This window comes from Lissotriton helveticus, chromosome 6 (assembly GCF_964261635.1).
Source record: "Lissotriton helveticus chromosome 6, aLisHel1.1, whole genome shotgun sequence".
Classification (NCBI taxonomy): Eukaryota; Metazoa; Chordata; class Amphibia; order Caudata; family Salamandridae; genus Lissotriton; species Lissotriton helveticus.
This window is the reverse complement of record NC_136067.1, coordinates 1,893,782,410-1,894,070,767: the sequence shown is the minus strand read 5'-3', so window position 1 is coordinate 1,894,070,767 and position 288,358 is coordinate 1,893,782,410. Positions and strand designations below refer to the sequence as shown.

General features: G+C 44.7%; 1 protein-coding gene across 1 annotated transcript; it reads right to left on the bottom strand.

The window, feature by feature from the left end:
* Positions 1 to 83,836: 83,836 nt before the first annotated feature.
* On the bottom strand, positions 83,837 to 252,786 carry FBXO28 (F-box protein 28). The gene is made up of 5 exons (XM_078649845.1): positions 252,547 to 252,786; positions 206,146 to 206,255; positions 153,129 to 153,267; positions 130,503 to 130,698; positions 83,837 to 86,415 (listed from the first exon to the last, which is right to left on the bottom strand). The coding sequence occupies exons 1-5, from the start codon at positions 252,742 to 252,744 to the stop codon at positions 86,027 to 86,029; spliced, it is 1,032 nt and encodes a 343-aa protein (XP_078505971.1). The 5' UTR covers positions 252,745 to 252,786; the 3' UTR covers positions 83,837 to 86,026.
* Positions 252,787 to 288,358: the final 35,572 nt, after the last annotated feature.

Here is a 288,358-nt window from a genome sequence, read left to right as displayed (position 1 = left end):
AGGCGCAACAAACACACTACACCACACTCACTCAGTCAGACCCAATGCATACTCATTCATTCGCACATGCCAAGAAATCATACATATCCAGTAGTCTCACAAAGTGACATTTTATAAGAACACCACGTCCGACACGGTTGACAGCACCTATCTATTCACTCGTGTTTTCTGAACCTGTTTCTCCGGTCTTGGCTTTCTGAGGATATCTCCTATTTATTCGTTTTTTTTTGTCGTGTCAAGGTGTCTTTTACTGTGCCTCTTCATTTGGAAGGGGCCCCATCCCTTGGTATTCCTCTATCTCCCCACCTCTATCCTCACTAGGCCTTTCCTGGTACCTTGAAGCCCTTCTTATTTTGGGCCCTTATGTTATTTCTGTTACCTAGCACCTTATTCCATCTAATGTTGGGCCCTCTATATCCACCTTCGTTTTTTTATGGGTCACATGTACACCCCTCCCCCTTCCCCCCATATGAGTACCTGCTCCCGCAGAGTTCCCTTCTCTCTCTCTCTCGGATCTTAATTTGCCACCCTGGGCCCGAGGTCTTCTTTGCGCTGATATGTGGTGTATTTTACGCCACAGCTCACCTGCACAATACCTAATATCTACCCCTCTAATCGTGGGTTTCAGGGCCTCCTAAAGAGTCTGGGGGAATGTGACCGAATCTTTGTTGTGAGAGAAATATTGAGCAATGGAACTTTATGCGTGTCTACGATATTGAGGGCAGTGAAGGTGCCAAGGTGAGATATGCCAACGAAACGCAGGGACCGGTCCGGATATTTAGAACCACTGCAGAATGATCCGATAAGCCCAGAGTAAGCCCAGTATTGTCCGTTATTCTGTGCAATATTGTCCGTTATTCTGTGCAAGTAAATTTGAGGGGCTAGCAAATAGTCTGGACGTGAGTAGGAACCATGGGCCGATGAAAGGAACACAGAGGATCCACCTGCCTCTTTTCTCCTCCAGACCCAAGAACATCGTCTGCAGAGTCCCCCAGGGCTCCTCCCTCAGCCCCACCCATTTCAACACCTACATGACGCTTCTAGCAATGACATGCAGCTCATCTTGTCCCTCACAGAAGACACCAACTCCAACAGAGTCAACTTCCAAGCACCCTGACCGATTTCACCGACTGGATGAAGGCCAACTGCCTGAAACTCAACCCAGAGAAAACTTAGGTACTCCTCTTCGGAAATAACCCCTCCCCCCGGGACAATTCCTGGTGGCCTTTTGCACTTGGCCCCGCTACTGCTCCCTCTAATCATGCAAGCAAGCAAAATTGGGATAATCCTGGACAGCCAACTAACCATCAAGAACCAAGTCAACTCCATCTCCTCCCCTCCTTCCTCACCCTCCACATGTACCACAAGATCTTCAGCTGGATCCCCATCTCCACCAGGAAAACAGTCACCCAGGCCCTCATTTCTAGCTGCCTGGACTATGGCAACGCACTCCATGCCGGAGCCACCAAACAACTACTCAACCGCCACCAGACCATCCAGAATAATTCAGCAAGAACCTCCCCAGGAGAACCAGCACCACCTCCCACCCCTACCTCAGAGCACTCCATTGGCTTCTCGTACAGAAAAAATTACTCTTTAAGCTCCTAACCCACGTCTACAAGGCCCTCCACAACTCCGGGCCCGCCTACATCAACCACTGCCTGACATTCCATAGACCCACCAGGGAACTATGCTCCTCCTCACTTGCCTTGGCCCACACCTCTGCATCTGCCGGAATCGCTGCGGAGGTCATTGCTTCTCCTACCTCTCTGCCAAGTCCTGGAACGACTTTTCCCTTAATCTATGCACCTGTCCTTCACTTGAAGAATTCAGGAAGAAGCTCAAGACATGGCTCTTCGACCAAGGGTGTTAGGACCTGGAGACCCACCTGAGAGGTCGAGTCGCATTTTACAAGAACTCTTTGATTGATAGAAATCATGATAAAATACACATGCCCTCATTACAAGAGTAGCCCAGCAATTGGTGTGATATTTATCACACCTGAGATGGCAATGTAATAAATAGCAACCTATTATGAGTTTTTGGGGAATAACATGCAATCTGCGATTCCAGTAAATGGGAGGCATTTTTCCTCTGATAAATATCGGAAAGTTTAACCAGTACTAATCTGTGTGACTGCGCGCATGTGTATTCTTTGTTTCAGCTGCTTTATAACCCTTTGCTTTTACGCACTATATTTTAGTTCTGATATTGATGACCAGAACTATAACATTTTGTGACATTTTAATAGGCATACTTCCGCTATAAACATCACACCTTATCCCTTTTTTATTCACTCATAAAATCCATACTTGACTCACTACGTTAAAAAAGAAAAGAAATGTAGACCAGTGACAGCTTTAGTTGTTCGTTAAACTCATGTTTTAAAAAGAATGATAAAAAATACATACAACTAGACCGGCATTATCATTGGCCCAGTTATTCGTGTTATATTTATTGCACTTGATAAAATCTGCTGAGTTGCAATTTATAAAGTATGGTAAATACCACAAAAAATTAGTTTTTGGGGGAATAACATGCAGATTTTGGGGCTCACGGTACAGAAATCTACACATTCCAGAAGATACTCAGCGTTTTCTTACAATAAAAATCAACAGGTTTAACCTACATTATTTATCACAAACCAAACAATTGAGATGTAGCTCTTTTACTCTGGTCTTTGGTGGAGATTTTTCATAATTAAATTTTTTGCTTCTATATCAGCATTAACATGTACATGCAAATGTACTGAGAATGTATTTTTCACAATTAACTTGACCATAGCTAATGTAGGCTGCATTTTAACATGGTTATCTTCTGGTTACTATCAAGTTTCATGTCATGTATCTTTCTTTATTTTAGGAGTAGCAGTACCTAAAATATCATTTGATGTGGAGCCGCAAAACTTTTGTGTTCCATAATCATTTCAGATCATATGTTAATCAGTATGCTAATATGTTAACCTGTGTGTTGATGTTTGGCAGTACGCATATATAAAGAAGCCACATTTTGTTTGACTGGAGCTTATTCAATAGCTTATAGTAGATTCACGTTTGAATCAAATATGCACTCTTAACATTAGCCTTACTGCAAGTAGGCTTTGGCAACTCATAGTATTTTGCTGTCAAACATAACAAGCTTTGTTAGTTACAGTAGATAATTGTTCTTCTGTTAGAAATGTAAGATTATAGATGGCTAATTGGGAACATGTGATTTACACAATGTGTGGTAATGAGAGTTCCTCCTGTACCAATCAGACCAGACCAGAGTTACATTTAATGCCACGCAGCTGTATGCACCTTTGTCCGATGGTGAGAACGAGGGGAGTATGGCTGCTCCAAGAAGAAGGGGCAATCTATTATTGTCCAGTAGCTTCTGATTAAAGTTTTTTCTACAAGTATACCAGGACAATTTTTAACACCACTTTTTTGCACTCTACACTAAAAACCAGCTCCACTGTAGTCAGGTGTCGCAGCACACCCGGATGGCACTCGGCCATCCCGGTGGACCCCAATGATGAAGCATGTCACCAACCAGGTTGGTGAGTGAGAGGTTTCTTAACAAAAGGAAAATATCCTTTTGTCTTCTCTTCTGACATCCCATTAAGTACCTTCCTGGTCCTTTTGGTGATACTCCTCTTTTGTTTATACTAGCAATCTGATTAGCCCCATCCCTGGGAAGTACTTCAAAAAGATCTGGAAGATCTTTTGGAAAAATCCAATGTCTTTTAACTGTGTGTCTTAAGAATAGTTTCGTGAGAGGCTGTCCTGAGTTCGCTGAGGGAATACTTTCCTCTAACTCTACTGCTTTCTCTTTGGTACTTGAGCTTGACCGTTGACACCTATGCTTATCTTTGACCTTTAGTGGCTTACTCAAGGCTAACACCTTCCACTTAAGATTTCCCCTTTATCATTATAGATGCCTTATTTAGCGTAAGTTTCTTTATTAAACTGATACTTACCCTGTTCTGAATTTTTGTATCTCGCAGTGATTTGCATTGCCATCTACCTGATACATAATCGTAGACTGATTGACTATTTTGATTCTTATGCATACCAGACACATCTATTTATTGAAAGAGTTAAGCCTGTAACTTTTACTATTCTGTTAAAAAACCTTCATGGTTTGGAAACTATCCTCTCTGTCGTTCCTGTGGAGCCAAATGGGTTTCACAGTAAATTTGAATTATTGTTCTGATGTGAGCGTTCCCTATAGACTTTCAGTCAATAACTAAAGGTTCCTACGACTAGTGTCACAACTTATTTAACAATTTCACCAGAGCTTACAGATTTAGATTCAGATGTCTCTTTTGTGTTCAGTTCGCATGTGAAAATATTTTCCTTACGCAATTCTTCTAGACCTCACAGATGAGCACCTGCAGAGTTTAGTCTGAACTGATTATATCTCATTATGTTGCAGATGAATATTAGAAAGAGGTTTGCGTGAGTTCATTGTGTTGTAGCTTAAGAACAATAATGAAGTTACCTTATCTACATGTGCCTTAACCTGATCGGTGCTTCGTTTGGGAATCGTGAAGGTGTAGCGAAATGTTAGAATTGCGATTTAAACTAATGCTATGTAAACACAGATTCAGATGCCTTTCTACTTGTCTTTAGATGCAAATGCCTTTTCCCACTTGGTTGTAGGAGCTTATTTGCCTAACTCTTAGGCAGATTCCCTTACTTAGCAACAGATGCCTTTATGGCAGAGACCTTTTCTCTCACTTCCTAGCAGAAGCTTTCCTTAACTTAGCAGAGTAGGGTGCTGTCTTTATGGGGGAACCGTTCTTGCTTAACTTTGCTTTTGAAACAACTGTATAATAGTTTGTCTTTGTATAGACTTTGAATTGCAGTAAATTCTTAATTGGATATTGCATTTATGTATTGACTTATGATTACAAATAGTACTGATGATTTGAGTTTGTAACTTTGCTAATCATATAATAAATCTTAATGGTTTTGAACGTAACCGCTCTCAGACTTCCTTGTGAGCCAAATGTGCTTCACGTTATTGTAATGTATTGAATTTAAAAGTCAACCTCAGTCGGAACTAAAGATTTACCAGAGGGTGTTTCTTAAATCCAAATTTGCAACAGAATTTGCATGGAGAAAAGCACCCTATAAATCTTGAATTTTAAGCGCTAATGATGACCCAGGAGCGGTGTTAATTCCCTTTGCTCCACATTGGGACTTGGTAAACATGTAAATTCAATACCAAATAACATTCCAGAATAAAATGTAAAGCACATTAGGCTTCACAATAAAGACTGACTAGTATAAAAAAGAAAACCATGAAAGGTTTAAAGACATTACAGAAAGCGACATCAATGGCAAAGAGTCAAGTAGTTAATCATCTGTAACATACAAGCATGAAGCTCAGAATAAAATGGAAATCATCAACTAGCAGAACAAAGTATAATGCAGCTGAGTAAATAAGTCATACATTTGAGATCAGACCTGCATAGTGTTTCCTGTTAAAGATCAGGGGAAAGAGAAGCCAACACTTTCTCGGTAGATCTCATTTTACAGGGTAAAACACAATAAGACTATACATTTGACATGATTGTGCAAAAGCCAGTAAATCTCACTCAAACATATTAAAGAAAGAACAATACAGTTTGAAATCACATTTCTGAGCAGTGTTCCATAGACCGTTACTGTACAGTTTCTATCCCTGGTGCGCCTGTAACACCTTATAGTTAGTACAAAGTCTGCTAAAAGTTAAGGTTAGGTTCTCATAATAATCATAATATGTTCCCAGTAGGTGAGATCTTGAGAAAACATTTGCTTTACTAACACCAGTGGCGTCACTAGGGGGGTGCGGACCGCACCGGGTGTCACCCCATCTGGGGGTGACACCAATCTACTACACTAAGAAGCGCACCACCCCCGTCACCACTCACAGTCACACAACGAAGGGTTTGCAATTGTTTCTTCTGTGAATGAGTGTGACGATTCAAAACCGAAGAGCCGAACCCTGTTATGAATCATCAGGCAATGGCATGAGCAGCGACGTTGATTGTTGTTCAGACAGACTTTCAGAAAGTTTCAGTTTCACTTGCCCAGCAGTTTGGGTCCCAGGGCCGTCAATCTAGCCCTACTACCAATGACGTGACGGCCCTGGGACAGCCCCCGCGCGCTGTGCGTAGTGCGCAACTGCACCTGCTGCTCTTAGCCTCTGACGCGTCACGGCGCGGTCACGCGCCCACCAGGGAGAGTGCGTGCTCGGTGGTGAGAATAATTCAAGAACAATTAATACCGACACCACGAGTCACGACCAGTCGGACGACGACACAGAGACCACCACCGGACCGGCACTATCTTTTGCTGTGAGTGTCTGTCTCTCCCCTTCAAATTTGGAACGGTGAGAGACTGCTGGAATAGTATAATTATTTTAATTTATGTATATATCATATGCATGCCCATGAAGTAAGTAGTAGCAAGTTAAAAATGTGGCAGTGCAGTGGCACACAAATGAAAACACGCACACGGCCCTGAGGGCAGGGCCCTGGCCTCAAGCTGGCTTTCTTTTCTTCCGGTAGTACTAGTATAAGTTAAAAATGTGGCAGTGCACTGGCCAATGAAAAAAACACGGCCCTGGGGGCCCTCTTCGGGCGGGTGCACCACGGCTCAAGCTGACTTTCTTGCAGTCTCGAACATTACAGCCCTCACACATGCCCTTTTCGAGACGAGTCAGCGCCCAGTCCCCGCCGCCAAAACTACAAACTTGCTGATTTTTATTGCCCAGGCTGCAGGCAGGCTTGATATAATATGTCCCTAATTCTCTGCAGACACCTGCATATATTCCTTAATTATTTTGAGACTCGTCACAAAGACCCTTGTGTAGCTGAGTCTTGTCACTCTTGTGGGAAGCAAATACTTTTTACCCGGCACCCCCACAAAGGTCTAGTGGCAGAACTATTGAGTCATTTTCTGTCTCCGTACAGTACTAGCTCCACGTAATCTGTGTGCTGTTCTAGTGGTTCTGACGCAGCCTGCATCTCACGGGTCCCAGATTCTAGCCGGAATATCAAGGAGGTGTCTGTGGCCTAAAACTGGGTTGGTTTCCTGCAACTTGCAAGCTGGAGATCCACCGAGCAAGCGTCTCCTGCCCTGGTCTCCTGACCCAGCCATGCACATGGCGTACACCGGACCTTCATCCACAGCATGGGAGGGGGGGAAGGGAGGTGAGGGGAGGAGAAAAGAACACCATAGGCATTACTAAAGCACGCAGTAAACTTCACTGCTTACAACTTAATGGAAAGAGAGAGACAAAATAGGGTTCTTCCTGAAGGTACAGTTCTACAGTCTTGTTATCTTTTAAAAATTGACATGCTTGAATTATTTCCTGAGGCCAAGCTGGGAGTCCCATGGTTACATTAAAATTGCACCATAAACTTTTAAGTGTGAGTGAAAATCTCCAAACAGAAGTAGCACAATCGCCTCACTGGAAAACACCTAAATTTCTACAAATCAGGTGACTGCGCACCCGGCACCACTCCCCCTACAGAAGCCACAATATCTAACATCGCAACAGGCAGAGGCGAGATGGTGCAGGAAGAGGGTGAGATGGTGCAGGCGGAGGACGAGATGGTGCAGGCAGGGAGTGAGATGGTGCAGGCAGAGCGGAGATGGAGCCGACAGAGGGTGAGATGGTGCAGGCGGAGGGGAGATGGTGCAGGCAGAGGGAGAGATGGTGCAGGCAGAGGGAGAGATGGTGTAGGCAGAGGGAGAGATGATGGTGCAGGAAGTGGGAGAGATGGTGCAGGCATAGGGGAGATGGTGCAGGCAGAGGGGAGATGGTGCAGGCAGAGGGAGAGAGGGTGCAGGAAGAGGGAGAGAGGGTGCAGGCAGGGGGTGAGATGGTGCAGGCGGAGGGGAGATGGTGCAGGCAGAGGGGACATGGTGCAGGCAGAGGGTGAGAAGGTCCATCCGGTAAGTTGTGAGGGGGTGACACCATGAGTTACCCGCACCGGGTGACACCAACCCTAGTGACGCCACTGACTAACACGACATGGCAAAAAAAGTTTGAGACCAAAGCATCACATTCTACATGAGAGAATGAAATGGTGATCAAAAAATTACTTATGAAATATCTCTTCTACGCTGTATACACAGAGTGTAAAGGACAGAAAGATGACTGTGGGCAGGAATAAGATGGCGGCAGGCAGCAGCAACCATTGTGTAATCGAGACCTACATTATTTGTGTTAAAGTGAACACAGTTTCTCAGTAAAATATCTTGAATTCATTATGTTAAATGCTGTGTTAATACAGATATGCACTTTCATTACAACCGCTTTTCCAGCTCCCCCATACTGATTTTTTTAAGCATTACAACACCGCTTTACCATTTATATCCCCTTTCATTACAGTTTTCTCTGTCCTCAGCTTCTTGCAATTGGTTTATTCAGATTCGTTCATCTTGTCAAAGACTTTAGATGGAACTTTGTCCATTTCAAGTTTGTCCCTTTTCCTTTTTCTTCCGCTTGTTGCTGACAGCTTACAGTACTCCCACAGGTTTCTCTTCAGCATAAGATATGTGACACCTAAAACACAAGTTATAATGATTATTATAGAGATCAGTATCCAGCTTGTTATGCCCTGGCCTAGGTTACCAAACCATTCAAAAACCTTTGAAAATCCTTTTCAAATGCCACCAAAACAAGAACCAACTGTTTTGCAGGCACCTGTTTCTTCAAGAACCTTTAACTCACATGTGATGCTAACAACATATTTGTTAATCGGCTTACTGGTATCAGGCACATGCATGCAGCATTGCTGAACCTTTAACATGCAACAGACTCTGCCCCATTTTGCTAATAATATATCTAAAGCTAACCTGATTTGCATAACCATAGCCCTTTCAGCCATCAGCTCCTTTTTAATGTTTATTAAAGCACCTGCTCTGTTAGTAGCCAAAGTGTCCACCAATTTAAACAATTTTTTAATCTTCACATCATCAAAAGCTATCCCAACAGTAGACATCATGGCACCAAATTCATCTTCTATCACTTGCCCCGCACCAACTCTCTCTCACCTCACAATTTTAGTATTCTTTGAATTCATATCACCCAGGTGATACGCACAAGGAAACACTAAAGCTAAGTAGCAGCTGCCCATCTAGTTATGGGGAGTTTAAAACAGGAAAATCTCTCACACACATAATAGATACCCTTAATCAATTTTATCTCTTTTCCCACAACATACACATTTTCCCCTTCTTTACCTTATCAAGCCTTAATCTTGGATGCACCTTCGAATATGGGATATCCATCCTCCTCTTCTCCTTTAATTATTTTCTCTTTTCTAACCTCATCACTGAATCTCACCTACTGCTCATTGATCTCTTCTGCAAACTCCTTCTCACCTTTGCTTAAATGGCTTGAACATTTATTAACAACATGGTTATTTTGGTTCATTTGTGTAATGTGTGCAACATATCTAGACAAAGTCCCTAAAATGTAGCTTTCATTTTAAGCGTATGAAGACCTAACTAAGAAAGGGACAGTTTTGAGAGGAACACCAAAGTTCGACAGATACAGTTCAAGAAAATCCAGTAGATAAAACAAATTTATAAACACAGAACAAGATAAAGCCTAGTTAATGTCACCCACTTAGTGGAAGTGGCAAGCATCCATAAGTTGTGTATATTCATCTGATACCCGGTAATAAACATTTTCACTCTAATTACCTACATAGTTGCATCTGTGCATTAACTTGATGTGTAATTAAATTCTATCATCTGTTAAAGTCTAATTTCTTTTGATTTTGGGCAAATTATGTCAGACCGAAGTGCTATATGCCACTAGTAAAGTAACTTTGAATATCATAATTACTAACACTAATTGTAAAATTTAGCAGTAAATGGTTTTTCTGTTTGCCATGTTTCTTCTGCAAAGCAAACACAAGTAGATGATGGACGGAGCGCTGAAACTTTTCAGACACTCACCCCTAGTCACAGATCTGGGTTAAATCCATCATCGTTCTTTAGCTCACTTCGCCACCCCAGTTCAGACACAGCTATCTGCAAATCAGTCTTGACCCTGTGCCTCATGGGAACAGTCCAGCCCGAACTGCCAAGCCATGTTTTCCCTGGACCGGAAACAAGCCTTCTGGGACTGGTGTCAGGCTAACATTCCTCATCAGCCAGGCTAGCTTGAATCCTGTGGCAAAGTGAGCAAGGGACCCACGTCTGGGCATACCCTGCCAACTTAGGGGGAACAAAGTAAACACAAGTAGATGATAGACGGAGCGCTGAAACTTTTTAGACTCACCCCCAGTCACTGATCTGGGTTAAATCCATTATCGTTTTTTAGCTCACTTCACCACCCCAGTTCACACACAGCTATATGCAAATCAGTCTTGACCCTGTGCCTCATGGGAACAGTCCAGCCCGAACTGCCAAGCGATGTCTTCCCTGGACCAGAAACAAGCATCCTGGGACTGGTTTCAGGCTAACAGCCCTCATCAGTTTCTGTCCATCAATTGTTCTTTTTGCATTTGTTACCCAGAGTGGGACGGGTATGCCCAGACGTAGGTCCCGTCCTCCCCATGCCACTGGAGTCAAGCTATCCTGGCTGATGAGGGCTGAAAGCCCAAAACTGGTCCTAGGATGCTTTTTTCCAGTCCAGGAACGACCAGGCCTGGCAGTTCGGGCTGGACTGTTACCATTGGGCGCAGGGTCATGACTGATTTGCATATGGCTGTGTCCAAACTGGAATGGCATGGTGAGCAAAACAAACTATGGATTTAGGCCCAGATCTCTGTACTGGGGTGAATGTATGACATTGTTCCTGATTTTGTCCATCAATTGTTCTTTTTGCATGTTTCTTCTGCAAACATACTAAGAAAAAATGTAACCACTAGAGTTTCTGTTACAAAATCAAAATTAATAATAATAAAATATAAAAGTACATATAACAGTTTTAGTTATAATTTCAGGGACGGAACATACTATCTTCAACAGTATACCAAAATGGAAATCCCTTAATCTTTAACTGGATGCCTAAAGAAACCCAATATCCTCGTTGGGATACCTTAGGTACAAAACAAACCTATTTTAACTTTAAAATCACATACGAAACAAACCTATTTTAACTTCAAAATCACAGTTTGAATCTCAGTTCAATATTTCTCCTTCTTCAGTTACCTCAACGTTTTATACTTCTTTCAGTATTCTTTTTTTTTCCTGCACCATTTGGCTGACTTTCTTCATGATGCACTCTTTCACTTGAGATGCTTATGACTGGCTCTGCTTCATGGTGCTCGCCTCCGTTTCAGGTCTGTTTTCACCAAATTTGTTACAGGCTGAGGATTGTTTTCACATCGATCATCTTTATCCCTCACACCAGGGTTCACCAGGAACTTGATAGATGCAGAGCTTGAGGTTTGATTTTTGTCTCTTTCTCTGGATATGGGACTCTTAAATATCCTTGCCTTGATCTCTAGCACTTGTAGATCTATGTCTTGAGCAGATTGGATCTGTGGGTAACAGAGATGTAACTTGGGCTTCTTCTCCTCCACGATGAACACGTCAGAATCGGATTTGACTCTGTAAATTGGTTTCTTTTGTCTCCACTTCCTCATCAGCTGGTCTTGACCTCTTCATATGTGACACATGAATCCACTGCAACAGTCCAGCACTCTTAACGGCAGTGTTGGTAACAAGGATTACCTGGCGAGGGGCCTTCCTAGGCTCCAGACAATTCTTGCGCACATGCTTACTCACCAGGATCCAGTCTTGGGGAATGAGGCTATGGCATTGTCCCTGTTCTACGGATGGAGTTGCAAAATCGGCCTGGTAAAAGATAGAATGCACCACATCAGCTAGCCCTCTGCAATATTCGAGAACATTGTCATGTGTGATGTGTACAAGCATAGATACAGGTAGATAGGATTCTCATGGCCCTTCCCATCAAAGCTTCATGGGGGGAGAGACTTGTTCTTTTGTTTCGTGTGCGTTTGAGGCTCATCAAGACAAGTGGAATCGCATCAGGCCATATGAGTGAGGTGGAGGGGCATACCTTAGCCAATCTGGATTTGAATGTGCTAGTGACTTGTTCAACTACTCCTGATGCTTCATGCCTGTTACTACACTGGATTTCTTTGTTCAATCTCATTAGCTAAGCAGAGCAACTCCATGACATTATTTTCAAGTGGGTTCCACAATCTGATTCAAAATAAACAGCCAGGCCTAAACAAGGGATCAACCCTTTCAACAGTAATTTGGCTACAGTGAGACTGTCTCTCCTAGTTGAGTAAGCCTTAACCCAGCGAGAGAAACATCAGATTACAACCAGTATGTATGTCAAGCCCTGGCAAACAGGCATTTCAGCAAAATCAACCTGAATGTGAGTGTAAGGACGATCTGATAAACCGTAACACTGTTTGCCATACCTGATATCTTGGGTATTTCAGGGTTCTGATTGGTTTCTCGGTCTGTGATTCAATCATTGTAGGGTTGGGACTAGGGCTAGGGTTAGGATTTCTATTGGAAGTAGGGACTAGGGCTTCCTATGTTATTGGTTGTTGGGAGTAGGTTGGGACTAGGGCTAGGGTTAGACCTTTAATTGGAAGTAGCTATTTAGGGCTTCTGGTGTGATTGGTTGTGGGACTAAGAGTAGGGTTAGGCTTTCTATTGGAAGTAGGGACTAGGGCTACCTGTACCATGGGCTGATTGTACTTGGGTTGGGACTAGTGGTAGGGCTAAGGCCTTTATTGGACGTAGAGATCAGGGTTTTTGAACTGATTTGGTGCTTGGACTAGGGCTAAGATTGGCTGCAAGGTCCTGGTCTCCTATTGGTTCTAGATGTTAGGGCTAGTGTTGTGAGTGGATAGTGTTAGGGCTAGGGTTCCCATTGGCTGAAGGGGTCACCTGATTACTAGGGCTACAAAAAAGGCCAGGCTTAGGGCGTCTCAGCACGGGCGTCGAGGCTAAGGGCGGAGAGGACAAGGGCAGTTGCCTGTTTGAGCCTGTTAAGGGCGGAGAGGACAAGGGTAGTTGCCTGTTTGAGCCTGTTCAAGACTGGTCGGGACTAGGGCCAGAAATACTGCCCTTTTTCTCATTTAACAATACCCAGCCCACACCATCCACAAACAGAGCAACACACTCACACCAAATATACACCACGCACAACACTATGCACAGATTAATGTACCAGCATGCACCACCAACCCAACCAAACCACATCTACACACCCTACTATCCCAACTACCACACATTTCCATCACCCACAAACAGTACACAACTCTATCCTATACCACTAACCAATACACTCATCACTAACACAACGCCAATCAACACCATCATAACTACATCCCACTCAGACGCACTCTGCCTGCTGTAATTACACCTAACAGTTCACCTTTTATCACTAACAAACATATAATGATCCTTCCATCAGTTGTCCAACAAACACCCTCCTCTCCCTTCTACCACAATAACACTAACACACAACACACACACTGCACACCACCACACTTTGCAACTCTTGAAACAAACCAGTCTAAGATAAACACTCTCACCTCTACTTCATTCCCTCCTACACACAACATACACTCTACTCATAAACACAATACCACCCCCTCTACGTCACAACCTCCTCTCACAAACAATACTACACAACCAAATCCAGTGCATGAAACATATACATCAGCACCCCTTTTCACTACACCTCAAAAGCAAAATATATTACACACACCAGCACAACAAGATCTTCAAGGCGCAACACCTCATAATACTTACCATCACAAAATACATACATATACCCACCTTTCAAAGCACACAAAGGAACAAACTCCAATGCCAAGCTTTCACTCCGCCACCACACCTAACACAGATACAGCAATACAGCACCTCTCTTCTAACCGCCTCTCATACATTGGACAATTTAGAACATTACGACATGACCCACATGCTGCACCACCTCCCCTGACTCATACACCTTCCGCCTTTAACACACGCAAAAAATATAAGCAACATGCCACACCTCACAACTCTGCTTCCCCAAGTCTACCTCACAACAATGTTACACCACAAAAGCAACACAGCACTCCAACTCATTCTCAAACACCATCTCCAACACATACACATGCAGACCCATCAAAATGCCTTCTTAGCATTATGGATGAGGAACACGATAAAGATCAGCTACACGATTACTATCCTAAAACAGCTAATACCAGCACTAAAAACACACCTACACACCCACACAATACTGATCACTCTTCTACACTCTTCTCCTTCCCTCCAAAACTCCTTTTTACTCATCCAAAAGCCTCTTCCTACTGCTAAGACCTTAACAAAAAAATCCTTCACTCTTTTATCCCTCGACTATCCTTTTCAATCAAAATTAACAGACTAACATGTTCACTTCTCAAATTCCATATTCCATATTCAACTATACTAATATATTGCCCAAATAACTGAATAACATATCTACTACTCAAATTACTTCATATTTATACTATACTAATTTTCAACACTAATCCTTTATGGGTTCCGGAGTGGCGTGCTACTCGCCAGAAAAGCGCTTCAACACCCATCAGGGGTAACAAGTGCTATATGAATGCAAATCTTTCTTCCCTTTTTATCCATCCGCTATCCTTCTCACTCCAAGTAACAGACTAATATCCACCACTGAAATTACCTCATTTCACCATATTAATTCACCACTAATCCTTTATAGGCTTCCTGAATAGCATGCGTCAACAAGCGAGTGATAAATAAATACAAACCTTTGTCCTCCTCTATCCTTCTGCTATCATTCCAAATCCAAATAACTGACTAACCTATCCACCACTTAAAATGTACTTGCATGTTTCACTATACTAATTCAACACTAATCCTCTATGGGTCCTGGAGTAGCGTGCTACCCGCCGAAAAAGCGCTTTGACGCCTCGTCAGGGGTAGTAAGCGCTATATAAATGCAATTACAATACAATACAATACAATGCAAATACTTATTGTTTGGGTAGGATAATCCTCGCCTCCGTGTCCTTAATAGAATTGAAAATTCTTGTCACGTATGTTTACAAAATTTTAATTCTATGTCAGGACTGGAGGCTCCGATTATGCTCGCTTAAAGCTTAGTCACCACCACAGATGCCACATCAACAATAGGCTTATAATAAAAAGACTTAAATGTGGTCTCTGTTGACCAGTCAGCAGGATTCATAATGTCTGAGAGGCTGACCCTTAAAGAGAAAGACTTAGATGTCATAGCCCCTCGAGCTGAATGGGCTCCAAATTTTGAGACATCAATGCCCACTTTGCCCATGAGCCAGTACACCTATCTTGACAAGGAGGCTGGAGTCACTGGGCGAAATGGTTTTTGCAACACAATTAGTAATTGACCTTTCATACCTGAATGAAATTCAGCAGTACTCACCTCGTAATCTTTTAAACATTGCACAACACACAGCTTAGGGTTATTAGGGAAAGCTGGATAAGATACCGAAGAGGTATTGCACTTAGTCTGCTTTGTGATAGCATAAGTCACACCTTCCGAGAAAAATCTATGTCCCGCTAGATCTAGCGCTCGAACATCTGAGACTCGCTTGCATGACACCAGACAAAGTAGCATGGTCAGTTTGGAAGACAGTTGTTTTTTTGGACAAATAATGATTGGAAGGCCAGGCTTCCAAGAATCTCAGGATGGAAGACATGTCCCATAACTCTGAGTATTTAGGGCAAGGGGGCTTGACTATTGGGATACCCCTGAGCAGTTTACATACCAGGGGATGCTCTCCAACCGGTTTGCCATCCACTGACACGTGACCTGCTGAGATGGCCGACCTAAAATTGTTTACAGTCCTGTAGGCTAAGCCCGAAGCAGCAATGGACCTAAAAGATTCACCATCAAAGAGACATGTGCTTTAGTGGGATCCACTTCCTGTTGAGAGCACCAGCTACACCATCATTTCCAAGCTGATTAGTATCGCTTGTGGGTGTTTGCTGACCAAGCTTTGCTAATAAACCTGTCAGCATCTCTTGAAAGGCCCAGGATCTTCCATCTGTCCCTTAATGAAACCCACCAGACTACCAGAGGGAGCTGCCCCATTTCTCTCAATAGTTGAGGGGCTTTCTGAGGGTCCAGCTAACAGATTCCACAGCTGAGGAAGAAGAATCTGCACTGCACATAGCATTTCAAGAAGCACTGGGAACCATGCTTGCACTCTCCAGAGTGGGCTGATCAATATTAACTCTGATTGATGACGTCGGGTTTGTGCCAGAACTCTGGGAATCATCATGAACGAAGGGAAGGCATAACACAGAGCTGCTGGCCTGTCCTGCAGAAACGCATCCGTGGCAATCACCTCCGGATCTGGCCGCTCGCTGATAAAGGCTGGAAGTTGCCTGTTGAGGCGTGATGCAAACAGATCCAACCGGTTAGGTCCCCAAAAATGGTTCCGTGACTGGAAAACCAGGGGATGGAGTCTCCAGTCGCTGAAGTCCCGCAGATGCCGGGAGTGCCAATCGGCCACCTCGTTGTTGCAGCCCGGAAGGTAGTCTGCTACCACCGAAATTTTATGTTGAAGGCAAAAGTGCCAGAAATCCTTGGCGATCTCCGCCACAATCCGGGACCTCATCCCCCTTAGCTTGTTCACATAGCGTACCGCTTACACGTTGTCCATGCGAAGCAAGATACAACAGTCCGTCTTCCGAGGTGAAAGACAACGAATCGTAAAGGAGCCTGCCAGTAGTTCCAGACAATTGATATGTAATGAAAGTTCCTGCTGTGACCAAAGGCCACCAGTGGAAATCTGGCAACAACGGGCTCCCCAACCCCACCGGCTGGCATCGGATTCTATCACTACTTCCGGAGTGGATCTGAAGAGGGCTCTGCCATTCCAAGCTTCTATGTGGTCTAGCTACCACAACATCTCCAACCTCGCTACCTCGGAAAGAGGGATCTGTTCTGCGTACCCGAGGCCTTTTCAGAGATGCTGAATTTGTAGCCTTTGGAGTGCCTGGTAGTGAAGGAGACTGGGGAAGATCGCCTGGATTGAAGAGGCCAGCAGCCTGACGACCCGGGCTACAGATCTCAATGACATACTCTGCTTGTTCAAAACAACCTCAACTCTCTCTTGATTGACCTGACTTTTTGAGCTGGGAGGAGGAGCTGGCAACTCCGGGAGTTGAGCTGGAATCCCCAAAACTCGATTGATTGGGCTGGAGTTAAAATCAATTTTTGTGGATTCACAATAAATCACAGACTCTGCAATAGGTTGATCGCCCATTCGAGATGGGTCACCACCAGTTGAGGGGAACGAGCCATGATGATGATGTCGTCTAAGTATATGATTAGTTGAACACTCTGTGCCCTCAATGATTCCACCACTGGCCGAAGGAGTTTCGTGAAGCACCATGGTACTCAAGAAAGGCCGAAGGGGAGGACTCTGTATTCGTTACGAACTCCCTGACACTGGAACTGCAGAAAATGTGGATGTGGTGCGTAGATGGGAACAGACAGATACACATCTTTCAGGTCTAGACGGACCATCCAGTCCCCCTCCAGAAGGAGGTTGCACAGAAGATGGATGCCCTCCATCTTGAAGTGCCGATATACTACCCATCCATTGAAATCATTTAGATTTAACACTATCCTGGATCCAGCCCCCTTCTTCTCGACTAGGAAGATGCTGCTGATAAAGCTGTGGGGGTAAAGGTCTGTGATCACTATGGCTCCTTTCCTTTGGAGAGAATCTATCATCAGAGATAAAGTCCTGCTCTTGCTGGGAAAAATACATTTGGGGGGGGGATGAGAATCCTGACTGGGGGAGTTGTAAAGTTCTAGCTTGTACCCCTGCACTGACTCTAGGATCCATGCATCTTACGAGATTGTGTGCCAAGTGTGTAAAAAAAATGTATCCTGCCCCCCAACATCACTTCTGCACATGGGATCAGTCTCACCTACATTTCTGGCATCCTGTTGTCCGCCCTGATTTCCACTGTATCTGCCCTTCCAGAATCTGTTTTTGGCATGCCGGGTCGGGTAGAAGGAGGAGTTGTTATTATAAGTGGAGTCCTGGTAACCCCCTCGTTGTTGGTGGTATTGACCATGCGGGGCACCTTGGTTGTAACCTCGGCCGAACGACCGACCTCGGTATCGTCCGGCCCTGCCGAAAACCAGTCGGGATGCCCGCTTGAGAAAGCTCTGAACACTGAAGGTGGCGACAAACCTAGTAAGTTCCTTAAGGAAGGGCTGGCCGAATAGGAGGCCCTGTGCAAGGGGCCCTGATTCAGAGGAGGAGAGTTCCACTAATTTGGGGTCCAGCTTTAGTAATATTGAGCACCGCCTCTTTCTGGACATTGCACGGTTCGCATTACCTAGTTGACATACAGCCCTCTGCGCCCATCCAATCAATTCTTCTGGATCTATTGCCAGCGCAGACTCTTTGGCTCTTAAGCCCAACTCCGGAATTTTTGTCAAGGGGCCTGGCATGTCCAAAAGTTTGTCTTGGCATGAACTCCATGCCCGGTCTATGCCCTTTTTAGGGTCCTTGGAGTATTTCTTCAGGTATGTGAGCTTAGAGGGCTCCACCTCCCGTGTCTCTGACACTTTACCTGGCAGGTCTGGCAATGGGCATTCTGATCTTAGCTGTGCCCTTACGTCCTTGTCAAAAGCCTGCCAAAGATTGGACGTAGTCGGCCACTTCCTGAGGGGGAAGGGAGGCAGTGGAATTGGGATGTACTATCTCCTCTGGCTCATATGTAAGGAGCTTAGGTTGGGAAGGGGTCTCTACGTGACGCTCCTTCTTTGATCTCTTGGAGGGAATAGGAGCCTCTTCCTGGTTGGATGCCTGGGCAGAGGAGGTGTCATCCTGAGACATTTCAGTGACAGTTGCCTCCTTAGTGGGGGTGACATAGTCATGTTCATTTGACATAGCCTTGGCTAGTTTTACGAAATCCACAGTGTTTGGGTTCCTGACCCCTTTCCTAGCGGCTTTGGGACGCTTGCCAGAGCTAGGGAGCCGGCCTTGCAATTGGGCATAGCTGCACAAATGGCACTTCAGGAGGCTCTATGGCTCTCACCAGGGCCCTATTCACTGAGTGCTGTACTCCTGGATCCAGTGCCTCCACGTGGTCCTATTCCATGGACCCAGAGGGTTCCTCATCAAAGTACTCCTCCTCATAATAATACTCAGACATGATGCCACACAGTAATGTGGTAATCTATCCCACAGGAGGACTGCCTGTCTCCCACACGAGGTGTTAATTCACACAGGCAAGGCTTGTAACTAGCTAAAGCTTATATCAAATCAGGGGGAGTAGAGCAACCCCAGGCATGCCAATGCAAATAGTATTGCAAATAGTAATTATTAGTGGAGGGAGGGCTTGCGGGAACCACTCTAGGCAGAGCCTATGCACATTTATACAGCCCCACACACACTGCGGATGTCGGGCGTCACCGAGAGACTGGAACGAGGAAGTGGGATTAAAAGCAAGTGAAAAACGCTGCTCCTGTGCTCGTTTCAGACCAAAGGGTGATCAAAGTCCGGCAAATGGCCACCGCGCATGCCCGATGCAGGCCGCTGATATGCACAGAAATGGGACTGCGCGTTCGACCGACGCGCGTCCTCGCTCCCTTTTTCTCCCTCTCCACTGACAGACAACACGGGCGTAAGATGCCCGGCCGGGGAGGCAGAGCGCTCCCAAAGTACGTGCTCGACTCGGCGATCCACACCGAGTGAAGGGAAATGACAATAGTTATCAGGGAATCAGCGAAATTTCCGAGCAGGAAAAACACTTCCCTACAATAGCGCCAAACAGTAAATTCAAGTTACCCAAGCAAATTAGCATCAAACTGATCTAGCAGCAGATACAACAGCAATATCAATATATGACTAGAATATCAACCCATAAACCGAAGCTAGTTACACCTACAAGCAAAAACAGTATAATGGGGATGCACTTACCTGGCTGCAGAGCAGCAAAGAAAGAGGACACTGTCACCTTAGCGCTTATATAGGGGTATACCCTATGGTTGGTCATGTGACACTGAGGTGTTCATGGGTAATGTAGTGTTTATTACTTTTTCTTGTACTGGCTGCTGTGAATAAACAGTGAAGAAATGAGGAGCAGAATCGGAGCCTCCGGTCCTGACTTAGAATCTCGAACCATATGTTCCAAGATGGCGCTGTATTACACACCAGACAGCACGATTGTCAGAAACCAAAAGAAAGGATGCACTAAAGTCTATATGTCCTCTAAAAATGTCAATTCTCCAGAATGCCAACACAGACACTGGAGCAAGAACCGTGTTTTCCACAGTGAGACCGCAAAGGCTACTCTATCACTTCCTGATCAGGAAGACGGGTAAGACTGGATCCTACGGGCTCTCCCAAATACCTTGTATTCATGATCTTGTTGCTCACATAACACTACCACCCGTTTAGCTACTATGCGATTTACATTGTTTACATGTAACGCTTACTGCATGCCATAGCCACCTCTGTGGCCACAATATCAGTACAATACAACTGGGAATACCAAATGTACAATCCACATGCCTTAATATATTGTCTCCAATACAGCGCATTTTAGACTAATTTAATAGCGTGAGCTCATAAGACATCCGCACAAGAGCTCCACGGGCTGCACCGCCTGCCCGGTAACTATAGAAATTGGACAAGTGTCTTGTGACGTAAGTTCTTACCCAATACGGTTTAATGTGTAATGTTGAATCCCAGTGCAGTCCGTGTTTTGCGAGGAGCTCCGAGGGCTGCGAGGTGCTGTGTGAGAAAGCAGAAGCGGTTGTAGCAGCGGAGGCGGGCATCATGCGGCGTGTAGAGCGCTGCCTGCCTGCACAAGCCAACATTTTCATCGAGTCGCCGAGCCGCCCCGCCGCCGAGCCCACCTGCCTATCGCCATCCTTGAGCCGTTCTGCAACGGACCCCAGCCACGCAGCAGCGCCGGCGAGTGGGGACTGAGCGGGGGACTGAGATCGCCACTGCTCGCTGTGCTCGATTCCAGTCCTGCTGTGCTCCAGCATTCCGGTCCTGTTTTTCGAACCGGACAAGCCGCAGCGACAGCAGTGGAGGCAGAGCGGAGCGGGAGACAAAGAGGTTACCTGCTCCGCGCCGCAAACGCCTGGGCCGCCCGCCCCGCCCTAGACTGAAGCTGCCCCAGCGGCTTCCTCCGCTGTCGGTTCCCCAGTGGCCTCAGGTTGGGCCCCAAGGCTGAAGGAGTGCTCCAGCGCAGCACGCCAGCATAGGCAAAGGCATTGGCGGGCAGCGCGAAACGCCCGCCAAGTGAGTCAAGCAAGTTGAGGAGCTACGACGGTGGTGCAGCAGGTGGCGAGTGAGTAAGCGTCTTCCCCGCTCCTACTCCCGCTCCCGCTCCTGTTACCGGCCCCTACCAGCCTCCATCCCAGGTCGGAATTGGTATTGTGGTTGCGGTCCGCCGTCTGTACCCCGCCCTCGCTGTGAGCAAGGGGGAAGCCTGCGCCCAGGAGGCAGCGGGGAGAGCAAGCCGCGAGCCGCAGGGGGGAGCTCGCTGCGGCATGGTGTAGGGCGGGGGACAGGTGGAGGTTGTCGTGGTCAGCACTTTGTGAGCAGTTCTGACCCAGAAAACCGCCGGGACCACCTGGACTGCTGCAACCATACCTAGGACTGGAGGGAGGGGCGCAGGGCTACAGGGCAAATCAGGGATACTCAGGGCTACCTAGGGCGCGTGCGAGCGCGGTTGCCGATAGAGGCGGCCGCTGAGTAAGAGCCCGGGGGGTGACTGTGAGGCAGCCGGACTAGGTCTTGCTGACCCGAGGTCCTCCCTGCGAGCTCCGCTTGCCGCTCCCTTAACCACTACGCCCTTCCCGTGCCCCCCCTGTCACCTCCCGGTATACTTCGAAGCCCTAAAGACTGATTCTAGCAAGCAGGCGCTACTATCCTGTGGGCAATAACCAGCAACCCAGCCAGCCTTCCAGTCATCCAGCCATCCAGCCATTCAGCCACTCATCAGCCATCTCTCAAATAGGCCCTAACATATCAGACCATCACCACTACTTGGAACTTTAAACATACACGGATAATCATCAAAACAACTCCTTGCAGAACCGAAAGTTTACAGCAATCTTCTCCCACTAATCATCATTAGAGATTAGAGACTGGACACAGGGGGAGAGGTACGACCCTCACGTGTCCACTCCGCAAACTTGTTAGCCTATTGAAATATAAAAACGCACTAAGGCCAAAAAAAAAGGGAGCGCAATGAGATCTGGCATGATCAGGCAACAACCAAAACCCAACTCTACATTGAAATCACGGAAAAGAAAACTGGGGAAACCGGAGTCAACATCTCCAACAAACTCAAATAATCCCAAGGAACTCGGTTCAAGTTCAAGCAACTGAAACATAAATAATACAGAGGCCTCACCCCTTACAGCAATGGAAACATCAAATTCACCCACAACTCAACCGCTAAACAAAAACGAACAAGTCAAGGTCCTTGCTGCCTCACCCTCCCTAATTACTGCCCTCCAGCTACCACTACAGTCACAAAGACTTGTACAGCCTGTACTACCTCCAGTACCTCCAGTAATAAAACTTGCATCAACGGATCCAGTTAATCTTGTAACCATCGACGGAACGCCAGCAAAGAAAAGGATATGTTCACATCAACCTAAGATTTATACAAAGTTCTCCTTTCTTAAAGACCCTGGAACAGCTATATTCTCTATGACTGGGAATATTAGAGGTCTTCAATCTCCGCTTTTAAAAGACGAGCACGACTCCAGCCGCACGAATAGCAGCCAAGTAGGCTTACCCAGCCCAGTGGAAATTTTGCGTCCACCCACTCCTGAGGTAGCGACTGTCATCCCTACACCAACTTCGCCTAAAGCAAGAAGAGCGGCAGCATCCACCTTTCAGGTAGAACACGAACCAACCAATTCCAATACTTGGGAACTGGCGTCTGCCAGTAAAACCTCCAAAAAAGACTGGAGCATACCAACTGAGGCCAAGTCTCCAGACATAGTGGTCGACCCACATCCAGTACAGCAGGGTGAGACCCACTCTAGCAAGATCAGCCCCGTCACTTCGGTAAACAAGACGCGACAATGGAAATCAAGGTTTTGATACACAAAGAGGATGAAAGGGAAGATCTACCACCGCCCCAATTAGTTAGCAGTTCTCCAAACTCAACAAAAGAAATTAGAGACAGTCGAGCAAAACCATCATCAGCAATTGAAGAGCAACAAAGCGGTACCAAACTACCGCCAATGCTAAACCCCCCACCGACTCTATCCAAGTCACACCAGTTAAACTTCAGTAGCACCACTGAACAAATGACGGCGACCAATAAGCCTGCAGTGCCAGGGGCCGCCCAGGGCGGCACTTTACTACCGAACAATGATTCCCTGCCCACAAAGAACTCTTCAGACAATGACAATGACAATGACATGTCCTCTATAGCAGCACAGGAGTGGGAAGAACTAGTGGCTACCTATAACCGTCACCCATCTGAATGGAAGCCCACTGCTGACGCCTTACCAAGACCCGAGAGAAGTTACAGCCCAGGAAAAACAGTTCCCGAATCAATTTGGGTGACAATCTTAAACACACTGCAACACTCGGCTACAGCCCTGGAATTCCAATGTCAAAAAATGGACATACAGCTTTGTGTTTTGCAGACAATGGCTGACTGAATCTCAGGAATTGACTGGAAAATCTCGGAACTAAATGGCCTCATAAGGAGGGGTCAAGATGCCGTCCTTGCGGCCCAACCAACTCTATTACAACCACTACCTTGTGACCCAATTTTAGATAAACTATCATCCTTACCTACGATGTTGGGGGCACTGATAAGTGACTTAAAATCAGCAGTTCTACCAACCCAAACCTCGCAAACTTCCGATCCACCCTCAGATGTCCCAGTGACACCAACGGGCTTATTGATCGAGCACCCAATCGAGCAGAGGTCAGATATCATTGCATCCTCAACCGAAACATTACCACCTAGACCATTGGCAACTGAGCTAACCATCACGACTGCGACTACAGTCGCATCTTTCTCAACAAACGCTCAGGAATCTTCTAAGACTCGGAGAAAGAACAAAAGGAAAGGAAAGAATCGGGCCCCAAGAAGCTCAAGTAAGAAGATAGAAATATATTCTAACTCCTCTCCTTTAGCAGCAACCGTCACTGGGTCTCCGACAGCCAATGAAGTACAATCTCCTCAGTACAAGGCCTCCGAAACTGCATCATCAGCATCTCCATCGGCACATTCAAAATTGACAAGTATCGTTACTAAGAAACCTGCACAAAAAAAACTCAAGCAGAAAATTTTACAATTCACAAAAACTCAGGTGGCACAAAACTCTATTAACATCGAACCAACACCATCTGAGCTTGCTCCAATAAGAGGAAGAGTGGACACCGCCACGGCTATCAATAAGGAGTCCTCTCTACATTTGACACCTATACCGACTAGTACCACCCGGAACCTGCAGATAGCCACCAATCAACGCGAGCAGTTAAATGCCTCAGTCACAGCAGGCCCAAGCAACCCTTCTCAACCTATTCAACAGGGTGACAAGAGACCACCGCCGGACCCAACCAAACCACAGTTTTTGAACAGTCCAACATCAATCCTTTTCATTCCAGAATACACATCCCGCGGCAGAAGTGATATACTGAATAGGGGAAACATACTAAGGCTCATGCACTCACTAACAAATTTATCAAACATCAGTTCATCTGATCTCTTGGAAATAGAGTTCCAGTCAAACACCGAACCTCATCGCCCAGACATTACAAAAGCAACTTGGCACTCACTTGAGATAGCACATAAAATCATGGAAGAAATAGCGACGTTTCAGCAATGGGGGATAGAGCTGAGACTCGAAGAAAGACCTCGCTATCCTACTCCTTTTTTTCCTCTAGCCAGACCTCCAGTACAAAAAAGTACTATCTCAATACTAAAAGGAGCGAGAAGCAGCTCGCCCGGGCCGTGCCCCCGAGACTTAAAAAACCCCAACTCTGAACAATATCAAAAGCTTAGCAGCTGTTCGTTACGAAAAACTGCTCATAATTGGAACTCAATTCAACGCACATTCGCAAGTTCAACTGTCAACAATTGACAGAAAGGGAAAGAACTCACCAATCCATCAGAAGGATATATGGACATTTGAATCTGCTCCTGGAACATCAACGGTTTGGCAAGCAAAAGAAATGATCCCGAATTTCTAGAATACCTGACTACATTTGACCTTATCCTGCTCCAAGAGACTTGGGAAGAAAAAGCATTTGAGCTCCAAGGGTTCACGTCCTGCTGTATTCCGGCAAATAAAAACTCAACCTTTGGCCGAAGATCAGGCGGTCTGATGCTTTTCACATCAATATCGACAATAGGCGAAATTGAGGCAATGGACCTGCATATTCCTCCCTCAAGAGTCATTCAGGTGGCAAAGATCCCACTCCGGTTAAAGAAGCAGCCCCAAGCTGTAACTATAATTAATACATACATTCATCCCAAAGACAAACAAAAAGGTGCGAAAGACCTAGCCAAACTGGTGAAAAAAATAATGGAAGAAAGCGTGTCTGATTCATTCATCTTGACAGGCGACTTCAATATGCTTCTAATTAATAAAGAGCAACTTAGCGACCTTACCCAAGACCTGAACGCAGCATGGGGTGTGCCGACACATGGCCATATAAAAAACAAGAATCCAACGAAGCACTCAAAAATCCTACTTCGACATCTGGAACAACTTAACTTAAGGGCCCTGAACGGCCGCTACCCTGACGATGATCCACCAGTTGCCACCTTTCACGCGAATAAACAATCCTCCCATCCTGACTACATGTTCACATCTCTAAACATGCTTTGTCGGGTAAAGTCCTTTAGAATAGGTACGAGCGACCTCAGTGATCACCTGCCACAAGAGGCCATAATAAAAACTACTTCCCACCTGGAAACCGAAACCTTTATAGGCTTCGACACAGATATTGTCCCAAATTTAAGGCGTCTTCGCTGTAACGCCAGGAACATTGATTCAATTAGCTCCATGGAGAAAAACCTCTTCTCCCAAGCTACCAGCTAAGCAACCAAGGCACCGGATGTCTGGGACATCTTCATCAAAACCATTAGGGAGAAAATGGTAAAAAACGTTCCCAGCAATTCACGTCAGCAACAGACGCCCCTTTGTGGGAATCACTCATGTCCAGAAACGAAACTACAAAAAAGATTAGTAAATCAATTACTGAGACAGTTGCGAAAGGATTCAACAAATTATAGCTTGCAAACTGCCCTACGGGAAGCTAAAACAAAGCTGAAACGGACAAAATGGGGCAACCAGAAGCGAAGTAACGAAGAACTATGGGTGAAGCTAGTTTACGAGGGGAAGCAGAAGAACAGCTCCAGATTCTGGCAAATGGTTAAAAGAATACAGAATCCTGACCTCCCTGGTCAAAACTCGCACATAACTGAAGAAGTATGGTTGAAATACCTACTGACGCATTTCAATAACGATGGGACTATTGACAAGGCTGTTACAAACAAACCTTGCTTAAAAACCACAAAGCACAACAAAGAAGCAAACCTCAACCACTACACTCCCACAAATCCCCTTGAAACGGGGGAGTACATCGCCATGAATACACCAAAAATCGAAAAATCAAAAACGGAAAAAAACTCAACAAAGGCATTTGAGTCAGGGCCAAAGACAATTCTCCCATCAGACATCCAACGACAAATATCAAGGGGGAGACGAACCGGTGCTCCTGGGCCGAACGGCCTACCACCTATGCTCTACAAATCAGATGTCGAATTTTGGAGCGCATCTTTAGCACCAGTGTTCAATAGTATCAGACTCTCACAGACCCTTCCTGAGTCCTGGCACGGTTCAATTATCAGCCCGATACATAAACAAGGTAGCAAGAGGCTTCCAAACAACTATCGCCTTATTGCTCTCCTAGATGTGGAGGCAAAATACTTTGCTGGCCTTATCTTGGAGGAGCTAACATCATGGGCAACTGAAAATTCCATCATGCCAATCAACCAAATGGGTTTCTATAAAGGCCAAGGGACCACAACTAATCTCATGGCACTATCACTTCTGATGGAAGCAGCAAAAGAAACTAAGTCATCTTTATTCTTTTAATTTATTGACTATACTGCTGCATTCGACCACGTGGACCGTAACAAACTTTGGCTGAAACTGGACAATTTGGGAATACCTAAATACCTATTAGACGTCCTAATACTGCTCCACTCAAACACCTGGATCAAAATCAAACTTGGGGCTGGAACACACCTTTCAAAACCCATAAGGACAACAAAAGGATTAAAACAGGGATGCCTACTTGCACCGATCCTATTCAATCTTTTTCTAGCCGATCTACCTGGGCAACTAGACAAATGTTCCAATCATGCACCGAAATTGGGGAAAATTACCCTCTCAAACCTGTTATATGCGGATGATCTGCTGTTGATAAGTCGGACTCCAATGGGCCTCCAACACCTTTTGAACACAACCCATGCTTTTTCAGTAAAGAATGCACTACAAATAAACTTCAATAAATCAAAGGTGATGGCTGTGAATTACAGGAAAAAAAAGAATCCTTGCTGGCACTTGAATGGCGAAAAGCTCGACCAGGTCACCACATATAAGTACCTGGGAGTAATCCTGGACTCAAATAATACCTCTAGGGCGCAGTTCAAGTCCTTGCGAGGGAAGGCTACAATGACCTATTTGGCACTAAAATCATTGAAGGTCAAACTACCTGACCTTACACTTAAAACTCTTCTTGAAATATTGCGTGCCAAATTAAAACCGACTCTCACTTACGGGAGTGAATCACACCACGGTAAGGACGCGGCGCTGCTGGACACACTCATAGCCAACTCATACAGGGCTATTTTTAATCTTCCCAAATACGTCTCCCTGGCTCAGATTCGACTAGAATTCGGTATCCTGAAACAAACCCTAGAGAGGCGGAGTGTGTATGCAACAAAACTGGCATAAGATTCGCAATGCAGATGCTGGATCTTTATGTGCAAATGTATGGGAAGAATTACTTCGGCACCGCAACTTCGCGCCGAGAGCCTACTTATACGAATCACTCAAAGTTCTAGGCCTGACTGACACCTGGGAAACATCAATAGATCTCTTGTCTTTTAAAAAAGTAGCCAAAAAATCAGTTAGTATCATTTCAGCGATAGAAGACAAGAAGGACCTAGCAAATAGAGCACATGGATGGCTAATGGTGGGTGACTATGAAAAACTGCGGCCACAAGCGTACTTCAGCATCGGCATGAAAATAAATGTTAAAGAAAAATTCTTTAAATTACGCCTCGGGGTAATTCCCATACTTCCACATCTTCCGCCTTGGGAGAGAAACAACCCTTCACAACAGTGTCGTATGTGCAAAACCGGCAAGGAGGACATAGTTCACGTGATTTGCATCTGCCCTAGCGTAAAGGACTTGAGGTACAATCTCTTACGTCCTTTCTTCAACCTACATGCCGTTCGGACCTGTAGACAGGCAGTCAAACTGTGCTTCTCTACTAGCGACATTAAATTGAACTGTCAAGTTGTGAAGTTCTTTGACCTAATAAGAAAGAGACTTAACCATGCTAGATTAACTTTTTAAATCCCTCGAGGGTAATCATAAAACTGTTAACAATACTGTAATTTTATGCATCCTAATTTTGTTATGTTTAAGTAACAACAATTATTGGACGTTTTACAATTTTGTAAAGATTTTAATTAATCATATACAAATAAAAATATTACTTACTTACTTAATGTTGCAATTGTCTCTCTGCCCTAAATAATGAACAAGCATTCAATATATGAATAGCGTAAAGTATAGGGACACTGACCTTGAGTGCCACAGCCATGCTCGCTAATTACAGCAATTGCACCAATGTCCCAGGGGTGCCTAGCCTCCACCAATATGGTGCAACCCCATAATGTTGACAATGTCCCATCTCCCTAAATCATGCACTACAATAGTTTATATGTGTAGCACAATATAGGACTGTTTGCTCAGCCCTTTTAAACTCCTAAAAGGCTAGCATCATTGCTAAAAATCGCTCTAACCAATCGTTCTAACCATGGGTTCCTAAAGGTTACCAATGGCTTAACCTTCCAACAGGATTTATCCAGGACATAGACCTGACCATACCAGAATTTTGTAGTACCATATCTGTGGTGATCTATTAAAGAAGGTACCCCCCCTTGTAATGCTTGTGGACTTTTCCACAATACTAGAAAGCACAATACTAACTGCATGGGCTAGCACTTTAACCCTACTACGACCTATTCCTAGTAAAATTATTATTTTAGGGGATTATAGCTTTTAATCTAATTTTTATTTTAGATTACTCCAACCTAACTCCCTCCGACATTCCGAATGGTGACATGGACGCACCCCCATTCTTTCTTTTCCCTCTCCTGCCCTACCCCCTCTCTCACTTTTTGAACACAGCCACAAATACCGAAACCTGGCGCATGAACACTTGTTCTTAATACCATGGATCCCAAGAGGTGTGTGACATGCTATGAAATACACTTGCTAAATGGTATGGTAAAAATATTTCTTAAGTGCGCTTACACCAAGCGGTTTCATGGCGCTGAGAGAAGAGGAGCAGGAACGAGGGTACTTATTGGTAGGCTTGAGAGAATAGGAGGGTTTTCAGAAGAGTTCTGAATTTAGTGTAACATGTGGCCAGTCGTAACTCGTTAGGAAGGGAGTTCCAAAAACGGGGGGCTACAGAGGAAAATCTGAGACCTCCATGGTCTGAAAGTGGGACTGGTGAGCAAGTGAAGATGGGAGGAGCGGAGCTCACGTGACGGGGTATAGCGTTGGATCCGGGAAGAGATGAATGCCGGGATTGATCAGTAAGAGCTTTAAAGATGGTGCAGCCAAGTTTGAAGAGACAGCGCTTGGCTACAGGAAGCCAGTGCAAGCTCTTCATGAGGGGGCTAACGTGTTGGTGTCTGGGTTGGTGAAAGATGAGCCTAGCTGCCTAGTTTTGTACGAGTTGAAGGCTATGGGTTTGGTAGGCCGGGATACCGACAAACAGGGCGTTCGCGTAGTCGATGCGGGAGGTGACAAGAGCCATAATGACAAGGATGAGAGCTTCCTTAGTAAGGAATCTGCAAATTTTGCGAATTCTGCGAAGGTGGAAAAAGCAGGAGGAAACTACTGCATTGATTTGGGGCTTAAGCGAGAGATTGCTACAGATGATTACTCCCAGGCTCTTTACAGAGTTGACTGGAGTGAGAGCGGAGCCTAAAGAAGAAGACGGCCAGAAGCTGGGATTCCAGGGGTTGGCGGAGCCTCCGACTAAAACCAGCTCAGTGTTGTCGGGATTAAGTTTAAGTTGACCGTGGTACATCCATTCACTGATAAAAATCATGGTGGTTTGGAAGTCAGTGATGGAAGTGTCAGAAGAGTTAATGTTGAAGACCAGCTGGAGGTCATCAGCATAGTTGAAGATAGTGACGGGGTAGTTTCGTAAAGCCTTGATCAGGGGTTGCATATATAAATTAAAAAGAAGGGGTGAAAGGGCCGAGCCCTGGGGAACCCCACAGGTTAGGCTGTTTTTTTTTGCAGAGAAATTATTTAGGCACACTGCCTGGGAGCGCCTGTCGAGAAAGGAGACGATCCATTTCAGGGCCATGCCCTGGATGACGGCATCGCCGACACGGTCGATCAGGAGTTTATGATCGACCATGTTGAACGCCGCCGAGAGATCCAGGAGCACCAAGGCCTGAGAGATGTTATTGTCAACTCCATGCCTAAGTTCGTACATCACTGCCAAGATGACGGATTCCGTGGAGTGGGCAGGCCTAAAGCCCGCTTGCCGGGGATCAAGGAATTGAGTGTGCTCAATAAATGAACTTAGGTAGTTCGTGACATGGGCCTCAAGGACTTTACTGAGGTAAGGGAGCAAATCGGGCGAAAATTGCTTAGCACCGCGGGATCTGCATTGGGCTTTTTTGGTAAGTGGACAACTGTAGCGCATTTAAAGATGTCTGGAACAACGCCTGATTTAAGAGAGTTGTTAATGAGCGACAGCGGTGGGTCCGGGCAGGTGCTGAAGGCCTCTTTCAGGATATGAGGGGGGCAACGATCGTTGGAGGAGCCAGATCCCACTCTGTTTAGGTGCGTCCAGGAATTCTTCTCTGGAGATCAGCGGGATGTGGTCAAACGTAGAAGGGTTTTTACAGCTAGCAGGAAGGGTGGAAGGGAAAGTGGGGGTAGGGATATTATTTTTGTCTATATTTTTTATCTATAAAGAACGAATTTAGGGAGTCACATAATACTTGTGAGGGTGAAGACTTTTGAGTGACCCTGTCAGGTTGGGCAAGCTCGTTGACAATCGAGAAGATGTCCTTGGCCTTAGTAGAGGAGTTTGTGATTCTTTGGGAGAAATAGGCCATTTTAGCCTTAACGATGGACGCTTTGTAGTTCTTTTGTAGGGCGACATATGTCGCTCTCTCCTCCGGAGCGTAAGCTCTGCGCCATCGGCGTTCTGCCTGTCTAAGTGTTAGTTTTTCCTTTTTTAGGGCATCAGAGAACCAGCGTTGGGAATCATGGGGACGTTTGAGGGAGATTTTTCTCAGAGGGGCTACCTTGTTACTGGCTCCTTCTAGCCAGCTGTCGAGACTAGAAGCTTGAAGGGATATGGGGGGCTGTTCTTCTACTTGGGGGAGGGTAGCAGTTAGGATAGCCTGGAATTCATCTAAGTTTACTCGTTTCCAGTTCCTAGCCAGAAGATTGCTGATAGGAGGCTGCATGGTAAAGGGGGAGTCTGTGATGTTAAAGGTAATGCGGTGGTGATCTGACCATGTGCAGGGAGAGACTAGGGGGGGGAGAAATTTCTAGGTTGGATGTCCAGACTTGGTCTAACGTATGACCTTTGGCGTGGGTGGGTTCGTGCACATGTTGGAGGAAATTCATGCCCTGTAGACAGTCCGTGAACTCGACGGAGGCGAGGCTCTTGTGTGGGTCAGCAGGCCAGTAGTTAAAATCGCCAAGGATAAGAATCCTGGCATGATTCTTGTATTTGAATTTACAGCCTTGAGAAAGCACCACCATATAGGCATTGTAAGGGGTGAAACAGGTGTTGGCTGCAAAACTGAAGTGAATGTGCAAATACTCTGTACAAACTAAGAATAAATACAAGCAACTGAACGAAAGTGGTTTTCTTTATACTCAAATGCCTGAAAATTATAACTCTGAGATCCAAAATATAACTAATAGGAAAACTTAACTCAACTTAAATACTAATTTACCTATGAGGAGGAGTTGGCCCAACCTCTTAGCAGTGTCTAAGAGTTTTCCAACAGACTACCAGCAAAAACCACAAAGGCACTGTGGGTAAGGAGGGAGAAGGACTGGTCTGAAAGTCTGCATTTACCTTCTTGTAAATTAAGATGGCCTGGAAGTGTGACCCTGTTTTTTCTAGTGTGATTCCGTACTGTCTTCATTTACATGTAGCTTTGAAGTGCTTTTAAAAAGTATGGGAACTATGATCATGTGTGCCATGGGGGCAGATATCAGAGAATGTGGTGGCAGGGTCACAGAGGTGTATAAAAAGAATAAAATATTCTGTAGCTGTTTTATTCACCTATTTTACATTATGAAACCCTCATGCAATCATTATAGAAATCTGTGCGTATGACCAGAAAGTCACAAAATTGACCCCTGCTTGTTGTAGTGAGGAATAGTGACTTGTGTATTTATAGTTCTTTGAGGTCTCAGTCTGTGACAGAAAGCAGAGTGAACATGCATCCTTATTTTCAAATAGTGTAATGTGGGCTGTAGCAAAATGATGTAGAGTTTCAGAAAAACTGGTGTTTTCAAAGTATATATTTTAGTAACGCTTAATCATATTGTACTCAGTGCTAACATTTTTATAAGTGTCCATTAAAATGGCGGATTGAAGAACTTAGTTGATAACACCCTAACATTACTCCACAGAAAGAATAAACCTTTACCATCATAAGGCTTCAAGTGACTTCATCATGAAAGGCAGGGCCATTGGAGTTCTGTAATTTTGTAGCTGCAGTGTATTGCTCATAAATATGGATTTACCACAATTACCACATACCACATCATCTGCTGCACAATCTGCAGATTGTAACAAAAAAACAGTTTCAAGCTCAAACGCCCAAACAGATAAAAAGTTACTAAAGATACTAGGAATGCGGCAATGTGTTTTTGTGAAGTGGAAGACTCTTCACAAAGGTTGCCTGGGCATCTTTCTATTGCTTTTTGCTGTATTTGAGTGTCCGAATGGTACTAATGGGGTAAAACGTTCGCCCAGATATCGTTAGCAGCTCGGAAGAGACGGGCATGGATAAAGAGACACAGGCATGGATAGCGAGACACAACACATAATAGGGCCACACACCTTGTTATGGAGACACTTGCTAAGAAGACACAGCCATAGGCAGGAAGAAGCAGACAGGGAATAGAGAGACAAAGAAATAGAGAGAAACAGACATGGATTTAGGCGCATGCATCAGTAGTAGAGAGACGCATGCATGAATAGAGAGACACACATGGTTAGAGAGACACTTGCTAGTAGGAAGACACAGACATGGATACTCTGGCTGGGGCACACGAACATGATAACTGAACTCCACAAAACTCCACATCTCACTGCCATCACCTCACACCATAAAGGGTTTCCCGAACAGGGTATCCCACTAACAATTGATGAACTTTGCTAATTGGACAGACAACTGCACCGGAGGCAAAATAATAGGAAAGCTGGCTGTAACATAACAAAATGCAAGAGCAATGCAGGAATATGCCATTGTGTTTGCAACAAACCAACGAACAGAGGACATTTGCAGTATAACGGACTTCGCCATCCTGTGGAACTCTTTACTGCTAACATTTTGCTCTAAATAATTGATCGGCTTGTAAATGAACCAGAGAGAAGGTTTTCTATTAAAAAAAAACGGATAAATATAAACTTTTTTTCAGTCGAGAGGAGTCAATTTGAACATAGGCCTGCTTTTTATAACATCACACACAGAGCACTTAACACGAAGGCAATTAAGCAACAAATGCATTCAGTCTGGAGAGAGAAGGTGTGTGATTCAAGATGAGGCGTGTTTCAGTTGCACTTCGTGGCCACTCAAACTTGCGCACTCAGGTTTTATCCCCCAAGTATTCTTGAATTGTAAAGAGACTATTCTTGAATTGTAAAGAGACTTGTTTTTAGAAAATGAATTATTTTCAGCTCTTTGATAGCTCGAAGTCCGATAAAGGGGCACGAATGATGGCGTACTGAGCTTAAGCTGCGAAACAGGAGGAAACGCCTGCTGCTGGGGACGATGTTAGGATGAATCCCAAGCTCGATAGAAGAGAGAAAGCATCTCTTCTTTGTTTCCGCAGATCAGGCAGGCTGCCGACATCAATTTCACCAGTAGGTGGCAGGATTGCTATGTGAAATCGGCAACCAGTCGGCACACGCATTCTGGTCTACTCTGACCTAAATCGTAATGTGTTAAGTAAAAGCCACTTGTGGCAAGGTCACATACAATCTTCCTTTCTTTAAAAAATTACAAACTGCTGCAGCTCCTAGTTAGTCATGCGAGGCAGTGGCAGCCTGACTCAGGGCGCTAGTTCAGGCTCCAGCACAGATGTTGATGGCTCAGAAAGTCACAATTGGTGGCAACCGCCAGTGTCTGATGGATGGTCACATGCCCGCATATGTCAAGGGCTATGCTGTTTGTTTGTGTGAGTGGCACTGCGCCGCGCTGGCAGGTCTCGCCAATCAAGACTGCTGACAGAGAGCATTAAGATATGCGTTCATGTAGCCGTCATAACAGATACTGAGAATACGGCTGGTAGGTTATTATTAGTATTGTTTGGTAATGAATGCTGTCTCTGCACAAGCTAGCATCTGTGGCTTGGAAGCTTATGTAACAAGCAATGGGATACCACGTACTTAAAGGTGCTGGCGCGATCGAGGGCTGGAGGCACCGGTAACCCGATATCCACCACAGAGCAACAACAAGCTTCGACGCTTATCAGCGCCGCGCGACTCTCTACAGACTCCCCCTGCATTCCAGAGAGGCGCGCGACGCGATCCGGTCCTTTCTGCCATGCTGTCGGCAGAAGTTCACGCACGCAACGTTATCCTATGGGACAACGCTGCCCGCGCGGCCAGGTCTTGTCTCCACATTCCAGCTCGTTGTCGGCTGAGACGACAGCTATAGTTCTCTGGAGAGAACGCGCTTTGCGCGTTACTAGCCGAGACCTAAAAATGACAAAATAATGAGGTAATACTATAACAACATTTGCAGCATGATGCCACATAATTTACCTTTTCTTGTAGCATAATTTATTGAACACTGGTGCATAATTTGGTACTCCCATCTACATCATTCCAGTGATTCGGATTAAAGCCCATAATGGCTCTCAAGCAGTCTTTAAATGTGGCAATTAACCAACTACACATTGACATTTTATTCAAGTAGCAGGCAGTCTGGTGAGGCCTGTTTTCTTCTTTAGCTCTCTGCCCCTCCCTTGGCTTCACAGCACAGGAGATGTCCCTTCCCTTCACTTTCAGCAAAAGGCACTTTAAGGTCTGCAGTCACTTTTCAGGGATGGAAAAGTTGTTTTTAACAAAAAGTGTGGGAACTGTTTTTGTAAAATTAAAAAAGGACAGGCATGTCAGTCTCCACAGATCCTGCCCACGTTGGCCTCTGTTTACTTGTAGATTTTCCTAGCCAATATTAAGTCCATGTCACCCCAAGCTGTGCAGGGCCGAAACCAAAGAGGGGTGAGATGCAGGACTATATTTTCTTTTTTTGTACACAAAGGGCCAGACAGTCTGGTATTGGCTTTAGACCGAAGAGTGATGGCACAGTGCAGTGGGCAGAGGAGATAGCTTGTAGGTATCATTGGTGCAAAAGGTGCAGTGGCGCCAGGGCCCAGGGGGTTAGAGGCCAACTAAACCTCAATTATGGTTGTTTTACTATCCTTGCTTGCATGCATTAGGGCTCAGTGTACCCTTGTACCATGGTGTAAGTGCACCAGGGAGAGGATAACTGAAGCAGAGGAGAATCTTTGCCGTGGGTCTCATAGAAATAGCAGGGAGGGGCATTGGACAAGATGGGGGCCCATGTTTTTAACAAAGGACAGAGGAGACTACCTACTTTCAAGGAAGTAGCGATCAGTAGTGCAGCAGGTACAGTGTTGCGGGGGCCCAGGGGCGTAAGGGTCCTTCTATATTAAAAGTATGACTGTACAACTTTCCAAAAAGGGCATTGAGGCTCACAATCTTTGTTAGCATTGGAGCCGAGGAAACCCTTGATGCAATGAGGGGGGCAACATGTGTGATCAAATCTTTTTCTGATATCAAGAAAGAGCCTGTTTCAAGATTGGAGTGATGACCAGGAGTGGTGGGGATGGGGTGAAAGAGGCAGAGGAGACAGGCTGCTACTCATCGCCACAGCTATTATTATTACAGCAAGTGTAGTGGCACTGTGACCCACAAGTGTGAGGGGTTTATAACACCCCAATTATGGGGAGTAGAGTTTTTTGATCAATTTCTGTTTGTATTTGATGCATTTGCTCTTTTATAAGTCTCACAGTTAGTGTGAATTATGAACTAGAGTAAACATACCCCAAATATTATCCCATAAGCTCTACCCCTTACACTCAGCCTTGCCCCTCCCGCTCCACCAATCCTTGCCATAAAGTTTTGGATGGGTAGCATGAATTCAAAACCTTTTTGCTGAAGGGGGCTCAGAGCAAAAAAGTTTGAAGACCTCTAATATACAGTAAAGCACCTGACATTGATTCTCTAGGTGTCTGCAAGTTTTCAGAGTGGAACACACTCCCACGAATACATGCAGGAGATTTAAGGTCCTGCCACCAATGTAATTCTGCTTCTACAAGACTTACTCACACCTCACATGGTGCCCATCCCAGGATGCCGTAAGCCTCAAACACAGTTATTTGCAAACCACACTAAAAAGGTTGCTAGCAGTAAATAGTAGCAAGTCTGCTGACTTCTTCATAAAATAATTCTGGACCCCAGGCCTATCGAAGACCAGGGAATTGAGTCCACTGAATCAAAACACACCACATAGACTACGTTGATAAGGAGGACCTTTATCATACCCACAAGAAATCATGAAGAGCAATGAAAGACACTTTGGCATAACTACTATCCCCGCCTGGACATTTAGTCCACTGGGTTGAAAACATAATATGGAGGGCCTGTATCATACCCCCAAGAAATCACTGAGTGCAATGAAGGATAGTTTTGGCATATCTGCCACTCTTGCTCTCAAAGGACCCCTGCCTGTATTGTACCAACATTAGTTCCATATATATATTTCAGCTCCAAATATTGGAACTGTAAACTCTGAAGGAGCTTGTGCTTGACATAGGATTCATTATATGTATATAAATAAGGTGTGCCTGTGTGTGTGTATGTATGTATGTATATATAGGAAGACATTTGAATACAGCACTATATTAGAGAAATTATAATATCGAGAATCGGGTATATCTCATCTGTTACCTTTACCAATTGGCTGGCTATATATACGCACATACAGCCCACTTGGTTTCATGGAATGAGTATCTGGATGAAATAAATTACGTGTTTACACAATTTCGTAGTATAAATGTATTGTTTAGGAGACACGATCATTTAAAAAAAATAAATGTACATGGATTCATAACTGCTGCTTGAAATACGTGTATAAATCTGCAATGAGCCACACTCAACCCTCGTGTAATTTGTATTTGATTGAAGTAATGTGGAACTTCAAAATGGCCACCACAGTATGTTCTAATATGTAAGACCTATTTGTCCTTTGTTTATGTTATTACTTTTTCACTTGTTGCTACAAAGAAATGTAAAGCAAACAGCCGATCACCTGTGAGCAAGGCTTCTGGAACCCCGAAATACGTTGGGTGTTATAATCCGCATACGGTATTGTGAAATGGATAACACGCAATAAATCTGTAATGGCACACTGTTGGGGTGTGCGTATTTTCTCTGAGAAAGTTTGATAAAGGAGTGCTTTTGGATGATTGCAGAAGACCTAGCCCGAGGGGCAACGAGGCCCTGGGGAGAAATGGAGAAATATATAAATATATATATATCTCCTCGTAGCGGTAGCCACTAAGTAGTTATAGGTAGGACATACTTTTCATAGGAAGAGCATTTTTACAATATCTTTGACGCCGTTTGACAAATCTTCCCAAAATTTCAAAACTAATATGACGCTCACTTCAGCTGCTGTCTTGAACTTTTCGGGGTGATTCATCAAGCGGGGGCGAGAAAAAAGGGGGGGGGGCCAAAACGCGTTTTCACCATGTTAATTCCCTTAGGGATTTTGAACACGACAACAGCCTGAACTGCTGGACAGAATTACACCAAATGTGTCAGAGAGCAGCACTCGTCCAGAAAGAGGCCTTTTTTGTGATTTGGTGTAAATCACTCCAGTAGTTTTAGAGATAGTAAATGAAAAACAAATTTGTATATCTAAGGGCAAGGATCCTCTGCGGATCAGACAGACCCAGTACTGAAATCTGATTAGCTGCCAACACTTCAGCCAGAAAGTGTTGGCAGCCATCTTAGGACTTGGCTTCAGCGGAGTTCCAAAAAATGTTAAAAATAAAGAAAAGGGGCAGGGTAGGAATACCCTGACCCCCTAGGTATGGTGGTGGGTGATGTTATTTGAGATGTCACTGACCATGTCATAAGTGATGTAATATATGTGGTCATAGGCAGTGCATTGTGAGAGCGTAAGTTATAGTTAGCTCAACTAACTATAACTGCTAAATTTCAGTGGTTTTGCACGAGGAAAATTATAGCCTAACTAGAACGTCCCTGGAACCTTTGTAATTTTAGTGAATATATATATATATTACCGCTTCCAAATCACCAAGACGGTGTACTCTCGGACAGGTGCTCTTATGCAGGGGTGCTCCTGCATATACATTTCAGCTCCCAAATCTCTAGAGTAATCGTACTCAACAATGAGACACAGCACTCGCGGGGCGAGTTCACCGAAATTTATTACACGGACTCCGACCAAACACCGAAGTCCGTGCAATAAATCACGGTGAACACACCCTGCGTGTGCTGTGTCTCATTGTTGAGTATGATTACTCTAGAGATTTGAGACCTGGAATATATATATATATATATATATATATATATATATATATATATATATATATATATATATATATATATATATAATCTTTAAAACAGAACTGGCTGTGTGTTTTTACCATGAAAGTAGAAGAAAAAAATAAAAATTAACTTCTAAAAAACTGAAAATGAAGCAGTAATTGTCTGTTTACCTGGTACCGCCGGATTTGTGTTCGAGAGAAGAAAGCTAAAAAGGAACTATATATATCTCTATCCACAGTTCGGTTCACTTCGGGCTGTCAACACTTTCGGGCAGATGCTCTGGTCTTGTGAGGGTGAACTCACGTGAATTGCTTCAAATTCTCCAACGAAGGGACCAGCACTCACTGGGTATGAAGAGGTTCTCTATTTCAAAAAACGGAAAAGAAACAGATGCATTTCGGCTGTACGCCTTCGTCAGTGTTGGCATGTTCAGCCCAGGGCACATCATTATGAAACATGTACACCTCATTTCATTGACTGTTTGCTCAAACAACAGCAATTGAAGACGGACTATTTGTTATTCCCAGTCTCACTCATGATTTTGGTGGTGACCATCTTAACACTATGATATCTTCACAGCATATCAATGTCATGGCTCCAGATTGCCACACTTTATAATGCTCTATAATCATAGATGTAATATATGTCATGTCGAAATTTATTTTGCATATGACTGCAGCACATCTTAATATCAAAGCACAATTTTGTGAAATTATACAAAAAAAACGGGTGCGCTGGGCATGTAGGCACCGCACAAGTCACTTCTGGCACAGATGATGCCACATGGAACCGAACGGCACCACCTACCGGCACGCAGGGGTACTGCTCAAGAATAATTTCCGGACCCAGTCTGACGCCTGGAGGTAATTCTAAGGTATGGAATCTGCATCTAGAAGTCTCTATCAGATATTGCTTCTAGTTTCACAGGCACAACATAAATGACGGCGGGTGAGGGGGCAGTTGAGAGGAGGGTTGGGGGAAGTTTATCAAACAGGGAGTCGGCAGGTGAGGATGAAGAAGAAATGGACTGCGGCAAAAGTGAAAAACAAAAGCACTCATATGGAGCGCTGGAAAATAAAAGAAAAGGACTGGAGTGGGGTGGAGGGAAAAACACAAACACGTATATGGAGTGCAGGAACACAAAGAGAAAAGTAGCTAAAAAAAAACGGGAGCAGCTGGTGGACAAGTACTTGGTCCAAGCTCCAAGGCAGGGACAAGCACAAGGAGAAGACATGACGTAGGCATGCCTTCACAAACCGGAATGCTGCAGCAAGCATATGAAAAGAGAAGGGCAGGCTGTAAGCCCAGTGTGCAAACAACATGTCTCCATTAGACAGAACATGTACCATCTACCCAAGACCTAAACACGAGGTATGCGCTGGCACAGCCAAGCATCAGGGTGTGCCCTTCATCCCTAAAGCCCATAAGCTGTTCTGCCTCCCTGGGGCCTAGAGCGCAAGCACTGCAGCCCTCCCCATACGAAAGCAAAAAGAAATTTGGATTGTTAGGAATTCGATTTTAACACAGGGCTGAAGAGAGGGGGTTATCCTATCACCCCCTCATTTTGCCTCCTCCAGGTGGCAGAAAAACTGTTTCCACCTAGGAGTAGGGGCTACAGTGCAGTGCCAGAATGGGCAAGCACCGCAAACTATTCTGTTTCTCACTTCTTTGCCCTGATGATCTGATGCGCATTTTGACTGCATGAGATGGGCAGGTAGGTGGTAAGGACCAGTCTGCCCACTCATTGGGCTAAACGCCCACCAGACTACCTGGGGGAAAAAAGTGAGAAACGGAATGGGGTGAGGCGCTGCCTGGGCCATCTTGGGATCGGGCTGTACTCCCTTGGCAACAAAGTATTTCTGTCCAGAAGGAGGCAAAACGGGGTTTACCTCTGCTATGCCAGCCCACATGTCAAAATTACACCCAGAGAAATTACGATTTTCTCTCATTTGCCATGGTGAATGTCTGTACAATTCAGGTTCAGGGCCATCCTGCAACTAGGGAATCCTACTAACCCCTGGGCATTTCTGAAACGTGCAGACCCATGGTAATACCTCAGAAGGTTCTGTGACAGCCAAAGTACAGGTTAAATAAGACTTTCCCCATATTTATGTGACAAAAACTCAGGCACCTCTAGCCAATGGGCAAAGTCTTACCACTCTATGTTCCCACACCTCTCCTGATGGAACCTCTGCCTAGCATGTGTGGGTGGATCTAACACACATATGGAAACAGACCACAACTGTAACCATGTGAAAACCTAATTGACAGCACATTGAATAAAAACAGTTCAAATTTGGACTAGCTTCTGACTCCTGTTTTAATCAGAAGTGTGGGGATGCTGGATGGTAGTACTTTTGACTATCCCTGCTGATTCTGGAATTTTCCCCTCACAGAAAAGTGAAGAAAATTGAGATTTTAGCCAAAGTTTGACATTGCAAGGCATTCTGGGTAAGAGCACCTAATGGGAGGCGCACATGTCACGCCATCCTTTTCTCTGCCGGTCTAGTTTTCAGAAATGTCGGGCGCTGGCAGGTTTCCTTGAGTGCTGGTAATCATTGGCCCAAATACTGCAGCTACCCACATTGCCCAAATAAATGAATTTCTGAGCAAAAAATCTTGATGTCACCACATTGTATTTGAGGGCTGTTTCGGTCACATGTGATTTTTAGGCCTGGGTGAAATTCTCTTTACACTGGCGTCATCTTGCGTAATGTGCAACATTTTGCACGGCATTACAAAATTAGAGCATGTCTGTAATGTCAAGTCAATGCAGGTACAAATCCTGTTATAGGAGCAATGAAACAATGCAAACAAACCAAACTCAAGTGACTGTTGTTCGTGGTACTTATTTGCGCTTTTTTGGTTGTGAAAAGTTCCTTAGCCTCATAAATGGACAAGACACATCTCACACTAAAAACAGCTCTAAATGCCAGGTTTGCTTTTTCACAGTTTCCCCAAAATTTCATGTAATTACGCAAAAGTAAAGTACGCAAATTTCACACATCCTTAATGAATAGACCACCCACACGATCTGGAGGAATGTCGAAACATAAATGAGTAGATCATTTGTTTTTATCTATTGAATTTCAATACATTTTTTGCTTCCAAATGTAGGTTAGTGCAGAACAAAGAACATGTTTTGCAATCAACCCTCTCAATCACATGATATTACGGATAACTACAAATTTCAAATGGTGCAAATAACCACTATTCCTACACTTAGATTTCCTTCACTCCGATGCATCATTCATTAGATTTTCCTAATAAGTTGATGCCTGTTTGGTACATAATTAAAAATAATTGTAAGCCGCAGCTCAGTTGATGGCTCTAGGTATTGTGTGTTTTTGAAAAACCACCTAATAAGAAACCTGCAAAAAACTTTTTTTTGTAAAAAAACAACTCTGTTTCTGAAAGTTAGGTAGAAGGTGATCTTAGCACAGCAAGCCTTTTGTTGATGCCATTCTTAGGGGGAAAAAGAATTGTTGCTCCTGGAAGAGAAGAAAATAAGTGACTTACCTGTAACTGCAGTTCTCCAGTATTGGAACTTTCATAGACTCATATGCTTGTATCATTCCCCGTCGTCAAGATGCGAGTTCCCGGTACATCAAAATAGCAATGCAAAGTGAATACAAAGCGGAAAGCAGGCCTAGGTCCATTTCCCTTTTGTAACGTAGCTCCATAGTTTTGCAAAAGAGACCAAGAGACAATCTTGAACCAATCAGGACATCTCACCCAATCAGAACATCTCACCCTCTATAACACTACTGAGAGAACCTTAGACCCTTAGATTTTCTCGGCACACGTGCAAAAAATACACCTGTAAAAAAATCCAAAGGTGAGCCTTTCGGGAGAGGAGGGTGATTTGCATGTAAATTTATGAAAGATTCCAATACTGGAGAACTACAGTTACAGGTAAGTAACTTATTTTCTTACTCCAGCATTGGAACTTTCATAGATTCATTCTCTCTCTCTCTCTCTCTCTCTCTCTTGATGCCAATAATGGATAGCACTCGAGATCCAACGAGCAATCCCCTTTTTGATAGAGGATAGCCTTTATTGGGCGCACTGAAGTATACAAAAAGCTGGGTTGATTTGCGAAATGTCTTGGTTCTTTGTAGATAAAAATTCAGACAGCGCTGAATATCTAGCAAATGAAGAACTCTTTCCGCAGCAATTGTTGGTCATGTAAAGAAGGTTTTAAGGATAAGAGGCTCATTCAGATGAAAGTCCGACAGAACTTTGGGGATGAATCTGGGATTAGCACCAAGGACTACTCGGTAATCCCTAAACTGTAGAAAGAGTTCCTGTATTGTCAGAGCCTGAATTTCCCCAACTCTCCTGACAGATGTCAACGCCAAAAGAAGGGTAACCTTCTATGATAGAAACTTAAGGTCCACCTTATGTAAAGGTTCAAAAGGATGTTTCATGAGTTGTGACAATGCTATATTAAGATGCCAGAGTGGTGGCGGAGGCTTGACAGGAGGAAAGGTACGGAATAATCCTTTTATGAATTGTTTAATTATCCTTTCTGACCAGAATGATGGTCCTGAAGCTGTCCTCCTAAATCGGGATATAGAAGCTAGATGGACTTTAAATCGAGTCATGCGCTAATCCGGATTTTGCTAACAGCAGAATATACGGAAGGATCTCATGGGGTCTGGATCGCAGAGGATGGCCATTTGAATCTTGACATCATATACAGAATCTTTTCCATTTCATCTTGTACGATCTATTAGTGCTTTGTGCCGGGCATTGGAAAGAACGTCTACACTCAGCTGGGATTTCTAGATGCTGAAATTCATGGTGTTCAGGAGCCATGCCGCTAATCGAAGCGATTTGGGATCTGGATGTAGCACTTGTCCCTGGGACATAGTCATAAGAGAAGGAACAGGACGCCGAAGAATCGGTTGTCTCTTCAAAGAAGAAGTTCTTTAAACCAATGTTTACGTGGCTCGATGGAGCTATTAGGATCATCCTGCAGGGCTCTGCACTGATCTTCATGAGCACTCGTGGCAGGAGGGGAATCGGCAGAAAAGCTTACGAAAAGATGCCTGACTATACCATCAAAAATGCATTCCCCTGGGATCTTGGTTGGTGATGCCAACTTGCGGAGTACCGGCATTTCTTGTTCTGCAACGTCACAAAGAGGTACACCGTTGGTCTGCGCCGTCTGAGCAAAATGCTGTTCAGCGTCCTTTGATGGATCTCCCACACGTGGTAGGCCGATTTGAGCCTGCTTAATGTGCATACTGTTGTGTTCTGATCTCCCTAAAGATGTTACATCTTCAGAGAGATTCCGTTCTGCATTGCCCACTTCCAGATGCACTGAGCCTCCTGAGAGAGGGGAAAGGAACTGGTGCAGCCTTGCTTGTTGAGATAATGCATCGCCGTTGTGTTGTCCGTTCTGACTAACACAGCAGTGTTCCTTATCTTTGGCAGGAATACCTGCAATGCCAATCTCACTGCCTTGAGCTGCAGCAAATTGATGTGAAGATGCTAGTCCTGAGCCTGCCAACGGCCGCTGACCTGCAGGTCTTGCAGGAAAGCTCCTCATCCTTCCAGGGAGGCATCAGTGGTGAGCACGTGAAGAGCTGATCCATCGCACAATCTATCACCTCCGTAGATATTCTCTCTCCTTACTGGAGAATTTTCCGCACCTACGATTTACTGTCTTCTGGAAGTTGATCCACATACGGAGCCAGGACACACCACATTTGTCGATCATATTGACCTTATTTATTTATTTATTTAATGCGATTTTATATAGCGCAAACTTTACCTGAAGGTGTCAGAGCGCTTTACATAAGAACCAGTTGCGAAATATAAGGACTTAGGATTACATGCATTACATAAAGATACAAGCAGAAAAAATTGCATATGTACAAGACGTAAAGTCACACGAGGAAGAGATACAAACAGAAAGAAAAATTGCAAATGTACAAGTTGTAATCTCTAAATACCTAAGGAAGGGATATGAATGGATATACTCTAAAAGTCACATAGGAATGGTAGAGGGTACAAAGGTCTACTGCATAGACTAGTGATTAGAGTTATCTCTATATACATAAGGAAGGGATACGAATGGATATACTCTAAAAGTCACATAGGAATGGTAGAGAGTACAAAGGTCTACTGCATACTCAGCGCCAGGATTCCCGCTGGGTGACAGCTGCGCTTAATAAGCATTAAAATACATACATACATATACTAGTGGTTAGAGTTATCTCTATATACATAAGGAAGGGATACACATGGATATACTCTAAGATTCACATAGGAATGGTAGAGAGTACAAAGGTCTACTGCATATACTAGTGATTAGAGTTATCTCTATATACATATATATATATACACACAAAGTAGATTTTCTCAGGCAGAGTTCCATTAAGTGGGGTTGGAGGGGGGGACGCAGTCACAGCACCAAGGGAGGGTGGGAGTGATACAAGGGTATGGACAAAAGGCAAAACAGAAAAGGGAAGAATCATTTGAGGATCGTCAAGGGGGAAACGAGGGTGAAGGGGAAAGGACGAGGGAATGGACAAGATGGCGGGTCAGGGTCCAGAGAAAAGCGGCCGTGAACAGCAACAAAATGGCGGCCTGGACAAAAGAAAAAGTAAAGAATGCCATGAGAGTCTGTGGTCCATGATTGCAGATGTGAGCCAGGTAACCAAACTTAGACAGAAACAAGTTCCAGTAAAAACCAAAACAATCCAGTGGCAAAAGGATCCTCAGGTCTTCGTGGTGTGTTGGTGACCGGACTCAACCAGGGGCAGCAGCAGCCGCCTGACAGGGGTAGTGGATCTGATCAGGAGTCCTGTGCCATACAATAGCAATCACTGGCGTTGCGGGGCGCGAGGGCCAGAGTCCTCCAAGGCACGGCCCACCCCTCAGAAGTTGCTCTACCGAAGGCTGTTCGGGGCTGAAGGCAGGTCAGGCAGGTATTGCTGGGTATTGCTTGAATAGCAAGAGTATTGGCTGCTCTGACTAGTAGACCTGACATCGTAGAAAAACGCTTACCAGTGTTATCCAAGCACCTGCTTTCTCTATCTGGAGGTGTGGTGATGGGCGCAGAAGGGTTCTTGGAATTCCTCGGCGCTCCCTGAGATATTACTAAGTCCTGTTTGGGATGACTCACCAGCCAGGCAAGCAGGAGCATCCTCCAGAGTCTTGTATTTTTTTTCTCAAATCTGGGCTAGCAATGGTGTCATTGTCATTATCGTTTTCATGACCTTGAGTCCTTCCTCCCATATATGACTTACAATAGTGATAGCTCTCACAGATTTTCTGAAGGGCTTTTTAAAGTCATATAAAAAACAGTCCGTTTGAAAAGTTGGCAGTGGTAGATCAAACCTCTTGGCTGCCCGTTCCAGTAAGTTGTGAAAACCACCAATATCCTCTGATGGCGAGACAATGGGTACAGGAGAGAAAAAAGAAGGCAGGAATGAGGGAGTCGTCCCATTCTCAATGTGGATCTCTGAGTTCCCCCTCTTCCTGGTCATCATCTGTAGTTTCTGGATCTTGTTGAGGAACTGGTGGTGGTGGTTTCTGGAGAAATTCCGACAGTAAATCTTAAATCCTCTTAGGAGTAGATGGGATAGATCAAGGCCTGGACACCAATGTGAACTGTTCAAGAGGGGCAGGTGTTGACAAAAATCTCTTTCTATAGTCAGTCAACATGAATTGCAGGTCTATCAGCAATGATGACGGCATGCAGACTACCTCTTCTTGGTAGTTCCGATGGTATTCCTGCTGAGGAATATAATATTGATGCTCTCCATATTCCTCCTCAAAATCATCCTCTTGGCACTTAACATGCAGCTGTGATTGGCTACTCGCGTAACCAAAAGTACCTTCATCCTCATCATCTTCCTCAGAATCCTGGTCTTCCAATAGATGAGATGGCAACAGAGGCGTAACCTTGCTGGGCGATGTAACTTCTGGTATAATCTGTCTTGTTTTAGATCTCTCTCGTTTCTGGTGTTTTTTCCTTGTCAACGATAGCGTCGATGGTACCGCTGACTACACCACCACCGGAGAAGTGGATATCGGCAACATTTCAGAAACCATAATCGACTGTATCCTTGCCGTTTATGTTGTTACCGTCGTCATCAGTGCCGTCTTCATAGCTGAAGTAAGCGTCATCGTCGTAGTAGTCGATGTTACCCCCTCACCCCAGCTTAGTCAATGATGTTGTCGGCAACCGCTTAATTGACGGCGACTAACCTGACTTATTCAATGACGATGGAGCCATCGGCACTGGCGTTGACGAAGGCGCAGCACTCACCATCTGATTAGAAGTCATGACTGATGAACCTCTGTACTTGCCGACGACGGTGAGGGCTTCTTTGTTGACTGTCTCGTCGACGAAGGACTTTTCATCGCTGACTTTTCTTCAGGAGGCATAGAGGACGGCTTCTTGAGAGTGCCTGCCTAGAGGGGGTGTAGTAGAAGGCTTATAACTACCCTTTTTTGATCTGTCCCCTGATGAATGTCCCTTTCTCTCCTCTTTAGGTTTGGGAGGCGACTTTGAAGGACTGCATCCATCAGACTCATGGGAGGTCTTTTGAGGGCTTTCTTTGGACGATCACCAGAAGAATGGGTGTGAGGTGATCCCCCCCCTTATGGAAACTTCTGGATGATGAAGAGGACGCCTCATCACTCTACTCACTCGAGATCACTTCTTTTCTGGCTTAAGTTTCTGGAGCCATATAAGAAGGTGCCCCTCATGATCCCTCAAAGTTTTATTAGAAAAGGTATGATATCCCTTAAACTCCTTTGCCTTATGGTTGGGATACAGGCAATAAATAGAGTCACTGTGAGGGTAGTCTGGAAGAAGTCTCAGTGGCACAGGCTCTAAAAAGACTTTTTTCCTTATCAGACATGTAATGTCAGAATCCTGTAAATCAGTACTGAAGAAGATGGTACTGCAATAGAAAATGTTGATTGATGTAAATAACTATCAAAATTCACTGAAGTAAAAGAAACTGAGCAGAGCTCAGATGAGACTCCCTAGCACAACGTGCAATAGAAAATCTTAGGGGCTAACGTTCTCTCAGGAGTGTTCTAGAGGGTGAGAGTTCCTGATTGGTTCAGGATTGTCTTTTGGTCTCTTTTACAAAACAATGGAGATATGTTACAAAACGGAAATGGGCCTAGGCCTGCTTTCTCCTCTGTATTAGCTTTGCATTGCTATTTTGATGTACCGGGGACTTCTGTCTCAATGACGGGCAATGATTCAAGCATGTGAATCTATGAAAGCCAAGTGATCAGCTCAAAGTTATTTCGTTGTCTATTTGCTTATCCCTGTACACAAAATCATGTTATTTGAAGAGTTTAAGTTTGTATCAGACAGAGAAAAGACTCAAAAACCCAATTCTTGTATCATTGTCCTATCTATGAGAAATGGCGTCTCCCATCTAGTGCTTATTTTTGTCATTGTTTGGCACTGGCACTTTATTATGACAGTCCACCACGCAGTGGCATTGTCTCGCTTGTTTTTGAGACCAGCAAAATGTTTTGAAGTTCCTTCTTCTTAGAAGAATAAAAACAATTATGAACTAATGCGTCTAGGCTATTCTTGCAACTTAAGATGGCTTGGAATAGTGCAAGATATTACCTCTGTATCAGTTTGATGGTTAGCAGTAGGCGCTGGAACTGGTATTTGGCACACCTAACAGGGGCAGTGGATGGAGTGAGCTACGTGTGAAATAAGTTATGCCCTGTCACTTAATTTTTTTAAAACAAATTAACCCTGGTTCCATCACCAGTGAGTCAAACAGTATTGCATCAAAGTTATTGTCACAAAAGATTAGGCCCTCAATAAAAGCAGTCATTTGGTCATGGGGGGTGGGAGAGAAAATAATACCACTTTGTCATTTATAAGGGAAAAGATTCATGGATTGTAAACTGTACATTTAATTTCTACATACATTTTTCCAAGTGGCATGGAAGCTTGGGCTCATTAATGGCCACTAGAGGGTCACTGTCTCTTTCTTAAAACTCAGTTTCTAGGGTCTTTCTGGGTAAGAAGTCATATTGCTCCCTTGGTAAGTGGGTTTGATGGGTTTCATTCCCTGGGGTCTCCTCATGACAATGTACTGGTGGGTTCGGTATCTGGGAGGACAAAGAATATGCCAAGTACAAATTCTAGTGTGTTTGTTGTGCTTCCCCTATGTGTGTAGAAGTGTCAAGAGAGGACGTACCTTGTGAGTAGGTTAATTGGGCGTCCATATTGACTGTGGGGGAATATGTAGAGACTGTTTATCAGAGCTTTTTGCTACCATTATGATAGAGCTAATGTCAACTGCAAAACCTCACTAAGAAAGGAGACAAATTTAAATTATTTTCAATTTTAAATAAAATAGAAAATGTACCTCTTTACAATTGGAAAGTTCAGGCAGACAGAATGTCTCTCCAGTCTCATGTGGGAGGCATGTCGAGTCGTGGTGCCCAACTGAATAGTGTTTCTAAACTTGTGCGATGTGCTTCGAAACGAGCCTTGTGGATGTTGCCAGGTTTTGCGTCTCATCCCTTGAGGGGGATGTTGATCTGGTCTCAGCTTCTCTGAACTTTTTGGACTTCAAATAGATATTCATGTTGTCAGGTAGCAGCTTCAAGTTATTTTCATTAGCAGAAGGTTAAATTGCATGATGATGCTATGGTCTGATGGATTTCGTAGTTTAAACATGGTCTGTATTATTTTGCATTCGAAGTTACATAGGATTTGGTAGCAATCACCATTATTATGACTCATTCTGAGCTACCCACCTTATAATTCCAACTAGAAATATGTTATTGGTTAATGAAATTTGAAGGCCTCAGTATAGCTGGTTTTATATCAAAGGGGTTCATTTGGGCAAAGTTTCATCCAGTGCGCAGACATCTGAGTGGCGTTGAGAGTACCCCCAAATTGGTATGTCTAACATAGATGTGGTGTCAGTGCTCTTCATTATATATTCTAATTTACCTTGGCCTCATTCAAGCTTGTAGTAAATGTGGTAAAATGTAGTTATTAGGCTGGAATCTTTCCTTAACAGTAGGGCTTCATCGGTTCCCCATCTTGGGTCTCTTGTGAGCACATGGAGTGCAGGCCACCTTATAAAGTTTTCATTGTGAGCGTTGCCTATAAAATATTTCACAAGGGGATGAGTCCTGTTCCTACAGAAAATGTTGGATTTACGTTGACTTATTAGTTTTTAGACCTCCTAGTTAGTCTTGCCAATGTATAATTTCTCACAGGGGCATAATATGCTATACACATAATAAAGGAAAGTGAACCATAACACAAAGAAAAATGCTTAGGAAGTATGTTGAGGACTCTATTCAAGTCCCTCATCCACGTGTTTGACCTCAAAGTGTATGTTTATCTCCGCTGGGGTTGATTTTGTGGACAGCATCATCATAGGATCTCCTTCACTTGAGTGCCCCGTTCTCCAAGTGAAAAGCCATCCTCCTTCCTAAAGTTCAATTGTCTAATTGGAGACAGTGGTGACATGTGAAGTAAGTATAAAATTATCTCCAATTCCAAGAAAATATTTATTTTAATAAAAATGAGATAAAAAGTTTTTAAAAAACTGACAATGTTGTTAGGAAGAGTTACTAGACCTACACACCTGGTCTATATGGTCAGGTCGACATGTTTCTGCCATGAGAAGTCCTAAAGGCTCTGCCGCTTTAGTCAGGACCGGGTGGAATGGTAACTCTGATTTTGAGGAAACCTATGTAACTAGATTAACTTACACATACCTTGTTCAGAACATTAATCATAAGTGGACACTCCAGAATCTGAGGCCTGAAAAGACAAAACACAAACAGATCGAGGGGAACACAGTGATCAGAATAGAGAATGAGTTAAACGTAGAATATCAATCCCCAATACTCCTACGTGGTGTGATCATCTTTATCCCGTACTTATTCCCTCTTATGTATTTTAGATGTGAATGGACCTGTTGATACTCGCTGACCCCATGGAGGCTGTACTCTTACATTGTCAAGGTACTTTTAGAGACTTTTAGATATATTTTTAAACATGGCTCCGTGTTTGGATACTCTTTAAACCACGGTTCTTACCGCAATATGTTAGCTCTAGTTTTTTCTAGCTCCATTATTTATGAGCCTTTGTTAATATACAAACATTAGAGGGCCAGTTTGCCCCACATTTAAGCCCCTAATTAAGGTATACCTCAGCATCCGGTCACTGGGTTATATAAAGATGATCACACCTGTTAGGAGTATTGGGGATTGATATTCTATGTATAGCTCATTCTCTATTCTGGAAGGAGGATGGCTTTTCAATTGGAAAATGGTACTCTCAAGTAGAGGAGACCCTACTATGATGAAGCTGTCCACGGAATGAACCCCATCGGAGATAGCACACGTGGATGAGGGTCTTGAATAGTCCTCAGCATACTGTCTAAGCAGTTTTCTTTGTGTTATGGTTCACTTTCCTTGATTATGTGTCTGACATTGGGAGGCTAAGTGAACCTATTGTCCTTACCTCTTCCTCTCTCTTGATTTTTTATGACATACATCAAATGTTTTGTTTTGAAATTCGGGAAGCAAGTTATGTTATAACAATTTATTATGCGCACTACTACCCAGAGGGGTCTAGGCGCTCACGGTATGCCATGCTGTGTCAGGAAAAGTTAATTTCTAACAAGCCATGTCTTGAGAAGTTTCCTGAACTCAAGCAGGGATGAAGTATTCCTAAGTGGAAGGGCGTTCCATTCCTTTATAGTGTTGTAGCTGAAACTTCCCTTCCTCCCTTCCCCTCTGCCCCCCCACCCTCCCCTGCCCCCAGTTAGTCCTTTTGATTCTAGGTGTGGGCATCAGGTAGGCATTTGCTGAGCGAAGCGATCTGTTAGGAGAATACCAGCTAAAAAGTACCAAACAGAAATCGTGGTCCTTCTCTATGCAATGCCTTGTACGCAGTGCATGTTAAGTAACAATGGGGTGACCCAGTATCCCTAGGAACCTGGGCAGTACGATAAAGTAATAAACAATTGGTTCTTTCGGGTACAATGAATTTCTTCACTTTTTTCTTATTTTAAGAACATATTTCTTTGTAACTCAATGTACATTATTTAATAAAGAGAAAACATTTTGAGAGAAAAATCAAGAGAGATCCAAACCATCTGTAAAGTTCCAGAGACACTTTATTAATTGTATTCATTTATAAGTAATTTCATTCAAACAATATGCAGGCTATCCAGCAGTGCACAAGGTGAACAGTGTGACAATTGGTGCTCAGTGAGTGTTTGTGCCATAAATATATACAATTATACGTGAAATGGAGGTTTCGGGAAGGGGATAGTTGTGACCAATACAACAAATATTCACAATAAACTGTATACTGCAATAGTCAGTTTTAAATTACAGGGTTTTTGGAATTATGGTCCACTAAAGTTTAAATGTCGACGTTTCAACCCTAATGTCGCTCTCTTCAAGTGTCTGCACGGGTCTTCTTCAGGACGGGGTGGGGAGGGGGTGCGTGGTGGCCTGGTGATTAAAAATGGGGGGCAGGTTTGGATCTTAATTTAACTTAATTAAATTAAACTAACAGAAAATTATTTACCTAGTTAAACAAATTAAAAACTCACCTCCAAGTAGACCCAGCCGGGCTTTCCTTAGGAGTGGTATGAGTAAGCAAATATTTGATAGTTCACGATTCTTGCGTAATCTAGGTCTGTTGAGTAAGTTGTGCTAAATTACAAGTTGACTCATCTTGTGGGGTGAAACATTAAAACCGTTTTGCCATTTGAGAGACGCTTATGACTCAAGCGCTTACCTCTAGTGGATTAATCAGAGGTTCCAAAGTTCCTTCTAGTTTTCGTTTACGGAAAACAATGATGGCGGATTCCAGAAGTGTCTGCAGGCGAAGGGCGGATATATTAGCCTGGACAATGGCACGATTCAAAGGTTTAAATACAATGTGCCGGTCTTGTTAGAACAAAAAGCGCTTACCTGGCGGTGTAAAAATTCTTTTGTAGGCTCACAAGGATCTGAATATCAGGGAGGGCCTCGATATGTACTGCTGCAAGCACATCCAGTAATGCCCGTCAGTGGAGGGGTATTTCAATTAGAGCCTTGCATGTGAAAGGTTTGTTTAAAGTTAACTTAAATAACGAAATGCGTCGGATTCACAGGCTCGTTGATCCCGCTTACCTCAAAGGCGGTTGCTTGTCCTGTCGGTCACTTAGGATCCGAAAAATCTGTGCAGCGGCAAAAGGCTCCGCCCCGCTGTGGCTTCTTGCAGTGAAGGATCGCGTAGGAAGCTACTGGATATAACCGGAGCTGTCAGCGCGAGGACGCTGCCGGCGCCCGCTCAGTTGCTGAGCAACCATCGTGGCGTCTGAGCGGGGGTTGTCAGTGCGCTGTCATGACGGTTTTGGTTAGAATCTAGGATCAACAATTGCGGTGTATATATCCCGTATACATTGGTCCTTTGTCGACCTGATGGATACAATTAACGAGTAGCAAGGAAACATTTCATGCATTTGTACCTAAATAAATTATTCTGTAATACGGTCCATCTGAATTAAACAGTAAAATTCATTGCTGCAAGGATGAAATGAACAACTTATTCAGTGACACATACAGATGGTGTAAAAAATTGTGTCAACATGTGCCAAAGAAATGTCTTGTGAGAGATTTGCGGAAAACCAATGATTCCATTGCAGTAACTTATGTCATAGCGCATGCTAGGTGGACAGATGTAAATTTAAACAGCATTCAATCTCTGGGTTATAACAGTTGAAGCATCGATAATTATGAAAATCACATTCACCTAATAAGTTCCTAACTAACAATAATGAAAGCTAATGTCCCTAATACATACAATGCTAAAAAAATTACATGTCACCTACTCAAGCATTTACATGATTGGTTGTATATGTGTGTTTCTCCCCTGCATATGCTGGTACTGCAGTTTGATGCTAAGCATGCCTACTTAATAGTTATGCAGAGTTGCTCGAACGATATGTGACTCTATTCCAAATGGCATTGTGCATAATATCAAGTGGGTGTACCCTGGAGGTGCTTGTGGTTGGTAATTTAAATTATGGAAACGTCATAGTTCATGCATATGTTATAAGTCTGGCAACAGTGAAGTGTGGTTATAGTTGACCCATTCGCCTCGTGATCTCCTCAACCTCATTCAGGCCATCATTTATTGAATTAAGTGAATGTATCCATCGGCACCCTTTGTAGTTCAGCGAGTGCGCGATGGAACCACCCCTTGGGTTCACATGTATTTTCTCCAGTACCCACCACTAAATATCATCAGGTGTCTGGTTGTGTGTCATGAAGTGTTCTACCAAAGGTGCCCCCATAGTCTTGCACCTTATACGGCTCATATGCTGCAAAATTCTGTTTTTCACCTTTTGGGTTGTTTGGCCCACATAGATTTTGGTGCAGGGGCAACTGATAGCGTATATCAGATTGTTACTGTTACAATTGGTGAAATCTGGTAATTTAAAGGTCCTGTTATACACCTTGCCGAAAGTGCACAAGAAACTGGTAAACCCACCTGGTAGACCAATCGTTTCAGGTTGTGGTTCGGTCTTGGAACCATTGAATCAATTTATAGATCATTTCTTGAAACCATTTGTCCTCTTGACCAAATCATACATACGTGACTCGATGCATATAATACAGCTACTTGAGGATCAACCATTTGACCAGGATAAACAAATATTAGCAACCAAGGATGTGTCCTCGCTGTATACCTCCATCCCGCAGGACAGAGCAACCGAAGTGGTCAAAACCACTCTGGACCTCAGACCAAGCCCACATTGGATCCCGACTTCCTTTCTGATCACGCTCTTAGAAATAGCTATGAAAAAGAACTATTTTGTATTTGAAAAACAATTTTACTTTCAGTGCAAGGGGGTAGCCATGGGAGCCACTTATGCCCCAAGTTTAGCTAATATATTCATGGACAACTACGAGGAGGAGCACTTGTACAGCAACACAAACCCATACCTCAGTAAGATCGAGGTATGGAAATGTTACATTGATGATGTGATTATGATTTGGAAAGGGGAACAAGAGGAATTGAATGAGTTTCATGTTTGGCTTAACGAGAGGAGCACTGACATACAGTTTACAATGACCAGCAGCAAGGATTCCATAGACTTCTTGGACGTGACCTTCAAAACAAAAGATGACAGACTATACTGTGATCTTTACCGAAAAACTATGGAGAAGAACACCCTACTGTTATACAAATAGCACCATCCACTCAATTTGAGGAATAACCTGCCCTATGGTCAATATCTTCGGATAAGGAGGAATTGTTCGTACAGGAATGATTTCTTCAGAGAATCAGAAGTTTTGACCACCCGGTTGAAGGAGAGAGGATACCCAAAGAATTTGCTGAAACGAGCAAAGAAACAGGCATGGTATTGCCCTAGAGAACAATTATTGGAAGTAAGGGAGAAAACCATTGCAAAAGACAATATTGTGTGTGTAACAACGTTTAACGCAAGAAGTAATGATGTGAAAAAGATCGTGCTCAAATATTGGAAATTGCTTGCAGGCGAGTTACATACTACAGATAAGCCCATCTTTGCCTTCAAAAGGGGCAAGAATATAAAGGATATGGTGGTGAAAGCATTCTTGGAACCCACAAAACAACCACCCATCACAGGACACCACAAGTGCGGTACCTGCAGAGCATGTGACTTGTGCCGAGAAGGAAATGATTTTACGCATAATAACAGGACCTTTAAACTATCAGATTTCACCAATTGTAACAGCACCAATAAGTTACTATAACCACACTTCACTGTTGCCAGACTTATAACATATGCATGAACTATGACATTTCCATAATTTAAATTACCAACCACAAGCACCTCCAGGGTACACCCACTTGATATTATGTGCAATGCCATTTGGAATAGAGTCACATATCCCTCGAGCAACTCTGCATAACTATTAAGTAGGCATGCTTCGCATCAAACTGCAATACCAGCATATGCAGGGGAGAAACACACATATACAACCAATCATTTAAAGGCTTGAGTAGGTGACATGTCATTTTTTAGCATTGTATGTATTAGGGACATTAGCTTTCATTATTGTTAGTTAGGAACCTATTAGGTGAATGTGATTTTCATAATCATCAATGCTTAAACTGTTATAACCCAGAGATTGAATGCTGTTTAAATTTACATCTGTCCATGTTGCATGCGCTATGACATAAGTTACTGCAATGGAATCATTCGTTTTCCACAAATCTCTCACAAGACATTTCTTTGGCACATGATGACACCATTTTTTACACCATCTGTATGTGTCACTGAATAAGTTGTTCGTTTCATCCTTGCAGCAATGAATTTTACTGTTTAATTTAGATGGACCGTGTTACAGAATAATTTATTTCGGCACAAATGCATGAACTGTTTCCTTGCTACTCATTAATTGTATCCATCAGGTAGACAAAGGACCAATGTATACAGGATTCAAACACCGCAATTGTTGATCCCAGATTCTAACCAAAACCGTCATGACAGCGCACTGACATCCCACGCTCAGACGCCACGAAGGTTGCTTAGCAACTGAGCACGCACCAGCGCCGGCAGCGTCCTCGCGCTGACTGCTCCGGTTATATCCAGTAGCTTCCTACGCGGTCCTTCACTGCAAGAAGCCACAGCAGGACGGAGCCTTTTGCCGTCGCACAGATTTTTCAGATCCTAAGTGACCGACAAGACAAGCAACTGCCTTTGAGGTAAGCGGGATCAACGAGCCTGTGAATCCGCCGCATTTATTTAAGTTAACTTTAAACAATCCTTTCACATGCAAGGCTCTAATTGAAATACCCCTCCACTGACATGCATTACTGGACGCGCTTGCAGCAGTACAATTCGAGGCCCTCCCTGATATTCAGATGCTGGTGAGCCTACAAAAGAATTTTGAAACCGCCAGGTAAGCGGTTTTTGGTCTAACAAGACCGCCACATTGTATTTAAACCTTTGAATCATGCCATTGTCCAGGCTAATATATCCGCCATCATTGTTTTCCGTAAACGAAAACTAGAAGGAACTTTGGAACCTCTGATTAATCCACTAGAGGTAAGCGCTTGAGTCATAAGCGTCTCTCAAATGCCAAAACGGTTTTAATGTTTCACCCCACAAGATGAGTCAGCTTGTAATTTAGCACAACTTTCTCAACAGACCTAGATTACACAAGAATCGTGGACTATCAAATATTTGCTTACTCACACCACTCCTAAGGAAAGCCCGGCTGGGTCTACTTGGAGGTGAGTTTTTAATTTGTTTAACTAGGTAAATAATTTTCTGTTAGTTTAATTTAATTAAGTTAAATTAAGATCCAAACCCGACGCCCATTTTTAATCACCAGGCCACCACGCACCCCCTCCCCACCCCGTCCTGAAGAAGCTTGAAGAGTGCGACATTAGGGTTGAAACGTCGGCATTTAAACATTAGTGGACCATAATTCCAAAAACCTTGTAATTCAAAACTGACTATTGCAGTATACACTTTATTGTGAATATTTGTTGTATTGGTCACAACTATCTCCTTCCTGAAACCTCCATTCCACGTATAATTGTATATATTTATGGCACATACACTCACCGAGCACCAATTGTCACACTGTTCACCTTGTGCACTGCTGGATAGCCTGCATATTGTTTGAATGAAATTACTTATAAATGAATACAATTTATAAAGTATCTCTGGAACTTTACAGATGGTTTGGATCTCTCTTGATTTTCTCTTGATTTTTCTCTCAAAATTTTTTCTCTTTATTAAATAATGTACATTGAGTTACAAAGAAATGTTGCTTAAAATAAGAAATAAGTGAAGAAATTCATTGTACCCGAAAGAACCAATTGTTTATTACTTTATTGTACGCAGTACAAGCAGCCTTAAATTTGATCCGCTGACCAACTGGTAACCAGTGCAATTCAAGAATGCCTGCTCGGATAGACTGGCATTTAGGAACATCCAAGACCAGTCTGGGCACGACGTTTTGTACTGCCTGAAACATTCTAAGTAAAATGGATTGTAAGTTGATATACAACCCATTACAGTAATCCAATGTGGATAAGACAAGGGAGGTCAGTACCGATTTTCTTGTATTTATGGGGATAAAAGGCAGAATTTTACGTACAATTCTGATATTGAGGAAGGAGGAGGAGACCTCCTTAGAAAACATGGGACTTGTGTTGAGTTTTTCATCAATGATGACCCCCAAATTCTTTGCTTTGGCTAATGGTGTAGGAGTAGGGCCTACTGTGTCTGGCCACCACTGAGGGGAAAGGTTTCCAAATAACACAACCTCAGTTTTTCCTGAGTTCAACTTCAGGCAGTGCCTACCCATCCAGTTGCTCAGGGTGACCATACAGTCAAAGTTTGATGGAGTAGTTGATGTCCTTGACTACTGCTGAAATAACCAACTGAGTGTCGTCGGCATAAGAGGTGGGAATTAAATCAAAGCTTCTAATTAAGGAAACTTATTCTGAAACAGAAATATTAAAAAGCACAGGACTTAGAGGACCCCTGAGGTACCCCACATGGCAAGATAAAAGGTGCAGATTTAAAATTGCCCAATTGCACAGATTGAGTTCGATCCGAAAGGAATGAGGTTAAAAGGCAGAGGGCCCTTCCTCCCATCCCTATGATTTTTAAACGTTCAAGCAAAAGAGTACGGTCCACGGTATCAAATGCAGCGGACAGGTCGAGGAGAACGAGGGCTGCTGACCCTCCACCATCTAGAGTCTTACGTATTTCCTCAGTAGTTTTTATTAGAGCGGTTTTTGTACTATGAGCCGCTCTGAAACCAAACTAAATCTGGTCCAATATTTGATTCTCTGCAATGAAGGTGAAGAGCACAGTATTTAACAGTTTCTCAAAAATGTTTGGGGAAGTGGGAGCCTTGCAATAGGACGGTAGTTGACTGGATCTGTTATTCGCTTTTTTTTTTTTTTTTAAAGAGGCAATATGCATGCCTGCTTCCATATCGAAGGAAAGAGCCCGTGTGATAGCATCAGATTAAACATATTAGTTAGAAGTGGACTAATAATATGACTGATGCTTTGAAGGATACTAGAGAGACAGGGATTGTCTGGGGATCCTGATTTGGTTGATGAGAGAAGTGTAGCTATTTGAATGGAGGAGACCAAGGAGAAATCTAAAAACAACACTTTGCCTGTAGCTACTTGTACTATGTCATTAGCGACTGATTTGTGCTCGGCAAATTGGTCATACATTAGGTCCACCTTCGATTTAAAGAAGTGGGCAAGAGTGTTTCAAAGTTTGATTTGAATTGGCGGTGTCATCCTTGGGGGATGGAAATCAGGTTTTTTATCGTTTTAAAGAGTTCCTTGCCGGACGTACCAGCCTTTTCAATTTGCATCGTAAAGTACTGGCTTTTTTCAGCAATTAACTTTTTCTTGTAATCTGCCAGTATGGCTTTGTAATGATATTTTTCTGATGCTTCATAGTTTTTCCTCCATCTTTTTTCCTGCCTTCTACAAGCTTGTTTATCTAACAGTAGGGCTTCCGTGAACCAAAGGGCTGATGGCACTTTCCACAGTAGGGCTTCCGTGAACCAAAGGGCTGATGGCACTTTCCTGTTTTTATTTATCACTGTGGTAGGTGCTACAATAGCAAAGTTGGACTCCAGCCATGCTGTGTAGTTTATGGCTGAAGCTTCTACTTCCCAGTTCAAAGCAGGTTGACTTTGTACTAGCTGGTTTTCCAGTGTGTTCTGGTCAATTTTAAGCCATAGTCTGCAGAGGGTCTTACTGCTAGACGTATTACCAGTGTGAGATCGGGCCGGCTATAACTAAATAAGACCACACAGTGGTCAGCCCAGGTCAGGGGGGAAAGGAATATGCTACTTACCAGTATGCATCTGTTCTTGGCATGTAGAGCTGCAGAGTTGTACACTTAGCAATAGATCGCCACCTGGTGTTGGGCTCGGATGATTGCAGGTTGTTGTCTTCTTGGAAGAAGTCTTTGTAGTCACGAGATAGGTGACTCCACCCTTGGACAATACTGCGCATGGTCATCGACTCCATCCTCAGATTGTTTTTCGCCATAATGGGAAATGATGGAGTTAGTAGAAGTAAAGAGAAAGGATGTCCATGCGTGTGCATCCAAGTAAGATGAGTACTGGAACGGATACAAGTCCCGGGGAGGCGGGAGGGCGTGTACAACTCTGCAGCTCTACATGCCAAGAACAGATGCATACTGGTAAGTAGCATATTCCGTTCTAGGCATATGAGCTGCAGATTGTACACTTAGCAACGATTGTGCAGCAGTGTCTCCCTTAGCGGTGGTCGCTTGTATCCATTGCAGCATACTGAAATAGTGTTTTAAGGACAGCTTGGCCTACTGCAGCTTGCTGCTTGGCTTGCACATCAACACAATAGTGTTTAGTGAAGGTGTGTATTGTAGACCATGTTGCTGCCTTGCATATGTCCTCTAGTGGTATGTTTCCTAAGAAAGCCATAGAGGCTCCTCGTTTGCGAGTGGAGTGCGCTCTAGGAGGAACCGTTAGTGTACGTTTAGCTTTTTGATAGCATATCTGAATACACTTTACAATCCATCTGGCAATTCCTCCTTTAGAGATGGGATTGCCTTTGTGTGGGGGAGAGAAAGATACAAATAGTTGTTTTGTCTTTCTGAAGGATTTAGTCCTGTCTGTGTAGTATAATAGAGCTCTAACATCTAAGGTGTGTAAAGCCATTTCTGCAACAGAGTCCGGTTTTTGAAAAAACACTGGTAACTCTACTGATTGGTTAAGGTGAAAAGGAGTAATAACTTTTGGCAGGAATTTTGGATTGGGTCTAAGAACCACTTTGTTAGGGTGTATTTGAAAAAATGGTTCTTCTATTGTGAATGCTTGTATTTCACTAACTCTTCTGAGAGAGGTGATGGCAACAAGGAAGGCAGTTTTCCATGTTAGGAATTGCAGTTCACACTTATGTAAACGAAAAAGGGGGGTCCCCGCAAGGAGACCGTGTTGTGTGCAACACACACTAATACAATTTATAATCAAATTAACCTTAAACAAGGAGCATCAATCAAAAATACTTGTGGAAGGTATTGTCCTTTATTTAGCAATACCAATTTCACTATGAAAGAACAAACATATTTACATTTAATAATGAGCCCCAGTTGGGTAGGAAAAGGGGGGGAGGAGGGGTGTGCTCAGGGCGGTGTAAAGTCACAGAAAGATAAATACAGTCAAAAAGAAGGTGAATAATAACAGTTTTCAATCAAAATAGAAACAACTCAAATAAGGCCTAAACAGTTAGGGCATCCAATGACAACTGTTAAGCTAGGAACATTCCACGGCCACATACATAATTCAGAGTAATCAGGGGTATGAGCCGGAGGTCCAAAAAAGAGGAAAGAGCCGTCGACGTTTCGACCCCTAGCCGTAGGTTACGTTAGATCCTTTAACGGGGTCTTCATCAGGACAAGTGCAGGAAGGGAAAGGCGGGAGTTGGGTGGGGCAGTTGAATCTGTAAATTAAAACTAAAGGTCAGACTAATTTATTCGTGCGACCTATTGAATGTCGTTTTATTTAACATTAATACAATATAAAAACTACCATTGCCATGGTGTCCGGGCCCGAACAGGGCCTCCAGACATGGGAAAATGAGTAAAACCGAGCCCTCGGTCATGGTCAAACTCAACGATATTCATTATCAACAACAGAGGAGAGATAAACCAGTATTGAATTCTAAAAAATATTCTGTCAAACAGTATTGTACCTCAAAGATGAACTTACATCGGATTTTGACACGAAGTCAAAAAAGTGATGATGGTATGGGATTACCAGTTGCCGTTATCCAAACCAGGACAAGGTGTCATGTAAGTACACAAACTCTGGGTTAAAAAGGAATTATAAGACTAATTTAGTAACATAACATTCTTACTACAAGACCAAGAAATTGGTATGTAGATCATCTCGTCACTTACATTAGACACAAAGGGAAAAGCACTGACGGTCTTGACACAAGGGACGTTAATTCTGATGTGGCTTGGCAGCGTCACTTTGACTGTAAAGATAAGTTAAAGACCCGGCTGGTAAACGGTTACTTAACCCTACCAACATAATGTGACATGGTTGTGGAGCTGGTTAATTGTAAATTGGTAACTTACATTAGACTCAACATAGGTGGGTACCGAAGGTCAAGGTACGTGAAAAGTATTTTCTGATGTCGCCACTGTAAAAATAATAAAGACCTTATCGGTAACAGATCGAATAAAATAAAATTGCCTACTTCATGATAAGCAAAGAGGATTATAACATACCTCTGAATCTGTCTCGGTATGTTTGTATGGGGCACATCGTTATTCTATACACTCGGTCTGAGAATCGAACGAGGCGTGGGTTGAACAACTGCTGCATCAAACGGCGTGATGGTACTGGCCACCACGCTGCTTCCCGTAATGAATTACAGAGATTTGGCAGACCTCGCGGTGATTTAATCCTGCGGGAGAGGGAAAACCCGTCAGGAAGGCAAACTAGGTTCTTTTGTAAAAAGAATCGGCAAAAGCCGCAAATATTTATGAAAAGGAGGCGCTGCAAATTACCGGCTTTTCAAGAGGCCACTACAGTCAAACGCTCGTCTCCACAAACTCCGTCAGGCTGCTTCGCGGAGTTCGGGGGCGGGGTCAATACTATACTCGCTCAATAGACATGGAAGAGTTACTAGACCGCTGTTGCCCGCCTAGCGCTATATCAATGCACTTTAGCTCAACAAATAAATCAGCCCGATTAGAAGATTTAATGAAGACCCTGATTTTAAGTTTGATAATGCCAGGACAATAACTACAGATTAGAGATATCAAAAATATCAAAAACCCTAAATGTGGCCCACCTCGAGCAACTCTCTCGCAGGAGGTTGTAGTCGAGTAATTATGACAAGACATCATGGAAAAACATTATTATGAATAATATGTCTAAGTAGGCGAGATCATGTAGAGTAGTGTCTAATACCAAATATTGTAATTACCGAACTCGTGCACTTCTCCAACATGAGAGTGTAGACGAGCGCCATCAGATGTAAATAGATGTAATAATATTCAAAAAAGGGACCCGTGCACTTCTCCAGCATGAGAGTGTAAGCGGGTATGATCGGTGTTTTCATTGTTTGCTCAGGGAAAATAGATGAGAAAAGCTCAGAAAGGCTACATACAACCAATTAACGTTACTCAAGTGCTTCACCCCAGGTCTGTTACATACTATCTCGGTCTATTCTTTGAATGCTCAGGGAATGTAGATGAAAATACTCAGAAGGGCTACACACAACCAATTAACAATACTCAAGTGCTTCACCCCAGAGCTGCCCATTGTGCCAGGCTACTATCCTGTTCATTGAGCCCATTTTTGATCGTGTCCAAAAGGGACATCCATTTGGATTCACGTGTGTTAAGAGCTGTCCGCAGATTACCTCCTCTTCTCCCCAAGGAGACTTTTTCAATGACCAACCATTTTAGGTCAGACACCATATGTCCTGTCTTTTGCCAATGTTCTACCAGGGGGGCACCCAACACTTTACAACGTAGTCTACTACAGTGAGAAGAAATGCGAGATTTTATTTTCTGTTGGGTTTGCCCAACGTATATGTGATTACATGGACATTGTATCATATAGATCACACTAGTCGAGTTGCAGTTTGTATAATGCTTTAGGGTATACACCCGTCCACCATGGGCAAATGACTTGGTCTGAATGGTGGTGTCACACGCAGTACACGTGCCACATCTATAATGTCCAACCAAAGGCGGCAGGTTCCATAAGGTGGTTATGCTTGGTTGACTCCCTGGTTCCAGGTAAGAGTGAACCACCATATCTCGAATATTTTTGGCCCTTTTGAAGGAGTGAAGGGGGAGATGTGGTTGTTTAATCTCATCTGCCACCAGGGGCCAATTCTTGTTGATAATTTGTTTTATCTCGTTGCTTCGTGTAGAGAAGGTAGTGACACAGATGATACGTTCTGGTTGTGTCTGATTATTAGTTTCTGGGTTCAGCAGACTATCGCGTGGGTTATACCACGCCCTTTTCCTCGCACGTTTCACCATTCGGGCTGGATATCCCCGAGAGATGAGACGGTCATTTAGGATCTCTGATTCCTTGATGTAATTAGCTCGGGTGGAGCAATTTCGCCTAATTCTGAGAAATTGCCCCACAGGCAAGTTGTCCTTGAGGCCTCTGGGATGATGACTCTCATATTGCAACAGGGAGTTCCGCTCTGTGGGTTTTCTAAACAATGTAGTCTGTAAATGGTCCCCATTGACATAAATTGAGATATCTAAGAATGGTATAGTCTCATTGCTTGATTCCATAGTAAATTGAATATGGGGATTTCTTAGATTGAGCCAGTCATGAAATTCTTGCAGCTGTTGTTTATTGCCCTCCCAGATACAAAGTACGTCGTCAATATATCTGACCCATAGGGTCAGTCTAGTCTGAAAAGGATTATCAGGTGAAAAAATGTGCTGTTGTTCGTAATGGTCCATAAAGATAATAGCTAGATTTGGGGCAAAAGTAGCCCCCATGGCTACTCCCTTGGTCTGCACATAGAATTCATCTTGGAAGATAAAAAAGTTTTGTTTCATGGCGATACTTAGCAACTCAATTATAAAGTCGATTGGGACTTGGACAGGGGACGGTCTTTTCTCTAACACTTCTCACATCACATCCAAGGCATCCTGTTGAGGAATGCTGGTGTAAAGGGATACAATGTCGCACGTCACCAAAAGTGATACTACACAAACTATTAACCTGATAGATGAGAGACCTTTTGACCCAGCAAAGGCACTTTTGGTGACGTGCGACATTGTATCGCTTTACACCAGCATTCCTCAACAGGATGCCTTGGATGTGATGCGAGAAGTGTTAGAGAAAAGACCGGCCCCTGTCCAAGTCCCAACCGACTTTATAATTGAGTTGCTAAGTATCGCCATGAAACAACATTTTTTATCTTCCAAGATGAATTCTATGTGCAGACCAAGGGAGTAGCCATGGGGGCTACTTTTGCCCCAAATCTAGCTATTATCTTTATGGACCATTACGAACAACAGCACATTTTTTCACCTGATAATCCTTTCCAGACTAGACTGACCCTATGGGTCAGATATATTGACGACGTACTTTGTATCTGGGAGGGCAATAAACAACAGCTGCAAGAATTTCATGACTGGCTCAATCTAAGAAATCCCCATATTCAATTTACTATGGAATCAAGCAATGAGACTATACCATTCTTAGATATCTCAATTTATGTAAATGGGGACCATTTACAGACTACATTGTTTAGAAAACCCACAGAGCGGAATTCCCTGTTGCAATATGAGAGTCATCATCCCAGAGGCCTCAAGGACAACTTGCCTGTGGGGCAATTTCTCAGAATTAGGCGAAATTGCTCCACCCGAGCTAATTACATCAAGGAATCAGAGATCCTAAATTACCGTTTCATCTCTCGGGGATATCCAGCCCGAATGGTGAAACGTGCGAGGAAAAGGGCGTGGTATAACCCACGCAATAGTCTGCTGAACCCAGAAACTAATAACCAGACACAACCAGAACGTATCATCTGTGTCACTACCTTCTCTACACGAAGCAACGAGATAAAACAAATTATCAACAAGAATTGGCCCCTGGTGGCAGATGAGATTAAACAACCACATCTCCCCCTCCACTCCTTCAAAAGGGCCAAAAATATTCGAGATATGGTGGTTCACTCTTACCTGGAACCAGGGAGTCAACCAAGCATAACCACCTTATGGAACCTGCCGCCTTTGGTTGGACATTATAGATGTAGCACGTGTACTGCGTGTGACACCACCATTCAGACCAAGTCATTTGCCCATGGTGGACGGGTGTATACCCTAAAGCATTATACAAACTGCAACTCGACTAGTGTTATCTATATGATACAATGTCCATGTAATCACATATACGTTGGGCAAACCCAACAGAAAATAAAATCTCGCATTTCTTCTCACTGTAGTAGACTACGTTGTAAAGTGTTGGGTGCCCCCCTGGTAGAACATTGGCAAAAGACAGGACATATGGTGTCTGACCTAAAATGGTTCGTCATTGAAAAAGTCTCCTTGGGGAGAAGAGGAGGTAATCTGCGGACAGCTCTTAACACACGTGAATCCAAATGGATGTCCCTTTTGGACACGATCAAAAATGGGCTCAATGAACAGGATAGTAGCCTGGCACAATTGGCAGCTCCGGGGTGAAGCACTTGAGTATTGTTAATTGGTTGTGTGTAGCCCTTCTGAGTATTTTCATCTACATTCCCTGAGCATTCAAAGAATAGACCGAGATAGTATGTAACAGCCCTGGGGTGAAGCACTTGAGTAACGTTAATTGGTTGTATGTAGCCTTTCTGAGCTTTTCTCATCTATTTTCCCTGAGCAAACAATGAAAACACCGATCATACCCGCTTACACTCTCATGCTGGAGAAGTGCACGGGTCCCTTTTTTGAATATTATTACATCTATTTACATCTGATGGCGCTCGTCTACACTCTCATGTTGGAGAAGTGCACGAGTTCGGTAATTACAATATTTGGTATTAGACACTACTCTACATGATCTCGCCTACTTAGACATATTATTCATAATGTTTTTCCATGATGTCTTGTCATAATTACTCGACTACAACCTCCTGCGAGAGAGTTGCTCGAGGTGGGCCACATTTAGGGTTTTTGATATTTTTGATATCTCTAATCTGTAGTTATTGTCCTGGCATTATCAAACTTAAAATCAGGGTCTTCATTAAATCTTCTAATCGGGCTGATTTATTTGTTGAGCTAAAGTGCATTGATATAGCGCTAGGCGGGCAACAGCGGTCTAGTAACTCTTCCATGTGTATTGAGCGAGTATAGTATTGACCCCGCCCCCGAACTCCGCGAAGCAGCCTGACGGAGTTTGTGGAGACGAGCGTTTGACTGTAGTGGCCTCTTGAAAAGCCGGTAATTTGCAGCGCCTCCTTTTCATAAATATTTGCGGCTTTTGCCGATTCTTTTTACAAAAGAACCTAGCTTTGCCTTCCTGACGGGTTTTCCCTCTCCCGCAGGATTAAATCACCGCGAGGTCTGCCAAATCTCTGTAATTCATTACAGGAAGCAGCGTGGTGGCCAGTACCATCACGCCGGTTGATGCAGCAGTTGTTCAACCCACGCCTCGTTCGATTCTCAGACCGAGTGTATAGAATAACGATGTGACCCATACAAACATACCGAGACAGATTCAGAGGTATGTTATAATCCTCTTTGCTTATCATGAAGTAGGCAATTTTATTTTTTGTTCGATCTGTTACCGATAAGGTCTTTATTATTTTTACAGTGGCGACATCAGAAAATACTTTTCACGTACCTTGACCTTCGGTACCAACCTATGTTGAGTCTAATGTAAGTTACCAATTTACAATTAACCAGCTCCACAACCATGTCACATTATGTTGGTAGGGTTAAGTAACCGTTTACCAGCCGGGTCTTTAACTTATCTTTACAGTCAAAGTGACGCTGCCAAGCCACATCAGAATTAACGTCCCTTGTGTCAAGACCGTCAGTGCTTTTCCCTTTGTGTCTAATGTAAGTGACGAGATGATCTACATACCAATTTCTTGGTCTTGTAGTAAGAATGTTATATTACTAAATTAGTCTTATAATTCCTTTTTAACCCAGAGTTTGTGTACTTACATGACACCTTGTCCTGGTTTGGATAATGGCAACTGGTAATCCCATACCATCATCACTTTTTTGACTACGTGTCAAAATACGATGTAAGTTCATCTTTGAGGTACAATACTGTTTGACAGAATATTTTTTAGAATTCAATACTGGTTTATCTCTCCTCTGTTGTTGATAATGAATATCTTTGAGTTTGACCATGACCGAGGGCTCAGTTTTACTCATTTTCCCATGTCTGGAGGCCCTGTTCGGGCCCGGACACCATGGCAATGGTAGTTTTTATATTGTATTAATGTTAAATAAAACGACATTCAATAGGTCGCACGAATAAATTAGTCTGACCTTTAGTTTTAATTTACAGATTCAACTGCCCCACCCAACTCCCGCCTTTCCCTTCCTGCACTTGTCCTGATGAAGACCCCGTTAAAGGATCTAACGTAACCTACGGCTAGGGGTCGAAACGTCGACGGCTTTTTCCTCTTTTTTGGACCTCCGGCTCATGCCCCTGATTACTCTGAATTATGTATGTGGGGTGGAATGTTCCTAGCTTAACAGTTGTCATTGGATGCCCTAACTGTTTAGGCCTTATTTGAGTTGTTTCTATTTTGATTGAAAACTGTTATTATTCACCTTCTTTTTGACTGTATTTATCTTTCTGTGACTTTACACCGCCCTGAGCACACCCCTCCTCCCCCCCTTTTCCTACCCAACTGGGGCTCATTATTAAATGTAAATATGTTTGTTCTTTCATAGTGAAATTGGTATTGCTAAATAAAGGACAATACCTTCCACAAGTATTTTTGATTGATGCTCCTTGTTTAAGGGTAATTTGATTATAAATTGTATTAGTGTGTGTTGCACACAACACGGTCTCCTTGCGGGGACCACCCTTTTTCGTATACTACATAGCGCCCAGGTCCCCGCGACTGCATGGGTTCAACCCCCTCTTTTGTAACGCACACTTATGTAAAGGCTCAAAAGGGGGACCCATAAGCCTTGTAAGAACAACGTTTAGGTTCCATACTGGTGCAGGTGTTAACCTAGGTGGGATTATTCGTTTTAATCCTTCAATAAATGCTTTTATTGCAGGTACTCTAAAGAGAGATAGATGCTGTCTATTTTGTAAATAGGCTGCAATTGCTGCTAGATGCAGGCGTATGGAAGAATAAGCCAAATTGGACCTTTGTAGGTGTAGAAGGTAGCAAATAATATTTTGGATGGAAACATCCAGTGGATCAATGTGATTGTTGTTACAGTATATTGCAAATCTTTTCCACTTAGCAGCATAAAATGCTCTGGTAGTGGGTCTTCTAACTTCTTTAATTATGTTCATACAGTCTGGTGGTAAGTTTAAGTAGCCAAACTCTAAGACCTCAGGAGCCAGATCGCCAAATTCAGTTTGTTTGGTTCTGGGTGCCTTATTTATCCATGGTTCTGTGTTAATAGTGATGGCGTGAGCCGTAATTTCTAATGTGGAACCAGTGAGAGATCTAGTAGCGTGGTGAACCACGGCTGACGTGCCATGTGGGGGCCACTAGTATTAGTTTGAGAGACTGTTGTCTGAGCTTGCGTACTACTAGTGGAATGAGTGGGAGAAGCGGAAAAGCGTACACAAATCTGCCTGACCAGTTCATCCATATCGCATTTCCCTCCGACCGTGGGTGTGGAAACCTGGCGGCGAAGGTTGGGCATTTTGCATTTTCGTGGGTGGCAAACAGATCTATCTGTGGATGCCCCCACTTTTGGAAGAATGGTTGGAGAATTTGTGGGTGCAGCTCCCATTCGTGAATCTGTTGTGACTGACGACTCAACAGATCGGCTTTCTGATTGTGAATTCCTGGAAGGTGTTCTACTGTCAGGTGTATGTTTTGAGGGATGGCCCATCTCCAAATGTTCTGTGCAAGCTGGGACAGTTGCAGAGAGTGTGTCCCCCCTTTTTTTGTATATAATACATAGCTGTCATATTGTCCGTCCGGATTAGAACAGCTTTGTTTTGTACTTGAAAAGTTTTGAGTGCTAGGAAAATTGCTAGCAACTCTAAATGGTTGATGTGGAACTGTTTCTGTTGGTTGTTCCATTGGCCTTGTGTGGTATAATGCAAGAGATGGGCTCCCCATCCTGTGAGGGATGCATCTGTCGTGAGCATTATTTGTGGAACAGGGTCTAGGAACGGCCGTCCCTTTGTCAAGTTTTTGGTGTTCCACCATTGCAGAGAGCGATATGTACGGATGTCTACCAACACCAGGTCTGTGAGCTGACCTTGAGCCTGATTCCACTGTTGTGCTAGACATTCTTGTAGTGGGCGCATTTGCAGTCTTGCGTGAGGAACTATGAAGATGCAAGACGCCATCATGCCTATTAGTTTCATGAACACTCTGGCTTGAAGAGAGTGTTGGCATTGAAAAAGGGAGACTAAGTTCTGAATGCTTTGAATCCTGGCTTGACTGGAATACGCTAGAGCTGCCGATGTGTCTATGGTAGCTCCTAGATATTGATGAGCGTGCGAAGGCTCTAGATGCGACTTGGTGTAGTTTATTGTAAACCCTAAGTCGTGTAATGTTTGAATCGTTTGTTTTGTGTTTTGTACACACTGGTTGAACGATCTTGCTTTTATGAGCCAGTCGTCGAGGTAAGGGAAGACATGTATCCGTTGTCTTCTGAGATGTGCTGCTACTACTGCTAAGCACTTTGTAAACACTCGTGGTGCTGTTGAGACCCCGAATGGAAAGACTTTGAACTGATAGTGTTGTCCTTGTATGACAAACTTTAGATACTTCCTGTGCGCAGCATGTATAGGAACATGAAAATAGGCGTCCTTTAGGTCTAGTGTCGAAATAAAATCTCCCTGTTGTAATGGGAATACTTGTTTTAAAGTGATCATGTGAAAATGATCTGATTGTATGTAGTGGTTGAGGGGCCTGAGGTCGAGAATTGGTCTTAATGTCCCGTCCTTCTTGGGGATTAGGAAGTACAGGGAGTAAACTCATGTTCCTTGTTCTTGTAAAGGTACCACTTGAATAGCATCTTTTTCTAGAAGTGCTAGAACTTCCTGTTGAAGCAGAGTTATGTGTTCTGCGGACATTGGACGCTGCCTGGTTGGTATGTTTGGGGGGTTGCTGTGAGTTCTAGGCAGTAGCCATGTTGGATAATTTGTCTTACCCACCTGTCTGTTGTGATGGAATTCCAGACAGGTAGGAACGAATAGTTTTCTTACCTCGTTCTGCATTTGCTGAGCACTCTGTGCATCAGAGGTATCGGGGGAAAAGCGTAAGCAAATGTCCCGGAACAATCTATCCATAGGGCATTCCCCAGGGATCCCTTCACGGGCTGTCTGGGTGCGAAGTTTTGGCATTTTGCATTTTGGCATGTGGCAAAAAGGTCCACTGACTGTGTTCCCCATCTGTTGAACAGCCACCTTGTCTCTTGTGCATTGAGCTCCCACTCGTGGGATGCTGATGTCTGTCTGCTGAGCCAATCTGCCTGTACGTTGTCCTTCCCTGGTAGGTGTATGGCTAGCAGGTTTATCTTGAGTGGGATGGCCCATCTCCATATCGCCTGTGCTAGCTTTGAAAGCATGGCTGACTGTGTCCCACCCTGCTTGTTGATGTAGAGCATTGCTGTGGTGTTGTCTGTTTGTATCAATACCCTGTGTTTGTACAGCCTCGCTTGGAAAACTTTCAATGCAAGGAAGATTGTCTTCATTTCCAGGTAATTGATGTGCTTGGTCGCATCTGCTGGCGTCCACAGTCCTCTCACCTTGAGTTCCTCCATGTGAGCGCCCCATCCCTTCAGGGATGCGTCTGTGGTGATGGTCACTGTTGGGGGCGTTAGAGGCTTTCCCCATGTTATGCTCTCCATGTTCCACCATGTCATTTCCTTCTGCACTGAGTGCGTTACAACCACTAGATCTTCCCAACGACCTATAGCTTGTGACCATTGCTCCTGTAGCCATTCTTGAATGGGTCTCATGTGGAGCCGTACATTTGGTACTAGGTGGATGCATGATGCCATCATGCCCATGATCTTGCTCGCAGTCCTCACTGTCCGAGCTTGCCCCTTCTGGTAGAGCCGAGTTTCTTTCACTAGCGCTCTCGCCCTCTTCTCGCTGGGGACCACCTTGCCCTGTAAGGTGTTGATCTGTGCTCCAAGGAAAATCTTCACTCGTTCCGGTTCCATTGAGGATTTCTTCCAATGGATGGAGAACCCCAGGTTTATGAGCGTGGTCGTCACTGTTTGTGCGTGCCGTTGCATCTCTGGTATGAGTTTGCTTTTACTAGCCAGTCGTCCAGGTAAGGATATTCGTGTATTCCTTTCCTTCGTAGGTGTGCTGCGACCGCTGGGAGGCACTTTGTGAAGACCCTTGGTGCTGATTTTAGCCCGAAGGCTAGTGTTATGAACTGGTAGTGGTTTTCTCCGATGGTGAATCTCAGTATATGCTTGTGCTTTCTGTTCATTGGGATGTGTAGGTAGGCATCCTTGAGGTCTATTGTGACCATGAAGTCCCCGATTTGCAATTGCGGGAGCACCTCTTGCAGGGAGGTCATTTTGAACTTTTGCGTTCTTATGAATCTGTTCAGGAACCGTAGGTCCACAATGGGTCTCATAGTTCCGTCTACTTTTGGTACCAGGAAGTACGTTGAGTATACACCTTTGTTCCTTTCCCTGAAGGGTACGGGTTCTATGGCCTGCTTCTGCAGGAGCTCCTTTGCTTCTTCCTGAAGATGCTCTAGTTGTTTGTTTGCTAGTGGTCTTCTTTTTGGTTTTCTGCTTGTTGGCCTCCCCTCCAACTCTATGCAGTATCCAAATTGGACGATGTTGAGAATCCATTTGTCGGATGTGATTTCTCTCCATTTTTGGAGGTAAAATCTTAATCTTCCTCCCACTGGTGTTATGTGGTCGTAAGTTATTAGTTTGTGTAACGCTTGATCCCTCTGTACGTGCTGCACCCTGGGATCTTATCTGTGGGTGGGCACACAGAGTTTTTTGAAGTCACTTAGAGGCGGGCTGCTGACCCCCTCTTTTATTCTGTCCACGTCCATTTCCTCTCCCTCGAAAGGACTGGCCTCTTGGCTGGTACTGCCAGGACTGCTTATGCTGACCATGCTGAACTTGTGTGTCTGCCTGGTGTGTTTGTTGGAAAACCTGGTGTGATGTACCTGGCTGGTTTCCACCTCTCCCGGCGGGTCTTCGTGACGGCGTGCCACTTTTGCACCTCGGGCTTGAAACCTGAAATCCTGAGCCAGGCGTGTCTCCTCTCAGTGATGCCCATCATCATGAGCCTGCTGGAGGTGTCTGCTCCATCCAGGGCAGTCTTGAGGCAAGAATTTGCTGCGTTCTTCCCTTCCTCCACCAATTTCTCGGCCTTTTGCCTGGAATCTTGGGGCAGGTCTTTCACCAACTGACCGAGCTCCTCCATGATCTGGTACATGTGCCTGTTGATCAGGGCGTTGGAATTCGCAATGCGCCAGTGGGTTGCGGCATTCCGTTCAATCCTTCTGCCCACCAGGTCCATCCTCTTGCTTTCCTTATCTGGAGGTGGCCCAGAACTAGTGGGCACGTTTGCCCTCTTCCTTGCTGTGGCTGTGATGATGGAGTCTGCTGAGACCGTGCCCTGAATGTAGGGTGGGTCTTTTGACAAATGTTTGTATTTTTTCTCCGTCCTGGGGGTGACCGCCTTGCATGTTGCGGGCTCCTTGAATGCTTCCCTTCCCTGAGCCAAGACGCTGTCGAGCATGGGGAGGTACTGGCTCTTCATTTGGGTAGGGAGCAGTGTCTCTAGAAGGAAGTCTGCCTTCTGCTGCTCTTCGTCGAGCTTTAGCCTGAATGCCGCTGCGGCAGTCTTTATCACCGAGTTGTAGGCCCCGATGTCGTCCGGCGGCGAGGGCCTCGAGGGATATGTGTCGATGGCCTCCTCTGGGCTTAAGGTGTCGACATCCAGATAATCCACATCTTGTGTTTCAGAGGGAGCAGACCCGGGGTCCGTCCTGCTGTCCTCTTCCTCCTCATAGTCGTAACTATAGTAGGGACTCTCTTCCTCTTCCTGGTCTATTTCCTCGACGTCAGCCGCCTGTTCCTCGGCGTCATAGTCTTCCTCCTCGACCACTTCTACCACCTGTGCCTTGGTTTTGTGGGGGATTGTGTAGACCTTCATCTTGGCGTCGAATTCCTTCTTCCGCTGGAAGATGCTTTTCAATTCGGCCTCGAGGCGCCTTTTCTTTTTCTCCATCTCGGCCGCGTGTTCCGCGTCGGATGGCTCGGCCGCTCTTTTCGGCGGTTGGCTTGGCGCCGAGCTGATCCTCGGTGTCGAAGGCTTCGTCGCCGAACTGGATTTCGTGTCTCTGGTCGGCGTCAACCTCGAAGGTGCCTTAGGGTCCTTCTCCCTTTGACGTCGAACGATCCTTTTCGGGAACGTTTTTCGACGACTTTCGCTGTTCAACAGCCCTCGGCGCCGGGGACTCCTTCTCAGAGGATACGCTGGGCCTGGATACAGCAGCGGGCGCCGAAGTTTTCGGCGCCGGTGCTTTCGAGGTCTTGCCCTCGTTCTTTCGAGACTCAGAGCCTCTCGGGTGTTTAGGGGCCGTAGAGTCTCCTACCTTATCAGAAGTCTTGGTATTATCGGTCTCTACGACCGTGTAGCCGTCATCTTCGGCGGCGGCGTTGTCCTCTTCCTCGGAAGACATCCCCAGTTTGTGAAGGGATGGAGTCGGGGCTTTGCCCTGCAGGGTGGCGTGCGCTACCCTCTGCCTCGCTCTCACACGAAGGGTCTTGGGGGTGAAGACGGAGCAGGCGTTGCAGTCCTCGCTCCCGTGGTCGACCGGTAGGCAAAGGTTGCAAACCGGGTGCTCGTCCTTCTGCGCGTACTTGTGGTGGCAGTTACGGCAGAACTTGAAGGGCGTGTTGTCCATCTTGAGCGCTGGTCGTGCGTTCGTCGACGGGCATCGAAGTTCTCGAACGCTCCAGACCCGACCGCAGAAAAAAGAATCTGAAGATGGCGCCCAAGAGTGGGAGCTTCCGCAGGAAGCATGCCGACGTCACCGGACATACACCCACAGAGGGGTGACGCCGACGCCCACCTGGGCTACAAAAAACAAAGAAAAGACTACGATTCCGGACCCAACCACAAGACCGCGGAATAATGCACAGCATAGTGAATCCAGAAAGATTCACGCTGCAAAACTGTGATAGTCTGCCCCCCACAGGAGTGGAATGCTGTAGGGGAGGCAGAGGGAAGTCACTGTTTGGGAGTGGAAGAGGAGCGGTTGTTGTTATTACCTCTCCCTCTTCCCTTATTGTTGTTGCCTCTGTATACTCCTCTAAAGTAGCCTTTATTAGAGGAGGTCTGAGTGTGTGTCTTAAAAGATGATGTGGTATCTGGCCGGTCTGCTTGGAGCCTCCTCTATAAGAGAAGCGGCGAAAAGAACTTCTAGTCTGGGTGGATTGTAATGCACCCATAGACTTAGCAGTGTCCGTGTCTTTCTTCATCTTTTCTAGTCTGTGGTCTACTTCCGGCCCGAACAACTGGTTCTGATTGAAGGGCTGGTTCAGGATGGTAGTTTGTACTTCTGGTTTGAAACCTGAAATGCGTAACCATGCATGACGTCTGAGAATAACACGAGTATTAACTGCTCTGGATGCTGTGTCAGCTACATCTAGTGCGCATTTAATTGAGGCATTAGATATTAATTTGCCTTCTTGAAAGAGTTCTGCTGCCTGATCTTTGTATTGATCTGGTAGTTGTTCCATTAATTTTTCTAGTTGGTCGTAGTGAGCCCTGTTGTAGCGTGAGAGTAAGGCTTGTGTGTTTGCTATGCGCCATATGTTTGTTGCTTGCGCAGCAATCCGTTTCCCTGACGCATCAATCATTTTAGATTCTTTGTCAGGCGGGGGTGTCACCAGAAGTTTGGGAATTGGCTCTTTTACGTGCATTTGACACTACTAAAGTGTCTATTGGCAGATGTCCCTTAATGTAGAAAGGATCAGCTATACTTTTTTTCTATTCTGGGATTTAGCACCCTACATCGTACTGGATCTTTAAAAATGTCTGGAGCATGTTTAATGACTCCTTTGATCATGGGTAATATTTGAGTAGACCTTTGTGACTGCTCAAATGTGTCTAATAAGAAATCCTCCTCAATGGCATCAGAGTGCATTGAAACTCCATGGTAAAGGGCAGCTCTGTTTAATAGATGATTAAACCCAATACTATCCTCTGGAGTGGAAGGTTTTGTTGGGTAGTTCTGAGGATCAGGGATGTCTGGTGCATTGCTTGGTGGAAAATTATATGCATCGTCATCTTTCTGGATTGACATCCTCATCTAAAGGGTATGTATGTGGCTCTGGTACGTCATCCCCCCCACCTAAATCATACTCCTCGTCAGTGTGTTGTGATGATGCAGGAGATTGAACAGGAGAAGTTATAGGTTCAATATAAGGAGGGATAGGAGAGGAAGAAGGTGAAGGAGAGGAAGGGTGCATTGGAGAAGTTGCACAATCCTTTTTGGCAGGAACCACAGGTGGAAGTGGTGTGTCTGCTGGTCTTTTTTTTTTTAAGGAATTGCTTCCAAATGTCCAGTTTTTGGATTAATATGGACTTTTTTCTGTCTAGGATCTGGTCTAAACAGTTCTTCCTCTTCTATAATCTTCTTCGGCGTTGAATTATTCGGTGACGATAGGGGTTGCTTAGTGTTCTTTGCCTTAGGAGGAGTGATTGAGTCCTGTGGCAATTTTTTCGGTGCCGAAGGTGGTTTAGGCTAGTCTGTATCAGGCCTTGGAGTCTTTGGTACCGATATTGGAGATTTTGGCGTGGAGACAGGTTTTGTTGGGCCTGTGGCGCCGGAATCTAGCTTCCCTTCCTTATTTTTGGAACCGGAGGGTTTCGGAGTCGAAGCTTTCGGGTCCAGTACGGTTCCTGGCTTCGGCACCAATGTGTCTTTTGGTTCGGGTGCCGAAGGGTGTTTGGGCACCGTAGGGTGTTTTGGCTTCGGTGTCGAAGAGTCCTTCGGTGTCGAAGGATGTTTCGTGCCAATGGAGGAGGTGGAATTGGCACATGTGGTTTTTTCGGCGCCGAGGCACCGGAAGGCGTAGTTTTTTCCTCGGAGCCGAGCCCGAAGGCGGGGTGTCGGAGGGTACATTTCGGTCTCGACTGGGCCCCATGGGCGGAGTGCTGACCGTTGCCTAGTGTTTGGGTAGTGTCTGTTGTGCAGGGGCAGAGGTACTCACGGGTTGTCAAGATGGAATCGAATCGTCCGAGTCCTCTGCTCCCGATATGATCTGGAGATCAGGCGAGTCTTCCTCGGCGACGAGTGGAGCCTCGTCCTCGGAGATATCTTCGAGTGGGTTCTCGTCCTCGGAGACGTCTTCTTAGACAATCTCCTCCTCAAAGATGGCCTCCGGTGCTGGCGCTGATCTCCTCATCTCGTGTCGACGGGCCCTCCGATCCTGAATGGTCTTCTTCGATCGGAAGGAGGCACAGGCTGTGCATGTCGACTCGTCGTGTTCTGGCGAGAGACAAAGGTTGCAAACCTCGTGATGGTCGCTATGAGGGAATTTTGCTCGACATACCGGGCATCTCTTGAATGGAGTCCTGTCCATGAGGCATGAGGCATAGACCGTACGGCGCCGATAGGCCCAACGGCCCGCGTCGACGCACCGGGATGTAGCTGGTGATGTCGAAAAGTCTATTCGATGTCGAAAAAAGTTTATCTAAAGTTTTACGCTTCGAAAATGCAAAAAAAGTATTTTCTAGCCGGAGCGGAAAACTTTCATCCGAACCCAGTGGCGGAAAAAAACAATCTGAGGATGGAGTCGATGACCATGCGCACTATTGTCCAAGGGAGGAGTCACATATCTTGTGACTAAAAGACTTCTTCCAAGAAGACAACAACCTGCAATCATCCGAGCCCAACACCAGGTGGCGATCTATTGCTAAGTATACAATCTGCAGCTCATATGCCTCGAATATAGATATCTTAGAGATGGCTGGGTTGCAAGTAAACAGTCCGTCTAAAGTGTGTCCTGCTAAATGGGTATAAGCTGCTGCAGTCCTAATTCAGATGTGACGTCAGGGAGCTCCCGTGTGACCCACTCATTTGGTAAATCAAGATGAAAATTCAGGTCACCTAGGATGGTGAAAAATTTAGATTGGAGTCCTAATTCTAATAGAGGATGAACCTTAGTCAGAAGGCTATTTCTGGGGCCTGGTGGACGGTATATTAGCATTCAGTTAAATGCTCTTGATAAAGAATAGAGATTTTAAAATGGCTTGCGTCGCATTCTGGTGTAGATACGCGTGAGCAATGTGTATTGAGCTCTCTCATATGAATGATTGCAAGCCACCCCCCATTTTTAGCTTGTTTATCCTGTGTATCCGCTTTGTACACATGAGGAATTGCGATGTTAAAATCCGGATCAGATGTATCAGTCACAAATAGGATATCCAATTTATTATCAGTAAAAAATCCCGCAATTTCGTACTTGTGTTTAATCAACGACCTAGCGTTGATAAGTGCTAACTGGAGCTCTAAAACCTCTGTGGCTGAAGCGGACAGGTTTTTATTGGGTTTAGGCAACGCCCGGGGGCTCCTGGAAATTTTGGTAAGACATTCTGGACACTGAAAGTAATCTACACTTGGCAGTGCTTCACAGGAGAACAGCAAGCATGCCTTACTCCTAGGTCGGCGAAGGGCGTGGAGGTTCTCCCACGAATATTTTAAAGTGGGCCTAAAGTACGAGTTACTTACCTTCGGTAAATATGTATCTGGTAGAGACTATTCTAGCCACAGATTCCTTAACGTAGAATTATACTCAGGCGTGAGACTGGATCTGGAAAATTTTATGCCACAGCATCCCAGCGAGCCAGGGGGACGGCATCACACAACTCCACCCAGGCATTGTCCGCGTACGTGACGTCAGCGAGTCCCACCCTGGCGCGCCCAAGTCAGTTTTCATGTGAGAACTTTTCCGCGCCACAACGCGGAGCCATGAGACAAAACTGTGGGAGTATGGGAACAGTGTGAGAAAGAGCAAAAAAACTGGAAAAAGGAATAGCGACGAATAACACCATAAGGAGCAGCGTCAAAACTGCAGTAACCAAAGGCAGGAACAAGAAGAAACAAGCATTTATAATGCAATAGGTCTCGCATTTACGAGAGTTTGAGCTATTGGCACTGTAAATGACAATGCCTTTTATTTATGTTTTGGGTTTTAAAACATAAATAAAAGGCATTGTCATTTACAATGCCAATAGCTTAAACATGTGTAAATGCAAGAACTACTGCATTCCAAATGCTGGTCTCTGGAAGCCATGAGATGGGCAGAGCCGTATTCAAGTCAGAGGATTACCTTGGCCTCAACTGGTTGTGAAAAGGGGGTGACACTCTCCAGAAGGATCCTGTCCGTCGAAATGGCAACAGCAAAAATAAATCCTAGCACTCCGCTGGGCGTGACTACAGATTAAACAAGCCCCAGTCTGAAAAGGGCGAGGGGAGTGCTCCCACACAGTATGCTGCCAGCAGGCGGTGGTCTCAGTCCCTGCTGTCTTTTGGTTTTGAAGCGCTGTGAGGAGGAGGAAGAGCTTGGCCATAGGGTACAGTTTTATTTCTGCCCCCAAGTCAGCCTCAAGCAGAAGATATGAAAACCTCCAAGTGTTGCTGCTAGTGAGACTGCACCACGGCCGGTGACGGGCAAACTTAAACCAGCACTTTCCAGGAAGAGAGTGCGACCTCACTTCATACACGCTCCCACATTGCCTGGGATATCTTCCTGGCTTCTGTCCCGCATTACACTGCTTTCTCACACTTAGTTTAACTTTTAACAGTACCAGGACTTTTAAAAACGGGGTGGTGTAGGACGGCGCATGAGTAGAGGAAAAATAATGTTTTTATGAAAGTGCAGCTTTGATACAAGTGTGGCAGATAACATCAGTGATGTCTTTTATGGCGCTGCTGACTTTTGTCCCGTTTGTGCAACAAACGGTGTGTGCTTTTTTACACAGCACCGAGCAGCTGACATATGGAAGATGCCCCTGACACAGCATATGTTTAACACAGTTTTGACACAGCGCAATGCAAATTATTGGAACAACGCAGATTACCTCCCTTGTTATGATAAAAAAAATCCAGCTTGGAACAGAAAGCCTTCTACGAAACACGAGGCTGGCTAGTGAGCAGCTTCTGTAGGCTTTCAGCTAAAACAAGTAAAAGAAAAGCAAAACAAGTAGCCCGTCCATGTTACGCCACTGCTAAAGAAGCAGTGTTGCCGGCGGGGGCGAAAACAGGAAGTCAGGCATCCTTGCCCGTGACATGGGCGGGGCCTGTGACGTGGCCGGAAGAGGCCAGTGTTGCTCGTTGATGCGGGGCTCCAATCATGGAGGGAGAGCCCCGCGGTAGCGTGAAAATCCAGAGAAGAGCCCCGCGGTAGCATGAAAATCCAGAGAAGTGCCCCGCGTGTGGAGATGCGCCGGAGAAAAGGAGCGCAGCGAGGAGACAAGACAAAAGAGCACGGTGAGTGGAGGGGGGATATGTGTGTCTGTGTGTGCGCGCGTGTGTGTGCGCGTTAGCCCGTGAGTGGTGGTGGTGCTGGTGGTGGGGTAGGGGGGTGCGTGAGTGTGTGTGTGTGTGTGCGCGTGCCTGCCTGTGTGTGTGTGTATGCCTGCCTGCGTGTGTGTGTCTATGTGCGTGCCTGCGTGTTTGCGGGGAATCTGAGCCAGGGGACGGGCACGGCGCTGGCCTGGACGCGCGCGCCCACGAGGTGAAGTCGACGCTCGTGCCCGGCCCCTGTCTCACATTCCCAGGAGACGGCTGACTATAGTTGTCGATCCAGAAAGCAAATGCTGGGCATTTGCTTTTGTCTAAGCTCGACCTAAAAACAGAGCACAGCCCTGAGCAGCCACCCTGCCAGTACGTAGACAGCCCCCCTTGGAGACAAAGAACACGTGTATAATGTCATGATAACATGTAGCAGGACTACAACAACAACCAAGAACAACGAATAGGAACCAGTTCCAAGACAAACAGAACGACAAAACTCCAAGGCAACCCCAGCACAGAGTGCGACTACCCCCCAAAGGAACAAAGGGCAAAGGCACGGTCAGATGACCCCAACCCAGAGGATAGCAGAGGAGCCAGAACCCTTAGTAACATAAGGGGAGGGGAGGGAAGAGAGTGAAGGCAAGCCCCAATCCTGTAGCAACCAGAACAGAGAGGCACAGGAGTACCTATAAACCCATCCTCCAAGGTGCCAAAAGAGGAGGAAAGGAACAAGAAACAAGACGAATCATCCAGTCAAAAAGAGCAAAAGAATGCACTCACAGAAGACATGACCACCCACCAGGAGGCGACTGCAGAAGACAAAGCCAAAGGTCCTTGCAGAACGGGGAGGAAGGGCGGGCTGTGAAGAAAAATTTTCAGGGAATACACTGTCCTGAAGCCAAGCATTGCGGCGAAGGGCAACCGAAGAAGCCATGGAACGACCAAGCACCTCCGAGATGTCCAGAGCGGAGCGAAGAATAAACGCTGCCAGCTCCCGGCCATCCAACGCAAGGTGCCGCAAATCAACACCAGCACCCTCCTGAGAAGCGGCAGATCCAAGGGACTCCGCCAAGTCCCACAAGCAAGAGGTGACCCTAGCCAACACACAAAATGTTGAGGCCCCGCAGGGCCGCACTGGTCGAAGCGAACATATTGCACCCCAAGAGTCCAGCCAACAAGCCTCCCGTGATGGTGGGGACAACAGCAGCGGCAGGGAGGGAAAGGCGGTCCGCAAAAGGGGGCTTGTGGCAGAGGGGTGGAGGGAAAGACACACTGGGTCACGTGTGCTGGAAGGTGCCGGGGGCAGAAGGTGTTGGGGCACCAGATCCCCCATGGCGGGGCGCCCCCATTAGAGAAGAATGGAGCAAGCCCTCAAAGGGAAGCAGCAGCTCCGTCCCACCAGAGCCCTGGTGGAGAACTTCCAAAAGATGATCCGAGGGGAAATGGGCAGCCAGATCACCCATGTGCAAAATACCCACAGCCATGGAAACCGCGCGAGCAAAGGCCGCACCCGCCTCCGTAGGGCCCCGTGGTGGGGAAAGCAGCTCCTCCGTAGGCGACGGCTGCAAGCTAAGGCGGCTATCCCCTAAGCCAAGTGGAGTGGGGAAGGGCCAGGCCCGGAAAGGAGGAGGGGCCGAGGAGAGGGGGACCTGCGGCTCCTCCGGCGAAAACCGCTGCAACGGCGAGGAGGCGTCCTTTGATGACATCGGGGAAAAAGCCACGACCGCAAGGACGAGCACCAGCAGGTGCCCAACCTCCGGGGAAGAGGGGGCGTCCTAGATGAGTCCACGACCCGACACCTGTCCGGTGCCGTAGAGTCCGCAACCTGAGGCAGGACGTCATCGTCGTCCAGCGCCAAAGGAGATGCCGGACAGGCCTCTTCCACACCACACGGCGCAGGAGACCGGGGCTGGGCCGGAGCCAAGGTGGAGAAGGGACGGTGCCAGAACGGCGCCAACTCGACCTCCGACGAGGCAGCCGCCTGCGTGGAGGAACAAGAGGGACCCGGGGAGTGATAAGGAGTCCCCCGCCAGTCTCGACCCATGAGGGGGCGAGAGGGGCCTACCGACCCCTGTGGTGCTGCCAAGTCCGACTCGACCTCCGACGAGGCAGCCTCCTGCGTGGAGGGACGAGAGGGGACTGGGGAGGGACGAGGGGTCCCCCGCCAGCTTCGACCCATGATGGGACAAGGGGGTCCGCCGACCCCTGTGGCGCAGCCAGGGCCAGCAGCCTCTGGCGCCATAGCGGAGTCATCTCAGCCTCAGACAAGATCGCCGCCTGTCCATAGGGCAGAGAGGGGCTTGGGGATGCGATCCGAGCCCCTGCGACCTCCCGCGACGCCACACGGACTCCCGCGGGAGTTTGCGGCAAAGCAGAGGCGCCGTAGTCCGAAGGAGGGACCCCCGAAGGACCGGACCCCAACGGCACCACATCCTCCAAGCCTGGAGCCGAGCCAGTTGTGCCGGTGACGCTGCTGAGAGCCCTGCACAACGCAAGGGATCTGCCGATGTCCCAGGAAGGGAAGGAGGAGGAGGAGGGGGAGAGGGAGGGGGAGGAGTGGAAGGAGGAGGAGGAGGGGGAGAGGGAGGGGGAGGAGGGGAAGGAGGAGGAGAAGTCAGCAAGGCCTGCAAAGCTGCCGCATATGTCTCTATCTGGGCTCTCGACGCCCCCTCACCGGGAAACGGTGGATAGGGAGACGATACGCGGGGCCGCATCACCCGCGGAGAGCCCTCGCCCCCAACAGGCCGGAAACCAGCCCTCGGGGACAAACTGCGACAGTAACCAACAGGGGAGCGACGCTCTTGTGCCTTGGGAGAGAGATGAGGACAACGAAAGTGACGGCTGTTTCGAAAACCTTCCGCAGAAGCTGATCGAGGTGACGAAGCCGATAAGGACATGCAAGCCGAGAGAAGTTTCATCCGGCGCTCCCGCCGCGACTTCGGCTTCAACTGTTGGCATGCTTCGCAATCAGTGGAGCTGCGTTCTTCCCCCAAGCACCACATGCAAATGAGGTGAGGGTCCGTCGCCAACATCAGGCGTCCGCTAGACGAGCACATCTTAAAGCCCGGAGGCATCCGCACACTGTCCACAAACACGCTCAATAGAGAAAGGGAAAGGCCTAAACTGGCCCGGAGCACAAACCGGATCCACGTTGCACGCGGAAAAGGAAAAAACGGACGTAGGCGCGGGGTGGGACTTATGGGACGTTGCTGACAATGCCTGGGCGGAGTCGCGTGATGTCGTCCCCCTGGCGCGCAGGGATGCTGTGGCAAAAAAAATCTCACGCCTGGGGATAATTCTACGTTAAGGAATCTGCGGCTAGTAGTCTCTATCAGATTATAGTAATTAGTCAAGGGGTTCTGGCCCTAGGCCCGGGTCAGGTTGGGCTTGCCTTAGGCGCGCCTTCGGTGCCCATTTAAGATTTTTATATTCATAATATGAAGATCCCACACAAAAAAACAAATGAAAATAAACACACTTATGTACATATTTATTCAAGGGAGTTTTATAACACATACCCGGAGGACATAATGCTGTTAACTGAATACAACCCCTATATCCTAGGCAGTGAAACCTGATGAGGACATTTCCCTAGAATGAATATATCGATGGTTGAATTAAAACAATCGATCAACTACAGCATAGCTAAGCAAGCCATAAAACCGGACAGCTTCATCTTGGATACGAAATTGCAAATATTTTGCATTTTGGAAGACTTGTTCCAGCAGCCTGGGTTAGATGTTATTCTAGGAAAACACAAAACGTAAAACATCTGCAATACGATGGTAATGTAGACATTCCTCCTCCAAACAAAAAATAGAACATTCAAATTTTAAGAAAAGTCACACCTTTACTAATGACACAGCCTCAGTCTACACCGGTTCCTATATTGGAACCTAACTTAACTGGAACAGGTTTGTAAAGGAATAACAAGGTTTAAGAATACGATGCAAGTATCTGTGGTTAATAAACATGAACGGTTACACTAACGATGATGAAAATTTCAAAAGGAAACTAAGCAAACAGTACATGTATTTTTGTTAAACAAAGCTGTAAGCAGTATGAGCATATAATTTAAAAGGGAGATGGGGAGTACAAAATGAAATCTAATTTGCACTACATACACAGGCCCAATTCAGGATCATTGGCCAAGTACGCTCTTTTCTCTATTGTTTGCGTGTTTAATTCTCGGACTTTACTTAGCATGGTTCTTTATTTTACCAGTTCCGATGTACACTGTTTCTTAAAAGCAATTTACAGAAACATTGGCATAGCTTAACACAACAATAGAGCAATTACTAATATTGCTATAAAGTGTCAAAAATATACAATTTGAGATGGGACAAAGTGACTGTAAACTATTAGATTGTGCAAGTGACCAATCAGAAGTCTAAACAGTGCAAGACATGCTTTTCCAGTTAGAAATTCAAATAAGTGCAAAAAAAATGAGTAACTTTTTTTTTTTAATCAGAGTTTTGGAGTTAGTAAACACAAGAGCTTGTAATACGTTTAACAACATACAGCAGTTGAAAGAGTCATGGATAGCACAGCGGCCTGAAATTACTTCTATTCATTCCTCGAAGCAGGTTAAAAAAAGTGTCTGCCCACAAAGACAGAAACACAGGTCGTGTTATGTTTGCTCTATGAGACATAGGTTGTGTGGTGGTGATTTAACGCAAAAGCAATCTAAAGTAGAGTACATGAACAAGCTAGACATCCTGGACTCGAACACGAATACACAAGGAAAATGTAGCTGTCTAAAAAGTATCCCGATCTACAATAAAGTAGACATCAAGTTGCCATCAACAGAGGTTTTTTCTTGCAAAAGTTTGTAAAACAGAGAAAATCACCTGCCAGCCCTACAGACTGTGGGGAGAGGAGCTATGCTGAAAGTAGATGCTTAGAAGACGGAAACTGGTTTATACCTGCAGAATCCCATCAGCGGAAGATCACCAGTGGAGCAGCATGGGTCAACAATTTGGCAAGGCAGTTCACTATACAATCTAATCATGCACATGTAGAAAATAGCTCATCGGCAACTGACCTGGGGTTACATACAGGTAAAAATTTTGTCAGCCAGGTGCCTTCAAAATGCACAGGTAACACTGCAGAGTGATTTTTATATTAATGGTTAACATTGATACCAAGATTATTAAATTATAAGACATTCCAGACAAGGTCACTTGTAAAAAATAAAAGTCAACTGTTCATTTGAGCTAAACGGTACTTAAAAAAGTCTGTTTTCTTTCAAGCGAGCAGGACATTTCCGTTGGCAGAAGTTTTACTCCTAGCCAGTCACGACTACTTCTTCCTCAAACCCAGGGAGCTCTTTGCGCATGCCCCTGAACACAACGCATATTGTGAACGTTATCGGCACAAGAAAAAATATATAAACTCTTCAAAAACATGATAGACCAGCTCTGGTTAGTACAAATCTATTGCAAATGATAACATTTTGTGCATCAGGCCCACCCAGACAGAAGCAAGGGGAGGTGGGAGATAGAGTCTCAACGATGAGAAGAAAAATTACTGTTCAAGTCTTTGTGGTATGGCCGAAAGCTCTGTCCCCCAAGACACCACGCATCCAGCCACAGTATCTCAGTGACAGCTGTACAGCCTCCATTCTTACTTTCGCAGATGCAATTCCATTGCAAAGCTCTTACTTCCTGTTCCGAATGCGCTTAGACTTCCTAGAAGAGTCCATGGCTTCGGCAGCCATCTTGCGTTTCTGCGGGGAGTCGTCAGTCTGTCCAGAAGTGTTCTCCACTGTGCCTTCCATTATGTCCCGCAGTTTGCGCTCCAGCTCGGCTAACCTGGCATTCTGCTCTCCGATTATTTGGGTTTGCTCTAGCAGTTTCTGGTCCTGGTCCTGCACTTGCTTCTGCTGCTCCTGCACTTTGGTGCGTAGCTCGGTCATCTCTCGACGGAGTACAGTCACTCCTGTACCGTTGGCTTTCACTTGTTGCTGCAGTTTGGTGACCTCCTGTCTGGAGGGGTTTTGTTTGGAGAATAACTGCATCGTTGTAAGAGCTGCTGAAGGGCCTGGAACTGGGAAAACGAAAAGAACATGTCAACTGTCTCATACTTGAAGAAAAAAAAATAAAGGCAGCATGATAATCCAGATTCAACTGAAAAATAATGTAAAACAATATACAAGAATACTAGGAATTCCCTGAGAAATGCAGCAATTAATTAAAATGACAAAGGTAAACATGTTATTACATTTACTTTGTGAATCTGTGTTTTGTTGAACTGACGAGAGCAGGTAAAACAAGCATTGGCATAGCCAATAGGTCTAGCCTTTGGGACCTTATAAGTATTTAGTTATGCAGCACAATATCCTTTGTGCAACAACATTAACTGTTGCATGGCTAAACACTTATAAGGTCCTAAAGGCGAGACCTATTGGATATGCAAATGCTTGTTTTCTGTAGTTTTAGATAGGGCAAATCCGACTCTAATGTATTGAAGCGCTTTACATTAGCACCAATTATATTACACAAGGGCATATTCATTGTTAGTAGGCGCGGGGACATGAAGTGATTTGCCCAGAATCACAGTATGTTGAGCAGGTGCCGAGACTCGAACCTGCTTCTCCAACTAAAAAGTCAGCAGCTCTGGCCGTTACACCACATTCTCTCCCCTCATGGGAGGAATAGCGCTTCTACCAACAAAATGACACTTCGAAGCACCGAGAGGCAGCAGGTGTTGAAGAAGGGAACATGACAGGGAACGAAGAGACGGAGGAGCAAGGAATGGACTGTAGAGGTTAGAAACGGAGGGAAGAAAAAACGCAAAAGGGAAGAAGGGAACAGAAGAAAGAAGAGGGGGAAGAAAGAGAAGGAAGGAACTGTTCATGGGGATAGGGGTATGCGAGAGTGAAAACAGGAGAATCGAGACGGAAAGAGAAACCAGGACATGCATAAAGAGGCTTATCTTTTCGCATGAATCTGAAACAGCCGCATTATATATACTCATGTGTGAATAGGATTATTGCATTATGCAATGTAAACCAGGAACGGAAGAGACAGACACGGACGCTCTTATCTTGACAATAAACAGGGTGCCATCATTAGCGTGAATGCTGCAGACACTGTGCACATAGTTTGCACCGTCTGGAGGGTGCGTCATGCTGAAGGGGGAAAATGATGGCCTGACTGAGGTTAACAGCCGGCTAATTGGCTAGGACTGATTCTTGAATTCTTGATCTCTGGCTAGCTGTTAGGGGGGCAAAGGGCACATTAATCACCGGGGCCACTGCCTTCCTGCAAAAGCATGGTGTGTGTCACAACTGCAGAAACGGTTTGAGATGCTAAGAAGAAATTAGGATGATAAATGCCGCCGGCACAGAAGTCAGGAGTGCTGTAATACTATTGTGTGCTGATGTACACAAACACTTAACTCATTACTGGCTGCTCTTTCAAGTGAGGTGGGCATGTTAAGTGTGGTGGTGGTCTTTAGGCGCACCATAATTTACTGCATCCTTCAAGGGCGTGACATCATGTTTCCTCCGACAGCCTCTAGCACGCTCTTTTCGAGGCCTGGATGAGGGTCACACTGCAATGCATCTTTGAACAAGCATTGGCCGTGCAGCCATGAAAGAGACACGGCCGCGCTGCCCTGAAAGTGAAAGTAATCGCGAGCGATGAAAGCCGCTGCGAGTGTAAAGGTGGAAAGCCAGATGGCGCCTGAGGATAGCCAGATGGCGCCTGAGGATAGCCAGATGACGCCTGAGGATAGCCAGATGACGCCTGATCCCGCGCGCATAACCGCAAGCTCCAGGCAATGGCAGCATTTTCAAAAGCGCACATACTAAAAGTCTCGCCAGAGTAGCGCATGCGCTGGCTCAGGCGAGACCTAAAAATTACACCCACATACTGAATAATTTTAATTCAGACAAAATAGATAATTCAGTAATTTCGTGGAGCCTACAGGGGCTGAGAAGATATGCATAGTACACACCTGTTAAAAGAAAACAGCCCAATTAAGTCCAATTTATTAACACAGTTACAATACAGACTCCATATTTGTATATATGTTTATTTCAGCCAAAAGGCAGCGGTGTGCTGTACATGGCCAAAAATTAGCATAAAGCCAACGAGTAAGGAGAGAGAAAGCTGGGTTGTGGATGGTTAATGCACAGTGATATAACATTCTTTAAATAGTTGAATCTTTAACACCTTCAAAGCTATATTGCCCATGTATCCACTCAAAGGACGGGCCTACAACTTTGGTCAATATACTTTCCTATACTGGTGCTGGCAAATATACAGAATGGAAGGTACACCTGAAATCGTAAAGGAGACCATAAGTAACCATGCTCTGAAAATAAGGACTTTGAGTAAGATGTTTGTGATAATTGGTAAGGCCACGAGGTAAAGTCCTACAGAAAAGCCAAAACCTAGACTGAGCCAGATGTCACACCGTCATTTTCAAACAAGCATTGGAAAAGCCAATAGGTCTTGCCTAGCCTAGCTGCAGTTAAGCATGGCTAAAAGTCAGTGGCATGGCGTGGAGGAGAGTGGCGTACAGTAGAGTGGCATAGAGTGACAGAGCAGACTGGCATAGAGAAGATTGGCTTAGGGTAGAGTGGCGAAGAGGACAGTGGCGTAGACTAACGAGGCATAGGCAGGAGTGGAGTGGCGTATCAATCAAACAGCATTTGTATAGCGCAGCACTATCACCCCTCTGCGTATCTGGGTGCTGTGTCTCAGTCAAACAGCCAAGTCTTCAGTCTCTTTCTGAAGTCTGCCAGCGAGAGGGCTGTACGAAGCTGGAGGGGAAGGTCGTTCCAGGTCTTGGCGGCAATGTAGGTGAAGCAGCACCCACCGCTGCAGCTGCGATGGATGCAGCGGGTGTGTGCGAAGGTGTGTAAAGAGGAGTACAGGTGTCTTGCAGGTTGGTGGAAGTTCAGTCGATGGTTGAGGTAGGCCTAGGTTGAGGAGAGCTTTTTAGGCGTACGTGAGGAGCTTGAACTGGTATCTTTTCTGAATGAAGAGCCAGTGGAGGTCTTTCACGAGGGAATGGGGAGGGGGGCGATATGGGTAGGTTTGGAGAGGTCCAGAAAGAGTCTGGCTGCAGCAGTCTGTATGGTCTGTAGTCTCCAGAGGAGCTGGGTGGAGATGCTGGTGTAGAGGGCATTGCCATAGTTGAGGCATCTGGTGACGAGGTCCTGATTGACGGTCTTTCTGGTGTTGGTTGGGATCCATCTGAAGATTCTGAGGAGCATGTGAAGTGTGTGGAAGCAGGAGGAGGCAACTGCGTTAACTTGTCCTTTCATGGTCAGTTGGCTGTCAAGGAAGATGCCCAGGTTGCGAGCGTGGTCGGTTGGCGTGGGTGCAGGTCCAAGTTCTGCAGGCCACTAGCTGTGGTACCATGCGGAGGTGTTCTTCCTGAAGATCAGTACTTCAGTTATGTCGGAGTTGAGTTGGAGGCAGTTGTCTCCTATCCATTTGGCTACGATGGTCAGGGTGTTGATGAAGTTGGTTTTGGCATTAGAGGAATCCTCGGTGAGCGGAAAGATCAGTTGAGTATCATCCGCGTAGAAGATTATGTGGAGTCCGTGGGATCAGACGACGCCAACGAGGGAGGGGGTCATGTAGATGTTGAATAGGGTAGGGCTTAGGGAGGATCCTTTTAGTACGCAGCATAGAAGGTCTTTGGGTGCAGAGGTGAAGGGAGGCAGTCGGATGCTCTGTGTGCATCCTGTGAGGAAGGAGGCAATCCACTTAAGGGCATCCTGCTGTATGCCTATGTTGTGGGGTCTGTTGATAAATTTTGATGAAGGTGTTGTGTTAAACACTGCAGAGAGGTAGAGGAAGATCAGGGCCACGGTTTCTCCACAGTCAAGGAGTGCTCTGATGTCATCTGTGGTGGCAATCAGAGCGGCCTAAGTGCTGTGGTTGGCACAGAATCCTGACTGGAAATGTCCAGCAGGTGGTTTTGTTCCAGGAAATCGGTGAGCTGCTGGTTGATGGCTTTCTCGAGAACTTTGGACGGGTAGGTGAGCAGGGAGATCAGAAGGAATTTTTTTTAGATCATTGGGGTCAGCTGAGGTTTTCTTTAAGAGGGTCAGACATCTGCGAGTTCCCAAAAGTCCGGAAAAGTTGCTGTGGAGATGAAGATGTTGAGGAAGTTGTGTGCGGATTGGGTTCGTTGCAAGGTTGTAGAGGTGGTGGAGGCGGGGGTGGTGGGCATCCTGGAGTGGATGGAAGACATGATGGCTAAATATCCTCCGCCGCAACCATATCACCAACCACCTAAGACCTCCACTGGCTCCCAGTCAACAAAAGAATCCCCTTCAAGCTCGTAACCCACTCCTACAAAGCCCTACACGATGCAGGACATGCGTACCTCAACCACTGCCTCGCATTCCATGTAGCCACCAGAAGCCTTCGCTCCACCCACTGGCCCCGACTACCAGCCCACGTAACTGCAGGACCAAAGCTGTTGAATGATTGATTGATGGCAGAGGTGGTCAGAACGGTGAGTGGTGACCATGTGGTGATGGTTTGGCTGGTGTTCGCTGGTTGGTTGAGGTATTCGGGGTTAAGGGTGGCGGTTTGAATGATATAGTATAAAGTGGTATAGAGTAGAGTGTTGTAGAGTAGATTGGTACAAAGTGGAATGGCGTAGAGTGGTGTACAGTAGAATGGAGTTGCGTACAGTAGAGTTGCGTGGAGTGGCGTGGCTAGAGTAGTGTCTCGTAGATTAGCACTGTGTAGAGTGGAGTGACGGAGTGGTGTAGAGTAGATTGGCATGGAGAGACATCGAGTGGTGTCGCATAGAGTGAAATGACAGAGTGGAGTGTAATGGAATGGCATGGAGTGGCATATAGTGGAGTGGCGTACAATGGTATTGTGTGGAGTGGCGTGCAAAAGATAAGCTCACTGTGCAGTGGAGTGATGTAAATTGGCAAAGAGTGGTGTGGCCCAGAGTGGAATGATGTAGGGAGTTGTATAGTAAAGTGGAATGATGTAGAGTGGAGTGGAATGATGTAGAGTGGAGTGGAATGATGTAGAGTGTTGTAGAGTGGAAATATGTAGAATGTTGTAGAATAGAGTGAAAATGATAAAAAGTGGAGCAGAGTGGAGTGGTGTAGAGTGGTGTGGTGTAGAGTGGAATGTAGTGACTCAGAATGGGAGTGGCACGAGTTGAATGGAGTTTTGTAGAGTGGGGTGGTGTAGCATTCTGTAGACTGCAGTGGCATAGACTTGTGTGGCGCAGAGTAGACTTGTATGGAGTAGTGTAGAGTGGCATGGCATAGAATAGAAAGGCAAGGAGTAGAGTGGAGTGGCACAGAGTGGAGTGGCGTTAAGCGGGGTGGAGTAGAGCGGCGTGGAACAAAGTAGCATGTATGGAGTAGAGGGACGTGGAGTAGAGTGACAATGAGTAGAGTGGAGTGGTGCAGAGTGGAGTTGAGTGGCATAGGTTAGCATTGTGTGGAGTGGCGAAAAGCAGAGCGGCGTAGAGCAGAGCGGCGTAGAGCAGAGCGGCGTAGAGCAGAGCGGCGAAGAGCAGAGCGGCGAAGAGCAGAGCGGCGAAGAGCAGAGCGGCGAAGAGCAGAGCGGCGAAGAGCAGAGCGGCGAAGAGCAGAGCAGAGCGGCGAAGAGCAGAGCAGAGCGGCGAAGAGCAGAGCAGAGCGGCGAAGAGCAGAGCGGCGAAGAGCAGAGCGGCGAAGAGCAGAGCGGCGAAGAGCAGAGCGGCGAAGAGCAGAGCGGCGAAGAGCAGAGCGGCGAAGAGCAGAGCGGCGAAGAGCAGAGCGGCGAAGAGCAGAGCGGCGAAGAGCAGAGCGGCGAAGAGCAGAGCGGCGAAGAGCAGAGCGGCGAAGAGCAGAGCGGCGAAGAGCAGAGTGGCGAAGAGCAGAGTGGCGAAGAGCAATATTGTGCTGAGTGGTGTTGAGTAGCACTGAGTAGAGGGGTGTGGCAGAGTGGCACAAACTGGAGTGGAGTGGTATAGAGTACACTGGTATGAAGTGGTGTAGAGTATAATTGGTATAGATTGGAGTGGCATGTACAGTGGTGTGGCAGAGAGAATGGTGTAGAGTGGCGTGAAGCGGTGTGGAGTGGCATAGAGTGGAATGGAGTGGCGTATGGTGGAATGTAGTGGGGTGGAGTGGCATACAGTAGAATTGCGCAAAGTGGCGTAGAGTGGAACGAGTGGCATAGTGGGGTGAGGAGTACTCGGGTCAATGCAATATTGGGGAGCTAAGCAATTGAAAGATACAATGAGAGTGACAATGACAACAACTAAAGGTATGCGTATGTTGTGGGCGAGTTGTAAGTCCTCGAAACTGTAAACAACACGTCTGCAGCACAGCTCAAGTGCTGTGTAGGCAATACATAAAAAGAGAAACCCTTTAAACAGATACCAAAAGCAACAGCAAACACCAGCCAAACTCGTTTTGCTTGCGAAGAACCTTTAGGTTTGGGAGAACACTCCAAGCTCAGACAAAAATTAGAGAAGCGTTTCTTTGTTTGCGTAGAGGTTTCAGTTTTGTAGTGTACTCTAAATATACGGACAAGGTGGGCAGAGGTCGGTGTTTTGGGTACAATGGCTCGCATGTGGCTCCACTTCTTTTCTATCTAAGGGCTCAACAACCATAAGGAATTGATCTTCTCATTATTCCTGGCCCATGCCCCCTTCTTGAAGGGGGTACTGACTATTGGAATTACTTTAATAATACCTACCCTTGACCGCACAGCCTTTTAAAACAGTACAAGAGATCTGACCCCAGTTCTTGTGAAGGAGATGCAAGACTTGGATCGATCAGATATATGGGTGGCTTTGCATGAGAACAAGAGAGACTAATGTTCACAGACTGCTCGAGAATTGTTTTCTTCTGCTTCAGATATGTCGTTTGTCAAAGGTCATAACTGTTAAGATCAGCAACCAGATCATGTTGAATCAAGTCTATGCCACCTTTGAACTGGATTACACTCATGAGAACCCACCAGGATCCAATCCATGAGAAATGAGATGGCTTACCGGGACACAGTCTTGCATGAGATCATTAGTTACTTTCCTCTTTTTTATTTATTTTATTTTCTAAATAATTTTTATTGTGCATTTTTGACCTTTCATAACAATAACAAAGAAAACCCCCAACCATCCACCCCCCACCCCCCACTCCCATCCCGGCCAGGGTAGAACATTATCAAACCGTACAAATTCATTTTGATACATCAATTGGAAAGAGAGCAGAGTAAAATCAGCAGTAATAAAGCAAAATTGTTAACAGCAAAACATTATTTTAAGTGCAACGTGCGGTATAAATATGACGGAAATGACAATAATAATAATTGACCGAGATAAAAACCGACAGTAGTAGTAGTAGAGAGCCGGGGCAATCCCTCCTATGATTTCAAACCCCCTCAAATTTCCAATCTAGATAAGGGCACCCATAATAGCAGTCCTTATTTCTTTGTTTTAGCACCCTTTTAGGCATAATTTGCTTTCTTTAGACAGGAAATAGCTAATAGGGGGGCAAGCCAAAGTTGGAACTGCTGGGGTTGTGGATCTAGCCATGCTGTAGCTAATACCAGTCTAAACATTCTCATTGAATAAAGGAAAGCCAGATAGGCTGATGATTCAAGCTAAACAAGATAATTTAGTAGTAGCCGAGGAGGATTTAGTGAAGACCATACAGCACGCGGGGGATAGAAGTGAAGCACGGCAATTTTTGCAGACAGGGCAGCAGCTAAGTATATTGCCTGGAAGGAAAGATCTTATGAGTGCAGTGATCAGGTAGGGCACCATCTGGCATTAAGAGCAAGGCAGAGGTGCACCGATAGTGAGATCAGAGAAATAAGCGATCCTACTCTTGGGGTGGTTACCGATACTAATAAAATCAGAGAGGCATTTCAAGTGTTTTATCAAAACCTGTACACAGAGGGAAATTGGGTATGTCCTGATCGAATTAAGTGTTTTTTGGAAGCAATACCGTTAAGCAAATTATCCTTAGAAAAGTGTGAAATCTTAGAAGAAGAGCTAACGTGGGAAGAGATATTGCTAGCTAATTGTAGTAAAAAAAAGAGGCAGTGGTTGATGAATAAAATGCATTTATTCAAGAGTACATCTACATCAATGTACAGCGAACTCCAGCTTCTTCAACTGACTGTCTTCTCAGAATCTCCCAGTGACGTCATTCTATTACATCACTGAGTTCTACAATATGTTAATGAAATCTCCACACATCTCCCCTCTAACAAAGAATTTCAACACAAAATTGATAAACTGTACATGTTAAGATTAACAAATTAAAAAATTTAACATACAACTATGACAAAATATCATTAAATAATGGAAAGGAAGAACACCATATATTATAATGAACAATAACAAAAGAATCATTCAGTTGAATTAGGAACATTAATTTTGCAGACTACCCATGCTCCACTCTTTTCCATCATCAAGAGTCACCACTGAATTCATCACTTTTATTACTCTATGTGGTTTAGAAAATTTGCGCTCTCCCTTTTTTACAAATCTCATTTTTCTAGTAACCACCCAGTCACCATTAACAATTTTAACATCCTTCACCCCTTTTCTTCTGTCATAATCTTCCTTATTTCGTTCTTGAGACCCTTTAACTCTTGCTGCAATTCGTTCCCAGTCTACCCAAACTTGATCTTTCTTTTGCAACCACACAGGAGATTCTTTGGTTGCCGGTTTTCTTCCTTTCAAAGCCACAAAAGGTGACACACCTGTAACAGAGTGGGGAGTAAACCTGTGAGCCCACATCATCTTAACTAATTCCTCTTTCCACCTTAATCAATAGCTAAAGATAGTTGGATGTTGTCCATGATGATACGATTAACCCTCTCAACTGATCCATTAGACAGGCTAATGGATTAGTTGAAAGGGTTAATTGTATCATCATCTAAATAGCGCCACTCTCTCATGCTTAATACCTAATCCTGTAATAAACTCCGTCATGACAGTAGAAACAAGCTGAACTCCATTGTCCGTAACTAAAATCTATTCCCATCCCATCCTTGTCGCCAAAAATTGTAGTAACCACAGAGGCAGTGGTCGATTAATAAAATGCATTTATTCAAGAGTACATCTACATCAATGTACAGCGACCTCCAGCTTCTTCAACTGACTTGTCTTCTCAGAATCTCCCAGTGATGTCATTCTATTACATCACCGAGTTCTACAATATGTAATGAAATCTCCACACAATCCCTAGCCCCCCACCCCCGCAAGGCGGATGGCGTGGACGCAACCCCTTCAAAATTTTACAAAACCTTTGCAACACAGTTGAAAGATCAGATGGTGCCACTTTTTAATGATATATTCAATGGATCTACACCTCCTGATTTGTGGTTCATGGCGAAAATAGCTGTCTTTTTGAAGAAGGATAAACCTTCTGCCGAGCTTGGCTCTTATAGGCCAATCATGTCAATAAATGGTCATTCAAAGATTTACTCCATGGTTCTGGCAGCTCGATTAGCCCAGGTCATTAAAAATACTGGTGACTCAGTAACAACATGGTTTCATCACTGGTAGGGACACCACTGACCATATTCGATGAGTGATATCACTTTTTGAAGTAGCGGAAGTGTCAGCAGACCCTATGGCTCCAATTTTGTTAGATGCCGAAAAAGCATTCAAAAGGGTCCCCTAGCAGTTCCTCTGGCAGGCAATGTATGCAAGGGACTTTGGTCCAGGTTTTGTGAATGGAATTAAGGCCCTATATTACAAACCTACGGCTAGGGTTTGTATATGGGATAGCCTAACTGGAGCAGTGACGATTACTCTGGGTACCTGACAGGTGTGCCCTTGCTCCCCACTCCTGCTTGCATTGTTTATAGATCCTTTTTAAAGAAAAATAGCGCAAATTACTGTTATTCCACCATTGTACTAGTGGATAACAGAGTGTAGGAGAAAGCACTATATTTGGGTGTTTATATCCCTTCAAAAGTTGAATCTATCGTCAATATTAATCTAGATCCTTTTGCAGATAGAACTAAGCAAGGTTTGGTAAGATTAAATAATTTGCACCTTACTATGATAGGCTGCTGAAATTTGATAAAGATGATTTATTTCCCGAAATCTTGTACTTTTTAGAGCAATCCCATTAGAATTCCCTAGTGAATGTTTAAAATCTTTGATGCGGTATTCACTAGATTTTTATGGGACTATTCTAAGCAAAGGAGAGTGCTGAAGTATCTTTCACTTCCAAGAGAAGGAAAGGGGGCGGGGGGGGGGGGGGGGTGTTCTCTCCCAAACCTCAGATTGTACTACTGGGCTTCACTATTGCAATATAGCCGGATCTTACTTATGGAACCATTACAAGCGGCAGTGCCCAATACTACGCCTTCCATATACGAAATATTTGCTTGGGGATGTTTGCTAAGGCAAGTCGAATATAACTACTATAAAAAAGTTACGTTCAAGTGCCTTTTGGGCATGGCAAAGGCATGGGTTGTAATACGGAAGATGCTGGGCTTGGGGAGACTGAACTTTTATACCAATATTTTAAATAATCCAAACTTACCTGGAATCTTCAAGACTGCTATATGCATGTATGATTTGGGGCAGGTATAGATAAACTGGGTGTCTCACTGCTGAAAACTTGGCTCTTTATCCAACCCCGTTAGTTTCTTCCATCATTAGCCTCGGGTCATCTGTGTTCTACTAGCGCCGGGACACCTCCTAGCGAGGTAGCTGTTGTGCTATACAAAATCCAGTATTATTTATTATTATTATTATTTTTCTCCCCGGCGGGCCTGGTCTCGCTTGAGGAGTTAAAAACAAAATTCGGCATAAACAATTTAGAGTTTAAGTACCTGCAAGTAAGAGATTACCCTCTGCGGAAAACGAGGGGCCCAGTGGCTTTGATAAGAATGCCCTGGTGGCTCATCTGGGAGGGTAAAATCCCCATCGATTTCCTCCTGCAGCTGCCAATACCAAAAGGCCACCTCCTTGCCTCCCCTAGGTCTTTCCACTAGCAACTGCTCCAGGTAGCTTGACTTCCCAAAGTGTACGTCTTTACACCCCTGAGCCCTCCCCCAGCTTTCCAGCTGGATGAATTTAAATCTGGAAAGTGCTGGACCTATGCGATCGTATAATTCATCCCAAGTTATTACTGACCCTTCCACCATTAGCTCTCCCCATCTAGTGATCCCAGCCTCCTCTAATGAAGAGGATAAACTGTCCCTTAGGCAGTCCGGTAGACCCGGAGAGTCCCATATGGGAGCGAAATTAGAATAGTAGGACAGCCCCAGTCTTTTTCGAATGGCTAACCATACCTTAGCCCATGACTAACATTTTTAGCCTTATTTTCTTAAAGAATTTCTGGCTCCCAAACTTAAACAGAAATCCATCAGCTGGTAGATTTGCTCCGGTTCACATGGCTTTATACATCGTCCCCCCAGGAAGATTAGATGGTGTTTTTAAGAGCATCCTGGAATAAGATAACTGAAAGGCCCATGCATAGTATACCAAGTCCGGTAGGGCAAGACCTCCCATTCCCTCCTCAACTTCTTCCATGCAATTCTAGTAGATTTGTAATTCCAGATAAAGGAATTCATCTCTCGCTGACACTTGTCAATCATATTGACATCAAAACCCAAAGGAATGGCACCAAAAATGAATGTGAACTTAGGAAGAATACACATTTTTATTAGGTTCACCCTATCCATTATAGAGCGTGGCAGGTGAGTCCAAGATTTCAGTAGGCCCTTACATTCCCTGGAGATTCGGTCTAAGTTAGCTTGTGCAATGGTACCGATGTCGTGGGTAATTCGGGTCCCGAGATAGCGCATAGAGGTGGTGATATTTATGCCTAACCGTAAATCTGGAATATTCCACACCATAACCTCGGTCTTGCTTGAGTTGATACTGTAGCCTGAGACATTACCAAACTCTTCTGCCCTTTGGATCACAGCAGGGAAGGACAGTACCGGGTCCGAGGTAAAGATTAAAATATCGTCGGCATATAGTGCTGTCTGCCTTTCCCACTCCTTAAATTTGAACGATGGAATATTTTTGTCTGCCCGCACAACCTGAGCAAACGGCTCAATATATAAATTGAAAAGGAGAGGAGAGAGCGGACAGCCCTGTCTCGTACCTCTAGTGATCTTAAAGGGTTCTGTCAAGACCCCATTAACCTAGCCGAAGGGGCCCCATAAAGCAAGGCAATGGTTCTGCAAAAGCCCTTCCCAAAGTTAAACTTTTTTAGTACATCGTTCAGATAGGGCCAATTGACCCTATCAAAGGCCTTTGCCGCGTCAAGAGTGAGGGTAGCCAGTGGAAGGGAAAAAGCAGAGGCAATATCTATTGCCCCTACCAAGTCGTGTGTAAGGTCCGAGAGATGGCGCCCTTTGATAAAACCTTTTTGGTCTTGATGGACAATGGTGCCTATTACTCTTCCCAATCTTGCTGACATTATGGCAGTAAAGATCTTATAGTCACTGTTCAGCAACGATATTGGCCTGTAGGACCCACAGTCCGAAACATCCTTCCCTGGTTTGGGGATGAGAACAATTGTGGCCTCACCCCACGATTTTGGCTGTAGCATCCCTTCTCTTAGGATGCCATCAAAAAGGGTTGTCAATACTTGGACGATAGCATCCCCCAAAGCTCTATAGATCTCTCCAGGAAGACCGTCTGGGCCAGATGCTTTCCCTTTTTTTGTTTGCCGTATTGCTTCCCTCACCTCTGCCTCCGTTATTGCAGTCTCTAAACTATTGCTCTGTGCTATTGAGAGGGTTGGAAGCATAATCCCTTCCAGCAACGAATCCCTTGCCGTCTGATCATTAGGTAGCACTTCCCTATAGATTGCCACAAAAAATTCAAAAAAGGCATTGTCAATCTCTAGATTAGATACCCTTGGCGCCGCCTCCCCATCTACCTTGATTTCTCTGATGTATTTCAGGGCTCGGTCAGATTTTATTTTCCATGCCAATACCCTGCCCGCGGCCTCTCCAAACTCAAAATGGGAAATCTTACATGCTTTCCACCTTTTATTAACCCTCTCTTGTAGGATGTTTTCTAGTTGGAGCTTTAGCTCAGCCAGTTTTGTCTGCTCCTCTAAGGAACCTAGAGACTGCCCTAGGTTTAACTCAATGTCCTTCATTTCCTGTTCCAAACTGGCTATCATCTCCTTGTATATTTTGTACTCCGATAGGAGGCCCTGCTAGTGATACACCCTCTTAAAAAGGCCTTAAAGGCCTCCCAGACCACAGCCAGGGTTGAGGATTCAAGATTTATTTCAAAAAATGCAGTTGTTTCTGCGGCCAGAAAGTTGACTACTTCTTCCTCAAGTAGGAGTGTCCGGTCAAATGACCAAGATGGGTGTTCCATCCTGCTGTCGGCTCTAAGGGTAAAAACAAGAGCCGAATGATATGACAGATGAGATGGGAGATACTCTATCACTGTCAAGGTGTCTTTCAAATTATAGCTGAACAGAGCGTAATCGATTCTAGATTTGTGCTTGAATCGACTATTCCGGAAGGAAACCCCCATTTTACTACCTGCTCTTTCCCTCCATAGATCCGCCAGGCCAAGCTGGGTCATAATTGTTATACGAGTTTGCCTGGACCTTGGTGAACTGCAGGCCCTCGAATTTACTAATTTATCCAACTTAGGATTCAGCACGATGTTGAAATCGCCCATCCAGATCACCGGATCCTGAGAAAGTACCAGATGGTTCCTAATGGTATCCATATGCGTTGGATAATCTGAATTAGGGCCATAAAAGCCCACCAAGGTACAGCTCCGACCCGCCAACAAGACTCTCAGTATCAACCATCTCCCTGTATGGTCTTCTATGAGATCCAGAATTTGGGCTTTAGCAGCTTTTATGAAGATAAATAGCACCCCCCTGATATTAGCATTATGGTCGGTAGAGCAGAATGTATCGACCCATCTCTGTTTTTTAAGTATCTCTGCGGCCTCTGTTTTAAGAAGATGTGACTCCTGGATGGCAATGATCTGCACGGGAGAGTCCCTCAAGTACTGCATAATACGTTCCCGCCTACTTCTCACGCGCAGGCCATTGACATTCCAGGACATATAGTGAAGAACTGTCATGGTGCCACATCTATACCCCGCTCCTCGGCCTTTCCCAACAGCCCCTGAGGGAATCCTAACAATAACAGTATAAAATTCTGATGTTGGACAAGTGCCAGAAATAAGCATACTGTAGTATACCAAGAGGCAGACTTATGAGGATTTTTTGCTATTTTCCCTCTCCCCCCCTTGAAAACCCACCCCTACTTATTCTGGCCTGATGGGTAGCCAGATTTACGCCTCCAACAGCTCTCCACCCAACTACTATAACCAGTCGCCTAACTACAACTGCAAGCCGATATGGAGACTAAGGGGAAACTCGTTTTATGATGGGAAGGGCCAGGAGACCCCTTATGTGGTATGGAGCATATGATATATTTATCTCTCCTCTTTTCCTCCACCCTTTGGTTATGGTTATATATATATATATATATATATATATATATATATATATATATATATATATACATACATACATACATACATATATATATACATACATATATACATACATACATACATACATATATATATATATTTTTTTTTAAATTATAAATTACATTTCCCCTACAACCCCTCTTCTGGCTATAATTCACCTTTTCTTTTTTAAATGCAAGTGTGTCTATCATATGTTATTATTTTTTAATTTTGTTTCTTTTTTTTTTTCCTCCATGGTTTCCCCATTTTTAGGTTTAGGCCTAAGGCTTTGTGTTTCCCACTATACTTAGTTTCAAAGGGAAATACTTCTCTTCGACATAAGAGTGACTAATTTGAAACAACTGTAGTTTGGATTAATAATTAGAGTAGAGTAGAAACTATATAGACCCAAATTTCGCGCTATCTTTTACTCTGAGCCTGGGCATGATCTCTAATAGACTAATAGCTCATCCGCTTCCAGGGGAGAACGGATATTATGCATTTTATTGTTATACATAATGCGCAAAAAGGCTGGGAACCTCATCTGGACAGTGGCGCCTAGAGATCTAAACTTATCCATGCGCTGTCCCAACTCCCACTGTCTGTCAAGGGTGGTATTAGATAAATCTGACCGCACCTCAAAGGAGAAGTCCGGGCCCTGCATTGATCTGGCTTTCAGTGCGAGGTTCAAGATCTTATCCTTGAGTGAATATGTCAAGAAGTTGATCAAAACCTTTCTGGGTTTGTCTCTTCCTGGTTTCAGGCGAAATGGGTCCCGGTGAATTCGCTGGATGTCTTTATCTAGCTCCTCAACTGATTCCTCCAAGTTAAGGGAGTCTTTTAGTATCTTAATTACAAAACTTTTGAGGTTTGTGCCCTCCTTCCCTTCCGGGATCTTTAGAAGCCGCAAATTGTTCCTCCGGGAATAATTTTCCAAACCTTCAACTCGCTCTCGCATACTCTCCCCATCCCTTTGCAGTGCTTGAATTTTAGATCTAGCTATCTCTAGGTTGGATGTCAGCAGCCCCACGGAGCTTTCCAATACCTCCGTCCTTGCACATAGGCCGTCCACCTTTTGATCAAGTATCTCACAGGATGCTCTGATTTCGTTCTGATTCGTTTTAGAGACTGCGAAGTCAGCATGGATTTCCTCCCTCATTGCAGTTATTGACTTGACCAGAGCCTCAAGTGTATTGCCAACTGCTAGGTCCTCCAAATTGCCCCCATCGCCATCAGGCATCACTTCCTTATCTGGTGTGTGTCCCCCTTGGGACCCTTCACCTGACTGCCGGTTATATGCAGAAGTTGCCTCAACTTCAGTAGCAGGCACGGAGGACTCAACTATGCCATTTACTGCCTTAGCTAGTGTGTTAAGTACAGGGATGGCTAATGGGGATGATGACACTAAAGGAGCTGATATCTCCGTTAGCCTAGGAACTATACTGGAAGCAGGTGCAGCTACAGAGGTCAGAGCTGTCTGTGAAGCTGTCTGTGAAGCCCCTGCCATAGCAGCCGCCACCCCTGATGAAATATCCAGTACTTGGGGCAGCACTTTAAAAAATGAGCGTAAGGATGGAGTTATGCCGCTAGAGCTCTTTGGGTGTCTATTTCTTGTTCCCTTTTGCTTTTTACCTTTAACCACCTCCCTAGGAACAGTACTCTTCGCTTCACCTGTCACTGAAGTATGCTCCTCCCCACAGCTGCACTTCTGGTTGCACTCTGCCCCGATCTTGTGGAGCACCCTTGGACTTGTAGTTTTTTTGACCCCCTGAGCCCCTTGTCTAGTTTCCTGGTCCCACTTCTTGTGCACTTTGAGGGTATGGCCTTATTCTTCCCTTCTGAACTAGTTTCCCCCTGGAATACCTAACCGCCTTACTTTCAGCTGAGGAGGGGTCTGCCGAGTCGTCTGAGTACGTCGAGTCTCCTCGGGTCACTTGCGAGCCTGCTGTTACCTGCGGACCGATAACGGACTCGCCCGGTTCCAGCACAGCTATGAGTTCTTTTGTCAAGCCTCCCCCCCTCCGATCAGCCACCACAGCTCCACGGAGCCCACAGGCAGCCGCCGCGCGGCCCCACCTGAGCTCCACGGCTGCCAGTCTCCAACGAGGCAGAAACGCGGAGGGGAGGGGGTGGACCGCGGCAGGCAGGCACATTGAACGAGTCACCCGGGGGTTAACTTGAGCGAAGGATCCACAAAGGTACGTTGTTCTGGAATACGCCTTCCGTCCCTAATGCCACAAACTCGCAAACCAGTTTCCCCTAAGCAGAGTATTTTGCTCGAAACGCCGTCCTACGGCATAGTCCCGTCAGGCAGCAGAGTGGAGTCTAGAGAGCTGTCTCTGGGCGTGCGAGCCGCGTTAGCCTGCGGCCGCCATGTTTTCCCTCCGCAGAAAACAGATGAGCTGTGGGGAGAGGCGACTGGCTTTCAGTGTGAGGAGGTATGGTTAAGATCTTTTGCGCTCCTTTATAAAGTTGTGAAGCCATCATGGTTAAGACGCAACCACCTGTTCACAGCCCATCGGGCATATATAACACCGCTGAGACTTTCCAAATTTCTCCCAGACAAGAAATGTAATAAATGCAGTTTATTGGAAGCATCGGACATTCATATGTTCATGGAGTGCCCTGACATCGGCCGGTTCTGGGAGGAAGTGATGTCTACTCTGAACTCTATCCTGAGTACATCATTAGTAATCTCATTGCCACTTATCATCTTTGGCTTGGAGGACAGCATCACCGGCAAGGCTAGATCTTTTTTGTTCTAAGGCATTTTGTTGGCTAGAAGGCAGATTTGTATACAGTGGGTTGAGAAAATTGCTCCATCACATTCAGGTTGGCTCACGTCCCTATATGAAATATCAAAGGTGGACATGGCTAGATCTTGCAATAAACGTAACCTGGCCTTTTGGGATTTGTTGATACAATGGAGATAGTATTCCGTCCCCCCGCCCCCCCCCCCCCCGGGTCCTATGATTATGCCATCAATACTCCTTGGACCGGGTCTGGCCGCGTTACGGTTTTTATAGGTTGAAATATACCTAGATGGAGTCAGCCCAAGATCTTAAAACCCCTCTTCTTCTTGGGACCTCTCTGCCACCAGGAAAATATTCTCGGGTTCTGGCGCCAGAGATGGGCAAGATTATCTTTGCTCTTGGTCAGGGACACGCAAGGTGGCTGGTATCTCCTAAGTAAGGGGCAAGGCAAATGAGGACTTAAAAAAAAAAAAAGAATGCCCTGGTGGATCGGCTAATAGCTGAGGACACAATCAGCATTGGGTCAATCTATCAGATGTTGAATTGTGAAAATAAAGATGATCTCGACAAACAGTGAATGAAATGGCAGGGTAAGAGCGGACGATGACTGAAAATGAATTTGCGAAAGAGCTCAACTTATCCCCAACAGTGCTAATGTCGGCCAATCTGCAAATGCAGTTTTTTAAAACTTGCTTTATGCTTTATAATACGCCTGCAAGAATTGCCAAGTGGAGCACGGGGCAGGGTACTAAGCGCCCTCGTCGTTCAATGTTTTTTGCCAACATTGTGCATATGTTTGCAACATGTGCTTCTTTGAATCCTTTTAAGAATGAAATCCAAAACTTTTTTTGTACCAAGCTAGATATTAATGTTGCACTGAGCCCAAAGGTAATCTTGCTTGGAGTAGTGGATGAAAAATCGACCCCGGATATAGATTATTTTATTGCGGTCGCTATGACAATTTTTAGACTTTAGTTACTATTCTGATGAAAATGCAGAGAGAGAAGTGTCCTGGGACACTGTCTGGGATGCTGTGAGAGCTGACATTAAGGAAGAGTTGACGAGTTTTAAGCGTGTACAGCGCCAGTACATGGATGACTTGGAGAAGCAAATTTCAGATCGAGACCAAACATAAAAGTAACTTCACTTAGAATGTTTACTGGCATCCGCATCGCCAGAGGCGAACTTGAAAGCCTCTTAATGAAAGATGTGGCCTGCAAACTACTATATATAAACACACCAGAGGTATTATGAGAAGGATGATGAAATTACGATTTCTAGCCTATAAACCTAAAGCCCAGACTAGAACTTTAATCTGCTGTATATGACAGAAATGATTCCAAAATAATACCAAAGGTGGGAAAAAAAAGACTTGACAGGTGTCCTCTCACTCACGAGGGCCACGGTTAACCTGCTGAGGAAATATGCCATTGGGCCGTACTACATGACCAGCTTAGTGCTACATCTCTGGGCATGCTCAGATCAATGGCCAGATAAACTGAGGGGTAATGCGACTATTTTCTTATTTTTTATATAAAACACAACAGTCATGTTATTGGTGAGATATAACAATCATCCTACACCAACTACCACACAGCAGCAGGAAGACTGTTAGAGTCAAGCAGGAAACCTTATACACAAAGATGATAATGTGTGATGTGGAAAAGAAAAGCCTGGTAAGAACAATGGCTGTGGCTCTTCAAATGGTACACATCCTTCCCAGCTATACTACACAGAGGAAGCATGTTGACGGATTATTAGTTATGAACAGAGCACACCATCAAGAGACATCAGAAAAGGTGATGTGCCTTAACGTCCTGCATTCCAGGTTTATTGTGAATCAAATTCCTAGCTACATTTAGATGCAAAAAGCAGTTTTGTCCTGGGACTCGGAAGAAGTGCACAGAAGACCACCTGAACAGAGAATGCCAGGAACATCACGGCTAACTGAAACAACAATTTTACTGTGTGAAAAAGAGTCTTCGACTATAGAAGGGATCAAAGCCTCTAAGCAGAGGTAAACAATACCCAGAGGATGCTCCCAGGATAGAGATACAACAAACGGAGAACACAAAAGACTTGGATACTTTGACCCAGAGGCCTAAGTTGACCTGCTGCGGAAGGACCAATAAAGAGAAACCTAAGTGACCAGAGCAGCATGTTATCTAGAAAGCAATAGGCAAAGGCAGAAAGCTGCTATAACCTTGGTTGAGATGTAGGGGATGAACTTTGACCGTAGGACCCTTTTGTACTGTTTAGGAACTCCTACTGACTAACCTTAAATATTTACAGTATGTTGCCCGCAGGGAGCCACCAATAATTTGTCCTGGAGATATGGCTGGTATAGCCACTTCGCCCATTTGGAAGGTCTTTAAGATTTAGGCCTAGTATCTAATACTGGCTGAACCCACGATCCAGGCTTGTAAATGGAAAGAAATTATCATCCTCTTTAAATGGAATAGGATTTTCCAAAGGGTTGTGGCACAATGACAGTCAATTTTCCTTCTTTTGATTGCCAGAGGGAAAAAAATCTTTAGAGGCCTTCTGAGGCTTACTCATTTAACCTTTGGATAATCAAACTTGTCCATTTTCAGCCACTGGAGGGATCTGGCCACATCTTTCAAGGACTTGGTCAAGGGGCCTAGAAACGACCCCCCATTTGGCTTGTTAGGGGATCATTTCATAAGAACTGCCTGTCAAAGCGACAAAGCACCTCTAAATTAGCCATCCTATGATTTCCTTCTTATCAATGGGAAGGTCAAACACCTGATCATGGGCTTCAGCGTTGGGGAAAGAAACAATGACAAGGACCTCCGGTGTCAGGCCTGGCTCTGTTCATGCATCTGGCAGCTGTGCCAACATAGCAATGAACTGAATTAATCCACAAAGAGGCTGTTTAACTTCATATAGCAATGAAATATGGAATGCAGTAATAGAGCGGGCAGAAGAGGGTCTACTTGTTCCATAGTAAGAAGTACAGCCATAACTCAAAAATAAATTACTGGCTGATCAACGGTAATTTATCAAAACAATACATACTAGTCAAACATATTGCATCTTTCTTCTCAGGTCATGCCTTGGTGAGACTGGAGTTAAGGTTTCAGAATAAAAACAAAATTTGTAAATGAACCATGGGAAGAATCCCTCTTTAATTCAGGACCTAGAACTCAATACAAGTATTTTCACTGAAACAAACTTGGGTAGTTCACCAATAAACATACTGTGTGATGCTTATAAGGCATACATTTGTGAGGTTACAACTAAGTGATCCAAAAGGTTTTCCAGGTCAGAAAAGGCAGAGGAGCAGGGACTGGTGGATTTAATGGAGAAGTTGGAAACGCAATAAACTGATCCCGTGTTTGCTGCAGAACAGTGGAAAATAAGATTCGAGCTAAATAAGTGTAAATAATGGAAAACGTTACTTAGCCTATAAGCATCTGTTCATGGCATGTAGTGCTGTAGATTCACTTGGTGTGCATACTCCTGCCATCTAGTGTCGGCTCGGACGTGTGTAAATTGCTTTTCTTTGAAGAAGTCTTTTCGAGCCACGAGTTATAGTGACTCCATCTATTGCTGGTAATACACATGGGAAAAGGTGAGAATGTAGATGGAAAACAGAGATACAGCAAAGATAACCATGTGAGGGAAAGATGAAAGCTGAAAGTTGAAAACAACTGCAACATCTAAAGGCATCTAGGGAGGAGGGTGGGCTCAATGTGAATCTACGGCTCTACATGCCATGATCAGATGCTTTCATGGTAACATTTTCTGCTCGAGGCATTTGAAGCTGTAGATGCACATGCTGTGCTTAGACTGTAAAGCAGTCCTCCCAAAAGTGGTGGCTAGCCTGAAGATGTTGCAGAGACTGGAAAAGTGTGCGAAGCACAGCCTGACCAATGTTAGCTTGTTGGCAAGCTTAAAAATATCCACACAGTAATGGTTCATCAACGTGTAGGGGTTAAACTTTGTAGCTGCCTTGCAGATGTCAGCTATTGGAATATTACCCAAGAAAGCCATAGAAGCTCTTTTTGAAGGTTGAGTAGGGTCTGGGAGGGGCAGGTAAAGGCGTTTTTGCTTTAGCATAACAGGCTTGTATGCATTCGACCAGCCAGGTCCTTAGAGAGAGCACACCCATTCTGTGCTTTAGAGAAAGAGCTATTGTGTCGTACGGAAGGGCTTTGCCATGTCAATGTAATACACAAGTGCTCTGTTGACATTTAATGTGTGAAGAGCTAGTTCTGCTACTGATTCTGGATGTAGAAAGAACACTGGGAGTTGTATGGGTTGATTGAGGTGGATGGTAGATACCTTAGGCAGGAATTTGGGTTTTGTCCTGAGGACTACCTTATTGTACTTGAAAAAAAGGTTCTTCCAGGGTAAAGAGCCTGTACCTCATTAAAATGCCTGAAAGAAGTGATGGCTATTATGAAAGCCACCTTCCAGGAAAGAAACTTTAATGAACAAGAGTAAATTGGTTTAAATGGAGGGCCCCACTAGTCTAGTGAAAACAATGTTGAGGTTCCACACAGGTGTGGGTGGCACCTGTGGTGAACTAATCCTTTTGAGCCCTTCCATGAAGGCTTTGATAACAGGAACCCTGAAAAGCGAAGTGTGTTCTCTGTTTTGAATATAAGCAGCGAAAGCGGCGGAGTGAAGTCTGACAGAAGTATAAACAAGGCCTGATTTATGGAAGTTAAGCAGGTAACAATATCTTGGACTATTGCTTTGAGAGGATCAATGTGTGGAGGAAGACAGTAGTGAATGAACTGTTTCCACTTGGCTTTTGTAGGTTTGTGTGCCTCTTTATGAATGGTTATGCATTCTGCAGGAAGACTGAAGTACCCATATTCTAGGATGCCAGGAACCAAACCACAAGAAGGAGCTGTTGGGGTTGGGATGCCTGAGAGTACCTGGATATTGAAAGAGAAGATCTGGTTTGTTAGGCAGCTTCCTAGGAGGCACTAGAGAGGTCAAGAAGGGTGGTGAACCAGGACTGTCTAGCCCAGATCGGGGATACTAAGATGAGAGTGAGGGATGTGTGTAGAAGCTTCCGAACCACAAATGGAAGAAGTGGGAAAGGCGGAAAAGCGCAGGCAAATATCCCTGAGCAGGTTATCCATGGTGCATTCATTGCCCATGGACTGTGGGAGCCTGAAGGCGAAGTTTGGGCATTTTGTGTTTTCGGTAGTGGCAAACAGTTCTAAGCAGGGGAACACCCAATGGTGGAAGAACAGGAATAGGACTTGGGGTGGAATTCACACTTGTGGACTTTTTGATGACTCTTGCTGAGCAGGACAGCAAAGTATTTGTCCACCCCGGGTACGTACTGTATGAGATAGACTCCGTGATGTATCACCCACAGTCAAATGCTCTGAGCTTCAGCAGACAACTACAGGGAGTGTGTATCCCACCCTACTTCTGTAAGTTAAACATGGTGGTTTTATTTGTCCATACCGACTGGAATTACCTTGTGTTGAATGAGAGGAAGGAACAGGGCTAGCATGATTGCTAACAACTCCAGGTGGTGGATGTGTGAATCCCATTGCTCAGGAATCCACACTCTTTGTACGGTCAAATCCTGAAGGTGTGCTCTCCAACTGGTGACTGAGGCACCCGTGGTGATGGTCACTTGTGGAACTAGGTCCAGGAAGGGCCATCCCTGCAACAGATTGCTTGTATTCCACCACTGCAGAGAGCGATGAGTGTGACCTAAGATCAACAATTGACCGGCCTGCCTGTGACTGTTATGTCGCTAGGTCTCCTGAAACTGACTCATGTGTAACCTGGCATGGGAGACTATGGCGATGCAAGAGGCCATCATGCTTAGGAGGCTTGAAAATGAGGTAGACGCATTTGGAATTCTTGAACCCTTGCTGGGCTGTAGTATGTTTTTTCTAATGGAGAGTCGAGTATGTCCCTGAGGAAGGGCTGTACCTGCTGGGGCTGGAGATGGGAATTGGTTGTATTGATGGTGAAGCACAGGCTGTGCAAGATATATATGGTGGCTTAGGTGTGCGCTAGGCATTGCTGCTCCGTTGCGCTCTTGAAAAGCCAACCGTCTAAGTAGGGAAGACGTGAACACCATTTCTTCTGAGGTGAGTGGCTACTACTGCAAGACACTTTATAAACACCCTGGGAGCTGTGGTTACTCCAAAGGGCAGTACTTTGAACTGATAATGCAGAACCTTTGATGCACAGGATGGATTTGGATATGGAAGTGGGAGTCCTTCAGGTTTGTTCATCTGCCCCTTTCGTTATTGCCTTTCAACTTCCACATCAGTAACCCCGAAAGGCAGTTTCCTGCTGTCTGGGGAAGGATATGGATGCCTCGTGTGTGGTGGTTTTAGCCTCACCACGATATTATGTACGGCGAAAGGAGCCACGAGCAGATGGGATCTGTAGAGTACCCATGGCTTTGGCTGTCTCTGTGTCCTTCTTAATTTTCACTAATATCACATCAATTTGCGTGCCAAACAAAGGGTCTCCATCGAAAGGCAAGTTGAGGAGATGTTGCACCTCTGGTCTGAAACCGGACACACTCAGACATAAAGACCATGGTGATGCTTCGAACAGTGGTGTCTGCTGCGTTTAAAATGCATCTAATATTGATGTTGTAAATGATCTTACCTTCTGCCACCAACTCCTCACTCCATTTCCTATACTGGTCCAGAAGGTGCTGAGTTAAGTCTTCCATCTAATCCCAGTCAGCCAGGGCGTACCGAGAGAGCAGGCCCACTGAATTGGCAATACGCCATTGTGTGGTAGAATGGGCGGCAACATGTTTGTCCTCTGCATCAATCTTTTTGCTCTCCCTGTCAGGAAGGAGGGGGTAACGCATCTCCTGTGCCCTTAGAGATTGGAACACATTTGTATTGTATGACCAGGGAGTCGGATGGCAGTTGACAACTGATGTAAGGTGGGTCAGAAAGAAATGCTTTCATATTTTTTGTTCACCTTAGGTGTGAAGGCTCGCACCTTCACGGTTCTTTGAAGATATTATGGAAGCATCCCATTAAGAATAGTCAAATACTGCATAGACCTCAGTGTGGAGGAGATAGCCTCCATAAGAAGTCATCCTCCTCAGGCTGTTTATACATCCCCAACTTGTGAAATGTGGCTGCTCAGTGCAGAATCTCTGATATGAGGTGATGTCGTTCGGGGGCGAAGGCTTGGCCAGATAGTGGTCTGGATCAGTGTCATCAGGGGGCTTCACATCACAGTCATACTAAGGGTCACCATGGGGAAGTGTGTCATATGGAAAGTCATAAGAGTCATAGGGAAACCTTAGACTTCCCCCAAAGTCTTCGGATCTGAGGGGGTCCTTGAGGACGTCAAGGCCAGAACTATGGCAGCATTTGAGTTGGACTAGGGCACCAAAGTTTGGGCAGGCGTCAGGTAAGGCTCCTCTAATCTGTGCTGGCCATATCCGTGTGGCAGTGGTGGACCGGAGCCCTCGTGACTAGCCTGAAAGCTCGAAGCTCTAGCCTCCCTCCCAAGTGTGAGTGTTGTTGAGGAGTGGTCTGTGAGAGGTTAGTACTCACTACAACAGATTTAGATAACGGGCGAAGTGTGAAAAGTGGCTCGTCCATCTCAGCATCAGAGCTAGAACTCTCTGCTGATGGCAGCTCCTCTATCTCAGTGCCTGAGGCTTCCTGCTGTTGGTAGCCCCCGATGTGTTGGTCTCCGAAGAGGTAGGGAGCATTTTCCTGTTGATGGTGCGCCATCGAATCCAAGGCGATACAACGTGCTTGGCTTTTTTTTAATGTTGTTTTGTTTTGATAGGCGAGACACGCTGGACAAGCGTTCTTCTGGTGTACGGGAGACAAGCAAAGGTTACAGACTTGGTGAAGGTCTGTCATCAGGTAAATGGAATGGAGTTCTTTCCATCACTGGGGCATTCTCATATGTCAAAGCGGTGATGGAAGCTCGAAGGGGGCAGTCCCGAATGGGACTTCTAAGTTGTCAGACTGCGGAGCAGAGTTAAAGAGGGTGAGCAGCAGGTAGAACAGACGAGTAAGCGCAATTGTAGTTTCTACCAACGAGGAACGGATCCAAGAAGACCCAATGAGAACACCATACAGCGTTGAACCCGAGCTCAAAGGGACATGTCTGAACCCGATGGCGGTGAAATAAATATCTTACAATAAAGCTAATGCACAGGCACATTACCAGCAATAGGTGGAGTCACCGTACCTCTTTGAAAAAAACAACTTGCACACATCCGAGCCAAACACTGGATGGCAGGAGTATGTACAGCATGTGTATCTACAGCTACACATGTCACGAACAAAGCAAGTTACTAGCAGAACGTAAAGTGCAAGTAAGATGGAAAGCTGGAAACTTAGAATAAGGTGAGAAATGTGGAAAATTCTTGGCCTAGAAAGGCAGGGCGAATAATTTTCAAACAGATATATCCTATGTCCAGGAATTATTACAATGGGAGGGTTGCTCTAATAATGCAAAGATTGGAGGGGCTTTCCACAAATGTTATAATGCTCTATATAAAGAGCAACAGGCCTGGGGGAACAAGAGAGGGAACCTAGATTTAAACCTCTACAACTTACTGTACTGGATGCCCTTGAGTAGGAAGAGCTCGCACAAAATATTTCGGAAGAGGTGGTAAGGGGTGTCAAAGCAAAACTAAAGAGAGGCAAAGCAACAGCTCAGATGGTCTACCTGGAGATTTGTATAAAACCTTGGCTGATGAATAAATTCTTCTGTGGTCGCAGTTGTTCAATTGTATTATGAACAATGGCCCAAAAACCTCCACCTTCTGGGGGTGACGCAACTATAGCTGTAATACTAAATAAATCCCCAAGCAGGTGTTAGTCTTATTGGCCAATTTAATTACTGAATAATAAGGAGTAGTTCCTTACCTGTAACTTCAGTTCTGTAGTAGGGGTATCTTTGTTATAGTCATAATCTAGTGAATAGTCCTGCTCATGTGCGGGGACCCCGGAGCAATCAAAAATAATATCTTAAGCTGTCTTCTGTGCTGTCCTGCATGACACTTAAAAGAGAATTAAAGACAAATAATGCAGCCTATACCTGTAAGGCTACACTGTCCAGTACTTCAACTAGAAATGCAAAGGATATTCCACCAATATCATATTCAGCACAGTCTGCCAAGTTTCACCCATAGAGAAACTTCCCCCTTCACAAAATCCTTGGAATGATAGAGAGGAAGGGATGGACAGACAAGCCCCCCATAGGCTGCCATTATGTGGCTTAAAAAGGGATACCGTGCCTTTAAGGAAACTTTCCAGAACTCTCGGTATCCCAGAATGCACAGCAACTCCCTCCACTTTCAGTTCTTTTTGGAGGTGTATAAAGCTACACCTGTAGCATTCAGTATTTCATCCTTTTCTCCACCAGGGAAGAGGGCGGGCGCTTATGACTATAACAAAGATACCCCTACTACAGAACTGGAGTTACAGGTAAGAAACTACTCCTTCTGTAGTAGGGGATCTCTGTGTATAGTCATAATCTAGTGAATAGAATGGCAAGCCCATCCCCACAACCAAACTGGCGGTGGAGGAAAAAGACAACACAACTACTGTGCAAACAGATTTCGTAACGAAGCCTGCCCAACCTGAGCATCTGCTCTGGCATCAGAGTCCAGACAGTAGTGCTTCGCAAAGGTATGGACAGACTTCCACGTGGCAGCCCTGCAGATGTCTGCAATGGGAACATTACGGAGCAAAGCTGTTGTAGCTGCTTTGCCCCTGGTGGAATGAGCCTTAGGCTTACCCCCTAAGGTCTTATTAGACTTTTGATAACATAACTGGATACAGGACACAATCCACCTAGAGATGGACTGTTTAGAGGTAGCAAGACCAGTCCTGACGGACCCATAGTTGATAAACAATTGGTCTGACCTACGAATATTCTTGGTTTTATCCAGATAGAATTTCAACACCCTTCTGACATCCAGGGAATTAAGAGACCTTTCCGCTGGAGTGGAAGGATTCTGAAAAAACGTAGGTAAAGTTATAGTCTGGTTATCATGAAAATCAGAAATCGCCTTCGGAAGGAACTTCGCAGTTGGAACTGCGAGCAAACCGGTGGAATTGCTGGAGGCGGGCTGAGAAAACGAAGACTGTATCCATTGCAAACAATATTCAGCACCCACTTGTCCCGAGTAATTTTTCTCCACTCTGCCAAATAATTTTGTATAGTTCCCCCCACTGGAGTGGGTAACGGAAGAGGAGGAAGTAGCACCTCAGGGCTTAGACCCGGCCGGGCCCTTGTTCGCGAGGAGGACTGCTGACCACCTCTGCCCCTCTGGCGGTTTTGGAACGGCCGCCGCTGGTACTGCTGCTGTTGCTGCTGTCCAGCATTCCGACCTTGCCCTCTGCCCTGCGCACCGTAACGCCTCTGGAACGGGCAGAAGGTCTTCCTCTGTTCCTTCGGCTTCTGCAAACCAACAGCCGTCAGGGTTTCAGCCTCCGCCTTCATGCGGGCCATCTCCTCATCCGCATGTTTGCCGAACAGGGTCGCTCCTGAAAACGGTAGGTTGGTGACCCTCTGCTGCGCCTCTGGCTTCAGCGACGTCAGACGCAGCCAGGCGTGGCGTTGCAGGTTGATCCCATGGCAGTACCCGTGGGCTGCCAAGAGCGAGGGTTCCGCAGCCGAGCTGATCACCTGGTTGGAGACCATCATCCCCTCATTAATGATCTCTTGGAAATACTCCCTTCTGTCCTTGGGAAGGTGTTCAAAGAACTGCTGCAGGGACTCCCATAATGCCCGGTCGTAACGGCCCAACAGAGCCGAGGCACTCGCGGCCTTCATAGAAGTGGAGGCCGTACCGCAGACTTTCCTGCCGGCCGAGTCCGTCAAGCGGCTCTCCTTGTCAGGAGGCACCGTCGACGACGGGGCGGTGGAGTGCTATTTTTTCGCCGCTGTCACTATCACCGAGTCCGGTACAAAATCCGAGCGAAGGAACACCGGGTCTGAGTGCGGGGCCCTGTATTTCTTTTGCAGCCTGGAAGGTGCCGATTTTGTAGAGGCAGGGGTGAGGAAGAGCTCCATGGCAGGTTCTTCCAGCCCTTGCACCAAGGGCAACAAGGGGCGAGACAGCTGTTTCTTATGCAGGCTCTCGAAGAAGACTGAAGTCGATGGCGTGGGCACCGTGAGTGTAATGCCCAGTTACGCCGCCCCACGTAACAACACCTCTTGGAAGGAGACAATGTCGTCTACTGGAGACACCCTCGTCCGAGGGGAGTCCGACAATGTAGGCGAATAGTCCCGGGCACTGGACGAGTCCGTGTGGCGGGACCTAGACCTGTCACTCCTGTGGCGCCGTCTGGACTGTGTGGAGGAACGACGGTCACTTCTGGATCTGTCCCTCCGTCTGGAGCTCTATCTCGACCTCCTTGGCCTCGGTTTGCCCACTGGCCGTAAAGGAGGGAGCCTAGGACGTGGAAGCCCCGTAGGTGGTGTCGAGAGATGAGGCAAAGAGAGAGACCTTGGTGGAGGTGGAGGAGGAGGAGGTTTATGGGGAGGGATAGGAGACGGTGGAGGCGTAGGATTACGCGGAGGAGGGTCCTTGGGCAACGGGGGAGGCGTAGGCGTCCTGGGCCGTTAGGGCGAAAAGGTCTGGGAGTACTCCGAGCCCGGAGACTCTACCACTCTTCTAGTTTTCTGCGCCGGCCTTGATGGGGGCGACCTCCTCGTGGACGAGCGACGGCGCCGCCACGACTGTGGGCTCGTGGAAGCCGAGGAAAGGCTGACTACAGAGCCCTGGGACTCCGTCCTGGTCTTAGAACGCCCCCTAGACGTCGATTTTCTCCTTCTCGACGCTGACCTCCTCTTCGACCTCGAGCGTCTCGGCGTCGATCGTCTTCTCGACGTCGATGATAGTCTTCTCGATGTCGATGATCTTCCTGTTCTCGACGTCAAAGATCTTCGTCTCGACGTCGAAGATCTTCGTCTCGACGACGAACGTCGAGTAGACGCCGAACGGCGGTGTCGCCTCGACGGCGAGCGCCGGTGCCTTCCAGACCCTTCACGACGTCGATGGCGCCTCGACGACGAAGCGGTCCTCGACGTCGACCTCGTCCGAGGTCTCGATGTCACTCCCCTCTACGTCGAACGGCGACGTCGCTTCAACCCAGAGCACTGGGGAGATGGGGAGCAGACGGTGGTCATCCCTCTCTACGCCGACGTCGAGGCGATCAACGTCGACGGAGACCTGGGTCGTTTTCTGGCCTTCTCTTTCCTGGGGAGCCCCCCCCAGAGGCCGAAGTACGGGCAGAGGAAGAGGCCTCTACATGCCCAGACCCACCTTGATCTTGCGGTCTTCTTTGCTCCAGTCCTCGGAGCCGAGTCTTCTCTCTGTCCTTCAGGGTCCTGTTGGAGAACTGCTGGCAGATCTCACAATCCACAGGGACATGGGAAGAAGGGAGACAGAGGATACACACCCTGTGTGGATCAGATTTGGCCTTCTTCCTGGCACACTCAGGGCATTTGTCAAATAAGGAAGGCATATCTGACAAAAGAGTGGCCAAACTCACCAGAAAACTCCAGCAAATGGAAGAAGGAACAAAAACACGTCGAGTGAAACACTCTAAATACTTAAAAAGTGCAAAAAATTAGACAAAACACCCAAAAAAGGGAGAGCGCAATGCTCCATGGTCCTGCTAGCAGGAGCCGGAAAAAAGAACTGAAAGTGGAGGGAGTTGCTGTGCATTCTGGGATACCGAGAGTTCTGGAAAGTTTCCTTAAAGGCACGGTATCCCTTTTTAAGCCACATAATGGCAGCCTATGGGGGGCTTGTCTGTCCATCCCTTCCTCTCTATCATTCCAAGGATTTTGTGAAGGGGGAAGTTTCTCTATGGGTGAAACTTGGCAGACTGTGCTGAATACGATATTGGTGGAATATCCTTCGCATTTCTAGTTGAAGTACTGGACAGTGTAGCCTTACAGGTATAGGCTGCATTATTTGTCTTTAATTCTCTTTTAAGTGTCATGCAGGACTGCACAGAAGACAGCTTAAGATATTATTTTTGATTGCTCTGGGGTCCCCGCGCATGAGCGGGACTATTCACTAGATTATGACTATAACAGAGATACCCCTACTACAGAACTGGAGTTACAGGTAAGGAACTACTCCTTATTATTCAGTAATTAAATTGGCCAATAAGACTAACACCTGCTTGGGGATTTATTTAGTATTACAGCTATAGTTGCGTCCCCCCCAGAAGGTGGAGGTTTTTTGGCCATTGTTCAAAATACAATTGAACAACTGCGACCACAGAAGAATTTATTCATCAGCCAAGGTTTTATACAAATCTCCAGGTAGACCATCTTAGCTGTTGCTTTGCCTCTCTTTAGTTTTGCTTTGACACCCCTTACCACCTCTTCCGAAATATTTTGTGCGAGCTCTTCCTGCTCAAGGGCATCCAGTACAGTAAGTTGTAGAGGTTTAAACCTAGGTTCCCTCTCTTGTTCCCCCAGGGCCTGTTGCTCTTTATATAGAGCATTATAACATTTGTGGAAATAGGTATAGGCTGCATTATTTGTCTTTAATTCTGTCCTAAGTGTCTATGCAGGACTGCACATAAGACAGCTTTAGAGATTATTTTTGATTGCTCCGGGGTCCCTGCACATGAGCGGGACTATTCACTAGATTATGACTATACACAGAGATCCCCTACTACGGAACTATTAAGTCCTTGCAGCAACTGTAGTGGGACAATTGGTGCTGGATGTTAAAAATGGTTTTGTGCTAGGTAGACAGTTGGATGAGTTAATTCATCAGATGATTGGAGCTATTGACTTAGCTAGCACATTTCATGCATCACTGGCCCTGGATGCAACTAAGGAATTCGAGTAGGTGAACTGGTAATTTCTATGGTTCTGCTTAAATAATTATGAGCTCCCTCCTGACTTTATTGGGGCAATCAAATCTCTGCATAGTAAGTCTTCTGCTAGAATCTTAATAAACAACATACTTACTGATAGGATCTCGAAAAGGAGATATACGAGACAGGGCTGCCCCCTTTTGCCCATTTATTTTGATCTGCTTATTGAGCCCCTTGCACAGGCAATCAGGGCAGAAGAAACTATATTTCCACTTGAATGTAACAGGAAAAAGACTGCACTGTATGTAGACGATTTAATACTATTTACCATGCAGCCTTAGTCAGCTATTTACACCTTTCAGCACCTTGCAGACCAATGCAAGTCCTTGGATATTCTATTAAGATCTATTTGATTAAATTATTCAAGAGAAAACAGAGATTATGATCTGGATATAGAAACTATCAATATGTCTGTCTGCACTCCAATCAGAGATTTGGGGTTAGACATATTCCAAGATTTGGATTTAGTCCCTCAAAAAATATATGGGCAGGGTAGTCCTTCATATAAAGAAGTTTCTTAAGAAATGGTTGAATCTCCCTTTAGCTATTTTTGGTAGAGTTAACCTAGTAAAGATGTGTATCCTCTCAATGTTGACCTCTCTATTCACTTGCATCCGGCTATGTTCAACTTGAGTGCCCTTTTAAAAATCCAGAGCAATATCATTAGTTTTATTTGGGCTGGAAAAGGAATAAAAATGAGAAGTAGAATAAGGAAGGGAGGATTACATCTTCCAGATGTTCAATTATACTGTTTGGCCTTCCAGTTGAAAACATTTAAGATCCTTCTTGGAACACAAAACGACTCAGAATTAGGACAGTTGTCCTTAGCGGTGAGTCACAGCCTGAACAGTACCGATGCTTTCCTGTATAAGTCTGCCTCCTCTAAATATTTTTTTAAAAGTCAGACTAATGGCGGGGGTCACAGCCTGGTACATGGTAAGGTGCAGATTGGCAATTCCATATTATTCACATCAGGTACCGATCTGGGATTTGTCAGGGACACCTAAATGCCAGGAAGATACCCTATGCCTCACCCTCAAGTCAGCAAATTGTGTAAAGTGGAGTGACCTCATATTTTAATGGCTTGAAATCATGGGATGAAATATATTGGAAAATAAGGGCAGTTGGTTTAAATTCCAATATACCTCTTGTTAGGACTGTAAAGAAAGAAAAACCTTTTCTTTCAAATACCCCTCACCCACTCGAGTGTCCCCTTGGTGGCATGCTTCATCATATGGGCCAGCCCTGCAACCTACGAATACGCGGGAGCACTTAATAGAAAAAGAAGGAGGTTCCTGTACAACTATACACGTGTGTGTGGTCTTGTTATGAAGATGGAGTGGGTTTTGGAAGTAAACGTTAAAAATATCAAAATAGTATGTAAAATATGAAATACCAGAATTTGTAAAGCGCACAGCTACCTTCGGAGAGGTGGCCCATTGCTGGGGGCCGTCGGGAAGATTAAGCGAGCTATTTCCCAGAGTCACAATGTGCTGAGCTAACCAGCCGCTGGGGATCGAACCGTGAGCCCCCATGTTCCGGAGTCAACCGCCCTGGCCGCTGCACCACACCTCTTCCACTAGAAGGGATTCTCTTTTTGGTTATTTGACAAGTTTCGTGGCGGACGAGTCCCCATCTCCTACCTCTACTCTACTCCCTTGTGATTTGATATAAATTCAAATATATACCACTCTATTCCTGGTTCGCTGCTCTAAAACAAGTGGAGATTCTGAAGAATCTGATTATGGAAAAAACTTGCATATAAGAGGAACACAAGAAAAGAAGTCGCAAAGTGGTATGAACTGCTGTATGAAGCTGAGAAAAAGGGGAAATTTCCTGTCTAGCCGTAGTGGAGCAGATGCTTGCCGAACAAAGAATTGGAAACATTATGGCAAGTATCCTTTGAGCTTTACTGTCAAACCCACCATATGTCTGTACCTATCCATCTCCATCACTGCCAGAAGCATCTCAAAAGGACTGGAGAGGGATATCAGAACTTTCTCTATGTGCATGCTTGATTCCAAATTGCCGTGCTCTTATTTAACCTCTTGTGTCCATGCACCACATACACAAAGCAAGCAGCTCCATCATGAATAGCACTGGGAAGCTGCCAGTCTTTTTTCATGCCTATGGTAATGCTGCTTTACATTGGGTCCCAATTCACTATGGCCCTCACTGCAGGGGATCTGCATCCAAGTAAGGATCCATGTCCTGATATTCTCTCCCAAGCCTATCACTGATGATAGTTCTCTAAAAATCACCAATACATGCAATGAAATGCCTTTTCTGCATCAATCTGCTTCGGCATGTTCTCTTTCTATTGTATACGAGGTGTAAGATGTTCTTGTTGTCACTCCCCTGTCTCGTTTTAATAAACCACAACTGGTCTGGCTAGACAACCTGAGACTTGAGGTCTTCCAGATTTGAGGTCAGGACACCCGTGAACAGCTTTGTGTCCAGACTGAGTAGAGAGATTGGGCAAGACGAGCTGAACCTTTGCTTGGTTTTGTAATGATTGATACTGACAAAGTCTTCGAATGAGAGCAGCTACTTGCAAAGGTACTGGAGGAGTGCCGTTAGGTTAGGCGCCAGTTTACGCCAAAAGATTTTTTTAAAGGGCACCGAAAAGCAGTCAGCCCATAGCGTTTTTTACATACAGCGTAGTTAATGCCCTCAGAAATTCCCCAGTCTGCACTAAGGCTTCTACTGGGTTATGATTATATTTCCATATTGCGGTAGGCAGGCATGGTCAATATAGGCCTGCGGCTTCTGTTTTACTGATGGACTCTTCGTTATAAGTAAATGAAATTGAAGCTATTCACTGTGTCGCAATCACAATGCACTACCATCACTTCACTTTTCTGAGCCTCTCGTTCCTAGACCAGGCCGTTTTCACCCATAACTGGGACAGAAAAGGTCTCAGGGCTGTACCTTCTAATTTTTAATAATGTTACTTTAGCAGTAAAATGTGTATTATAACTTGCTTAAGTCCAAGGCTTCCATCTCGGTCTTAACCCCATGTCTTTTGGGACAAAGTGGCTTTAAGGTTTCTGTCAAATTAGTTTCAAATTTGAAATAAATAGCTGCCCGCTTTCTGTGCAACCTGCCCACTTCCTCCAGGAACCAGTCAATTATATTTGCCTTCATGGAGCTCAACAGGAGAACTTTGTCTACGCCCTCGGTTATTTCCAATAGGGTTGTTTTCCCCCCCTTCCCCTATTTCCACCACTGTCACCACATCCCTTAAGAAGTGGACAGTAAACCTCCAGGCCCGATACCTAGAGTGCCCCTCCCCCATGTAAGCTTTAGTCGTATGGGGCTGTGAATGCGTAACCAACGAATTCTCATCAATGCTCTCCCGAAGAGAATTGGTAATGATAACAAGTCTAGGCAGGCAAACATGTGCACCACCGATAAACGCTATAGTCTTTCTGGGGCTGTAATTGCGTGACCAACGACTATTAGGATGTCAAGTACCACTATCTACTGTATCTCTCTCTGCCTGCGAGTGACCCAGTCTCTCCCGCTCTAGAATGTGTTCTATCCTTTTAAGGATCTATGTCAATATTGCAGTCTCTCGCTATGATCAACCCTCACTCCACTAACCAAAGTACTTAAATGATAGTGTCTATCCATTCCTGTTCAAGTTATTTGATTAAATTCATGCTACAGTATATTTGTGAGTGACAAGCTCCACAATCAGCAAGACACAGTGACCAGTGAGATCTGCTTCTTGTTCGCTATCCTGCTTGAGAAGTCCCATAAAGGCAAATCATTACCACGCCCTCTGTTTTGGCTTTATGTAAGGCCCAGAACTGTTGGGGAACCACATCAACTTCGGTCGCCCAAGCCCTGCCTAACCAGATGTCTGCTTTGTTGTCGCTCAGCTTCCTAAGGATCGTTGACACAGAGCTTCTTTACATTGTGTACAATTATGGGGGATGGTGGTTGGACAACCTATGAACTTTCTCTGGTCCTCGTTGCTTCACTGTTTGCGGTCTTTAAGATTGTGTATGGTTTAGCACCTATATGTGGATGGACTTGTTACCCCTGGTATCCCAGAAGTCTCATTTGCCCAAACATTATTTTAACAATTGTGTGAAACACAAGCAAGCTGCTTAGATATCCTAATTTTCAATACCATATTTTTCCAGATATTTCCTACTCTTCGCAGTCTCAGTTCAGTAGTTTATTACTGATGATTCGGGTGTGGCTGCACAAGGTTTAAAATGCCCAGCATTCTAGCACAGCCAGCCTACATAATTGCATCCACAGGAATGAGCCCCTATAGTTTCCCAGCCTATCTCCAGGGCTGAGAAATTATACGGGCTCTAGGTCCTCATCAAAAAGTTTGTGTCTAGACATTTTGCTATTTCTACAAGTCCTGATCTCTTTCGCAGTGGAGCTGCATTTTATAAGATGATGACTTGCAGCATAATGTCCAGGGGAAGGATAACAACCCACCCCAACCTGCAGAGGTACCATCAGTCACATGATGAATCAGTCACATTGATGAGACTCATCTTCCTTTGCTCCAGCTGAAGCTTAGTCTGGTCTTTGACCAACACCCACCATCATTTTTGCTTCACATAGGGTTCACTGAATGCTTCTTCCCCCTCCAGGAGAAGGACACATGGGAGGGGTGTCCCCTTGGTAGGAGAGGAGCTTTTTAAGAGTGTCTTTTAATGGGGCAAACGCACAGTCAGTGAAGGGTAATCATTAACAAGTCTTATAATAACTATATCTTGTTGAGTAGGTATCCCTTCAGTGTGGCCTATGCCATAACATTTCCTTTCTACTCAGAAAAATGCACTCTTGTAAGGATCTTAAGGAGCATCCATACTGCGCCCCCTGGAGGTCATAGCTGCAGTCTACATTTGTGGAATCTCTGGAGGAGTCATAGATGCAAGGTTCTGGAGATATTGCTGAATGTCTTTTCCCTTCAGTGCCTTGGGAACACCCAATGCGGATATTGTTGCATATGGAGCATTCTCCGGCTTCAGGGCGTGGCTTGAGCGCCGATGGAGCAGGCGGCGTGAGCCGATAGCTCCGCGCTCGATCCCTCATAACTCCTGAAAATTGGGGTCTTTAGAGGCTGCAAGTGCCCACAGCTACGTTGGATCTGCCGGTGCACACTCCGTGCCTGCAATAACCGAGTGGAAGGGCTGGGGAGGCGAATAGCCCCTTGCGGACTCGGGCTGAGTGAGCGACGGCGGAATCTCCAAAATGGCGGCGTCCGCGATCTGAAGGGGATGAGCAGCGTGTGGAGGAGCCGAGCTGATCGGAAGGTGTGCGGCAGGGGTGCTGTGGCGGCGGAGAGCCTGGGCCCGGTCGGCTCGGGGCAGAGCGCTGCTCTGCGCATCACGGCCCGGCTGTCTGCGGAGAAAAGCAAAATGGCGGCGCCCTAACGCAGAGCGGAAGGGAAGCGTCTTGACTGGCCCCTGGAGATCGGTAAGGTGCGAGACCGGAGCGCCTATGACGCGGCGCATGGGAGTGGCTCCCCGAGGCGATCGACGGGGCAGATCCCGGAGCACCATGGTGGTGACGACGCGACAACTCCCGGGACCCTGGCAGAGGTGGGGCTTTGGCTACCCCTGCGGCGGTGACCAGCTGGAGGGACAGTAGCTGATATTGCAGGGCGGGGGCTGCTCTGGGGGCATTGCGCAGGGGCCATAACGGAAGGCAGCGCTGCAGCGGCGAAGGGACTGCCCCCCTGCTGCTGCACCCCACGATCGGCCGGAGGCTGGCATAAAGCCGCAGTAGCTGAGACCTGGCGCTTAAGGAGGGGAAATGGAGGAGAGCGCCATAATCTTGACCCCCCCCGAGATAAACAGAGTTCTGCATTACCAGCCACCCAAGGAATGGGCGAGGTGCTGTGGCGTGCCCAGATTGGCGACGGATAATCAGAGGGGCAGTCCCAGATACAAGTGGCTGCCCTGCAACTGCGCCTGAGGACTACTGAACATCACTGTGCAGATTTTGGACCCGTTTGGATCGCTGCGCTGCTTAGGAAGTGCCACGGGTGAGCAATTCATATCGGAGCTGGACATTGTCGCGGCGGCCGCTGTTGCAGGGGCCCATATTCATCGTGGTGGGCCGGGGTCCGATTGGGCGGCGCTAGTCCCGGGGCTGCTGCGGAGACGGCTTCGCCCTAGTGGAGGGAGTGCAGTCCGGCCGGTACGCGGCGGGACTTGGCTTGGCGACCCTTGCCTAGCATTGGACGTGAGGTACAGTACAGCCCGAGTTCAGACGACCGCTGAGGCGGATATCCACGGCCAGTTCTGCGGGAAGAACGCCTACCGAGATGAAACCGAAGACCGCGGACACGGAGGGTGCGGCGCAGAGCGTTGCCCCGGAGAGCGGCAACCTGATGGAGGGCTCGGAAGCGGAAAAGCGGCTGAACAAGCGCCTGGATCAGATTCCAGAGGCCATCACAGTAACCAAAGACTCCCTACATAACGACATTGCGCAGGTCGCAACGGGGTTGGGCCTACTGAAAGCTGATCACTCCAAACTGGTGGACAAGGTGAAAGAGACTGAATTAGTTGTACAGGATCTGAAACCGGCGGTAGTGACCATTGAGCGGAAACTGGAAGATGCGTTGCAAAGACTGACGACGCTGGAGAAGAGGGCGGAAGATGCGGAAAGTAGGAATCGGCGCAACAATGTCAGGGTGGTTGGCCTGCCGGAGAAAATTGAAGGGGCAGACATGATTTCCTACTTGGAGAACTGGTTCAGGTCACAGGTTGCTCCGGAGGGGCTGTCCTCCTTTTTTACTCTTGAACGGGCGCATAGAGTCCCGGCCACGCCGCCACTGTTGGGACGCCCACCTAGACCTGTGGTGGCTCGTGTCCTTCACTACAAGGACAGGGACTTATTGATCCAAAAAGCGCGCTCCGGTGGACCCTTCAAGGTGGAGAACAGTTCGGTCACTATATTTCCAGATTATACCCAGGATATTCAACGTCGCAGGGCCTCATATCTAACGTTAAAGAAGGAACTTAGATCAGAAGGGATTCAGTATTCTCTGCTGTTTCCGGCCAAGTTGCGAATCATCTTAGATGGCACGACACAGTTCTTCTCCTCCCCTGACGAAGCTTGGTCTTGGCTTGAGTCCTACAGGGCGGGAACTGATCGGAGGAGCAAAAATGCGGATACTCGGCCCCAACAGGTGAGGGTGCGCCAATCGCAGCGCCTCCGCAAGAGACACAGAACTCAACAGGCCCTCTTGCGGGCGCAACTGGCGGCGGACAAACAGGGAGCGCTAGCAGCGACGGCGGCAATTACTGGATCGCAGGCGGAGGACATGACTGGACGATCGGCGTCCGAAGATGACAAGGGACAATCAGGAACTGAGATATCTGATGTGGATAGTACGGCGGGACCAGAGATAGCACCTCGTACGGCAGACGATCTGTGATCCGCATAGCCCCTGCGGGGCGGCATGGACTGGAATCGGCTCCTGCTGAGGCTGAACTGTATGGTAACCTTTTGAATGCTGTTAGTATTGTATGCCATTGGGCGGGATCATGGAGCGGGGGGCGGAGGCCGGAGCTGCCGCCTGTCGGGGCGTTACCACGCTCCTATTGCCCTTAAGGCAGCCTGTGGTGGCTACCACGGGGTAGTTTTGTTTACTTGGTTACTGAGGTTTGGATGGGGACTGAGGCGCGAATTTTGGTTCCTGTTCTGGGGGTGAGGGTGTTGGGTGTTGTGTGGGGAGTTGGGAGGGAGGGTACGTCCGAAGCTGGTGTGGGCTGGAGAGATATAGAGGGGGGAGGCTGAGGGACGACGACCATGAGGACTTTACCTGAACTGAAGTGCATCACTTGGAATGTACGTGGGCTACACACTGTGTCCCGACGTTATAAAGTACATGCGTATTTGGTGAGACGCGGGATTCAGATTGCAATGCTTCAAGAGACTCATCTTACCAAATCGGAGTGCGTAGCACTGCAAAAGCGCTGGAGGGGGCAGGTTTTTGGTACAGCGTACTCAGCTTATGCGAGGGGGGTGCTGATCTGGGTGAGGGCTGGGACTCCATTTCAGGTTGCGAGCCAAATAATTGATCCGGAGGGAAGGTATGTAGGGGTGCGGGGGAGATTGTATGGCAGAGAGGTGACGCTTTGCAGCATTTATGCACCGAATGCGGAACAGCCTCACTTTTTTGACGCTTTATCAGGTGCGCTAGCGCATTATTTAGCATGGCCGATCATACTAGGGGGTGACTTCAACTCCATTACGGATCCCGCCCTGGACAGGTCCATCCACCACTAGCTGAGTCTTTGGTACGCAGAGTGGCACGGCGAAGAAGGGAATGGCAGACTGAATGGGGACTGGTGGATGTGTGGCACGGGCAGCACCCGGGGGATAGGGACTACTCCTTCTGCGCGCTTTACGAATTGCACGTCCGGATCGATACGATCCTTTGTGATCCTACTATCGCTAACATTACGTCAAGTACTGAATACCTGGCTAGGACCATCTCAGATCATAATCCCCAGTTGCTCTCTCTTCAATGGCAGAGAACGAGAACTGCGATTCCTAATTGGCGATTGAACCCGGACACGCTAGAAGATCAGGTTTTTCGGACTGAGGTCCGGGAGGGAGTGGAGATGTATTTTGCGGTCAACGAGGAGTCGGCCTCTTCAAGAGGACTGGAGTGGGATGCCTTTAAGGTGGTGGCGAGAGGCCTGTGTATAGGCAAGCATAGCGGGGTCAGGAGAGTGATAGTGGGGGAGGTCATGAAGGCAGAGGAGGAGCTACGGACTATAGAGCAAAGGCGCCCAGAACAGGGAGCGCTGCAGGCGCAGCTTATGGAGGCTAAGGAGTTAGTCGCTGCGGAAACTGAAAGGCTACGTTGCTATGATTATAAGCAGTACACGGCGAGGGTCCATGATGAGGGCGATAAGGTGGGCACGCTGCTGGCGAGGTTGGCGAATCCAGAACCGAGGGGGTGCCCGATCCTGAGCCTGAGGGCGGAGTCGGGGGATACCATATACTCCCAGATGGCGATCCTCACGCGCTTCGCGGAGTACTATGAAGCTCTGTACCAGAGTCGATTGGTGACAGGGGCTGGAGACCTGGAAGTTTACCTGGCGGAGATCCGGTTGCCACAATTAGGGGACGAAGACGCCAAGGCCCTGGGCGCCGCGATTACGCTGGCAGAGATAAGGGTGGCTATTAAGCAGATGGCGAGGAAGAGAACTCCTGGGGTGGATGGCCTCCCGATAGAATTGTTGTTGTTGGCAGTCTATAATGAGGCGCTAGAGTGTGGCTGCCTACCCGGTTCCACGCGGGAAGCCTTGGTGGTGCCCCTCCTGAAGCCGGGGAGGGATGGTACAGACGTGACTGCATATAGACCACTGTCCATGTTAACCGTAGACTACAAAATCTTGAGCCGTATACTAGCTACAAGATTGCTGCCTTTTATGACGACGCTGATTCACGAGGATCAGGCTGGTTTTATCCCCACCCGGAACCCTTCAGCTAATATTCGTCGACTGATACGTGTCTTGGGGAGCGATCTAGAGTCAGATGAGTGGCCGGCGGTACTGTCAGTCGATATAGAAAAAGCGTTCGATAGCTTGGAATGGGCCTACCTGGATCAGGTCTTAGAGAGGTTCGGTGTGGGAACCGTGTTCCGGCGCTGGACAAGCGTGCTATACTCCTCGGCTACTGCCAGGGTGAGAATAGGCTCAATGATATCCAGGTCGTACCTAGTACAGCGGGTACACGTCAGGGTTGCTCCTTGTCGCCTCTATTGTTCGCGCTGGCGATCGAACCCTTGGCAATTCACGCTCGGGTGGGAACGGCGTATAGGGGGATCACCTACCGGGGTGAGCACCATTACATCTCGCTTTATGCGGATGACCTCTTGCTGTTCTTGGAGGATACGGCGGGGGCACTGAGAGGAGCGGTGACTATGCTGGATACGTTTGGGGCGTTATCAGGCCTTGGTGTGAACTGGCGCAAGACTTGTGTTTTCCCGCTGAGAGCGGACACGCCACAGCCACCGCTGCCGCTGCCGGCTGAGGTGGTTTGGGAAGGGTCCTGTTTTACCTACCTGGGAGTGAGGATCTACCGAGGAGCAGAAAACCTGCTGGAGGGCAACATCGGACGATGCATTAGAGCCCTGAGGGGCTCGGTGGCATTTTGAGCCACGCTCCAGCTGTCGGTGGTCGGCAGAGTGGCACTGCTTAAGATGGTGGCCTTGCCGCGCCTCCTGTACTATTTCAGGACGTTGCCGTTGTGGATCCCACCCCGATTCTTCACGGACCTACGAACCCTTACTATCGGGTTCCTATGGGGGAATGGGAGGAGAAGGGTGGCATTAGATACACTTCGCCGGCCGAAGTCGGAAGGAGGAATGGCAGTGCCGGATTTTGAACTGTATTATTTGGCGGCACAGCTGCAGATCCTCACGCAACACGTAGCCAGGGAATTTAGGGGCCCTGATCAGCACAGGGGATCGGGGATACAGCGCCATGTGTTGTCCTATATAGTCCTGCAACAACGCCTGGCTGTAGGAGACCTAACACTAGAGGAAAGAACGCTGAGGCAGTGCTGGAATAGGAGCCAGAAGCGAGCGGGAGTGATGCATCCGTATGCCCCGGAAATTCCTCTGGGCATGCTGACGGCCTTACCACACGGTGGGGATTGGTCGCCCCTTATGGAATGGGAGGAGATGGGGCTCCACATGGTGGGTGACCTGTACGCCGATGGCGAGTTACTTCCCTTCCAGGCGGTGCAGGACCAATTTGGAATCCCGACTGGGAGTTTCCTATTGTATATGGCAGTAACTGCGGCGGTAAAGAGACATTGGGGAGTAGGCAACACGGAACCAACGACCACGATGGCGTGCCAATACGTGATGATGTCGGCAGGGACGTTTAAGGCGGTGACGTGTTTGCATTCCCGAATGCTTCATGAAGGCCTGACACCCCTCACGGCGTTGAAAGATAAATGGGAGGAGAGCGTAGGGAAACTCATCCCTGATGCTACATGGGGCCAAATTGTGAGGAGGGCATGGAAAGGGTGTAGGAATGCCCGCTTCCAACAAGTACACTTCTTTGTGTTACATAGGGCCTACTTGACACCTGGCAAGATACAACGGCATTTCAAGGTGCAGGGGGCGGCCTGCCCGAGGTGCTTCCTTGCAGGGGCAGAACTAGATCACATGATGTGGGATTGCCCAAAGCTGGGCTCGTACTGGGTGGAAGTGGGAGAGCTACTGCAAGAGGTGACAGATAGACAGATGAATTTTGATAAGGCGGTTTGCCTACTACTGTGGTTCCCGCACACAAAGAAAACGAAGATCACCAGTAAATTCATAAATCTGGGACTTATTTTGGCTCAAAGAGAGATCACCTGGCACTGGAAGTCGTTAGAGGGCCCATCCAGTAAGCGTTGGGCTGCAGAATTGGAAAAATGGGCTAGAAGTGAAAGTATAGTCCGGCTTAGAAAGGCGACCCGCACAGCGAATGAAAAGGGCTTGGAGGCGGCGCGGGCGTGGGAAGGCTTAGTGGTTGCCCTACGTGAGCACCGATCGCCGGAGGAAGAACAGGAATAGTGAAGTGAATGGCGAGCTCCGGGTGATGCACGGTTGTATGAGTGTTGTTCCCTCGGCTCCTGAATAACGTAACTTGATCCTGCATGCGGCTATCACCAGCGGGGGACAAAGTGGTGAGTGGGAGGTGGGGGGGGTGTGGGGGCTACTACTGAAAGAGTGATTTGGCTGCTGAGAGTGGTTTGAAAGTAGACGGCAGACTTGCGGGAGTGTTGGTGTAGTTCTACTGGGTGAGACGATGGGCGTAGAACTTGCTGACTATTCTTTATAACGGCCGGGGGGGAAGAATTATCTGTTGGGGTTAGGGGTTGTGTAGGTGGGGAAAAAAAGCGGATCTTTTAACCGACCCTAATGGTACTGATGTTGTGTATGCACTGTAGCGGTGGTATTCTCACCTAGTGTCTGACCGAATTCTTAGATGTCGCCGCCCTGCCTCCGGGATGTGGGCTGAATGGCTGTGTGTAATACTGTTTGCGATTGAGACCGACGGTGTACGGAGATGGACGGGGTCATCCATACGGTTGTGCATTTCTGATTCCGCAATAAAAATTGTTTTGCAAAAAAAAAAATGGAGCATTCTCCGGCTTCACAGAATCATTGCTGTGCTATTTAAATTCAGCCATTTGTTTCCAATGCTTATGTTGTTCAGTTGTGCAGCAACCTAATGTCCTGTTCACGTGTTCACCATGTTGTCGGCCCAACTATGCAGTAGTCTTTCTTAACTATGATCTCAAATAGGACTTCAGTAGGAAGTTTGAGTACAAACTCCGTATGGGTGATTAACGGTGTAATTCCTCACTTTTGCAGGGCCAGCCATCACTTTGCTGATCGATCAGATTTGTTTAGCTGTGGTGCTCACTAGTATCTGAGGTGGGCCCTGCAGCTTCTCAGGTATACATTGTTTGCAAACTGTCTCTCAGGTTGGCTCCTGAGGGATCCACAGGGCGCCCAGACAAAGCACGATTCAGGCATGAGGTTCAGGTGCGCAATGTGGCAGGTGGGAGACTGGATGAAGAATGCAGGATTGATCCCCACAGACAGAAATCCAGAGATGGGGTCCATTGTGCAGCTGCCCATAGAGATGCAAAGCTGTTTATCTGGTCCCTAGTGCAAATACAGGTGCCCCAGACACAGAGACACTTCTATCCGAGTAATTGTACCTGTCACAGAATGCTCAGAGAAAAGTAATTTTAAAAACATAAAAAGGATTAGATTTAGATTATTTGCTTTTTTACAGGAGCATAGTAGAAATATTTTTTTTACATTATTTATAGCAGCTGCACACAAGTTGGGTCAATTTACACAGCAATAGATGGATATTTCAACCACCCAAGTAATATACCCATATAACCACATTACCATTTTTGCCTAAAACGGCAAATACCTTAATTAGAACTACCTCCAGCTACACGTAAGTTTTTATAACCAACATGGAAACTAAACCTACACCTGTCTATCAAAACCACCCATCACACACCCACAAGATTTATCAGCAAGGAAATAAGGCAATACCTGGTGGAGATCCTATGAGACGTCCTGAAACTTCAGAGCCAGGTAGCTTCCTCTTCAGAATTGGGACAATCTTCTCATCAAAATACTCCATGGCCATGGATGAGATGTCCCTCAACTCCTGAAGGACTTCATGGGCTCTTTGGGGTGCTCTGGTAGAGTTTACATATCGCAAAACTCGATAGATTTCATCAATCACCTATAATAGTTAAAAATTATCACTATAAAACAGTACAAGTACAAAAGTAACAGTAAGTGTATATTTCTGACACAAATAGCAAACATTTATTTCTCTTTTTACACATGCTTTAGGGTAGTCTAAGAAATGTATTATCTGCTTAGAGAGTTCCCCTACTTCATTCTAGTTAGACCTTTGAGTTTTAGACTTAGGTGGTCTGAGCCCTGCACGTCAATGTGCTGTTTTCAAACAAGGAACAAGGAGCCTTTATTTCTGGGAGTGAAGCCTTGCTAATTTAGTGTTGTCTTGACACTAGCCTAACAGTGATGGGTATAAAAACAGTAATACTAAGTCCAGCGTAAAGCAATAACGTAGAGGCTCTCTCCCCCCAGTTTAGTCACACTGGACCAGTTACAGGGTGGTAGGAGAAATATTTCAACAGCTTAAAACTAATCTTATGAAGAAAATAGATCTGCACATGCAACTAGTATGTCATGTAGCAACCTCTTTCATAATGTTTAACTAGAAACCAACTGGAATTTCTTGGCATCTAATATTGTTAAACTGGAATGCTACAGATAACTTAACCGGAAACAGTCATATGTGTTGGGAGAACTGACCAAATAATTTTGTTTCTTTGTTGTAAAGTTATGTTTACTGAAACATATTGCAGGGATCTCAACACTGCTCAATGAACAAGTTACTTACCTTTTGGTTATTGCTGTTTCTGGTAGAGACTCTATCAAGACACAGATTCCTCGCCTTTTGAATATTCCCCAGGAGTCAGATCAGATCTGGAAACTTTTCAACAGTGACTTTTCAGCTCCACACTGAACTCATTCTGCTCCGTAATGAGGAGCGAAGTCTAGATAGGCGCCACCAATGCTCGCTGATGTCATTTGCTTTTGAGACGGTCTATGTCCCCAGAGCAAACCGGCTGTGACCAGTATGCAGATTCCTAGACTTGGGATCTCAGTAATGGAGTTCAATCACAAACAGCGAGGATGAGAGGGTCGGTGAGGAATCTGTGGCTAAATAGCCTCTACCATAAAAAAAAATGATTACAGAAGGTAACTGACTTGCTCTTTTGATAGTGACTTGCAGCCGCATATTCCTCACCTTTTGAATAGATGCCAAAGCAGTACCTATTTGTAGGCAGTTCTGTGAATACACTGAAAATAAAGAGTCCTGAAGGATCGAGAGGGCAAAATGCCCCTCTTGGCAAATCTAACCTCTCAGACAATAGCGATTTGTGGATGTATGGAGGGATGCCGATGTAGCTGGCTGGCAAATGTCTAGGACAGGACTGCACATGCTAACGCAGTGGTAGCAGCTTTGGCCCTGATCGAATGAGCATGCAGTTCCTCTGGAGGATGCTTTTTGGTCAATGCATAGATCTTAATGCAGAGCGCAATCCAACGGGAGATGGTTCTCTTCTGCACTGCCTTGCTCTTTTTCGCTTAAGAGAACCTAACAAAGTGCCGATCGTCCACCTGGCGTTCCTTGGTACAATCAATGAAAAAGCTGAGCACTCTTTTGGGATCCAAGCGTTGGGGCCTCTCCTCCTCTTGACAGGGGTGAGGTGTAGCATAGAAAGCCAGAAACGAGGTACTTTGAGAGACGTGGAAAAGCGTCACAACTTGTGGTAGAAATGAGGCACACGTCACAGAACCAGTTTGTCCGGGAAGAAGGTAATGTATGGTGGATTCACACAAAGAGCCTGAAGCTCACTCTCGCCATGCAAAGGTGATGGCGACGAGGAACACAGTCTTAATAGCAAGAAGCCATAAGATACAGCCGCGAAGCGGCTCAATTGGAGTGTACATCAAGTAAGTGAGGACCAGATTAAGGTCCCATTGGGGAAATACAAAGGGAGAAGCGGGAAACATATGTTGTAGCCCTTACAAAAATCACATCTCAACTGGCGACTTAAACAAGGAGGAATGATCTGGCAACCGTGAGATGGCTGAAAGATAGCCATTAATAGTGTGCAAAGCCATGCTGGGCAAGCAACAAAACAACTTGGCCTAGAAGGGGGAAAACCTGGTGTGTGAGACACCAAACCACAAAAGTCTCTCAACAACACGTATACTGAGGAAGGTTGAAGGTGCTCAGTAGTGCCTCCCTATCTAAAAGCATGAAAGTGGAGATTGTGAAGCCTCAGACGCAGAACCCCGCCCTCTTGCTGCAGCAGCAGATCCACCCAGAGAGGCAGCCTGATCGAAGGACATATGCTAAAGCCTAGGAGTTCTGGATATCTTACTCGCCGTGCCCAGTTCAGAGCCACTAGAATGACTTGATCTGTCCTGACCTTCTTGAGAACTCGGGGTGCCATATTGATGGAAAGGCATATAGGAGTGCAGAGTTCCACTCAAGGTGGAGTGCGTCTCTGAGTTAGAGACGTCTTGGAAACTCCAATGTGCAGAGGCGTTGTCAGTGGTGATTAGACTGAGCCAAGGGTCTCCCAATTTATGAAGAGGCTTTGCACCACCTCTGGTTGTGTAACTACCAATCGTGATCTACTAAGCGCCAACAACTGAGTTTGTCCTCCCTGGCGTTGAAAGAGCCCACCAGGTGGTTTGCCACCAGAACATTCCCAGGCAAGCCAGCCATTTCCAGAGGTGCAGCGCCTCCTGCCACAGCATCTGAACCCCTCCGCCCTGTTTGTTGCAATGCCAAATGGTGGTGGTATTGCCCATGATCACCTGAAGCAGCCTCCCCTCGATATACGGAAGGAAGTCTTTAGTACCTGGCGGATGGGCCGCACCTTCAGAAAGTTGATGTGGAGCAAGAACTCCGAAGGAGACATGTGCTGTCTTGGCTGAAATTTAAATGTGGTCGGAGAGCTCCCCTTGATTTTGGGCCCACTGGGACTTTAGATCGAGCTAGAAGAGTAATTCTTTGGGGCCTGAGCACTGTCCCTTTGGTCTGCCGGGGCCTTCCCACCTGCAGATTGGACCTAGAGAGTGGACTGCCTGCGCTTGGTGATCACTGTACACTGCTTTACTCTCCAAATAGGTGGGCCACGGTCTCAGGGATCACCAATTAAGACCGGAGTCGACCATGATGACACAGATTACCTCTAGATCAGTAAATCTGTAAATGCTCTGTGACTTGGCGTCCCCTCCTTGCCTCTGACCGATGCGGTCTTTCTCAGTGCTGCTGTGCTGCACTGTGTATGTTAACTTGCTATCCGAGTAGGTGACCTGCGGTCTCAGGAATCAGCCCCTGGCGACGACTGACCAATAGATCAGGAAAGTGTTACCCGCACTGCGGTCTGGAGGCCCCTCCCTGCTCCGACCAATGCTGTCTTTCTCAGCACTGCTGCGCTCCGCTGTATATATTCTTCAGGGCTGTTTTTGAGCAAGGTGCTCGTACATGTCCCTACACCCCTGACCGAGACCCCCGCTGATCCGTTAACTCCCATCCCGCATTGGGCCCTACAGCAAGAGTATGGCGAGCTTCTGGGTCCTCAGTCTGTGACCATGCTGTGGTCGATAGCTCCCTTCTGGGTCCGGAATCTTATTCCCAGGTCAGCGCTGCCTGCCCCCTGCCATGGAGCTATGTCTTGCAAGATGGGACAGTTTTGAGGGCATGGCTGCTATAGAGTGGAGCTGACCCCATGAGGCAAGCGCAAATTTGTTGTACATGTCTGTTTGTGGCTCAACACTCCCTACCACGAAAGGGCTGCTTCGCTTTGCAGTGTTGCAGCGCTACTCCAAACATTTTTTTACGGTGCCGGTTGTGAGCACGATGCTTGCCGGTCCGTTGCTCCTGGCCGAGCCTACCCAGCCTGGACTCCGACAGCGCCGCCTAATCTGCCCATAACGTGATTGAGGGACTGGGAAGACTTGGGTCCTGTCACCATCCGGCCTGGACCACTCTCAATTAAGTAAACAAACAAAATGGCCGGACAGCTTGTGTTGGGATATTAATACAAAGCCTAGTACCATAAATTACCAGGACGGACAGACGTGTGTCTGAAATTACTTTTTTTATTTTATAAAAAGTTTTTTAGAAAAAAGTTTTTTTAAGCGTCAAAAGACACAGCAAGACATTCAACAAATTACACCAACAATACATTACATGAATGAACACAATAATACAAATAAATGGAATTTTCAATCAATGAAATCCCAAAACAGAAAACATTTCCTGGACAACTGTGATATGCCTACAATTAAGTAGTCTATGAGGCACCAATCCTAGATATAAAACAAACAAGTGGTCTAGCAGTATGAAACACTGGCCTACTTGTTTAGCGTCTGCAAGAAAATACCAAATGCATTTCTACATCAAGTGCTACAACAATAGGAATTACATGGAAGCCAATCCGCGATTTAACATGCATAAGTTACATTCCTATTGCGCCTTCAGACATTGGTATCTTGCAGGGAAGAACGTCGACGCGTTTCGAACCCGAGTGTGTTTAAAGGGTTCTCATCAGGACATGGATTGGGGGGTCGTTGTCACTACAAAATAATTACAAACATTGTATCAGAGAAAGACTGATCCCAAAAAACTTCTCGCTGAGACTCACACATATAAAAAATTCAAGGTACCTTAGTGGCTGGGGGGGTTGAATCAATTCCCTGCAATCAAAATAAGGTATAGATCTACATTAGAATCATGCCTCGACAGTGTCTCTCATATTAAGCGGGTAGACTGCCGCATCCAAAACATACCTTAGTGATGCGCCCAAAACAATCACTGGGAGGGGTGCCGGCACACATGAGTTATACAATTTTCCGATCAGAAAGAGCTGAAAAAACGGGGAATTCCTATCAGTAAACCGCATCAGTTACGTGAATATGGTAGACAAAGTTCATACTAAATCGGGTCATACCTTCATATAACGGGCATGAGTCCCTCCATAGACGCTCGAACAAGCGGCGGCTGCCGCCTGAACTCGTGCGCTGTTAGGGCAGAGAACGAGCATTTTAGTAAAACGTTACAATCCCCTTCTTTCTAGTCTGAGTGAATACAAAAGACATTGTATATGAACTTACTTCACTGTGGCAGTTCAATAACGTAGAAGATAGGCACCCAGCTCCGAGTAAACAGACCGTCGCTGGCTGGAAGGGGCGTGTCTAATGGTATTTATCCCCGCCCCCGGCGCGGTGCATCGTGGGAGACGTAGTTCTCACAACATCTCGCATCAGTGGCAAAAAAGTTTCGAGAGATAGAAGAGGCATTCGTTTGAGGCAAGGATAGATCAATTAGCGCATTGGTCCAGCAGCTAAAGATTCTTTTTTCTGATCCACATAACAATGTGGTCTTCCATCGTCACACGATCAGTAACGGGTGGCAGCAAGGACACGTGGCAGACAGATAGATCATTATAGGTTGCTAAATTCATTCAAATCATTTAATCCCTCCATAGCAGTGTTGAACTTCAGGATAAGGTACGCCTCCTTTTGTGCCAACCGTACATCAGGGTCGCCACCCGCTCCTGGGGTATTTTTTATGCTTGCAAGAATTGTCCATTTCAGGTCATTGACCGAGTGTGCCTTCTTCAAAAAGTGGGACACCAGTGGTGCAGTCAGTACTTTGTTATTTATCCTCGATCTATGTTGAATTATGCGCTGACGCACTTCCTGGGTGGTTTTGCCAATGTAGACCTTGGCGCAGGGGCATGTGATGGCGTAGACTGCATACTTGGTCTTGCAATTCGTAAAGTCTTCGTGTCGCCAATGTTTTTTGCCATCCGTGAAGTGGCTGCCTTCAATCGTGAGGCTACATACTGAGCATGTACCGCACTTATGATGTCCTTTCACTGGTCCCATGTTGAAGAGTGTGCTCTGTGTTTCCTTTTTCGGAATGCTTCGAATAGGAGCAATTTGTTGACCAATACTCCTGTTTTTCTTCAACGCAAACAGCGGTTTGCCGATCTCAGGGATGATTTCCTCGACGAGGTGCCAATTACTCCGTATGATCTTTTGCACCGGATTGGTGTGTGGTCCAAACGTGGAAACACAAACCATCCTGTCCAATTTTGGTTTGGCCCTCTTCTGCAGCAGCTGTTCTCGAGGAGTCCATCTGGCTCTTTTCGTCGAGTGTTTGAGCAATTTGGCTGGGTATCCTCTATCCTTCAGCTTAGTCATCAAGGCCTCACCATGTATCATAAAGTCTTCTGTAGAAGAACAGTTCCTTCTAACCCTTAGGTACTGCCCATAGGGTAGATTGTTTCGCAAACTTTTAGGCGCAAACTTTTAGGCGCATCACTAAGGTATGTTTTGGATGCGGCAGTCTACCCGCTTAATATGAGAGACACTGTCGAGGCATGATTCTAATGTAGATCTATACCTTATTTTGATTGCAGGGAATTGATTCAACCCCCCCAGCCACTAAGGTACCTTGAATTTTTTATATGTGTGAGTCTCAGCGAGAAGTTTTTTGGGATCAGTCTTTCTCTGATACAATGTTTGTAATTATTTTGTAGTGACAACGACCCCCCAATCCATGTCCTGATGAGAACCCTTTAAACACACTCGGGTTCGAAACGCGTCGACGTTCTTCCCTGCAAGATACCAATGTCTGAAGGCGCAATAGGAATGTAACTTATGCATGTTAAATCGCGGATTGGCTTCCATGTAATTCCTATTGTTGTAGCACTTGATGTAGAAATGCATTTGGTATTTTCTTGCAGACGCTAAACAAGTAGGCCAGTGTTTCATACTGCTAGACCACTTGTTTGTTTTATATCTAGGATTGGTGCCTCATAGACTACTTAATTGTAGGCATATCACAGTTGTCCAGGAAATGTTTTCTGTTTTTGGATTTCATTGATTGAAAATTCCATTTATTTGTATTATTGTGTTCATTCATGTAATGTATTGTTGGTGTAATTTGTTGAATGTCTTGCTGTGTCTTTTGACGCTTAAAAAAACTTTTTTCTAAAAAACTTTTTATAAAATAAAAAAAGTAATTTCAGACACACGTCTGTCCATCCTGGTAATTTATGGTACTAGGCTTTGTATTAATATCCCAACACAAGCTGTCCGGCCATTTTGTTTGTTTTCATAACGTGATTGAGGCATTCCTGTCTTCCCCGACCTCTGAAATGACTTGTGCGAGTTAGCCACAGGTGTGCAGTTGGCTGCCCTCGTTCAACTAAGGTATTAATGTTCGATCGTTTTATTCTGCTCATAAACCTAGGAGTCTCTGCTCTCACAGCCGCTGCTACCCGGCCTCCCTGTCCCCTCTACAGACGCCTTGTTTTCAGTATTCATTCAACCCCATGAAGATTATTTTAATTGCACACACCTAGGATTAAACTTACAAATAACTTGCCAACCATTTTGCCACCGATTTTTTTTTATCTGTATTACATCATCTCAGTCCTCTTCCTCTTTCCTATTCCCCAATTTAGGCTGGACATGAAATCCAAGATGGCCCCCATCTCAGTCCTGTGAACCCTCTCCCATCCAAATACATTAGCAGCGTCATGGGTCTATCCACCATGTCACGAGAACAAAAGCTGAAATAGGACTTTTCAGCCTCTCTAAGAAGTAGCCCTCACTTCTGCCTGCATAAGGGCAGCCATCTTGGTAGTGGCTTCCTCCATTATTTGAACTCAATTTCTACTATTCTCTCTCATCTGCTCCTCCCTGCTTAGGACTGTCCACATGGAACCATCCCAAATCAATAGGTTGAACACCACCTACTGTCCCACGCAGGACACATTTTGTTTAAAATCAATTATCTGCCAAATTTAACCAGAAATGCAAAAAAATTAAATGAAAACATCAAATTCTCAAAATGAATAAAGAAACACCTATGATAGACCCCTACTTTTGCATCACTACAGGATCGATACTTAAAACCCTTATCTTCTTCACCAATCACCGTGGTCAGTGGAGAAAAGTGCAATCCTTCTTACTCAAGACCACCTCCATCAAGTAAATACCTCACCGCTATAAACGTACCATCACGCCCTCCTCTGTGGACATTGTGGAAGCCATCATCTCCATCCATAACAAAGGCTCTGTGCTCATTCAGTCAGAACTTTTTGACAACTTCTTCCTCTAGTTCAAGGTTAAGATAAACAGTGATTCAACCCCACTCCCATTATCCCAACTCCCCAACTAATCCCTTTCTGATGATAACCACATCCCATCCACTCCCTCCTTCACCTCATCTCACTATTTTCCCATGGCAGACACTCATACACCCTTGGTATCTCTACATATCAGAATACACTCTCCTCACCCGAGAGTGCCGACCCTGCCCCAAGACAGGATCCGAAAACTCCTGTACCTAACCTACATGTGCACTAATTATCAACACTGCTTTTAGTCAGATTAGGATCTACACCACTTCTAATCAGCTATCCAATATTACGCTACCGATAGTGGTTCCGACTAACTACCATTCACCGATATCCTCAGATTTGACGAGCTCTCTTTATGACAGTGCTATCACCAGACATGAGTCCAATAGCTATCTCTAGTCTCCATGATCACCTTCCTTGCTCTACTTCAAAGTACGAATTCTGACCAAAATCCCATAATCGCACCCCACAAAACACCCAACTCGCCTATCCAATGCCTCAAATCGAGGACCTCACCCCCAAAATATTACATCCCGCCTCCAATCGCTCAATCCCGTAGTGCCTCCAACTCCAATAGTACCTCCCAGCTCTATTCTACGCTAGCTGCAATAAAATCAGCTCTTCAGCTGATGAGGGCGGACATCCTTAATCTACAGCATATAACCTCTAACCTGGAACATAATTGGTCGAATCAATTGATCCACCACCAGAACCGTAACATCCTCATTCCCGAACACTATCCTGCCGATAGCCCTGCCAACGCAGGAACTCCTCAACCCAGATGGAGATGCAAACCGAACCTAGACCATTCCACCTGACCCAATAGGTTAGTAAGACACCTATCGAACAAAGATATCCTCTCCCATCTCACTCATACAACCCCATCCGACTGAGCACGTTATGTCCACAGAACAAATTCCAACAATTATCACCCATCCACCGAGGGAACCCCATCCTAGATCTAGATCCATTAATAAAACAAAGCTCAAACTAGTCCCCATAATTCACTCATTGATCAAAATTACCAAAACTTAGCTAAACTGCTCACTACTAAACTGCCAATCAGCATTGAAATACGCTGCCGACATACCTGACCGTATACTCAACCTGGACCTATACCTCCTAATTCTCACTGTAACTCGGCTAAATGAATCCTCACCCACTGTTCTAGACATCATACTTTCACCCAGCTATGGCACCATCCATCTGGACCATGCAGACTGCCCCAAGGGTGGATTAACCTGTATATATTGAATTAACCTCTCAGTAAAACAGACATATACTAAGCCAATGCCCTCCTGCGAATATTTGAGGATTAACATCTCAACCAAAAACAAGCATTTGCAATGCAATAGGTCGTGCATTTGCGAGAGTTTGAGCTATTGGCATTGTAAATGACAATGCCTTTTATTTATGAGTTTGATAACTTGCAAGCTGTGCATAAACAAGCACATTGTACTTATAGTCCTTGCTTATAAGAAGCAAGGCTGGCAGTCTGTTTTACTGCCAGCCTTGCTTTTCGTAAGGCTGGCAGTAAAACAGACTGCCGGCCTTGCTTCTTATAAGCAAGGACTATGCGTACAAAGTGCGTGTTTATGCACTGGTTGCAGGTTTTCAAAACAAATTAATAAAAGGCATTGTCATTTACAATGCCTATAGCTCCAACTCTCGCAAATGCGAGACCTATCACATTGCATTTTTTTTTCGTGAGTTAGTCACTTCTATGTGAATTAGTATAGGGGACAACCTTCTGCTATGAGACACACTGATTTGAATGAGAGGTGACTTTGTACGAGTTAGGCACTCAAGTCTGAATTAGAGTAGGGGACAACACTCCGCCATGAGTTACGCAGTGATGAATGGGTGTGTGAAGAAGGGGTGCCTTTTTCGGGAGTTAAAGGGAGAAGAGTGAATTAGTGCAGGAGTCAACAACCCTCTGCCAGCAGTGAAACACTGATGTATGTGTATGAAGGAGAGGAGACTTTGTCCATTCCATCTATCCAGAATTGGACCACCTGGATTGAAGAGCTGCATGCAGTCCTGTTAACTGGGACAAGGAAGAGTCCACAAGATTGTGGAGAACGCCAACCAAATCCGGAAATACAACAAAGGACTGAAGGACAGTACCTGCACTCGGGCATATAAAAAAAACTGGCATCCCGGGGGCAGAAAGTGCCTATAGATAAACCCATCAAAAACATAAACACCTAATAAACAACAAGCATTTACAATGCAACGGTTTCGCCTTTTCAAAAGTTAAAGCTATTGGCATTGTAAATGACAAAATTTGTATTTATTTGTTGGTTTTGAAAACAGATAAATAAATGGCATTGTCATTTACATTGCCAATAGCTTAATCTCTCGCAAGTGTGAGACCTATTTTACCCTACTGGACGAGCTCAGCAGACAGCAATTACTACCACACACACACCCACAGACACCCAGAGCCACAGACACCCAGAGCTACACACACACAGCCAGCCACACACACACCCAGAGCCACACACACACACACACACACACACACACACACACACACCCAGAGCCAAACACACACACACACCCAGAGCCACACACACACACCCAAAGCCACACACTCTCAGTTCCTTAGGTTTCCAGCAGTGCCCCTGTGGGCCTGACCCTGGGAGGTAGTTTCCAGACGCCCCTAGTTACCTGGCTGATGCATGAGAGCGGGTTGCAGGACCCATGGTATCATTGAACGGTGAGGGGGCAGTAAGGACCCTCCTACACACACAGCAGTTCAGCCCTAGTAGTCCTTTAGACGCTCGCCACTGACGTCTGATTCCCCTCCCCTCCCAGGCAGCCTGGACCCACATGCACACACACACTATGGAGGCGGTGGGCCTGCTCCACACCTACGCAGTGATTAGTAGTGTAGACCCGACCCTACGCTGCCACTCACAGTGTGATGCGCCCCCCCCCCCGCCAGCACCTGACAAGCTGACACACTTAGGAGGAGCCAGCTCATTGAAGCCCAGGGCTCAGTCTTCTGTCAGAGACGCGCACAGCCTGCATGCCCGGTGCCCCTGCCCCTCCGAGTCCCGGACTCTCCCTGGAGGAAGTTACGACACTTCAAAGGAACCGATGTGAAGTGCCGCTGCACCGTACCGGCGAGTGAGAAAGGGGGATTGCTCCTTTGCTTATTTGACTGCAAAGGCTTGGTACCAGCTTCCTGTGGATCTTCGCATTCTCAAGTCGGAATCTTTATTTCATAAGAAGCGTAGGATATGGTTGTTCTGTCCTAAAGGTCAGGTGTTCTGTTGGTTTTTGTTCTGCACACCCGCAGTGCCGGACACTCCTAGGAGTAATAACTGCGCTCTCTACAAAACATCATTCATTCACTACAGCTGACAGATCAGTGGGGCAGCCCACTTCACCCATAGGCTAACTTCACTGTGATTGACACATTCAGCTCGGTTACAAAAGTCGCACACCCACATGCAAAGTAGCTCGCTTTGTGCCAGGGACTTTAATGGCACTGCTTACTCTTTGAGACCAAGAAAATATTTTGACTTTCAGTAGATGTGTTTTTTTGTATAATAGTGAAGGCCTGGCACTCGCCCAAACATAAAGTTTGACAAAAATCATGATATAAGAAGTTACTGGCAAAGCCATAAGGCTGGTCGCCAACGCCAGACCTATTTCCTGTACCAGTACTGGTCCCCCCACCCCGCCTTTGACCCTATAGAAATAGTCTATTGTTATTTTACAGGCTATTGAGACTGCAAGTCAGGGCATCGAAGGTAAATAAGACCGGAAGTCCAGGCCACAAATAACTCTGTACTTCCTGTTTGTCTATGCCACTCTAGACTACTGACATCCCTGTGTCTATTCCACTTCATCGAGCTGTCTGTCTGGCTGCTTCCTGCTGCAGCTGTGAGCCGGGCAGGCACAGTGCTGCGTTCTGACTCACCGCGCTTGGCAAACTCTGTCCACCTTTTAAAATGTGAGTGGAAAACTCCTTGGGGTTATAAACCTCTGAGTGAAACCGCCAGGGTGCCCTGGTGTTTCCGACTCTGATGCGTGAGCACATCTCATTGCATGTGTTGTGAACCTGTGATTCAGAGCTACACTTGCTGGTTTTCTGAGCCAAGTGCCTTGGAGTGGGGACAGGTGGGGAGGAGCTAGAGGATGCGTGAAACAACACGGACAGTGGGAGGCAGAGGCGCAGAGGAAGGCAGATAGACACACGGACAAAGACACAGACCGGTGAACACAGACATGGATGTGCATACAAGTTAACTCGCATACACACAGACACGAAGAAAACTGACATGCACATGCATACGCACCACCACCAGCAAACAGCCATGAACTTCCAGACAGAGAGACGGAAATACTCACTCAATGACGGACAAACAAAGCCGAAGAGATTGACCGGTAGACACAGACAAAGTAACATGAACATGCAGACAGGCTGACGGACACCGAAGAAAGAGACAGACTGACACAGATAGATGGACATTCACACAGACGGGCACAGACCGACAAACTGACATGGACCCGGTATTCTTTCTCTCTTTGTCAGCTTCTATTTTTGGTTAGTGCCTCGTTTCAAAGTGCTTATTTCTCCACCAGCTACTATAACTTAATATAACTTGTGTGGCTGTTCATCCTACATAAAAAACTTTAACAAGTGTGCCGCTATTGATTCGGAGGCGATATCGGGGTGGAGCGTGATGGACCACCACAAGGCATTATAGGTATCGCGAGGGAGTGACATATCACACAAAGGTGTGTTGTAGGAGAAATTTAGGAACTGAGGGAAACAGAATGTCAGAGGGTGGGCAAGGGGATGTGTTTAAAGAGTACAATCGCTTCCAATGGCGCGGTGAATGTGGTGGCTTCGGGGAGCAGTTTGTACACACCTCCTGGATGTGCATCATTTACTCACCTTATTCAGACACCACCCTGCCCTCCAGGGGCGGGGTCGCCGCTCCATGCATGGAGAGCTGAGCTCGGCCGCCGCTCTCTCCCTCAGCGCCGGGGATCCGGGAGCTGAGTGCGGAGGGGCTGCCAGGGCGCGGAAGTGACGACACGCGACACCGCCATGTCTGTGAGGGGCGAGCAGGCCCCGCTAGTCTGTCTTCGATGCTGACGGCAGCAGGTACCGTTATCTGCCAGTCTTTCTTCCCTACTATGAAGCTGGAGTTTTTCAAAGCGCAGGCAGGCACCCGCCTTTCAGACAGCTCCAAGGGACTTGATGCACGCGTGTTTACACTGCGCCTGGCTGCCTTTAAACCTCTGATGGAATTGAAGAAACAAGTCAGGTCCCGGGCCGGCCAGCCAATCACAGCGCGGCCCGGGGAATGACGTCACGGGGGTGTCCCGGGCCGGCAGCCAATCACAGCGCGGCCCGGGGAATGACGTCACGGGGGTGTCCCGGGCCGGCAGCCAATCACAGCGCGGCCCGGGAATGACGTCACGGGGGTGTCCCGGGCCGGCAGCCAATCGCAGCGCGGCCCGGGACAAAGGGGCGGGGCTTAAAAAAAGCACCAGAAACGCCCCCGAATCGCGTTTTCAAGAGAAAGCCCGATTGACAGCCTCTGTCTCCCAATGGCTAGTCTCCATGTATGGAGCTAGCCAATTGGAAACAGAGGCGGTCCAAACATCCCTACTGAAAACAAAAGTTTTCGATCTGGGAGGGGCTTTGCCCCTCGCCAGGTCGAAACCTAAAAATGCCTGATTATTGAAAAGGAATAGACCAAGATATTAGATTTGTGCAAATACAATAAACAGAAGCAAGACAGTGAAGGGGCAGGAGAGAGAGACGGAAATAGAGGAAGAGTGGAGAGGCCAAGACAGTGAAGGGGCAGGAGAGAGTGAGACAGAAATAGTGGAAGAGTGGATAGGCCAAGACAGTGAAGGGGCAGGAGAGAGTGAGACGGAAACTGAGGAAGAGTGGAGAGGCCAAGACAGTGAAGGGGCAGGAGAGTGAGAGACAGAAACAGAGGAAGAGTGGAGAGGCCAAGACAGGGAAAGGGCAGGAGAGAGTGAGACAGAAATAGAGGAAGAGTGGAGAGGCCAAGACAGTGAAGGGGCAGGAGAGAGTGAGACAGAGATATAAGAAGAGTGGAGAGGCCAAGACAGGGAAGGGGCAGGAGAGAGTGAGACAGAAATAGAAGAGTGGAGAGGCCAAGACAGTGAAGGGGCAGGAGAGAGTGAGACGGAAATAGAAGAGTGGAGAGGCCAAGACAGTGAAGGGGCAGGAGAGAGTGAGACAGAAATAGAAGAAGAGTGGAGAGGCCAAGACAGTGAAGGGGCAGGAGAGAGTGAGACGGAAATAGAAGAGTGGAGAGGCCAAGACAGTGAAGGGGCAGGAGCGAGTGAGACAGAAATAGAAGAAGAGTGGAGAGGCCAAGACAGTGAAGGGGCAGGAGAGAGTGAGACAGAAATAGAAGAAGAGTGGAGAGGTCAAGACAGAAAGGATTCCTTGGAGCAAATGGGTGTGAGGCTACGTGAGTGAGGCCAAGCGCACGTTGGAGAAGCGTCACGCTTCAATAATTCACATGCTTTTGGAGTGATCTGCTTGTTCTAGAGAGTTTGTTTCCCCTGCAAAAGGTCGAGCTATTAATCCCTGCGGGATTTAATAGCTCGACCTAACAACTCAACTTGCACACTGCACACCATCTACCACCCTCCTAGAAATAATCATACATTCATCAAACAAATCATGAAGATCATATCTACCAACAATGAACAATACAACAATCAGATTTTTCTTGCCGATTTTAAACATTCACTTGAGAGACATGAGTGACCCGCTAGTGAACTGTTTCCAGGCCTTTCTCCATGACTTCAACCTAGCTCAAGCCTGCAATAGCCCTATTCATATTAAATGGGACACCTTAGGCTAATCAGAGCTAAGGAGAACACCATCCAAATTGACTATTTTACCTAATGACTGGATCGACCACCACTGCATCACCTTCTACACAGCTGAAAGGTCAACCATCTACAAAGGTCAACTTGAGAAAACCAAATATTGGGTGAGAGACACTTGTAACCTCAACCCAGTCACGTTGTTTGCTATCAGCCACAATCTCCTGTCCCCTCCCACCGACATGTTTGACACACTAAACCTCACAGAGCAAACTTTTACCTGCATGTCAAACATCCTGGACTTTGCCCCAAACAATTAAAGAGTCTCGATAAAAAGACCCGACCCATGGTTTAACTGTAGCCTTAATGAGGAGCTCCGCTCCCTTAGACTTGAGAAAAGAGCATGAAGATTTATCCCTTCTCCGACGAACCACAAGCTTCAGAGGCAAAAACTGAGTGCCTACAGTAGGTGCATTAGAAGCTCCAAATCATTCTAATTTTCATCAGTTAGACACAGCCGTGAACCGACCCAAAAAAATCTTTGAAATTGTCCAAAATCAAATTAATGGGAAACGCAACTCCTCCTTTTTTTTTTTTTAGAAAACCAAGTTCATTTACATTGTTCTCCAGAATGCTGTAAATTTCTTACCTATCGAAGCCCCACCACATCTCATCTCCATATCTCAGGAAAAATACCCTGGTAGTCGGATCACAGCAATTACTGCTTAAACTCCAGCATCCCAACTTTAGCTAAGCCGCTGCGAAAATGTGTTCATCAGACACTCTGTAATCACAGTAAGCAATTCCAACTCCTCGACCAATGCCAATCTAGCTTCAGACAAGGTCACAGTACTAAACCTGCCCTGGTCCACACTGTCAGCGACGCTTTAATTCGATCAGAACCAATCATGCTTGCTAATCCTACTGGATTTATCAGTGGCATTTGACATGGTCAAACACGAGATTCTCCTGAACCTCTTAGAATTCAGGATGGGTCTCTCCGGTATTGTGCTAAATGGTTCTCACTCCTACAAAACAGATCTCAAAGATTCCTGATCAACCACGCCCTATCCGACCAGACGACAGTCACAATTGGCGTACCCCAAGGTTCAACGCTTTCACCTACCCTGTTCAACCTGTACATGGAACCCCTGGCTGAAATGCTCAAACTATTTAAGATCTCCTACCCTCAATAACACCTTAACTAAAACACAACACTGGCTGACTCCTAAGCACCTCAAACGTAATGCACTTCAAATCAAATTTCGCTTCATATCTCCACCCAATACCACATCTAACCTCAAAGGTTGGCTCCCACATCTGACAACCTTGTACTGTACCCAACATGCCATTGAATCAGCAAAATCCCTATAAATAAACTCTCCATGCAAAACCACATCAGCACCACCACCGGAAGGGCCTATCACCAACTTCAAACACTAAGGAAACTAAACATCTTTCCTTCCCACTGTAGATCTAAAACTAGAGGTTCAAGCACCTGTGACCTCCAAACTTGACTATAGGAATGCTACCCTCGTGGGCCTACCAAAAAGAAAGCTAGCACCACTGAAAGCTAGCCTGAATGAGGGTGCTCGGCTCATCACAGACACGAAAAAAGGGATCATATCACCCCTGTCCTCCATACATTGAATTGGCTACCTTGAGGCAAGGGTTCATCGCAATTTTTTTCCCTGGACACAAAGGCTTTCCCCCACAACTCAACAAAAAGAAAACCTACAAGTGAGCCTTCTGCGGAATTGCCCCGAGCATTTGGAACTCTCTTCCTCTGGAGACCAGGACCAATCCTTTAATAACCCTCTTCAAAAAAGAAGCAAAGATGTTATTATTGAATAGTTTCATTCCCCACTGATGCGATACCTATTAAACTTACCGCTGGGGAATCCAGTTGTTCATGCTAACTTCCTATGTTTGACATTCTATTGTTTATCTTTATGACATTACCAATTACGTTCTTTGACGAGCTTCTTTTCACTACAACATACATGTATGCTGCATTACAAAGCCCAGTTACCCGAAGCAGTCTTGTTTGTGATATCACTGTGAGATTCTATGTATTTCGTTTGTCTACATTCTGTTATTTTCCCATTGTACACCGCTCTGTTACCAGAAATGGTCTTCTTCGCGCTATATAAAACTTAATAAAAAATAAAATAAATATCCACAGGAGAGCATGCATATGCCACTGGCATGCTCGACCAACAGGATGCAGAAGGCCATCAGCCCCAGTACCTCAGAGTTGACCGAACTGAAATCAAGGATCGGGGCTTAAAGATCAGGATCATAGCCTGAATGTCCTGGTCTCTCTTTCCTGTGGGAAAGGCACGAAATCAAACAGTGTCCAGAATAACTCCGATGGAGGGGAGCATCTGAGACTGCAACACACAAAAGGTGATGGGAGGTTGCATGCAATAAGTCTATCCACTGGCAATTGCTCGGGGTGGCACTCCAAACCATCCTTCTTTTGCTCAAAATGCCACCTCCATTTGAACCCAGCCTTATGCAAATCAGTCTTGACAAAGCTCCTCATGATAACAGTCCAGCCCAAACTGCCAAGCCAGATCCTCCCTAAATTGCAACACAACCAACCCGGACCGGTTTCACCCTAGTTGTGGGCTCATCAGCCAGGTACAGCTTGTTTCCAGTGACACAGTAAGCATGGGACCTTCATCTCAACATACCCATGCCACTTAGGGCAGAACTTGAAACACACAAAATGGGTGATGGACGGCATCTTGCAATAAGTCTAACCAATGGCAATAGCTCGGGGTATCACTCTGATTGGGATGCGGCCCATGGCAATTGCGAGTGGCTGAGAATAATTCAAGCATTCAATCAATCACTGCGTTGTTCTTGCAGTTGATGCCGCAAGTGCGATGGGATTGCCTAGACATGGGCCCGTGCTCACTGTGTCACTGTAACCAAGCTATGCCTGGCTGAAGAGCCAATAATAAGGACAAAACAGGTCCCAGGTTGCTTTTATTCCGGTACTGGGAGAACCTGCCTTGGCACTTCAGTGTGGACAGTTCCCATTGGAGCAGGGTCAAAACTGATTTTAATAAGGTTGGGTACAAACTGAGGTGGCCTGGCAGGCGAAAAACGATGGATTGAGATGTGGCCCTGAATGACTGCCACTGGCTAGATTAATTCAAGTATTCCATCCATCACTTTGTTCTTTTTGCAGTTGATGCCCCAAGTGCGACGATTATGCTTAGACATGGGTCCCGTCCTCACTGTGCCACTGGAATAAAGCTATACCTGACTGAAGAAACCGTAATAAGGACAAAACCAGTCTGAGGTTGCTTGGTAATCTGGTTCAGGTAGAACCTGGCTTGGCAGCTCAGGCTAGACTGTTCCCATTGGAGCATGGTCAAGTCTGAATTGCATATGGCTGGGCCCAAACTGATGTGGCATGTAGGTGAAAAACAATGGATTGGGATGCAGTCCGAGAGATTGCCAGTAGCTGAGATTAATTCAATCATTTCATCCATTCTGTCTTGGGGCTATTAATTACATTTATTGTAATTTTTAACAAATAGTGCATTCTGAGATTTGCTGCAAATTAGCCTCAAGAAAACAAGAGAGAATGTACAGAGAAATATATGTTCCATATTTTAGCAGTGTTAAAGTAGAGTGCAAAACTGTGGATTAACCTAACAAGTGATTATAACCATGATAGCAGCGAAGCAGGAGGGTATGGGGGGACAGGCAAGCACAACAGGGAAGGGAGGAAGCAATAATGATGGCGAAATCACAAAAAAGGAGGTATAATGCTCCCCGCAGAGATGCGAAAACATCTATCACTCCCAACAAGTATTTTTTCCTTACGGCACTGTCTGTGCACCTCAGATCGGCATAAGGAAGTGTTTTTCAGTCAAAACCAGGCAACATATTACATAAGCAGGATTGGGGGAAGCAATGATAGATGGAGGGAGCTACAAGGGACGGGAGCAGGGGCAGGCAAGTAGCAAAAAGGGAGAAGGACAGGCAAACAAAATGAGGCAGAGCAAGGACATTAATCAAGCAAAATCAATAAGCACTTGGTCCGTGCCCCGAGGTGATAAAAGGAAGTGACTTAAGCAATATGGTGGCCAATAAGGAGGCAGCCAAGAACGGTGAAAACGAAGTCACCAAATAGCAAGTCATGGGCAGGCTCTGAGTCCTTTACTGAATACAATTCGCCTAGCAGCAACAGTGCATACCCGCTGTCAGACAACAGCTAAAAAGAATACTTCCAAACCCGGATTACTGAGGTAGATAATTGAACAAAGCAACCTTTTTGATACCCATATGGAGATGGTAATCGATAGTCCAATGATAAGCCTCCAGTTACCCTTAAAAGGAATGTGCACCAACCTCTTTTACCTTCTTCACCAACAAGATTATCTCTTTTACCATCCCATGCCCTGATGACCCTTTCATGCCCTATCCCTCTTTGTGAGTTGTCACCACTCACTAACAGTGATGTCAGAAAAACACTGATGTCTTTCAAAAAATCCATCCTATCATGTGCGGTTTGTAATTAAACAGTGGTTAGCCTGGGTCCTGAGATCCCCCTCTCTGCAGCATCAAGACCTTAAAGATACCATCATCACCCCTATTGTGAAGACATTTCAGTGGACATTTCAGTGGACAAGGTACTGTGTCTAGCCTTCAAGATTTTAAATGGTACGGCTCCTCAAATTCTTATGGACCTCTTGACCTGGTACGTCCCCACTCGGCATTTGAGATCTCTGGGCCAAGCTCGTACTATTACTCCCAGATACAAGCTGTGCCGTGTTGGTGGCCGGTCTTTTCGGGTCAAAGCAGCCGAATTGTGGAACTCCCTTCCGGTGGGGATTCGGTTGTTGGAAGACCTCCTGTCCTTTCGCAGGGCTATTAAAACCTTTCTATTTTAACTTGGCTCTTTCTTAGCGGTTGTGTTTCCAGTGGTTGTTGCGTGGTACCTTGCCGTGCGCCGGGACGCCCCTTAGCTGGGGCAGCTGTGCGCAGTACAAATCCACGTAACATAACTTAGGTAACCTGTCAAACTAAGGACCTATCTTAGACTCATCCTGCGTCTCCAAGGCCCTTGAAATAGTACACAAAAGTGAACCTTCTTCACACCTGGAATCAAATGGCTTTCTCATAGACTTACGACTGAGTTTCAGACCTCTCAGTCTACACTGCTAAATATTAGTGAAGAACAACTCAGTATCCAGGGCCAAGGGAGACTCTGTTTTTACTTTATCAGACATATTGACCCCATTTCAACAACCTCAACCACAAGGTGCTCCTCAACAGCCTGTCTCGTTTGGATGGCATAAGCATTATTATGTTATTTTAGTTTATAACTTTACTATTCTGTTTTTTTCCCTGCATCCTATGTTATTTTGCACACCATCTCACCTTAGTTTGGGCGAAACAGGTCCTGGGTTGATTGTATTCTGGTTCAGAGAGGTGCTGGCCTGGTAGTGCAGGCTAGACTTTCTCATTAGAGCAGGGTCGAGACTGAATTGCAAATGAATAAGTCCAAACTGAGGTGGCTTTGTGTGCAAAATGACGATGGACTGGGATGCGGCCCCAAGTATTTGACAGGGGCTAAGATGAATGCAAGCATTCCATCCATCACTTTTTCATATATTTTAGTGTCGGGGGGAAGGTTTGCCCAGGCATGGGTCCTGTGCATGCAATCACTGCAACCAAGCTATACCTGGCTGATTAGCCCTAACTAGGGTGAAACTGCTCCTGGGTTGTTTGTGTTCTGGTTCACCGAGGGTCTGGCCTGGAAGTTTGGGCTGGGCTGTTCCCATTGGAGCAGGGTAGATACTTCCGATTGTTCAACTGGCCAGTCTGAGGTGCTGTCAGGACTTGTGCCCTTCCCATAAAGCCATAAACTGCAGTTAGTGGGAAGGTGTCTTATTGATTCTTCTGAGCCAATGGAAAGCCCCCAAAATCTGCTATTCTCTCACTCCTGTATGCTCACAGAAAATGTTGTGGTCACTCTTCTGCTACAGTATTATGTAAATTGCCCTCCCCTGCTTGTGGCTCCCGAAGATGGATCACTTCCTGGCAGAAGTGCAGATCTGGCATTTTGTTTACTCTATCACTGGGGCAGATGGAAGCACCGAAATGGGATGCAATTCCAAGATGATCAGACTATCAAAGGCGTGTTGTCCTAATTGGAATCTTCAAAGTCTAAAGAAGGATATATCTTATAACAATTACATTTTGTTCAATTTTTCCATAATCGTTAATACAGATCCGCTAAAAATAACAAATGGAGCCAAGCACCTTGCATCTGCCAAATATGGTGCGCTTTCATTATTGGTAGTTAACACCCCCAATTATGTATCTGCCCCATTCAGAAATAGCTAAGAGATCTGGGAGACCCAATATACCCTTGTAGGCTTGGGCAACAAACAATTTCAAAGTAAAGAATGTCTACAAGGGATTTTGTTTCTGATACATGTGTCCAAAAGACAACCACACCAAATGTAACTTAAAAGATACCGAGCACACGGAAAGTCCTATTTTTATAGAAAAAGTTTTTTTTTTAAATATATATCAAATTAAAAGTATTGTAAGACTTGTTATATATAAAAAAAGATACTGTTACTTTGGGTATTGTATGATGCACTGCTAATGAAATCACACACTACATCACTAAGATCTACAGCGGTGCGTGTTACGCAATTGTCATTTACGCATAACTGATTAACGTGTGTATATACTCTATTCAAAAAGCCCGCTACCATAGAAAAATCAGTTACATATGCAAGATCATGGTCACGGTCACGGTCACATGCCCTTGGAGTTCTGTATGAAGTGCAGACCTGTTAGTGCTGCCAGTATAACAAGTTTCCTATCATGACCTTGGGGAGCCAAAGCACATAAACATAAACATATCTGTGCTCTCGATCAGGGTGCAGCCCAAGCTCTATTGTCACTATTGAAATGCCTGGTCGAACTGGTGCCAAAGCTCTGTGAACAAAGGGGGTGAGGGGCTTGCTGCATCAAGCCTGGTACAAATGTCACTAGCAAAATAAGCAATCGGACGAGGAGGGCAGCGAAAAGGAAAAGAGAAAGGATGCCTTTAAAACAGGGACCGAGAATACTGAAAAAGAACCATATTGCCACGGTGTATATCAGCAGGTATAAGACAGCTGTGAAGCAAGTGATAACAGGTGTGAGGCTGCTTACACACCCCATGCCAGTTGTGTGTCTCTGGCTTCTTGAAAAACCGAATTGCTGGGTTTTCTTGCAAAAAGTAAATGTCAAATTAAGAAAGTGAAGAAAACAGAATACATAATAGGCTCTTATGTGGAAAAATAGATGGACTGTGGCTGACAAACATAATGTGTTGGAAGTTATACAAAGGGCTCGTTGCAATGGCGAAGAGCAAGGCACCAGAACAAGAAATTTACAAACATTATTTAATAATTGGGGCGCTTGACATGCTACTGCCTCCAAAAGTACAAACAAATCATCCATAGGGCACTAATTCTAAGACAACGCTAGCACAATGAAAGGGCATCTCTTTGCCCTCTGGTTTTACCTTCCCAGGAATGAAGCAGCACAGGTTGGAATCCACATACTTCATGAAGGTCATGTTCAACAAGGAAAGCCTGGTTTCTACTGCAGCGAGGATGTCGGCGTGGCGGGCTAAGGAGTGGTTCCTCCTTTCCGACTCTCGCCTGAAAATAGAAAAACACACAGAAAATGGTTGCCTCGTGTCGCCATGCATGTGTGAAACATTTGTAAAATAGTACAATTCACCCCAAAGACGAAAGGTGGAGTCTTAAGAGGGGTTACTTCTCCATGGTAAAAACGAGTTACTTACCTGTACACTATGGTTCTCTAGTATTCTCTTTCATAGATTCACATGCTTGCATCTTCCCCGTCGTCATGGTGGGAGTCTCCCGGTAAAAAGAATAACCATAGCAGTAGAAGAAAAAACTGCCTGGAAACCATATAGGAACATAACATTAGGCAACCTCTCCTTCTCATTATGTGGTCCAAACCACAGCCAATCAGCTGCCAGCCCCAAGATACACCATCTCCAGCAGAGCCACCATACCTCAGATTTCCAACAGCCCAAGAGTTAGCTACGAAAGAAACCAGAGATAAAGGTGGTCTACCCAAGAAGAAACGGGGAGGTGGGCGGGCCGCATGTGAATCTATTAAAAGATAATACTGGAGAACCATAGTGTACAGGTAAGTAACTGTTATGTTATGTTATATGTGCTTCTATAGCGCTCAGTTGCCCCAGCAAAGGGGCGTCCCGGCGCTTTCACTCTCACAGACCAATCCCGAGAACCCAAAAACAGGGGACTCAGATACGAGCCAATAACTGAACTATTGCGGTGGAAAAGGATAGGTTTTAATCGCTCTCCTGAAGTCCAACAGGCCATCCAAGCGTCGGATCTCAAGTGGCAGAGAATTCCATAACTTTGCCGCTAAATAGCAGAAAGAGCGACCCCCAGCTCTACAGCGCTTTACGCGATGGACAGTAACTAAATGCTGCCCAAAGGAGCGCAACGCACAAGATGGAACATAGGGAGTCAGAATGTTACAAAGCAGGTTGGGTGATGCAAATTTTAGTATCTTAAATGAAAGACACAAAGTTTTAAACTTAATGCGCTCTGCCATAGGCAACCAATGAAGTTTCCGGACAGTCTTGGAGATAGAGCAACACCGAGGAAGCCCTAACAAAACTCTGGCGCCATATTTTGAGTGCGTTGAAGTCGAGCAATCTTGGCTTGATTGGTCCCTAAGAACAGGGAGCTGGCATAGTCCAGTCGAGATAAAATCATTGACTGGACAATCAACTGACGTGTTGCGGGCTCAAAGAACTTTAGAAGAGGTCTGAGCCCCCGTAATAAACCAAAACATGTGTTGGAAACCTTTTTTGTATGAGACCGAAAACTAAGGGAAGAGTCCATCCACAACCCTAAGTTCTTCACCTCAACCTTAGGCTCAGGAGTCTTACCCAACGCCCTTGGCTACCATTGTTCATACACAGACTAGCATTTTTACCAGCTATCAAAACCTCAGTTTTGCTAGCGTTTAATTGTAAGTAATTGGAAGTCATCCATTCGGACACCGCCGTCAGACCATCTCTAAATTTAGAGGCATGCATAGTAGATCCTTCTGTCAGTGCCACCACCAGCTGCATGTCATCCGCATATGAGACGATGGAAAGATCCCACTGCTTGGCGACCGCAGCGAGTGGCTGAACATATAGGTTGAACAGAGTGGGGCTCAGGGCAGAGCCCTGAGATACCCCCTGTTTAATAGAGTGAGCCTGAGATAGAAAGGGTGGGGCGGTAACCCGAAAGGATCTCCCAGACAGAAAAGAACGAAACCATTCCAGAGCCATACCCATTATACCTGCCTCCTCCAGATGTTGTATCAAAAAGCCATGTGAGACAGTGTCAAATGCGGCACTGAGGTCCAACAGGATCAGTGCCGCAGTCTGACCAGCATCCAGAATGGTACGCAGATGCTCAGTCGTGGCCAGAAGGGCGGTTTCGGTACTATGTCAGGACCGGAAACCGTTTTGAGACCCATCCAGAATGTTATTGGAATGTAGAAAGTTGGTTAATATGGTGTTAACATGGGATTCCGCCACTTTCGCAACCCAAGGAAGGAGAAATATAGGCATGAAGTTTTCAGGCTTAGCCTGATCCAGTGTGGGCTTCTTAAGGATGGGGGACACCCAAGCCTGTTTCCACCGAGTAGGAACCACCGCACAGGAAAAGGACAAGTTGATAATCTGACAGAGTGGGGCTGAAAACAATGAAAGAGACTCTTTAAAAACAGCGGGCTTTACAGGGTCAGCTGGGGAACCAGATTTAATTTTCGTGCTTAGCCTACCAAGCTCAACATGAGAAATCTCAGGAATAACCATCAGACTAGAGGTAGAGCTCGGGCCTGACCTTAAATGAATCGAATTAGAGGAAGAAGTCCTAGGAGGAAAGGACTTATATATAGCCTGCACCTTTTATACGAAAAAGAAGGCCACTACTTCACACTGGGATTCTGAGGTAATTACAGGTTCCGAGTTCTTTCTAACTCTAAGGTCTTTTAAAATCTTAAAAATACATTTGGTAGGGTTAGGGCTGAAATTAATCTCATTAGTATAATAAGCTGCCCGAGCTTTACTGACAGCTCTGTGATATAGTTTAAGCTCGGCCAGATATTGTTTTTTATATCCAAGGTCATACTCTTTCCTCCAAGCACGTTCTGTTTTTTTTACATGCCTTCCTTAACATGGACAACGAATCGTTATACCATGGACTGGACTCATGGGTACGACTCTTACACCAACGTGCCGGAATCAGAGAGTCCGATGCCTGGGTAATCCAGTCACAAAGCGTGTCATAGCCTAATTCAACATTGTTAAAAAGACTAAGAGGGTCGGCAATAAGGAGGGCATGAAAATCCTCATGTCTCAATTTACGCCATGGGCGATTAAAAACAGATCGAGGAGCAGCTTTATCAGAATGCTCTGATGTGAAAAAAGACATTTCTACCACAAAATGGTCAGACCAGCCCAAAGGGGTGGGAATCGCCACCATAGCTGAATCAATATTAGAAAAGCAGATGCCCACCAACATGTGTGGGACTAGGGACCAGCTGGATAAGTTGAAAAGCAACCAGATCTGCCAATAAATTACCAATGATGATGTCTTGCGTGAGCTCAAGGTGCAGATTCAAATCCCCAAAAATACTAAAATTAGCGGTACCCACCGCAAGCGAGCCTACCCGTTCCAATAAGGAATTGATAAAACCAGTGGCCGGACCAGGTGGCCTATACACCAAGATGCCGGAAAGCGTCAGGTGAGGGCTAACACCGATACTAAAGCGGGCACACTCACAGCCCTCCACTTCTTCTTTACTAAAGTGGCAAGAGTAGCAAGATTTGTGAATCATCGCAATGCCACCACCTCTAGTTTCCCTGTTTAGCATACAGATGGAATATTCTGCTAGCAGCGCTAAGTTTGGTTCAGTCATGGTTTCCCCATTAATCCATGTCTCTGTAAGGAAAAATATGTCCGGTGTTTCATCAATTATAAGGTCCTGAATTTCAGCATGATGTTTCACTAATGACCTTACATTAAGCTGCAAAATTTTCAGTCGTCGCTAGTTTTTTATTCAGTATTGAATCTTTCATAGTTTCACATGCTTGTATCAGAATAGATAGCAGTCCTTATTCCAAAGAGCGTTGTCTCAGGGCTCTGCTGTGCCTCCTTGTTTTTTTTTTTTTAAGAAAGGACTTATTAAGAAGTTCGAAACAGCTCTTCACAATTGAAAATATGTATGTGTGTATATATATATATATATATATATATATATATATATATATATATATATATATATATATATATATATATATATATATGTATATACGTTCACAATTACATAATTTATGAACTATAAAGAGGAAAAAAAACAAGTACCTTAGTGAAACAGGTGCAAACAAGTACCTTAGTGAAACAGGTGCTGCAGAACTGCTTGACACACTGCTGAATCTGCTTTCCACTCTGCGTCCAGACAATAATGTCTGGTAAATGTGTGCACATTTGACCAAGTTGCTGCTCTGCAAATGTCCGAAAGCGAGACACCTGCCAGTAATGCTGCTGAAGTTGCCATTTTTCGAGTAGAATGAGCACGCACTCTTGTGCACAAGGGCTTTCCAGCTTTTTCAGGACAGAAGACAATGGCGGATGTAATCCATCTGGAAATGGAGGTTCTTGAAAGGGCTAGACCTTTCCTGGGTCCCGAATAAGCTTTAAACAATTGATTCGATTTATGAAATGACTTTGTCTTCTCTATCTAAGCTTTTAGACACCTCCCAATGTCCAAAGTGTGTAGAGACTTTTCTGCTGTAGTGGAAGGGTCCTTGAAATATGTAGGCATGATCACAGGTTCACTGAGATGAAAAGATGAAGGAATTTTAGGGATAACCTTGGATTTGTTCTGAGAATTACATTACGTTGCCTGAACTGTAGCAATGGCTCCAAAATGGAGAAGGCTTGGATCTCGCTAACTCTCCTTGCTGAAGTGAGAGCAAGAAGTAAGGCTACTTTCCATGAAATAAACTGCAACTCAGCTTTGTGAATTGGTTCGAAAGGAGCTCTCATGAGCTGAGACAAAACCGTGTTGCGATGCGAAGGAGACGGTGGATGTTTAATTGGAGGAAACTTCCTGAATAAACCTTTTAGGAATTCTTTAATCAGCCTTTGAGACCAAAGCGACGAACAGTCTGCAGATCTGCAGTATCTGGAGATTGCCACAAAATATACTTTTATTGAAGTATGAGAAAGTCCAGATTTGGCTAGCTGAAGTAGATATAGAAGAATTTGCTCTGGAGAAGAATTAAAAGGATGTACATTATTTGATACACACCAGTCACAAAACCTCCTCCATTTTGCTGTATATGTCTTGTTAGTAGAGATTGCTGTAGAACTTACCAGTATTTCACAACATTCTTGAGGAGTATCTAGTGATTGAAATTCTTGTTCCTAAAGTTCCAAGCTGACAATCTTAGAGAGTTTAATTATGGGTGAAGAACTTGGCCTTGATTCATGGAAATTAAATTCTGAACTATTGGAAATTGTATTCTGGGTTCCACAGACAATTGGAGAAGCTCCGTGTACCAAAACGGTCTCGGCCAATTCGGGGCTATTAAAATTAAGTGGCATGTTTCTGATCTCATTTTTCTCAATATCTTTGGAATTAGAGGGAATGGGGAAACGTATATGCGAACATCCCTGTCCAGTGAAGATGTAGAGCATTTCCCCTTGATCCTTTTTGTGGGAATATGCTTGCGAAATTTTTGCATTTCTTGTTGTTTTGATTCTCAAACAAGTCCAAATTCGGCTTGCCCCATAGGTTGAATATTCGAAGAAGTTGATCTTGATTCCGTTCCCATTCGTGGCAAATGGAAGAAGATCTGATTAACGAATCTACCCTTGTGTTGTCCACTCCAGGGACATGCTCTACCTGCAGAGTAATGTTGTGATGTAAAAACCAATTCCAAATTTTCTGGGCTTGAGCAGACAGGGGCTTTGACTTCGTGCCACCATGTTTTAGAAGATAAAACGTTGTTGTACTGTCGGTCCTCACTAGGACCGACGAGCCACGAATTCTGGGAAGAAAGGCTTGAAAACCCAGCAAAACTGCCTTCAATTCCAAAAGATTGACGTGTAGTGTTGCCTCCTGAGATGACCAATGACCTTTAATCTCTAGATCTTGCAGGTGCGCTCCCCAACCCTGTAATGAAGTGTCTGATGTCATGACGTAACTGGGAGATTGAGGCTCGAAAAAGAGGCCCTTTGTCAAGTTGCTCCTGATACCACACCATGACATTGCACGTTTGATCTGAGTGTTGATGAGTTTGTCCTCGAATGAACCTAGGGCTTGAACCCATTGCTTGTCTAGGGATTCTTGCAGTGGTCTCATGTGCAACCGGCAGTTGGGAATCAATGGGATGCATGATGACATCATTCCCAGCAAAGATTTGAAGATCCTGGTTGAAGTGGACCTTTTTGATTGTATTGATGCTGTCAAATTTAAAATCTTTCTTATGCGTTCCTCCGAGGGAAATGCTTTTGCTTCCTGAGTATTTACCAGTGCCCCGAGGAATTGGAGTGACTGTGTCAAGAGTAAGGAAAGACTTTTCTCTGTTTATCCGAAGACCTAATTTTCGGAAAAGCTCCATACAATTTATTAGAGACTGTTGCGTTTCCTGGAACAATGTGCCTTTTATCAGCCAGTCGTCCAGATATGGAAAAATCTGGAGACCCTGCTGCCTTAAATGTGCTGTGATTGGCGCCATACATTTTGTGAAAACCCTAGGGGCAGATTTGAGGCCGAAGGGCAAAACTTTAAACTGGTAATGGCACCCCACCACCATGAACCACAGATACTGTGTGTTTTTTGTGAATTGGGATATGGAAATATGCATCCAAGAGGTCTAATGAAACTATGTAATCTCCTTTGCGAAGTAAAAGGAGGATTTTCTGCAAGGACAGCATGCGCAACAAAATTTTCTTTATGTATATGTTCAGATCTCTGAGGTCCATTACCGGCCTCCACTTGGTAGACTGCTTTTTCTTTATCAGAAAAAAGTGCGAATAGAATCCTGTCCCTTGTTGTTCTGGGGGGACTTCTTCTATTGCCCCTTTCATAGAGAGAGTTAACATTTCTGTCTTGAGGGCTGATAGATGGTTTTGTATTCTGTGAATAGGTGGACGATTTGGAGGTTTTTGTGAGAATTCCAGGGTGTGGCCTTGTTTTATGATATCTAACGCCCATTTGTCTGATGTTATTGATTGCCAATAATTTAGAAAATAAGAGAGGTAATGGAACTGTTTGAGATGAGACGGGGCCGGCGGCGCCTGAAGAACATCACTGTCTTCGACCAGAGTCTTGTGTCTTTTCTCTTGCAGCAGGTTTCCTCATTCCCTGCTGTTGATATGATGTGTTAGAGGACCGATACTGCTGATTGTTGGAGAACAGACCCCTGTTGATGGTAAGGTTGCTACCTGTTGATTGAAAAGAGGAGCGTTGATGGAATTGTCCTCTCGATCCTCTGCCACGAAAAGATTGAAAACCGCCCTGTTGTAAAGACCCCAGAGCTCTTGCTGTGCCAGTGTCAACTTTTATTCCCTGTAGCGCCTCATCAATATGCTTCCTGAACAGACTTTCTCAATCAAAAGGCATGTTCATGATTTTTGCCTGGACTTCCGGTCTAAAAGATGTTGACTTAAGCCATCCCTGCCTACGTAGAGCCACCGCTCCAGCCATTTGCCTGAATCCCACGGACACAATATCCATCGCTATATCAATGAAGTCTGACGCTGCTCTGGCTCCATCTTGAAGAATTGTAGACGCTTCTTCTTTTTTGTCTTCTGGGAGATGGGACAGAATTGGAGCGATGTCCGACCACATCTGCCTATTGAATCTACTAATTAGTGCCAGTGTGTTTGCTGCCTTGATAGAAGCTGCCGCCATAACAGCAAAGGGTTTTCCTACACCATCCATCTTTATCAGGAGGGGCAAAACAGGCAGACAAAGGATTTTTGGAGCGTCTCTGTGCTGCTTGTGTAACAACTGATTCAGGAAGCGGATGTCCAATCAGGCATGCTGGAGATGTCTCAGGTGCCCGGTATTTCTTTTCAATTTTTGGAATTGAGGCTGGAACTGAGGCTGGATTTTTCATTAGTTTCAGTCCTTCAACCCATATATGCTAAATTATTGGAATAGCTCTTACAGATTTTCGAGACGATTCTTTAAAATCATAAAGAAAAGATTCACTTTCTTTCACAGGCATTGTAAGTTCAAATCTCTTTGCGGCTTTTTCAAATAGATCATGGAAACTGGCTATGTCTTCTGGTGGAGAACTCGCCTGAGGTAACAGTGACGAAGGCGAAGTTGGAACATTGTATTGATCCCATTCATCCCCAACTATGTCATCATGGGGAATCTCTCCTTCTGCTTGGTCTTCATGATCACTTTCCATTAGGTCATTCCGAATAGTTATTATTTACGGGATGTCTATTCTTTGCACTGGAGGCGGAGATTGAACCATTGGTGTTTCAGCTACAGTCTGAGGAATATTTGTAGGAGCTGAGGCTGGAGCGTTATCCTCTGGAAAACGTCGATAATAACTGTCAATCATGTGCCTCAAATCAGAAATTAAGGATAAAGGCACAGACACAGCCTCTTCTTGAATATTGGGACTCACTTCTTCCTCCTCTTCATAATTATGTGCCTGATGGAATGACTCCTAACGCTTTGAACCTTGTACTGGCCGTTCTTTAAAGGAAAATTGTTCTTGAACCTCCTGAAAATCATCATCTGCAGATTCCTGACTTTTAATGTGTAGTTGAGAGGGGCTATAGGCTGCTCCATAAGGACCTTCATCCTCAGATTCCTGACAATCCAGAATAGTGGATGGAAGAGGAAAATTTTAGGTTTTGAAAATTCTGCTTTCTTGCCCGTCGACGAGCCCGTCAAAGGGGTAATTCTTTTAATTAAGATGAAGGTTGAAGTTTTAGTCGTCGTCTATCTAAAAACTGTCACTGTCGACGACTTGCTCGTCGACGGCATAGTCGTCGACGTAGATGTCGACGATGGCCTAACACTCACCGTCGACGGAGTCGTCTTCGTAACCGCTGTCGACGACGTAGTCGTCATCGTCAACGAGATCGTCGTCGGAGTCGTCGACGCCTTTGTCTGCGATCTGACAGGAATTTTCCTAGTTTTCGACGGAGGCAATGACGGCGGAGTCTTCTTCTTCAAGGAAGATTTGTGAGGAGTTTGAGGAAGAGAAGAAGAAGAAGATTCACCTTCTTTAATTTTTCCTGATTTTTGTCTTTTTTTATCTCCTTTCTCCTCAGAGGACTCTCTCTTGTGTTTTCTAGCGGAATGTCCTTTAGCATCTCCATCAGACTCAGAGTCTGTGGCTTTCTCCTTTTGAAACCATAGTAACAGGCGTGCTTCTCGGTCCTTGAGAGTTTTTGCAGAGAAAGTACGACAATGTTTGCAGTCCTTTGTAACATGCTTGGGGGGGCGGGAACACCAATGACATCGATGTAAACACATTGCGGTGCCATCGCACCGCAACTTTTACATCGCAGGATTGTTTGCATCGCATGCATTCACTACACATGCGAGCACGGCGCGATGACATTAACATCGCATGCCACTACAACGATCCTGCAATGTAAAAGTGGCAAAAGTGGCAACAACAGCTTGATCCAGTGCAGCACAGGACTTAGTGTCCCCCGTGATTTCATCGGACATGTCCATAAAGCAGCCATTCAGGGAGCATGTGTGGTGTTATCCGCTAGCGGTGCACTGCTCGCTTCTTAATTGTAAACATAGTGCTGTACTGTAAAGAGCTCTCATTTACCACTAGCGGTGCACTGCACACTGTTCTCGTGCACAGTAACAGTGGCCCCTATACACAACCTGCGTACACAGGCAAGCGGGTGCATTAATACTATTAATGGTGCACTGCACGCCGAGGGAAAGATCCAGCTGTCTACACTATCTCGTTAACATATAGATGCATTACAAATAAATGCTTTTTATAACCCCGGTGACTTCACACATATTTAATGTACACAAGTGGACTCCGTTGCTCACAGGCCAGATTTCTAAGAAAGATGGGGCCCTCTTTGCTCGCCCTGGGCTGTTATTTAAATAGAGATAATTGGGAATGGACACACTCATATGAAGCACTTTTCCTCCCCTCCCTCTCTGCATGAGGTGTAAACACAGAGGTAGGCCCCAGGCAGACTCTGGTCGAAAACAATCTGGGCGAGCGGCCTATAAAGCAACAGTAGAAGGTACAGGGCAGGATGGGCCTCCTCCCTCCACTGGACCCTGGTGCCACTGCACCAGCCGCACCACTGATAACTACGTTCCTGAGGTATGGCAAACTTTGCAAAGCACGAGTATCGTTTTTATTACAAGAGAGCACACATCAGCATGATTTGATTCGATACATAAGTGGTAGTGTTAGAAAGGATTCAAAGTGATTAAGTATCATGCATATTGATGCAGAATGTAACCAATAGAAGTTGGCTGTAGGGCACAAACATTGCGTTGTTATGTCGTGCGATGTAATGTCGGCGATGTAACACGCGATCCAATTAAAAGGCCGCATTAGCGGCGCAACAACGCACGATGTTTAAATTGCCGATGTCATCGCCGTTGCGATTTAAAAGCCGCGATGTAAATGCACGCGATATCTATGTCCACGATATCGCGTCATACAACCTGCTTGGGGTACAAGCAGTACAAACATTCCTTATGTGGATCTTCAGAAAATAATCTGGCTTTTCCACAGGATCTGCAAGATCTGAAAAGTCTCTTTTTAGAGACTTCAGACGTTTTGAAAGAAATAAGATGGAAAATCAGTACCTCACTTTCAACTGTAGAAGGTCAAAAGTTCAGCAAAGGATAAACTGAGCAAAGCTCAGGGAGACTCCTCACTAGAAGGAGGTTGGAAATCTGAGGTATGGTGGCTCTGCTGGGGATGGTGTATCTTGGGGCTGGCAGCTGATTGGCTGTGGTTTGGACCACATAATGAGGAGGAGAGGTTGCTAATGTTCTGTTCCTATATGGTTTCCAGGCAGTTTTTTTTTTACTGCTATGGTTATTCTTTTTAACGGGAGACTCCCACCATGATGACGGAGAAGATACGAGCATGTGAATCTATGAAAGATTCAATACTGGAGAACACTCAAGCCCCTCTTCCCAGTCCAATCCTTCTAAGCTCCTATCTACTGAGGATTCCGTCTGCCACAGAGACCTGTTTATCTTCAGTAACTTGTTTTTGTTTCAGAGCACAAAGAAGCCGTCCGCCTGTTCTTATCCTTAACACCTTCCGCCTTTGCTTTCATGTAATGTAGTACTTTTCCTGACTTGGACCTACGGTGATGGTTAAACATTCACATTTTATAGACTTGGCCCAGCTGCACCTCAATGTTCGATCTACGGCAACTCTACCTTGCATGCGCAGAGCCACAACTGATTATTCGCCTTTCTTACTACCAGCACATAATGCGATTGAATACAGGGAATGTTTTTTCATTGCTTCGAAAAAAACGTAGAAAAAGAAGATATATTCTCTACAAGGAGTACAAGGTCTTGAAAAAAAGAGACCTGCCACACCTTACCCAGCTGTGGAGCTATTTGGGAGACCAAGACAGCAACAGAATCAATAACGAACCAATGCATAGATCGGTTCCAATGTAAGGACTGACTAGCGGCTGAGCCTGTGCAGTTCTATTGCACTTTGTGGCGTGTGAAACACTTTTAAATATCCTCCCAAAATCCTATTTTATTAGGCCAGCTTTTGCCAAAAGCTTTTGATTGTACTAAATTTAACTACAGAAAATTGGTCTAGTTTTAGCCACAACCTTTTATTTTGCTAAAATCATACACATATTTAGTTACAATTGCTTTCAGCGGTCCCTCTTCATCCATTAGTCTGTTGTGCCATTCACATTTTCCTTCTGCCCACTACAGCATAGGGCAATGGGTCAGCCCACTTCAGCCTTTGGATAAATTCATGATAAGAAATAGCTCTTTGCTCTTTTACAAAGAGCACGTCCATACACAAATTAGGACCCTCCAGTAGAAGGGTATGCTTTGGCACTATAACTGTGCCATTTTTAACACAGAAAATGCGTTTTTGCTTTTAACATCGATAAAGGCTCATAAAACCAAACAAACCCAAAAGGTGAACATGCAGCACAATGCTTTCCTTGTAGCTCGGTGAACAAGTTACTTACCTTCAGTAACGTCGTATCTGGTAGAGACTCTATCTAGCTGCAGATTCCTTATCATAGAATACTCCCCAGGCATCACACTGGATCCAGAATTGTTTTTACCAACCCCTTTGCCGGTAGGTAGCACAGTTCAGCTGTGTAGGGTGCCTTCCAGGTCGGAAATGACATGCACAATGCCATGCATACGTGCCACCTCACGTGCTGATCTCCGTTCATGGCTTTTTTCCACACCAGGAGCACGGATCCAAGCGGAGGTAGAATGACCACTATGAGGCAGGGGTGTGGAATTCATTCAAATAGCCAGACGCCCAAGACATATTGTTTAGGGCAAAACGTTTTCATTTTTATTTTGTCCTTGGGACAAGTAGGCCAACCCCCTGCAGCAAAAAACCCTTTGACTGACAGATTACAGTACCACATTATGGATCAGGGAAGGGAATTGTCTGCAGTTCAGGTAATTTTTATGCCCATATGTTAATACTGTTCGAACTTGTATTTATGGTCCATTCATACCAAGCCTTTATTATGAGGGTGAGTGCTCCAAGGAAATGTAAGTTCAGAGTACACAACCAGCAGTGCTTCCAGTATAAAAATGTGTACACGCCTTTGCAAAGTTTAACAATATGAGGCTTTGTATAGTGATTCCAGGATGTTCTCCGATTAGATGCAAATATATGCAAACGTTTGAAAGCAAGATTGCTGATTCTTTGCTTTCAAAGTAAAATGTTAATTAAAAAAATGCAACTAGGAAAAAAACGTTGTGCTTAACTACTGTGAAATTTTAGGTGCCATTTGTTTGAAGCATCATTTAGTAAAATGTGTTGATGCATGCTAGCATTTCGCAAAAGTATTCAAAATGGAAAAGCAGTGTAACTAGTTACAACAAAATTATAGGAAACATGAAAATAAATAAGCATTGCCAAAGCCAATAGGTGTGACAGTGGTGGTCAGCCTTTTGGTTTTTGTCAATGCGTGTCTAGTGTTGACATGGTTTTATTTTTGTGGGAACTGCCGGAACTTCATCATGATAAACATTGGCAAAAGCAAAAATATTTTTGGTCTCAATAAAAACACACATTGCCACAGTAGTTCCTAGCACTGAACAAAAATACTCTGGGTGCCGATATGCTCCTTGTGAAAGAGCAGAATGCTGTTACTCACAGTGAAGCCAGTCGGTACAGAGAGAATTTTAATACAAACAAAAGGTCTTGGTTAATGCCAAACCTAAATAGGAGCCTAATTCTCAATGACAGTCACAAACGTGCAACTATGGTATATCCCTGCATTGGATCAGATACATGTCTTTCATGAATTGAAAAGAATTTCCAGAAGTAGGTCAGGAAATCATACTCCTAGAAAATATTTGTGAACTGCATTTTAACATGTGCAAAAACGCATGTGTAGATTTGCTCACTCATGCAAAAATCTGTTGTGTTAACAAGTTTACTTCCCTACCACTTTTTCCCCTAACCATGGAAGAAGATTTACTTATGCCCTTTTCAGGAGGAAAGTTTCAACCTTATCTGTATGGGAAAATATTAAAAAAGATCTGATGAAAACCCACAAAACATGCAAGTTAGTAGGTTTGTACAGACCCAGGAGGGCATTCCAACCAAGGGGATCTATTGCTTAACGCCACCTCCAGCTCTAGTATGTAGATGTGCGGAAAGATGGCAAAAAAAGGGAATTGCTAGTATTCAAACCCTACTATGGTATGAGCTCGGACATAATCAGAGAAGCTGTATCAGAGCTCCTATATAATGAGATTGCTGCCATAATTTGTCACTACACTACATGGCACCAAGGGGACAAGTGGGTTTTGTTACAGGACAGGACGTTTTATGAAGTAACTTGTCCCATGGACAAGTAGATATTTGATTAAATTCCACACCCCTGGTGAGGTCTGGAAAGAGCTCTGTTCTATTTGAGAAATACAGTTTTAAAAAACAGGGAGGATTGGTAAGAAATATGGGGCTAGATAGGCTCTCTACCAGATAAAGCGTTACCGAAGGTAAGTAACTGTTTCTCTGATAGAAACATCTAACTGCAGATGACTTACCTAATTCTAATAGATAATGCAATCTCTATCCAGAAGTTGGTCTGCAGACTGTGTTATAGTTAGCGGTACTGGAGGACCAAACAAGCAAAATGTTCATCATACCGAACTTGACTGTCTAGGCAGTAGTGCTTGGCAAACGTTTGCAGTGATGCCCACATAGTGCCTGACAGATGTCCAAAACAGGGACACCTCTAGCTAGCACAGTGGTTGCAGCTTTAGATCTGGTGGAGTGAGGTCTCAAGCCCTCAGGGGGTTGCTTCTTAGCAATTGCACAGAAGAGCTAAAAAAAAAAGAGGACAATCCATCCGGATTGTGCTACTTAAAGTGCCCCTCTATCGAAGAGGGCTCCATCACCAATTCAGGCCTGATCAGTGCTGGAACCAACATCGGGTGACACCAGTATCACGGTGGGTTCAGTGAATCCGATAGGCATCAGCAGTGCCAGGAATGGTGCCACAGGAACGGTCCCCAGAGGAGGCTGCTAAGTCGGGCCTGGGGCTAATCCGGATCCACCAACGGATCCTGAGAGCCCCACAGGTACCAACGGCGGATTTGCTGGCAGAGCCCCAGTCAGAGTATCTTCCGAACCCATGGGGCCTGAAGGGGCTTCAGAAGGGTTCGACCACCCAAAAATAAGCCTCATCTCCTCATAAATTCACCAGAGTTGGGTGGGGTGGGGGTGTCAATCGGGCTGCAGGAAACTGACCTAGTGCTATACGCTGACTCCATAGGAACAGCCAGGGATCAGGGACTAGAGTTGTGGTGCCCTTCCCTTACGTCATCCTATGAATGGGACCAATGCAGAGAAATCGGACAGAGCTTCTTGTAGGTGTTACCTGAAAAAGTCGGAAATTGAGATGACCAGAATGAGAGACTCTGACAGCGGCCTTGGGACCTCCCTCACGAATGGGACCTCCTGAGTTGTGTGGCAAACTGACAGAAGCCACATGGCCCGCTGCTGAATAGCCTTCAGATTCATGGTCCTGCAATCAACACAGGCCAGGGAGAGGTGGTTCCATTCCAAACACCACAGACACACCAAGCGGACAGTCTGTCACCAACATTCCACTACGACGGGCCGACAAGGATTGAAACCAGTAGGTTTCTTCGGAGACATACTCAAAAATAATATTAAGAAATGGCGCACTGGTTCAGATTTGATTAAATGGTTGAGAAAAAGTCAGTCCAAAAACGTCTGATCAGCGCTAATTGCGCAGAAAAGGAGGAACTGTGGTCAGCATGTTGGGGTGGGGCTTATATAGGCACTGCACACGTCATTTCTGGTGCAGACGACGCTAACTATGCCACACAGAGCCAAACGATGCCACCTACGGGAGTGGGAGGGGACTACTTCAAAATTTCCAGATGCAGTCTGACGTCTAGGAAATATTACATGGAAAGGAATCTGCAGCTAGAAGTATCTATCAGATGCAGTTTTTAAACTTCATCTTTGGAGGGGTGTATGGATCGTCTCATTTTTATATTACATTTGGTTCTTTTCTTTTAGATTTACTTACCTGGTGTTCCACTATGGGTTGTTTGTTCATTTTCTTTAGAGGTTTTGTCGTATTTAGTCACTTCTACCTACCTGCCATACGTGCTGCCACCTTAAGAAGGTCGCCATATACTTGCAAAGAAATTTAAAAAACATTCAGTGATGAGTCTGTTTTTATTGGTGATGTTTTTAAGTAGCAACCCTCCAGATCTTCCATGTATTTTGTGAAGGACCGCTAAACAAATCAATGGATTTAGTCTGCTGACCAAAACCCTCTCATGGCATACAACAGTTTCAACGCAACTTTTACGACAAACTACTTTTACAACGCAACTTTTACAACGCAGGATCCATTACAACGAATGTCTTTACAACACATGTTTTTACATCGCAGGTGCCTTTACAACGCATGCCATTACAACGTAAGTATTGGTAAGTATATAATTATATTAAAAATGTTATTTAATTATTTTTATAAAAATAAATAAATAAATATTAATTATTATATTTAAAAATAAAATATTTATTAAAAAAAATAATTTATGTAATTCTATTATTAATTAATATTTTTACCTCTACACTATCCAGCACTTATTAAACCACTGCAAAGGTGCACCACAACAAAATATTGAGCAGATTACAATGCTATTAATAAGCATGAATGAGAACGTTTTGCAAATAACAGGATGTTCTTAATCTTCAAATGATCTTTATTTTCATCAAAACAACAATGTACAGCCGACGCGTTTCGTCCCAAGCTGGGACTTCTTCAGGGCTGTCGGTAAAAACATACAAACAAGTGATTACTATACCAGCTACGTTAAGTGATAGACAATTTGACAATCACACAATTTACAAAACAGTTATTTTTTTAAAAATAGAAACAACACATGTTAAAACACGGACCTAGGAGCTTGTACCAACAAATGACCTCAATCCTCAGAGAGCATGGTGAGAAAGAGGCTTCCGTATTTGGATATCAACAACTATGTACAATGGAGGATATATTTACAGAATTTAAAAAAGATTTCTTAGTTAGGCAAAGGGGAAAATGCCTATGGGGAAATAACAGATCAATGTTCATGTATTGATGGACTATTTTATACAAAAAATCTCTGTACAATATACACAGCTTGTGGAGATGATCACCGACAGTGGGTAATTACAAATTAGTAGGGAAAACAAAACTTCATAGATAGATAACATTTGGGAAGTCATAGACCAAAGACAAAAAATTCTCTTGTCTGACCAGGTCATACATGGTATGTGAGGGCTGAGAGGAGTGGGCAACCCCCTCCCCCTACCTCTCCCCCTCTTCCTTCTTCAAAAAATAACTCTGCAACAAGGTCATACAGGGCTCAAGAAATAACCCCAGCTGAGAATATGTCTAAGCTCTAATGTTCATAACAGAACCGTATTGGGAGTTGCTCTCAGCCTTGAAAAGTATCTGAACAGGTTTAATAATATTAAAAAACCCGTCTCACACAAGCAAATATATGTATTATATCTAATTACCTTTTATAAATGTGAGCTGTCCCATAAGGAGTAAGGATATGACGGGATTGAAATGCCTTGGCCACGTATTCACAGATGCAGTCTTCCAATATGTGTGAGTTGATGTATGGAAAGTCTGATGTATCCTTCTATCATTCAGTATGGAACAGAACAGGTTGTACCTCCAAGTGACACAGAATAGGAAAATAAATATAATCAGATTTGACAAGATCCAAAGTAAAAGACAGAATAGGAGACTCCTATGCTTAGACATATCTGATTAGGACATTAACTTAACTTACTATATATCTATTTGTTTGGTCAGGACTTGTTCAAGTTAGAATCCTAAGTTAAGGAGATTAGGACTTCTCATGAATTCATGTTTTTGAACATCATATACATGTTCTGAAAAACATATAAGCAGAAATAAATAAATGGATGACAAAAAAGAAAAGAATTTAAATAAAGTCTGACATTAAGATATAGAGACAGAGAAACTGTCACAAGACAAATTACCTGTAGTAATTATCCAGGAAACCAAGGACAAGCAAATCCTCTAAGTTCCCAGTAGGAGGAGGTGGGCACTGTATTCCAGTAGGCCTGCCAGGTAAAGAATAGATTTAGAAAATATTTTCTGTCATCCTGTAACTTCTTTAAGTATCAAAAAGAAAAAGGAAAGCCACTATGCTGTAGCCATCTCCATGTGCATAAGTGATCCTGCCCATGCACATTAATAACCTCCCAATTTTACATGTATGGAAACTTATAGCATCTGGGCAGATAGTATAGCATTGTCCATCCCCGTGGGCTAATATGGGTCTGTCCTTATCCACTGAGCAATAAGTAATTTGCATGAGTGGGGATTTAGAAGTAAAGGCCCCAAAGGGCAAGTCCCCCAAAACCAAATTCAGGCCTAGAGTATAAGCTTCCTGATTCTGAGCAGTACTTCACCTGACTTTTTTTTTTAAATTATTATTATTATTGCAACATGAGCCCAAAAAGCAGTATTGGGTCTAATGATATTAAATGGGCAAGGTAGGCACTAGAAAAGAACTTATTCTAAGTTTTATTAAGGCTGAGTAAAAAGGCAAGCCAAACAACCTAACTTGACCTTTCAATCTTACCGCTTGTGTTAAAAGCAGCCGGCTCCCATCCACCAGACCTCCGTCCCGACGAAACACCCGTGAAATCGCTGTGTTTAATCCTTCTCATAGCTGCACCGGTTTATATACCGGTACTGATTCGTTTGAAATGCTCTCAGCTGTGAAGTTCCCGCCAAAGAAGAGCCATCGCCTCCCAACAGAAAAGCGGCGGCCATCTTGTAGTGTATCTCAAGATGATATAAGAACCAAGATACACTTGGCAACATACAGTGCAAGTGCAAGATCGTCACCCATATTTACAATTTCATTATATGAAAGATAATCCTAACCATTGGCACATTTGAACTCACATGGATTTAGATCGGACGGCGAAAAAAAAAAAAAAAATGGGATTGTATCGTTTTTCCTAAAAGGTGGTAATTAAAACCAGAAAGGATGCTCTGGGCCCCTTTAATAATGATTTTACTCATTGTGCCTGTCACAGATTAAAAAACAAGAAAGTCTAGATACATAATCCAGACGGTATTTGCAAACGCGACGTATTGAAGTGGGCGGAGTCTCGAGGTGTACGGCAAAGTGTGCCAAAAATGCCAGTTAACGCAGCGGCCATCTTGGCCTAGGGGTTTTAAGCCGGAAAATAAGGAAAAAAGGCCGAGGCCTGTGGCGAGATATATTAAATTCAATAGGGTTATCACAGTGGTTTAAAGAATAATGGCAAATCACAATATAATGCCAATATCCATATTTTTATATGATCCCATCTCAACTGGGACATATGCCCCAAGTATCCCATGCAAAAGAGCGATGTAAGGCGAGGTGCGCCTGCGGTGAGGTATATTGCATTTGTTGGGGTATGACCAGCAGAATTAGTAAGGCAAATGATGTTAATGTGCCAGTGTACATATATTATATTGGGAATCAAGCAGCCACTAGAACATAAGACCAGGGTACTCCATACAGAAGCGGCAATATCTGGCAAAGTATGCCAAAAGTGTGGTCAAAACGGCGGCCATATTAACCTCCGTTTTTTAGGAAACATGCTATGATAAAACGCCCGAAAATTGTTAATAAACCAGTGTACATCTGCTTAATTTGGGCCAATCTCCCATCTGAAATCTATTTTGACCCGAATATGAAAAAGTTGTGATTACTATATATCAAAGGATCCCTGTGTTCTTGGTTATACCAATTTGGCATTCCAGAAAATGATATTACTAATTACTAATGATATTACTTTCGCCGTCCGATCTAAATCCATGTGAGTTCAAATGTGCCAATGGTTAGGATTATCTTTCATATAATGAAATTGTAAATATGGGTGACGATCTTGCACTTGCACTGTATGTTGCCAAGTGTATCTTGGTTCTTATATCATCTTGAGATACACTACAAGATGGCCGCCGCTTTTCTGTTGGGAGGCGATGGCTCTTCTTTGGCGGGAACTTCACAGCTGAGAGCATTTCAAACGAATCAGTACCGGTATATAAACCGGTGCAGCTATGAGAAGGATTAAACACAGCGATTTCACGGGTGTTTCGTCGGGACGGAGGTCTGGTGGATGGGAGCCGGCTGCTTTTAACACAAGCGGTAAGATTGAAAGGTCAAGTTAGGTTGTTTGGCTTGCCTTTTTACTCAGCCTTAATAAAACTTAGAATAAGTTCTTTTCTAGTGCCTACCTTGCCCATTTAATATCATTAGACCCAATACTGCTTTTTGGGCTCATGTTGCAATAATAATAATAATTTTTAAAAAAAGTCAGGTGAAGTACTGCTCAGAATCAGGAAGCTTATACTCTAGGCCTGAATTTGGTTTTGGGGGACTTGCCCTTTGGGGCCTTTACTTCTAAATCCCCACTCATGCAAATTACTTATTGCTCAGTGGATAAGGACAGACCCATATTAGCCCACGGGGATGGACAATGCTATACTATCTGCCCAGATGCTATAAGTTTCCATACATGTAAAATTGGGAGGTTATTAATGTGCATGGGCAGGATCACTTATGCACATGGAGATGGCTACAGCATAGTGGCTTTCCTTTTTCTTTTTGATACTTAAAGAAGTTACAGGATGACAGAAAATATTTTCTAAATCTATTCTTTACCTGGCAGGCCTACTGGAATACAGTGCCCACCTCCTCCTACTGGGAACTTAGAGGATTTGCTTGTCCTTGGTTTCCTGGATAATTACTACAGGTAATTTGTCTTGTGACAGTTTCTCTGTCTCTATATCTTAATGTCAGACTTTATTTAAATTCTTTTCTTTTTTGTCATCCATTTATTTATTTCTGCTTATATGTTTTTCAGAACATGTATATGATGTTCAAAAACATGAACCATGAGAAGTCCTAATCTCCTTAACTTAGGATTCTAACTTGAACAAGTCCTGACCAAACAAATAGATATATAGTAAGTTAAGTTAATGTCCTAATCAGATATGTCTAAGCATAGGAGTCTCCTATTCTGTCTTTTACTTTGGATCTTGTCAAATCTGATTATATTTCTTTTCCTATTCTGTGTCACTTGGAGGTACAACCTGTTCTGTTCCATACTGAATGATAGAAGGATACATCAGACTTTCCATACATCAACTCACACATATTGGAAGACTGCATCTGTGAATACGTGGCCAAGGCATTTCAATCCCGTCATATCCTTACTCCTTATGGGACAGCTCACATTTATAAAAGGTAATTAGATATAATACATATATTTGCTTGTGTGAGACGGGTTTTTTAATATTATTAAACCTGTTCAGATACTTTTCAAGGCTGAGAGCAACTCCCAATACGGTTCTGTTATGAACATTAGAGCTTAGACATATTCTCAGCTGGGGTTATTTCTTGAGCCCTGTATGACCTTGTTGCAGAGTTATTTTTTGAAGAAGGAAGAGGGGGAGAGGTAGGGGGAGGGGGTTGCCCACTCCTCTCAGCCCTCACATACCATGTATGACCTGGTCAGACAAGAGAATTTTTTGTCTTTGGTCTATGACTTCCCAAATGTTATCTATCTATGAAGTTTTGTTTTCCCTACTAATTTGTAATTACCCACTGTCGGTGATCATCTCCACAAGCTGTGTATATTGTACAGAGATTTTTTGTATAAAATAGTCCATCAATACATGAACATTGATCTGTTATTTCCCCATAGGCATTTTCCCCTTTGCCTAACTAAGAAATCTTTTTTAAATTCTGTAAATATATCCTCCATTGTACATAGTTGTTGATATCCAAATACGGAAGCCTCTTTCTCACCATGCTCTCTGAGGATTGAGGTCATTTGTTGGTACAAGCTCCTAGGTCCGTGTTTTAACATGTGTTGTTTCTATTTTTAAAAAAATAACTGTTTTGTAAATTGTGTGATTGTCAAATTGTCTATCACTTAACGTAGCTGGTATAGTAATCACTTGTTTGTATGTTTTTACCGACAGCCCTGAAGAAGTCCCAGCTTGGGACGAAACGCGTCGGCTGTACATTGTTGTTTTGATGAAAATAAAGATCATTTGAAGATTAAGAACATCCTGTTATTTGCAAAACGTTCTCATTCATGCTTATTAATAGCATTGTAATCTGCTCAATATTTTGTTGTGGTGCACCTTTGCAGTGGTTTAACTTGTATATAATTCCGTTAGGAATCAGCACAGTAACGATGGGTGCTAGTCAGTGTGCACACACTCCCCTCTAGTTATCTTGGGGCTAATTATTATTTAGGGGCGATAAAGGGTCAGGTGCTGACATTAGGAAGGGTCCGTCGTTGAACTTTTGGTATTTATTTCAAATTCACCCTTAATAGCACTGCTATACCCCGTATTGGGCTCATACACTGTTTCTATTGAGATCCATATAAACAAGGTGATCTCAATTATGCTGAGTTTTAAAGACAGACGGCAGGAGCTTGCCCAGGAACTGTTTACATCTGGGGCCAGACCAACTGGCATAACAACTCCAAAGGAGGATGGCTTGAAAGCCAAATTCAAAAAATTAGAAAAACTAAAAATGAATGAGATGTCCCGTTGGTGGGATGGCACCACTTTAGGGAAGTACATTGAGAATGAGAAAGTCCCACGTGGGTTGAGGATACTTATCTTCCCCACTTTCGAAGACTTAGATACTGACCAACTGGAGGATTGGGAAAACAACTTGAAGAACGCTTAGTTTACAATGATGCGTATTCTTATCAAAAATGCAGAAAAGAAGGGAGCTAAAGCACAGCAAGAAATAGAGGAGTTGGAAAAGGATATTGCACTTTCAGAACTAAAGGAGGTTATTAAGAAGAACTATGCCATACTAGACAGTGTGTTAGAAAAACATCAGACCTACTTGAGGGATAAGAAGCTAAAGAAAATAAGAAGGGATGATAAGGATTATAGTGAAGGCAGAGTTTATACCTTCTCGCATAAATATGACAAGGTGAAAGTACCAGGAGAAGATAAAAGAAAAAGAGTGGAGACTCCGGAAATGAGCTCTGCGAGTAGCTTTACATCACTCTCCTCAGTTGTAAGCTCTGTCTCCTCAACTGAACCCCTGAGCTCCAATCCAACTAATACCAGACCTAATAATTTTTTATTAGAAATGGAGAGGTTGAGGCTCGGGGCACGCCCGACACACAAAGAGCCCCAAGGACAAGAAGGGGAGGGAGGAGGTGGCAGAAACACAAACAGAAACTTGAAAAAATCAGGTCAGGAAACAGTGGGGAGAGTAACAAGATCCAAAAAGAGGGGGAACCAACAACAATAGATGGTACAGACACCACCACTCCAGCTAGATCAATTGTTGTGAACTTGTCCAAGAGAGAGCTAGATACTCAAGAAATTTCGGTCCTTAGTAAGGGTCTGGGCTTTTGTCCCAATCAAACGGGAGGGGACGTTGACTTATTTGTTGATTTGATGAAGTTTTGTAGATTGTTAAAATTGAAGGATCATTTCTCACGCAATCCAACCATGAATGTTAATTTGAATGTAGCTAAAAATGTCTCGGACTATACTGTAAATGAAATAAACACTATACAAGCAATGATGTCTGTGGAATTTGATACACCCATTAATATTGAAACTGTAAGAGATGAACTAAATATAATGGAGGATGTACATATTGAAAGTGGATTGAAACCAAGATCTAAATTCATCCCAACAGGCACTCATCCCAATATAGAAATTTTCCGGGATAAGGTTAGCAAAGCATTCTACCAAATGCTCGAAAATCCGAAACAACCCACTCCTCCTAAATACAACCTGACCCGGTCTGAGTCTGAGGCTCTTAAAAAGCTACAGTCAGATACAAATATCGTCATCCGGGAAGCGGATAAGGGTGGGAATGTGATTGTTATGAACAAAGAGGATTATATGAATGAAATTGTTCGACAGCTATCCGACTCTACATGCTATACCAGAATCAGCAATAACCCTACTGAGGCCCTTGCATCCCATATAAACATGAGACTAGTTGAGTGGTGCGAGACAGGTTTACTCAGCGCGGAGGAATGCCGGTATCTTACAGTTACAGCGCCATCATACCCATGTATTTACATACTCCCGAAAATTCACAAGGGGGGCCCCTTTCCACCGGGCCGCCCCATTATATCCGGAGTAAATTCACCAACAGAGAAACTGTCGGAGTATGTAGATACATTTATTCAGCCCATGGTTCAGAATCTCCCGGCATACCTAAGGGATACTAAGGACATCCTTGCCAAACTGGAGGGTTTCGTGTGGACAGACACTCTCCAGTTTGTCACACTTGACGTGATTGGGCTCTATACTTGTATAAAGAAGGAGTTCGGTTTGAGAGCCCTAGAATCTTTTTTGGAGAAGAGGACAGCGGACCATCTGCTGCATAATGGTGTTCTCCTCGAAATGACAGAAATTATACTATCGAAAAACTTTTTCCTCCACGATTCCAAATGGTACCACCAAACGCAAGGGACAGCGATGGGCTCCAAGTTTGCCCCCGCTTACGCCGGCCTTTTCATGGGTTGGTTTGAGCGGGAACATGCTTGGGGCCGTCACTCGGCAAAATGGATGAATAACATAATTTTCTGGGGTAGGTACATCGATGATGTGATAATGATCTGGGATGGGCCTACCCCGGATTTAATGGATTACTTCGGTTATCTTAATGATAATCCATTTAATGTCCGTTTCACCATGATACATAGTCAGGAGGCTGTTGATTTCTTGGATGTCAAGCTGTTTATAGAAGATAACAAGATCCAAAGCTGTACACACCGAAAGGCCACTGCCTGCAATAGCATCTTGCACTATGAAAGTGCCCACCCGCGACATGTAATCGAAAATATCCCCTATGGTGAAATGATCCGCATGCGCCGAAATTGCAGCACGGAGGAGTTGTTTAAGAAAAACATTCATGAAACAGAACAAAGGTTCCTTGCAAGAGGCTATCCAAAGGTTACTCTTGGGAGAGCGAACAAAAAAGTCCTTAAAACGACCAGGCAGAGCACGCTAGAAACTAAAATCAAATGCATGAACTATAGTAGACCCCCCGCGTTTAGCACGCAGTATTCAGACCAAAGTGGCAAAATTTTTAACATACTTAAGAAAAATTGGCACTATATAGCTGATATACCAAGCTTAGAAGGACTGATCTCTGGGACACCCAAAATATGCTACAGGAGGGGAAAAAATCTCCGGAATATACTGTGTCCAAGCTATATAGAATCCAACAAGAGGCCTAATTGGCTGTTGCCCTCCACAAAGGTTTTTTTTACCTGCAGTGACTGCAATATGTGCGCCCTGGGGAGAAATAGGACCAAGGATTTCTGCTTTAACAGCAATAAAAGCTACACAATAGATTCCCTGATCAATTGCAACACCAAATATGTAGTTTATATATTGGGATGTGGTTGCAATAAAATATATGTCGGCAGCACCAAGAGAGCTCTTAAGATCCGGATTCAGGAACATGTCCGTGCAAGACGCAACGGGGATATGAGACACCCCATGACTTTTCATATGCAGCAACATCATAAAGACACAGAGGACATGTGGTTCATAGGCATTGATCACCAACCCGTTCACCCAAGGGGAGGTGATAGGGAACTAGCCTTGAGAAAACGAGAAGCAGGCTGGATATGTAGACTACGCTGTATTGAACTCGGTCATAACACCGAAGATGAGTTACACCACTTCCTAGCATAAATCTGGTCTTTGGTTTCTGGACCCCTTTTAACATACACTGCACTACTGTATAACCAACTGCGTGTCATACTAGTGAGGTCCGTCGTGGGGGTTGCTCTCTGCAAAGAACTTTCCTTGTTTGGAAGGGACAAGGCATGTTATCAGACTCTCAAAATGAGACTTGACAAAATATACCATTATTCTATATGGATGTGTATTGATGTAGTGATAATCTGTGCAAATGTTATATGCAGGTGCACTCCCTCACACCTGGTATACATACACTCGATTCTTAACCCTACATATTCCCCCTCCTCTTCCCTCGCCCCCTTTTTTCATCTTTTTTCATCTATTTTCATCTTCTTTCCATCTATTCTCCTCTTCAGCTTCTCAAATGTTATAGGGACTAGGATAGCCCAACGGGTCATCTACTTCTAAAGTTTGTGGAACTTTTATTATTATTCTTTCCAAGGCTGAGTCAACATTAGTGAAACTCACAAATTTAGGGATAAGGTTTAGGAATACGCTAAACCGAATGACAATTGCCAAAGACTTCGGGTCCTTTTGCTTTGAACTTTTTGCTCTAAACTTCTTGCTTAAGGACAGAGGCAAAGATGGCCACTGTGTTATGGCATGATTTATAACGACCCCCCGATTACGCCCGTCACCTTACAATTCGGGACTCACCCCCTTATTTTACTTAACATACTTTGGAAACTCCAGTCTATTTGGTGTCCTTAGTAATATCATTTTCTGGAATGCCAAATTGGTATAACCAAGAACACAGGGATCCTTTGATATATAGTAATCACAACTTTTTCATATTCGGGTCAAAATAGATTTCAGATGGGAGATTGGCCCAAATTAAGCAGATGTACACTGGTTTATTAACAATTTTCGGGCGTTTTATCATAGCATGTTTCCTAAAAAACGGAGGTTAATATGGCCGCCGTTTTGACCACACTTTTGGCATACTTTGCCAGATATTGCCGCTTCTGTATGGAGTACCCTGGTCTTATGTTCTAGTGGCTGCTTGATTCCCAATAAAATATATGTACACTGGCACATTAACATCATTTGCCTTACTAATTCTGCTGGTCATACCCCAACAAATGCAATATACCTCACCGCAGGCGCACCTCGCTTTACATCGCTCTTTTGCATGGGATACTTGGGGCATATGTCCCAGTTGAGATGGGATCATATAAAAATATGGATATTGGCATTATATTGTGATTTGCCATTATTCTTTAAACCACTGTGATAACCCTATTGAATTTAATATATCTCGCCACAGGCCTCGGCCTTTTTTCCTTATTTTCCGGCTTAAAACCCCTAGGCCAAGATGGCCGCTGCGTTAACTGGCATTTTTGGCACACTTTGCCGTACACCTCGAGACTCCGCCCACTTCAATACGTCGCGTTTGCAAATACCGTCTGGATTATGTATCTAGACTTTCTTGTTTTTTAATCTGTGACAGGCACAATGAGTAAAATCATTATTAAAGGGGCCCAGAGCATCCTTTCTGGTTTTAATTACCACCTTTTAGGAAAAACGATACAATCCCATTTTTTTTTTTTTCGCCGTCCGATCTAAATCCATGTGAGTTCAAATGTGCCAATGGTTAGGATTATCTTTCATATAATGAAATTGTAAATATGGGTGACGATCTTGCACTTGCACTGTATGTTGCCAAGTGTATCTTGGTTCTTATATCATCTTGAGATACACTACAAGATGGCCGCCGCTTTTCTGTTGGGAGGCGATGGCTCTTCTTTGGCGGGAACTTCACAGCTGAGAGCATTTCAAACGAATCAGTACCGGTATATAAACCGGTGCAGCTATGAGAAGGATTAAACACAGCGATTTCACGGGTGTTTCGTCGGGACGGAGGTCTGGTGGATGGGAGCCGGCTGCTTTTAACACAAGCGGTAAGATTGAAAGGTCAAGTTAGGTTGTTTGGCTTGCCTTTTTACTCAGCCTTAATAAAACTTAGAATAAGTTCTTTTCTAGTGCCTACCTTGCCCATTTAATATCATTAGACCCAATACTGCTTTTTGGGCTCATGTTGCAATAATAATAATAATTAAAAAAAAAAAAAGTCAGGTGAAGTACTGCTCAGAATCAGGAAGCTTATACTCTAGGCCTGAATTTGGTTTTGGGGGACTTGCCCTTTGGGGCCCTTTACTTCTAAATCCCCACTCATGCAAATTACTTATTGCTCAGTGGATAAGGACAGACCCATATTAGCCCACGGGGATGGACAATGCTATACTATCTGCCCAGATGCTATAAGTTTCCATACATGTAAAATTGGGAGGTTATTAATGTGCATGGGCAGGATCACTTATGCACATGGAGATGGCTACAGCATAGTGGCTTTCCTTTTTCTTTTTGATACTTAAAGAAGTTACAGGATGACAGAAAATATTTTCTAAATCTATTCTTTACCTGGCAGGCCTACTGGAATACAGTGCCCACCTCCTCCTACTGGGAACTTAGAGGATTTGCTTGTCCTTGGTTTCCTGGATAATTACTACAGGTAATTTGTCTTGTGACAGTTTCTCTGTCTCTATATCTTAATGTCAGACTTTATTTAAATTCTTTTCTTTTTTGTCATCCATTTATTTATTTCTGCTTATATGTTTTTCAGAACATGTATATGATGTTCAAAAACATGAATTCATGAGAAGTCCTAATCTCCTTAACTTAGGATTCTAACTTGAACAAGTCCTGACCAAACAAATAGATATATAGTAAGTTAAGTTAATGTCCTAATCAGATATGTCTAAGCATAGGAGTCTCCTATTCTGTCTTTTACTTTGGATCTTGTCAAATCTGATTATATTTATTTTCCTATTCTGTGTCACTTGGAGGTACAACCTGTTCTGTTCCATACTGAATGATAGAAGGATACATCAGACTTTCCATACATCAACTCACACATATTGGAAGACTGCATCTGTGAATACGTGGCCAAGGCATTTCAATCCCGTCATATCCTTACTCCTTATGGGACAGCTCACATTTATAAAAGGTAATTAGATATAATACATATATTTGCTTGTGTGAGACGGGTTTTTTAATATTATTAAACCTGTTCAGATACTTTTCAAGGCTGAGAGCAACTCCCAATACGGTTCTGTTATGAACATTAGAGCTTAGACATATTCTCAGCTGGGGTTATTTCTTGAGCCCTGTATGACCTTGTTGCAGAGTTATTTTTTGAAGAAGGAAGAGGGGGAGAGGTAGGGGGAGGGGGTTGCCCACTCCTCTCAGCCCTCACATACCATGTATGACCTGGTCAGACAAGAGAATTTTTTGTCTTTGGTCTATGACTTCCCAAATGTTATCTATCTATGAAGTTTTGTTTTCCCTACTAATTTGTAATTACCCACTGTCGGTGATCATCTCCACAAGCTGTGTATATTGTACAGAGATTTTTTGTATAAAATAGTCCATCAATACATGAACATTGATCTGTTATTTCCCCCATAGGCATTTTCCCCTTTGCCTAACTAAGAAATCTTTTTTAAATTCTGTAAATATATCCTCCATTGTACATAGTTGTTGATATCCAAATACGGAAGCCTCTTTCTCACCATGCTCTCTGAGGATTGAGGTCATTTGTTGGTACAAGCTCCTAGGTCCGTGTTTTAACATGTGTTGTTTCTATTTTTAAAAAAATAACTGTTTTGTAAATTGTGTGATTGTCAAATTGTCTATCACTTAACGTAGCTAGTATAGTAATCACTTGTTTGTATGTTTTTACCGACAGCCCTGAAGAAGTCCCAGCTTGGGACGAAACGCGTCGGCTGTACATTGTTGTTTTGATGAAAATAAAGATCATTTGAAGATTAAGAACATCCTGTTATTTGCAAAACGTTCTCATTCATGCTTATTAATAGCATTGTAATCTGCTCAATATTTTGTTGTGGTGCACCTTTGCAGTGGTTTAACTTGTATATAATTCCGTTAGGAATCAGCACAGTAACGATGGGTGCTAGTCAGTGTGCACACACTCCCCTCTAGTTATCTTGGGGCTAATTATTATTTAGGGGCGATAAAGGGTCAGGTGCTGACATTAGGAAGGGTCCGTCGTTGAACTTTTGGTAACTATCCAGCACTTACCCTACTATTTCACCCCACTGGAGTTATAATAGTAATTTTTACCCCTACACTATCCAGCACTTACCCTACTATTACACCCCCTGGAGTTAGAATAGTAATTTTTACCCCTACACTATCCAGCACTTACCCTACTATTTCACCCCCCTGGAGTTAGAATAGTAATTTTTACCCCTACACTATCCAGCACTTACCCTACTATTACACCCCCCTGGAGTTAGAATAGTAATTTTTACCCCTACACTATCCAGCACTTACCCTACTATTTCACCCCCCTGGAGTTAGAATAGTAATTGTTACCCCTACACTATCCAGCACTTACCCTACTATTACACCCCCCTGGAGTTAGAATAGTAAGTTTTACCCCTACACTATCCAGCACTTACCCTACTATTTCACCCCCCTGGAGTTAGAATAGTAATTTTTACCCCTACACTATCCAGCACTTACCCTACTATTACACCCCCCTGGAGTTAGAATAGTAATTTTTACCCCTACACTATCCAGCACTTACCCTACTATTTCACCCCCCTGGAGTTAGAATAGTAATTGTTACCCCTACACTATCCAGCACTTACCCTACTATTACACCCCCCTGGAGTTAGAATAGTAAGTTTTACCCCTACACTATCCAGCACTTACCCTACTATTACACCCATTATTTTAAAACACATAAATTATTTAATAAAAAATATATATATATATATAAAAAAAATAATAATTTAAAGTAAAATAAAAATTAAATTAAATTAAATATATTAATTTAAATTAATTACATTTAAAAAAATTATATACTTACCTATACTTACGTTGTAATGGCATGCGTTGTAAAGGCATCTGCAATGTAAAACCATGCGTTGTAAAGACATTCGTTGTAATGGATCCTGCGTTGTAAAAATTGCATTGTAAAGGTAGGCGTTGTAAAAGTATGCGTCGTAACGTCATACATCCCCCTCTCATGCTTATGTATTTTATGTATTAATTTGTTTGGAAAAGCAATAGTCTGGTGAGCCAGCTAAAGATAAGGTCTGGTGAACCAGCTAAAGATATCTCAAAGTCCAAACCTAAAAAATTAGCAGAACATCTGTAAAGTGAAGATAGAGCAATAAAACACACTTATTTTCCAGATTATGCACATATGATAATGCAAAATGCCATCCTTCACAGAACAGGATACCACTTCCCCTCGTTGTATGCAGTCCAGTAGGCTGAAGCAAAATGTCGATGAACCCAATGCCCCTCTACATCTATGTACAGGTATTTGTAGATTATTTTTATACATTTCTGATTAGAAGCGCCTGGCAGATTGCTAAAACTGGCAGACCAGATGTAAATAAAACAAGCATTTGCAATGCAATAGGTCTCGCATATAGGCGAGTTTAATCTATTAGCATTGTAAATTATTTATGTTTTAAAAACTAAAACGAAAACAAGCATTGGCATAGCCAATAGGTCTCGCAATAGAAGTTTTACATTTTTCGTTTTGCAAATGGATGAGTGGCGTTGGTAATCACGATCTATATGTTGTGCTGACAGTGCAGCCAGAAAATTTACTGTGTAGAAGCGATATAGTCCGTGTGTGCGCACCAAAAGGTTACAGAGTCAAAGAGACCCTTGTTGTGCTTTTATAAAAATCCATTCTGTTAATGATAACCGTGAGTTTTACATGCGCTTGCGATAGTCAGTGCCAAAACTGTGTGTGTTTTTGTGTGTGTGTTCATGCTATCACAAATATATACAAAATGGAAAAAAAAACATGCCAGTGATGCTCTAAGCAGAGTGATAAACCCATGCTAAACCCATGCTTACAGTGAATAGTGGACACGTATGACGTGTTTGATAGCTGCCGCCCAGCAGCACTGTTTGAAAGTGGAAGTGTTTACCACTGTGCAGGATTAAAACCTATTAGCCCACCGTGAGCCACATGCAGGCGTCATAGTGAAAAGCCAGAAATATTTAAAAGTCCCTTGACCCAACCATGTAAATTCAGTGAGAAGCGCTACAAGGCTTTTATTTTGATCCGCTGTGCGAGTGCTTGCTATTAAAAGGTGCGCAGACTTCTATTAAAAATAATTGCCCAAACTCTGAAAGCATACAGCTACCTCCTCTTGTAAAGTGAAACTAATTACAGTATTCTTACTGCATGATAACCGCCAAGTCTATTGAACGGCCGGGGGGAGTTTGAAATCTGCAGGCAGTCAGCGAGCTTTGTGCAGGGGTAATTTAAAGCGGCAGCACCCTGTGTATAACTGTGCGCATTGTTGAAAGTATCGACAGAGGGGGAAAGGTTTAACAGACCTGACATACCACCGCCATAAGTAAACCGAGGCAGGCAAAGGGCAGGTGGGGGCAGAGGGAGATACGGCATCCCACGTTTATTTATTTATTTTTTATCTGCAGTGGAGTGCATGTTAAAAAGCACGCATCCTTCGAATAACAAGCAGGGGGGAGGAGTAGGGAGCCGCATCTGAGGAGACAGAACAAGTGACGGTATCAGGGGAGCACGAGAGAGTAGGGGGGAGGAGAGCAAGAGAGGGAACCGGTGTAGCGTCGCCTTTGGGATCCACCAAACACATGCCAGGCGGAAGGCAGCAGATGGGGTGCCTGGGGCTTTGAAGTAGGGTGTCCAGAATTTCAAAGCCAAACAAGACGGAGGGCATTGCTGTGGGGAGGGGGTGGAGGAGAAATGCACACGGCGGGCAGGGGAGGGGGCGGAGCGGGGAGAGCGTTATGTCGGTGTCAAGAAGCCGGGGCCTTTGAAGTGAAGCTAAGCTTCACTTCAAAAGGTGTCGGAGGAATGCGGCTGAGGGAGATTGTGGCTGTGCACGCGCTTTTAAGCTCAATGCACATGCGCATTGAGCTTAAAAGTCACGGGCACTGCAAGGAATCGCCACGATTCCTTGCTTCTTAGTTAAACGTTGTTAAAGCCGCAATAGGCTCGCAAGCTCGATGCGCATGCGCATCGACAGGCGAGACCTAATAAAAGGCAGTTATTTGCAATGTCAAGAGCTGAAACGCACGTAAATGCGAGACCTATTGCATTGCAAATGTTTGTTAGATTGACTAAAACGCTCCCTTTCGTTTCCCGCGGCAAATTAATTTAACAAGTGCTCAAGTGAAAGCGGACCACGCTGCAAATAAAAAGAAAATACACTGTCTCCTTCATAAGTCGGTAAGCAGTAACGCCACAAGAAGATGATCCAGTCTTCATGGCATAGAAACAAATGGCGATGGGGCGGTAACAAGGAGGGACTAACAAGCCTCATTATCAATCGGAAACCAGCATTTACTAAGGACAATGACACCAGCCAATCAAAAATATGGACGGAGAGAAGGCGAGGCATCCACAGCATACTTGACGACTGCATGTCGCGCAGCGCATGAGCGCTGCCGCTAAGCTCGACCTAAAAATGAGCAAGCCAGGCCTCTTCTAATACGTCAGCAAGCAGGCATGTTCAGCTCCTGTTCAAGACCTCACATGAAGTTGGAATAAAGCACAGAATCGTGATCAGCATTAACAGGCAAATGTCTTTTTCATCTTCCCAAGCAAACACAAAAATCAAAACAAGCATTGGTAAATCTGTATTTCTTGCTTTTATAAAGAGTCATGCTACTGGCTTTCCAGTGCAGGTTTGTAAGCTTTTTTTTTTTTAAAAAGTAAAAGAAAAACAATATTTAAAAATATTATGAGGTATCTTCATTGTTATTGTTAATTATTAGTTATTGAGCGCGTTATCACCAGCAGGTCTCTAAGCGCTGTCAAAGAGATCCAACCTTCGCAAGGGGGGGGGGGGGGGGTGTTTAGATTGCGCCCAGGCCTCCGCAAAAAGTGCTGTTTTTAATTTCTTCTTGAACGGGAGAAGGGCGTGTTCCTTGCGTATATTCCCCGGCAGGTTGTTCCAGATGTGGGGGATGGATGAGGAGAATGCTCTTCATCCTTTCGAGGACTTGTTAAATCGCGGGCAGGCCATAAGGCTGGCATCTGAGGACCGTAGCGCCCTGCTAGGAGTATATTTGGCAAGATGGTCCTTGATGTAGCTGGGGGCTTGGCCGTAGATGGCTTTATGTGCAATACAGAGGCCTTTGAATTTTGCTCTCTTTCCGACCGGGAGCCAATGCAATTGTTTAAGGAGGGGTGACGCATGTGCTCGTCTGGGCGCTCTACAGATAAGCAGGTCCCATGCTCACTAAGCCACTGGAGTCCTGGCTGAAGACGGCTGATAGCCAGAAACTGGTCCTAGGATGCTTGTTTCCGGTCCAGGGAAGAAATGGCTTGGCAGTTCGGTCTAGACTGTTCCCATGAGGCACAGGGTCAAGACTGATTTGCATATGACTGGGTAGGAGTGTTCTGCTTAATTCAGATACTCTGACCATCACCACCCCCTTTTGAATTGATTTGCATATGGCCATGTCTGAACTGGGGTGGCTTGGTGAGCAAAATAACGATGGATTAAACCCAGATCTGTGACTGGGGGTGAATGTTTTGCCATTGTGCATCATTCCGTCCATCATCTTGTGTGTTTTGCTAAAGATATGCCTAGCAGCGTTGTTCATAATCACCTGCAATCTAGTCAGAAGGTTACCAGGGAGGCCAATGTACAAGGAGTTACCGTAGTCGAGGCGGGATAGTATCAAAGCAGATACTGCCATTCGGAGTGTATTGAAAGTGAGTAAAGGGGCGAGCTGTCTCAGCATGCCTGGGCATGTTCCCACAACTGTCGATACCTGCTGGGTCATAGTGAGCTTGGCATAAATTTTGATACCCAGACTTTTTAAAGACACGGCCGACTCTATGTGCCAAGCTCTTGTGGCCAAAAGAGCTCCTTCCACGGGTTAGAGCCTGAAGTGACGGCCAGTACTTCCGTTTTATCCGGGTTGATTTGAAGGGAGTTGGCCGTCATCCAGTTAACAGTAAATTTCTAAATGTTTTGAAATGTTGTCTGGGCTGACGTGGAGTTGTCTATCTGAAAGACAATTTGAGTGTCATCAGCGTAGTTGTATATTTGACATTCCATATGGTTCAGTGCCGCTATCAGGGGCTGGAGGTAGGCGCTGAATAGAAGTGCTGATAATGCCGATCCCTACGGTACCCCACACGAAAGTAGTCCTAAATCGGACACATGATCGTTCAGTTGTATTCTCTGGGAGCGGCCTTTAAGGATAGAGAGAAGCCATGTAAGGGCCGTGCCCTGGATCCCTAACTCCGAAATCCGCGTCATTAATTGGTCATGATTAACCGTGTCAAATGCCGCGGATAGGTCCAGTAGGATCAGGCACATTTTTTCTTGTCGGCCCTCAGTCTGAGTTCGTCTAGAACAGACAGCATCACCAGTTCTGTGCTGTGATGTGCCCTGAACCCTGCCTGGTTAGGTTGTAGGAGATGGTTATTTTCAATATGGTTGGTCAGGGTTTTTAGCACGGGTTGTCTAGTACCTTTGCGAGGAAAGGAAGCTGTGAAATTGGCCTAAAATTTTTCACGTTTTTCGTATTGGCCCCAGGCTTTTTCAAAAGCGGGATGACACGTGCCTCCTTGAAGTTAGAGGGGACGTGTCCTGTGGCATGGGATTGATTGAGGAGTGAGAGTACCTCGTTTTCTATTCCAGGAAGTGCTATCTTGAAGATCCTGGGGGGGGCAGGGGTCAGCCGGAGACCGGGAGTGGGACAGGGAGTCGTGCGTACGAATAGGAAAGGTGGTGAGGGGTTCGGTGAAAGTGGGAGGCGGTTATGTAGGTGCCAAAGTGCATGGAAATTTGGGGGTGGAGTGGATGTCCATTACTAAATCTTTAACTTTCGTTTCAAAGAAGGACTGGACGTTATTGCAGTCTTCCGGGCAGAACAGAGGTTTCAGTTCCTTGACTTGTCTCAATTCTTTCAAGATTCGAAAGGTCTCTTTTTGCTTATTTTCTGCGGCAGTGATTTTAGTCTCATAAAATTCTGCTTTACGTGATAGAATTGCTTTTTTATAAGTTGCGAACGCAGCACAATATTCTCGCCGGGCGCAAGGGTCATAAGCTTTCCGCCAGGCTCTTTCGCTTTGGCGGAGGGTTTGTTTCAGGGTTCTTAAGGCGTCGATGAACCTTACCCTGGTCCATGATTCTGGCCTTAAAACTGTACTCTGAAACCACTGTTTTCTGTCTTTAGAAATGGTACTGTTTACTTTTCAAATGTTTTTCATGCAAGAACATTGTAACAGGATTTACAAAGAATAAGGGAGTGTAAGGAAATTCTTACCCAAGCCTAGTTAACTTTTTACAGGGCTCTGAACTGAAACATGCAGCAGTAACTTGGTCCTCTGCCATATCCAAGGGCGCAGATTTATGGGATTCCAGGAGAAGAGGCATCTCCTTTTCAGTCATGTTAATGACACTTTCTAACTCATAAGTCAGCTGAGCGAGTGCAGCAGCCAGCCCTTCCCTCAGTGCCAAAATAGCTTGTGTGTAACAAGGAATGCTGGAGATAAACACAAGCATTGGTAAAGCCAAAAGGTCTTGCTTTAGGAACCTCTATTGGCCTTCCCAATGGTTTTTGGCCACGCTGCAAAGCATGAACGATGCTGTGCAACGTGGCTGAACATTTTTTCAAAGCTTTTGAAGCGGTACCCTCAACACTTTGTATGCATGTCCACCACACTTGTGCCTACAACTGATGCAAATGCTATTTTTTTCATTTTTAGTTACCAATCCGAGTTGGATCAGTAACTAAAACGAAAAGGAAACATGAAGGGTATTTTGTTTTTGATGCAAGTAGGGAAACACAGCAGGGCGAATGGAGGGAAGCAACACGGAGGGTGCAGGGGTGGGGAGGAACAACATGGAGAGAGGCGGGCAAGAGTGGGGGGAGGAAACATGGAGGGCATTCACCCCTGGTGCTAAACCTGCTTGGATGTTTGGGTTACCTTGCACCTAAACTTTCTCAATCCCGCCCACCAAAAGGTATCCATGCGAAATGTATGCCCTTTTTTCTCTAAACATCTTGGGGATTCTAAAGGTAACCAGCGCTTGTTTATACCCCTAGAGGGAACTGTGAAAATGACCCAAATATAACCACATTTTAATATTTTTAGAAAAATGGGAAAATGTGCTGTACATGAAAGCCTTTATTTTCTTTATAATAATGGCAACAACGAAATGTTTGCGGTGCTAGGATCACAATCTTACCAGCTTTTAGGAACAAACAATTGTACATACTATATTGCCCCTTCTAGGGTAGGGTATGGCTCGAAGCCAGGGTAGACTGCCACTATCTTTTTGTTTGTTTTTGCGCCATGTTAAAATCCCTAGTGGGCTCTACGGCCCACTCAGTGCAAACCGCTCTCTGACCACCCACCCAACCCCTGGGGGATGCAAAAATACTGGTTTTCCTCTTATACCTGAATGTAACATCACTGGTGTCGAAAGGGCTTTCTACCCCCACTGGGGGATGAGGGTGGAATTAGGGGCAACTTCCCCAATCGGGACAAATCTCAGATGAGCTCCAGATTGACAGAAACCCTCTGTTGCCCCATTTGGGTGGGGTATGGCTCGATGTCAGTGTAAGCCATCTTAAACCTTTTGTTTTTTTGGCTCTATTTTGAAATCCTCTCAGTCCACCTCCACCTGGGGCAAAGCCCTTCTTGGCCCCTGGGGGAGGCAATTGGGGGGTAAATACCCCCATCCACTCCCAGTTGGGCAGAAAGACGGCAAGGCTATTTTTGGTGTGAGGATATGCCCCTGTTCATGGTAGAGCCACTGCCAGGCCCCCTTCTCTTTTTTCAATTTTTCCCTGGTGTCTTGTGGGCTTTCTGCCCACTTTGGGCGGGCAGATTGTGGCAAACACCTAATCTGCCCCTTGGAGGGGGCGGAGGTGTTAGCAATGACCTTTTTGGGGGTAGGGTATGCGGTGTGCCACCCCCACTCCTTTGTTGTTTTTTAGGTCTCGCCTAGCTATCGCGTAAGCGATGCTATGCGAGATATTTAGTAAGGGGCTTCTGAAAGTGCTCCCAAAGGCTGCAGGCGGATCGGGTACAGTGCATGTGCGCACCATTTGTCAGCCTGCGTGATCACTTTCGCGGCCTCTTTGATGTTCTCAGTGAGCCGCGCGGCCACTGAGAACATCAAAGCGGCTGCGAAAGTGATCACCATTTGCGCGTGCAACACTCGGTTGCTTCCCCCCCCACCCAATCACTTTCCCTGCCAGCATTCCCCCCTCCCTTCTCGCCCAGTCCTTGTCACCTCGACGTGCACTCACCCCTGCTTTCTCCCCTTTCAGCTGCTTTGATGTTCTCGTGCTTGTTGCAATAACAACCCTTGCCTTTGGCTGCCGGGTATTCATATAATCGGACGCGACGTGTGATGCATTTAAATAAAACCGTCATTTCGGAGCGGAGTGTGGTTTCTAAGATTACACCCTTTTACAGATGGAAAGTGCGTGTTCCTTCCATCTCGGTTTGGCGCCTTTTGTCAGCACCCTCATTTCTCAAGGCCTAGCTGCACATTCAGCTCTCTAATCCCAGCCCTGCCCTACACCTCGGAATTAAGTGCTGAGCCGAACTGTTGCTTCGCATTTGTTGTTTTCACTGAAACGCAAGCAGTGCAGCAGCCTTCAAGAACAAAGAACATGGCTTTCGGTCAGCGTCAACTCAAAACCTTGTACTGAGAGGCGGACATTCTCTCTTCACAGGATACAGCCGCCAGAACTGATAAATATTATTTTGTTATGTTGTTTTAAAGTTAATTTGTAAAGTAAAGAGCGGTTCTGTCCTGCCGCCATTTCAAAGCGCCTTGTTACAGGAGCCAGCGCAGCACCGCTCTCTGGCGCTTTGTTCCCAGGCAACCGAAAACCACCGACCACAGAAGACCAAGATAAGAAGGAACTATAGCACTACACATGAGGCGAGACTCGCATACAATGAAGGGGGTTTCAATCATGGACAGTGTCTTGAAGACAAAACAGCAGTGCTTAATTTGTAAAAAAAAAAAAACAATATGTGCTTGGGTCCTTGTTAGGAGGCCACTGCAGTTTGCACCAGCTAATGCACCTGCCAACGCTGTCACAACCTCGAAATGAACGCAGCACAGTTGTTTTCGAAGAAGCCGTTTATTTTACTAAATTGTTAGATTAAGTGAGTATTCATTTCTAAAAGCTGAGGGCAGTTTACTTAAACATGTAGGATAATTATGTCGCTTCTCGCAATATAATTTTGTGTTAGCAAATGTATCAATTGATATTCTGTAGGGCTTCTAAATTAACAGTGTCTTGGCCAATTCAACCAACAAACCACGGTGGAAACGATGATAATTGGTTTCATAAATAGGTATTTTTACAGTTATGTTAAACTTTCCCCGAGTGAGTACAGGATTACTCCTAGTTTCGAGTCCTAGATTTGATTATATTTTGCCCTGCGCCTTGTTTTAACTTACTCACAAAAGACGTACATGCGCCGGTAGCACTGTAACAGCATTTCGCTCAGACATAATTTAAAAAAAAAACACCTTATAACACAGCTGCATAATGTTCTGTACCGTTCACAACTATATCAAACAACACGGTGCAATAGTAGTAAAAATAAACATTTATTTCAATGTAATCTCCGGGAAGGCTAGATTATTTGTTTGTTATAAATCACTACTTAATCTATCCGTCTACCCCAATACTACGCTCTATTTTTTATGTAAACTCAATTTCACAGTGTACAAGCCAAAGAAAAACATAGCCACAACATCTCCAGCTGGAGGTAACACTCCTGCCACACAGACACAGCATCACAAACTGTAAGTAGCACAACTACTTATCACAGTGCGCCAATTAGTACTGGATATTCATAACAAAACTAAAACAAGCATTGAAAATGCAATAGGTCTCGCAATAGAAGAGTTTTACATTTTTCGTTTTGCAAATGGATGAGTGGCGTTGCGTGGATGAGTGGCGTTGCGTGGATGAGTGGCGTTGCGTGGATGAGTGGCGTTGCGTGGATGAGTGGCGTTGCGTGGATGAGTGGCGTTGCGTGGGTGAGTGGCGTTGCGTGGGTGAGTGGCGTTGCGTGGGTGAGTGGCGTTGCGTGGGTGAGTGGCGTTGCGTGGGTGAGTGGCGTTGCGTGGGTGAGTGGCGTTGCGTGGGTGAGTGGCGTTGCGTGGGTGAGTGGCGTTGCGTGGGTGAGTGGCGTTGCGTGGGTGAGTGGCGTTGCGTGGGTGAGTGGCGTTGCGTGGGTGAGTGGCGTTGCGTGGGTGAGTGGCGTTGCGTGGGTGAGTGGCGTTGCGTGGTTGAGTGGCGTTGCGTGGTTGAGTGGCGTTGCGTGGTTGAGTGGCGTTGCGTGGTTGAGTGGCGTTGCGTGGTTGAGTGGCGTTGCGTGGTTGAGTGGCGTTGCGTGGTTGAGTGGCGTTGCGTGGTTGAGTGGCGTTGCGTGGTTGAGTGCCGTTGCGTTGTTGAGTGGCGTTGCGTGGTTGAGTGCCGTTGCGTTGTTGAGTGCCGTTGCGTTGTTGAGTGGCGTTGCGTTGTTGAGTGGCGTTGCGTGGTTGAGTGGCGTTGCGTGGTTGAGTGGCGTTGCGTGGTTGAGTGGCGTTGCGTGGTTGAGTGGCGTTGCGTTGTCAGAAATATCCATCAGATGCTATAAGTATAGAAATCCAAAGACAAACAATCATGGATACATATATGCTTGTAACTGACACATGGCAACTTGAGATCTATGCCCTAAGCAGATCTGAGTCATTTAAAATGGAAAAAAAGCCCTTGCACACAATTCAATCACGATTAGGCAGTGAGTACAAGTCACACTCCCAGAAATGAGCTCCTCATTTACAAACAGCTAACTTCTGATATTTTCCTTGAAGGATTGTGAAAAAAGACTGCAACTCCCAGAATACATTAGTTGTAGAAACTGACATCTGGTAAGCCAGATTTAAAATGTGAAATCACATATTGCAGAGATAACCTCTGCATTAGACGACCGATTCTATTTGTGTTGTACTTAGTCCCTACTGCGCTTAAAAAGACACAGAAACTGTCATGCGGAGCTAGAATGTAAGTATGGCCATACATGCGGCCACTGAAAAGTAACAAAAAACGGGTAAAAAACAACTACGAAAAAATGAACAATGATAGGTCGGAGGCTTAATGGTACCTTAACAGGAATACATGTTTTCCAAGTGAACTGGGAGCTGAATCCCACAGAGCAGCAAAGGGCAGCTGAGCAGTTTTCAATTAGTGGTGGCGGGAGATTTGCAGGGCGGGGCTCTGGATAAATGCCCCCTCTCGCAATTGCTTCAGAACGGTGGACAAACCTGGTGTCACAAAGGGATCTTTGACCTCTTACAGGACCTGTTGGTATTTCCAATTTCCTCATATAACAAGGCCCTAATGTTGCAAAGGAAGTCGGCAGATACTGCCGAATCAGAGGGAATAAAAACCACTAGACCCATAACCTCCCGAGGTCAAGAGGTTACAGCTCCAGGGCCTCAACATGTAAGGTGGAGCACTAAGAGGATGGTTTCAGGTGGCCTTAAATTACCAAAATGTGGCTAGTCGCTGGCAAGAGGAAAGGAAGATAGGATCAGCCTCAGAGTCGGATATAACATACATGAATGCAGCACGCAAATCACAGGAACACAGTCAAATTAAGCTGTCCCTTGCAGTCCATTGTTCAAAAATCCTTGCAACGAGTCGTGCGTGCCTCATCAAAAACACATGCTAAAACATATATGCTTTTGGCTTTTTCAGTGTGGTGGGGATAAAAAAAAATCCTGCACCAAACAATTGGTACTCTGCTACTTGAAAAAAAGATAAAAGTTATTTTACTTTAGCGTCGTGTAGATTTTTAGTCTTCAGGATGGCGGGGAGTTATGCCCGACAAATCTAGCCCCATTTATTAGACCAATAAAAAATACAAACGTTTAGGACACCCCTGTAAAATCTGCCAGCACTCGTACCTTCTTGATTGGATAAAGGCAGTGACGCCGTTGTATTTTTGAAGCTCCGTTAACTGGACATGCACTAACAAGTGAAAGCGGGATGTAATTAGGGGGGAGGAGAAGTCTGGGCAGGCAGGATGACTCAGGGGAGGGGGCGGAGCGGGGAGAGCGGCATGTGGATTGTACAACAGACGGAGGGCATTGCTGTGGGGAGGGGGTGTAGGAGAAATACACAAGGCGGGCAGGGGAGGGGGCGGAGCGGGGAGAGCGAGAGCGGCATGTGGGTGTGAAGAAGCCGGGCCTTTGAAGTGAAGCTAAGCTTCACTTCAAAGGTGTCGGAGGAATGCGGGCGGCTGTGCACGCGCTTTTAAGCTCAATGCACATGCGCATTGAGCTTAAAAGTCACGGGCACTGCAAGGAATCGCCACGATTCCTTGCTTGTTAGTTAAAGCGTGGTTAGGCCGCAATAGGCTCGCAAGCTCGATGCGCATGCGCATCGACAGGCGAGACCTAAACACTCTCACACACTCGTACACACACTCACAAAGCAAGTTCTCACAAACAAACACACTGCTGTCTCTCTCACACACCATGCTCTAAGTAGGACACACATTCCTGTGTCTCTTTCACACACACACGTCTCTCGGTCACTCACACACTGCAAGACGCAACAAATACAATAGAGAAATATCACACTACTGTCTCTCTCACATTGCTGTCTCTCACACTACTAGATCTCTCACATACCCTGCTCTCACTACCACACACAATGCAGCATCACACCCACCATGCTCTCACTACCACACACACAATGCTGCATCTCACCCACCATGCTCTCACTACCACACACACAAGGTTGCATCTCACCCACCATGCTCTCACTACCACACACACAATGCTGTGTCTCGTACAACTGCTGTCTATCACAGTTATCTATCACACACACACACACACACACACACACTGCTATTTCTTACACACACTAGCCTCCCTCACACAGCTTTAGGCCACACACTGCGCCCTCTGACTACTTTAGGCCTCACACTGCGCCCTCATACTTCTTTAGGCCTCACACTGCGCCCTCACACTACTTTAGGCCTCACACTGCGCCCTCACACTACAGACTTTCTACACCAAATTAACCCTTTTCTACACCTCTACCCCTCCTCTACCCCTCTACTACCTTTCTACCCTGCTACCCCTCTACAGTCCACTATACTCCACTTCTAACACTTTTCTACACCTATACTACCCCTCACCACCTCTTCTACCACTATAACCCTCTTCTACACCTCTTCTATCATTCTTCTACTCCTATACTACCCTTCTACTATTCTACCACTCTTCTACAGCTCAACTCTTCTACCACCATTCCACACCTCTACTACCCCTCTTCTATCCCTCCACTTAATCTCGCCGTACCTAACAAAACCAAACATTTGCTATGCAATAGGTCGAGCATTTACGCACATTTAATCAATTGACATTATCAATACCAACGCCTTTTATTTATGTTTTAAAAACAAAATCATAAATAAAAAAATATGTATTTTGCAATGTCAATAGCTCAAACTTAGTAATTGCGAAACCTATTGCATTGCAAATGCTTGTTTTTAATGTTCCCGGTGGCTAGTAGAATTTCTGCTCCACCTCCCGGGGGGAGTCAGATTGGGGGTAACAGAAGCAGTAACTGTGCAGAAATGTCAAAAGTCACGCTGCACTCTATGCACGCTCTGCAAATCATGTGATGAGAATGTATAATATTCTTACAGCCATTTTAAAAAGATATGCCGATTTCAAACAAAACAAGTATATTGTTATTTCATTTACAGAATGGATGGAAATATTATTCATCCCATATATCGTAAGTTAACATACAAAACCAACTGAGGCTGTGTGTCTTAGAATTATTTATAAAGGGTAAAACAGACCACGAGTACCGTTTTCTGAATGCTAACAGAATTTACTAAAATCAACACCTAGCGAAGGGTTTTAGCGATTTATACAACACTTTGCAACTGTACACAAGCCACTGCTTCAGTGTGCGTGGAAAGGTTAAAGGAAAAAGACAAGATAGGAACAGTTACTAATTATTTAAGCTGTAAAATTTACTCTTACATTTTTGTAGAACAAGACCATAAATCGGTTACATATATCTAAGATTTAAAAACATCTCGGGTTTTCATTTTATTCCAAATGTGGCTAAACCCAGCCTAAATAAGGGAAAGGTTTACACAAATGTTTATGGTATTAACAGAGAGATCATTAGAAATGGTACAGTAAAGTGATAGCAAGCAAGAGCATTAATTAGGTTGCTGTTGAAAACTACATGCGCAGCAAAAATAAAGCAGAGATGAAGCAAGAAATTCTTTTTAAACAACATTAACTTTACTAGTAGCCACGTTGTCAGCATTTGCAACAAAATGAGAGCGAGGGTTGGTGGGACATCGATCATAAAACTGATTGACCACAACAGTTTAAATAATGAACGGAAACACTTCCATAAATAAAGCATTAGACGATAAGTTTCAATATCAAGTGTAATAACAATGGCACAGTTGACAGGCAAGCAGCACATACTATCGCCAGCCAACAAACCATATTGCAATCAACCTGTCAATGGAATGCTCGACTGTCCTTCAAAAGATGGGGTTTGGGATAAATCTGGCACAGAAAGCCAATGGCTATAGGGTTGACCCATTTCCATAGTATATATATCTGTACCCAGTACGCTCAGCCAAATTATAAATGGCAATCAAACTAACCAATGACAAAAGACAGCTGACTGAAAGAATATGCTGCATGTAAGGCTCATGGCTAAAGCTCCATCTATGCCAGCTTTTTGCTGGTGCTGAAAAGTAGCACAATGCCCCTGGATCCCGGTTCTATCAAATATTTCAAGGCCAGATCTGGGATCCTGCCAACCCAGAGAAATATGCTGAATTTGTCCAGGTGTCATTCTCCAGCACCGAGACATAATTCAGCAGCGTCCACACGTTGTTTGCTGTTTGTTCGGAGCAACAATATGCAGGGGCAAGGGTTTTTGTCTTATTTTCACTTCTTGCAGGACCCAAAACAAAAGCCTGATTTAAAAGGCCATTACCCTCTTTCTGTTCAAGTATCATCATGGTTAGGAGCCATCTGGGGACAAACTCATCGATGCCAAAGCAATGGAAGGAAAAAAGACACTCTGCTTATCAGTTCACAAGTACTTTAGAGAAGCTATTACTTGGAGGCAGGTTTTTGACTTTGTTCAATCCCCCCCCCTCCCTCCAAGTAAGAAATGCGCTACTCATCCCAGTGTAGGGTGTCAGAGCACTTATCACAAAAAGAGACCATATATCATACACAGGTGTAAATCAATGCACAGGAAATTACAATGAGGATATACAGTGTAGGAATCACACATCATCTGTATAGTGATTGGGATTGTCTGTACTACATAAACTTTATTAGTTCCCAAAGGAACCCTCCTTTGCAATCTTAGAACGACAGATAGAGGAAAAATAATTTGCATCTAAAACCCATGACTTCTAGTTTGCATGAAGCTCCTTGACGCCTCTAAATAGAACACTGAGCTATATTAGATGGATTGCAATGTATAAACTGGGAATACCAAAATAATCTCTGTGTGAAAAGCAGTAGCCCACCTACCCATCAACATAAAATTCAAATCTGTGATCTACATGCTACACGTTTGCTTTGCTGCAGGTACATTAACCCTCTATACACCAAACTGTGACTGGACAAAATACAGAACACTCCAAGAACTGTATTAACCACCAGAGTTATCTTACTGCTATTATAATCGCCTAAAAATTGCGGAGCAGACAAAGATTTCTGCAGCGGGTTTCTTAACCTGGATAAGATTTTAAAATGGAACCTCTGAGCCCATTTCAGTAAACTACAACAGATGTACTGGTATACTTGTTGCCAATTTGTTTGTAGTTGGCAGTCAAACTCTAATTCCAACCCCTTTCCTATGCCCCAATGTATCGGTTCCTGGAATAAATGCCTGCCACAGAAGCACTGGCGGGGAGTTGTTGTGGGATGACTGAGGGCACGGGATCTCTGTCCCCGTCACAATCCATTTTAACTGCTGCCGTCGCCATGGTGCTTCACATTCAATCCTTAAAAATACTTCACCCTTGATACCATTTTCGGCCTCTGCTTTGGGCTTTGTGTGTGTGTGGCATGTCGTGACATCACACTATCGTCTCTTCGCCTAGCTTCAATTCTCCTTGGCACATCACACACCTCCGCTCTCACCAGTCGACGGGTGTCGGTGGCATGAACCTCTGCTGACTTCTGAGCACTCCCCCTCTCTCCGCCTGCTGTCTTTAGAGGGGCCTGCCCTTAACCCGTGGCCGTAACAGTCAGCACTACGGCCGGGTGTTAGTAGTAGGGGTGGGCGGAATTTGCGTCGTCGCGCTACGCAAAGCTCCGCAAAACTGTAAAAAATCTCCGCGAGCACGCAGAGTTCCGAGAACACTCGGAATTGTTTGTTCCGCCCGTTCGCGATGCTTTTTTCCTGTTCGCGAACGCTGTTTGCGTGCTCGGGGGGAAATACCTTGTGAACATGCATTTTGAAAGCGCGAACTAGCAAAAAAGTCTGTGAAGCCGCAGAATTTTTGTAGATTCCACGATATTCGCGGAATGCGAAATTATCCAAATTCTACGAGCGGAACAGAATTTACCGCCCAGGCCTAGGTAGTAGGTAGTAGGCGCGCATCGCAAAGGATCCTCACAGAGTCCTTCCCGATTCACAGACTCTGTTAGCATGATTCTAGCGAGCTGTGTATCTCTCGTCACAACATCACTTGCTTTCTGTGCCCTGAAGGTATTTCGCCGCAAATTCGATTACTGTCGAATCGTATACTGTGGGCTGAAAAGCTTGCAGCAGAATGCTCTAAATCAGAGCAAAAAGAGCGGTGTTAATCCAGCAGGGCGCGATGCCGATTCTAAAACGCTGTTGTGTGGAGCCATCTTCTGCTACCACCTGCTGGCGAAACTGAGAAATGCTCACCATAAAGCGAATGTCCTTTGCATTTTCTACTACTACTCTGTACTTTCAACTACTGACTGCTTCAACCCTCACAGCGAATTCACATTTCCTTCCTTCACCTTGTTCCCTTGCCCTAAACGTTGCCACCTCCACCCCATCTCTAAATCAATGTACTAACGTTACTAAACATCAGCTCCGACCCTAACCTAAATTCAATTTAATTACAGGGTAACAATGATTTAAAATAATAAATTACTTTGTTAATACAATAAACCTAAACACGGCCTTAAGTGATATTCATTTAACAAATGTTTCTTATAATAACGTAATACTAACTCCAAAACCCAACTGTTATATATTATGGTATGAAATTAGCTTTTCCAAACAGCAAGTGGAATTACAAAAGCTATAAAGCACATTATAAATCAGCAAACCTTAATTAAAAATTCTGCATTTAATTAAATTTAAATGTATTTAATTATAAATGTAACCGATTTTATTACTTATACTAGCACCAACTGAACAGGTCATTTTAATTTAAATACAATCAAACTAATAATTAACCTTACTTTAATACTAATCTTAGCTCTGTATTAATTTGAATGTAATTACATTTCAATTAGTTACAGGAATACTAACGCAAATCCTACACTAAAATAAAATGACTTCAGATACACGTTTTATTACTAATTTGAGGATTAATTATTTCCTTACACTATCTGGCAAATTACAAGCAAATGTTTCTTTCTCACATCTTATCCCTAGCTAGAGGCATAGCAACTGACTCAATCCTTGCATTTCGGTGAAATACGGCCCCAGATGTGCAAGCAACAACAAACACAATTTGATTTTAAGGCTGTCATATGTTGCTGAGCCGAGGGACAAGAGCAATCGATTAAAAGCAGTGTGAACCTCGCAGGTTACAGCAAAATTAATATTTGTTGGGCCGACAGCAGGCATGGATGGAGCTGTGACTACATAAAAGCCAGAGTAAATACATATTCTGGCTAGGTCGAAGAAACTAGAACAGATTTCAAGAGTTCGGTCTGGGGCAGGGCGAAACACTTTGGAGCCTAATCTGTGGTTTCATACAAGTAAAACATGAAGCTGTGCCAAGGGTGCTGAAAGCACAGTACTATTAGACATGCCAATTGTAATACCAAAATCCAGGCTCAGAAGGTGTTAAATTTGTTTTTTGCATCTTCAGCGCCTACTTTAACTCTGAACATCTCTGGGTTGGTGCACGTGCTGCTGGCAGCACAGCTTGGAATCAGGAAGAGCTCATTTCTGTCGGTGTTTCCGAGCTCTGCAGTCTGCAAACCAGGCACTAACTCTGGGAGTGAACTTATGTGCGGAGAGGAAGAAAACCACATAGATCCCTTCTTCGAAGCCCAGCACTGTAAACAAAATCCTGCTACTGCCCATGAAGTTCCTGACAATGGATCTTGCACCCTGGAGGAACTGGTCTCATCAGACCGCTCCTGACACAGATCTTTCCTGCCATCTGCCGTAGTGTAGGTCAGCGGATCTCTTGCGACAAGCCCTGCTCCTGGCCTGCTGACAGTTGTCCAATTCCAAGACTGATTTAAAATTCTTCACTCTGCTGGAAGAAAGGGAGATATACCTTAAGAGGGCGCAAGAATTGATTTCCTAAGATTATCACGCTCAGGTGAGGCAACTCAAATTTTACTTGATATTGAGATAATTCTCAGAGAACTCATGGTCAAATCTGCACAGCTCTTTCTGTGCGACGAACAATCTGGTGAAACACATTTGTTCAGCTCAACAAACACTTTCGCTGAATTTGTGCATTGGAACGTTGCCCCTAAGCTCGAGGTGATGTGCCACCATTGGAAGGGATCTTCCTCAAGTCAGAGAGACAGGTCACTGACCACACCCTGATGGATCGTGAGCCTCAACTCTACGGTTCTTGCACCAGTAAGTTCTCTCCACAAAAAGACTGCTCAAAAGGTAATGAATTTTCAAGGATTGGTTTCAGCCGAGCAACCGCAACAGGGACTTACAGGCTGGTTGGCATAGCCTACGCTAGAAGGACATTACGGTTAAGGTTGCAATAGGTAATTTGTGGTTGCATTTGTTTCACTGCGAGTTGGGAATTTTAGGATTGATGAAGGGTGTAGCTTGGAAGATTATATCATTCCTAAAAGACTGTGTTTGGGAGAGGTGGGGCTGGATGTGCTTTTTATTCAGAATCTGGGCACAGTATATTCATACGTCAATAGTGAGATGTGGAATGGGAGAAGAGTTAACTACATAAAAACAGTATACATATTAGAACCTTTTTACAGCACTCTCTTGAGTTAAATACAAGACCATTAATGTAATAGCAAAGTGAGTATAGCGGTTAGCAAAAAGCCCAATTCAAAACAGAGATCCAAAATTAATTAATCTCCTTCAATCCAACCGAATGTCACAGGCGCCGGGAAACCCTTTTTGGGTAGCTGAGCGCCATACAAATGGAAAAAATAAATAAAAATCCAAAATTAATTCTCTCTTCTCATGACGAAATATACAGCTATCCCGAAATTCCGATTCTCCATCTAAAAGTCTGTAGGAATTAAAAGAAAAAATCTTTTATACCACTGCGTAGTGCATGTAATAATATGTCCTTAGAGCGTGGTGCCGAAAACAGAGAGCAGTGTCGCGTTACGTCTGCCAAGCTCGGATCAGCTAGGAGGCTTATCAAGGACTCCCAAGTCGTACCGTGAATTATTATCCTCAAGTGTATGGACTAAACACCAAACTCTAAGGACATATTATACAGTGTCTATATAAAAATAAATTGGGAGACTGCATCTGACAAATTATTTGAATATCTATAGACGTTATAATGTTAAATCATTAGTTCAAATTCAGGAGTACCTTTCTCAATATGTAAATTTATCCCAGAGCTATTTATTCCACAAATATTCTACGCAGGAAGTCAAAATGGCATTTGATTCAGTTAAATGGCTTCTTAGTTTGAGGTGCCAAGAATAATGGTAGTTGGGAACCACTTCCTTATCTGGTTTTCTCTGCTTTATGCTCAACTACAAATGAAGTTTCATGTTATCAAGTAACACTTACAACGGGTGAAGGCAGAGAGGATATATTCCTGCACGATCGGCCTTGAACCTCCTACTTTATGGGGTTGTGGGTCTGAAAATTGCATCCAGAAATATTGTCTGACAAATATCATGTCCTAAATATCATTTGCAACGATATTGTCCCATAGGGATGAGATTTGTTTATTATTAACTCCAATGGCACAATATTTAGTACCCAATAGGTAAGATATTCTGTCAATATTCTGGTACCACTCTGCTGTAAGGGTGATGCACATTCGTAAGAGGTTTATTTTCCTTCACAAACAGTAATTATTCATTTGTAGGCAGGTCACATTATCGTGTATGTACACACTGCGGGCCTATCCTTACCTACTAAGCGTACACTGATCATGGCTAGAGCTCTGTGTTGAGACTTTTCTGGCCTACTCATTGGGGCAATCCAAGATAATACAGTTAAAGGAAGCAACAGATGCTAATAAAGGGCTTTTGTGGTGTCGGAAGACAGTTACATTTTGAGTGTGACCTTCAGCAGTGATTTTAGTACCTCGTGCTCCTTAAATAAGCTATAACAAAGCTATAACAAGACACTGTCTGAACATGAACTGGATTGATGCCTGACACTGATTACAACGGATCGCCTACATTCTTGATGTACCCCAGCATCACTAGAATCCAGAATAATGAACACCTTAAAAAGGCTCCTATCTGATATATAACCTGGATACCAACAGGGCCAGCTAGAAAGAAACTGGCCAATATTTTCCTGGCCTGCAAATTATCGTCTACTCTGTTTACACTCAGCATATTTGGGCTAGCCAATACCATTTTAAAAAATCTCCATTTTAAAACCGAGGCTACAATCGTTGGTGGATTTCTTACTGGATAACTGAATTCATAATTATTGAACAAAATAAATATTAACCCTGTAATTCGTTCAATATGCTGATGTTCTTCAACCATAAGAACTCTTAATACTCTGAGATGCGGCTCTCCGAATTGGTTCCCTTTAAACATCTCAACGTACTAATCCAATGAACCGGTAGAGCTAGATTGACACCAAAAATCTGGATGAAAGCAATTTAAGAAGATTAAGCAGCGCTTCATGAATCTTAAAGAGAATAAAATACACCAATATTACTACAAACCCACACCACAGCGTAAATTATAGCTCAAAACTCAGGATTTTTGTATTTGCATTGCTCCACAAGCTGGCTTACTGTTTAACCCTGCATGGATCTACTTCACCACGCTTACATTTTTAAATAAGATATTCAACAGGAAATGTTAATATGTCTGCTGCCCGCAGCAATGCAATTTTTCCTCTCCGTCCCTGGCAATGCACTTGTTACTTTCTGACTCCATGCCTGTATCTGTACGTAATGTCCCCATCACTGCACTTGTGCCTCGATGCACCATCACTGCCTTGTGCCGTAAAGCCCAATCACTGGCCTATGCTTTGACTCCCCATCCCTGCCTTGTGCTCTGATGACTCCATCACTGCTTTGTGCCTCGACACGCCCATCACTGCTTTGTGCATCAACGCCCCATCACTATTTATTCCCCACAACGCCCGATCACGGTCTTGTTCCACAACGCTCCATCACGGCCTTGCGCCTCAATGCCCTATACGTGCTTTTTGCCTCAATGCCCCATATTTGCCTTGTGCCTCAACAACCCCATCATTGACTTGCACCTCGATGCCCCCATCATCACACTTAGACCTTGATGCCCTTCTTATCCGGCCTGCACATAGTCACCCAACTCACTCATGGGTTTAGGTTGGTGAGGAGGGGGTAGGATTAGGACCAAGTTCTGGAGGAGAGGTGGTTGGTCACCCAACCTCACACCCATTCCTTAACCAACACAACTGAAATGGACAGCTAAGGAGTGGTTGATTCGAGAGGCGCTATGAAAGCTCCCAGTTCCTCCTCTTCTTGTTCAATGCATGGATTTGGATGAGGGGAGCCATGGCCTGTATATCCTCTCTCATCAGTCCGGCCCATCAACACAAAAATAGTAGTGGGGGAATGGAACAATCTATGATCTTCCTTTTCTAGGACACAGCTCGTCTTTCATTTCTTTGGGAAGTAAGTGGAGTGGGAGAAATAATCTAGTTAGACCCTCTCATCCTCCTTTCAGCCCCACCAATGAAATAACAGGATCAAGCCAATAGACATGGCGAGTGAGAAGTCAGGAGCAGGCAGGAGTGATAACTGCCTCTAGCTTCTATAGCCCTGCCAAACCGTACAATCCTAAGGTTCGATCAAGAATAAGCTTGGGAATCCTACCCCTTATGCAGGTATCAACAGTATGACATCACCTGCATATTAATAAGGTAGATCGAAGTAGGCACTAGGGGGCAGGGGAGGTTACCTGATTGGTAAATTTGCACGGAAGCAAGGTTTGTCACCCATTAGCAAAAATAAAAAAATAAGAAAACCTCCCTCACAAACCCTTCGCAAAAAAAGTCAAGTGCCATTATTTTTGTACCATTTAAACATGATCTACTGCCATATCGTAGGACAAATAAATGGTTCAATGATCCAGAAAAGGGAATTCTCCTGGATGAAAGATATAATCATAATGAGCTTTGGGGAACCTGCTACAATACATCTGATCATGGATTTAAAGGACAGCTTCAATCTGAAAACAGTATGGGCTGTAGTGAAATGCCTAAATGGAAAGAACGTCCCAGCTGGCTTTCAGCATTGTACTAGAGCAGACTAAGAAAACTTGCATCTCCATGAGTATACACAAACGTTTAGCTCTTTTCGATGCTCCCAGTTTTAGTCAAATGTAGGTGTTTGTTCCACTCCAAGAAACGGATGGGTTAAACAAGTGAACTTATTGGAGCAACTTTATATTGAATCAGTAATCTCTTTAATGGTAACAGTTATACTTTTTGATCATCTACGTCCTTACTTGATCGTTTATACTACACTTCACCTATGCATACTTTAAATGCGTTTAGCAACAGTGATACTACATCTCTTATTTCTGACATTTCAGTTGAATACGAATTTTACAACTTGCTTTTTGCCTGTCTCTTGCCATTGTCCAGTGACCTGGAAATATTGAATGCCTTTAGTTAACTTCAGTTTTTGACACACTGTTCTTCCTATTTCAAGCCTGTTAACAAGAACAATACTAAGAACCTCATTTAGAAGTCGGCGGAGGGGAACACTTGTCACAAATGTGACGGATAACCCAACTGCCGTATTACAATTACATTCTATCGTAGGGGGATCGGAATACCACAGATGGGATATCCATCACGTTTGTGATGGAGTATTCCCTTTGCCGACTTCTAAAGTTGTCTCTAACTGTCAAGGAAAGCAGTATGTTCAGTAGCTTATATCGGGGTACGGTAATAGCCGTAACTGCTCTTGAATCTTTTTTTTTTGGTTTGATCCATCTTATTGGCTTTTGAGATTACACATGAAGCAGACATAACTAGTGAAAAAAGAACTTTGTATTACAGGGATGTGGTATGCACAAATAACTTCATTTGTTGATCAACAGAGAACATGTATACACGTATGTGACAACAATACAAATTAACTTTGAAGCAGAGAGATCTTGTACAATAATCCGGCATTTGCATGTGTCAAGTTACCATTTTGTTTTATGCAAGAACTGCCAACCTGAATGACCAAGTGGTGGGTTCGGGTGCCCTTTTAAAACCCTGTATCAGTGTTGTATCTCTGGCGTCCACAGATCTGCCAACGGAATCAAATGAAACAACCGGAACAGGAGAGTGGGCCTAACTAATAGTGGGGGTATACTCCTGTGGTCATAACGGCTCTTGAATCATGCCAGCCTGCAACAGATCTACAGAGCTAAATTGAAACTACAAAACTCTAAACATTACTTTGTCAATTTTGACCCACCTTACCTTGGAAGTTGAGCTTTCACTTGCTTCTGACACAAGTTATGGTATCTTTCCACTTTCAGAAATCCCTGATTCAACATTCGTTGGCAGACTACATCCATTCTCTTACAAACCTGAAAAGAATATGAACAGTGTTAGTTTTATTTAGTAACAAGGTATCATTCTCCTGCAAAAATAATTATAGCCAATAACTAGTCATATACTAAGCTGGAGAAGGAAAGTGCTGGCAGCCTGAGACACACAATGGCAAAGCACCAAATACATTTTATAGAACAAACAAAGTAGTTTTTTTAAGTTCAAACTGCCATTATAGAGTTCATATTCAGTAATTGGTCTCGGGCTAGAGACAGTAGGTTAACCACAGGGCCTTGCTGTGGATGCATTAGCCAATCCAACCAGATGAAAGGTTTCATACACCAGTTCTTCATTCTTTTGAGCCATCTTGAGCTGCAGACACAATGAATTTGGTCTGTGCTACGACATTCTGAATTAGTTGTACCTCAATCACTTCTCTTTGGTTCTACAAAGTTTTAAACAGTATTTCACAATGTTAGTACCCCTATTACATCATCTATTTATTTCCTAAGTTCCATCCTTACTCTAAACAGAATTTGGAAATCTTGAGCTTAGAAACAGTTTGTTAAAAGGAAAGTTTACTTGTCGACAACAGAATTTGTTAAGCATGACCAAATACTAAAATGTACTTGCAACTCCACTAACAGAAGTACACTTTGGATGAATAGGTTTTAATAATATATATAGGCACACACACATTCTACTGATATCAATAATCACCCATAATCATTAGCCCACACTGGAATCTTCGATTCTGTTTGAAGCAGTATTTTAGGAGTAGAGCATGGCAATCACATCTGGTTAGTGAAGAAAAGTGCCATGCAGAATAGCTATTGCTGAAGTTGAGGACGATTTCATTCTCTTGCAAGGGAGGCTTATTGTTCAGTGCTGTTTAGCATTAATCCTATTTGGACTTCTCTCTAGTCACGCATCGACAATGTCAGAGGGAGTTGTTTCAGAAAAACACTGCACTGGCATCTCTGTTCTTTAACCACCTGAATGCTAATGCCCCGGTTACTTATCGATAATCTTCATTACTTCGAGTTCTAGGTCTCCTCGGTACAGTCCTAACCGAATTAGGTTTTCAATCGCACACAGAAGCGCCTTCCTGTTCAAGTTAAAATGGTTTCTCCAAAAGAAGATTTGTTTAGAATCATTTTCACTCCACGATCTTCCCATTCCTCAAAGAGAGAAGCCACACAACTGAGTTCTGTTTTTTGTAACCGTATACAAGTCATTAAGTTAGTGAATGTCTGAAAACACTTTGGAAGGTCCAGAACAAGGACTAGGATGAGAAAGACTAGTCCGGACCTAGAACTAGGATGAGAGAGACTGTTCCCTGTTCATCTTCCTCGTCTTTGTCCTAAGAGTAGGAGGATACCTAAGGTCATACCAGGCTGCCACTAAATACTCTAGACACATAATTCTGCTATCCCCAGTGGTCATTAATAGAACTTAGGCTGAACTGGACACTGCTATGAACACGTCTAACAAAATGAGTTGATTAACCATAACCCACCTGTGAGTCATGAGACATGAATGTGCGGGGGGAGGGTAACTACAAAACAAATGTCTTTTATGGAAACTAAATCTTGCTCAGGAAGTCACCACACGTCTTCACTGAAGGGAGAATCAGGCTTAAATAGGAATACAATGCTCTGAGTACAAATTGCTAATCACTACCATTTAGTCAATCTAGTGTGTTCACCATCTAATTCAAGTGATTCTAAAAGCTCTTCCTCCTCCGATTGAGTGTTGCAAAAAATACCAGCACTGCCAAACATTTATTTTAATGTAAATCAGAAGGAATTTGGGGCACAAAAGGAAGGGTCAGGCCTAAACACCACTTTGTCCTGATTAAACCGTCAAAATGGCTGGTTGGAAAACCAGGCACCTAAACCCTACTATATGCATACTTGAACAGACAGTCACAAGAATATAGCTGATAAAAACGTTAGGGGCAACAACTTTAGAGGCTCAACATGGTGTGTTTGTGAAGCCTGAAAAAACTGTTTTAGATACCAAGAAGGAAGAAGGTTACAAGGAATATGCCCTCTGAGAAAAAAACTAAACTTTTTAACAATTTGGCTGCAATGCTAAGAATATTGATGCTAAGCTGGGGCAACCTAATGCGTTCAGCCTTCCAAATCACCAACCAAAGTCTCTGCGGAGAGGTCTCTGGTAGAACCAGAAACTGAAGGGGGGAATAGAACTATTGGAAGCACCTAAGGCGGTTGAACCGACAGCTGAAGGAGGAGCGGACACTAGACCTGCTGTGTCCAACACTGTACTACCAACAGGACCTTTGCAGCATTGCTCTGATTTTTCAACAACTTGTGCTTTAATGGCAATGGAGGAAAAGCATACAGAAGACCTTGGGGAGAGGAGTTGGCCTAACGGCTAGGGCGCTCTACCTCGGACCTGGGGATCTGGGTTCGAGTCTCGGTAACGACGCCAAAACCTCCTGTGATTCTGGTCAAATCACTTAATCTCCCTGTGCCTAAAAAATGAATGTGTGTCCGTCCTCATGTAACGTAACTGGTGCTATGTAAAGCGCTCTGATACCTGATTCGGTTCGGGTCTAGTTCGCGCTATATAAAACTCAGCAAAAAAAAAAAGACCTGCTGGTCATCTCAGATAAAGAGGTTCAACCGTCCCCCAAGCTTTTTGGGATGGAATTTGAGAACTGAAGTTGTTTAGAAGGGAATTCAGGTGGTCTGCAAGCATATTCTCCTTCTCCAGAAGAATAATCACTGAGAGATCTAGGAGACTGCTCCCTGTCAAATTCTTAAGTCCCTGTGCCAGGTTTGATACTTCAAGATACATAATACCGCCTACCACTTCTTGGTTTATGTATGCTATTGTCGTTTTGCTGCCTATTCGGAAAAATATTGCTAGATTTTCGACCAGAGGAAACAAATGCAGGGGAGCTCTTTGGATCCAATTGAAAGAACTGTGATTAACCTCTCTGGACTCCCTAAACTGTTTAGTCTCCCAAGGCTGCTAACTAACCTTCATCCCTTCCATCTGTAGTGACTAATGGATCCAGGCGATCCAACAGACAACCTTGATCTTTGTTTTACCAGTGTCATCTGATCTTGGGTGACACTGAAATCAATATTTTCCAGTCCTCCAATAACGGGTCCACCAATTAACTAGATAATACACCAAGTGATGATTATGTGATGATGATGAAACCTGGATGAAATCTCCAGAGATTGAATTTCCTTTAGTCGGACAGGAATGTTTGGCCTAAAACTGTTTGAAATTTTGCTCCAATGAACTGAAGTTGTTGCATAGTTGAAGCTGCGACAGGGTAGTAGGGATACATGAATCTTTAGTGTGTTGCAAACTTCTATGAAATCCATGCAACCTTTAAAAAAAAAAAAAGGTAGAACAAATTAACCAGTCAAGATATGAATAGACATGGATAATTGTAGCTTGAAGAATACTCAGGGTGGATTGAAGGTGCTAATGTTATGCCAAATGAAAGGACTTGCCATTGGTAATATACTTTCCCAACACTGAATCTGAGAAACGTCTGACATTCAAGATACAGCGTTATATGAAGAATGCATCTATGGGAACGATCGATGTTAGAAGTCTTATGACTTGATCAGTGTCGTTATGGATGCCAAAGTTACCATATGGAATTTCTAGTGCAAGACAAAGATAATGACTTTTGAATAGAGGACCGATTGCAAGTCTCCTGATGGCTTTTGTACCAAGATTAGGTTGTATAACACCCTTGTCACTTCCTACTGGAATTATTGCCTCTTTTTCCAAACAATCCTGAATACCAGGAATGAGTACTTGACAATTTGACAAGACACATGGATGTGGAACAGGAAAAAACATGTTTTACTGGAGCTTCCTTGAACCGTATGCATTATCATAAACCCTTTTATATCCAAATCCCCTACCATGTGCAAGAGAATTAACAAGTTTCACTAATTTTCTATCCTTCATAGGCTACTTCAAAAGTTCTTCTGACTGAGGACCAAAAAGGTTAGTTCCTGAAAATTTTGAGTGAATCCTTCAAGTTTTAGGGGAATATTCGGTATCCGAGGCACTCATCCATAAATGCTACTGAGCTGCTATGGCTGCCCCATATGCCACCACAAATACTGCCAAATGAGATGTCTGGAAAAAAAGCGAACTTGTTATTCAATTTTTGCTAAGGTAGATGAACTATTTGAATCGATGTAATTGGTCAGCCAACCATTAGAAATCAAGCAGAATTGATTGAACCATATCATATAGGAACTTGATCAGATGGCCAAATTAAGAGTGCACAGGATCTCTTCAAAGCCTCCTCAACATTTAGATCAACTGAGTCTGAAATAACGCAAATGATAGTATCTCACGAAGACAACAATGCCAAGAGGACAACTATAAATTTCGAATATTGACACCCACTTAAACCTTTTTATCAAAATTAAGTGATAAACGGTTAGTGGGAGTTTTATAAGTACCCTCACACTGATAAAACAAGCACAGACAAAGCCAAAAGGTCTCACCTTTGGCTTTGTCAATGGTTTTCAGCAGTTTTAGAGATACTGTGCAGCATGGGTAAAAAAAGATAAAAAATAAAAAGCCTACGATGCAGGCACTTGTGCAATTGTGTAGACATGCAAACAACACGCCTACAAAACGACTCCGGTATTTTTTTTCCATTTACCAATCTGAACTGAATCAGTAAATAAAAAGAAAAACAAAACACCAATGCATTCTTTTTTTCAAACAGGCGAATTGCCCTGCCCACGTTTTCAGCCCGTCCTTCTGCTGTGCTGTATTCCACTGACTAACATGTGGGGTTACGGTCTTTTAGGTGTATGGGAACACAAGAGGACAACACATTCTCCATTGGAGGTAAATGACGATGTTATACAGGCATGCAAATAGGACAAAATAGTGATTAATAATCCAATATTTTTGGAGCATTTGGGGCTAGAAAAACGTATGCAAGCTAAGTAAATCAAACGGCTTCTTATTCCCCACGGGCTCAAGTTTTCAGAAAAGACTGGGAATGGCAAGATTTTCTGAGAATCAAGAGACTGCAGGCCGAAAACGCTGGACAAACCACGAGCCATAACTCAAACGACAAGCTGTGCAGCCAACAACTGCTCCAGGGACACAAATGGTCTACACGCTTGGCCACAGTTTATAGGTAATGCAATTAAAATCAATCAATAATGAATATCCACATATTATCCCTTATAATTAAAGTGGGGCTGCTACCATATTAAGCAGTATGGCAGAAACATGTCCTAGTATGTTGCTGCAGGTGATCTGAAATCAGGATGGCGAGTTGGGTTATTGGAAGCTGTGCTGTGTACCAAGTATCATAGAGAAAAAAACAGAAGATGGAAAAAATACAAGGGCATTTCAGAGTCCCTACACAACTTGTGCTTGTGATCTGCTCCCCAAGGGGAACTGAAACATGGATTTCATATGAGGACCCAGTACTCAACTCACTTTCATTCATTTGACTTGCACCAGTGGTCAAGACTAGAATATCACCATCTCAGGGTACTGTGAAGGGAAGATGGCTCCTTTGGCTGAATGCCCTGTGATGGGTGGAGAACAGATGGCTAGGCACTCAAGAAGCAAACTTGCTACATTTCTAAAGTGTAGTTCCAGAAACTCTAATAACAAAGTAGTTAATTCCTAGTATTAAACCTAAAAGGAAAAAACACAGTGAGGGAAACAGGATAAAGAACTAACCTCCCCTTCACGAAGGGTCCATTAAAGGCAAGAAGGTGAAAGGTATATAGTTGCTGATCAACCAGGATACAGCAAAGCAGCAAAGAGGTCTGCAGGGAACATGGCTGAGGGGAGATTACAAGAGTTGGGAAGAAAACGTTAAGTCCATGAGTATTGCCAAACAGGATGCAATGTCGATACTTGGCCAGATCGTCCCACTCCTGAAGAAACCTACCCTAGATTTGATCATCCAGTCAAAGATTGACCCATCTACTCTTCATTTGAAAGGTCATCAAAAAAGTAGTCTTTACTCATTTTCAAGGACACATCAACACAAATCAAGTTACTTCAGGAGTATCAGGCTTTGGCCCATGTAGCAGCACTCTCACAGGCATCATACAAGTTGATTACGCCCTACTAAAGAGGATTCTTGCCTCCTCGTACTTCTGGACTTCTCCGCTGCTTTCAACACAGTCCACCATGCACAGCCTGACTTCCTAAATGGGATTTGCCAACAATGCTTTCCACTAGTTTTTTTCCTATCTAGATCAACAAAAATCTCACCTAGGTACTTTTGATACTAAAAAAGGAAAATAAATCCACTGCAAAATCACATATCCACTGTTCCCATAAAACAACTGATTGAACCCGGTGTATAAAACATTAATCAGACAAATATAAAGAATAGGAATGTATTCAAATTTCCTAAATATATTTCATATACATAGACAAACGTATTTGAAATCAACATCGGAAGAATACAAAAAATGTATATCAATCAGTTGTTTAAAACATACCCATCTGCCCAAAAAAAGTTTCAGTACAATTAGGAACCATTTTTTCATATACAATCAATCAGTGCAGAATGATTGTGTACAATAGATCGTCAACTCTTTTATGGTGTACATTTTTGCTGTCCACCTTTCACCTTTTTCAGGACATTAATCCATTTATTCTTCCATCAATGATTATATAACCAATGAATCACCATTTGCAACACAAAATTAATCTAAAGACAGCAAAAAACACAATTATACATAAACATATGTCTATTTAATCTCCATTGTAATACATTATAATACTCCCCAAAGTTCTTCTTTTAAACATAATACACCCATAAGTTTTTGCACTCACACAGTATCATGAAGTTATACACACTTTTCTCCTTTCACAGTGAATATTTTATATGTTCATAAACCATACACCGCATTAGCTAGTTTAATGATGTCTCACTCTAAAATAACTCTCAAAACTTTATCTAATTACACAGCCCTTTCCACAGTCTCCACTATGAGAGTTTACTTTATATATTTATGAGCCGAAAGCTGCATTGGCTTTTGATAAAGTCTATATCAAAATGATTACATACATCTCCATACTATGCACAATAGCCCTGCCTTTTTTTTTAAACCACAGCGTATTTCATTTTGCATAAACAAATAGTATCAATTCGATGACGATTCAGCCAAGTTTGTCGTAAGTAAGTAGAGTCTTATCAGGATATACTTATTACTGAGAAATGTCAGTGGTATTGAGACAAGCACATCAGTAAGTTGTGCCTTTATAATAATTATATACATCTAATAGGACAAGACACTGCCCCCAGTCCCATGTGGTGCCTAGCGCTCTAATAGGAAACACAGTATTGCATGGATTCGAGTTGTCAGGGGGCATCAGGGTGCCTATGACCCAGCAATCGGGATAGTAGGTACTCTTGGAACAGCCCCATGTGCCTGTGGATTGTTCGCGCAGCACGTAGTGCAAGTTTCTAGTGCAGATGCCAAACAGACAGTTGTGAGGTCTATTACTCATGGGGGGCGGGATGTTCACTGATAAGCTCTGCCTATTCAGTTATCACATATTTGTGAGCATCACAGATCGTACGAGGACCCTTCTTTTGATATTGGAAATCAAAAAAGTCATACATTCCTCAAAAAGCCCACTCACCATTTCTATTGCACAATATAAATTCAGGATTGTAAAACGACTATTGTCTTTGTAACATCCTGTGCTTTTTAAATGTTCTAAATGTTTTGCTCAATTTAACACAAAATAATACATATTAAAACCAAACTGGCATTCAATTACATCTCTCATTATCTTCTTGAAATAACTCAGTTACCTTACGTTTTTCAGTTAAATAACTCATACCTTCATACAATGCTTAAAAGACAGGTGCCCTCTATCATCACCGCCAATTAATAAATACAGCCCATTAGGCGATTTTTTTTTACATCGCTGCTCTACAAACAAACAAAACCACACGAGTCAGTGAACGTCTCACAAGCAGTATAGCTTGGACACGCAGCTGTGCTATCTCATTCACTAAGTTCTACACAGTTTTCAAACACGCTGCCACTAATTACTTAAAGACTAGCCTCCTCAGGTTACTACATGGAGGGAGGTATTCTATACCCTGCTTAAATTTAGAACAAGAAAACCGCTCTGGCATTATTTAGTTGACGTTCTTTCCTGCAAACTAAACGGAACCAAGAGCTAAAAATAAACCACATATGAGCTGCATCCCTGTACCTGACAAATTAACAACAGAATATCTATTACAGCCAAGCAAATCAGCCCTCATTTGACGGCGCACAGACCCAACTATCCGCTCACCTTGGTGTGTCAGCACTTCCAGGCTGATAGTCTCCTGCTTACATGCACAACAAGCATTGCCAAAGCCAATAGGTCTCGCTAATGCAAAGGCTATTGGTTCTGCCAATATGTTTTAGTCATATTGTACACCAGCGTGGCTGCTGTTCATCAAGGCCAAAGGTTAGTGGGGTCAAAGAGTGTGAGTGGAGTGTTGTAAAGAGTGTTGTGAAGTGTCATGGAGTCGCATAGCGTGGACAGGTGTAGAGTGTTGTGCAGTGTTGTTGAGGGAGTAGAGAATCGTAGAGTGGAAGGGTGTAGAGGAGAGTAGAGCTGAGTGGCACAGAGTGAAGTAGAGTGAAGTAGAGTGTCAGAGAGGAGGGGCATAGAGTGCCATGGAGTAGTGTTGAGTGAAGTGACAGAGGGTGTTGCGGAGTAAAGTGTTGGAGAGCAGAGTGACAGAGAGCGGAGTAGATTGGTGTAGAGTGGAGTGGTATAGAGTGGAGTAGTGTAGGAAAGTGGATTGGCATAGAGAGGAGTGGTGTGGTGTAGAGTGGAGTGGTTCGGAGTGGAGTAGTGTGTCCTAGAAGAGAGTGGAATAACGTGTCATTGAGTGATGTAGAGGGAGTTGTTTAGAGCGTCGTAGAATCATAGAGTGGAGTGGCAGAGTAGAGCAGAGTTTAATGGAGTAGAGCATCTAGAGTGGAGGGAGAATGGTAGAGTGGAGGGAGAATGGTAGAGTGGACTAGAAGGAAGTGGCGGAAAGTACAGTGGCACAGAGTTGACTGGTGTAGAGTAGATTGATTCTGAGTAAAGTGGGGTATAGTCCATTGGCATTGAGTGCAGTGACAAAGTATAGTGATGCAGAGTAAAGTGGGGTATAGTCCATTGGCATAGAGTGCAGTGACAAAGTATAGTGATGCAGAGTAGATTACAGTGGTGTGGAATGTCACAGGGGGGCGTGGTGCAGGGTGGAGTGGCGCAGGGTGGAGTACAGTGGCACAGAGAAGATTGTTTCAGAGAATTGAAAAGTAATGTAGAGTAGAGTGGTGCAAGGTAGTGTGCAGTGGTGCAGAATAGAGTGGCGTAGAGTGGAGTGATGCAGAGTAGAATGTAGTAGTGTAGAATGTAGTAGTGTAGAGTGTAGTAGTGTAGTGTAGTGTATAGTAGAGTGGCGTAGGTAAGTGGTGCAGAGTAGGGTGGTGTTGAGTTAAAGATTTAAAGGCCCGTTAACCGAAATTCAGTAATGGTAGTAGAATATAGAGAGCTCTCTGGAAGACAAAGCCCGACATTTGATCTCTGGCTTTAAATGCACAGCAAACATGACAACATAAAAACAAGATTTAAGGGCCTGTTTACAGAAATGCAGTACTGGGTTAAGAAAACTAAGCTCCCTAGAGACAGAGCTTGACATTTGACCTCTGGCTTTGAACGCACAGCAAATGTGACAAGATAAGAACAAGATATTAAGGACTATTTACAGAAATCCAGGAGCGGTGGAAGAACACAGTAAATAGGAATTTGGGCAAGGGAAGGGACACACTCAAGCTGGACAGCCTAAAACAAATAAAGCCAGCAAACAGAAAGCAAGTAAATGTGAGTTCCAAACCGCAAACCCAATGGTAAGCAAAGGGGCGTAATGCAATCCCAGGGAAGTATTCCGACTGTCCCCAAGATGTAGTTAGCAAACCAGACAGTTGCGCTGTCTGGTAGGCTTTGACCTAAAAAGGGAACACCGAATCAACAGTACCTCTCTATTTGTAACCTGGAACCCCTTGAAGGATTCAAGTCAGTCATAATGAATGTAAAGAGGCTATGTTCCAGGGGACGATCAAACACAAGGAGAGGAAGGAGAGCCGTTGAATAAGTAATAAAACCAACTAAAGGTAAGCAATCGGTGGGCTATAGGCCAACTACGTTCACCGTGGGTATTTAAAAAGCACACAGCTTGCGTTGCCGAATAGTCAAAAATGAACAATGCTGGTAGCAAAATCTTTTTCAGTGTACCAGTATTCAATAAGAGATTATGTACTTGGTTATAACATTCAAGTAATTGTACGTGTATTCCTGACTTTCCGCGTGTATATCACACTCCCCCTCTGAGCACAGACAAGTTGCAGATTCATTTGCTATGTTATGTACAACGATATTAAGCCCTCTTCAAGTTACTGAGCATATTATCTTCACAGCAATAAAAGTCATCACAGCTTGGACATTACATTTATGCAAGTGATATATGTGCTATCAATTAAACGTTCTACGGCACACCACCCTCCAAGAGTAAGCCTTGTTTATAAAACTTCACTAACCCTGAAAGTCCAAGCCTAGAGATTAGTTATTTGGCAGTTTAGACAGAGCATAGCAGTACCTGGTTCCTGTGTTTTCAAGGGCAGCTGCAATACTTATCATAAGAATTGAGACACCGCTCTTGAGACACAGAGGCTCAGGAAGAAGCGCCACAAGGGGCCTTCCAGCCGTCTCTACATGCTCATAACGTCACGGTCTACACTTCACAAATGCCTGTTCTGCCTTAACTGTGAAAAAGGCGCCGAGCGACATCTTGGCGGCTTCCAAGCCACACTTTAAGTAAGGGCAGGGAACTGCATTATAGCGCAATGACAGGTCTTGGATGTGAGCCCTGAGCTTCTTTTGTTCGATCCTAAATTTCTCTCTCTCTTTATGAGCCCTCTCCAAGTGGCCTTGGCCACTATCCATGAAGTCTTTGCAGAGACGTGGATGCCCCATTTTCTGCAACTTACATTTGTATATGAGAGCGCAATGACGGCTTGTCTCATGGGTCCCTAGAAGCAGTACCTCTCAAACACCCTCGGGCAGAGGGTGGAATGAGATGTGCTAATTCCAAGGCCAGCTGAACCGGTGCATGATCAGAAACCCCCTTACAGGCACAGTGTGAGATGCAAGATAGAATGTGGCCCTGCACAAAGTGAGTAGTCGTCAATTTGTGAGGCGGTCCCAGAAAGGCAGGAGCGGTAGGTGTAGATGTGTTAGTAGGGCGGTGGAGTACTCAGTCTCAGTCTGTGATGAGTCAGTATTACATGTAGTAATCCTCTACTGTTTCTATTACATGCATCAGAACGTCCAGATTTCTTTAAGTGTCAAGCAACAACTTCCATTTGCCGCTACTGCTGTCGACCCGTGTCCAAATCCAGTCAACACTCTCGACCAACTAGATAAAAAAAAAAAAAAAAAAGTGGTTTTTACTAGAGTCTGGACTATATACTGTAGCTGCAATCAATGATCTATTTAGAGTCGTTAGTTTCCTGAAAGCTTATTTGCCAACAGGATCAGTCCAAAATCCTAACAATCTGTGGGAATGGTCTTCTGAAGTAGCATGGCTACACCACACAGTTTGGTGCTGCTATAGGAGCCCAGGGGTATCCCGCGGGGATGTGGTATGGCTTCTGCTCAATACTGTGCCAACCCACTCAAACTTCAATTTCAAGACTCTGACCTATAGATGAGTTCCCTGTAGAAAGGTTATGTCTCGGAATTTGAGGTTTAGGTAGTGCAATACCTTCTTCTTCCTGACATAATTAAATAAGCCTTTAAAATTCAAAGAGTGTATGAGAAGAGCTGTAGTTTGAAGGTCAAGGGATGTGGCGTGGGGCCAAACCGTTGTGGGCAGCATTATGTGAACTGGATGATGAAGGCTCACCATGGAAACTGGTAACGAGAAATAAATGAAAGATGTAGTGATCACAGGGGTCACAGAGAAATCTGGGTGGTCGCTCAGGATATCAAATGAATACCATTGGGTCGGTCTGCCAATTGTCACCGTACAAAAAAAAATGACAATTCAAGCAAACTACGCAGGATAGACTGCCAGGTATGCTAGCAATAAGAGCTGAGTGAGTTACTAAGAAAACCGAAAAGATAACAAATGGGGCAAGAAACTGCTAATCATGGGTGAATGACAAACCAGCTTTAAAACTACTTCTGATTAGGAGCTTTAACCATTAAGCCAGCCACTAATGGTCCAGTAGGCCAATCACAGAATCCCACATTATGGGGAAGTGGACCAATCTGAACTGTAAAATATGAAATGGCAGTTGGCAAATTGTACACATTAAGCAAAAATAGGACACAGTCAAGCATAACGCATTCAAAGTCCAGCAGATTAAGCAGCCATGGTCTTTGCAGTTTCCTTAGGTTGGATCAAATGGGTGTGTGGTTTCCAGGGCGCTCTAGTAGTCAGGTGGAGTAGTCAGAGGCAGTTCCCGGCTTCGTGGCTTTTCCTATAAAAATGGTTGGAGGTAGCTCTTTCTTGGTGGCTGCATGATACGCGCTTTGCGCCTGGTTTGAAGACGCGTTTTTGCGATTTTTAATACTCCCGTTTTCGTATCTCATTTAGCCTTTTATTTTTTAGGATAGTTATTCCCTGTTTTTAAATCACGGTCCGCATTTCTGCACTATAATTGCGTGCCCTCACCGCTATTTAGGCGGCCCTGACCCTCGTATCTTGTAATTGGCGGGCGCCATCTTGGGTGGGTCTAGGAAGCGCTGCATTATCGGGCGCTCTAGTAGTCAGGTAGAGTAGTCAGAGCCCTATACAAACCGGACCCATGGCGCGCAGCGTGTGCGCGCAGCGTGTAAGCCGTCGCCACGCCAGAGTCCAGCCCGTCTGCGCCCGTCCGCGCTAAGGACGTGCTGGCCGGCTGGTGATAATGAGGTGGGTCTACTGACCGGTAAGTACTCGGCACAGGAGATGTTAAGGCTTAAGCCCTTAAAATTATCGTGTTTCCATCGGAGCTCTCCTGTAGACCTTCTCTCCTCTCCGCATTGCGGCTGTTTTATTTCATGCCCTAGTGATCCTGGTATACTTCCCTCTACTCATCTATTATACCCCCAGGTGGATACAGGAATCAACACGAGGCAAGAAGATTGTATTCTTGTTAACGCTCGCTCACTTATTAAGAACAGCATTATGTTCAAGGAGCTTGTACTTGACAGAAAGCCGTCGATGGTTTTTGTCACGGAGACTTGGGCTAAAGACTCCTCTGGCCCTGATCTTATAAATACAGTCCCGGAAGGGTATGGTCTGGCGCGGCATGATAGAGTGGGCCGGGTTGGTGGGGGGTTAGCTATTCTCTACAAGGAGTGTTTCCACTGTCTTATCACTTCGGTTAAGGTCCCTAGGGATAACTTTGAAGCACTCTATTTCTCCTTAACAGGCCCCCATAAATTCACATTTAATGGACTTTTGATATACCGTCCTCCAGGCCCTGGAGTCGACTTTGGACAGCAATTGCTCCAGACCCTAGAGCCCTATTTTGGCTGTGACAACCTAACGGTCTTGGGAGATTTTAATTTCCATCTTGAGCTGTTAGAGACTCATGACACTCTTTCCTTGTTAGATGGTATGTCGGCTTGTGGATTCTCCCAATTGGTGAAAGCTACCACTCATCGAGCAGGACATACGCTCGATGGAATTTTTTCTAATGATCCGAGGCTGACAGTAAAAGATCCATTTTTTCTGTCATGGTCTGACCATCTGGCCGTACCTTTTACCCTGTCCTGTCCTATTTTGGATGGTTTTAGAAATATTCCGAGTAAAACGGAACTACGAAGGAATCTGAATAATATTAAAGAAGATTCCTTTATACCTTGGATACCGAGCATGTCTTCTTCTTTGGGGGACAATGTTCAGTCAGCTGTCCTACAATATGACAAGACCATCACTGAGGCCCTGGAAGTACTGGCCCCGACACGGCCATGCTATTCTGCCAGGAAAAGACCTTCAGCCCCGTGGTTTACGGAGCATTTATGATTACTCCGACAAGAGGTTAGGAGACAGGAGCGTTTATGGCATACCAGCTGGGATTTAAGGGATAAGGATACCCATAAGATCTTGATAAGAAAGTATAAACTGGAGGTTATCAGGGTAAAACAAGAATACTTCACTGCCCTGACTTCCTCACTTTCGTCTCCTAAAGAGCTCTTTAGGATAGCGGATTCCCTTACCACCCTTCAGATCCCCGACCCGGTGATTGCGTCCCAGGAGCTCTGTAACAACATAGCATCTTTTTTCCAGACTAAGATCCTGGACATTTATACTGCTTTAGAGTTACTGAGACCTGTAACCATTAAGCCTGTTGTTCCTGTTGCTCCGGACCTTGCTTTCTCTGAGAGATCTCAGGTTTTTTTACCTGGAATCCTTCCCTTCTCTCTCCTTACATGATGCAGAGACACTTCTTGACTAATTCAAATCTGCCTCTCCTCTGGATGTCTGTCCGCTTAGGATCTTGAAGCAGTGTAGGAATTCTCTTTTACCCCCTCTGGTAGACATCATGAATAGGGCCATGAGGGAGGGTATTTTTCCCCCAACAGTGGAAAAATGCAGTAGTAAGACCTCTGCTTAAGAAACCCTCTCTCGACCCTGGGGTACTAAAGAATTTCCGCCCCATCTCACTGCTCCCAGCCCCCGCGAAGATGCTAGAAATTCATTTGAATAAACATCTTGTTGCCTTCATGGATAATTCTGGCTGTTTAGATCCTTCCCAGCATGGTTTCAGGAGGGAACATAGCACCGAGTCTGCCCTCACCATAGTACTGGATAATATCCGTATGTGTGTGGATAGGGGACAGACCTCCCTCCTGATCCTATTAGATCTTACAGCCGCCTTCGATACCCTCTCTCCCTCAGTCTTAACATCTCGTCTGAGGGAGATTGGGATTCAGGGGGAGGCACTAGCTCTTCTTACCTCTTTCCTCGATCAACGAGAGCAAAGAGTGAAGCTGGGTTCCTTCCTATCTCCATCCCGGTCTGTGCAATGTGGGGTCCCTCAAGGGTCGGCGCTAAGCCCGACCCTTTTCAACATCTATGTGACCCCCCTTGCCAGACTAATTAGATCTTTTGGGATGGAGGTAGTCTCCTATGCGGATGACACCCAGATCCTCGTCTCTCTCTCCCAGCCAGCTTCTCCGACAGCCTCCAATTTTAGATCTTGTATGGAGGCTGTCGGACAGTGGATGATTCACAATTCACTAAAGCTGAATGGGGAGAAGACGGAGGTGATGGTGTTCGGGGATAAGGAGGAGGTATGGTCAGCCGATTGGTGGCCGGACTCACTGGGAGCATGCCCGGTCCCTGCTGCATCTGCTAAAAATCTTGGGGTAGTGATTGATCCTACCCTCTGTATGTGCCAGCAGGTTAATAGTACCATCTCTACCTGTTGGGGTATCCTCCGCATACTGAGGAAGATCAGGCACTATCTCTCGCAGCAGGCTAGGAAACAACTGGCAGTTGCTCTAGTGGGCTCTCGTCTGGACTACTGCAATGCGCTGTATGCGGGACTGAATAAAAATCTGCTGCAGCGCTTGCAGGTGGTCCAGAACGCAGCGGCAAGGTTTGCTCTGGATTTACCTCGAGTTGCCTCAGCCACCCTGGCCAGAAAACGACTTCACTGGCTCCCTTTGGAAGATCGTATTGTGTTCAAGGTGTTGTGCCTTATTTATAAGGCCCTAACTAAAAACAGCTCTATAGGAATTGGATCTATCCTGTCGCGCTATAGTCCTTGCAGGACTTTACGCTCCTCTAGTAAGGCCTTTTTATCAGTTCCGCGCATTCGAAAAGCGAGATGGGGTGGTAAAGCTTTTTCCGCCTTGGCACCTAAGTGGTGGAATGCCCTTCCGGGGGAACTGAGGTCGCTTCCTACCCTGCAGTTATTTAGAAAGGCCTTGAAGACCCGTCTTTTTGCGCGCGCATACCTGTAACTTGATTTGCCACTTTTTGATCTGTTTTGTTAGGCGCCTTGATACCTTAGGGTTTTAGTTGCGCGTTATAAATTAATTTCATTTCATTTCATTAAGGGCTGCAACACGTTCAGGGTTGAGGCACGTATTGTTAGTAGGGCCGAGTTCTCTAGCTTGCAGATGAAGGTGTGAATTCAGCAATGTTTGCTGGAAAGGGGGAGAGCTGGGAGGGGATGCAGACAAGTAGCAACCAAGGGGCCAGCAGTAGCATGCAAAGTAGGCTTCAGGGTCTCATTTCAATCGGGACCTGGACTTTAATCTAACCTTTCCAAGTGACTCAAGCATCTGATTTAGCCTAGCCCTCTTGGAAGGTCTGCATGTTGTTCCCGTAAATGTGATGAAAGGACAACGGTGTGAGTCCTCTGCTCGCACTTGGTCAGTTAAGACGGCAGTCTCCACAGACTCTCTGCCCTGTCAGGAAGTGTTTGAGATCATCAGATTCGGGGTACTCAGTGCTCTTTCCATTTGTAGTCACTATCAAGATTGTAAGGTCAAGGAGGCTGCAGCGTTAAGAGCATGCGGACACTTTTCAGTGGGATCTGGCATGTACTCAAGGTACACAATCCAGTCCAAATTTCTGCACAAGGATAACCGATCAAAGGTAAACCGCATGAAATGCAAAAATTACACAATTCCACATGGAATATTTAGCTATAATCCGCTTGTTCAGTGTTTCAAACTGGTTTAATTTACGCTACGATTTCACTTAAAGCCAAGTTGTGTTAATTTAGTCGATCTGGCTTTGAGTGAAACTCTAGATGCCTTTGTGTCTTTCCACTCCTGCCTTGCCCCTTTGCATTCGTTATCAGGGCTTTTTGCGTTAAGTGACGCAAAGTGGTTGACATGGTTGTGTCGATGTGGTGGCACAAAAAAAATATATGCTGCATAAGATAGTAAGCCAATAGAGTTGTTTGTGCCACTTTGACTCATGTAATATAAGTTTTACAACTGGGCCTTAGTAAATGACATTAGCGAAGACATGGCTGTTCAGCACAAAATAAATGAAAACACAATGAAAGCCCGAGAGCTCTTAGACACCATCTCATGGAAACCGGTCTCACTTTAAACAAGCAGGAACCGCGAAGGACAGCCTGAGGCCTTTGCAAAGTTGGGAGTCTCTGCAACAATGGCAATGTGGGGCCTAGGCCTGGGGAGCAGCAGGAAGGAGGGACAGTCAGAAGGGGGTACCACAGGAGGTGAAGTGTTGGTAAGGCAAGTACAGACTGGGTGTCTCTTCCCAGCGGAATACACCAAGGAACCTGCCGTGGGGCAGAGTCAAAGATCAGACTTCAGCCTGCCTTAGGGAAGAGTCAACATACTACCATCAACCCCGTGCAACCAGGACATGGGAAACATCCGGCTGTCAGAGGCTTGGGCATAGGCTCACTGAAATGGACGGGCAGAGTTACACACCCCTGAAAAATCAGCATGTGTGTGCTATCATTTTTCTAGAGTTGCCTACTGACAGAGGGCGGGGATGCAGCCGCTTAACACTGCGCCACGGGGGGCATGAGCACGTTCCGAGATCCTACAGTCAATGAGCAACTGTAAAGGAATTTCCCAACCAATAATAAGTTTGTGTTTAGTCTCTAAGGCAAGGCAGCCAATAAACAAGATGCATACAGCGTCAATAAGCAGCGAGGTGGTGGGATGGGTGAAGCAGTGATTGTAACTTAGTCTTTGACAACTTCGCTCTGCCCACCTTGCCCTGGTACCTGTCCCACGGATTCACCAGACCAGAAAAGGAGGACGATCCTTCTCCAAACTCGCAGACCTGGAATACCCTGCCCCTCGACGTCAGGCAATCCCCATCGCTGACCCAATTCAAGGAAGATCTCAGGACCTGGCTCCTTGAGTGAACCCCCACGCCCAGACGGATCAGCAGAACCCCCTCCATCAGCACCTGGAGACCCTCAGAGGTGAGTAGCCGCGCTATACAAACTCCTGACTGATTGAATACACAGCAAATGTGATGAGGAGTCAGTGAAAATGTGTGTGCTCGAGTTAGGTGCTGTTTAACTAAGAAAAAATTAGCCCCTGAAACACATTCTAAAATAAATGCAGTGGAGGGATAGTGTAATTGACCCCTGCTCTTGGGCAGGGCTAAACCCAGAAAGAGGCATGACAAATGCATGCCATGGACAAATGGGGAGAAAGAATGTGAAAGTGACGATTGAGACAGCAAATGGGAAGCCTATTGGTGGGCTGAAGCCATAAAGTATATTCACATGACTCGAAGAAACATTGCATGCGCTGTCGAGCAGAGACCTAAAAAATGGTCTCACTGGTAACCCTGGATGGGTAGTAACGGACATTAAAGATTTGGCGCAGTAGCCCCTACATCCCTGGTTCTGGGTGCTGCTGCTCCTATTGCGCTAACCACCCCCACGCCACCCCAGGATGTCAAGTATAATAGCCATGAGTTGACCTTCATTGAAACTCAACCAGTGAACAGACTTCAGATCATCGGAGTTTGAGAAATGAGAAAAAAAGCACGCGCGTACTGAAATTTTAATGCGGGTCAAGAGATTAACACTGAACAATGTTCTATATTTTCAGCATATTACTTTTGTGATAACACCAGCATACACAGGCCTGTGTGACATTTCATTTTAAGCAGTATGTCAGTGCTACTAGATTACTAATCACTAGCGCATTTCATGGAAAGAGTGGAATATATATGCACAGTTTGGAGCAGACTACAATATGGAAATCAGATTTCATTGGAAACAGAAAATGTAGCATCGCAGACAAGCAAAGAAAATATTACTTAAGCTAGGTTTTTCGTGCAACTGAAAATGGCTACTGTCTGCTGAGGGAACGTCTGCCTGTCTTGTGGCTGCTGACCTCCAGGGCCTGTATTAGGAGGGTGTGGGATTTGTTAGACCCCTTGGACATACCCCTGAAGGCGGGTGCAGCTCCTGACTGCACCCGCCTGCAGGAGATCTCTATTCCCCTCTAAAAGTGCAGGCAGCTTGCCGCCTGCACAGTGAAACATGGAGCAGCTTTTAAACAGCTGGTCCCATATTACAAAAGTGCCCGGGAATGCAACAGGCCTTTGCGCCCGCTTTGTGTGCCTCAGGGGCACTTTGGTATTACAGAAAGGGCCGCAGATGCCTGTGCGACCCCTTCTGTAAAACAGATAGTGCTGGCGCATATGTTGCGCCAGCGCTCTCTCAATAGGGCGTTCTCTCAGCCCCATGCAAATGAGGGAATCTCTTTACATCTGCGCCCAGCCTGTATCGTGGACGCGGGCGCAGAGGTAAAGAAGCTGTCAGGAAGTGCACTGACAGTGCACCACAAAAAAGTGGGGCACATCAGTGCATCCCCTGAAGGCAGCTCTCTGGAGGTGGTCAAGGCGGCCCTTGGAAGCGGATGCAGTCACTCACTGCACCCACCTGCACAGGGATCTCTCTCCCCATTTTAAAGTGCAGGCGAGTGCAGCCTGCACAGTGGAACACTGAGCAGCTCTTTCAAAGCCTCTCTGTATGTCATTTGAATTTGCTGCCCCCATGGCAGTACGACTTTGCAGCTGCCGTAAGGGCAGCGCATTCAACCTAATAGGGCGCACTTTCCTTGTTTGTTCCCAGCACACCTATTTGAAGATGCGCAGTGGCGTAAACAGGGACAGTTACAGTATATGTAATAGGGCACCTGCTCCGTATTTCACTTGAATGCACTGCCCTGGGTGCAGTTTAAGTTTGCAGCTGCCCTGTGGGGCAATGCATTCATTCGAATGTACTGCACTTTCCTTGTTTGCACAGGACGCACCTTTTGAAAGCTGCACAATGGCGCAAACAAAAAAAGTGTGCCGTATTTGTAATACCGCCCCGGGACTGCAAACATACTCTCAAGAAAACAAATCTAGTGCACAGGAAGCTGAAAAACTGGTCGTGCTAAAAAAGTATCAGAAAAGAAACAGAAGCCCTGTAAAGCTGGAAATATGGCGTTGACTTCCATATCCCGAACGGATGAAGCACAGACACTCATTAACCCAAAGCAGGGGACACAAAAGCTACAGAAGGCATGTGTGAAATCTTAACACCTCAGAGAAGGTAGGGAGGGTGACCACTCTACCTCCTTGGATCATGTACCGCTGTTGCTTACAGGTAGCACTCAGTTGTGGTGCCACTGCTACGTGTAAAGAGCCCACCAGGAAAAAGGATTGAGAGAGCTATTCAAACGGAGACCCCCATCCCTCACTTGCCGCCCCAAATCTCCTCTTGTCCCACCACACACATGTTCACTGACTTGCCATACAAACACAGCCACTAAAACTCCTTTAGTCTAACTAACCATCTACTTATTTGGCCCTACCAGATGCCATATTAGAATAACCAAATAATTGAAGAGTAAAGGTAAGAGATCCTTCATTGTGAGCCAGTTCTCACAGATTATATAATAAACTAGCAGCCCGTCCCGACGTTGTCCGGATATGAATTGCTGCCGGCCAGTAGTATATTGTTTTGTAGGATTTCGTTTTGATAGCATTTCTTATCTGTGACAGGCCTTTGAAACGCTCCGATTCACAGTGCACTGCTGATGCACTTAAGAGTGCGCGTTCAGTAGTGTGTGAACTCTAGTTTCCCTACTTTATTTTTCCTTGCAATATTATATAGCGCGAACTTGACAACATGGCATGAGCACAATTTACATAACAGAAGAACACATTCATTTGTGGTAGGCACGGGGAGACAAAGCGATTTGCCTGGAATCACAGGATGTTGAGCTGATGCCGAGATTCGAACGTAGCTCCCCAGCTCTAAAGTTCGCAATTCTAGAACTTGTATACAGGAGGTGTGTCTAAAAGTGTATGTCGGTGCTGGCCTACAATGAGAGAGACCTATGCATTTTTCAAATCGGTGGTGAAAAAATATGAGTATGTTGCTGGAGATGTGGGCCGCCGTGCCACGAATGTACTTACCGGGGAGAGTAAACACCCATTATTCCGCAACTTTCTTTCCGCATACCATCACTCCGCATACTTTCATTACGAAAGTACCATGACTCCGCAATGCATACATTTACAACGAAATTCGTTGTAAATGCATGATTGGTAAAAGCATGTTTTTTTTAAATGTTTGGATAAGGTAAGTATGGGTATAGGGGTATATGTTTTGGGGTACTGAGGTATATGTTTTGGGGTGTTTGGGTATTTGAAGGGTTCAGATATAGTTTAGGGTTATGGGGTACAGGGGTAGTTTTAGGGTTTAGGTATGGCTTTTGGTGTACAGGGGTATTATTAGGGTTCAGGGCAAGATTTGGGCTTTGGGGTATAGGGGTATTTTTAGGGTTCAGGGGTAGGTTTGGGTTTTGGGGTACAGGGGCATTTTAAGGGTTCAGGGCTAGGTTTGGGTTTTAGGGTACAGGGGTATTTTTAGGGTTCAGGGCTAGGTTTGGGTTTTGGGGTACAGGGGTATTTTAGGGTTCAGGGGTAGGTTTGGGTTTTGGGGTACAGGGTTATTTCTATGGTTCAGGGCTAGGTTTGGGTTTTGGGGTACAATGGTATTTGTAGGGTTCAGGGGTAGGTTTGGGGTACAGGGGTATTTTAAGGGTTCAGGGCTAGGTTTGGGGTTTGGGGTACAGGTGTATTTTAGGGTTCAGGGGTAGGTTTGGGTTTTGGGGTACAGGGGTATTTTTAGGGTTCAGGACTAGGTTTGGGTTTTGGAGTACAGGGGTATTTATAGGGTTCAGGGCTAGGTTTAGGTTTTGGGGTACAGGGGTATTTTTAGGGTTTAGGGATAGGTTTGGGTTTTGGGGTACAGGGTATATTTATAGGGTTAAGATGGGTTAGTGTTAAGGGTGTTGGGGTATTTTAAGGAGTAAGGGTGGGTTATGAATATGGGGTGCAGGGGTATTTAAAGGGAGCAGGGTGGACACTCGGAGCTGGAATGTACAGAACCTGGGAAGAAAAAATAATGAAATATTGGGCACAACGCTCGCTTTTTGTTTCCGTAATCCAACGCTCACGCCCCCAGCACACGCCCACAGGACACGATATGAGACATGGCATGAAGGGCGGAACGTACCACACGCCCCCAGCGTTTGTCATGCCCCCAGCACACGCCCAGAGCACAACGCAGACACGCCCACAAGGGACTACTTTGCTGGCACGGTTCTTTTACCTTTTAAATGTATATGGTGGACGTCTTCATAGCCTATGTCCTTCTGCTGCAACTGCCCTTTCCAACGCTGTATTGGGTGTTGTGATTGGTGCTGTGGTTCCTGAGATTACACGCCTCAAAGGTTTGGGCTCTCTCTTTATTATATTAGTATAGATACCATAACCAATTTGACCCTTTGCTTAAACACTGTACGAACACTTTATTTTACTTTATTTTATGGTTGGGTATCAATTGCGCAGAGTTGTGATGTAAACAATTCATTGTATCTGGGTGCTCCAAGGATAAGGTAATGGCCACCCACCAATTACCAGAAATGTAGATAAAATCTACACCATTGTACAAGTGTCCCGATCCGCGAGACAGTAGTGAAGTCTATCCAACGTCTCTTGTGTATCAAGTATCCATCTGGTAACCGATGTAAAAAAGCAGCGTGCTCCAAGTATATTCCTGTAACGTCCTACTGTCTCGCGGATCGGGACACTATATTACTTTGAAACACGATAGGTGAATACTCTTTCAATTTTGAATATTGTCATTCACTTTGGAACGCTGCGAGATATTGGCTTTGAGGAAGTCTGGGGTTTACACCACAAAGAGACGAAACACGTAATGGCGGCTAGGACTGTTTTTGAATTATAAAGCAATAAAGAAGATTATCGGGGTCGACATTCATTAAGACCTGTATTTGACCATTGTGGAACATGCTCAGGATATATCCCCTTACTTTATTTTACAGCGTAAGTGGAAAGGTTCTATCACTGTGGGCTCAGTCTTGATTTTCTCATGGCACCAGCAGTACTGCAACTCTGTACTAGTGACTGGGGAGACAACTGTTAAATACGTAAATGGATCTAAAGGGGGAAGTTGCAAACAAATAATACCCCAAGTAAAACAAAGGAAACTGCGCCTATCTGAAATAAAGAAGATCACACTCTTACCTGAGGCTAGACACCGCCTAAGACCACCACATTAGCGATCTTCAGCACGTGCCCCCAGAATGAATGAAACGGAAAGGAACTGTAACTTACCCTTTAGATTTACCTACAGCTGAGAACAGAGGTTTTGAAAAACGCAATTACAGAACAGCCGTCGAACCAGACTTAACAAAAAAAGAGAATACAAATCCCATTAAAAATAATGTCAAATCTGCCTAGCAAACGTGAGTTTAGGAAAACACGATAAACGTTTGAGCCAGACCCAACGTATCTACAAAAGAAACAACTCCCTGGCAAGGGCTCCTCTCTGCGCCACTGGTATGCAAGTAAACCGCAGCGGTCACGCTGGAAACAGCCGGGGCCGCTACATTCCTGAATGATAAACGTTTCCAAACCATCAATTTAGGGTAACAACAATAACCATTTACTAGGCTCTACTGCCACCTAGTGGTATAAGTAATATATAGCTATGCCGCTGCAGTGAGCGAGCAATGATGAAACACTCAGCCGGTGCTATTTGTAGTCGCTAAAGCACGGCGTGTCGTGCCAATGGCTTCATGCGAAAGTCACGGGGTGAGAGATGGCAACGCACACGTCAAAGTGAGACTCGTTCATAGGAATAAAAGGATAACGGCGCTGCTGTGGACCACAAGGCACATTTCAGTAGATAACTACTGCGGTACACAGTGGCTCCCCTTACGGTCGGCCATCTGTGAGGGTCCTTCAGTTTCTCAGCTGAATACTACACGAGTGATCCAGAAGAGAACCTGTGCCAAGTATGGTGGTAAAGTCTGTGTTAGCAGCACTCTTTCCAAAAGAAAACCCTTGGCTACTAGAAGATTAGGAGAAATTCCGGGAAATGTGAATAGATCAAGTGGAACTCAGTTACTTATCACTAAGCGCTGCCTGATACCCGTGAGATCTTAAACCCTCCTCGCAGTCCTGGTGGTCCAACGAAACTTGAGGGTGCTCCCCTACAAAGTACATATAGGGGGCTTCCACTGCTCTGGCCCACCACCTACCACTTTTGCTGAGGGGGCCATGGAGCTCAACCTCCACCCTCCCCATTTGAAACTTCACCTGCAGAGGAGAGAACCTGCAAATCGAACCAAACCTTCATGTTAAAGTTAAAACATTGAAGCCCAAAAGATTAACTTCAGTAAATTGTGATCCCGACATTCAGAGATATGTGTGCAGAAACAATCACAACATGAATGCATTTATAAAAGTGCTGAGATTGAAAATGGAGTAGCCTTTCTTCAGAAGGTGTGAAAAGCCCATATATTGTCTTGGTGGCTGGCTCCTTGCTCTAAGTGTGCAGATGCAAATGGTGCTATGCATGCTGTGCTAAGTTAGTGCAGGACCTAGGATGGGGGTGATCTGCAGCCTTCATGGTATGGACATTTCTTGGAACGACGCCATCCCGTATACATCGTGAGCTGATCTAGTTCTGTAACTAAAACACGGAAAAGCAAGCAGTCCGGGCATTTCTTCAAAGAGCACCATCCGGTATACATCCTCAAAGTTGATCTACTTCTGTTACTGGGACACGGGGTTCCTAGAGCTTTGAGGCCCGGTGTCACTGCACCTGCTGCCCCATTGAAATCATGACCCTAGTGACTGCAAGGACGCCAATTATAGAGGTCAAATGGCGTTCGATATCTGGACAGACTACCTGGGCCTGGCAAAAGTTGTAGAGACAATGAGAAAAGAGCACCTGCAACGTGTGCAGCCCCTCACAAAAAGAACATCATTGTGTGGCTTACACACCGCACCACCCTCAAGGCCAGAAAGATGGGAGAAGAGCCAGGCGCCCTCACACTGGTCCGAGGTGGAGCGCTCAGACCCTGTATTCACAAGGAGAGAAAGGCAGCTGGAGGTTGCTCCACGGTCCTTACCCATATGTGAACAGAGTGGTTAGAGCATTGAACACTCATGGGGGTCAGAGAGATTTGACCAGCTACCCCCACCCACGTCTGAGCCGTGTGGCTTCAATACATTGGGCTTGTGTCTGGGCCAGAGGTAGAAAATGCAAAATAAAGTACCAATTGACCACAAGCAGTGCAAATTGAACCCAGCCGATCCACTGCTACTGCCACTCATTAAACCGAGATTGTGCCCTTCCGCGCACCATGAGATGTCGTTCGGCGCGGCCAGGTAGACAACCTCGTGTTTTTTCCTCCCTCCCTCCTCCTCCTAATTTGCCCCTTTGGGGATCTGCAGATTGGAAAGCGCCTTCGATAAACGAAGAACGAAGGGCGGCCGGTGGCTGACCGGACTGCGCTCACCTTATGCCACCCAAAAGAGCCTCAAATAACAAGATCTTTCAATTCTTCGCTGCTACCGTAACTAGGTAGAGAATGTGCCTGGGACCGGAGCGCCTGTTGGGACCCTGGGGCAGAGTAAACAGACCAAAGAGGCAGCAATGGAGCAGAGGTGAACGAGGGGTGCAAGCGCCCACCACCTAATCAACTCACAACGACAATCTCTGAGCATACTCCTGATCTCCATCCTGACAGCGGAGTCCGAGCACTATGTCCGACGCCCGATGGAGCTGCTCTATTCAGCTATTGAGGAGATTGGCCTTGGTTAATCCCCTGACCGTCACCTACCCAGCCGGACTTTAGGAACAGTTTTTCTCCCCGTCTCTCTTATCTTGCCCCCCCACCATCGTATTTCTGTTACTCTGCTTTTTCCTTGTCTCCTATCTATCTGTTCCCATTCAGCATTCTTTCGTTCTTAGTCTACTTCCTTTGCTCCTATCCCCTCTCACCTGAATCTTTCCCCTTGCACGCTACCATGCCTAGCCCCCTGCCCCTTTTGTGCCCTTTGATTATGCACTCCTTCCGTACCCGCTGAGAGTCCACAGCACCAAGGGAGCCACTCACACTTGAGGTATGGTATGGCACCCCGTGCCAAAGCACTCCCTCTCCCCTTTTTGGGGAAGGATCCAGTAAGTAGGCCTTGGAGTCTCAGAGACCCACCTGAGAGAGTCCACTGCGCTTAAGGAGCCTCTCTCAACAGAGATGGGGAAATGATACCACTCCCCCTGGGATCAAAGCTTACTGGACTTTGGGCGCAGCTTTGACTAGTCTACCGGTTTGTGTCCCCCTCACCTTCCCCCTCCTCTTGCCATGCTATGTCTTTCACCCTCCCTCCTCTTTCCCTCCTCCATTCTCTGTCTACTTCCCCTGCTCTTACCCCCCCCCCCCCCTCCCTGGAATCTCTCCCCTTGCCTGCTTTTTCCCTTACCTATATGTTCCTTTTTGTTTGTCTCAACCTTACTTGTCACTCTGTTGCCATGCTCTAATAACTGTGTAACCTTTGTAAAGATGTAACCTGCAATTATTGTCTGATACTCTGTAAAGCGCTTGGATACCTCCGGGTCTAGCCATCACTATATAAAACCTTTAAATAAATAAATAATAAATAAGTGAACAGGAGCTTCTTGGTGTCACATCCCAGTGCAAAGGAGGGAGACATAAGCACCTGAGAGGCTCAGCCAACAACTCCAACTCTGTTAGGGCGCTTGTGGTACTGGAGCCCCAAAAGTCAAGAAAGAACAGTTCTGGAAGACAGGTCAGCACATGGAGACCAAGCCATTGCAGGGGCAGGCCTGCAGAGACCAGAAAACAGCCAGAATCCAAGGGTACAGAGGGTCTATGGTTCACTCAGGAGGAGGAGCAAAAACACTTAGGTTATCCAGAAAGAGATTCGCCATTCTCAATTTGTCTCTTCAACATTCCCCGAAACATTATTAGAACAAGCATTTACAATGCAATGGTCTCGGCATTATTAAAGGTAGAGCTATTGGAATTGCTCATGACTTTTTTTAAAAAAAATCATAAATAAATGGCATTGTCATTTACATTGCCAATAGCTTAATCGTTAAATAAATGGCATTGTCATTTACAATGCCAATAGCTTAATAGCTCGCAAATGCATGACCTATTGCATTTACACCCACACAGAGCCACACACACAAAGCCACACACACACACACATACATACAGAGCCACCCACACAGAGCCACAGACACACACACAGAGTCACACACACAGAGCCACACACACAGAGCCACACACACACACAGCCACACACAGACCCACAAACACACACTGAGCCACGCACACACAGCCCCACACACACCCACCCAGAGCCACACACCCACCCAGAGCCACACACAACACCCAGAGCCACACACACAACACCCAGAGCCACACACACAACACCCAGAGCCACACACACAACACCCAGAGCCACACACACAACACCCAGAGCCACACACACAACACCCAGAGCCACACACACAACACTCAGAGCCACACACACAACACCCAGAGCCACACACACAACACCCAGAGCCACACACACAACACCCAGAGCCACACACACAACACCCAGAGCCACACACACAACACCCAGAGCCACACACACACACACAGGAGAGCAAGCACAGTGAAAGGGCAGGGAAGCAAGCACAGCGAGGGGGCAGGGAAGCAAGCACATCGAGGGGGCAGGGAAGCAAGCACATCGAGGGGGCAGGGGAGCAAGCACAGCCAGGGGAGCAAGCACAGCGAGGGTGCAGGGAAGCAAGCGCAGCGAGGGGGCAGGGGAACCAGGGGGCAGGGGAGCAAGCACAGCTAGGGGAGCAAGCACAGCAATGGGGCAGGGGAGCAAGCACAGCCAGGGGGCAGGGAATATGCACCATATGCAAGATTACCAGCAGTGATCACCTCATTGCATCAGGCCCGGTTCCAGCATTAATGTAAAACATGCTTTGTCAAATTGTAATGCCTCTACATGGCCAATACAGAAAACAAATAGTTGCAATGCCCCTGGCACCAAGTTAATATTAGTAATAAATCTCCACAACACCAGCTTATAATTTCTAAAAATACATACATTTTTCTTTCAAATACACACTTTTCAATGTTGGTATCTATATCTTTATTCAACCAAGCGAAGGCTTCTCGTTTACCAGGCTGGGCTGTAGACTAGGGACCTACTTATGGGTAGCTGTAGGACTGCCAAAAGCATCAGAAGCTACTTGTCTGAGAAACCTGATCGAGATCCCTCTCTGGCTGTTGCAGCTCTCCAGGTGATGCACTGGGCTCTAACCCTCTAACCACCGCCCAGTCCTTCGCACCCAAACAGGCCCAGTATGGTGCTATTTGTAAAGCTCTTTCAATTCTTGCGCCCTCAGTGGCATGTAGTCTTCTGCACAGTAGTCTAATACTGGACTTCAATACTGCCCTTAGTGCTGTTTCTCATCTATTACACCATAGGAGATCTATTCCATCCCCATAATATAGCATACTTTTGCATTCCAGTCTTAGGTGGTAGGGAGCAGCCATTTAACCCATTTGTTGAGTAGCACCCGCTTACCAGCAAGCAACAGAGAGTTTACAAATGCCTGAGGTGCTTCCGCAGTCCCTGCGCAGGACCTCAGTCATCCACCCCAATACCCCACTTAGAGACATGTAACCCAGTAAGGATTTCTGTTGCCCGCAGTATCTCCAGTGAAACAATTCTCAAAATTAATGACATGTGAGGAAATTGCAGGTCTCTGCAGTATCCCAGTTCCCACTACAAACGGATAACCGAGTATGTATCAAATATTTAGAACATTATTTTCCCATCTAATTAAATGGAAGATTACTATTTTATAAGGATGCGAAAAGTCCAAAAACATGAACAAAGACCAATAGATAAGCTAAGAAGGAACTCAAAATAGCAAACGTAGCAGAAGAGAAATACAGGATGTATAAAACAGACTTTCCCCGTTTGTATTCTTTCCACGTGGCAGGGAATATTAATCGAGAGCAGCTGGGCAAAGCTTAGCAGAAAACACCGCAAAACAAAAAGGCGCTGTGCTACTCATACCACTTGTACATCTTAAGAAATGACTCCAGTACACACACATTCAAGCAAATACAACAACCGGAAAACCACGAACGCCTGACACACCTGTCATCGCCTTCAGGAGCAGCCAGAGTTGCACGATGTCCCTGCACAGCAAGGAGATGAGGTTTATGGTGTCGCCCATGGGTGCAGCCTGCGGTCAGTGAGCCGGCTAGTCTGCAGCCAGCCTCGGGAGCCGCTGCTGAACGGAGACCTCCATGGTACAGCCGAGCCGGGCGTATCTCGTACGGGACACAATACCTTTCTTCGAATTACACCCGAAGCCAGGACTCCTTCCAAGCCGGCTCAGAGGGGCCAAAAGAGGCGTACTGCGCCCAGCTCAAATCTCGCCGTCCACCATGCCGCCAATAAACAGAAATAACTCACAGACGGTTGTACACCTGCTCATGGCGTGGAACGCCCTGCCGCCTCAGGGGCTGTAAACAAAACTCATCCTTGAAGAACCTGACCTAATCTCGGTGCCGGCCTCACGCCTGGAGCCTCCCTGCGGCACCCCCAGGCTTAGCAAATGGTAACCTACCCGAGGAGGCGGCTTCAGCCGTGAGCAGGTCTGCGGCGAGACGGACAGCTGTCACACGCAATGGGGAGCTTCAGGGGCCAGGCTGCTTTCTTTCAAAAACACACACCTCTGTGTAATTCAAAACAAGGCGGAATAGAGCCCGGCAGCACAGGCGAGGATGAAGTGAGTCCTGCAGCTCGTCTGCGGGACAAAAAAAAATGGCAGCCACAAGCTTCCGAATTTTTCGGAATTGGGGGCGTGGTTTTGTGGTTCTGAGTGACAGACTACGTCACTGTCTAAAGAACAGCAAAACTTATGCCCCCAAATCCGAAAAAGACGGAGCTTCTTTGGAGGGACGGCTCTCTCCTCCAATGGCTGGCCTCCGTTTAGGAAGCCAGCCAATGGAGGAGAGACGAAAAGAAAGGCGGGATGTTGCTGCACTCTAAGTAACAATAAATCTCCGGACTTCCGGTCTTGGCCTACGGCCAAGCCTACGGTCCCGAGACCTAAAAACAGGAGAGCTCCAACCACTGAGGAACACATCCATGCTGGAGAACGAGTGCTCGAAGGAAGAAACTGTTTTCCAGGATATGATCATTATTTTATTTATAGCTTTGTAACGCAGACTAGAAAGCAATTCACAGGGGGTGATATGATTCATATAGAAGGCTGATCCCCTTGTCAGTCCTTTCAGACATCTAAATCTAGGAACACAGGCTGCCACCTTCACCTCCATACAATATTTGCAAAATGTTGTCCAAAGTGCCACAGCAGTCTAGTAATTTGCCAAATCTGTACAGGATTTGGTCACATTTTGTAAATGTGGAATTACAGCCTCTTCTTGGTATGACCATAGCCCATGTTGAGTCACCCAATGGAAAGAAGTAGCTAATGACTGGTAGGGAGTGTGATCCCCTCAAAATCTGAGTTAGGGTTTTGACTCACAAACAAATCTTTGGCATTGTAAACTCTCATAGATGGTCTTCTGGCCTCCTTTATGGTATCTGTAACAACAAGGATTGAAACTTAACGGACATGTCAAAGGTTTTTTTTTTAGGAAACAGACTGCCAAGCTTCCAGAAGCAAACGTGTGAAGATATACCAACATCCAAGAGAGAAGGTACAAAAAAGGAGTTGAAATGTAATAAGTGCTGATGACTCCTACATCAGTGGAAGTGTTGTCATGTTTTAGCCTTTTATATTGCCCAAGCGTGTCAGAGACTTTCATAAAGGCTGATGTAGAACCCCATCGAAGTACTACATGTACTCATGCATCAATATTACTTCTGAAGGAAAAGATTTAGTGGATCAAAGGACCTGAGCTGATGCTTTAGATGTGTTTGGACATCGAACACATGCACCTTTTGTCAGGCAGTAAAAACACAGAAGTTGTTTCTCAATTGCGAAGACTGTGTTCCCTGCAAATCTGCATGGAAAAAAAGAGAATACCAAGCCCTCAGTCGTAATGGGGAGGACACCCTCTGTAATCAGACACTTATGTGGGACAAAATATATCAAGAATAAGTTCTATATCAGATGTTTAAAGACACTTTTACATGTATGTCACTTAGCATCATCATTCCTAATCTACCACATATGCTCAGTCAATGGGGGCAGTGGGAAGAGTATCAATTATATGAATTTGATACCGCAGGGTACGGTGACACCCCTCGTTGTAACTCACCAGATAATTGGGAGAGGATGTGACGTAACGGTCACAGCTGCTGACTTTGGAACTGGGATACCAGGTTTGAGTCTCGGCATCGGCTCAACATCCTGTGATTCCAGGCAAGTCACTTAATGTCCCCCTGCCGAAAAAATGAATGTGTTGTGTATTGTAACTGGTGCTCATGTAAATTGCTCCAATACTTTCGAGTAGAGCTTACACTATTTAAAAACACTGGAAAAACCCTGCTTAAGTATGTTTTATCTGCAATTTAGGGAAATATACATCTTATATCCTAGGAGCCAGTTGGATGGGTATCATGCTTACAATACCTACAGATATTCACATTTCTTTGAACACTTACACATCACTTCTATCAAAAGTAAGGTTAGGCAGGGCTGAGTCTTCTAATCAGATCAATCTTGGTCACCATTATCTATGTTAACCTAAATTTCTAGCCTGTGATATATTCTCATGCATACTCAATCCTCACATAACTTACTTCAAGCGGTTGTTTCCACATTTTTTCCAAATGTCTGTCGTAAATCTGGATTAATGGCGGAAAACATAAGCATTTTTACACGTGGTTGGGTATGCAGAGTTTCCGGTGTGCTGGCATAAACGTCACAGATCCCGCTGGGGCATGCCGCGTACAGATCACGCTGGGGCATGCCGCGTACAATGTCAACACAAGACACCAGTCGCATTGATTCATGGGAGATGTAGTACATCCAAGCCTTCATTTACCTTTGGCACTGCTCGGACGTTGCTGGTCTCGCTATTGCATACAAGTGTTATGGCCCTCTCACAGGAGTAATAGAAATAGTGATTATTACAGTCTTTTATGAAAGCGAGGTTCAATGAGAGGGTGAGTTTATTACGCTTAGTATACAATTGAATGCAAACGAAAATACACAATGGACTTCTCTAATTTACAGTAATTCATTGTGCAAAGAAGGATGCCTACAGTGTGATCCTAAACCAGAAAAAAATACAATTAAAAGATTCACTGAGGGGCAAGATTATTACGTTCTCCTCACAATCAGATTACAAGGTATCATCTCTGCACCAACTGGCCGGCCAGCTGATATGGAATGGAATTTTTTGTGTGTCTCACATTTCATTTAGCTCTGCCGCAGTTGACACCAGTATTGTACCATGACCGTCTACTGCATTGTACCTATCGGTGACCTTACATTCTGCTGATTGACAGAGGGCACCAATAGAACCCCCACGCTTTGTTAGCTGAATAAGAGCACAGTGGATCTCAAATATATTCCTATGTCTAGACGCGACAGGCTGCATCTTAGCGTACATTCGCCATTATTATTACAATAAATCGGTTTTTCAAACCACTGAGTAATTCTGGGTGTCACCTGTACAATCTCACTGCCACACTGTGCTTGGCCAACAACCGGGCCATTAGTATTAATTTCTGGCATGTTTTAGGGATGTCCATTAAACACTCTGGCAGGCCCATCAGAAGATTCAACGTTATGCCTCTCTCAATCATCTGGGAGAGGTCAACAAATATTTTCCTTGTACTATACAATCACTGGTCAGAAACATGCCAGATGAATAATGTATGCTTCAGCTGAGCCACATTCTGAAGACTCGCCATGAGTGTGCATGCCTTGTTTCTTTAGGCTCACCAATGGGTGATATAATCTATGGAAACTTTTATAGTGGATTACTCTGTCTGCAATGGCAGGAAATGCCCCCAGTCAGCATGCAGCTATATTCCCATACTCAGGTTTTTGGCTCATGTTTGTAGTATATGTATCTACTTTGGTAAAGGCATTTGCAGCGCCATCACTTGGCTGAAGCATTCTTTTCACAGCTACAGGGTTAGGGGACAACAGTTTATCATCACTCAACTGCAGCAGACTACAGCGCCAATATCTATTCCCACGTCTGTGCAAACTCTTACTATCTTCATTCTGCAATTTGCAAAACTCTCCTTCACAGGTACACTTTGCTACTAAGCAGCAGAGGCAATAAATCAAATGTTTTTCCTGCTGCTCCTCTTTCACTGCTTTTTAGTTTGTCAGATACTACATCTTGTGTCAAAATATTTCTTTGGTTAAGTCCCTTATCCTCATGGGTAAATCACACTGTTTAACAAAACCACAGACTTCACAAATCTAAGCAACCAGCTCCTTCATAACAGCCTAGAGAAAAGGCTAATAAACAGGAGTTACAAACCTCTGATGAGGAAGGAGGCAGTCCATTTAAGTATGTTTCTATTTCCGTATAACGAAATCTATGGAACACACCTGTCACTTCAGCCATATAGCGGCTGCCTCAAGGTAGTCACCACACAAGTCTACTAGCCCCAGAGCATTTGATGCTGAATTAAAGATGATTAAGGATGAACTTGCCATTACAGTTGGTATCCGCTCACTCCAATCTTGTTTCTGTAGCCTTTATTAAAGATCAGATAAATCACCTGTACTTTCAGCCTCTGCAGTTGTGGATAAGGAATCTAAGTGCTCGGATGGTAAAATGATAAACTCTGAATTAGTCATATATACATTTCTGCAGTGAACGAGAAGGCAAGATATCCGACTTTTTGACAAGACTAAACAATATTTGTTCATGGTTTACATTAATCAAATCTGAGCCTTTTGCATATGCAAATTTCTCATAGAAATGGCTACATGTTACATGGTGCAGGATGTTCATACAAAGCTTGCCTGGTTCAGAGTACTTTCACACCAAGCGGATAAAGAGTAGGATATCGATTAATTTCTTTCGGTCTGGCTTTTAAGATATGTTGTGTATACTTTAGTATACACTTCTCTTTGGGGGCTTAAAGCTTGCCCACTGCTTGTCACTTGTTCGTTTCTGTGTCCTTTAAAAATCCTTGCTTGCTAGTGGTCAATCCTTCCTCTTTTTCCCTTTCATTTCTCCCACAGAACAGGGACCAAGTGCTGCATCTTTACACAATGGCTGTTCATCTCTCGTTTGGTGAACTATTTTTTCTTGGTTACCTGCTTGTATTATTATTTGCCTATGTTCAGCTTTTATTTATTTATTTATTTGAAGCTTGTAGAGCGCACAGCTACCTCCGGCGGAGGTGTCCCGGCGCTAGATTACATGATTATCCCCTTAAAGAATAAACCAGACACATATCCCACAGAGGGACTAGGAGAGTACAATCGTCTGATAATACCAAGCCCTAACACTTAGTGAACAACCAGGTCTTGAGATTGCGACGAAAGGCAGGCTCAGATTCGCAAAACCTGAGATCAAGTGGGAGGCTGTTCCAGAGCTTGGCGGCAGTAACGGTGAAAGATCTGCCGCCACTCCGAGAAAGCCTGAATCTAGGTACCATCAGTAAACGAAGGCTGTTAGATCTCAGATGCCTGACTGAAGCAGAGATTTTGAGACGTTTTCTCAGATAGGACGGGCCAATTCCATGAATAGCTTTAGTGCCCGTAGCTACTTGTCTTTCTTTAAATGCACTTAACACGAGCACCTCGGGTTTTCAATCGCTCTAACCTCTGTTAAACAGGCCTATAAATCTTGATATCTCGCACATTTGCAGTGCATTTAAAGATGAGCTCAGATGTTGTATTTGGAGGGTGCCCGTTGACTTCAAAGGGTTGCTTTCCCCAATTCCAAATATGTTTGTTCATTACTTATTGTTCTGAGTAGTAAAAGGATAAGAGTTGTGGGGGTGGCAGTGCTTATAGGATGCATTTTGCTCTAGTGGCATGCTGTGTGCGAATTTTCAACTCGGATTGATAATAATAATAAGGATGCAGTTGGTAATCATTTGGAAGCTTTGTTTCACAATTTTGTTATGCGCATAACTCAGCCATATTTTATCTGAGCGTGTCATGTGGCCACACGTTTGAGCTTGTTGCAAGCATGGGATTACAATAGCAATAATAAAATGTTGTTGCTTGTAAAGATTTTATTCTCCACCAAGTCCATCATTACAGCTATTTTGTGACGTTAAGACACATTATTGAATATACAAATGGCCCAATATGATTTGTCTGTGCTAGTTTGTGATTGTTGGCTGATACTGGCTGACACACCAAGCCAACATTGAAACCATTTGATGTCTGCTCATGGCTGCGGATTGTTATTTGCAAGTGTAATCCAGCCAAATGTACCCATGCGCACGAATTATGAGTGCGCATGTTTACTAAGAATATTCATAGAAATCTGCCGCTTGCAGTCACATGGACATTTATAACATGTAAATAAATAAAACACGGCTTGCAGTCATCTGACTACTTAAGATATCATCTGCTGCAATTTCGGCTGCATCTCACCAGACCTAGCCATGGATTCTTTTGGAATCCTAAATTTTAGTTGTCGTTTTGTTTGAAAATCCCTCTGATCTGACTATGCCGGGTATGATCTGACCCACCGGGACAGCTTGCAGTAGAAGAGGCGTCCTGCACTGCAATGAGCTGTTAAAACGCAGCACACTCCAACAAAGGCCGACAAGGAGATCTTATTGAGCCCCTTTCACATTCAGGGAAGCAGGCCAATTGGTTCAGAATTTAAAAGCTCTAAAGATTTGTTTGCTTCCTTTCATCTTCGGAGGGTAAAGTAAAGTAAAGTCCACATTTGTAAAGCGCACAATCACCCGTAAGGGTCTCTAGGCGCTGGGGGCCGTCGGGAAGATTAAGCGAGCTATTGCCCAGAGTCACATGGTGCTGGGCTGACCTGCCACCGGAGCAGGGGATCGAACCGTGGTCCCCAGATTCCAGCGTCAGTCGCCCTGGCCGCGGCGCCACACCTCTCCCAGGGTGGATGCAGGGAGTATTAATGCAAAAAATAGTGAAGTACGTGACTTTTTAAATGTTACGTTGTTGCTATTCCCTCTTAACATATCCACCAGTAACTAAGAATATTCTGCTGCACAGCTTTGCTTTACGTGTTCACCAAATGTCCTTGCACTCATTAATTTGGTTTTAAAATGTTCCCATATTACATTTCTCTTGCCATTGTCATGCTGCATTGGACTCTTTCTGTCTCTGTGTCCCCAGACTCATTGCTTGGCCTTCCATTTCCGTTAAAACACTATAAAATGTCGAAACACCTTTACATGGCCAGATTGAGTCTTGCAGGCGGTACAACAGAACTCCTAACAAACATTGCAGTAACTAGACAGATTGGTTTTTGTTTGCATTTGTATGCCTTTTGCAGCGTGTCGCTGCATCTGCACAAGCGTTTCCACACGCACACGTTGACTTTTAGAGTCTTGGCTTTAGCTCAGTACAATCCATGCAACCAGCAATCCTTTCACAGCAGATGCTGTAAACATGCATCAGGCCCACTGACTTCTGGGAAGGGTGGGTGGAGTCAAGCACTGTTCATTTGAAATGCCCTCGTAAGGGCTAAGCCTGGATGGGGTGCCTCCGTAGAAGTATTCTTGTATTCTTGAAAGCGAAGCCATGTGATAAGCATGCTGTTTTTGTGTAACCGAGACACATGAGAATAGTATTGAATTCAACTGCAGCTGGGTACTTCTTTCAGAACAGCTGCTAAATTGTTAATGTTGGGCTAGTTATCAGCCATATTCTGTAAGTGCAGAGTCCAGACTAGAGCTTAGTTTATGGGTTCAAATACACTGCTTAATCGTGCTTCTTTCTCTGTGATACATTCCTCAGTATAGTGGTTTGTCATCTTATTGTATTAAGTATAACTTGTGAGAAGGTGATTCTTCAGGCTGTTCAATGCTCTAGTGATGCAGTCGCACACAGAACGTTATCGTGCTGTTAACTTGCATCGAGGCACTTGTCTTTCAGTCTGTGCGTTAAAAAGTCTTATGTGTTCATAAATGTTTCCTGAAGCAAGCATGAATTCCTAAATCGGACTCCTCGACCAAGTTGGTACTAACTGAATAGCTATTCAATCCCCGGTGGCACAGCACCCAGGATGATGTGCTGAATAGGCTAATTTTGGGGGCTCTTTCATTCGATTTAATGTTTTGTACGAAATCTGAATATGTACTACATTCATTCTGGGAAATGCTTCACTGATGATGGACAACATATCTTGAAACACTGAAGGAGCATAGTAAATTGGCCATAATACATTATTGCATATTAAGTTAACATAATATATGCAATATATTTTAATACACCACACAAACTGGGACTTTTATGTTCATTCACACTTAAGGAGCAGATGATGGGTACAACCAGGCCACTGTGTGATATATATTTTTTTAATAGACTTTATTTTTCAGGTTACACGTTACAATACAAATATCTAGCCAACAATTCGACATCAAATCTGCATATGTAGACATATCATTGACTGACATGTAGGACAGAGGGCGGCAGCTGGGGAAGGACATTACTGGGGTCGACCCTCTCGCTCGTAGTTGGATCTGGTCCCACCGGCTATATCTAATCCACTCATCCCGCTGCCGGAGGTATCCTGCGAAGAGGGCTCCCGCTCCGCCAACCCTGGGGTACCCATGTCGCGCCAAGCTAGTAGGTCACCTTGCAACTTCTCGTCCCTGTGGGTGAGCTTCATGTGGGCCTCTTCTGCCAGGGACCATTCACGGACATCTTTGTGCTCGATGGGGACTTCTGGGGCCATTTGCCCCATCCAGGTTATGGCTACCCTGTGCCTAGCAAGCACACGCATTAATTGTAGAAGCTTGTAGGGGAGTTTCTTTTTCTAGGGCTTCCGGACTAGTGCAAGCAAACAATGTAAGGGTTCAGGCGTTATCTGGAGACTTGTGGATGTAAAAACCCTTCCTACCACCTCCACCCAAAACTGTTGGACCATTGGAAAATCCCATGCCAAATGCAGAAAGCCAGCTTTCCCCTCTGCACTTCTAGGGCATCTATCTCCCCTGTCACTAGAGATGCGTTTCATGGATACCGAAGTTAAATAAGTGCGCTGCAGGAAATTGAAGTGAGTCAGCTTAAACCTGGCGTTGCATGAGACTGTGCATGTGAGGGAGCCTGTGCGCCCATTGTTTCTCCTGCAGCTGGATATCGAGATCCTTCTCCCAGGCAGCCGGGACGGTGGTACCGGAGGGGAGGAATCCTGTATCATAGCCTTGTACAGGAGAGAAATCAGTTTGCAACCTGTACCGCATGAGAGAAGGATATCCAAAGTGTGCGTCAGTGGTGGGATATTCGGGTAGTGGGGCCAGGCACTGTGTGATTTATTAGTTATGCACAGCACATTATAAAACTCCTAAATTAATACAAAAAGCGAACAGGCTATTTTCATTGGTAATTTTGAAAAACGTAAACTCTGGAAATGATTAAACGATAGCAGTAAGGGGGCTTGAAATGTGATAGTGACAACATTAAGGGACCACATACATCGTAAAAGCGTACTATATCAAAGCATGAATGTGCTTGTTTTACGAATTCCAAATTGTTTCATGGTTTGGCTGAGATTCAGCAAGTTAACCACATGGATGCTTTAAATATTTCTCTGCTGTGCTGCAGATCCTAGATTCCCATTGTTCATGACGAGAGCTCGTCATGAGCACACAAGCAGTGTACTGCATGACGAGCTGAGCTCGTCATGAGCATGGAAGGGGTTAATGATTAAGTACTCCAGGTAAGGCATGGTAATGAAGCAGCTAAGGAATGCTTAAGACCATCAGAACATTCTTAAACAAGTTAGTTTGGACCTCGAAGGAAGCAACAGCAACAGAGAAAGATAGTGATCCTGGGCTATGAGCTATACAAGTGAGAAAAGCCGCTGGCCAAGACCCTAGGCAAAAACACAGGGAGGTCAGGGAAGTTTGCTGAAACTGAAAGAGTTGCAGAGGCACTTTTATGCTCTGTGACTATTCTGGGATTAAATTATTCTGGGATATCATACCAAGAACAGATTGGATGGCCACCAGACATTCCCACTGATGTAGCCTACTGAAACATGGAAACACCACTGACTTACACAACAAACATGGGCCTCGAGAGTCCATACAAATGCCCTTTGGTAGTGGTTCTTAACCTTTTCACATCCGTGGACCCCCACTTATTCATTACTGGAACCCGGAGACCCCCACTGAACCGTTATTGGAAATTGGGGACCCTCAATGAGTCATTATTGGAAACCGGGTACTCCGGCCTAAGTATTTTCGATGATTTGAACTGCAAAACCACACACTAAAAATACAGAAAAAAAGAATTCAAACAAAAAATGATACAGTATTCACAAACATAAAAACAATACAAGTGTTAGTTTCAATGTGAAGTTTGACCTTTTTTAAATTCACCTGACGTCGCTCATCTTCCATGCTGTATACTGTTTGATGCACTTACACTGCTTCCAGGACTCAATCTGAGAACACTAACTTGATTTTTAGACTCCAATTTCAAATACCTTCACATTTACAGAGGGTTTAAATGTTTTCATTTTTTATTTTTAAACGCTTTATTAATCTGTTAATATTAATTAATTTTCTAAGCAGTCGTGGACCCCCTGAGTAGGCTTCGCGAACCCTCAGGGGTCCCCAGACTACAGCTTAAAAAGCACTGTACTAAGGCATACATAAATCCCAAAGCTGTTTACTCAGGTAAACTATACACAACTAAGGTGATTCGATTTGCCAATTTAAGCGACCAGAAAATGGGTCGTTAGCACTTTTATACTGTATTTAACTTGCTGCTACTGTATTGTTTTGAAGCATTTGTACAGCATATTATGGCCCTGAGAAGGTTCTGCAGTGTTGATTTGCATCAGGTTTCTGGGCACCATTTTGGAGTGCATGGTTAAAAAAGCTGTTGGTTGTAGTTTTTCTGTATGGGAGATATTAGGTAAGGTTTGGCAATGTGTTCTAAATGTGATGAGGTTACGTTGTGCCTAAGCATGCAGTGTTGCAGAGAGGGTAAGAACAGACATAGCTGTGCAAGTGTGCACGCACCATCTTTAGCGTGGACTGCTTCAGAGTTAAAGCCACAGGCTGATCTGGATTACAGATCTCCTATCCCTGAGAACTGTTAAATGGTCATGAAGAAATTATGGAGTCCAGAAGCAGGGAAAAAAGCCCAACTCCTGGAAAAGTGGGTACGCAAACGCAGATTAGTATATATGTGGTACACCAAAGAGCAGAAGAAGCCCAATCGCTGGCAGGATGTCTAAGTAAACAGAGACTATTATATCAGGTTTACCTGGGAGCAAAGGAAGACCAACTGCTTGGAGAGACAGTTAATCAACCAGGGAATATTGTATGAGGTACATTCAGCAGGTAAGGATAAGCACCCACAGAATATTATACAATGTACACCAAGAGCAGGAAAAGGAGCACCTATTGGAGAACAAAGCAAAGAGATAGAGGAGTCTATTTAGGGTCAGCAGGAGCAGCTCATGCGAATCATCATATGTTCAGCTGGGTTATATGGTTCGCTCAACAAAGGAGACAGCCCAAACTACCAGTGATGCTGCCACTGAGGAGGCCAAAGAGGGAGGATGTAGTTAATTCAGTGGAAGGAAAGCATTTAGGTTACTAAGAAAGAGAGTAGGAGGAAGGATGTTCGCTAGGAACACTGTATGAAAAAAGGCAGGGGTTTTGGCCTTAGCCTCTATCTGGAGCTAAAAGAGCCAAGCAAGGAAGAAGAAGGAGGCCAAGCACAGGGACCCTCACAGGAAAGTTTACATAGTGGGGACCTACGGTAGCTCTACTGGCTACGAATGGCCATGTGTCACTGAATAAGCTGCCCACGCGTAACTCAGATTCAGTCAGTCGAACAGAGAGGGTGGAAACCCCAGCTACTACACAAGTATGTGGTTGCTGGGCACCAATACACTTGAGAGCAGGGTAATAATCCTAAAACGAGCCTTTAGCTGTCTATAAACAGATACAATGGACTAGGGTAGCTCTGTTAAAACTGTACTAGGGTATATTCTGTGGTACAGTCAAGATACCAAATGCAATGCAGTTGAAGACTTTATGTTTAAGCAAATATACTGAATGCCAGAGGAGTAACTTATGAGAAAGGCATGGTCTGTGGAGAAGATCAATACACTTGGGTAGAAGTTACCGCTGAGTAATCAGATTTAGGAGGCTCCCAAATTGTGGTCCCAACCAGAGGTCGCAAGCAGACGTCACTGGTGGCGAGTAATAAAAGTGAGGCACAAGAAAATATAGTGCATTGCTCATGATCAAGTAGTTTGATCAACTAGGAAAGCAGCAAGAGTACTCTCGCCTTATAATCATACAGTTGTCAATTTGGAAACCAAAAAAAAGTTTTCTAATTTGTGAACTTAGCAAGCTAACTACCTTTTCACCAAAAATATATCCTGTACCCCAACACAAAATACAAACACCCAAAAAGTATTAAAAAGGAAGCTACAGGGAAAAATATCACATTTCAAAACGTACTTTACAGGAAATGCAACGTATACAATTACTTAACCGAGCTGTGGTCCTGTGCAAGGATGAAGAGTATTAAACATACAACTAAGTATATTTGTATTACTGTAGGTTTAAATTTGCATAATTTGCATAATTTGCATAACAAGTCAACGCCGTCTCCTCGTCATGCTTCAACATCCTGCGCATGCTACGTAAGATCTTCCGGTGGATCCCCACCGAGACGAGGAAGACGGTCACCCAAGCCCTCGTCACCAGCCGACTGGACTACGGCAACGCCCTCTACGCCGGAACCACTGCCAAACTCCAGAAGAGACTCCAGCGGATCCAGAACGCCTCGGCGAGACTCATCCTCGACATCCCCCGACGCAGCCACATCTCCGGACACCTGAGAGATCTGCACTGGCTCCCGGTCAACAAGAGAATCACCTTCCGTCTCCTCACCCACGCGCACAAAGCCCTACACGACCAAGGCCCGAGCTACCTCAACAACCGGATCAACTTCTACACTCCCAAGCGCCTCCTCAGATCAACCAACCACGCCCTCGCCGCCGTCCCCCGCATTCGAAGAGCGACAACAGGAGGAAGATCCTTCTCCTACCTGGCCGCCAAGACCTGGAACTCACTTCCGACCTATCTGCGCCTGACCCAAGACCACCTCTCCTTCAGGAAGAAGCTCAAGACCTGGCTGTTCGAGCAGTAATGGCACCCCCCCCCCCACCCAGCGCCTTGAGACCCTACGGGTGAGTAGTGCGCTCTACAAATGACCTGATTGATTGATTGATTGATAACCCATCACAAGAATCCACAAACTCATCAAAGACTGCACTTGCCTGACTGGTTACTGAAAATATTCATTAAAGGAAGTATACTGCAAGAATCCATCATCTAAAAAGTAAAAAATGCTTTAAAATGTGGTTAGTGGTTCAAAATGTTTAGTGGTTCAAAATGTTGAACCACTAAAGACATCACGCAATTCAGCTTAGCTTTGGGCCTGAAAAACCAAGATCACATTACATCCACTCTACAGACAATTGATTCAAGGCCACCAATTAAATAAGGTCGCAATTTAAGGCTCTGGGTACAAGCCAAGAAAATCAAACATTTTACTAGACCTGCAGGTCGTGTGACTCGAATAATCTAATCGACAAAACGATAATGCGCTTGACACAAAAACTGGTCTCAAATTGTCTGATCTTAGGCAAATAATTTATTTCCCCGAGTCGTCTTTTTCTTCAATTACCACATATGAAAGCACCTTCAAATATGTACGTTCAGCATGTCTGCTGTGCAAAAACTCTTGATTTAAAAGGCTAAACTGTTGCTCCATGTATAATAAACAATCTAACCCACATAAGAATACACAACCCCTGATTCGCCTCTTAACTCACTAACAGCATTGTCATTAGGGAGGGTGCAGGGTTGTTTCTCAGTTCATGTTTGAAAACTCTCACTTTTAATACATATATTACTAAAGCATGATATGGTAGGGCACGAGCCTTTACAGACAGCACATTTCCACTGATAAGCAGCCTTACTGATACAACAACATAGCCTACAAACAATGCGTGGAAATCGGGTTTCAGCAAATATTATTTGCCCAGCACCACGTAATGTGTTTTGATTTGTTTTGATCCAATTAAAATCTTTGTTTCCATCAGCACTTCGAAATGTCCAAAAAGTGCTTTCCTAATTACTCAAATATGTTTTAGAAGTATTTGTATTGTTCATTTACAAGCTAATTAAATGTTGTAAAAATATGACATCCTACTGCCTTTTGTTTCACACTGCCTGTACCCCCGCATGACTGTCAGACAGTTCTCTTTACTTTCTTTGACTGCAAAGTTAGAGGATTTTGTAAACACCAATCTCCAGGATAAAATAGGCAATACTTTGTTAGAAGGCATAAGCTGACATTTAACCTCTGTCTTTCAACCCACAGAATATTTAACATGAAAAAAACAAGATTAAAAATGCATCTTGATAGCTCGTTCCCTTTCAGAACACCTGTTCTTTGCCAGGGGCTCTCTCGCCACATTGGGCTTGTAGGCCCTAAAAATAGCCCGAACTGATAAAATCTTACTAGGCATAGAGTCAAAGAGCCATAGAGAGTTCAATTTTTTTCGAGGGCTGAAATACGAGGTATTTAAGGGGTGTCCCCCAGGTTCAGACCCTCTGACAGCCTACATGATTTTACTCACCATCTGCTCACCCATCTACAAGATATTCAGTATCAGATCTCAGAATGTACACGATTCTGTCCTCATGAAGGACCCCTCCTCCCCAAGATTTGAATTGAGTTTTGCAAAGTTGAAGAGATGTCTAAAGAGACACCTCTTCCACTTACAGGTAAGAAGTCTTGCACTAAGTCCTACGGCGCCACTCAAAGTCCGCTCCTACAAACAGCCAGTACACATTATGAAAGTTAGACACCCATGACAAGCTTCCTAGCAAAACAGGGTTTTACCAGTGAACTTCTAAACACCAATGAAGTATGAAAGGAATTCAAATGTGGCATCCCAGCTCTGCTTGAACCAAGGCTATCCAGTCCTAGGGGCTCATTATGATGGCGGGTGGATTTGGTCCGCCAGCCACCATAGCGGTGTTTGGGACCGCCCGCCAGACATGCAGCAGCGCATCCTGGGCCTTTATCATTGCGGGCGGTGCTGCTGGCTTGGTGAATGGAAATGCTGGGGGTACCATGGGGACCCCACAGTGCAGCAACACCCCTCCACACAAGGGGGGCCGCAACGGGCCCCCCAAAGCCAATCCCCACCAGCCTTTCCATGGCGGCATCGCCACCATGGAAAGCCCACCTACAACCCACATCCTAATATGGCGGACGGTGCCCACTAGGCACCACCACCATATTAGTGGCCCCGCTCCGTCCGCCAGGCAAACGGTGCGATTGCCACAGGTGGAAAAGTGACGGACTTTCCGTCCGCCGCGGTACCCACCACCATCCTAATTTGGCGGTGGGTAAATCTCCATGTGCTGGTGGAAGAACGGCCACTGCCGGCCCTTCCGCCATCATAATGAGCCCCCAAAATCCCCAGGACTGAAATGTGCTTGCTCACTTTGTGCCTCCCACAAAACACTTAAACGATAAGCTGGAGGCTCCACTTTACAAGTATCCAACATAAGAGAATTACAGCAGAAAGATTGAGTCAGTTAAGATGTTATCCCTTTTTGACCACCGTCAATGATTAGACTCCAAACTAAGATACATGAGATTTCCTTAATTACTATGGGTACTTCAGAAGAAAGATTGGAAACAAAAGTCTTAATTATCTCCTTGTTTCTTTCACTCGTCTCTGCCCTTCAGTGATGGACACGTAAGGATTGCATGAGGAATTGTAGGACCATGAGTAACATTGATTTCATGTAAGTAATGCAAGCATTACCTCCAAGTCCCTATTCCTTATCACACTGCTTACGGCCCTCAGTGACAACTGTGATGGGAAGTGCAGGATGAGAAGTAATGAAAACCACAGCTTAATAATCCGAGCATTTACACTGCATATACATGGGACGTTGCACAACACTTTACACAGCTACTGGGCTCCTATTTTATCAAACTGAATTCTCCTTAAGCTCCCAACCACAGGGCGCTGTAGAGCTTCTAACAAACACCTTACATGCCTACTCGGTTACACTCTTTTTCTCTGACCATATCCATAGTGCCTACAGCCTGTGCCACTTTTAACAGGTCTCCCTTCAAGGAGTCATATCAGCCTGTTATTACTCGATCTTTCGATTCAGCCTTTTTCTTCAAAATATTTTGCCTCTGCCCGTAAGCCAGTGTTTATATATTTGTTTTTGTAGATCTCGACGCACCCCCAGAGAAAACTTCAGATCGCTTAGAGAACGTTACAAAGGGAGGGAGAGCAGATTATTCTGGTGGTTGAAACAGCCAGTATTTTACGTGTCAAATGGTACTTGTAAATAGCACAAACCTGGCCAGGAAACAATAGGGCAACATTTCTAAGTCAGGGGCAAGGATTGATGCAAGATTGTGTTTGTGGCTGGGCTATATGAGAAGGAGCGTCAAGCTACGTGTTTCCTGCCTCCATCTCCACCGCCCGAATTCCCAGATAACTCTTTTAGCTGTCCCGTCTGGGGACATCACTAACCACCCTTCCTCGCTCCTCTGTAATCTACCCCCCCCCAATGAGTTGTCTCGTAAATCACAATAAACAACAAACACCTCCAAATCTCAGCATATAAAAAACGTAATTAAACACGTACAACTCAATCCAGTCTGCAGTGAAGGCTAAACTACCTTCCCTAGCTGTGTTTTCATCTAACCTCCCTGTCACTCCGCTGCCGCCCCGCAGCACTTGACTCTGTCTCATCGCTGCGACTCTCTCCTATTGACCTGTCTCGAGTCTCACTCAATATTTACTGTCACCAGATCATCTTTTTGTCCCACCCTACAACGTTATCTTCTGTTTGCCGCTCCCCATGCATGCAGCCCTGTATAATTTCTGCCTCGTTTAATTTCTTTTCCTATTTGTCTACAATCTCAATTGTGCCACGTCTCATTCCTGCCTTTCACTCTCCTTGTCTTTTCTTATTTTCACCTGTCTGTTCTTCCTCGCGCTTACATGTAAACGATGGATATATGTAACCTCAATCTGATCTGCCTCGCTTCAGCTCTTCCCTTCTCTACTCCCCACGGGCCGCTACCCATCCTGATCGCTGATTCCTTTCTCACATCTGTGCCCGAGTCAACACGGATGCCCCTTCCCTCCCCCTGGCCCCTCCTCTGCGTGCCGGGGACTCACCAGGCGCAGCTGGCTGATCTCGTCGTAGTTCATGAAGCCGAGGATGTTCTCAATGGCCACGATGGGCAGCCCCACCAGCGTGTTGCTCTGGTGCATCTGCTCCATGGTGGAGTCCTGCGGAGACGGGCAGAGGCGCTGCTGGAAGCCGGAGGCAGCTGTGGATCCTACTTCTTCCATCCGCCCCTCCGTAGTCGCCATCTTGATTTTTTTTTTCTCCTGCAGAAAAAAAGAGGAAGCCGTATTCTGACGTCACTTCCGCTGCCTTAGAAGGATAGCGTTGGGCTGTCGCCATAGCAGCGAAGCTCAAGTCCCTGGGTGCCACAGGGTGATAGTATTTTCTTCCACAGGTTAGAATTTTTCACAACAACCCAAAGTTATTAAAGTACTATTGAAGATAAATATAGCTCAAACAATCCAAAGTTTTTGAAATCTGCTTGCTGACAAAAACTAAAAGGAATATTTAGGACATGGTGCTTGAACAACTTTCAGAGTGAGTGTTCTGCAATCAATGTTACATCATTGAGGTTACAGGGGTTGTGAAACATCCAAGCATCACACAAAGAACAAGTGTAGCTTTTTCCACCAGAGTTTAATGCCCTTAGATGCCCAAATGAAGCTGCTGACTCTGTCCTGGATTTTTCTGATTAACCTTTTCGAAAAAGTTCCTTTAGGTTTACCAAAGGGATATCTACAAGCAGGGCACAAGTCCTTAAAAAAGAAGTGGGGGGTCTAACCAAGTTAGGCAGAATGCAAATGACATCACTGTGTGACATCGCAAGTGACATAACAGAAAATGGCATCAAAATCTACAATTTACAGGAAGTGACATCACAAGAAGTGACATCAGATCTTAAGACCTCACACATATGTTTAACCTGTCTATCATGAGTACATTTGAGTGCATTACGTGTAAATATGCAAACACTCCTGCTTTAGACAGAAAAGTCAAATTTTTGTAGGCTACACATAAAACAAAGTTGCCTTTTGTTAGTGTGTAGCTTCCTTTAGCAAAGGACTGAACAAACTATCTTGGTTAGGCATAATAGTCCATATGCAGCACATGTCCATGTAGATGAGATTGCTTTGGCTTCCTGCGCATGTTACGCCTATCTGACGCAAGGTAAAGCAAGGCAGGGCAATGAGCTATATTGCGTTCATGTTTATTTAGTTGTTTGAACAAATCAACACAACACATTTAGTGTGACACTGTAGATTTCAAAACAGATTTTGCATTAGGGCTGTGCCAGAAAAGTGACGCAACACGTACACAAAAACTGAGACTGAACTTATGCATTTTTTGTAAAACTCTGCCACAAAGAAATTTGCAACAAGGAGAAACATGGCAGTAAATCTGTTCTGCTTCATTGGTTGCAAAGTCTGAATTTTACAATATCTTATAGGGTTAAGGCACCTGCTGCAGAGATCTTTGGGTTCCCTGTAAATCTGAGTGAATAATAATATAGTAAGATAACTTTGGTGGTTAACACATTTGTGGAAAGATCTGTGTTTTGTCTACTGCCCGATTCAACTCAAAGTAGCATAGAGGGTTAATGTATCTCCTGAAAAGTACATCATATCACATGCAGCTGACAGATTTTTATTTTATGGAGATAGGTAAGTGGGTTACTGCTTTTTAACACTGACATACTTTTATTACTTGCAGTTCATAAATTGTAATCTTTCTAATAAAGTGCAGTGAGCTGTGAAGGACGATATACGTGTTGAATTGTGGGACTTGCAGTCCAAACTCTGTAGTTTATCCCTCTCATTCCTCCTGGTGACAATTCCGTTTTCCCTCCAAATTTCTCCTCTGCTCTGTGCTAAGACCTGTATGTTAAAACAGTGCACCTCAGCCACCGTTTTGAGTTCACAAGCCAGTGAAACCAGCCCCCCTGCCTCTCCCCCCTCCCAGCAACAGGGATATTCTACATCAGAGGGTCTTCTGCGAGCTGTTTAAACTGTGTTTACTAGGGACTGTGCACTTATTTTTTTGGCCTGGAGAGGGAGTAAAGTTGTATTCAAACAGTTTTGTTAGATTTCAAGTTAGTGAGGCTTTTACCTGCAGAAGTCCAAAGTGTGGATTGAGCCTGTCTGCCTCCTAGGAGATTCTGAACAGGAGAAGCAGCTTCCAATTCCCTGGCCAGCAAACCTTGTCTGAGGTCGCTAGGACCTTATATGGTCTGCTAGTGGTTGGTAGATGTGTACACTGATTGGTGGTTGTATCCGGTGTTTCTATTGGATAAGGGTTAGTGTCCTCATTGGTTGGGTATTTGAGGGTTCTGATTGGTTTCTGGGTCTGTGATTCAATCAATGTAGGGTTGGGACTAGGGCTAGGGTTAAGATTTCTATTGGAAGTAAGGACTAGGGCTTCCTATGTTATTGGTTGTTGGGAGTAGGGTGGGACTAGGGCTAGGGTTAGACCTTTAATTGGAAGTAGCGATTAGGGCTTCTGGTGTGATTGGTTGCTTGACTAGTTGTGTGAAGAGTAGGGTTAGGTTTTCTTTTGGAAGTAGGGACTAGGGCTTCCTGTACCATTGGTTGCTTGGACTTGGGTTGGACGTAGAGATCACGATTTATGAGCTGATTGGGTGCTTGGACTAGGGCTAAGATTGGATGTAAGGTCCTGGTCTCCTATTGGTTCTAGATTTTAGGGCTAATGTTGTGATTGGATAGTGTTAGGGCTAGGGTTCCCATTGGCTGAAGGGGTCACCTGATTACTAGGGCTATAAAAGGGCAGGGTTAGGGCATCTCAGCCCGGGCGTCGATGCTAAGGGCAGAGAGGACAAGGGCAGCTGCCTGTTTGAGCCTGTTAAGGGCGGAGAGGACCAGGGCAGCTGCCAGTTTGAGCCTGTTGAGGGCGGAGAGGACAAGGGCAGGTGCCTGTTTGAGCCTGTTAAGGGCGCAGAGGACAAGGGCAGATGCCTGTTTGAGCCTGTTAAGGGCGGAGAGGACAAGGGCAGCTGCCTGTTTGAGCCTGTTCGAGACTGATCAGGACCAGGGCCAGAAATGCTGCCCATTGTCCCATTTAGCAATACCCAGCCCACACCATCCACATCCACAAACTTAAGGTTCTTATGGATCTATATGTTTATCACTTACTTCTAATTTAGCATTTCCAATGTACTACCCTATTCCTTAGCCTATACGTCTATCAATATATTCTCTACATCCACTCTCATTTATCCCAAACCCTATACCACTCCTATGATCCCAAAATAACCCTTTCTTGACTCTCTCCTACTCTATCCCTCCTTGTATCATCTGACACCTCTTTCTACTATACCTATCCCCCAAAACAAACCTATCTAAACTCTTCCCTCTGACTCCTCCCTTCCAAAACTCCTTTTTACTCATCCAAAAGCCTCCTCCTACTGCTAAGAACTAAAAACAAAACAAACAAAAAAATCCTTCATTCTTTTATCCCTCCACTATCCTTTTCAATAAAAATTAACAGACTAACATATTCACTTCTCAAATTCCATATTCAACTATACTAATTCACCACTAATCCTTTATGGGTTCCGGAGTGGCATGCTTCAACACCCCATCAGGGGTAACAAGTGCTATATGAATGCAAACCTTTCTTCCCCTTTTATCCCTCCGCTATACTTCTCACTCCAAATAACTGACTAATATCCACCACTGAGATTACTTTCATATTTCACCATACTAATTCACCACAAATCCTTTATGGGCTTCCGGAGTAGCGTACTTCAACACCCCATCAGAGGTAACAAGTGCTATATAAATACAAACCTTTTTTCCTCCTCTAACCGTCTGCTATCATTCCAAATACAAATAACTGTCTAACCTATCCACCACTTGAAATTTACTTGCATGTTTCACTATACTAATTCAACACTAATCCTCTCTGGGTCCCGGAGTAGCGTGCTACTCACCGAAAAAGCACTTCAACGCCTCGTCAGGGGTAGTAAGCGCTATATAAATGCAATTACAATACAATACAATACGTGACTCCTACACCTTTTAACCCTAACTCTCTTATGTAACATATCCTGACACTGATGTACAAACTTGTATGATTTATTTTCAGTGTAATGAGTAGGCATTTTAATGAGTAGAGCTCTAATAAAAATAGAAACATAGTAGTATTTAAATTGTTATTTTGTGTAAATACTGGAACACGTGAACACATCTGACATTCTTACAGTGCATGCATATCTCTCATATAGAGGGACTGAACAAAGTCAAAAGTGTGCCTCTGTTGAGTATGTGTGAAGTGATAACAGGCTGTGTGCCTTTGTTTCCCCTACACTGCATTTGCATCTAGGTGTGAGTCTCCAGATAGCTTCCAGCTAAGGATACTCCAACAAAAGGAGGTCTGATAGCCCCTTACAGTAAGCTTTTGTTATGGGGCTAGCTGGATTCTAATAAGCCCCATTGCTTGTACGTTGTTGCTCGGATCGGAAGCAGACAATGTGTAGGGGCTGCTGAATGTGTCCTAGTGTCTGAAAGTTACACCGGGACAAGGTCAGCATTTTACATTGGGGCCCAACTTCTTGGCAGCGTGGATGGCGTCCACCCTGTGAAAATAGTGGGTGGAAGCCGTCCACCCATGTGTACCCCCGACTTGTGCCCTGTCTACCCCGCTATGGACGATGGATACAGAGGTACCTCATTTGATTCTTGGCACCCAGAACCCTCCCGTTTGTCTCCCATATCATTATCTTGGTTTTATCTTCATTTATTTTGTAGCCTGAGATCTAACCAAAACCCACTGCATACTCCATTGCCTTAGATATTAAGGGAATAGGGTTATTTGTATATAGCAAGATGTCGTCTGCATATAACGCTAATTTTACTTAAAACCCTGGCTCAACAAATGGAGTACTAAAAGTGTCTGACCTAATGTGCTGCGCAAAAGGCTCTAAATAGAGATTGTATAAAAGTGGTGAAAGAGGACAGCCTGGCCTAGTACCTCTTGTTATACTAAAGCTATCTGACAATTCCTCATTTACTATTTCTCTCGCAGTAGGTGATTGATACCGGCTTTTGAGTGTTCTAATATTTTTTTGACTGAATCAGAATTTTACAAGGACTTCCGGTAGCTCCTGTTAATTGTATCGAATGCCTTGGCTGCGTCTAAGGCAGCCACCGCCAATGGAACCTTCTGAGTAGTGGCTAAGTCAATTGTGCCAATCAAGAGATGGGTCAGCTCATTTAGATGTTGAACCAGGAGCGAAACGCTATGATCTGGGTGTATGATTGTTCTGATTACTCCTGTTATTCTACTGGCAAATATTCCAGCAAAGATGTAGTAGTCTATGTTAAATAATGATATTGGCCTGTAGGATTCAGCTCCGGTAGGGTCTTTTGCTGGCTTCAGGATCAACACAGGGGAGAGAAGTTGGCCTAACGGCTAGGGCGGTCGGTCTCGAATCTGGGAAAACGGGTTCGAGTCACTGACACTGAACATCCTGTGATTCTAGGCAAATCACTTAATCTCCCGTGCCTAAACAAACAAGCATTGGCATAGCCAATAGGTCTCGCCTTTGGGACCTTATAAGTGTTTAGCCATGCAGTACATTATCCTGGGTGCTGTGCCACCGGTGATTGAAGAGCTATACGATTACTACACACTGGTTCAAGCAGTCTGATTCAGGAATACATGCTTGCATCAGAAAACAGTTATGGACACATTCCGAGGCTTTCCTAACGCACAGACAGAAAGACAAGAGCCTTGATTCAAGTCAACAGCGCTATAGCATTCTGTGTGCAGCCAATTTGAAGCTGTTTCCTTGACAAATGTTACAAAAAACAAAGCATGTACTAATACCACGTATTAAAAGGCAACAAGAGGAACCAGATGCTGAGTCCTTTAAACTGGAAAAATGCATGAATGAGGAGTGAAGAAGTTAGAACAATGTCCAAATTAACAAGGTGGTACTTTTTCCTTCTAAAGATTCCCAAAGTAGTCAGCATATACGGTATGTGCCTTTTCAATGACCACATACATTTATTATGTCAAAGATATGTCTTTCATGTGAGTGACCGACGACAGAGCGCACATCGATAAAATAAAATACCCTGGTTAACAAACCACCTCATTTTGCCAGTGGATTTCCAGTGGCGGCAAGGGGGCAGGGTGGATTTGCGCACTGCAGTTCTCAGAACAGCCCGGGTGGCAAGGCTGCTCAGCGGGTTATGTGCCTGCTACGGAGATCTGCCAAATGCGCAGCCTTCCATCCTTGTAAGAAATGCTAATAATTATGATCTCCATTATTGAAGCGCCTGTTCTTTGAAACAAGTGTGCCTCTTTTCTCAAACCACCAGACAAAATAGTTTAGATGAATTTGGAGGAAACCAGGTAAATGAATCCCTCAAGCACGTTTTCCAAATCTGTTGCTCTCTTATTCTTTCCTGTTTGATTCCGTATTTATAAAACATTGATATAGATTGGGCCTTTTGGTTAACTGCGAATCTCTCTGATCGGCTGTTTCTATGAGAGAGGGCACACATGTAAGCTGAGGCTGGTGGAGGCTCGAGACACAACAGGCAGGGCGCAAATGGTGATAGCAGATGTGTGAGCACTACAGCAGAAACGAGGCTTGGAGTAAACAGATGTATTGAAAGAATGGAAGTATTAGAAGGATCATTTATTTATTTTTTATGTGTGTCAGACTCTCGATTGTATTTTTTTACACAGGAACAGAGATGCTAATTCCCAAATCCACCCCAACAGCAACTTGGAGCTTGATACAACAAGTCTCCACAGAGGCTATTATGGGGGAAGGGGGATATTGGATAAAATAACAAAAGAGAAAGAGAGAAGAGACGTTTCTGGTGAGTTTCTTCAGTAGTCCGCCCTGCAGACCGCTTTGCTGAAGACCTGTAACCAAGAATTACATCAGTATACTTCTACTACTTCTATGGCTTCTTAAACTCTTATCTCTCACTACCTTACCCTCTAACTTCCAGAACTCTGCTCCTCTTCTAGTTGTGTGCGTGCGTTCTTAATGCGTGTTGTTTTCTAATGGCAGGAGGTTTCTGTCTGCAATTATAAGATACACCTATTAGATAACCTTTTATTCCTATACTGCCTCTTATTTTCCTATAGAGCCTTACTTACTTATTTATCTATTTCTCCTTGTATCTTTCCTTTCTTTATCTCTTGCTCTCTGCCTTATCTGGTTTTTGTTCTTTTCTGGCACACCTGTAATGCATTAATACTTATTAGTCACCTAACCCTCTTATTACTTTTGTTGTTGTTTATGTTCTTATGAACTACTAACTTACTGTGCTTTTCTTTGTGGCTTTTCTTATTAGTAATAATTCTTCTGCATTTCTTGTATTTTCTCTCTCAGTATTTGGTCGTTTTTGCTCAAGAAGCTAACTGGAAAAGAATTACTTCTTGCCTAGGGTGAGTATCTGTCTTGTTTTAATAACCTTGTTGATTTGAACACAATGACTCTTTTACTTTAATATATATTTAACCATTTCTCGCGTTTCCTCTGTTTACATTAGAATTGGCTAAACTGCATACTGATGCCACTGTTTCGAATCGAGTATTAGTTCATTTTCTGTTCATTTACGCTTTCTTAGAAATTCAAAGTGCTTATGATTTTAAGACGAGATAGCCATTAATCACTTAGCTCTGGTTTTCGTCTTCGTCAACCTTTTTTCAAGACTGCTGAGGGAAACACTTGTGACTCGACGTCTCCTCTTCGAAATCACGCTACTCGAGCTTTCTTCAAAACAGCACTCGGGTTCAGATAGGTTTGCTGCGAAACCCTATCCTCTCTGACTAATTTATCTTAACAATTAACAACGTTGACTCTCTGACTAGAAATTACGGACACTTCTGTAACGCTTCCGTTCACGGTCAAATCCTCGGTGAAGTGCGCAGTTCTCCAGCAGCGCGCGCTCCTCACCAGGATTCGCCAGCGTTCTCTGCAAAGACTAGAACGCTACTGGCTACTCGATTCTGGCGGCCTTCTCAGGCGCCATTTTCGAGTTAAATCTGTCCAAGTCGCGTACCTGAGCCTTTCTTGCGTTAATGACCCTATTTGCAACTGGGGAGGCCTGACAGTACCCTCCAACAAGGTAGATTCTCCCCTCCGGGGTTTGGTTGGAAATTGTCGATGAAAGGCCTTCACTAATCTTGGAGCATGAACATCATCTTCTCGTTCCCAAGATCTTTCCTCAGGCCCATAGCCTTTCCAGTCTACAAGATAATACAACTCTCCCCTTAATTCTTTCGAGTCAAGGATCTCTTTGACTTCAAACTCTGTACCAGTCTCTAGCTGCAAGGGCCTCGGAGGTAAGTTTTTTCGCAAGTTCTCTGGTGCCTTTTTCAGTAAGGATATGTGGAAAACTGGATGGATTTTCAACTTGGATGGTAATTGAATTCGATAGGTCACCGAGTTTACCTTTTCTTCTACCTGATATGGACCTATAAACCTCGGTTGAAATTTTCGGTTCCCTTTTAGTCTTAGATTTTTTGTACTTAACCATACCTTGTCTCCTACTTCTAACTGAGGTCCTGCTCGCCTCTTCCTGTCTGCATAGACCTTGTATTTTTCCTTAGCTTTTCTTAGATTTTCGATTGCACTCTGATGCACTTGCTCTAATTGTGTCACTACCTCCTCTACTGCTGGAACTGAGATTTCCACCTGTCTGAGAGTCGAATTTGGGTGCCTACCATAGTTCATGAAGAAAGGGGAAAACCCTGTGGAAACATTTCCTGCATTGTTATGAGCAAACTCTGCAGCCCAAAGATAGTCTGACCAGTTACCTCCTTGTTTCAAAAGAAACAATCTCAGATACTGTTCAAGTTCTTGGTTCACTCTCTCGGTTTGACCGTCCGTTTCTGGATGATAACTGGTGGAAAACCGGACTTCTGTACCCAATCCTTCCATGAATGATTTCCAAAAGTGGGAAATAAACTGGGGACCTCTGTCCGTTATCACTATTTTCGGGATTCCATGGATTCTCACTATCTGAGCGCTGAAATGAGCCGCCAACTGTTTAGCTGTCGGCACTCCTTTCAGGGCGGAAAAGTGAGCCATCTTAGAAAAAGAATCTACCACTACTAAAATGGTGTTATACCCCTGACTAAGTGGTAAATCTGTGATGAGGTCCAGTGTAACAGTGTGCCAAGGATACGGTGGAGTGGGCAGGGGTAGGAGCAACCCTTTTGGGGCCTGTCTTTCAGATTTTCCCTGAGCGCAAATCTCGCAAGTTTTAACATACTGCTCTATATCTCGAGACATTCCAGGCCACCAATAGTGTCGCTGGACCAGTTCCTTGGTCTTTGTCTCCCCTTTGTGTCCAGCCAATTTTGCATCATGACTTTCTTTCATTATTTGTTGCTGCAATTCTTTGGTGGGAATATATAAAGCTCCTTGGTAATATGGTAACTGAGCACGAATCTCTCCTCCTTCTTTCCTTGCCCAATCTTCCATTGCCTTCCCATCCATTGCTTCTGAGATTCCTTGCTCTAAATCAACTGAAGAGATTGCTCCAATAATTTTTTCACTGGGGATAATTGACTGATCTCTTATTGGCGTCTTTTGATTTTCGGTATCAATTCGAGAGAGAGCGTCTGCTTTTCCATTTTGGGCTCCTGGTCGATAAGTAATGATGAAGTCATAATCAGCGAAATACAGTGACCATCGTAATTGTCTTGGGGTCAAGGTTCTCGCTGTTTTCAAAAATTTTAAATTTCTATGATCTGTGTACACGGTGACTTGATGCTGTGCTCCCATCAGGTGGTGTCTCCAATCCTTGAATGCGTCCTTTATGGCCAACAACTCTTTCTCAGTTATGGTATAGTTAACTTCTGCCGGGGTTAACTTCCTTGATCTATAAGCAACTGGATGAAGTTGCCCCGTTAACTTGTTTCGTTGAGATAAGACTCCTCCCACGGCTTGATCGGAGGCGTCCGTCTCCACAAAGAAAGGCTCTGTTGGATCTGCGTGTTGTAGGATTGGGGCTGTAGTAAAACTTTTCTTTAGGGTTTTGAAGGCTTCTTCTGCATCAGTCGTCCATTCGAATTTTGTCCCTTTCTTTAACAGTCTAGTGAGTGGCAGAATCTTGTGTGAAAACTCATTAATGAATCTCCGGTAAAAATTGGCGAAGCCAATAAAACTTTGCACTTCCTTGACGCTCTCTGGAGACTTCCAATTAGTCACAGCTTCGATTTTCTTTTGGTCCATTAATATGCCAGTGGGCGAGATTACAAAACCTAAAAATTCGACCTGTACCACCCCAAAGGCACATTTTTCTAACTTCACAAACAACTTGTTTTCTCTTAGCTTCTGCAAAACCCCTCGGACTTGATCTTGATGCTTTTCTTCATCCATGGAATATATTAAGATGTCGTCGATATATACGATGGCACACTGATCAATGAATTCCTTCAATACATCGTTGATGAAGTGCTGGAAGGCCGCAGGCGCATTGCATAGACCATAGGGCATTACCTGATATTCAAATAGGCCGAATCTTGTTCTGAAGGCTGTTTTCCATTCATCTCCCTCTTTCATTCTCACGAGATGGTATGCCCCCCTCAAGTCTAGTTTGGTGTAGATCTTTGCCCCCTTTACTTGGTCTAGTAACACCGATATCAAGGGCAATGGGTAACGATTCTTTTTGGTGATTTTATTGATCGCTCTGTAGTCAATGCAAGTCCTCAAATCTCCTTCCCTCTTTGGCACAAAAAACAGAGGCGAGGAGACTGGGGACTGCGATGGCCTGATGAACCCATTTGCCCAATATTTGTCCAAATATTCCCTCAAATGGTGATGTTCCTTCTCCGTGAGGGCATATACTCGACTACAAGGCAAGTTCGAACCTGGTTCCAATTCTATCTTACAGTCGTAAGGTCTGTGTGGTGGTAGTTGCTCAGCCTCCACCTCATTGAAGACATCTTTGAAATCCTGGTATTCTTCTGGTATTTCTTGTACATGGATTACACAAATGGACTCCCCGGTTTGACATAACATGTGTGCAGGATTTACTTCTCGTTCTGGTTGTTGATCTCTAAAACAGTTTTCCAAACAGTAGCTCGATTCCATTTTAACTGTTCTTGTACTCCAATTTATGTTGGGGTTATGCTCGGTGAGCCAGGGAAGCCCAAGAATTAACTGGAATTGGGGAGCATCTATTAAGTTAAACTGGATTGTTTCTTCATGTCCGTCATTAGAGATCAGATGTATTAACTCAGTGTGACTGACTATTGGACCCGAAGATAAGTTGGTGCCATCCACTGCTCGGACTGGTTCACTTCTTAACTTCTTGATGGCCTTGATACCCACTTTCCTCGCAAATTTTAGATCACAAAAATTTCCGGTGGCTCCTGAATCCACCATCACGGAGACTTCCATTAGCGTCACGTGTCTAAATCTGATCTCCATTGATAAGGTTAAATGTGGAGCCGCTGATTGCAGGGTATTTGCCACTCGGTGTTCTTTTGGAGTTTGGTCTGAGATCGCATCCACCTGTTCAACTCCTCCAACAAATGGTGCTGCTAGTTTTCCTTCGGCTTGAAGTTCACTTTGGGTTTCTTTGGGCAGTTACGCACAAAATGCCCTCCGGATCCACAATACATGCAAAGATTGCTGGTTCTTCTTTTCTCCTTTTCTTCTTTAGTAAGTGGACCCCGTATGGTTCCTATCTGCATAGGTTCGACGCCTTGTGCCCCTTCGTAACTCCGTCCTCCTTCCGACCTGACTCGATCAAATCTGGGAACCACCGCTCTGAAATCCTTCTTCCTTTCTCCTTTTCTTTCCCCTTGACGGAAATCGATTTCCAACACCAAGTCGACTAATGCAGAGAATTCTGTGGGTCTGTTTGGTATTCCAGCTAACACATCCTTCAATTCGTCCTTCAAACCACGATAAAATACTGCTGCCCTTTTACTCTCTGGCCAGTTTGTTTCCACCACAAGCTTGTTGAACTGAGCCAAATAAGAGACCACATCACGATTCCCCTGTTTCAAATCAAGCAACTCGTTGTCTACAGCCTGAGATATTCGTCTTCTGTCGAAGATACGGAGAAACTCTTCCTTGAAATTCTCATAATTCCTCAATATTGGGTCATTCTTTGTTATTAGAGGCAAAGACCAAGAGGCTGCATCCCCACTTAAATACGATAGTACAAAGGCAACTCGAGACTGCGCATCTGGGAAAATGGAAGGACGGCACAGGAAATGCAGCGAACATTGAGTGATAAATATCTGGGCCTTTTGTGGATCCCCACTAAAACGCTCTGGTGCCGCTAAAGGTATGACAGGAGATAGGGAATGAATTACCTGAGTGGTCGTTCTAGTTGTCCCCTCTACTAATGGAACGTGAGTGTCTGACCCAGAACCAAAAGGCTGTCTAACTCTTTGTGCTAGTTCTGCAGTTTCTTTTCTTGAGTTTACTATCTCCATTCTGAGGTTCTGGTTTTCCTCCCGGACTGCGCTCAACTCTTTTTGTATGGAATCTAGTATGGTTCCTAATCCCTGCAAATCTATACCCTCTGCCATCTCTGTTCGGGTGTAAGATGCAACTTGGGCACTTCACTCTGTCAGACTCTCGATTGTATTTTTTTACACAGGAACAGAGATGCTAATTCCCAAATCCACCCCAACAGCAACTTGGAGCTTGATACAACAAGTCTCCACAGAGGCTATTATGGGGGAAGGGGGATATTGGATAAAATAACAAAAGAGAAAGAGAGAAGAGACGTTTCTGGTGAGTTTCTTCAGTAGTCCGCCCTGCAGACCGCTTTGCTGAAGACCTGTAACCAAGAATTACATCAGTATACTTCTACTACTTCTATGGCTTCTTAAACTCTTATCTCTCACTACCTTACCCTCTAACTTCCAGAACTCTGCTCCTCTTCTAGTTGTGTGCGTGCGTTCTTAATGCGTGTTGTTTTCTAATGGCAGGAGGTTTCTGTCTGCAATTATAAGATACACCTATTAGATAACCTTTTATTCCTATACTGCCTCTTATTTTCCTATAGAGCCTTACTTACTTATTTATCTATTTCTCCTTGTATCTTTCCTTTCTTTATCTCTTGCTCTCTGCCTTATCTGTTTTTTGTTCTTTTCTGGCACACCTGTAATGCATTAATACTTATTAGTCACCTAACCCTCTTATTACTTTTGTTGTTGTTTATGTTCTTATGAACTACTAACTTACTGTGCTTTTCTTTGTGGCTTTTCTTATTAGTAATAATTCTTCTGCATTTCTTGTATTTTCTCTCTCAGTATTTGGTCGTTTTTGCTCAAGAAGCTAACTGGAAAAGAATTACTTCTTGCCTAGGGTGAGTATCTGTCTTGTTTTAATAACCTTGTTGATTTGAACACAATGACTCTTTTACTTTAATATATATTTAACCATTTCTCGCGTTTCCTCTGTTTACATTAGAATTGGCTAAACTGCATACTGATGCCACTGTTTCGAATCGAGTATTAGTTCATTTTCTGTTCATTTACGCTTTCTTAGAAATTCAAAGTGCTTATGATTTTAAGACGAGATAGCCATTAATCACTTAGCTCTGGTTTTCGTCTTCGTCAACCTTTTTTCAAGACTGCTGAGGGAAACACTTGTGACTCGACGTCTCCTCTTCGAAATCACGCTACTCGAGCTTTCTTCAAAACAGCACTCGGGTTCAGATAGGTTTGCTGCGAAACCCTATCCTCTCTGACTAATTTATCTTAACAATTAACAACGTTGACTCTCTGACTAGAAATTACGGACACTTCTGTAACGCTTCCGTTCACGGTCAAATCCTCGGTGAAGTGCGCAGTTCTCCAGCAGCGCGCGCTCCTCACCAGGATTCGCCAGCGTTCTCTGCAAAGACTAGAACGCTACTGGCTACTCGATTCTGGCGGCCTTCTCAGGCGCCATTTTCGAGTTAAATCTGTCCAAGTCGCGTACCTGAGCCTTTCTTGCGTTAATGACCCTATTTGCAACTGGGGAGGCCTGACAGTGTGAGAAAAAAAATCTCGGTCTACAACCAGTTTTCCTGGGCCCTAAAGTTTCTTTATGTTATATGCAGAATATTGTAAAGCGAGCGCTACAGTATGTTTGGACAAGCACAGTAAATACCAAAACCAACAGTGTCACAATTTATTTATTCGACCTCAGTGGAAAGCAGAGCCCGGGTTAGGTTGTGGAAAAGTAAATTTTGCCATGTTCTGTGTCCCTACGCCTCATCCATCATATGTTATGTGTGCATGACCAATATGCATATGTTATTCCCCATGTCTGATTAATGACGCAATTACAGTTGTGTCCACCTCTAGTATGTTAGTTTCCAGTCCTCGTGAATACTACGAATATCAGGCCTAGGTAAAGTTATGTTGCCACGTTTCCCAGTGTGCACGTTATTCCATAATAAAGTCCTCGTTTCCAGGCCTCAAAAGGGCCCGGACATCAGATTCAGCTCCTGTCTCCTGAAAGCCTCGCTGAGGAGCGATACAGCCCCCACCTGTATCCTCGACCCTTCACTTACTTCCTGCCTCGCAGTGCCCGGTGCAGCTTGGCTCTGCCTCTGAGTCTGCCAAAAGTATGTTATAGTTCCAGTTATCAGTTCAGTACTCCTCCTCTGCATTCCTAAGCTACTGAACTGCATCAATAGTTTCCGTCATTGTCTAGCCTTCTCGTCCCCATGTTAGAGAAATACTGTATTTAATGGTCATTTAGTATTCCTCATCACGCACTACATGTAGAATAATGCATGGTCCAGTCTTAGAATCAAGTTAGCTTTTCCCCTCATGACTTCTAGTTTATATCAACATGTTCCCTAAACATCAGATACTAGATAGGGTTTAGGTACATGTCGCTCCGACCCTCCAGACTCTAGTCTCTGCTCCTAACACAGAGTTCGTAGCCCCCAGCTTCTCCTAGTAACACGTCATTGCCAGTTTTCGCGCACCATTAGGTTAGAGGTCCCGGCTCCTTAGGTAGCCCCCTCCTATGTTTCCGCCCATTCATGACATATTCTGTTACGTTTTTCATCACATGTCTATGTATACTCCCAGTTACACCTCTTTTTACTGTTATCTTTCGCGACTGCTACGCGTCACGCCTTCTGCTCCACCCACTGCTACGCCTACTGCAATGTAATGCTATGTGTTCGCGCTATGTATATATGCCTGTGTTTTGTTATTGAATGTTAGCGCGCTCATCCCAGACCCAGCCCCGGCAGCTGCCGGGCCTTATTGTCCTATTCCCATGCAGGTTGTCCTGATCCTGTCCTTATGCTGTAATAAACCTGCAGAAACTCCTACTACCTCGAATCTTGACTCTTATTTATTGAGCTACCTGTTATGTTATAAATCTAGTCAAAAATAGGGTATTATTTATTTATTTACCACATAATGGCGCCCGAACAGGGACTTGCCCTTTCCCCACGCGTCGGTGAAGCCACGCCGACCCCCTGACCCTCTGCAGCCGTGACGGAACCATACCGGCAAGTATCCCTCAGGCCCACGGAGGAGACGGAGGAGGCGGTCCAGCATCCGAACGAGACGGTGGAGGAACGCGGCGAGTCCCGACCAGAGCCCAAGCCGAGAGTCCAAGGTCCGAGGTATCCGGAGGCCCACCCGTAACTGAAGTCCGAAGTCCGAAGTCCGTCGTAGTCCAGTCCCGTCCGAGGCTTTCCGTTCCGTGCTGCCCGGTGAGTACCATTGCTGGGGTAGTATCTAGACAGGGTCAGTCTAAATTGACTCCTGGTCCGTGGGTTGGTGGTACCCAAGCCCACAAACGAAGTGTTCACCTAGGTGGATACGGGTCTTGATGCGTTCCTTTATGGGACCGGTATGTTCCGTACTGTTACAGCAGTGCATCCAGTAACTCTAGTCTGTTCCGTTCTCGAGAATTCTGTTCTGTTTCTGTTTTCAGTATTCTCAGGTAGTATTCTGTTCGAACTGTTATGTTATGATATTGTTTAATGTATTTCCAATGTCGTGGTATGCCTGAATTGTTTTCCCAATTGTTATTGTTTTTCGTGTATTGTATTGTGTTCCGATTCAAGTTTAGAATGCCGCTCTTTTCCAAGTTACGTCAGTTAAAAACTAGAAAGGGTCTGTTAGAGGAAGCGGTTCCTGTCCCGCCTAGGGACAGTCCAGGTCACTTTATGTATCAGAAACATGGCATAAGCGCCATAATGTATCTAGATTTATGGGTAGAGTATACCAAACAGTTAGAAGAAAAGTATAGATGGCCCGTATCGGGTACATGGGATGCCGAATGTATCATGCGAGTAGAAGAAGCATTATGGAAAAAGAAAGCCAGACAGTCACAGAAAGATGCCATCGAGTTATGGCGTAAGGAAGCTCATAAAAGAACGGAAAAGGAAGTCAGAAAGTCAGAGTTAAGTAGAGAATCCCAAGAACGAGCCCAAGAAAGAGAGTTAATCGAGATAGGTGAACAAGTCAAAGCCGAACAGTCAGACAGACAGAGGCATGCCCTCATTAAGGGTATGTATCCTCTTCTTGCCGAGGGCCTGCCAAAAGCGACCCCAGAGGCATCCAGTAATTTCCCGCCGCCATTAGTTCCGACCAAGCTACGTCACAAACCGACCGCAGCTGATATTTTTATTTCGTCCTATTTGGACGACACAGTCCCCGAATATGCCAATCCTGTTCGCGCTCCGCCAGTCCCTGTAAACCAGGTAATTCATGTTCCTCCAGACACCGGAGTACCTGTTACGGTACCCCCGGTCCAGCCTATAGTTCCACTTCCCACTCTGCCAGGACGTAGAGCCTCAGTAGACGACTCCAGTCTAGGGGCCGCAGGAGGAGCTACTCCTCAAACCCCGCCGCCACACAAGCGTTTATCAGCACTCGAATTACATGCTCAAGCATCACAGCGTACTCCTAAAAGTAATAAGTCTGTCACAGAAATCAGGCAAGCCCTTAACGAATGTGTCTATGATCCAGTTCCAGGCGAATATACTATGGTTTTATATTCCTTACGTGTAAGGAGAGTGACCGAGTATCTAGTCACCTTGCCGAATATGAAAGAAGATCTAGACAGAATATATCGTTTCATCCGTACGGGGGATGATCCAGAAAGTATTGGCGAGATTATGTCTCAAAGGAAAGCCGAGATTCAGCTCATGATATTAAAGTTCCTGATCAATTGTCTAATAAGAGAACAAGATTACCCGTCTAAAGATCCTGCCGAAATGAGAATCCTGACAAGGTGGAGTGATAATATAGCCGAGGGTAAGCACAAGACCGTCAGTGCCATGGAGAGTATGTACAAGAAAATTCGTAAAGAAATAGTAAGGTTACACGAACAGCGTAAAGCAGCACAAGTAAGCGAGAAAGAAAGTATCTCTGATCCTGAAGAGGAAGAGAACGAGAATCCCGCCAGAATAGCGTATGTAGGAAAATCCAGATTTCCAGATCGCCATTTACGCCTAGAACCCAAGTCTGTTTTTCATCATCCAGCACCAGAACAAGGTTCTCTAGAACAAGTATTTCAAGCCACCGATCACATTCTGAAATCACGAATCGGTTACAGTGAATTAAGTACTATGCATGAACAAGAACTAGCCCGATCAGCAGTCCGATGGATTACTGATTCTACCACTTTTCCAGACGAAATAGTGGCACAAATGTTTCTGAAACTGCCCCCAGCCGAGCAACGACTGGTGGGTATGTATATGATCCAGTACCTCATTACTCTGTATGAGGGTCAACATTCTGATCCAGGCCCGTTACACGATATCCTGAACGAGTTACTCCAGTATAAATGGAGAGGTCTAGGTACCGATTTAGTTAGTGTCATTCTAGAACAGCGTCACAAGTATAGAACGTTTTTGAACCCGCATTTTGTTCATGTCTCACCCCCAGAAAATAAGCCATTCTACATAGACAGACAGAATCCGTTACGAGAAGTCCACCCAGTCCAAGGGGCGGGTGGCGTAATGCAACGAGTGTTTGTATACACTCCAATATCAAAGATGGAACTTCTTGAAATGAAGAAATTAATTCCCTGTCATGACAAAGATCCAGCAGGGTTCCATAGAGAATTAAAAGACATGCTCCGTATGGGAGAATACACTTACCCAGATATCATTAAAATGTTAAAGGTCCTGTTACCCGCAGGGGTGTATGAAAAGTTCAAAGAAAAAGAATGGGAGGTGGGAGAGAAAAAGATCGATTGGACAGCTCTAGAAGCTGAAGACAAGGCACGAGTACCAGGTACCGGTCTTGGAGATAAATGTAAAGAATTACCAGAATTATTGATTCAAGTTTTACCCAGATTATTGACAACTAGGAAAGAAGACTGGGATGCAATCTCAGCCTGTAAACAGAAACAAGATGAAGATATTAGTGATTTTTATTCTAGATTCGAAAAATGTTTCAGTATTAACAGTGGTCTCAAGACAAGTAGTGAGTCATACCCTCATCTTTTCGTTACCAAATTAGTCGAGAATTCAAGTCCACAAATTAAAAACCGAGTTTTGAAAGTCGAAAGCACCTGGCAAGCAAATACTCCGTCCCAGATGCTCCAGATGCTCCAGTATCACCAGAATAGAATCAGAGAAGAGCAAGAACACGAGAGAAAACGTATGAAAGACACGAAAATGAAAGTGCTAGTTGCACAATCTATTCCTCAAGACAGTCAGAAGAGGGGTCCGAATCAAGCCAGTCATCCTGCAGCTCCCGTTAAAGGGAACTGCAATTATTGTAAACAGCCAGGTCATTTTATAAACGAGTGTGCAGTTCTGAAACACAACATAGCTACTGGTAAGACTAAAGAAAGACCACGTCCGCCGAGACAAGAACAAGTTTCACAGACTCCTCAGTCACAGAATGCACAACAGACAGTTACAGTACCGCAGCCTATTGCTGCAACACAGCATGTTACATCGCAGATGTACCAGTATGCACAGTCCGAGTATCCAGAGTACCAGTCATATTCATGAAACAGCCTAGAGAGGGAGGTAGGCTTGCCTCTCATCGAGATACCTGTAGATCAAGAAGGTCCTTATGTTCACAGTCAAGTATTAGGGAAAGACAGAAAGTTTTTGATCGATACAGGGGCAAGTAGGACCACAATTAGTCACGCCGAAGTTCCAGGGGCTCCGCTCTCAGGCTCAAGAAATGTTTCCCTTGGATTTTCAGGAAAACCCATCGTTAACGAGATATCAAAGCCAGTCACTCTAGAAGTAGGTCCATTGTCCCGTACTACTGATCTGTTACTTACTAAGTCATGTCCAGAAAACCTATTAGGCATTAAGACACTGAAAGAGTTAGGTGCAGTTATTTGCTGTTCCCCAGAGGGAATACGACTGTTCCTACGTGACTTTAAGGGTCACTATGTATTACGAGATTTTGATTCAAGATTGTCTAATGTTCCACAGCATTTATGGGCGCAAGGTCCAACTGATGTAGGTTACATGCAAATCACACCCCATCGTGTGACTCTCAAACCAGGTGTAGTGTTACCCCGAATCAGACAGTACAGATTGCCACCTGAGGCTGTAGCAGCCTTATCCAAAATTATTGACGAGCTCATGGCTCAAGGAGTAGTTGTAGAAACTGACTCCAATGTATGCAATTCTCCGATCATTCCAGTCATGAAACGTACTGATCCGAATGCACCCCCAGTATATCGATTAGTGATTGATTTACGAGAGCTTAATAAATGTATTATTCCTCAGTACCCAGTTGTTCCAGACATTTCTTCCCTGTTAACAGCCATTGATTCCGAAGCCATGTTCTTCACTGTTATTGACCTCAAGAATGCATTTTTTAGTGTTCCAATTCATCCAGACAGCCAGTTTCTTTTCGGATTTTGTTTAAATGGAAGGAGCTATATGTTTACACGCGCTCCTCAAGGTTTCACAGAAAGTCCTAGTATTTACAGTCAGGCACTCAAGAGACAACTAGACAACATTCACATGCCAACTGACACTGCCCTACTCCAGTATGTCGATGATCTCCTGATCACAGCCCGTTCTGAACGTGCTTGCGAGCGAGCATCACTTACAGTCCTGTATTTTCTGGCCGAGATGGGGCACAAGGTGTCACCTTCGAAGCTTCAATTCTGTGTCCAGCAAGTGGTATACTTAGGACACTTGCTGTCCAAGAGGGGTAGGCAGTTGACACCCGACCGTATCCAGTTAATAGCGAGTCTTCCCCAGCCCAGAACCCAGAAGGAGGTACGTGCCTTTATCGGCCTTACTTCTTATTGTAGACAATGGATTCCCCAGTATGCCTTTCTAGCCAAGCCACTGATACAGTTAACAACACAGGAGGCAGCCGTATCGACTGTCCTCCCTTGGACATCTGACCATACACTTAGTTTCAATGAGTTAAAGAAAGCCCTATGTCAAGCTCCAGTTCTAGCTACACCGAACTACAGTAAGCCTTTTACACTTTTCGTTACTGAACGGGAAGGTACAGCATTATCTGTTCTCACACAAGATCAAGCAGGTCAATACAAGCCCTGTGCTTATTTCTCGAGCACATTAGATCCAGTCGCCCAGGCGTTGCCTGCGTGCCTCAAGTCAGTTGCAGCCACAGCACTAGCTATCAGACAAAGTGATTCCATAGTTTTAGGACATTCCCTGACAGTACAAGTCCCACATTCAGTAGAAGTTCTTTTAAACCGAACACAAACTCAGCACTTGACAATTGCACGTTTAACAGGTTATGAATTGACACTGTTCCAGCCACACATAGAAATTAGACGCTGCAACGTTCTGAATCCTGCTACACTGTTACCATCAGTTAATTCAAATTCTGACCCACATGATTGTGTGGAAGTAGTTAACATTACGACAAAGCCAAGACAAGACCTGACAGACATTCCGTTATCAGATCCCGACCTGACACTTTATGTAGATGGTTCATGTATGAGAACTAGTACAGGAGAACTAGTCGCCGCGTATGCAGTGACTACTGACACTGAAGTTATTGAGACACACCGTATTGACACCCTGTCCGCTCAAGCAGCAGAGCTAGTCGCTCTGACACAAGCTGTATACACGCCAAGAACCTGAAAGTTAATGTTTACACAGATTCACGTTACGCATTCGGAGTTGTACACGACTTCGGAGTGCTCTGGCAGGAGAGAGGTTTCATGACTTCTCATGGAACCAAGATTCAGCATGGTCTCCTTATTCAAGCCCTGTTAGATGCCATACATTTACCGACATCCATTGCTATCATGAAATGCAAAGCACATACGAAAGTTACAGACATTATTTCTCAAGGTAATGATCTAGCAGACCGCACAGCCAAGCTTACAGCACAGACTCCAGCCATTCCAGTTAACCTGACACATACTCCAGATCCGATTATATGCATGACAGTTAAGGACCCTACTCAAGATGTCATAGACATCCAGTTACATGCTACTCCCGATGAAATCAAGAAATGGTCCGAACAAGGAGGGGTCCAGACAGATCAAGGATGGTTAACGAAGGGTAGAGCCACATGGTTTCTCCCCGATTCTATGGTTCAAGTCATTATCAATACCGCACATAGTCCAGCACATTTAGGAGAAAAAGCTATGTTAGACAGTATCCAGAACATTTGGTTCAACAAGCATTTACGAGCTGCAGCCAAGCAGAAAGTCCGTACCTGTATGATATGTTGTCAGTTTAATCCAGGTAAAAGTGTCCCGGTGGAACAAGGTGGTTTCCAGCCCCCTGACCACCCTTTTGAGGTCCTCCAGATGGATTATATTCAAATGGAGCGATGTCGAGGTTTCAAGTATGTCCTTGTAGTTGTATGCGCTTTGTCCAGGTGGACAGAGGCATATCCAGTCCCAGATCACACAGCCGCGACCACTGCCAAGCAGTTGGTTCGTGAATTTTTCCCTAGATACGGACTCCCTAGAGTCGTATATTCTGATAACGGCCAGCCATTTTCATCTGAACTCATGAAACACGTTTCCCTTTTGTTAGGGTACCAGTGGAAGTTCCATTGTGTACGCCATCCTGAAGCAGCCGGTCTCGTAGAGAGACATAATCAGACTCTGAAAATCCGCATTGCAAAAGTCTGTAAGGACAAAGGTGTAGACTGGCTAGTAGCTCTGCCAGTCGCTCTGTTTTATATGCGCATGGTCGCACATTCCAGATCAGGTCTGTCTCCGTATGAGGTCGTATTCGGCCGCCCCCCTAACATGTGGGGTACTCCTAGACCCCGAAGTATTACCGATGTTTCATGTAATATGCTGACAGATTACCTAGCTTCCTTGATGTCTGCCCTCAACTCATGTCGTTCACAGGTTGCTGCCGCCTTTCCGGACAATACCGAGGTGGCACCGCACGAGATCGTTCCAGGCTCCCTTGTGATGGTCCGGAATTTCGACAGATCAAGTCTGCTGGAACCACGTTGGAAGGAGCCACGCCAGGTCCTCTTGACCACCCGAACTGCCGTCAAGTTGGAAGGCAGGAAGGGGTGGGTCCATCTTTCTCATGTAAAACTTTTCAATGGATTGAAATCCGTCTCCAGAAACATTTCCAAGGATTTCCAGGATTCGAAAGATTGCCAGAACATTGTTTTAAAGGACTGTCCCGCACAAGACATTATTACAACCCCTCCCTTGTTAGAGAAAACTCCGCAACAGGAGTATAAGCTCAAATTAAGGTCTAGTAAAATAAGTCAGTCAGTTTGATTGTATAAGTCCTCCCCTAGGTGAAACGGTTAAATTGTTTCTGACATGTATAAAATAGACCCCCATAGTGAGAGAGTCAGTCAAAGTTCAATCAAATGTATCGTTTTTCTGAGTTTCATATTATTTCTCAGCATAATGATTTCCTGCACCAGCTATGCGTTCTATCTGTATTTACCAGTTCCTCATGTAAATATGTCTGCTAATGCTACAGTAGAGCACACGTTTAGTGATCTGCCTCCTCACGAATATTCTTACCGCCTCGCTATGCGCAACAACACATTTATCCGTATGTTACATTATTCACACCAGACCAGCAATGCCACTAATTGTTGGGTGTGTGGTCGACTCCCCCCTTTTCAGACACCGAAGGGAGTTCTGCCACTGTTTCCTTATCCATTCTCACACAATGGTTCGTGTGGAGCATGGTCCACGTTAACGTCGTCCTCAACAGATATGTCTTTTCTTAACAGTACATGTTTTCCAGACAAGCAAGGTCTCCCCCACAGAACAGGTTTAGATCTAGAAAATGAAGTATATAATTTAGGTAATTATTCGTCGAATTTCATGGTCCTGAATGTTCAGTCTGATACTACTCCAGACTTACCTGCTATTTCAGTACTACCAGTCAAAGGCGAATTATGTGTCCGTAATTATGGTTCTGTACATGTAGGACATAGTGAATGTACTACTGTTATCAAGTATAGTGACAGTGGGAAATCAGTTTTCAAAGCTTCACGTCATTCTTATTTCATTTGTGGTCAAACCGCATATGTTCGTCTGCCCCTCGATTGGGAGGGAACCTGTTACATTGCCTTCCTACTGCCACCTGTTTTCCTAGCCCCATCTGATTATCACAGAAACACACATCTAGTACACATTAGACATAGAAGGGAGTCCCCAATTGTCGATTATACTGAAACTACTCTAGAACAGTATACAGATTTCAATAAAGGTTTCTTCTTCTTTGTAGGACCTGTCCAGAATAGTAAGCTAATCCGTAGGTTAACAAGAACCCTTGAAGCTGTAGTTAATGAGACTGCCTCTGCTCTAGGTAACCTAACCGAAGAACAATCTGCTATGAGATTTGTCGTTTTGCAAAATCGTCTCGTCCTTGACGTCATACTGGCCGATAGGGGCGGGGCCTGTAGAGTCATCGGATCTAGTTGCTGCATTTTCATTCCAAATAACACGCCGTCTGTTTATTCAGCTATAACCAGACTCCATAAAATTGCCCATCTGTTACATCAAGATCCAGGCACCTGGACATGGTCAGGTTGGTTCTGGAATATAATTTCCGCCTGGGGATGGAAAGTCCTGTCCTTTCTAGGTATTGCAGTAGCGATCATATTTAGCTGCTGCCTCTGTATACAATGTGGCCCTGCGATTTGCAGCATGTGTGCTACCTCTTGTATTCCTAGTCCCAAGCCCCGTTCTAAATCCCGTTCCAAGACAATTCGAGACGAGCAAATGGTACTGTATGAAATGATAGATGGTATCATGAAAATTGATGTTTCCTGATGGAAACGTAGTGACAAGGAGGGAATGTGGAAAAGTAAATTTTGCCATGTTCTGTGTCCCTACGCCTCATCCATCATATGTTATGTGTGCATGACCAATATGCATATGTTATTCCCCATGTCTGATTAATGACGCAATTACAGTTGTGTCCACCTCTAGTATGTTAGTTTCCAGTCCTCGTGAATACTACGAATATCAGGCCTAGGTAAAGTTATGTTGCCACGTTTCCCAGTGTGCACGTTATTCCATAATAAAGTCCTCGTTTCCAGGCCTCAAAAGGGCCCGGACATCAGATTCAGCTCCTGTCTCCTGAAAGCCTCGCTGAGGAGCGATACAGCCCCCACCTGTATCCTCGACCCTTCACTTACTTCCTGCCTCGCAGTGCCCGGTGCAGCTTGGCTCTGCCTCTGAGTCTGCCAAAAGTATGTTATAGTTCCAGTTATCAGTTCAGTACTCCTCCTCTGCATTCCTAAGCTACTGAACTGCATCAATAGTTTCCGTCATTGTCTAGCCTTCTCGTCCCCATGTTAGAGAAATACTGTATTTAATGGTCATTTAGTATTCCTCATCACGCACTACATGTAGAATAATGCATGGTCCAGTCTTAGAATCAAGTTAGCTTTTCCCCTCATGACTTCTAGTTTATATCAACATGTTCCCTAAACATCAGATACTAGATAGGGTTTAGGTACATGTCGCTCCGACCCTCCAGACTCTAGTCACTGCTCCTAACACAGAGTTCGTAGCCCCCAGCTTCTCCTAGTAACACGTCATTGCCAGTTTTCGCGCACCATTAGGTTAGAGGTCCCGGCTCCTTAGGTAGCCCCCTCCTATGTTTCCGCCCATTCATGACATATTCTGTTACGTTTTTCATCACATGTCTATGTATACTCCCAGTTACACCTCTTTTTACTGTTATCTTTCGCGACTGCTACGCGTCACGCCTTCTGCTCCACCCACTGCTACGCCTACTGCAATGTAATGCTATGTGTTCGCGCTATGTATATATGCCTGTGTTTTGTTATTGAATGTTAGCGCGCTCATCCCAGACCCAGCCCCGGCAGCTGCCGGGCCTTATTGTCCTATTCCCATGCAGGTTGTCCTGATCCTGTCCTTATGCTGTAATAAACCTGCAGAAACTCCTACTACCTCGAATCTTGACTCTTATTTATTGAGCTACCTGTTATGTTATAAATCTAGTCAAAAATAGGGTATTATTTATTTATTTACCACAAGGTGGGGAGGGTGGGAAAAGGCACAGTGAAAGCACTTGTGCATGTATGGCATCTACGTTGCAGCGCCATCTGTTTGCAATTAACAAGCGGGGCGTGGGCGCGATAATTGGAAACAGATGGCAAAGCTGCTCGCTCCCGCAAGGTGGATGCCGGACATGCACGAGCGCTCATTGGAAACAGTGCAGTACATGCACGAGTTTTCCAAAAAGTGCTGACCGATTCCAAAAGGTCTCTACTATGCAGCGCTTGCGCGCTGATTAGGCAAGACCTAAAAATGAATGTGTCCTCATGTAACACAACTGGTGCTAGGTAAAGAGCTCTGATACCCGATACCTTAGGGTCAAGTTCGCGCTATATAAAACTCCGTTAAAAAAAACACACACACAATTGTAGCCTCCGACTAAGAGGGTGGGCTGTGATTAATTTGTAAAAAGTTAAGTGCCAAAGCCCTCGTCCGAAAACCACTGCAGCTTGCTCCACCCATTGCCCTTGCCAGGACTGCCAATGACCATACCAACACAACTACCAACCAGCACACTTTTATAAATGTGACAATCCACACTATTCCAGGCACCCAACACTATAAGGATGGCTTGCACAGCAGGTATTATTCCTCTTTCATGTATATTGAATTAATAAAAGACTTTTGCATTTTTCATTTCTAAATTATACAGACAGCGCCACCATGTGGCAGACTGTCATAAGTGCTGGTGTTGACACTCAAGTGCCAGTGCTGAGCACCAGAAACCACCAGTTCAAATTAAGCACTGAGGATCGGACCTTTTTGTCCCAGGAGATAAACTACATTAAATAATGACTTCAACAGAGGTACATGAAATGAAAAGAAATGTGGCATTTATAAAGCGCAAACCGTCACTCCCAGAGAAGCCTCCTGACGTTATAAGATAACCAACTTCAGCAGTGAAGAGTTAAGATCTAGATGAGGACAAGGCAAGACTCATCAGATGTACCATAGATCCGTGTCTTTAGGGCCTTCCTAAACTGCTTTTCAGATTCCATTGATCTTAATTTGTTTGGCATGAATTCCAAGACTTTGCCCCTAACACAGTAGCCAACTTCCCTCCCCTGATTTTAAGTTTGAAGCCGGGCAATTTGAGTAGGTTTGCAGAAGTAGATCTAAGTGTCCTTATTGTCATGTATGGTGTAAATCTTGTGGAGAGATAAACTGGCCCTAGTCGGCGAGTTGCTTTGAAAGTCGTGAGGAGTAGTTTAAATAAAATTCTCTTGTGTAACGGGAGCCAATGAAGGGTTTTCCGAACCTCTGAGGCTGATGCCCTACGGGGAAGTTTTAAGACCAATCTGGCTGCTGCATGTTGCACTGCATGTAGCCTCCTCAGGGTTGATTTAGTGACCCCTGCCAGGAGGCTATTACAGTAGTCTAAACGTGAGAGTATTAGGGCCACTGCCACTGTTTTCCTTGCATCAAGCGGAATCAAATCAAATAATCTTTTCATGATTTTAATTAGGCCAAAGCATGTACCCACCACCTTAAGGTCATGGGGTTTGAAGGAGAGGGAGGAGTCAAACCACACCCCCAGGTTTTTAGCCACCTCCACAGTGGTTGGAGGGGCTGCTGCCTCTTCCGGCCACCAGGTACATGAGTATCTACCAGCATTTTATACAATTCAGCTATAAGCCTACCAGCATTTTATACAATTCAGCTATAAGCCCATCTGTCCCAGCTGCCATAGCACCCATTAGGTTCATGATCTGTATGCGTACCCCTTTTTCAGAGCTCTTTATTTAGGGATTTAACCTGCACTTTAGTGAGCACAGTGATATCTTTATCTACTAGCCATTTTATAATACTTTCTTTATCTGGGTGTACAGCTTCTCCATATAGTATGCTCAGATATTTCAATACTTCCCCTTTTATCTCTCTGTTGGTGCAGATTGTCTTCCCAGTGTCTGAGTCTACCAGAGTGCCAATGGAGTGCCTAGCTCTATCTATCTTTGTTTTCCAGGCGAGGAGTGCCCTACAATGTTCACCATAAGCAAAATGCTGCATCTTACTAGTTTGCCACCTATCTTGGACTTTCCTTGCTAGACAGCCTTCATATGTGCCTTGGAGCTCCTCTAATTCTGAATGAAATGTTCCCAATTTAAAAGCATCCTTTAATGAGACAACTTGTAATTCTGCTTCCTTCCTCAAGATTTTTATCTTTGAGTGCCTCTTCTTTCTTCTGTGTTTCCTGATTTCGCCTACCTGCCAGTTTACTCATTACTTCCATCAGATAGGCCTCATAAGTATCCCCTATTTGGGCTGACTGACTGTTTGTATATTTAGTATAAAAAAGTTTACAGTTTTCTTCGCCATCTCTAAACCCAGGGCCTCTTCTAAGAGTAGCGTTCTATTTAGTGTCCATCTCCTCATGTGTGGCCTTTCAGGAAAACGCACCTTTAGGCATACAAAAGAGTGGTCTGATAACAGGGCAGGGAGGTGTGCCACAGACTCCCCATAATCATTTAATGCCTAATCTATAAAGTAGTAATCTATTCTGGATTGATGAACATTTTTTTTGCTATAAAAGGTAAACCCTCTACATGTCCCTTTTTGCTTTTGACCGATATCTATTATATTTAAATCTTTAATTGTTTCTTTTAGCACAAGGTACATTTTAGAGGTATTCATATATCTTGCTTTTGAAGTTCTGTCCAACTCTGAATTCAAAACTATATTAAAATTCCCTCCTATTAGAATGGGTGTGGACATTTCTAACAGGTTTTGTTGCAAAGTCCCCAATGATTTGGGGTCATCACCATTGGGGCCCTTGTATACTGCACATGTTAGATATGTGTTTCCTATGTGTAGTGTAGAGACTAACCTTCTTCCTGTGGTATAATAGATATGTTTTATTCCCAAACGCTTCCTGACCAAGATAGCCACCCCTTTGTGCTCCCCAAGTTGCTCTGAGCATGCAGCATCCTGTACCCAACTGAATTTGTTAAAGTAAGCTCTACAATCTAGATGCTCCCAAGTGGGTTTCTTGTAGCATGATTATAGGAGCCCTCCATCTTTAAATGTTCTACCACCAGACCTTGCTTCTTCTTAGATCTAATCCCATTTTTATTCCAGGTTAATATCTTGACCTCAACTTTCTTGATGTTTGGTCTTGCCCTCCCGCGCCCCTCCCATTTGTCTTCCAGTAAAGTGCCCTCCTATGTCTCACAATTAAAGCGGCTCCCTTTGAACCAGTCACATCCTCTGGGGACAATTTTACCCCTATGCGCCCCACACAATATACTTCCCCAAACCCCAGAGCTGAGGAACTCCTCCCTTTATTATGGCATGCTGTCTGCCATTTTGAGAGCTTGGATCAGGGATGATCGCTTATACTTGCACCTATAATAATATCTTCAGCGGCCTCTGTTAGGAAATAGCACTTCCAACCCGCCTCAGAGTGCCACAAAGACAACATAGACACCAGGCAAGGCTCCAGACCAGATGAAATGTATTTGTAAGAACCAAGTTCTAGATGGCAGAAGGCAGACGCACATCCCAGTGTTGCGTCTTAGAACAAGCTTCTTCTGCCCGAGTCATTCTTGTGTGGCATTTATATATTGTTACAGAAATGCAACCCTTAGCAGAAACCAAGAAAGACACAATCCAAATAAGCGGCAACATATAGTAATTCGAATTGCCACATATGGGTAAACTAAAATGAACACCATGTCAAAAATCTGTCGTGAAGGCATAAATGAACAGAAATGGGTGGACTGTTTGTAGGCTAAAGGGAGATATAACCTTGTTTGTGGATTGTCCTGACAAGCTAGAATGTGTGAGATAGGAGCTAAACTTCATGTGACTCAAAGAGGTTTGCACAGTTGGTGGAGGTGTCCGAGAGGTCAGCTGTGGAGCCTTGGTGCAGGGCTGAAATAGTTCTAGAAAGGAGGGGGGAGCACTGCAGAGGATCTGAGCAAGCAGCATGGTCAGAAACTGATATTGCTCAGTGGGTTTGACATAGTGCGGGGGTAAATTGGAATTGATTACCACATCTGTGTGATACCTCAACCTGGATATATATTTTCTCCCACAATCGCCCCCCTTTAGGATAGCATAGTCATATAATATACCATTGTGTGTGTGTGTGTGTGTGTGTATATATATATATATATATATATATATATATATATATATATATATATATATATATATATATGTATTCCAATGGCCTCAGCTTTTCAGGGTGCACTCAACAGCGCGTTACCACGAAGGTCATTGACATCTCTCGCCATCATCCGGGAAGTTACGTTCGCCTGACGCGTTTCTGTGGTCCAATTACCACTTCATCAGAGGCGTTCTCCTGCTTTTCATTGGAACGCGCGGGGAAAAGACATTGGCTTTGTACTCTTGCCTTTGGGAATAAAAGACAGTCTTTCAACTGGAAGACTGCTTGTCTCATTCCGTGAGTAACACTTGGAAAAGATAAGAAGCGGCAGGCTGGAGGCTTGAGGCACGTCAGGGGTCCTCGGATCTGAGGTCAGGATCGCCGGGGTGACCTCCTCGTTGTGTTTGCCCACTCGAGCTCGGGCCGTAGATGGCGAGTGCAGAGTGGGGCGGATCTGCAGTGTCAGGCCAGAGCCAGAGGTTGTGAATGAACAAAACCGGTGTTCACGGGAGACAAAGCCTTTGTAGTTGAAGGCAGGCAGGTCCTATGGGGTATTTGAGGTTGCTGGCTGCAGGACACACTGGGATTTCGCAGGAACAGGTACAAGGGGGAGACAGGCCGGTAGGGCTGGGGCCAAGTCAGTGGACGTCTTCCTCTTTTCACCTGCTGCACGGCTGTTCGGTCCTTCTTCTTCTTGTAGGTTCTTCTTGTCTGAGGAAGCAAGGTTAAGGGGTGCCCCTAAATACTAGATTATGGGGCGTTACAGGTAGGTAAAAGGCAGGGACCAATGCATCCCTTCCCTGGGGTGGGTACACCCTTTATTATGCCACCCTCCAGTGGGAGGGGGGCATGCGCCTGTCCCTGGTTGGCTGAGTCCCCCCATCTGCAAGATGGCGGGGACAGAGAGTTGTGCTTCACTGCGCCTCCCCCACCTGAGAGGTAGAGTTGGCAGAGGTGGGCACACATCTCTTCCTCACTTGTTTTTCCTGCTGGTTCCCCTGCCCAAAGTGGGGATCAGAACCAGTGGGGACAAGATAATGAAAGCAGCAAGTGGCCTGGGGCAGCCCACAAAGGCAGCAAGCCTTTAAAGCTTCCCCTTCGTGAACCCTGCCCATCCTTGGAGAGGAGGCTTGCACCTCATTCCAGGATGTGCATTGTTTCAGGCCCCAGAGAGCAGCGGGCTCTCAACCCCGGGGTCCAGAGACATGTCTGGTGGTGGCAGCTGAAAGCAGCCACTCAGCCTTGACACTAGTGGCAGGTTAGTTTTCAGAGGGCATCTCTAAGATGCCCTCTGTGTGCATTTTTCATTAAATCCCCCCCACACTGACATCACTGTGGGTTTAATGTGCTGAGAAGTTTGATACCAAACTTCTCAGTTTTCAGTGTAGCCATTATGGTGCTGTGGAGTTCATAATGACAATCTCCCAGCACCATATACTCTTAATGGCAGCACTGCACTTACAATGTCTAAGAATGGACTTAAACACTGTAAGGATAAAGGGCTCATGTACATGTACTCCCACCACTGTGCACCCAGCTAGAGGGTGACTGATCTATGCCAGGGTGGTGGGTTGTAGGCATGGCACACAGAGGTGTGAGCCATGTCGACTCTTCACTTTGTTCTGCACCAAAATACGCAGCCTGCAAAGGCAGTGTGTTTGTGTAGAGGTACAAGGCCTCTAAGGGTGGCACAATAAGTGGTGCAGCCCTCAGAGGTCTTCCCTGGTCACAGTGCCCTGGGTAACTGTGGTGCCATTTACCAGGGGCTGACCTGTGGCCAGAGATGCCAATTGGGTTAGTTTTGGGGAAAGAACCCAGGCCCTGGGAACCTGATTGGCAGGGACCCAGGGCACATCAAGTGAAAGTGCATCAGTAGTCTGGCAAAAAGTGGGGGGTTACTGCAACAGAAACCCACTTCCTACACAGTCCACCTAGAACTGAGAGAAACATCTTTTAGTTTTCTCACTATTACCATGTCTCCAGCTTTAAAATGGTGTGTGGGCTCTGAGAACTGATTGGGTAGAGGTTTCTCCTCCTGGAGATGGTGAAGTCTCAAGACCCCTGAGAGCTGTACAGCGTGGTCAGAAATATTTTCATCCATCCACAGCAGTGCTGCTTGGTTTGCTGTCAGAGGCAACCTCAACCCCATCAACAAAGGCTTCCCCATCAGTATCTCATGGGGGAACAAAAGAGTTGTCTAGATGGCGTTGCCCTTTTTGCATGCAGCACTAAAGTGAGGGCATCAGTTAATTTCAGGCGTGTTGCATCAGTTGTCTTTGCTAATTTATTATTTACATTGTGGAGTCCATCCTCTCTACTTGGCCTGAACGTTGGGGGAGGTAAGGGACATGAAGGTTTCACTCTATTGGCAAACAGTCACACATCTTTTGCACAAGAGCAGCCACAAATTCACCCCCTCTGTTGATATTTTTGCCCTGGGGCACTCGAAACCGGTGTATGATATCTTTCATCAAGCATTCCACAATAGTTGCTGCATCATTCTTCCTAGTGGGAAACCCTCAACCCATTATGAAAATTGATCCGTACACACCAGCAAATATTTGAATCCATTAACTGGGGGCATGTAGGCATAATCTATTCGGACGTTGGCAAAGGGACCCTGTGGTACTGGCAAGTGATCAAAGGTAGCAGGAGACCGATTTTTAGCACATTGGGTACAGACAAGACATTGGGAGCAGAAATGTGCAGTGAAAGCTGTTATCCCTGATGCAAACCACTCTTGTCTAATCAAAGCATTCATCCCCCTTGTGCCATGTGTGTGGGTCCATGAGCAAGCCTTGTAGGGCAGGAACATACTGCATGGGGCCACAGGCCTCTCATCCCGGTGGACCCACAATCCCTCATCATTCTGTTCAAATCCAGCATCAATCCACTCTCTCTCTTCATCTGGTTCTGCGGACCAATGTGCATCCTTCACATCAGCTAGCAACAATTAACTCAGAATGAACTGGATTTTTGGAATGTTTTTTGCCATTAAAGGCTCCATCTGTACTGGCTGTAACATGCTCTCTTGCTGCTGTGTCAGCCATGGTGTTACATCTGGCTATCTGAGTATTGGCTCCTGTGTGGTCCTCACATTTTATTACCGCTATCCTGTTGGGTAGCAGTATTGATTTTAACAAGTGTTTTACTTAAGAGGCCATTTAGAATGAGGTTCCTTGCTGCTGTTACGAAACCCCGATACTGCCATAGCTGGCCAAAATCATGGACAACTCTAAAGGCATAACGTGAGTCAGTGTAAATGTTAACAATTTGCCCCTCTGCTAGGATCATTGTTCTTATTACAGCATACAGCTTGGCTTGCTGGGCAGATGTGCCAGGTGGGAGAGTGGTACTTTCAATTGTCGGTGTCTACTGTTGTTATAGCATACCCTGCTCTGTTATCTCTGTCTGTTAGTCTGCTGGATTAACCGCCAGTGTACCACTCATATTCTGCCCTTTCTAATGGTGTTTGCTGCAAATCTGGTCTAGGTGTGGTGCATATCTCTACAACGTCAACACAGTCATGGTCAGGGGTCTCATCCGAATCACCTGTTGAAGGTAATAATGTTGCCAAACATTGAGCAGTGTGAGCAAAGTAGGGTCATCATTTGGTCATTACCTCTGAAAAATAACCAAAACATAATTGAGTGAAATAGTATCCAGAGGTATTGGTTGTTAATGTGATTGTGGTTGAAAACCCTATACTGAACCAGAGCTTTCTATGTGGTTTATGTTATTTTTCTATAAAGTGTTGTTTTTGTGTACTGAAAATGTATTGTGTCATTTAATATGCATGATTACTTATCATTTTTTCTAGTTGTAATTTCAGTGTATGTTTAAATACCCTATACAAATGTTGCACACACCAAAACAGAACACATTTTCTAAAACAAGAGGATTTTAAAAATAAACAAAACAATCATAAGTAAAGAGAATAAAAAATATGGTTTCAGATCATAGCGATTAGGTCATGTGATCTTTGAATGAAAGATTGAGTGAATGATCATCAGTATTGGCAATTCTTGTGTTGTGTTCTATTTTGTGGCCTGGCCTTACTGATTGAGGGGTAAACCCTTTTGTGGTCAGTCACTGCTGAAGGCACAGTCACAGAGTAATAAGGTACAGGTCTTTTTCCTGAGCCATGCTGTTGAGTCAGCGCCCCATTTGCAATGCCATTTTGGTCTGTCACATAGAGATGGAAGGGTGGTTTGTAATCAGGCAGCCCCAAGGCTGGTACAGTACACAATGTCTTTCAGTCTCTTGAAACAGTCTGCAAGTTCATTACTCCATACACTGTTGTTAGGTGCATCTTGTAGTTTGCATTGCCACAGGATGGTATCATAGGATCTGTACTCAGGGACCCACTCGCCGTAGTAGTTGATTATGCCTAGGAAGGACACCATTCCTTTATTGGTGGACGGGGGCTTCATGCTCTGAATCATTTATATTCTGTCAGGTGATTTGTGGCGTGTACATTTGGCTTACACATAACCCAGGTAAGTCACCTCTTTTTGGCAGCACTGGAATTTTGGCAATGAGGCTTTGTGTCCTCTCACCCAGAGGGTTTTCAGAGGCCTCAAGTGATGGAGAATGCAACAAGGAGATCATCAATGTACTGCAAGATGACACTACCACATTCCAGGTGTAGGCTGTCCAGGTCTCTTCACTGCCTGCGCACAGACCGTGGGACTCTCAGTGAAGCCTGGAGCGAGTCTTGTGAAAGTGTTCTGGTATCTTTTATTGTGAAGGCAGTAGTAGTAGTAGTAGTAGAAGTAGTAGTAGTAGTAGAAGAAGAATTTAGTTGTTGATTAAATAAAAACATTACAAACGAGAAAAACAAATGAATATACACAAAGCTATTATCATCCTTGGAATGATCCACCAATTATGAGTTGATAAATGACATTTTGACAAAATATTAAAAGCATTACATAAAAATAATTAAAATGCATTATACTTACTAAGGTGCCTTGTGCTACCAGCAAATACTATTTTAGCAGCATCTAACTAAAGTGACCTGTGTTAGCAGCAAATATTATGATTACAAATGTTTAGCTATTATCCATTCACAAGCAGTAATAAAGTGCAATGTGCATATAGCAACACCTTCCATAATTTCAGTAGTTGGCCATTTAACTATTCTCCCCAAAAGGACAAAATGCAATTTCTTCAATACTTATCAACAAACTCCTTAAATTAAATTGTGCTACTCGTCCCCTGAGCTCATATAACATTGTTCTTCGAACAGCTCTTAATCATTGAATCTAGAACAAATTGCATTCTGCAGTGTAAAATAACATCCTTACAATAGAATTTGAGTACCATAAACATTACTTAAAACTCAAACAAGAAAATTGAAATGACACAGGCAATGTTTAAAAATAGCATCCACTGTTATGGGGCAATATTCAATACTGTATTATAAAATATCAAAAGCAATCTCCCTTTTAGAAAAGATTGAACTATTTTAAGAGCCTTATTACCAAACCAGTTATTTACCTAAAATATTTCACCACGGAATTCATTTACTTAGACCATCTATTTTTTTTAATTTGTTTTCCGCAATAATGATGAACTTAACAAAAAGATGAATAAGTTTAATATCGACCCCACTCAAACAGGTAATAATTGCATTCCTACATGTTCTAACTTCCAGTTCATTAAAAATCGGTTTAAGGATAGACTTCCGAGCATCTGTCAAGGCTGGGCATAGAGTTACGATATGCATTAGGGTTTCCTCACTTAGCCCACAAAGCCTGCAGATACTCGAAGACCATTTATTCTCCCATTTTGGAGTTCCATCTTTTGTCGGATATCTTCCCAACCTTAAGTGCATAAATGTATTCTTAATCAAGGGTCTTAGATGATATGACAGATAGGGCTGGGGCGACAACCTACCAAAAGAGTTAGCTATTGACCATAATGTTTTTTTTCCCTTAAGTCCTCCTTATCCGATTCATTTCTTTCTTAAAAACTATTTTACTCCTCATTTCATCTTCTAATTTTGAACATTCAAAGTTACATAGACATTCATTTAAATACAGCTGCCAATTCTTCAAGTATTCACCTTCTGAAATTGCGAGCCAACACAGCTTTGCTAAAGATCCTTCCTCTGATCGGAGTAAAGATAATAAAGACTTTAGAAATGAAGATTGACTCGCCAATAGTTGGTTATTCAACCCAAATTCTAATCTTATATTGGCACGACTGATATATTTAGGGATCTTAAAAACAGTTTTATATGTCCTTATTTCTATATCGTCGAGCAGTTTTGCGTCTTTGCCCCTAAAGATGATGGAGCAATAGTCCAAAGATGGAA

What these genes read in the sequence shown, in the direction of transcription:
- FBXO28 (XM_078649845.1), bottom strand. Translation starts at nt 252,744, where the DNA reads ATGGCGACTACGGAGGGGCGGATGGAAGAAGTAGGATCCACAGCTGCC. An exon ending in AGATCAGCCAGCTGCGCCTG is followed by an intron (nt 206,256 to 252,546) that starts GTGAGTCCCCGG and finishes TATTCTTTTCAG; the next exon opens with GTTTGTAAGAGAATGGATGT. An exon ending in GCTGCTTCATTCCTGGGAAG is followed by an intron (nt 130,699 to 153,128) that starts GTAAAACCAGAG and finishes TAACTATTATAG; the next exon opens with GTGATTGATGAAATCTATCG.